The sequence below is a fragment of the Chanos chanos genome, chromosome 1 (assembly GCF_902362185.1).
Source record: "Chanos chanos chromosome 1, fChaCha1.1, whole genome shotgun sequence".
Classification (NCBI taxonomy): Eukaryota; Metazoa; Chordata; class Actinopteri; order Gonorynchiformes; family Chanidae; genus Chanos; species Chanos chanos.
Genome location: NC_044495.1, coordinates 19,137,848 through 19,424,307, shown reverse-complemented (window position 1 = coordinate 19,424,307; position 286,460 = coordinate 19,137,848). Strand labels below are relative to the sequence as shown.

Genomic DNA, 286,460 nt, shown 5'->3' with positions numbered 1-286,460 from the left:
CAAAGGAGAGAAAAAAAAAGAGAAAAAACAATCAAGATATTGATTGCTGAAAAGGTGCAAGTGCAGTACACTGGCAGGGAGAGAGGGAGCAATGTCAACATAAGATCTCAGGTCGAATGGGTTTCTTTAATTTCAGTTTAATTTATTTATTTTTGTTGCTTGTCCTTTCTTGAAATGGTGATGCCCAGTCAGCCTTTGCCTCTTCATCCAGATGAACAGTATTCGGCTTTTTTCAGAGTACCACTGACTCTCTCTCTTAAGGATTTTGCCAATGTAGAGACAGCAAAACTCCGGTCAGTAACTCGGTGATGTGATTATTTCGGTCAGATTGCAAATTCCTTGTGCAATCCTTTGTCTGCCTTGTATTTAACACTTGGGGCATAGTTTTCATAAGCTTCTATATATACATTGGCGTTGAGGGGTGGTAAGGGAGGGAAAATGGGGACAGATTACTTGTGGGGGGGGGGCGGGGGGAGGGGGGAAGCAGGGTTGATTACTTCTTTTGTACACTGTATTTATTTCATAGGCTTTCTGTCATCACACATCATGAGATGTTTTTACTTGAATTAAATCACTGTTCTGTTGATAAGGTGTCATTCAGACATGACAAGTGTCACTTTGTTTTCTTTCAATGTTGCTTTTGTGGTACGGCAAACGCTTGTCAACAGCACAAGGTTATAGTTGCCTTAAGATGCATGACCTGGACACATAATTGTCATCCTTAACCCCTGTTTTTAGGGTGTGTTCCCAGGCATCAGTTTCTGTTGACAATTTAAAGCTAAGCAGCTAATGGGAGTAAGAGCTAGTGCTGAAGAGGTGCTTCTCACACATTCCGTTGCAGGCAGCCGTTATCATGGCAACAAGAAGGCACAACCAAGAGAAAATATAGAGACAAATTGATTTGTAAATGGAGGCTGTACATACAAAAAAAAGTATTCCTTTTTGCTTGCTATTGTATAATTTCTTTTTATGTGTCATTCAGCATGAGATGTTTATTTTTAGGACACTTGTACATACTGTATTGTAATCATTTTAAGCACAAATGTAATACAGTTTTATTGTGTTAATTGCCGTGTGTTTTGTCTTATTTCCCTTTTTTTCAAAGTTCTTTTTTTTTTTTAAAGATGCACCCAAGATGATTGAAATCCAACAGTCTTGTTTGCATTATCCACGTCTAGGCTGAGTGTTTACCAAAGTAATTTGGGTTAAGTGTCTCGCTCAAGGGCACAACTGTGGATGCAAACCAACCACCAGAAACTCCTCTGGTTCCTAGTCCATTACCCTAGGCACTAGACCATGCTGTGGTCCCCCACAATATGATTGATCATAAGTGCAGTCATTTTGTCAGGCATTTTGTTACCATTGCACTCCAAAAAACTACCACCTCTCGTTGTGGAAAAGGAGTGCAGTAGTTCTTTGGACAGAATGTGAGTGAAAAAAACATAAAAGAGGAGAAATGTACTGCATATTATTGTTATTAATATCTCAACAAGCATAGTGTAGATTTATGAAGATCAGAACGGATCACATTGTGTTGAAATAATAGAGAAAGGACGTGACTAAAGACTATAATGGCTGATGGAGCATGCAGGAAACTCTACAAAACTCTGAGAGTCCTTCGGATTCTCACATTAATTCACCAGATTCTTACAGCGTGTGTTAAACACACGTAACGCTTAAACACAATCCTATATTAAATATCAGCATAATTACAGAATAAAAAATTGTGTATACTGTCAATGTATATTATAAGGAAGTAATTTGTTGTCATCAACTGGTGTGACCTTTCAGATCTGAATACAGTACATGGGCTCCTAAGCACACATGAGCTGGCATTTCAGTCACTTTAAATGATTTGTAGTTAGGTTTACGAGTAAAGCCAGTGCAGGCTTGAAGATCCTCTCCAAATGTATGAGTAACAGTGAGATTACAGCTCCCCCTCTGATTAGCGAAGCTGTTGAAAGTGTCTTGTGAAGTTTGACAACAGCACTACTTACATTACATTATTGCACTTAATAAGCGGACCAATTAAACTAATTGAATTTCTTTAGCCTGAAACACAGAGGAGAGGGGGAAAAAACTCACTTTGATTAGACCCACGCTGTTAAGCCATTCATTGGATACAAAGTCTTAGCTGAAGCTGAAACTATATGTAGACAGCAATCCTTGGGAATCTAAAGGAACTGAGGGGAGAGAGAGCCATGATCATTTTTATAAAATTATTTATTATTTAATATCATCTAGTGTTTTTTCCCCCAAAGCATTAAAAAGAATATGTAATGAAGACACTAGTTTTTAAGGGTCACGCATTGACACTTGCTCAGTTGTCTGTATCATTCGTAATTGTGTCGTCTGTGGTGTTTTTAATGTTGCACACTGACGATTAGTTTAGACATAAAAATGAGTATTAAAAAATAGCTTCACAATTTTCTTTGACATTATGACATCATAAAGCAGTAGCACTGAACAGCACCATGACTGAAAAATTCGCGCTGGTTTATGCACAGCACAGTTAATAACTGAGCTGGCTCAGGTAGCAACTTTTCACAGTCCAATTATTAACATTTGAGTTCATTATACATTAAAATGTCATTGAAATAAAACTTGTATTACATTGTTACAAGTGTTAAACATAAAAGATAGAAATCCTCAAAACCAAATGTAGATACAAAAACAATACGTTCTCCATACCTCTATATTTTATAGTGGCTCCAACTTTATGGAGTCTTTTACACGTAACTACAACAAAAAAACGGCAGATGTGTTATCGTTTGATCCTGGAATTTTTCAGCATTTATATAGGCTTTGGAGATGAGTCATATAGTTCTTAAAAGGCCATTCTATTTAAATATAATCCTGTTCCTGTCTCATAATACCTGAATTAAATTGAAATGTGCAGGTTTCACACGTTTCAGACTTAGTGATCATTTAGTGCAATAAAATTCCTTTGCGATTGACGTTTAAGGGAACCGAGAGGGAAAGTTCCAGAAATTGCATTTCATTGTCAAATTTCTCAATAATACAAGTTTTCCTACTAATAGGAACGTCTTTCAGACTCTGTCCTCTCTCAGAGGGGCAAGAATCCCAAATCCTCCTGATGGAGACAGTACTAGAGCGCACTGTGTCTCACTTAACATGCTTTTATTACACTATCTCTCTCTTGCAACTCACATGGGTGTTTGTTAAAGATCTACACTTGAGAGAGATGGGGAAAAAAGGAAGGAAAATAACAGAAAACCATATCATTTTCTTCTCCCCACAGCAACTGCATGCTGACGAAGCACAAAGGAAAAGGGGAGAAAAAAAACACGCAAGTTCTTCCACACAATAGTCATTAGGAGCATTTAGAAAAAGCATTAGCTGCCAGCTCTCGTATCGTTAGCAACTTCAGCTTTGTGCTGTGGCTGACCCTGGAGTCAGCGATGGGGCTGCACACTTAGCCCGGCTCCCTCGTCTGGCAAACGGCTCCAGGGGTGAAAATAATGATCTTCGCAGACATGCCAATGCTATCTGGACCAGATAACACGGCTTTAATGACTCCTTATCCTTCGGCCCTTTCACAGAGATGGGTGCCCTGGCAAATATATGCCTGTTGTTGGGTCATTAGCTCTTTATTGCAGGGATAATGGACTTCAGTATTTTTTGGTCCGATTGGAGTGTGCACGACTCAACAGAAAACTGCCTTCACAGAGATCAGTCAACCCCTCCCGTAATGATGCACAGTGGTCAAGTTTGCCATTACCGATTAGGAGCTCTCTGACTGGTCTTGCCAATAAGCAGTGACATGTTTCTCTATAACAAAAAAAAGATTTAAGTATTTTAATGAACGAAACTGGTTGATAACAATTACAGCCCACCAAGTGAGGTCTCTCTGAGACATTGTCAAGACTGCAGAGCAGTTTAAATTCTCATATCACAGAGTTGTACAGTCATTAGATCGGTACTCAGAATGTTTTTACCTTGACGTGAATATCCTGTTAAATGGCTCTTATGGTCAGTAAATTACTGAGTCTTTGCCTAGGCTGAGCACCTGATTATCATCATCATCATCATCATCATCATCATCATGTGTCATGTGTCTGGCACATCACCACCACCATCTCCCAGGAATTCGTCTTTGAAATCAGCCAAGACATAAATACCACATAAATCCATTATTTTCCCTCTCTCTCCAGCTCCAGAATAGTGGATGCACATTAATATTTACATAATAGATTTTAAAATGAGAAGAATGCAAGATATTTCACTAAAAGTACACAAAAATGTCACTGCCAGATTTATTCAATGCAACTCAGTCAAATGATCTGTTATTTAAAGAATGCTTTATCGACACTGTGGGATCTCCAAAGCCTGGGTGCCATTATCAGTAATGTGCTCTGGAGAGCATAGCAAGAGGCAAATGACTTAGGGAGATGGGAGACAGGGAGATTCAGAGGGCTGAAGGCCTGTGAAGTTCTGGCTTTGATGTGGCACAGTAACCTAAACCAGATGCACAAGGCTCTGTCTGCTGAGAATGACAGAGGAATGCAGCATGCCTAAATACGGAGAACTTACCGGTCACGCATTCAAATAAACTCAAAATATAACCACTCAATTTCAAATGTTTGATGACTATGTGATAACTGTGTTGCGCTATGTCAGCTTCTAAGGATCTGCTGATCCATTACCTGACTTTGACCTCAAAAAGAACAAAAAAACAAAAACAAAAACCTCAAATTACTCTAGACCATGAACAATCAAAAGATTCCTCTATACAAACCAACAAATTGTCAAAAATGTTATCTTTTCTTTTTAAAATCATATCAGTACTCATAGTTATGAGCCCTGGTGTAGAGTTCTCTCTTTTCTTTAGCAGATAAATGAATTTATCCTTTAATGTTATCTTCACTAATGAGAAAATATAAACACTTCTCTCAAAATTATTGACATTCATTTCTGTATGTCCTCAATAAACATTAAACGTTGTCTATCGACCTCTGTTACATCCATGGCTGATGTCTGTCTGGGTGTCTTCAGTCCTGGTTTTCACCATCTGCCAAGTTTTGGCGGCAGTCTGTCTTGTTTACAACATCCTATTTCCATCTGACTTAATCTCAGGCAAACTGGAAAAATGATTGTAATTTGCAGGGGGCACGGGTGCAGCACAACCCTGCAAAAACCTTTTGAAAACTCCTTTTCTTAAAAGAGATGCTAGATCATTCAAAGTCATTTTTCACTTGTTCTTGCCTCATCCTCTCTTATTTGTGGAGGAACTGCGCGGCGTCTGAAACATCTTATTTTCCCTGGGCTAAAATGACTGTATCAACTCCTGAACCACGCTCCAAAGGATGATGGGAGAAATCAAACAGGGCTGCCGTTGCCGTGTGATCGGAGCGGAGTTTGAGAGTGGCGGCGGTAAATGAGGGTGCTGTTTGGATTCTGAAGCTCTCTTATCTCCCTCCTGGCCCACCTCCTTTGCTGATTTAGAGCAGAGCTTTCCACCTCAAAGAGTAGGTTGAAGTAGAGGAGTTTGCTGTCAAAGCACCAAATAAGAAAATTAGGAGATCACCAATATGAGAATGTGGTTCTAATGAGCATCAGAACATATAAAGCACAGGTCAGTGTACAAATGTGGCCCGGGGCAGGAAATGCTCTCTAGAAGTAGGTATGTTAGGCTGTGTCCATGGGCAGGAGAGACAGCAGCTTCCTTGAGTTTTGTAATTGGACTCCTGTCTTTCATGATTTAATTTGCCAAAGGGGGGCTCTCACTACATTACAAGCAAAGGTTATGTTTGTGCCCAAGGATTGTGTGGTGACTGGATGATGCAGTGCATATTTACCAAGAGTGAGAACTTGAACAGAGTTGACTTTGCAAACATAAAGTTGACACCAAAGCACTGACCTTTGTCTTACCCTAACCTTGCGCGAGCTCTGTACATTCAATGAGCAGAGTCTCTGCCGTGTGTAACATCAACAGCGACGGCTGCAGCTAGCTCGCTCCAAAATGAGGATGTCTTGCACTAATCAGGCTGGTGGGCCTGCTCTTCTAATGGGCACTCAGGAGACCTGGGGCCAGCGGACCCTGCCAATCTACCTCGTCCATTTTGACATGGGGATCTCCAAAGGGCAGTGCAGGAGAGTAATTACCACTTGCCGTCACACGCCTGACACCTGTAATACCTGACAAGGCTCCTGTTTGCGCTCCAGCTAGCTTGAGTACACATGAACAAGACTCTGGGAACCTCAACTGATCCATCACAAACTGATCAGAGCATTCTGTGTGTGGGTACCAGTGCGTGTGTGCGTGTGTGTGTGTGTGTGTGTGTGTGTGTGTGTGTGTGTGTGTGTCCTTGTGTATCAGTACTGAGCCAGGCCATGACAAAATTGCTTTGTTACTTGTTTGCAGTAGTTGCACTGGCAGTTCTAAATTCACTGGTACATATGTACTGCTTTGAATGTATGAACAGGCTTATTGGATTAGAGAAGTTGTTAGATACCATTTCGACTCAAATGGCTGTATTTATTGAGTTAAAGGTAGTCATCATCTTATGTGCTGTTACTCATCCAAACCTTTGTTTTAACATTACAGACTAATAGCAACATTTATTGTTAACTATGTTTGCTTGTGGATATGTATATATACACTCATATATACATATGCACAGACAGAGAGATACCCACACACACACATGTATACACACTCAAAACACACATTTATATAATACATAAACACACACACACACACACACACACACACACACACATAACTATATATGTGTGTCTGTGTGTGTTTTCAATACTGAAGAAAGATGTCTGTTTTTCCTGCTCAACTGGTGACCTATGACCTTTTGATTTGGCTGAAAAAGCACGCCTACACAGTATGTATTATGGGACCAAAGAGCTCTGGGTTAGATACGTGGGCTGAGAAGAGAGAGGTACAGAAGACTGTGTGAGCGTGTGTGTGTGTGTGTGTTTGTGCGGATGTTAGCGAAGGGGAGAGTGAGACTAACGCCTTAATCATGTATCCTCATCCCCTTAGTCATGCATTGTGGTTGAGAGGAATCACTGAAAGGAATCTCAAAATTGTGTAAGCATTTAAATAGTACAAACAGGACAAGTGCCCAACACTCTCTACTCCTGTATCCAGATGGAACTGTGAAGAACATCTGAGCAACAGTTGTTCCTTTACAAAGAAGAGTGTAGTCTTGCATGGTATTGTGAATTCCACAATGCTGTTTTATGCTAATGATGTACTTTTAAAATCCAGCCAAAACTTTCAATTTTATCATCTTCCTTTGATCTTCCTCCACACTTTGTTTCAGAGAGCAGTGGTTTTGCATATACTGGAAGAAACATTTAGAACAAATGACTTCTGCCAAGTCAGCAGCCTACCACATTCATTACCATTGCTAATAAAGAAGCGTGAACTTGAACATCTGCCATGCTCGGTCTCCACCTACGTTATCAGTGCTTTTGTTCCCATTGTGAAACATTGTTTTTTCTCCACAGACAGGAATTGGATGTCCCTCTGCAAAGAATCTAACTAGCAGTTCTCTAAAGACACCCAATCAAAAACGGACTTTAAAGATCTGTTTATTAGGGTTGGCATTTAAGGGTTTTTTCCCCCCTTTCTCTCTCCACTGCCTAAACTTAATCAAGCGATGAGGGGAGGAAGGAAGGAGTGGTAGATAAAAGTGTTAGAGTATAAGGAGATGGTAATGATGCCAAGTAATGATTTCCCTGGAGGAAGTCTGATCTATTGCCACAGGGAAGAGAAAGAGAAGAAAGACCTGAGGGAAGGAGGCAAAAGGAGAGAGAGAAGGAACGAGGGAGGAGGCAAGATCCACATCAGCATTTCATAAGAGCACCTCTGTCATGAAAGAGGGGTAGAGAGAGAGGTGGAGGACATATTAGGGGGAGAATGATTCTCATCAACCCCTAGGTCTCTCTCTCTCTCTCTCTCTCTCTCTCTCCCCCTCTCTCTCTCTCCCTCTGTCTCTTCTTAGGGAGGGTGAAATATAAAGTGCTTGTGTACACTTGGGGGGATGTTGAGCAAGCAGCAGGTGAAATTAAACAGCTGAAAGGTATGATTTAACAATGCTGGAAACCAATAAGTGTACGATAAGCAGCAAATCAGATGTGTCTGTTTCAGGGAGATTGGAGGGAGGAGTGGGGGATTTTTTTGGATCGATCACATCGTCAAAAATTAATCTGCTCCTATGCACCCCGACTCTCTGCCAAGGTTAGTGAGGAGTAAAGTAATAAGCACATAGAATATAAGTGTGTTCTCTTGTTCTCTCTGTCTCTTTCTTTCTCTTTTTCCCTCTATCTCGCTCTTTCCTTCTTCTTCTTCTTCTTTCTCTTCTTCTTTCTCATCTTCTTTTCTATTTCTCTCTTTTTGTGCTCTTAAGGGCCCAGCTCTAGGCCAGCACAGGCGCGCTATAACATGCAATTTGCCCTTTTACACACTAACTGAATCATACTTTCGAGCAACACCTCAGTGAAATAATGGGGACACCAACTGACTTGTGCAAACCACAGAAATGGAGACAAGCGCTGATAGTGCCTTATGGATATATGATGGGAATCAGGACACCAACCTTGAAGTGACTATCCCCTCCTGCCAATTTACTCTACATTACAGCCAGAAAGTCTCTCTGCATTTTTCACCACACTTTTTCCACAGCCCTTTTGCAGGTCCACGCATTTAACAGTGTGTGGTCATCTCCTGCCTTCCCCTGACTAGTCACAGCATTTCACTATGACAAGACGACTACCATAAACCAAGGTGACGCTGAAGGACCACACCTAAAAGGCATCTCTTCCACCTACGAGTGGGAGAAACTGATTTGAGTTTAAAGGATCACAGTGTGCTTTGTGATAGCAAATGTCATTTACAGAAATGTATATGCAAAGACACGCAGAATACTTGGGTGCAAGCTATTGTATATGCAACCGGAGACACCCCTTTCATCTCTCAAAAAGAGAGGTGTGTGTTTTAGAATTTATTTCACCTCCAAATGAGTTTCTTTTGTGTTCGGCCGTATTCGGAACACAGTGCAGCGTGTGTAGAAGCCATTATCTTCGCTCTGTTCAATTATTGATTCGTGAGCGCCACAGGGTGAGGGAAAGCACACTACATGGAGGCCAAATAAATCTCTGTTTGGACTTTTTAGACTGTGCCTCCATCTTTCTTCCTCTCTCACTCTCTCTCTCTCACACACACACACACACACACACACTCTAATTCCTTGGACCAAAAATTTGGAGCTAAAGCTGCTGAAACAACAATTCTTAAGTCATGTCAGGACTGAATCATCTTCTGCTAGCTCCACTTCCAACCAGAGCTTTACAGACTGTTTATGGCACATGAATTAGGTCTTTCTCTCATACTGAATATCACTGTTTTGACAGAGTGAATGTGTTTGGGACTCATTCATCTGAGAGTAAATATAAGATCTTAAATAATTTTGTTTAATCTTGCGTTGTTGGAAGCAATTAACTAATCACCAACTGAATGGTGAGAAAAAAATCTTTTTATAACAGAAAAAATAGCAGCGTTATGTATACTGTTGTAATAATGTATTTCATGTTTTTGGTAGAGCATAGATAACCCAAATCTGAAACAGTTCTCCCATTTTGAAAATGACCGAATTGGCAAGCTCCTCTGTCTCATGCCGCACGGAGCAAAAGCGATTTTTATTACTTTCATAAAAGCAGGCAGATTTATCTATTATTAACACTGCTATTTATAATGGCCACATTTTTATGTATTGCTGAGATGGGGTTAAATGATTTGCTGTTAATTAGCTTGCCTCCAGGTTATTGATTTTGCTTCAGGAGACTCAAAAGCCCCAAACAGTCGGTGCGAATGGCGCTAGCCTCTGTCTCCAATCACTGCCGCATTGGAAGCTGTGCTCGACTGCAGCTGTTAAGGGGTGGCCCGATGGCATTGTAGCAGACATCAGTGAAATGTTTTGTTACTGTATCTGTGTTCAGATGTGATCAGCACCTCCATTACTGACCCCTGAGTCAAAGTGCTTTACTCCAAGATGTGTGTAAGCCTAGATTCCTCCAGCAGATCAGGTGCTTCGTGTGACAGACACGCACACACAATGAAATGACTACATACTGTGATTAGCAAAGGGTCTAAATCATTGTGATCTCGTAGCCCTCGTAACAGCACAAGGACTCTCGTATTGCTAATACGTAATGCAGCTATGCCCTGTGGTGCCATGAAGCATGTTGATGCTGCTGGAGCGCTTGTGAACAGGCTTGTTGTGTCCAAAATGTTGGCGGCAATGAAAAGCTGTAAAACCTCATTCACTTCAATCAATACGGCAATATTGCCAAGTAAATCATGAATGTGCTTTGCTGGAAATCTTTCTCAAATCTTTGCAACCTTTACACTATAAACTTTCAAACAATATTTGGTGGTGGAATAGGTTCAACTGAGTGTAAGTTTACTGTGATGCCTTTGTAATGTTGTACCCTGTCAGGATTGTATTACTGTGCTTTCACGGTCAATTTGTGTGTGATTTGCTGAGATTGTATTTTTTGATATGATCACAAATTGGCTAATTCACTCTTCATAACTCAAGTAATGGCAGGATGTGTTATTTTACAACTGCACTGCAACTGCAATAGAAAATGTTCCTTATCAGCAAGGTGGAAGCAGGAATGAAATTGGGGGTAACTGAATGAATGCTTACATGTGCTGCCAGAGAAAACTAAACTGGGGATAGCTGAGGTCACAATATTGAGCTTAGAGGTCAGGGGCCAAAGGTCAGAGCCTCACACATTTCCTAAACACAGCTGGGCAGATTTAGGGAGAGGTGCTCTGCTGGTCAATACTAAAGGAACTGGGAACATCTCCATAACATGATGACATCACTACAACAACTCAGGAATTACTCAGCTGGGTTAAATTTACATTAGCTCCTCTCTTAATCCATGTTTCAGTGTGAAGTGATGAATTTGAATGTCAGCTGAAAGTGTCACATACTTCTGTTACACACTCTCTCTCTCTCTCTCTTTCTCTCTCTCTCTCTCTCTCTCTCACACACACACACACACACACACACACACACAGACACACACACACACTCACACAGGTGTCTCACATGGATGAGGTGATGAAATATGGCGGTTCCCCTCCTTCTAGCCCAGCTGCCATAGAGTTGGGCACTCTGACAAGCATAAATTATGTTAATAGAATGGAATAAAAAACACTTTATTCAAAAAGGTTTCAGTACTTTGAAATGTCAAGATGATCTAGTGCACTACCTGGAGAGAACTCCGTAGCTTAAGTTAGAGCGCTAAAATATTAAAACAAGAAATTGCGCACTCTCCTGAGGAAAGGTGGAGGTTGATGAAAAATTGCGAATATGTGAGTCTGTGTCTCCCAGGTGGAGTTTCTCCGTTCATTAATTGATCTTAGGGCTGAACATAACCCTGCAAAGGCCTCAGAATGAAATGAAGATACGGAAACTTATTTGAGTGCGCTTTTATGAAAAGAATTGCCATTAGCTCCCTTTTTGTCTTGTTACTTAATACAAACTTCTCAGTCTATGTTATCTAAATGCCACATTATAATTATCGGCCAAATTAGACATTTGATTTAAAGAAAGTTGATTAACTTAAACGGTTGTTGTACTTGAGGGGGTTCTCCAGTAGGGAGTTCTTGGGAAATAACATTTTCCTCCATTATTCCAGGCCAGATGAGATACACAGAAGATGTTAACGTCCAAATTGGAAGCGAGGTCCCACAGCTACGCTGGCACAGTGCGTTTATAATGTGAAATGCATTGACGGTAAGCTGCTAAATTAACCAGAGCTTGGATGTTAATTGAACAGTTCCATTGTTACCATGACAAACTGGCTATTGATTGCACCTTCAAGGCTTGGCCTGTTCCCCAGTACTGGTGGTCTTTGCTTGACTCTCTCTAGTTTACTAGAGAAATAGAGAGAGGAAAAAGAGGGACAAAAAGGTATAGAGGTTTAGTCTGGGTGTTCAATTACAGCACCCAGGAGGTTAAATCAATAACATTTAAATTGCTTATGGTAATCACCTGCGTTCCAATCACAGGGATCAGCATAAGCAATCTGCTGACCCTAGCCAAGTGTACCCCCTCACCAACAGCCCTCTGTTCAATTCCCAAATTGAAACATATGAGGAGAGGTCACTGTGTACATTTGGTGGTGGTGGTGGTGATGGCGGATTAAGGTGTGTTTGTGTTATGCCACATGAACCTGGGAGTGACATCTCTTGCTGACTGAGGAGAGAATCTCGGGTGATTCAGAGGGGAGGTGAACGGGATGTCCATGTCTGGAATTGGAAAAGAAAGTGGAAACGCTAATTTCTCAACTAAACCCTAACTGTTCTAACAACTTAAAGGCAGGAAACTCCCTTCTCAAGTGAATCAACTGCATTTCTCTCCATTTATCTCAGAACTCACTGCATACCGTTGTGTATTTGAAATGTATAACTGACAAAAATAACAGGCTTGCAGAACACCTCTAACCATGGCGGTGAGGGTCAAAGGCCAAAAGTTAGAAGTCAAGGAAAGGAGATAATGCGTAAGCCGTCCGTTTGTCTTTATTGCACTCACATTCCACAAAGGTCTGAGCTTTTCCTGCATTACACGACGTTGGAGAAACATATTACCCTGTTACATCTTATGTCATCTTCTGCTTTCCTCTGAACTGCTGGTGTGCATATGACACCTCTGTAGCCTTCACCAAATCCTTCACAGGAAACCTTTCCTTCTAATATCCTCCTCTGCTCATAGATCTGAGTTGTAATGTAGATACTGTCACCATAAAAAGGCCATGGGTCTCCTGAGCCCTAGACTAAGGCCCAGTCTAACCTGTGGAAAGGATAACACCATCTTTATTGTCCATATTACCTCAGAATCTACATTGGCCCAGCCATCTGCCACTCATCCATTCATCACATTCATCCAAATATGCCCTCGAAATGTCCAGTCTCCTGTACTCCATACGCACCAACTACTGCAACTAAAACTCCAATTGATTTATAATGCGCCATGTCGGTGGTAAGTCAGATCTCTGCTAACCATTCATTAATTTTTCAGAAGCCAGGGAGCCATTGTGTGATATAAATCTCCGCCGTACCTCAGTGCCGGGCTTGCACTGCCACTTTGAAGTTCTGCATAATTAAGCCCCTGTACAGTTAACGAGCCCAACAATAAGGCAGGGGGCAGATCAGAGAAATATATGACGTCTGCTGTAATACAGAGACAAAAGAGGAGGAAACAGGCTGACAGAGCAAGGAGATATGAATGTGCTGCATCTAAAGATAGGGACTATCTATCTATCTATCTATCTATCTATCTATCTATCTGTCAGTCTGTCTGTCTATCTATTTGTCTGTCTGGAAGAGTCACGCTGAGAATTTTTTTCTAACCATTGCTCCAAACCTCTCTGAGTCATGAAACTTTGTTTTTCAAAAGCATTCAGTAAAAACAAACTCTAAGCATCCCCTGAGCCAAGCTAGGCCTGCTGCAGCCCATCTCCATTCCATTGTGTGAAGGGGGATTCAGCGCTATTGATCACACCGCAAGGTTTAGAAACATATCAGTCCCAGTTCTAAAATGCTTGACTTGACCGAAGTATTGAGGACAATATAGTTGGGTACATATCCAAAGCAAATGAGTGAAAAGCCACACATGGTATATGCATGGTCCAGTCACCAAGTCCTTACTGTTTATTGTGGCACAAAAGGAGGCACTGAAAGGCAGCAGGATGGTAAAACTGAGCTGTCAGTTCTTACCTTGAACCCAGTAATGATATGTATAAATCAGTGCTGCCAGCTGGTGACCATCCAGATCACTGCAGAATGAACACTGCATATTTAGTGCTATGGGAGTACTATGAGTTCTTATTAGCATACAAATATACCAGTGTGGATGGTCCTCTTCAAAAATGTACTGAAAGTCTTTCTTCACTTGTGTTAGGTCATTATGTAATTCTTTCATTAGGTAATTTTTTCAAAAACTTCCCTGACGTATTTCAGTTTATTATAGGAGAATGTGGAAAAGGAAAGTGCTTTCTAATAAAAGCTCTTATAAAATGAACTGCGTTTTTCAGCTGCTGCATGTGGCGTATGCTAATATAAACAGAGGATGAAAACAGCTATTTGAGTTTTAAGACACCTCCCTCTAGTGGAGACAATATGTACTGTTATGGCTAAAGCAACTTGTTTATAAGTGTACAGCATTTAAGGTTGTTCATCGTCTCACTATATTATAATGATATGGAACTTTGAGTCACTTTAAATGAGGACTACTGTTAGATATTGATCCAGACAGAGTCAATCACAGAACACACAGAAACACCAAAGTTCAAATGTATTCAACTTTGCTCAATCAAATAGCATTTATTTGCATTACTTGTCAGTAATCTGTTTCATTACAAAATTTACTTAATGTTTGACATCATCCTTCTAAAATGACCAGACACAAGTCATAAAGCCAAATCACACCAACCAGCAATGAGTGGAATTAGGACATGTTGCCAAGATTTACAAAAAACAAAAAAGACAGAGAAAAAGCAACTGGAGTGATTTTAAAAATATCATGGCAGTTTTGTATCTGATTCTTGACTGTAAAATGTATGAACAGTCTTATTCCTGCCTATTGGCCTCAAGGGTATTCAGCACATCTGTAAACACCAAGATATCACAAGCAGTCATGTCTGCAGGCATAACTGCTCATGAAAGCTTTACCAAACTATGCACTGCATCCTTCACAGATACACTGCAGTGGTGAGGACCCTGTAAGCCATGGAGATGGTGACTGCCATTCCCACCATCCAAGACAGAGCTCTGCTGGGCTGGGGCAGGGCCAGTACATAGGACACTGTGTGGAACAGACGAGAGCATACAAATGCACGGAAGTGCAGCAGTGCTATGGAGAGATCTGGCCCTGTCAGAGTATAGAGTAGTCCAATCAGCACAAAGGGAATGATGTTCTCTAGGTCATTCTGATGGCACCTGAGGTCAGAGAGGAAAAATTAGGAGTGGTTTAAGATGACACATAAAATCTCTTGAACAAATATTATACAATAATTGCAAGCTACTAAACTGTACCATGGCAAATTATGTATAATAAAGTGTATTTTGTGTATTTCCTTTCTAGACATGTCTGTATTTTTTCTCAGGTCTTGAGCTGAAAAAGAAATATTGAGGCTAAAAAATTCAAAGCAAAAATGAATTTTTGGACAAATTAACACTGACCTTCGTACCCGCTCCACATCAGGATCTACCCTGACCATCTTCTTTTTGTCCTCTGTGGAAGTGACCAAAGTGGTGTCCTCCAAGTTTGCGAAAACCTTTGTAAACCAGAATATGAGGTTGGCATTCAGCTGTTTAATTAAAAATATTTGAATCTCAAACATCATGATAAAATTGTGCATACATCATGTGTGTACATTTTATGCACAGCTGCCTTATTTAAGTGGTCCAAACAAATTATTTTAAAGCAGCAAAACTTATTTTGGAGCAAAACGTTAACTTCCCCATATTTACTCCCTGCAGAGAAAAGCGAGACTATGTAATTATTCAAAAGGAACAACAAGTAAAGAAAAACATTCGGCACTGAATGACGCCATACCTTTTTCGTCAAACGTAAGTATGACGTCATGGGGGACATAAGCATCATTTTGAGGATGACGATGGTGGCATAGGTGGAGAAAGCCAGGAAGACCTCGTTGTCAATCATGTGCACGACTTCTGCCATGTCTACCAAAGACCGTTTCGACCAAAAAGTAAATGGACACCGAGTTCTTCAGACAACCAAGGAGCTTCTGCAAAAGCTTTAATCCAGGGCACATCAAATTAACCGTTTAACAAAAAAGGATCATGGTTGGCAACGACTGAAAATATCTGTGGACGTGCCTTAAGGGTATTGAGTGTTTGCGAGTTTGCGATTTCCTCTGCTCTACAGATACCTCTTAACTGGGAAAAACATGCTGTCAATGTGTTTCCAACAAAGAGGATCACAGTTAAGCAAATAAGCAAAGTGCATTAGAAAAGTAACCTTTGTTGCGGGTGTGATGAGGGCACTCCTAAATAATGCTGAGTGTTTTTAGTTTACCGTTTTGCCCGCCACTACTTATTGAAGCTGAAAATAAATAAAGACGCATACCTTCAGTAAAAGTATATGGCTTCCAATTTTAAAGACAGCAGCGTCCTACCTTCTTGACAGAGAATAAATTCAGTATCTGTGTTTCAGCTTGGCACTCCTGCTCAACTCCCAAAAGCGCGAAGTTGGACTACGGAAACCTTGGAAGTTGCTATATCTTGCGTAACGAAGAGCTGGGCAAAAAAAAAAAAAAAAAAAAAACCTACCACCAAACTTAGTTTAGGTCGTAAACCTGTGGATCAAGTAACAACACGATTGCAACCTAATACTCTATTCTGTAAAACGATCGTATGTGAGACGGAATGCTCTGTCGAGAAACTGAAACTTTGTAATGATTAACAAAGATAAGATAACTGCGTATATGCAGTTTTAATACGACGAAACAAAAATGAACAATGTTAAAAGTGTCACAAAATACGTAATATGATTAGGGGACTTTAGAGGACTTCTCTTGATAAAAGAATTCAGTGTAAAAGTTCTTACAAAATACTTTAAAGGATTTAAATATCTTCTGGAAACTGGCCTGGAAAATGCACTATCTGACTCTTACACACTGTGGTACAACCATAGACAACTGACACTTTTATGCTGAGTCACAGTGAGGGGCATGCAAACAGGCAAATATTTATCTTGACAGCAGAGGACAGATGGGGTCATGATGAAAGTAGGTTTTAGGCTCCAAGTTAAAAAAAAAAAAAGTCATTCATTATACTCAAGGCAAGAGGTAAATGAGACTTTTCTTTTTTCTTTCTTTATTGTTTTTTATAACTAAAAGACAAAGAATTCACATGACACAAACAGCTATATTAAAATGTTAGGTGTATAAACTGCATTTACCGTGGTAAGATTACATGGTGCACAGAGACACATCTATGTAGTGTTGGTTGTGGCAGAACTACGTTTAGAGATAAAACACAGTGACAAGGGTCCTGTAAGCCATGGAGATGGTGACTGCCATGCCCACCATCCAAGACAGAGCTCTGCTGGGCTGGGGCAGGGCCAGTACATAGGACACTGTGTGGAACAGACGAGAGCATACAAATGCACGGAAGTGCAGCAGTGCTATGGAGAGATCTGGCCCTGTCAGAGTATAGAGTAGTCCAATCAGCACAAAGGGAATGATGTTCTCCAGGTCATTTTGATGGCACCTGAGGTCAAAGGGGAAAGGTCATTTTAGAGTTCAAAAAATGTGCAGATCAAATGGATAACAATCTCCTTTCGATTTGCTATCATCCATTATTCTGAATTCCTCTTAAATTAATCCTACCGACGGACGCGTTCAACATCTTGGTTTGACTGAAGCATTTTCTTTCTCTCTTCTGGAGTCTTGGCGAGTCCCACAACATCCTCTAAATTAGCAAAAGACTTCACAAAAGTACAAGAGAGTTAAAGAATGAATGTCAACAAATCCCAAAATAAGATCATGAGAACAACAACGCTTTTCTTTAGTGGGTAGTTACAGACATAGACCGATTCATTGCAAATCATACATTGAATTCAACGTGATCACAGTCTTCTAATTTAGAACAGCTGTGTATTTTTTCTAACTGCCCTATGGCAATTAATATTGTAACAACAATAGTATTACCAACTGAAACTTTCAGCAGAGGATAGCCTTTTAAAACCTGTACTTATTTTTTCATCAGCTGTCAATTAGGTTCAGTTTATAAAACTGCTCACTGCCAATAACCTTCTACTCCTACCACAACATACAAAACAATGCCATTAGAGTCTTACAAAAAGACAATTCACCTTGATGGGTGAACAGAATAAACAGAACAGAATAAACAGAGTTGATCATGATCTCTCGACAGTATAACTGAGAAATCATAGCAAGCAGGTAAGCCACATGTTTTTAGCATACAACCATAGAGCAGGGGAACGTTAAATTACAACTGACCTAAATGAACAAAAACAAATATGGCATCATGAGAAAAACTCCCTAGTGCCATCACAGGATACTGGCATCACCACTGAGTTTGGATTCCTGACACATAAACAGAGGCCATTATCAAAACAGGCAGCACTGGTCAAGGCAGTGGATGATGAGACCACAGCTAGGCTTAGCCTTTTGCATTCCATCATTTGATGTTCACCAACATCTCGAGCTGTTTCTTTGTATTGATTGTAAATGCACTCTGTAGCAGGTCTGACTCGGGTTAAATTAACTGAATAATAACAGAACCAAAGCCAATTAAACTATAAGAATTTATGCTCAGGCTAGCTCTCAGTGAGCCCCATTCATTCAGTACACTCCATGCATGCATTAATGCCTCTGTAAGGTATTGTTTGTGGTAATATTGAAAACCGTCCTTATCGACAAACTTCTGAGGAAGAAACGAAAAGGTAGACCCGTTTCTCACAAAAAGTCCTGCCTACGTTTCAGTGGTCATGATATACATTCAGTGTCATAGCATATCTCGTTTCAGTGCTGTACCTTTGTGGCAAAGCGAAAATATGCTGTCAGCGGAGACATGAACATCATCTTGAGGACGACGATGGTGGCATATGTGGTGAACGCCAGGAACACATCACTGTCGATCAAGTGGGCCATTTTTTCTCTGAAGTTAAAGATAAACGACAAATGCGCATGATTAATTGGCTATTCGCAGCACCTTTACTAATAAATACTTTAGAAGATGAGAAATTCGTCTTGCGCTGTTAATTTCACATAAAGAAATATCTACTTTGCGTTTATTTTGCGTGACTAATATTCTTGTGGTGAAACACAGGGCTGTTATGGTCTGCAACTGGAGCTTTTACGAGACGTCCAGAGACTGTTTAGCAGGTAAAACAGAGCGCAGTATAATCGGTGCGTGAAATGCCACTCTTTCCTTTGATTATTTACATCAAGCGATAAATTTCGACTATTGCCGCATTTCAGGTGCTAGATCCGATATATTTCAGAGGTCAAGGGTGGGTATTTTTTTAAAACTTCTTTCAAATATCAAAATGCACGTGTGATCTACTCTAGGAAAGTGGATTGCTAAGCAAACTATTTTAAACGTCTGTTTATTGCAACATTACAATCCAAGGGGGACGTCACAGCCATTTGTTCAGCCGTCTCTTCAGCCGTCTATTTTCTCTATTATGAAGTCGGCACAGTGGATTTCAGGAAGCAAATGTAGCCCTTAAGTTTTTGTTAATCATAGTGTAAAGGTATAGATTTTACGTTTGTAAAGAAAAGGCTTTTTACGTTTGTAAGGAAATGGATATTAAAACAGATTTATTTCCCTTACCTGAAAAAGTTCCCCGCGTGACTCTCGATGAGAATACCTGTAAATTTATAGTCGTTGGTGAAATATGGCGTTTTTCCGGTGTGACTAGCAGCCTGGGATCTTTGATGCCAGACGATTATAGCGTATGACAGTGTGTCTGGGTCAAACTCGAAGTCTTTTCCCTAAACTTCATATTATGGCTGCTTCAGTCTCAACTTCGCCCTGCTGACATAAACACATAGCTTATGTAAGAGAGTCGTAACATGCCAAAGAGGACAAGGGTGACCGATTTTATTTTTCTGAACAATTAGCTGATTGGGCTAAACCAAAGGATATAGTTAAAACGTGATTTGACACAGTGGTTTGAAATGTTGGGTATAACGCCTTGTGTGTGTGTGTGTGTGTGAGAGAGAGAGAGAGAGAGAGAGATTTGTAGCATTCTGAGCTACTCAACAAAACAGAGCAGCCCTGCTCGTAAGTGCTTAACTTTGACCTCAAATTTGCACGGGTTTATGTCGAGTCACTGTCGTGTTATTAGGTCTTCGAGACCATCCCGCATATCACTTTAGGATCACATTTTACCCCAAATACTGTCTCACGTAATGTCTTTGTCAGCAAAAAGGAAACTTGTTATGAAATATTTCAGGGCTAAACTAGACCAAAGATCAGATTTCATTCCAGGATAAGGAATAAAATGAATAGATCCTTATATCACTATTTCGTAATCTCAGGCGTGGGGACCCAGTCGCCGGAAGAGTTGTATTGTGGCCGAGCATTAGTGCCGCATTTGAGATGAAATCAAGTGTGTTCGTGCTGTCTTAGACCAAAATTGTGCAGTCAAAAGTTACTACTACTTTTTATCATTATCAATATATACACTCTCCACTCTTTGAATTTGATGACCTTGTTTACTAGAAAAGTCAAAGTATTTAATCCAAGTATTGTTAAATACACACATGGTTTAAATATATGTTAAAATAGATTAAGTCATTTCTCTCTCTCTCTCTCTCTCTCTCTGGCCCTGTTTACACCTTGCATTAAGAGTAACATGAGAAGTGTCAGTCAAAGCCAAACATGAATTTGAAGGTGATGCTGTTTTGACTAGAGCCTATGAGTTGGAGTTTAGTACCTGATGTGACACAGTTATGAACTTATCATGATGGTATTGATAGAAAACAAACTGGAATGGTGTCATGTTTGATCAGCTATACTACAGTTTGAGTAAAGAGAGCTTCTCTTTGTGGCATCCAGCATTTTCGTTTTCATAAACTAACCGGATTTGGAGACTAATGATGTTACACTATGCTTTCCACAACCCCAAAGGACACTTGGCAACACTAATCATGCTATGCAGTTTTGCAGAAAAAGTTGATTGATTGATTGATACTTGAAAAAATACTGTGAGACAAATCCCTGTGCAAGAAGCATTAACAATTTCACACTAAAATGTTACAGTTGTCGTAAATGATCTCAGAATCTGTCATAGTAAGGGGATGTCTTCTAGGGCCAAACATGACAACTGTGGAGTTTTATCGTTTACCTTTTGCTTAAGTGGGGCACAGGGGTGGGGTGGTGCTAATACTGCAGTACGATGTTAATACTGCAGTATGATGTTAATGGCAAACACGTGCATTGATCTCTCACCAGTCACACCAGTAATTGGGATGCTGGCGGTGATGTCGCGGCATTGATTTTCTGAGGTTGCTGGCTTGTGCTGGAGCTGTAGGACAACGATGACTAAATAACAGCCTGGCCAATGATCTTAATGCCAGAAGCCAAGCGCAGCTATTGATTTCATTACTGAATGCCTCCTAGGCTCTAGGCACATACATTTTTTTTATCGATTCAAGGCGGCGACCACATTTCTTTCCACACAGTCATATGTGCCATGGCCAGCCAATCAATGCCAGTAGAATGCTGAGCATATGCAATTGCACAGACAGTGTGTCTGCGTGTATGCAATGAAATTCTCATCATGCAATCTCTGTTTGGATGTAACATCCACAAACAGAATTAAGTGTTCATTTTCTGATAGGGCAACATCTACCATGCGATTAATTATGATTTATTTTGACTACAGAAGAAACCCCCATACATTATGCTTGCATCACATATTTTAACACTAAACAGTGACAGTCGAATAATCTCACGCACAAAATAACACCTGTTATTGATTTAGCAGATTCTGGTGAGGTACAAATTTAATGTCACAATGTGATTATGTATACTTTATTGTTTCCAGAGTAATAACATTATGTCAGTTTATCACTGCTATGTATAGCTATGCAGTCAATGGAAATGATCACCTGACAGAGACAACAGACTTTTTTTGGTTGGGGGGGGGGGGGGGGGTTGCTTGTTATTCTTCTGTCACTGAGAGGTTTTATGTGAGTAACAGTCAGTTGCTAGATGATCCTGAACAGTGGGTCATAAAATACGTAGAGCATGAAATAAATACAAACTTCTGTAAATAAACTTATTAATACTAAAAATCAAGAAATGTGACATTACATAAAGTCACATTTGCCTTGTCTAGAAACACAACAGCAGGCTGCAGAGCAAACCACTGTACATTAGCTGTGTTTCTCCTCTGACTTGAAATGACATAAACAATAAATTCTCATAGACAATATGAAACAAGGGGAGTGCTTATGCTTTTCACTACATAAAACGAGCACATTTATTGTTGGATGAGTAGATGTATCAGATGAAGAAAGGCTTTTGTTTCTGTCTTATGTGTCAGATATGAGAGATAATAAAATAAGATTTTTTCAGTTAGCTGAGTCCACGTGTTCAATTTGTTTTGAATGATTTTGCTTTTCTAAGACTCTGGAACACACGGCTGACAGAACACACTTACAACGCATCATCTTGCGTGACCTCTCTCTCCTCAGCGGTAGTGGGATACAAGTGAGGGATCATTGGGTAATTTTGATGGGAATTTCTGGAATAGGACATGGCACTGAGGGACAAATGAAGATAATTATGGATGTCGGCCCCTCTGTAAAGCGGCACGGGCATGTGCAGGCGGAAGTGTGCACTCTCACTAAATGCAAGGTGGAACAAAAGCATGCTCCCCTACCAAGCAGAGCTCCGAGACCCTCCTGCACAGTATGGGGTCTCAAGTCATTAGGGTGCTTATTTTAACAAAGTCACTCTGCGCTCCAGATTGCTGCCAAGTGAAGCTAGCCCCGCGGATCTGCTCTCCGCTGCACAAAGAGCCATAAATCTCCTTTCAGCAGGATAATTACCAAGATAATTTTATCCGTAATGATGCTTGTCAGTCAGGAGTGCTGATGAAATTAGAGAAAGTTCGTGGTTAAGGAAAAAAAAATCTCAACATATTTATCTGTCAAGAACAAAAAAAGAAGAAAGAAGAAAGAAGACAAAAAAATACAAGTTTGGACCTGTTCTTTGACTGACTGTACTGTGGAAGAAAAACGATTCTTGTTTCCGGACCTCGGCCTGGTCATCAGGGTAAGAAGAAATGAATAGAAAAATCTAGAATTTCTTTTAATGCTTCTTGCACCTGGTCAAGCACACATCAGTTGAAGGACAAATTTAACAACAGGACAAATGACCACTGTTGACACAGCATTAATATTGCCTATGGAGATAAAGCTGCTTCACAAGTGAAACATAATTTAACTCATGTGGGCTTACCTCCATGTGTGGACATCATTCAACTTGACATTTCATTTGCTCTTCTTACATACACCTGGCAGTAAATATGTAGACATGTACTGTGCTACTGGCAAAGATAGGGAAACCAGGACAGCCTTTTAACAAAACTCAGCTCTTGATCACAGAGTAGAAAGCGGTTGAAGAGTCAACACTTACTCCAGTGGCGACGCTGCCATATAGCTTTGATCTCAGATCTGAATGCTTTCGACTTGTCTGGGTTTTTCAAAAAAGGGCTACTTAAATTATTTCAGAGATACTGTTACCCAGTGACATGGTAAAGGTAAAGCCCTCCTGTGGTTTTGGGAAGATAAAAGGGGGCACAAAAAAGATTGCATGACAGGAAAGCTACGAAATTTAGCATAAGCAGAGCCAAACATCCCTTTAAGGAATAGATGTCTTGTGTTTTCCCCTTTAAAAAAATTAACAGAGAGGAACTGGGAGCCTGCTCTGCATTGCATCACTCAACAAAGCCATGTGAACAATCGCTTATTATGTCAAACTTTGACAATGACAGAATTAGAGCAGGGCTTCTACAGCTCCCTATCCCCCACAGGGAACCTGCCGCATACACAACTTGGAAAAGAAAGTTTACTTTTCCTGTCGTTCGAAATTACCCTAATTTGCATTTACAGAGAAAGTGAAAGAGAAACAGACCATGTAAAAAAAAACAATATGGCATTGCCATCAAGACAAGAGAGGATGAAGTCTTTGGTATGAGGTCATGAACTTCACATTTCTTTGATGGGGTGACCCCAAATAGGCGGCCATGTTGGGAAGGTCGCTGGAGAAGTAGTGGTTGTAGTGGAGCCACGACTAAAAAAGTGGCATGTTTTCACTGTTCCTGTTGGGAGAGAAAATAAAGGCAATAAAAGCTACCATACTATACTTCTGTTCCTTCAGTCTCATCACATACAGTGGGAAGACCCCTGTTGTATGTGGACTAATACCTCAAGAACTGCTTGTGTGTCTGTTTTGAAATTGAACGCATCAGATAACGAGCCAACCGGTAGTTTCGGTCTAAGCAAAGAGACAAAAGGTAACACAAGTCAGGGAGACAAAGTGTTTAACTGGGTGTCTCAGCTCTTTTGTCTGGTGTGGAAAAATGGAAGCCAGTGTCACAAATGAGAATATGGATCAACGAGCAAAGAAGAAAAAAAGAACGTGATTCGACAGTCAGTCGACGATAGGCAAGACTTGACAAATCAGATTCAACTATGTCAATTCTTAGTCGGGGACACCCTTACTTTGCAACAAAACAACACAAACAAACAAACAAATAATCCCAAAATATATACCATTTTTATTCTGAATTAAACAACTTTTTAAATGGAGGGGATGTGTGGAAGAGAGAGAGACAGAGAAAGAAAAAAGGAAAGCGAGACATAAATATGGAAAGAAAGAAAGAAAGAAAGAAAGAGAGAAAGAAAGAAAGAAAGAAAGAAAGAAAGAAAGACTGTGAGAAAGAATATCAGTGAGGGTGGGAGAAATCAATGTTGGAGGATTTGAGTTGACATGGTGCAACGTTAGAAATGTGAGTGAACATTCGGCCTGCTGTGACGTGAGCCCCTTTCACGCACTGGCCTCCATCCCTCTGCCAGCCAGAGCCATCAACAGGAATGGGAGAGCCACCAGGGCATTGATTGATTAATCAAAGCTAATGTTCTTTTGATCAGCGGGGCTGCCCTATTAATCAGTAAAGAAGGGGGGGGGGGGGGGGGGGGGGGGGTTTAAAAAAGAGGCATGTTTTATTTACTCATTCTTGAGTCCCATGTTGGCCTCTGCTTGCTGACTTTAAATATGCTTGTGACAATTCTGTCAGTGCTTTGATTGATGTAAAGGAAAGTTTTTGCTCAATATTCCCCCTCGATGTTTGATTTTATTAAATCGTTTCCAGTTTTACTCTGTTTTAATGTGTGTCAGGAAAGAAAATAAAAGGTCTCATGTTTTCTTCATGACTTTTTCTCTCTCATCTGGTTGTCTAGTGGTTTGTCCCCCTTTTTTTCATCTTTGTGGCTTGCCATTTTAAGCTTTCCAGCAGCTATCATTAGGACGCTCAAGAAAACTTCCTGTAAGTTTTTGTACTTAAGTATAATTTATGCCCTTGTTTCAGCTTTGAATGAACACATTTTAAAGCACTGTATATGTACATATGTGAGATTATCATACAGTATATATTTCATGACCTCATTCTGTTGAATGCCAAGAAGAAATTGTTGTTGGTACCTAAACATCAGAATAAAAATTCCACACTCTGTAAATTGAAGGGCATTTTAGAAATAACAAAAGTCACAGGTTTTATATGGATGGCTCTGTTTGGAAGGAAAACCATGTTCGTACGCATTCCACCTCTGAAAGCATTAACAAACCCATTACATCATCTGTTTGATTATTTAACTAAAATCTCTCAATCCCGAAGGTCTGTATTGACTGTGGCTGTTTTGCAGCAAGCACAAGCTATTTCACATAGCATTTATTGAACCAAGAGTTAGAGCAATGCAATACAACCACTTTAATTGAGAGCAACCATAGGGAGTTTGGCTCTATCCACCTTAGGCTTAAGGCCAATCCAGCAGTAATCAGCATCCCCACTGCTAGTGCCCAGCATGATCCAGCTGCATGAGAACACAACAAGGCAATCAGCTGCACGCACAATGCCTGTTGAGTCAGAGGGAGGCCTCACAGGCACTGCGCCGTTTGATAACAATTTCAAGGTAGTTAAGGTACAATGGATTCTGATGTGGTTTCTCTTTCTATCTCAGCAGTGCAGTGCAATACACCTAGATGTGAGGGGAACAGTATATCCTTACCTCTAATGCTGTGTCTTATGAATGAGTCTATGGCGATGAGGTGGTGGGTTTTTTTTGTTGATTTGGAGAACCTCAAGGTCTTTGGCTAGGTCCTTGAGGTTCAGAGTCTTTTGAGCCTAGTGGAAATCTCTCAAGGCAACAGTTGTCTCTCCTATTTAATGAGCAACGTGATTTCTAAATGAACGGCTGCTGTGCTGACTTGCTAGCTGTGCTTCCCAAAGGTCCATTCTCCACGCCGGGTCCCTGCTTTAAAATAAAACTTCACTTACAAGCTCTGAAGTCAACTTGCCTTCCATCTCTTGTTTTTTTTCTTTTCCTTTCTTTCTCATTTGGGAAGCCGTGTTTCTTCCCCACCCCCGCCCTTGAGTTTTTCCAGTGTCAGAGCATACTTCAAACGTCTGCCAACAAGCTCAGAGGAGTCCGCAGAGATTCCCCATTTCAAACAATTATTCTGTCCTCAGTTCTGAGGTAGACAACTGCCAAGTGTAATATATAGAGTATAATATGAATTTATTGTTATGATATAATAAATATGGGGAATCAAAATGTATTAATAAATGGAAGAGACCAACAAATACACACTGAAGTGTTTGGATGTAAAATTATATATGATAAAGTATCATAAATTCTGTATAATAAAGATCTGCATAATGTATAATGACAGGTATCATAAAGATCTGTATGATAAAGATCTGTAAATGCAGTGTTTTCATTAAGGTTGCCATGCAAAATGACACTATCCAAGAAAACACTTGAACACATTTGCAGAAGGGATGAGGTTCAGTAGAGGACTGGGTGCTAATAGTTGTGGGCATGTAGTATGAGTATGGTACGGCCCTCTTCTCTTCTCTTCTCTTCTCTTCTCTTCTCTTCTCTTCTCTTCTCTTCTCTTCTCTTCTCTTCTCTTCTCTTCTCACTTTATGACATCCCTTCTATCATTTGACTATGCCGATACAGGCCAGAGGCATCTACGTGTGGATCTTAAGTCAAACAAAAAAGACCTTGTCGTCCTGTATATCTGCACCATCGCGTATAGATGAAAGCAGAGGCTCTTTCACCTAAGGAAAAGCATCTATCCAATGGTGCTCCACAGTTTGGAAGTTGAGCCCCTCAACTGCTGTCCTAGCCAGATGCATGGGAGCAGATGAAAAGCTGGTGGGGGACTGCACATCTCCTGATGTTTGCCTTTTTGTGGAGGACATCAGTAGTCTGTGTCCTCTGGACAGGGCCTCTAAAACTTCACAGGAATTTCTTTCTGCTACTACAATGTCCTGTCGAGTCAACTTCCTTCTTATTTAATCTTTTTTTGTAAACTTGGTCAAAGTTGGCTCTGACCTCACTCTTTAAATCAGAGGTTTTTTTAAGCCCTGGATTGCACACGTTGCTTTATATAAATCCAATATTGCAATGAAAAATGGGATTATTCTGATTGCAAGACAGGTCGATAAAGATTGCTGCCAGGTTTCTGGACATTCGTCAAACACAACATGGGAATGCACCTCCTCCTCCTCTCTCACCTCCTCTTCCTCTCCTTGTCTTTCATTTCCACAGAGTGATATTTCCATATGGCTTCACCAAGCTCATTGTCAGTCTAACCCACAACCCCACATCAGCAGAGTCAGGATACTCTTCTCTAAGGTGACAAGTACAGTGAAGGAGAAGATCATCTCGCTACTGTTTTTAACCACTGTATATTTAACTGGTCTTTAATTAGCAATCACCTATATAATTGCATGTAAACACAAAAGGCTTAAAGAGTAATTGTTCAAATTGCATTGGCAATAACAAAACAGTGCATAAAACAACTAATACTGATAAAAACAACATTGGAACCCCACAAGCTAATTATTCTCTCAAGAGAAGTTTTGTTGAAATTGCCACCTCATGGATATTAAAGTGTAATTTGAATATCATGGGATGACAGTAGACATGAGCTCACCTGATTTCCCCTGCTTCATGTGTGTCGTCCCTGAGTAATTAGCCTGAAGCAGCGTTGTAAGTCTACTACGCCCTCATCTCCACGATGAAATCCTAAACACTAGTTCACTGCCTGTCTACCTACAGACTACCTCACTACAGGATTACAAAAACTCTGCCATTGTATCGATGACAAATAATTTATCTAACTACAGTTTGAGGTAAATCAAAGTTCATTATCTCTTATCCTTAATTTCAGCACTGGAACAGAAGAGTGGCGGCTATGCAGGCCTTTGGAGAGAGAAGCACTGGACTTCAGAGACAGGTGAGTACAGAGTATTGGTTTGATCTCTCATACATGTATTCCATCTCTTCTCTGTCACTGGGGAGCCTGTGTGCCAAGGTCAGCGCTCAAAGACAGCAGTCGCTGTGGGAAACACCGCAGAAGCCCCCTCCTCTGTGTGCATCAGAGCAGCATCAGAGAGCCCAGACTGACACTAGTGAAGTCCCCGGGTAGCACCTATCACTACCTGTTTCTGTTCACCTCACAAAGCTAGCACTTGCTCTAATTGCATCATTAATATCATTAGAGTTAGAGAGCCAATTATTGTTTCTCTCTCCAACCTCCTCCAGCCTTGAGTGTAACCTTGGCGTGAGCTGAGAGTTTACCAGAGGCCCTTCTAGCCTTAGCTAATAAGACTGCCGAGGTCAATGTCAAAGGGTTGCACTGGACTTCAAATTGTTACACAAGTACAAAAATAATGACACCCTGCTCTCTGTCTATTAGCGACCGCTGCTCACTGTCATTATCACAGAGAACATTGCAACATACTTCCAAGTATTCCTCCCTCATTGTTTGTTGGTGTAACACTGGCAGAATAATACGTGCTGCTTTTTCTTCTGGGAGTTTAGATCTGGCCACTGTGTCTCCTGCCAGCCAAACTAATACCGCCAAGATATGGCTCATACTCACATTATTGGTTCATGGATAGTTTCACCCAAATTTTGATAATCTCCCATACTTTAAGCTTTTAACTGGAAGGCAGTCTCCCTCACCAGTACTGTTTGAAATCAGTACACCACAATAGGTTTAAACCTGTTTACATTTCAAAGAAGGAAACATTACTTAAAACTGCACAAAACAGTATAAAAGTACCTTGTATAAAAAATACTTTGACTGCGGACTCTCACTAACTTTACACCATTTATGCGCTTGATTAAGTTGCTGTGTTACTAAAAACATCTTAAATAAGCACTGACCAGACCTTGGCTGGCAGGCCACAAAATTCCCTCACTGACTTTCTATTTCCTCTGCATGATGACCACAGCTCAAGCCCAAATCGACCTCCTATGCTTAAGATGTAGCCTGTATACACACGTGAGCTGTTTAGTGTCTGACTTTGTTTGAGGGCACAGACATCGTTTGAAACAGCTGTGGTAGCACCTCACCATAGACGTTAGAGAGCAATGAGCGACTGAAAACAGAAACCTTTTTTTTTTTTTTTTTTAGTGCATGCAATCAGTATGTTCCTGAATATTGATCATTTGTTTTAACTAAAAGAAGACATGTTTTAGAAATCCAAAATCTGATCATTTCTACATTATCTTAATTTTGTTTCTGGAACAGTTTGCAGTCTCAGGTTTACTAATGACTAATCATTTGTGTCAGATGAGCTACTAAGAGCAGAAGATCAAACAGAATTCATCACATTACCTATTGCAATACCTACAAATTATGTGTTTCAAATGCACATGCCTACACAACAGTAGGCCTATTGTGAAGACACTGTTTACACTAAGTAGTGAAAAGTGCCACTTACCTGGATATATCATCAGTTTTGACACAATTCAGACTTCAGGATGTGAAGTGTATCACGGTGTGATGGCTTATGACAGGTATTCCTGTCATTTAACTGTCATATCAACAGCAGAATATAAAGTGCTGTTCAAATTCCTGACAGAGCTTTGAAGAGTGCATAACACCTGTGCGTTCCTTGAGCACAGTTCTTGACGTTTTATGCCATTGTATAACTATTTAACATTTAGTCTAAACTGTCACTGTCATTGACCCTCGAGACTTGATATACTTTTCCACTAACTTCTATTTTTCAATGAATTTCAATTCAGATTGAACAGGCTAAACTGACTTGCCCATGAAAAAAGTGTCAACCTCTCAGAAATACAATATGGATGTTTCCGGGTATTTTACGCCGCTTCTTCGATCTGAAATATTCCCTTATCATTTTTCAGCTTCTCGTTGAATTTGAGCAGCTTCAGATTTGTAAGGAAAAAAATATCAAAGGTCTGTATGGTATCAATCAATCTGAACATAATGTTTCCATAGTGATGCAGTGCAGAGCAGAAGGCAGCGGCTCTCTCCTTGGCAATCCGTGAAAACCGCATACAATGGACGACATTTCTGACGGCTTAAGGACTTTTAAAGACTACATAACTACAAACTACACAACACATGCAAACTTTGGCTGATGAAAAGCATCTGACTTATTTGACTCTGAACCCCCGTTAGAAACACCGGTCTTCCTCTGAACCCCAGACTGCGCTGTTTCTTACGTCTACTTTAAGAGAAAAAATATTGATGAATAAAACAACAGGAAAACAATCAATCAGAGAAAACAAATGTGTCAGGTAAATGAACGGTGCTTCAGGCTGATGACAAATTCAGCCACTTAATTAAGTAGACTAAGACACTACCCCACTGGGTTGTAAAATCCTGTGTTCAGGTCAAATTCTCAAAAAGTTGAACAAAAAAACCCAATGCCGTGTCAAACTGACTTCAAGTGTATAGTACTAGTGTGTGCTTCTGTGTTGACTTTGGTTTGCTTTGCATGGTTTTGCAGGTCAGTGACGTTGAATTTTCAGGCACCCCAAAACCACATAGGCACAGCTTCAATATACAGTCAGTTTTTCAAGTATGTATGTTACACGCTGCTTGTAATACCTTCATTGAAAAGAACTGTAGATTAAAAAAAACACTCCAAAATATATGCCATTTAACACCTCTGTTTAAATGATTAAAAATCTGTATATGGCTTTGTTTATCATCATGTCACACAAAAAGATGCTTTACCAGATCTAAGATAATACAGCAAACATTACATGCTTTTTTGAATGATTCATAAAGGCAGTATTTGGATCTGCCCTACAGCATTCCATCTGTCTCTAGCTGGCTTAATGAATTTACACTTCATGTGTTATGTGACCTCATAAACTAATTAGACTGCCATCGTAGGCAGATATGTCCATCAGACACTTGCGGTCTTTAGATCTGTAACAAATCTGGGTCGCAATTAAAACCTGGTGATCATTTTCATTCCTATTATGAACATGCTCAAAAGAGGAAATAATATGTGATATGACAGGTTCTGTATTTCTTCAACGTGTCGGCATTTCTTCATTTTACGAATACTGCTGTGCTTGACAGAAATTGCTTAGCATTAGTAAAGAACACAAAATAGATCCCAAAATATGTAGAAAAATCCTTCAACCAAACCTCCGTATGAGTTTGTGTACAATATGACCAATATGCGATCCTTTCAAGTCAGTAACAGAATAACTAAAGTAGACAGAGAAAGAAAGTGAGAAAAAAAACCCCACAGTTCTCTGTGGAGGGGAGAATCAATCTCACAGCTGACTCAATCCTTCAGTCTTATCTGGTTCGCTGCTGCAGGTCCAGATTGCAGATGATCTACATGCCTTTATGTAACTGGGGCTAATCTGTCATGGCCAAGAGGGAAGGAGGGGTGTGAACCGGATCGTTCCATCACTCTTATTCGGGGGAGCAGCAGAGTGCTTATATACTTTAATACAGACATTCCTAATGAAACACACACGCACCCCTTCTGCCAGCCCGCACCACTCATCACATTCTTCTGTCCACCACATTTACATAGTGCATGGTGCTCAAAAATGTCTATCTTGTTCATTATTTAATACTTACATGAGGAACTGAATGACAGTACAACCTAAATTCTCTTTGCATGAAAGACCTGTTGAAGTACTGCACTCTGGCTAAGGACCTAGATAATGACTTTTTTTTTTATATATATAAACCCTTGCATTTGCATGAAAAAAATGATGCTTACTTAATGTTAACGCCAGTACCTATGTGATACATAAGTGTATTTTATAAGCTCATACTACTCAAGCAAATTACTATCAATTTACTGAAACTTGATTATTATTTATCAGTCCTTACATCCACCCCAAGTTCCCTTCTTCAGTTCAGGCACCCTCTCAGCTCATTCTCCATTCAGGCATTAATTCACTCATTTATTCTCTGTTCCAGTCAAGGGCATGGCCCCAGATAGCTTCATTAAAGAAGAAAGGGGAAAGAGAAAAGAAAGTTCTTCCATCTTCAAATGAAGCCAAAATTGGTGTGCGGCTCAATCAGATCATTTAAACTCACTTAACCCCCTTTAATTAATCCTCAACATTCATTCTACTCATTGTGCAGCTAGTTAATGAAATTAGTGCAGCTCAAGTCAAATAATATATTCCCACAGACACTGAGGCCTAAAGCAGTGCAGGTGAAGCTTAGGAGATGTTTAAGAGGTTATAGGGACTGTACCACTGAACACTTCAGATGGAACAGAATAATGCAGGAGAGAGACACAAAATGTGTAAGAGGGGAAAAAAACTTCCAGTGAGAACAACAATTTATATTTTATCAATATCCATATTTGAACTACAAAGTACACTGAGTTGTTTATAATGCATGAGAGGTGTTGCAGGAAACGATGCTCAATAATATTCATTTATGCTTAGAAATCTTTAGTTTAGTATTTCCACTGCAAACAAACATGGCAAGTTTTACTATTAGAGAATAATTCAATTCTGAAGTCCAGAAACTTTTATGTCAAGAAATTCTTCACTTTTGGGAATCATTTTATATTATGTCCATAGCCATCAACAGCAATTCAATCAATGATTTCAGGCAGCTTTCTTTCTCAAGGTTTTAAACAGCATGAAGTGCTTTCTGTCAGTAATGGTATTTGATTGGAATAAATGACCATTAGCTTACAGTGTCAAGTCAAAAGCAGTTTGAGCATTGTGAACTCTGCGCTCACTGAATACTCACAATGTACAGAAATGTAAGGAAGTAAGTACACATTCAAAATACATAGTTGTCATTTCAGAAAGCATTAGTTTTCCCTGAAGATTTGAGCTAGCCTGAACCAGAAACAGCGTCCTTCTAGTCATTGGTTTGTTTGAACAGGTCAAGGCTGCCACTGGTCATGTTAACATCGTTTCCATGGTTTCATGCCATTGGCAACTCATGATAGGCTGCGTAACGTCCAGTCACAAAGTGGTAGATCTGTGGAGTCCAATGAATGTGTTAATCAAGACAAAAATAGGCTCTCACTGAGGGAAATTAGTTAAAAACTTAAATGGACATTCAATAAGGCTGCCTAAGCACTTAGAGGCAAATCTGAAAGACTGCTGCATTAAGCACTTCAATGCTTAAAATGGGCTATTCTCTGCCGCCAAAGGAGTGTTTGGCAGTGAAGCTATTACCTCTCCGTGTTAACAGTGCAACTATTCACAGGAGCCATAATGGCCGCTCATTATCAACAAGTGATGTCATAATGGATGTTCACTCTTCACTTGAGCCCTAATGTTGGCTCACAATGGGTTTCTATGCTGTAGCTATTGCACCCACCTGACGTTCAATGTCTGCAAGCAAGCTGCTAGCTCCCAGACGGAAGAGATGAGGGCTGAGCCATTCATTCCCGAGTTCCTCCTTCATCAAGGCAAGCCACACAAGTGACTCCTGAGCTGTGCGAATGCCTCCTGCAGGCTTAAACCCCACCTGTACAATTCAGAGAAACAACAGGTGTCCTCCAAGTCTAATAAAGGTAAAAGGATTTAAGGTAAGTAGCTCTAAACCTGGGAATGTATACACTGTTACGTTTTTCGTTATTTAGAGACTTCCTGCAATCAATTCAGACAGTTCCTTATGAGGACAATGTACTCCTATAAACACATGTAAGCATATGAACAACTATTGCTGAAGACAATGGACCTAAACAGGAGCAGGTTTAGGCCATCATTGGTAATGCAACAAACGCTCATAAGCACTATGCACACACATACAAATGCCATTGTCACCAGCTACGAACGCATACTGTTTTGGAATCTGACATTACCTTATGACCTGTCCTCAGATAATAGTCACGGATGGCTCTCACCATTACTATGGCAACAGGGTAGGTGGCATTGACAGACTCTTTGCCCGTTGAAGTTTTGATGAAATCAGATCCTGTTGGTTAAAAAATACATTAGACCACTGAGGCTTTTGTACACAGTTCTCTACGCATGACAAAAAAGATAGATGGCATTTCATCCAGCTTGAATTGAGCTACAGAATAAAATGCATCAGAAATATCTGAAAATCTCTCTGGGTAGTTTTCATTTCCATTTCCCTGTCTTATAAAAATATTTTACTACAGCGTAATTGCTTGTGTATATTTTCTGATCAACTGCCAGCTATAAATGCTGAAGCACTGCAAATTTTAGCTTGACTGAAATGCGAGAAGATGAAAACTTTTGTTCCTCCTGGCTCATATTAATATAGTAACAAACAAAACGCAGAGGAGCGTGTCAGTAACTCAATTATTTGAAATGAGTTGGGCTATAAAATTAGACAATTCTGAGATGACAATAGACATTTTTAGCATATTTTAAATATTCAAGCATTTTTTGGACTTCAGATTTTCCCACAAATGTAAGACAGGGCATTACTCTTCGAGTGAGAGGGGCCAGACAAGAACCATGTGCTTCTCATGACAGGGCGCAGAAGGGGTGAATGCGTTCATCAATAAGAGCACTCATTTTTTTCTCTCCTTTCCTTCAGAGCCAATTATGTTTTATCAGCGTCCTGATAAAAATAGAAGATAACATGACGCTTTTAATGGATGAACCACAAACTGTGCGCGGATTTTTTTTTTTTTTTTTTAAAAGCCATCGTCTTTCCACCCTTCAGCCCACCCTCATGCATAATGACTGTTCATTAACAACCAGAACAAGATGAACATTTTCCAGTTCATTAAAGATATGTTCTATGTGTTTTTCCAGTCTTTTATTTTTTTTCTACATCCTCTCACCACTCTCTTGCACTTGCTCCCCCTCTCACTCAAACGGGCATAATCCTTGAGATTCGTTATGCGGAGTCTTAATTACACAATAATGGATAACGGTTATTAAACGTGGGCGACGGTAATGAAGCTCTATTCATTTGTGCAGGTGGGGGGAGGGGGGGTCTGTACCGCCAGCGACCGCAGGAGTAAAATAGCCCCGGCGTTAGAGATTAATAGGTGAAATTATCATTCAATTTCAGAAACCTCATACGCAATTCATAGGAACAAGGGGGGATTAGGGAGGGAGCGTGGTGACAAAAGCAATGCATTTTAATAATGATTCCTATCGGAGCCACTGACAATTGGCTATGGTAGTCAGCTTAATGTGCGATGGCTATTTAAACGTACAGTGTCTGGCTCCCCGTGACATCCAGGCTGGCCATCTGTTAGCTGACTGAGGAACAGCTGTGCAACAGCACCACGTAGTGGACAAAATGATTTAACGCACTTGCACTACATGAAACTAACTATTTCACACAGTGAGGAAACTTGGAGCTGGTGTGACTTAGTGAAACTAAAGACAAGACAACTATACCACGGGGTACTTTTAAAGGTCATCAAATCTCTGTCTAGAGTTATGTCTGGATATATTTACATGAACCTTTTACCTTTACCAAACGTTACCCTTTAAGAGGGCCTAGCCTGTACAATGTAAGTATTGTAAATCAGGCAAAATGGAGCTCTAGCCATCTCTGGCATCTCTCTGATTTCACCTGCCATCATGGACACCAGGCTGGCCTTGTAGACGTTGGTGAATGTGCCCAATTCTCCTACAGCCAAAATCGTCTTCATATGGGCATCTCCACACGCCTCCCTGAATTGTCTTATCTCGTCATACAGTGCTGATGGGGAAACACACAACTCATTAGTTTCATTAAAAGCCTCCGTTTGGTTTGTGACTGTCATCCTCTGCTGATACAACAATTTGAGGAGCTGAAGTGCGGTCAGGCACAGATCCTATCTCCTTCTGAGGAACTGAAATACAGACACTTATCTATAAAAACAAAACTGACTCCAGCCCTTCCTCAAACCAACCTTACCACTGGTCTCATGCTACTGCACTGCAGGTTCTGATAGACATTTTTGCTAAGTGGTGTTACTGAACGCTTCTGGATGTTTGTAATCTTTTTTGATGAAATCACAGTGTAATTTCAGCCTCTAGGGCAGGATTCTTTAACATATAGCTTGCAAACTACTGGAAGCTACTGGAAGCATCTCAAGGAGCAGCTCATGATGAAATTATAAAAAGTGATCCACCATCTTTAAATATGGATTTAACTAAATATAAGCATGGCTAAAACATCCCATCAACTCTATTACAGACCACCTTACTGACTTGAAATTTAAATGTGGAGCTTTAAACTTGACAGATCACAGACACACAATGTTGTTGGCTGGCACTTAGCAAGTGGCAACTGTCTATCAGTCAAGCCAGTTTGAGTTTAAGTGAATTTCAAAACATTTACACTTCTACCTATTTTTCATATTTTTTGTCATACAGTTTTGAGAGAGATGCAGGCTGAAGACATTTTCATGCCTGGTCTGCAGGTAGGGGAGAAAGTTTAATAGTGAACTTGTGGTATTGTGTGAACTATGTATTGGTTAAGATATGGTAGTATGTAATAAAGGTAGGACTGGAAGCAGTCCTGAACAGACAGATGTTTTATGTCTTCAAACATGCTGATCCCATGACTGTTTTGCAATTTATGATGGGATGGATCTGCCAAAAATCTCAAACTAATTGGGAGACACAAATGAGTGACAGTCACTATCTGAGACAATTGAATACATGATGCTCTTAAATATATCAGTTATAAAGCTTGAATTAGATGGAACAACTGACTGATGTAACAATTGATGAAATGGCTAGACATATTTATAGATATATATTTGAAAGAACAAATAAGCATAAGGAACAGACTCTCTTTGGAGGCAGATTATCTCCAAAAGTCCATCAGAGGAAGTGAACTCAGCTGGAATTGTCAAGCTTCGCTTAAGAGTTAAAAAACATCTGTACACATGAACCAGAAACATAATGGTAGACATGGCAAGTATGTGAATACCTGCCCATTGTCCTGTAATGGCCATTGTACGGTTGATGACGATGTCGATCTCTGTGGCTCCATCCTCTACTGCCATTCGGACCTCCTCCAAGCGAGTCCTCAGTGGGGTTTGACCAGCAGGGAAACCAGTGGCCACTGGGAAAGACATTTTTTTTACATTGACAAGACACCGGTAATAAGAACTTTCTTTCTTACTGAAGTGCTTCCAAAAATATATTCTCGTACAAACCATTTAGATATGTAGTTTTGAAGTTTTACCTGAAGCAACTGGTAAGCTGCTGTTGGCTGCCTTCAGAGACTTCACAGCATCCGCCACACGTGATGGGTAAACACACACAGCAGCAGTTGTGATACCTATAAAAAAGCATGTTTCATATTGACCTCTGTGGAGTCAAGCCTACAGATAGACTTTAATATAAAGAATTCTGTCTCTCTCTTATTCGTGTTATTATAATAGAATATTATCATATTACACTAATAAAACATTGTATTATATATGTTATATTATTGTATTATATGCAATATAATATTACGTTATCACAACAAACATTAATATTCAGTAACTGTGTCCATAACTGTTATGAGTATGTGCAATGTATGTTTTGCTAAAAATCACAGACCATTAGCCATTAATGTCCTGAAATCTGTCTCTGAGTCCTCTATCTCTATCTCTAACACTCTCTAAAATGTATCTGCAATCAAATCTAAGTTTGTTTTGTGAGCTCAAAAGGATTTTTTTTTTCCTCATTTTTGATTGTCTGTGCAACACCTCTGCTGGTGGTGGACAAGGACATATTGTGGCCATGTTGAGATGAAATAAAAACGTATCAAGTTGTCTAAAAGGTTTACAAAACAGCATATTCTACTGCAAAGCCATCTCTGTTGATCTCCCAATCCTGTTCCACACTGCAGTGTGCAGCAGTGGTCTACATCCACCCTTTATTACAATACAAGTAACCACGGAATACCTTTGCATTGTGGATAATGTAAACACAGCTATTCAATTATGTTTTTCAGCTTTAAATGTATGGACTGTCCATGGCCTCTGTCCATACTTCTTTTACATATTTTCTCTGCTTAGAGTATTTCTGGCTAACTTTCCCTACACTGTATTAGCTGACATTCCCGTTGAAAGTATGAAGAAAAGTGCATCATTGTGACTAAGAGAAAAACCTTTATCATGCATGTCCATGCTCTTGAGCAGGTCATGTCGAACGGGTTGCGTGGCTTTAAGGCAAAGTCGATGGACATTAGATGGTGTGTCATCACCAGCAAGGGTGGTCAGATCAATGCATGTGACTGCCTTAAGCAGCCAAGCCGCCTGTAACAGAAAGCAGTATCGGTAACATTATCATAACAAGCATTTACTAAACGATTGAAACTAATCATCAGTATGTGAGACTAAAGTGTGAAAGGCTGTGACTTACCTGCCATTGTTTTTTTCCAACCTTGCGTCCCTGGATCTGCTGAGCTCTTTTCAGGACTGCCTGAGTGTTCACTTTGACCTTTGACACCCACTCTAAGTCTAGCAGAAAAAAAGCATATCTGTGAAATCTGCAGAAACGTCAAATTCAGCATAACACATTTGATGATATTCCTTTGTTCTAGATTTCAAGTCTTATTCTATTTTGTTGAGAAGATGCAAGTTAACATGGGTCACTGTGTGTCCCCCAAATAAGTGTTGTGCAACTCATTAACCAGGGGCCGTCTCTGTACATGGGGGTGAATACATGCTACAATACTGGAGCTTGTCAACTCAGCAATTGCACTAGCTACACATTAACAACCAGTGTTCGCATGCAGATACTTTGCACTCCATGAGGTACGAAAATGGTGACGTCGGGTTTATGGAGCATTATTTTCTACACATTGAACTATTTCGTGCATGCGGAAATATACATGTAGACTACATAAATGAATGCAATAAAAACAAGAGTATACGCAAGGACATATGAATAATTCGTGCTACTGTTTAAAAATACTGTTGAAACCGCAAGTAACAGTTTAGTCACCATCTCGGTTACATCTCAGTAAGTGCATGTTGCAGAAATCACCCCTAGTGCCAGAAAAAAAGAACAAGTAGGGTCTTACCTAAATCTATTCCCGGATTTCGAGCGGACATGTTAAATTGGATCAGAGCGACGGGTAACAATTACAATTACTTTTATCTTTCTTCCTAACTTGAAAAAGGCAAATTGACAGATCACATGCAATTGATTATCCGGAGTACATTGCCACTTCCCTGTTACGTCGAAAGCCTGTCTCTTTGAACCAATCATCTCGCAGCTCTCGGAGGGTGTAAGTGAGTCACGTGCTTAGATGCAGCGTATCGTATTTAGCGATTTCTAAATTCGAATCAGCAGGCTACGTTTGTCTGATTTCAATTTCGTTGTCGCCCCCGTGTGGATTACTATATTTTATCCCAACTAATCTACAATAAGTATTAGGCTATTATACCTATTATACTGAGATAAATAATACACCGGCCACCTCATTAACAAATCTGTTTTAACATTTGTATATTTGGCACAGTAAAATTTTTAATCAGTTCCCTAAATAATCTTTGCCATTATGTGATGAAAAGTCTTGCCCAACGTCCAGTGTAACTCAAGCTATTACTGCTTTTCATGTGGCTGCGAAGATGTGTAAAATTACTTGATTCGGCGAAACTTATGCCAGTCAGAGTTCGGAGAGAAGTTTATCTGTGTAAGGGAGAGCCTTCCACAGGATGTTCATTGCCGGTTGAACAAGACTGCAAGCTCCCTTTAGCCGACATAAGAAAAATATAATATGGCATGCCGCCCGTTATATCCAGGTGGCCCTAAGTGACTTGGCTTGCCGTTGCATAAGACTCCATGACCGGATCTGCTAGCTACTCATTCTGATCAAAGGAGCATTGACAAGAAGCAATGTAAGCAAGAGGGCGTCTATAGATGTCTATAGTTTTTATACATATTTTACCCCGCAACACATTCATATCAGTATAATGGTCCTAACTGAAGAATCTCACAGCTCTAGATAGCCATATGTACCCATTTGCCAGGCGTTTGCGATTTGACCTGGGGAATGTTTGACAGCTTTGGTAACTGTGGCATACCAGAGTCATGCAGAGATGTATGTAAATTGTGGCTTGGGAGCTTAGTCCTCGGCCAAAACACCTCGGCTTCGTTTTTGTTGCCATGGAGTTCTTGCACAATATTATGGCAACATTTTTCAACCTTGTAATGATTTATAGTCTTTGCGAGACTCTATAAATATCCTATATATAGACTGAATTCCTTTGTGGTTCAGTCAGGTTTGTTGTTGTATCTGGGGAAAAAAAAATTTAGGTCTCCCAACTCATCCTTGCAGTTTGCAAACTTTAGTGGGGACTTGTAACATACAAATCCCAACAAGTCTGAACACTTTCACTGTTCACCATCTGCAATTTCAAAGAGGATCATCAGTGAATTCTAAGTAAACTTTATCATAAATAAATACATTTTGCTCAGTGTTATCCTTAATGCTTAGAAAATCCGAGTATGTCTCTTTCATATTTAAAAACATACACAGCTAACAGAGTTAAAATAATTAGCACTACTTTTGTCCACTGGATGACAGCACAATACAAGTTTTGGCAATGTGTTCACTGGCAGGTAAAACTGTATGGCTACTCTTCCCTTTATCAACAAAAGCATGGTTTCATTCCTCTGAAAATTCAAAACATTGCAAAACCAACAATCTTTTTTTTTTTTTGCTGGAAACTGTAATACTGATAAGCACACGTACAGTTTAAAAGCACTTAATTACTTACACCTCAAAGACAGAACAGTGTGTGTGTGTGTGTGTGTGAGAGAGAGAGAGAGAGAGAGTTTACCCCATCAATCATTTCTTTTTTTTATATATATGTTCACATGCCACCCTCTGTGCATGAGCTATTTCCTGGTATGCCCATGTCAGGCTTTCAAACATTATACCTGTATTTGTTCCGCCACATTGCAGAAGATGGAACACATCTCCACCTTACTCTTTGCGGTAGATGTAGATGAAAACATCTGTACACACGAATAGTTTGATATTTGAAATGTCAAATATTTTCCATATATGTGTTACACATGTACACACAGAGAAATCGCCCAGTCTGAAGCTAAGGCATATATAATCTTAGACTCTTATAGTAACAGAATACCTCTCACTTATTGTCAGTCATGTGTGTATATATGCCTTTTAAAGAATACTGGAATGAGAGCAGGGCTGTAGCACCTGAAAGAACAGTCATTGCTTCGCACCTGTTTCATTTTTCATGTCTGTATCTACAGTGGGACACAAATCTTCAGACACTGATGGAGTTCATAGTGTCGTCAACTCAGGTGAGGCTTCAGGCATGTGGTACCATTCATGACCCCATAAAAGCTTCAGTTGTACACCATAACAAAGAGTTCAAAGTCTAGAAAGCAGACTCCAGTTTGCAATAGCTAGTAGCAAGAATAGATGAAGTGTGTTTCAGCCATCAAATCGTATTCTGAATATTGATCATCTAAATTCATTTTCTGTATCTAGACAACTGGTTGACACCACAGAAATCAGCAGGACCATGTTGATTTATGTGACAACGTTTAATCAGAGTTGGTGGTTAGTTATAACATGCAGCCGGAACCTTCAGGATCAACTCTGCATCGGACTGATGTATTGTGTCGTAGATCATTGAATGAGTTCTGTCTCTTGTCACTTAGTTCATTGGTTTTTCCTTGAATACTTAGCCTCCTTAGTCTTCTATTGTATTACAGATGGGAATGCAACACAGTTACTCTATTTGGGGGGTGGGGATGGGGTGGGGGTATTTGTTCACCAGCCAGAGAGGGAGGCTCCTGCACTGCGGGTTGGTTTCCTTCACCAAGTCTGTGCTTCATTAAGATGAGGTCATTTGCAAACCCAAAGAAGAAAGAGAGAGGGAGAGAGAGAGAGAGAAACTAAGGAAGGCAGAGGAGGAGAGGGAGAGAAGTTCGAGAGGAGCAAACTGAAACCAAAATGAATCACGGAGGGAGAGCGCGAGAGAGGGAGGGAAAAAGAGAGGATGGAAATCGTTCCTCGATGACTCGGCTGGTGTGGCCAGGCTTGTGGCAAGGCACGCGAGCCCACAGCCCCGGTGACTGCTGTGTGAGTCACAGCCCCTTGTGTGACTCAGTGGCAGACTGCCGCAGAGCACACAGCCAGAGCCGCCCACCCGGCCTGCTATATCTCTTACACACAGCTACCCGCCCTTCCACGGCAACTGTCATTCACATGCTGTAATTCATACACAGCACACATACAAACACCCACGCCAAGACAGACTCATTCATGTAAACTCTGCACATAAAAGAAAAACACTGCAGTTGCTGCTGATTCATGTGTATGCTATGTTAAATAAAGTTTTGCACCTTCGGTGATTCACAATGCCATGGTTAAACAGTCAGTTGAAACAGTCGTAGTGAAACACACACACACACATGCAAACAAGCATGCAGTCTTTTCAGACAAATACCATCAGAAGTTTTCGCTGTTCGTTGGCCACCCACAGACATTCACACTCACATTTGTTCAGTTCCATTCGCATTAGCTGTCTGTCTAACATAGATGCACTCACATTTACCTTGAACACAGCCCATGTACGGGGGCTGGTGCAACAGAACTGAGCTCTGACACACAAGGAAAGGAAACTAGAGACATTCACATCCGCACAGCCTTGGAGGTGTTGGGTAGGGATATGGATCTTGGTGTTTTGATGTTCTGTGACTCACAGGAATAACATGACAAAGGAGCAAATGGTACTGGATCAAGTTTTAACAACAATCAAACGTTCAAATGAAGCAGGAACATGGGAACATCTGACTCCCTCTCACTTTATGTATCAGAAACATTCTGAGTAATTCAAATTTGGTTTGGAAATAGTCTGCACGTGAACACCTGTCACACACTGTATGTATTCTTAAATTGTAAAAAGGGTCTTGTAATGTAGAGCCCAACTGTTAACTGTAAAATAAAGAGACAAAGAGAGACAACTGCAATACAAACAGACAGAGAAAGAGAGAGAGAGAGAGAGAGAGAGAGAGAGAGAGAGAGAGAGAGAGAGATGTACTCTTCTTGTTCCATGTACAAAAAAGTAGGATAATGTGTCTATCCAATGTTTTTATGACACTTTTATCCTGTTCATTTAATCATTCCATTCACTTCTTTTTCCTCGTCTGACTCGTAGTTTCCCACATCCATGTCCTCTATACAGGGAGGATGCAGAGAAAAAATTGTCCTTTATTCAGACAGACTGGAGGAAATGAGGAGGAAGCCGTGGTATCCTCTCAACCAAACCCACACACATTAAACTAGCTCAACACCACTCTGAAAACAGTGAGTTATTCTCAAAAAGTGCTTACTCTATGACCACTCTCATCTCCGAACTCCACAACTGTGGAAAACAGTCGAGTAAAAAAATATTTTGTCTCTTTACTTAAGTATTATTAGTGTGTACTTGCTCATGATCACTTCTATAAAGGTGTACTATAACCTCAAACCCACTACATTTAAAATAAAGTGTTGTACTCGCTGTTCCATAACATTTCCCACGGAAGGGTAAATAAAAAACTAAGTACGCCAAACAAACAAAAAAACAAAATTCAGATTGGTTTATGGGCGATGCCTTTCAGAAGATGTCTAATGAAATTCAGGAGCTGCACATAGTGGCTGTGAACAGGAAGCAACAGGTGAAAGCACACGAAGGCAGAAATTTGTTCCATGCGTGGCCACATTTTAAGTGATTATTGAATTTAGCAAAACCAAAGAGTTATCATATCAGTGGAAATGCTTCCCACAACTTCACTTCATGTGTTTGTGAATCCTAGAATTCACAGTCAATTTTGAAGGAGTTTGCTGAGGTGAGAGAAACCTCCACCCCTTTAGTCTGACTAGCAATCATTAGCTAAGTTATGCAAACTCACTAATAGGCAGCGCGCACACACACCATATTTTGTGAAGAGAATTCTGACTTCTACTTAATTTCACTTTAACTTAATAAATCAGAGCCTCAGCATTCTTATAGAATCATCAAATCACCTGTACTTTAACTTAGGATCATATTCTGAACACTTTTTCCACTTTTACCACCTGTTTGGGAACTATTGATCTTTGAGAGACCCTCAGTGTATTTGTTTGATTTTCTGACTGTGTGTATTTGCATGTGCATACAGAGGGCTGGATGTGTGTATGTGTTTACAAAATTGTGTGACTAAGTACGAGTTTCTGTGACTGTTTGTGCAGCGCTGTGACTTTGACTCTGTGAGTGTGCGTATGTTTTTGTTGTGCTCTTTCACTCTAGTGTGTGTGCCTGTACATGATAAGCCCCAGCTGAGGATCCCTAACCCCTTCCTGACGGAGGACAATGCCGTCGCAGGCTCTGGCCTTCCTCACTGTCTGACACGCAGACGGCCCAATCCAAACACTCATCTACAGGAAGCGCCTGGACATGTCATAGCCTCCACAGGGCCGAGACCCTGAACTCCCCACCCCAAAACCCATCGCTCAGACACTTAACAAAGCCCAGCACTCACAGATCAATGGTCCAAACAGACACAACAAAGACCAACTCTCTATCACAGACAGACATGGGAAGTGCTCTTTCACACTTTAACAGTTTGGGACAAGCAGAGTTAAAGTCGCTTTGCTCTTCTTGAATGAGGCCGGAATCAACAAAACTTGAGGAGGTTTTTTTCTGCTCAAGTGTGTTGTCATTTCCACTTAAAATGGTTACTTTTAATCTCTCCTCCCTGTCATTTTGGATATTTCTTTACACTCCCACTTGCTGTTCTTTGTTTTTTGTTTGTTTTTTTGTTTGTTTTGGTTTGGTTTTTGTATGTTTGTTTTTTATGTATGTATTTATTTTTGTTCTTCATTTTTATTTATAGATCTTTTTATCATGCTGTTATCTGCCAGTGACTTTCACACATGTGTCTTGTAATATCATTGATGTTGAATTATTTGCTGCCATTCACACACTGTGGATTTCATGCCCTTCAACATTACATTGGTCCCCAGAGAGAACCCGAAGAGAACAATAAATATCTGAAGAATGGCGAATCTATCACATTCTGAGCTTTATTCTCTCCAGCAAACACCACCAATCAATTTTTGACATGCAAAATGACAACCCCTTGGTTTTTCAACTAAATTCTTAATAAGAAACATTAGCCCCTCTCTCATAAATTTCAAAAAAATGTATAACTGTCTCAGCTATCTTTCCCTTAGTGGGTTAAATACTGACTTAAATGTGACCTGTGGGGCACTGAGTGACAAATAGGTGAAAACCTGTTATATCAAAATTAAACCACCAAATCCGCTTGGTTTCTGAAAGGGCAACTGGCATCAGACAATACATGACATTTAATCTTTTTTAATCATCTCTCCAAATGCCCCAGTTCCCCAGGTGTATTTTTTTAATTGAACGCGAAGAGAGTCATTTCTTCTCAGCCCCAGCAAAATTAACCTCTACATAGATGACACCATACTCTAGCTACAAAAACCTGATAAATCCTTATTAGTTGCATCGAAACTTGAACGATTAAGTTTCAACAAGGGTTAACTGATCAAGGTTTTAAAAATGATACGTCTGAATGGGCTTGACAGAAAGACTCTGACAGATGACCTGCCATTCATATATAATATAACTTGATTATTTATGTCACATGATCCGTCTAAATTTACCTACCACAATATTGAACAATGTCATGACTCCATAATAGAGCGCAGATGGAATGGGCTACCTGTACCTCTTGTGGGATGGATCACAGCTGCCAGAATAACAATTCACCCTTAATTAACCACCATCTCCATGCTCCCAGTACATCCAAACTCCAAATGGCTCTTCAGTTTGGAGCAGAACTAGCACACACACTAGGGAGAAATATAATTTCTAAGGGTACAGAAATGATCAAAAACAAATGCCACAATATGTGACAGTATGTGTAAGTGAAATGGGTTTTAATATTTCCCAGAACCCATCCAAATGCTTTACAAACACAAAATTCAACTTATACAATGTAAGTTCCTTCACAGAATCCATCACACCCTGTATTCAACTGATAATTATTTTAAATATATATATATATATATATATTTTAATATATATATTGTATTTTGGTACACTCACCATTTTGAACCTAAGTGTGAAATAAGAGTTACATTGACAGAGCTTGTATCCAGTTATCAATGTTGCACTCCTGTGTGTGTGTGTGTGTGTGTGTGTGTGTGTGTGTGTGTGTGTGTGAGAGAGAGAGAGAGAGAGAGAGAGAGAGAGAGAGAGAATGTGGGAAGCGTGTGGCAGACTTCAGTGGTCATTGTTGTTTCCCTTCTTCCTGAAGGAGATGCGGAATTCAGACTTCCTGACCCACAAGAGAGGGATATTGAGGTTAAATATTTACTCAAGCAGCTTGGGAAGTCGCTGTAAGGGGGGTTATCCTATTTTTACACTGGGACCACGAACAGCTCCCATTTATCAACAGGTGCCAGCGAGGACCCTGCTCATCGTTAACTGTCAATAGTGCCATTTGTGGGCAAGAAACAGATCCTCTCCTTTCCCTTGCAAAGAGGACTGATGGTTTGTGCTGCCCTCTCCTCTGTTACTCCTCTCTAGTCAATCTCTCTATGTTTCTTTCTCTCTCTCTCTCTCTCTCTCTCTCTCTCCCCCATCTATACCCTAAAGGGACAGCACAAAGCCATCCCTGACAATGATGATGTACTGCTCAAAAATGAGACAAATGTTGTCTGCCTCTGGTCTCTTTCATATCTTAGCACAAGCTATCTAAACACGCTGCATGTTTTAGGATGCGACTTTCCATAAGTTGGGTGGGGTGGCTCCAGTCTGACATGATGGGGGTTTGGGTTAGGAGCAGAAACAGAGCTGCAGCTGCTGCCTGGAGAACAGGAAGTGTGTTTTATTTGTTCAGTAGAGTAGACGGACATCCTTTAAAGCGGAAGATACCGGAAACAGCCAATTAAAGCCCTGCGCTGCTCACCTCTAAGAAGGAGAATAGTGCATGTTAAAGTATAACTTAGCATGTTTACTGCCCTTTAGAACAACTCACAGCATGATAATACTGTTTAAATAGACAGTTATACTACCTTTGAGTGAATAGATACTAACGGTAATTACTATGCTGCAATGGTAGCGTAGCATCTGAGGTCTGCACAGTGTCACTTCTAATGCAGCCTCTAAGGAGCACACGCTAGAATCTGGAACTGGAAGGGTGGAGGGAGTGGACTGATCCGCTGTCCACGCTTCGCGGAGCTTAGCCCCTTTTCAGGGAAAAAGAAGACATGGAAAGACCACCTATAAATGCGGTCATGGTTGCAGTGAACTCCTCATCTCCTCAGACTTAACCCCAGTCTCTCCCTCTCTCCTCCCTCTCCTCTCTTCATGGGTCAGTCGGGAGGAATTAGCGTGCAGCTTTATGATGTGTGCTGGCACTAACAACACAGTCTCAAAAGGAGGGGAGGAGAATGGAGGGGTGGGGGGCCGGCGATGACTGACGGGTTTGTCAAGGAACAGGGAACTGTAGGGCTTTGAAGTGGGGGCCGGCCTCCTATTCGCAGAGCCTGCTATGGGTCAAGGGTCAGGGGCTCCAAGGTGGGCTGTGTCTCCCAAGTGAGTTAGTCAAAGAGAAGGAGTTAGAGAGATGTTTCTGAGATGGATGGAGGGAATGGGGAGAGAGGGAAAGTAAAGGAACAAGTAGTTCCCTAAATCCCATCACATTCTGTACCTTACGTTCTCGTGGGGCTGGGCTGAGGGGGAGGAACATAAGGCGGGCTCTCGCTCTCTCTCTCTCTCTCTCTCGCTCTCTCTCTCTCTCTCTCCCCCTCTCTCTCTCATTCTCCCGCTCTCGCTCTCTCTCTCTCACTCTCTCTCTCACTCTCTTGCTCACTTTCTTTTGCTCTGAATGGATCAGCCTTCATGGTGAGTTGGTAGAGGGCTCTGTTCTGCCCTGGAATGACCCCAGAAAGGGTGGCTCAGTGCAAATGACTAACGCTCCTGTCACTTGTGTCTTACAAGTGTGAGACAGAAGTGTGGGTGAGGGATGCTTCAGTTGCATTAAGGAATGCTGATACAATTGAGCAGGTGTCATAGAAAAGGGAGTTAATGTTCAATCTTTATGAGACATCGTTCTCTTCAAACAGAGCTCAGATGCTTATCTTAAAACCACAAATTAAGTCTAACAGTTGTCAGCTATAGCTAAACTTGTGCCATATGCCCAGATGATTTGATCTAACTTGAATGTAGTTGTAAAGCAAATGATAGCGATAGTTAAAGCCCAGAAAGGCAGAACTGATTCTGAAACACCTGATAAACTTGCAAAGTTTCCTCACAAAAGAGATATTAACTGTGCATCTCATTATGAAACAGCACACAACTGACACAAACTCACTTCTCACAATGTTGGTGTCAAAGGCACCATTATTTTTATTGTGCTGAACAAGGCAGTGAATATCTATAAAGAGAACTTTTTTATTTCATTTTCTTAACAAGCAAGCAATTTGAAGTGTACTCAGAGACAGAAATACTATGTGAACAGAGAAAGCCATAAATGTTAGAAAACACTTGAAGTTATATCGGGGGAGGAAGCCAAGAATGAAACCACAAGGCACTATTCCTTAGTTTCTCCCCCTGCAGCTAATGTAACTACATAACAATGCATATGTAAGAAGAATCCTTTTTAAAGAGTCAAATGTCCAGTCTTACCATCTTACCTAACTGTGACCATGAGACAGAGAAGAGTAGTCTTAGAGAGGAGGTCTTATAGCATTTTTACTCATGAGGATATATATATATATATACATATATATATATATATATATATATACACTCTCCCTGGTCTCAGCTAACTGAATGTAAGCAGATATTATGTCTGTAAAATGAGGTAACAGGAGGCCATGTTGGAGGTAGTAGTGTGTATTCGATTGTACTAGAACATGTTATCGTAAAGACACAACGTCAACTTCAATAAAACTCCCAGAGCTGAAAGCAAATGAACAGTGGCTCCTGCGCACACACATGCTGAAACCAACTAGTGAGATTAACATAACCAGTAGTTAGTGGAGGTGCCTCACTACCTCAAAGATCATAGACATGTCAGATGTGTGTTTTACAGGGTTTTGCTCCTTTTTCATTCTGCCTCATCACCTCGGGTCCTGCAGTGCAACCCATAACTATACGCTTATCGCGTGATGACAGTATAAAAAATGTTGACATTTTCTGAGGTGGAGACATGATCAGTCAACCACACATGGTATGCTGATGTGGTAGCCAATGTGACCTTGTGACACGGTGAGATTAAAAGCCGGATATGCCTGATCTAATGGTGAACCAAACAATGACATAATGAGACGATTTTTTTTTTTTAACAAACTGCAGCCATTTAGGTAATTGCATTAAAGTGTTTGAGGTAAAGCATTTTTTTTTTTTTTTTGTGGTTTGAGACCAAACCAAAGGTGCCACAGGAAAAGGCTGCCATTACATACCATGTGACTGACGGGGCATACCCACAGTTTCACTAGCCCTCTCTGAGGCTCTACCTCAGGCCCAGATCCCAATACCATGTTAACATTACAAGGGTTGTCATGGTGTCAAGCTGAAAGAACGGGTGTACTCGGTCACTACCTAAGAAGCATTACATATACATCTGGTTGAACCATATGATAAGAAAACAGAAAATCACATTTGTGTAAAGTACACAAAAAAAACCTCTAATCAAGTATATCTCAATATCTACTAATTTTTCAAAAACATAATCATGTATGCAATATACAAAACCCAAACACATAGTTTTTCAAAACCTGAAAAGCTTCAAGTTTTTGTAAGTTGTCTTCTCCCCTGGATGAATCAAAATGTACTCGGTTCAGATTTTAACGGTAGCAAAATACTTTGAAGTGGGATCTTGTGCAGTCCTAATGTGTATTTCCATCATTATACTATAAAGTCATACTGAAAGAAACCAAGCAAAATCATTCCTTTTCAAGACTGGAGGTAGGTATTTGTCAATTGATTATTAGTCCATTTGTATCAGTTGTTTGAGGTACTTATCTGAATAGTACAGAGTTCAGGAAAAAAAAAAAGAAAACAAACAAAAAAAAAAATTCAATTTCAGAGCAGAAAAACATTCTGAAAAAATATCATTTAGTGTCATACAAGCACTTGATCCTTAGAAACCATTGAGTAAATCAGTACAAAATATATATATTCAAGTTAACAATGTAAAATAGAAGTCCCAGTTGCAGAGAGAGAGAGAAGTGTCTTGTTACAAATGTTAGATATATGCTAATGTGGGAAAACAAGAAACAAACAATAATAAAAACAGTACTTATTCCCTTAGCTGCTTTTGAATTCTACATCGAATAGAAAACAGACCTCAGATTTCATTAAATACCTGCCCGGCTCTTACAAACGTTTGCAGAACGTTGCTGTGCCATCACTAAACATTGTCAAAACGTTGCAGAAACTTTGTTTGCACAATGGCACATACTGCCAAGCCCTGCATTGTCGTGTGTGCTCTGTAGCAGCATGCCTGTCTCGAGCTGGTTTGCTGGTTGAAGAAATCAGAGGTAGATTTGAAATGATGAGGAGATATTGCATCTGTGAGCAACAATGTTGGCGTGAATTAAGACCCTGAGAATACCGCCAGAGGAAATGGCATTCCCACTGTCTTCCTATCTCACGCAGACACTGGGTTCAGGTATCTTGTGTGTCATGAGGTAAAATGTGGTTTGTTCTTGTGGTTTGTTTCTTGAGGTTTACCTCTTGAGTCAGACTGAGTTGATTTTTGTTTTTCCCTTTCAGTGAAATTGCTGGAAATTATGTCTTAAAGCTATGTCATAAAAAACATAAACAAAATGAGAACAAAAGAAAATCAATTGAATGAAGTTATGTACATGTAAGTTAGTTAAGCAGATGTCAAAGTTATGAAATTATGTACAGTAGATTGCTGCATTTTTGTTCTGTTGTTGAGTAATCATCTTTTAGACTGATGTTGACAAATGCACAGAAAAAAGTTAAAAACGTTCATATTTCATATTTAAAAATTGTACCACCAAAGACAGGAGAGGTCTGAATGCCATAAAGAGATGTTTCAGGGACTTCTTCACCACCTCATATACTGATATAACATGCCAGACTAAACTGAGGCATAGTAGTCAGTATCCAAATCATCAATATTTTTGATTATTATCAGGGTTGATTTTATAATGCAGTTACCACTACTTATTTACCATGATTATAAATGGAATAAACTTAAGGGACACTTTACTTTTTAAAGCACATAAAATAAAGCTTAATTGTCATTTTGGTGAATAAAATGCTTATGCATTACATGCAAGTGTTGCGCACCTAAGAGAGGGTTTATATGTCTAACATTAATCTAACAATACATAAATACATTTATCCAGCTTAACTCTGTAATTCACTATGAGTCAGCCAGCGAGGAAACTTATTGAATTGTTTTCAAATTTAACCAAGTAGCTCCTAAACTGTTTCAGTGTGTGTGAGAGAAAAAACAATCCAAAAGAGAATGCAACATTCCTCCTCTGTTTTTGGTGGTCTGATACTGAAGTGGAGGGACTGGGAGTGTGTGTGTGTGTGTGTGTGTGTGTGTGTGTGCACGCACATGCGCACGTGTGTGTGTGTGTATGTGTGTCGAGAGAGAGAGAGACAGAGAGAAAAGAGAGAGAAAATGAGAGGTTGTGTCCATTCAAGGTTCTAGCATGGATATTTAGGAACACCCATATGTTCTGATTTTTTGAATGACAAAACCAGACAACCAATGATGCCTGGAAAATCAGTCAACAAGACAGTCTGTGTGTGTGTGTGTGTGTGTGTGTATGTCTGTGATAGGAGTGAGCACAGTAGCACTTGTTGTGCATCTGGACCTATCCCCTTTTGTGTACAGCAGTTAAGAGTGTGTAGGTGGAACAGAAATGCGGCTCTCTTTGTCATCTGCATGATCTGTTGATCAGGTTAATGCTCTGAGGTGTTGTGTGTGTTTCTTGCAAGTAAAATCAAACCAAAAACAAACAAAATGACAAAAAAAGTGAAACAAATTTAAACAAGAGTGGAAAGTAAACAACAAGTGGTCAAGGCAGTCTTTTCCCTTGGAAAGAGCTGACAGCTGAATGAGGTAGAGGTAGAATGCTGTGGTTGCCTAGTCATCTTCTGTTGACTCCTCCGCCTCTTCTTCTTCTTCCTGCAACACAAAAGCAGATCTCTGTCAGTCCCAAACCTCCAAACAGGTATAGGCCAAACAAGCTATATACTGTACAACACTGGCCTGAGACAACACATTTTAGAGGCTGACATGCAACTGTTTAGAATCTAAAATTAGCATGAGTGGTTGTTAAAGTAGTACAGGAGTTTTTGAGAGGGTTTATGTGTGTGTCAAAAAAAAAATGGAGAATGAAACGAATGCATTTGTAATTAAAGAAACAAAAAAACCCACAATGCTCTCAGTGTGAATACACATGATCATCTTTGCTAACTTTTGTATATACATTAACTTAAGAGATGTGTCACACAGTTTTGTTTTGTTTTTTTCAAATATAATATTCAACATCCACTCTGGTGCAGCTGCTGTCTCCTCCAAGATGACCACCACAGAGAAGGAGGGAGAGAGGAGTAATGGGAGGAAAAGAGAATGAAATGGATTTCATTTTCCACATGGCTTCATTTTATTCAGGGAGGCTAAGTGACACAATTTATAACCCTCTTCCTTTCCCAAGCCGTGGCCCATCACCCATTCAGAGGGGTGGTGGGTTGTACTCAGAGTCTGTCTGCCTTCCACAGCCCCACCTCCATTCATTAGTGCTGCAGACACTTCAGCTGCCAAGGGTCGGCTAAACTCTACCATGTGTGACACGGACCAGAGAGAGAGAGAGAGTTTGTGTAGAGGGGAAAAAATGCTCTAACAATATTCTGCTCCCAAACCTCCTACTACCAGAACGCAAAAAGTGTAAAAAAAAAAAAAAAAATCATCATCATCATAGTTACAAACTATTCTGAAAAAAAAACTGTATTCAACAACACTAGAAAAGGAGTAAGATTTTATTTTTGAGAGGCCTGTTGACTTTTTTTTTTAAATCAACAGCTGGCAGACCTGATTCCACAGAAATAAAAGTATGTAAAAAAAAAAAAAAGCACTCTTCCAATAATCACCTTCCTGTTGAGACTTGATGGCTGAATTTAAAAATGTTTTTAAACAAATACCAAATTAATCAGAGAGCACAATCTCCTTTTGCAAACAGCCTGCAGACTGTTCGCTCCTCCATGCCCATGCTCCCTCTACTACACTATGCTACATGACCGGCAAGGAGTGGAGGGTAGATGGTTAAACAACAATGGTAATGAAAAACCTCTGGAGCAGGTCACAGTGAGCAGCTCCCACCTCTTTGCCCAGACTTTGAAGTCCAGAGGAGAAGGCTGGTAGTGGGGGTGAAGCACGGAGCAGTGACTAGAGATGGTGTTAAACCTCATTAAGGTCTTATGTTATATGGAAAAGCCAGGTCAAAGCTTCTGAACTAGGTGTTCTTTTCTTCTTTCAACCTAGTCTCCCCCAGATGTGTATGTGTCCATGTGCATGTGCCTGTAGGTTTGGAAGTGTGTGTGTGTGTGTGTGTGTGTGTGTGCGCATGTTGGGATGAATAAAGGAGCCAATCAAAGTAGGAGTATTCAGTGACATTTTTATGGCTTGGTTTGCCCTCGGCCTCAGTAAGCCCCAAGCAGCTCAAAGCCATCTCGACCCTCAGCGTTCCCACGTAGCAACAAATCAGGCCCCAGTTATGCATTCACACCAAAAACTGGTCCGCACCAGCGGACAGAGGGTGGTATGCAGATCCCTGCTGGAACAGAGGAGAGAGGAGGGGCAAGCGTTTCTATACCTTTAGAGTCGCTTCTTACATACCACACTGTACACTGACTGGTTTTTTTTTTTTCTGTGCTGGTGAGCCCTCTTGTTAAGTATATTTGGCAAACTGGACTACGTTTCATTTGTGAATAACAGATACATTGTGGAGGGAATGGTATCACCTCTGAAATGAATTTAAGGGGTAAACAGAAGTAACACAATATGACTGACACTACTCTAGCCAACTGTAGACTGTGTGTATGTGAAAAGCCCATCATGCCTTCTTGACTTAGCTCAGCATTGACTTGTGCTGAGGTCAAGGTGATGAATACAAATACTGGGTTGGAAAAAAAGATCGGCTTTTATAAAGAATTGAACTTTTAATTCAGCCTTTGACTGACATGCCCTTTTACGTATATGCTTGCCTCAGAGATACACACAGGCAGCACATTTAAAATTAAAGCAGAAGAGGGAATTTTGACCAAAAACAGGGACAACAGTTCTACATACAGTCCTGTATATCTGTGTGTAGGGTGTGTGTAGGGGACAGAGCTGCTGAAGACCAGGATTCCTCACATAGCACAGAGAGATTTACATTATCCCTAATGGCCATCTACACAGCTCCTGCATCAGCTTCAAGTTATGCAGTCTTCTCTCTCCACCAGGGCTTTAGGAACCTTGAAAACAGACGTTTCCCACTGCAGGTGCCCCTCACACACACATTCACTCACACACAATCTTCTGGGCTGTGTTTTTGTTTGTCTGCTCTTGTCTTTTCTCTGCCTCTCTCTCTTTCTCTCACTCACACACACACACACAGAGGGCCTCCCCTCATCACTAATGATCTGTACGCATGAATTCCACATCACCTTGAGGCATGTTTATCAGGTCTCTCTGACACACTGAATGCTCCACTGTGCCTTTTATGACTCCAAGCCCCTTACATGAAACAACCGCACACTCTCTGTCTGTGTGTGTGTGTGTGTGTGTGTGTGAGAGAGAGAGAGAGAGTGAGAGAGAGAGAGAGAGAGAGAGAGAGAGAGAGAGAGAGAAGTACAGAGGAAGACAGAGAACCTTGGCAGTGAAGAGTGTGTAAATATGTTTGTGTGTGTGTGTGTGTGTGTGTGTGTGTGTGTGTGTGTGTGTGTGTGTGTGTGTGTGCGCGCGAGAGAGAGTGAATGAGAGAGAGCAAGACAAGGAGAAAGAGAACCCTGTCAGTGATGAAGGTGTAAAATTATTTGAGGACATGATGCTGTAGCTGACATACCTGAGCAGGCTTTTCCTGGACCACTTGCTGTGGCTGTTAGAAAGAGAAACAGAAACATGTGATCACCTTTGTGACATTCAAAGCACATTACTTTACCCTTTTGTATTAACACTTGTTTTTGGCTATTCTGTACGAAGGGTTAATGAGAGCATTTCTGAATTCTCTGTCCCAACTTGTGAAACCTCAGTCATAACACAGCCCTATTGCCTATACCACCCACTATAATATTTTCACATATCTCACAGTACAACAAATGACCTTCTTTACCACACCAACATGGTCCGAAAAGTGAATCCCATGTTGGGGTGAAAACAGCAGTGCCTTCATAGTGGGAAGAGTGGGCAAGAGGGGCAAACAAAGTGCAGATTGTGTCCTGGCATTACATCACGCTCTCTTAGCACTGCCACCCTGCAGGAAGTGGCTTTAAGACTCTGCCCCGACAGCTGAGAGGTCTTCAGCTCATAGAATGAGATGGGGGGAAGGAGAGAAAACCCAAGAGTCCCCTGTGTTTGGAACCGAAGCCAGCCACTGCTAGCAGAGCGCACACACACACACACACAAAGACAGATACACACACACACACACACACACGCACACACACACACACACGCGCACACACACACACACGCGCACACGCACACACACACACACACACGCACACACACACACACACACAACACACACACATACACACTCCCGCTTCAGATTTTTCGGAACAGCTGGTGTTTTCTGTGCCAGCTCCTGCTGGAATGCTAGTAGGCTGTAACACAGTAAATGTCAACACCGGATGGATCCAGGCAAAGAATGTGAGCAGCGATAAAGGGAAATTGGGAAGATGATGCGCACATTCCAAATGGACTACAGCAACACAAATATACCATGGGAACCACCACAAAATGACAACTTTGAAAAGTGGAATTGGAGCACCTGTCTAATCGCTTGCTTATCGTATTTGTTTACAACACAGCACTGACATCTACCACTGCTGAGCTACAGAGACTGGGAACTAAATGCCTCAAATTACAATACCACTCAGCAAGGATACACATTGGAATAAAACACACAGCTTTGATTTTTACCTAATACAACCTGCAGATGCTAAAAAAAAACAAAACAAAACAAACAAAAACAAACAAAAAAAAACCACCTGTTTTGAAAAGGCATTCATGTTTCTTGCACAAACACAACCCTTTTGTTACTGTAATTGAAACTGCTGATCCATGCAACTTCAGCAGTAATTCAATGGAAAAACAAACTGTCCACTAATTCTTATGCAATAGTGTAAGATGCCAAAGTTTACTGTGCAGAAATCTGAAAGACTCTCTCACCTCTTTATCTTCTGCTTTGACTACATCTGAAAACTGCTCCAACACTAACATTGCACTGAATGCCAAGTCATGCAATTAGCTGCCCTCTCTCTTCATTGTTCCAGTAAACTCTGGATTATATGCTAGGCTAACTGCCTATGAATCATGGTAAATGATCTAATACCTTCAGTGCAGCTTCTCTGACTGGCATGTCTGTCTTGTTGAAATTCCGAAAGCTTCACAAATCTAGCCCAAATCTAGCTCCCAAATATCTAACTCTAATCCACCAACAACTCAGTTCAAATGTAGGCTCAGCCCATGGGCCTTTGCTCCCCTGTGTGTGGACATTGCTGGAAGACCAAAGGTATGTTCCCAGAGAGGTAGGAGAGGAAGGAGCCCCAGGGGCAGCCTCCCCATCCTCACTGAAACCTAATCCTAAATCAGGAATGCGCCCCCTCCCCAATGCAGACACACACACACACACACACACATATCAGCCACCCACCAATCCTCTTCAGATAAACTTCTTTGCTTAATGCAGTACAAATCAATTTTAACCACCATTCTACAAAAGATCTACTTATATCAAATGATGCTACAATGTGAAAGGCTTCTCAAATTTGATGAATGAATGAATGACTTGGTGAAGTCAACTCTGTATTTGTAGTCTGTCATGTTATAACAGGTTTAACCATATTTCTCATACTGGGTAGCATAAAAAAATCAACTACAGATACTATTTTTGATTCAGCTGTGTATATGGTACCAATTTTGTCAAGAGCAAGTTTATCAGCCCAGACTGCTTCCATAATGTGTCAACCTCACCAACAGAAGGCTACCACAGGGCTAACAGTTTGACCTCTTCAAAGTAATACAGGCTCAGAACGAGTTCCTAACAATTGCCTTGACTAATCATTCTAACCAGAACCCATTTTAAGCAATTCTTTATTATTCTCTTGTCAGAAATTCACACTTCCATAGAAAGAGGTATTTTAATGCATTTTAATGGAATAGGTCACACTTAGAGCAAGTGCCAAAGGCAGGAGATACAGGCAAATAACTGTCTGAGTAACATGCTCCTGTTCTTTAATCTTGACAAAGATAATCCTATGATTGGCTTTCTGCCTTTGGGCCTCCTCTCAGAAAACGAGTAGTATTTGAAGATTCAGACCTGGATTGCACTAATATTTGGTGATTGGATAAATGCAGCTGGTTAGGAAAGGGAATTCATGAGATGTAATTAGTGAGCAATGAATACAATTTAAACAGTATAGTGTAGCGGATCATCGAAACATAGGACAACTGTGAAATGATAACCAACTGCTTTGACCTTTTTCAGATCAATCCATGCTACTTCAATAAAAAACAACAACAACAACAAATTGCTATTTAGAATAAACCTAAAGATTAAATCTATTTTATTTGTTTATGTGGATTCATATATCCCAAAATAACATAATATTCATGGTCTGAGCAGTGATATTGTGTGTTGTTATTCAAAATAATTACTCGTTTGACATTGTCATTAAAGCTTTTGAAATCATCTGCTCAGTGAAAGCATATGCACACTGCATGACAAGCACAGCACACATATGCTCTTGCTGTGACCAATCATAAGACAAAGAAATGGGAAATGGCTAAATAGTGTGCAATGTTCTCCTGTACTAAGAATACAAGAGCTGAGGAGGATAAAAAAAAAAATCAAGGTTTCACTACACGTGTACTGTGAACCTAACCATGTACAAAAGAACCACTCTTCGGTTTCAGCACAAACGCATTATACCCCTATTAATTAGACACTGAACTTGTTTTCTTATAAACTTTGAACAAGAACACTGAAATTTTCCTTGAGTACTTTCTCTGTTGAAAGTTGTAATTGCTTGATGTATCCTGCTGTCATCTCAATAATGCTGAAGTGACATGACATTCAGTACACTATTCTTTTCTGTTTCCCCCCCTTAACTTTACAAAATAGGTTCATATGGATGTAGACTGTATAAATTGGTCAAACACACAAAAACATGTCATTTGGTACATTTCCTAGATTCAAATTTGTGTACACCTGAAGCTTGTTAAAAACCAGAATACTAAGCTATTTAAACAGTTAAATTTTAATACCCTCGCCTTTCAGAACGTGACCATTTCATTTGTCTAAAAACTCCTGGTTATTAGGGAATAGAAATTGCTCTCCGAAAGTTAGTACTGGCCATTAAAATTTTATGTCAACCTGAGAACACAACAACTACTCAGATATGACCATCCATCATTCTGTGAAAAAAATGAGTAACCTTTAACTGTTAAATGAGGCAACTGATATTCCTAAGAGTTGCCAGCCTAACTTTAACTTTTCTGTCCATGTCCAGGCCCTGAATCTGCATTTAACACCTTGTATGTTACAGAAGTCTTCAAAGGTCATAAACAATCACCGTTGTCTCATGGATTTCTATTCTTGGTTCTTCTTCATTATGTAGAATTAATACACTGAGTTTATGCCTTTGGGGTTTTCATATATATTTAGACCTGGTTCTAAAAGCAAATTCTTTCTTCACACATCTCAACCAGAAAACAGAACTTTGAAATAAGGAGTCCACCCTAACTCTGGCAATGTGCTCTTTGAATAACCAGGCTGTGGATGTTAAGATATTTTGAGAACACCAAAAATCTTCAGCCAAGAAGGGCCAGGGAGTGTTTCCAAACTGTTAATCTTGCCAACTGGCTTTGATGCTCATGACTCGCCACAACCTGCTACATGGAAATAGACTTTTCACAGCCTACACTTTTATGCATGCCTTTCAACCCTGATTCTGCAGGGATTCTAAAACACACTCCATGCTCAGGGATGATGATATCAGAGAAAGATATCTGTACAGAAAGAAAAAATGGCATCCGCAACTCATTCTGTTCCAAGTCCTACAGATCAGTGACTCCTTGCTCTTTTCCAGACAGTATGCTGGATGACACATGGATCGAATCCGGCCCGTGCCACACTTGTCAACTGTGGCCAACATTCCTCAGGAATACAACTGACTGTGTTCCAGAGATATTCACAAGTCATTTTATGCTATTCAGGCTTCACGTTTTCAAGCTAGTTTACATCTCAAGTCTCAAGTGTTGGAGGGACAAGCGTTAGGTCTCTTCTGGCTACAAGCTTTCTGATGTAGTTTATGATTATCATTTATTTTGTGTTAGAATGTATCTCATGAACTTCTTAAATAAAAAGAGTATTTAATTGAAATTTATGCAATAACAGTATTAGGATGAGTATGAATTCATGACCTAAGATATAAGTCTCAATCTTCTTTGAAACAATAACTAGTAGTAACAACACATTTATGTAGCCCAAATAGACCTTCAGTGGTCTCTTAAGGTTGACAGCTATGGTTGACAGCTATTAGTTTATGAGCTTTTCAGCAGATCAAAGAGAGTGTGAATTATGTGAACCCTTTTATTTACAGGACACAGTCAATACTCTAAGCAGGATCTAGCCAACAATCAGATTGTCATAAACAATTATCCAACAAAACAAATTCCCACAAAAAGATGAGAGGCAAGCCAGCTAACATTAGTTATATCTGGGTGACAGAGATCTACTTTTTTAATGGCTTCTATCCCAGATAGGCCCAGAAAAGTTCAAGGAATAGCCTAAATAAACCTGGGGGTTGTCCAAAGCTAATGATGGTGAAAGGCTACAAATTGTCCATTATTACACTTCTCCAGCTGACAAGAATCAAAGTGAAATACACTGGCCAGCACTAACTGTTGTTCATAACTGATTACTTATTAATGTCGGGATGCGCTTTCATCACTCTCAGAGCAATAAAGCTATATATGCCAATTACTAACAACTGCAATTTTCCAATCACAGAATCAACACAGATTGCCAGCTCTGCCTTGTGGATTGGATAAACATCAAGTGCCACATGACCAAACAGTCTGTTTCCTCATATCCTACCTCCCTGTTTTCTCCAAAACATTTTATTCTGTCAAGGAGGAGAACCAATGAGATAAGCTGCCCCTCTGACAGCCAGTTAAATCTTGTGTCAACCGTCTGGTCCTTTCAAGTTTGCCTAACCCTAACAGCTTCAAGTAATCACCATGTCCCCCCACATGATGAGAGAATCCTGAAACACTTCCAAGCATTAGTTGTGTGGGTGTTAACTTCACAGGTCAGAGAACAGACACAGATCTCTCACCCAAAGTCTGTTCTCACCACTCCAGCTTTGGAATGCTGAATGAAAGGAGAAAGGAGCCCCCATATCCTCATCTCCTGTTTTTTTTTTTTTTGACGGAGCACCCTTATTAATCTTCTCCATCTCAGGAAGATGAAGTTCACACTCCTACTGTTTCTCCAATACTGCTTGGGATGAATCTCCTGCTGAATGCACTTTCCCTGCTCTTTGAAGTGCTAGATCACCATGGAAAGGCCCATGTGCCATGATTCATGCCCCTTGGATTTCAAAGAATTTATGGGTCAATTTTCCTGTAAAAGCATGTTCCCTCCTGCACGTTTTCTCAACCTGCCTTAGAAGGGGAGCAACTTGTCGAAACACCTCTTGAGGCTGCTGCTTTTCGGACTACCTGAGGTTTCCTGTTTCCTGTTCAGGCTGTGCACATTCCTGGTGGATTTTAGACACAATGGAGCCAGGCCTGTAGTTATATGGGACAAGGGTTGCTCCTGGGTGGCTAGTAGATTATGTAATGGGGAATGTCAGTCCCACTGGCACAAGTTCCCAGGGCATCAACCTTGGAGCATGCAGTTGCAAGTCATAGCAACTCAAGAGCAGAGCATGCTGAGGCATGGAAAAATTAAACTACACACTGTGGGAAAACTCACACTCTCTCAACCTGGCACATCCTTCTAGTTCCTCTGTGTGTGCCAGGAATCATTTACTAAAATCATCATTCAGTGGGAAGCCCCCTCAGTCCTGTGATTTTTCATTCTTTTGAAGGAAATGCTCAGACTCTGAGATTCTTTCTAGCTGTCTTCCTTACTGACCTGAGGGCTCTGAACAGCACCTCTTGATGACATACACAACTGTGAGTCCTAGACAACACGGGTTCAGATACTCCCACCTTTATATGTCTCTGTAGCAAACTGCCTAATGCCCAAAGGCATTTTTTGTACATATGCTCATTTTACCTTCCTTTTTTCTGTTTTTTGGAACTGATTTTTATGGCTCTTCTGAGACCTAATTTTGTGGAAGTAATAAGAAAATAAATCTGCTACAGAGGCCAGGGTTGGTTTTGACAGGGTGCGACCTCAATCCTGACCCCAGGAGGATTCGGCACTTGTGTACCGACCCAAGTCTGACAAGACCCCCCTGCCCCCGTGTCATTAAAACTTGACCCTGGAAGCTACTTCCCTACGTGAATGAAGACGCCCACTTCAAAACTTTGGACTTGTCCTGAAGGAAGGGTTCTTAAAAGGAAGTAGAACAAGGAACTATCTTTAAAGTTTCTGATGTTCACAAGTGTAATTGTACGCAACTCATTCTTACCCCCCCCCCCCCCCCCCCCCGCCATTCTTGCCATGAGATGATGAAAATTATTGACATTTTCGAGGCAGACAGCCTTTACCAAAGCAAGTTCAAAGCTGGGCCCAAGACGCATTTATGTGCATTTGTATTTTTACCTGGTTTGAAGAATAGAAAAAAACCTGTAGAATAAGAGAGCACACATTTGCTTTAAACCTGAACGGCAAACATGTGTTTTGCATTTGAGAAAAACCGTACTTGAGCATACTCTCCTTATGGCTGCTGACAAGAATTCCACAAAGACAGGAAAAATAAAAACACTCCTCGAGTCTTTATCCAAGGACTCCCTCACTAAAGGCAGACCCCACAGTTGAGCCACCCAGCAACTGTGCCCCCCAACCCCCATCGCTCCCGTGAATGAAGGCCACATGTTCTATTCAACTGGAGGTGGAAGTGGAGAAAACAAGCCAGACATCTCCAGGGTGCAGGCCACAGCGCTAGCTTTGTGATCTCTCCCTGGAATGCCTCCCTCCGCCAGTTCGGCTGATCCTGAAAAGATTCCACGTCCTAGACCCACCCAGCCGCCCCCCCCCCCCCCCCCCCCCACCTCTCTTAGCCCCCCAATCAACCCCCTCCTCCCTCCCCTACGAAACAGTACTATGAATGGCACCTATCAGAGCTGGGCTAAACCCTGCGATTAGGGGGAATTTGCCGAAGGGCCCTTTGTAGAGGAGAAAAATGTCTGCCACAGCGAGGAATGTGGAAAATTCCAGGCAGGACAAGCAGCCTTTTGTTAGGCGTTTTTTTGGGGGGTGTTCTGGAGGGAAAGAAAGGCGCAGACAAATTGGATCTGCTCCGTTTAGGAGCCTCTGCTGTTTGAAGTGAAATCAGTTCCCAGAGTTTCTCAAAAGAGAGAGGAAGAGAAGAGAGGGGAGGGGAAGAGAGGAGAGGGAAGGGGGAGGTGCAGTGTAATAATTCAGGTTTTAGTTCCCTTCTACCACGTAACTTTCCAGTTTGAATTTTTCTGAGTCTTGAGAGTCTGACAGGGTCTTTATAGGGAATTGTGTCAATAACTCCTTTTGGTTTGGTGATATATGCTCAAAATACATTTACAGTTCCCACTCACTTTGCCAAGGTTCTGTCTCTCTGCCGGTAACCATGAGAACATGTGAGTAATACAAGGTGATGGACTGTAAAGGTACATGTTCTTTTTTTGGGTTTAGACTACAGACGGCTGTTATTCATCGGTTTTGTTTTTTTGTTTGTTTTTTTTTTGTTGTTTTTTTTTTTCCCAGACATGCTGTATTTATAACCTAGCATTTATATGTAACTGATGCAGATAGTTATTTCAAAAGGAGCCCAGTTGAATGAGAAAGAATCCATGTAGCTAGTCGGTTCCCCTTGTAATAAGCAGGGCAATGCAGATGTTATGGATTAACCTGTCTTGCCTAGAACAGCTTACTTCCTGTCTCATAATGGTAGCGGCAGAGGTACTCTAATGGCATAAATATCCATATTTATTTCAGGAATTTGAAAAAGACTGAGCAGCGGAAGAGAAGGGGGAAAAACACATTTTGGCAATCAAATGCTTGAACTATACGTCTGCAGGCTATATATCTTAGTACATCTATGCAAAGGATCATGGACTCCTTTCACACATTCACATTCTCCCACATTTTCTACGAAAATCCCCTCAATGCCCCCCCCCCCCCCCCCAAAAAAGGGGTACAATCTGCCAAGCACATTGGCAGAGATAACACTACCCAGTGGCCAATAATCTCTCTTTAAACTTTCTTTCCTCTTTTTCCTTCACATTGTTGGTAAATCAAAGTCCCTCTTGACATTTTTGTTATTTGTAGAGGCCCTTGCTTTGTGTTCCTCACTGGTGTATGCTCTAGCCTCACTAACAGAAATGTAATGAATGTGAACTTGATCTTTCCACACATTACTCACGGTAGTTAACTGTGGCAAATTGACAACCCTCATGTGAGTGTGTCTCTGTGTCCATGTGGGACTTAGGAGAGGAGTCACAGTTTCAGTGTCTTCTGCAGGAAAGTGTGAAATTGAACACAAGCCTCAAACATGTTTCCACACATCTGCCTTGACCCTATCTTACTCCAAAGGTATTTTTCAAAGATGTTCAGAGAGTAATATGAAACCATCAAACAAAGTCAGCTAAATTACACAACATAACTCAGAACTTTAAGTAATAAGTGAAAGACTTAATATATACCCAAGGCTGAAATTTAAGAATTTTTGGCACTGCCCCATCAGACTAATAACCTAAAATGTTAACTAAGCTGACTGAAATGAGACTATCCTGGCATTTTTCATGCTATTAAAAAATATGCATCATAATTCTGTATGTCTTACTGTCCAGCATTAGCTTGATATTTTGTTTCATTGCACACAAGCTACAAAAATAAAAGCCAAATCCCTTTTTTCAGATAAAGTCAGTCACACAGGCATGGCAATGCGCCCTGCTCTATTTAATTCAACTACTGAAAAAAATGATTAAGTCATACCTGAATTCAGCTAGCCCTCGCCACCACTGGCGAGTAGGCAAGTAAGTTTTCCATTCTTGCGTATACATATTTGAAAGGATGCTCTTTTTTTTTCTTTTTTTTTTTTAGCTTTTTCAACTACTTAAATCAAAGTCAGTCTAATGAATTTTGCAGCGAAATATCCTAAAATATCTCTTCTCTTAAAGTGAATGAGGGAAACACAATCCTGGGTGGGTGAGCCTTGTCTCACCCAGAGCAGGAAATAGAGCCCAAGCATGGGGGCCCAACCAGGATAAAGGCCTTGGCTTATATGGAGCCCTGACCATCAATAACATGTGTCACATACCTTTCTCCACTCTTACAAACACACACTCACCCTCTCCCTCTTCCATCTTCCCTCTTTCCCTCTCTCTTTGAATCTTTCCCTCTCTCACGTCAACACATTCAGCAGAAGCCAGCTTGATTAGTTAAGTGTTTTTGTGTGGCTTGAGAATTATAAAATTGTTGTTAATTTAACTCAGTTACTCTGTTTATGGTATCAGTGTGGTGTCACAGGTTGCTTATATTTCTGCACTCCATGGGCTAATCCTACCATTATTATATCTTCTGTTATTAGGATTATTTCCGCTTGTAACAAGTAACACTATAGAGGCAATGGTTTTCTGGCAATTTATCTCAACTTATTTTACACACACCCCTGTTGTTCAAGACCCTTCTGCTTTTTAGGGAGAGCTGGAACAACAAATAGGAGTCCTTGTTAAGGAAGACTATGTTTTGTTTCTCTCTCTCCCTCTCTCCTTCTTTTTCTCTTTTGCGGCTCCAAACTCCAATGCGTTTTACTTCCTCATCTCCGGAGCACCTAGCGAGAGTGCTGTTTTAGTTGCTGGCTCAGAGCAAAATGATTAAAGCGCTTCCAGAGGCTGGCTCAGGAAAGGGGTGGGGGGGGTGGGGGGACAAGTTAAGGGGGGGCTCATGAGGGATGGGGGGCACAGAGGTCATTGGTGGAAATCCGTTGAGGTGGTCCCAGCAAACTCCTGGTGTGTGTGGAGTCCCTGCCTGGATGCACAACTCTGTTGGCAGGAATTCAGCCTCTCAGGCCAGCGCCGAAAAGAGAGCGGGAGAGGTGGAAAGAGAAAGATGGGAGGAGAGAAAGACAGATAGTGTGTGTATGTGTGTGCGTGTGTGTCTGCGTGTGTGTGTGTGTGTGTGTGTGTGTGTGTGTGAGAGAGAGAGAGAGAAAGAGATGGGGGAGGGGACAGAGCTGAGTATGTGAAGAATGAGACAGAGTTGTCCAGTTTCCCTCACAGCCAAGCGGGTAAGGGACAGGACTCTGTTCCAAGCCACAGTGTAAACCCAGCTTCTGCTGGTGCATACCTGAGGTTCTCGACAGCCAAAGCCAGGCTTGCCCAATGCTGCCATAATAGCTAATAAAACTTTTTCAGCTCTCAATTAACTCCTCCAAAATTCTACTTATTAAAAAAAGTTTTGCCAAAGAAGCTATCTATTTATTGCTTGAAGTACAAACCATAAGAAAAGCTTAACTGGAGAAAATATTTCCTGATTTAAAAAAGGAAACCATCCCATAACATTTGAAACCAACTATTATTACAGAATTGAACAGAGATTTTCCCTAATTATTCTGTTAGCGCAGGACAAATAATTTTTTTGTAAACTTATTTTATTTTATTTTTTTTGTAAATTCATTTTCATGGTTTGCTGAATAAAGCAGGTCCTTTAAAATGTGTTTGAAATGTTAAAAACCTGTGCATTCATCAAAGCATAGAAAATAAAGTAAGAAGTATTATAATGTGTTACTTGCCATTGGAGAAATATTTCTGAGTACTTGCACTGTATTTGTTAAGAAGCAGTATATAATGAACTTCTATTCTAAAACATCTTACCCAATGAGAGACAGTGTGAAAGACGTCTCAGGTGTGACTCAGTGTAACGGCGCAGCCTTCTGTTTGCACATTTATGTTTGTTTTTGTTTGTAAATGAGGCTGATATTAACCTACTGTTTCCATCCCACTGAGCATAATACAACAGTAAACATGACAAGAGGCAGAGAGCTCCATCCAAGTGCCAAGACACTGATGCATGCTCTGACTCCCAGACCAGGCAAGGAGCTCTGTCAACACTTGGATCTGCTGCCCAGAAAGCCTAGGAGGCCAAGTTCAATATTTTGCCTGTGAAGCACGCTGAGGCTGTAAAAAGGTTTTGATGTTTGACAGCAAATTCCCATCACAACATTCTCCTCTAGCCGTACACTTACACACTTTACAACTACAACAACAACAAAAAAAAAGTTCTTTTCACACTTTAACATTGGCTAAGGGTTTTCTGAGCCTCCACATTACATTTCTCAACTGCTGGATAATTCCCAATCACATGGCTCATCCCTCTGTCTCTCTAACCACCCCCCCACCCCAACCCCACCCCACCCTCATGGCCACTCTCCCTCCACTTCCCCACACTCCGATTCCACTCCTCATCACCTGCCAACAGTGTTTGTCCCCCAGCCAAGAGCACCAAAGCCTTATGTGAAATGAGAGTACTTCCTCTTACCCCTCCCCATCTCAACCCCCTCCCCCTCTCCACCCATGTCTTTCTGCTCATTCATTTACTCATTCTCTCACCTCCCTCAGACATCTTAGGTAGAGTTAGCATCACAAACATTATGTCCACAGTGGTCACAGTCTTTATTAAGGATTTTTTTTATTGTATTGCTGGAATGGATTCCTTTTAAGGTATCCAAGTGATGAGCAGAAGGTTAGGGCCCTGTTGATGATGTCATGTGGATGTGGGTTAATTGTCTAAGCAGACAGCTTCCACTGGTGGAGCACAGCACAGTCTCAAGGGCAGATGAGCGGCTTTGGTCAGTTGAGTGTAAACGCAGAACTAACTGAGAGATTGAACAAACCATCTAGGATGAGAAGGAGGACCATGAATCGAGAATTTGTCCTTAGTCCCATATCAAAGGCATTCTTGGCACAACGGGACAATCATGTCACTCGGTTCTCACTAGGCACTCATCTGTGTTTTTCTGTTGTTTTGAATGTGTTGTGGCATCTCTTGCAGTCAACCTCTATGGGAAGACACCATGGGAAAATCAATCTATTGTCTTTGCCCAAGCCACCATTTATTACCGTGGCAACTAGCAGGCGGGGCTGAGGATCCAAATGCAAAGAAAGCTCAGACTTGACTGTAATGGGTAATGGAAGGGGGGTACACAGGAAAAATAGAGGTTCTCTCCTCTCTGTGGTCTTACTTGCTAGTAGAGGAACCAAACACATAAAACTCAATGGACACCAGCCAGTTGGCAGCCTAAAAGGGAAACTGCTGTGCACAACAGATTAATGCTTGCTGTTTGCGGGCCAGAGATCCCCCATCAGCCCTCCCACAGATAGTGCAAAGCTCGTCCACTTGGCACGGCCTGTGTGCCCTGTCCATCTCAGCACCTGTGCAGGCAGAGAGCTGAGAAGGAGAGCTGGCAGTGCATTAGGTCTGGATAATTTTACCCACACAGTCAGCGCTAACTGTGTGGTCAGCAGCAAAGAACTGAAGCACACAAGACATGAACAGAAAAACCAAAGCTCTGTCACTCCTACACCTCCTTTTTCAGTCCTGAGTGGTCAAAAACATCTTGTATTTTACGCTCATGATAATGAGGTAGATATCGGCTCACATTTCACTTGCCATCTTCTGACCATGTGCATAGGCAGTGAACACTGGTCATACTGCTTTCTTAGTCTTAATTCCTTCCAAAGAAATCATCTGAGGTTACAGATCACACTGAACTGCTTGCAATTGCTGTTGAGGAGTGAAACCGTGACTGTCTCTCTCTCAATCAACCTTTAAAAGTCTGTAACAAATAGACGTCACTTTTTATTACAATGCTTTTACGGGAAAGAAATGTCAGGTCACGGACGATCAATATGCCATCTATGAGCATTAATTCCAGAACACTGTGAAAAATAAAAGTACACATCTTCACAGCAGTGCGATAGTCCACTTAAGACCAGTTTTAATTGACTTCCTTTCTCACTGGTGACTTCTGCGCCTGAAAGCATGAAACTACTCTGCCTTCACAAATACCGTTCCTGCACTGACCTTTAGCATAGTGAGCACATGTCAGTGCTGAACACTGGTTTGAAGGAAACCCAATCACATGTCTTGTACAGAGACCTAATCAAAGTTCAGCATACAACAACAAAGCAAAGAGTCAGACAATTCACTTGACCACCGAGTACAAATGCATGCGGTCACTCTGGAGATTTTTGCTGTGGGCAGCTCAATCTTCTGGCGAGTATCCACAGACCCACACTCTCAGAGATCCCACTGAGGCATATATGGTTAAACACTTCTTTCTTTCCCTCCCGGTGGCCGGAGCCACCTTCCTCTATTAACCATTTGGGGAGGGTTAGGGAATAGGATTGGTGGGGAGGTAGGTATAGGAAAACATTCCAGCAGCCCCTTGTAGCCAAAAAGGATATGCTATAATTAGTTCCAGGAGGGCAAGCAGTAGCTGAATGAAGAAAGCTGACTTGTTTATCCAAGAACGGACCGGCGAGGCTCCTGACAAGTCCACCCTGTATGTACGGAGGCGGCCTTGTGGCTTGGGAGGGAGGGCAATGCCAATTCATCTGTGACACACTAAAGCTACCAAATAGATCATAACCCAGGCTTTCAAAGTCACACAAAGTGGCCCATACATGAAGGACGGCTGCAGAAAGACATGCCCGCTCAGTCCATTCATAAAAAAAAAGAGGGGGGAAAAAAAAGCACATAGTTGGTGCTCTAACTCTGACTTTGCGTGGTTAGTAAATTGGCAGTTCCTAGAATTCGTCATGTCTCTTGGATAAATGACATACATCTGTAGTCACAACCCGTGGTTTTTCATAGGCCTTCTAAAGAGGACGTCCTCGTGACCTAATCAGAGGGGGTTTTATATTCTTTCTGTCTGACTCACTCTCATTCATGTTTTTGGGATTTCAGTCATCAGTAACTCACTTCACAGGATATCTGTCTGAGTCACTCTGCACTGATGTTTTTAGTAGCATGGCCTTCCACATGTGCCATGCTTAGGTCGGAGAGAGAATCAGTGTTACTGCCTACAGCCATGCAGCCATAATATGCCACAAACACCCAAGCTATGATGATGATGAATGGTTATCTCCAGTCCACATTACATGGTTTACTGGAAGTGCAAGAGCAGAGTCATACTATCTAAGTAGTAAAAAATCAATAACAAAAATTAAAAAATTTAAATGTGTTGTTTACATGGTAGCAGTTTCATCAGCGATAAAGAGTCGACTCATCAGAATTCTTAATCATTTCATTTCCCTATTGCAAAGTCATGAATTTTTCCATGGGAAAAAAACTCACTTGCTGACAGACTTTTGCCCTCCTGAACTCCAGTTAACCTTTGTATTGTGGTGTTACAGTTTGGGAATGAATTTAAAGCAACAATCAACAGAAGCTCTTGAATAGTTTTCAAAAGAAACTCAATCTCCCTTTGTGGTTTTTTGGTGAATAGGACAAACACTTTTTTTTCACTCTTCACACTACACAGTTTCATAGGCTCTGTGAGAAAACAATCAGCTGATGGTGCAACTCAGTAAGGCCATACACACTGACCGGTGACACCATCGTGTGGGCGTATAGAGTGTGTGTGGGCGTCGGAGTGCGTGGGCGTGTGTACCTATAGCACACAGACATCATCAAAGTACTGCCAAGAGGCCGTGGGCACCAGTACAAAGGAAATGTATTGCAATAAACATGAACTTCTTTATCAGTGAAGTCCAAAGGGTTCAACAGCTGCCTGGAGCAGAGGATTGAGACACTGGTTCCCATACTGCTCTGGCAGACCAACTATTTAGCAATGACACTGAGGCAAACGACTCAGGTCCATTCATTATTTTCCTCGGGTGGTGGACTGTTCACCTCCACACTTGAACAGACAAAGGATATCTTTCAAAATTGATAAAAATGCTAATTATTATACAGTAACATGCAGAGCTATGGAGAGTCATGTGAACCTTAAAAGGGAACGCTGAGAAACCAGAAATAGTACTTGGAATCATTGAGATGTTCCTCTGAAACACTGGTTTACTCACTTCTATCTGAGATAGATCAAATCAGCTCCAAGCCCCTGGACCATATCCCTCTGCAGCATGAAGCACACTTAAATGTGTCACGTTTTCATTTACTTTTAAAATTCAGTGTGTTGGTCTCTGATCACATATCTCTGATCCATACATCAGAGCTGTTGTGCATCCTTGTTTGTGTGTAAATTAAAGTTACCCCAGGGGAGACACATTTGGACTTGTCACTCCTCTAACTTTTACAAGTCCATGAACAGAGGCTTTGCCTTCACATGCCAGAGAGGGTTCATATTCCCAGTCTCCTTCCTCAGTCTTCCTGGTGGCACTTTTAACTGGCTTTGGCTTCCCTCCAGGGCCATCAATCATGCATGTCACCTATGAGCTGATAAACCGAGAGAGCTTCAAGCTGTCTGAGGAATTATTGAAGTATTCCTGTGGCCAGTGTGAAGCATAAACATTTTCTTTAACTGATAACACAAACATTTGCACAATCTCCTTATGCACACACCAAAAAAACCAACCAACAGCAAAGCTTGGATGGAGGAAGCCTGCATGCAGTCAAACCACAAAATTGTAACACGAGAGCAGGAGACTCTGAATAAGAGGAGATATTGCCCATACTGTACACAAAATCTTACTACAATCCAATTATGTACTTGTAACATATACTTAAACATGTCACAGTCCTTCCGGGCTTTAGTTTGCATGTCACATTACAGGAATATCTAGAACAAACATTAGTTGTCATCTTTTAGAAAATGTGGCATTGCTAACCATCCACAGCATGGTCAACTAACATTATTAATAAAATAGCACACCCTTTCATGTGGGAAGATGAATTTTGGTTTTTGTTGGGTTTTTTTGTATTTGCTCGAGTGAGTGAGTGAGTGAGTGAGTGAGTGAGTGAGTGAGTGAGTGAGTGAGGCACAGAAAAACGGAATAGAGTTCACATCTGTAAAGCTTGGTGTGCACAGTAATACTTTAAGGACTGAAAGATCTCACCCATTTCCTGGGTCTTCCTCTTGGTCTCTTCTCTCCAGTGGCCTCAGCTTTCTGTAAAAGTCAGTTAGGCTGGGTCAATGTCAGACATTTTTGGACAAATCCAATTTGTCATAAGATTGTTCTTAACACAAAGACATTATCCAGTATGGACAGAAAGGTGAATAGAAAGGCTCTGTGTATGTCTGCACTAGTTGGTGGTGTAAGGTATATCCAGGTATCTGACATAGGGCTGTCTATGTTCTCCAGAGAATATGGAGACTTTCCCTAGTCTGTGAAGAGTAATATTTCACTCAGGGAATTTTATTCTATTCAAGTGTAAATGAGTAGACCATTATCAGTGTGCTCTCAGTGCAGATAAGACTGTAATGGACAGTTATGGGGTTTCTTTCACACTATGTCGGACTCGGTAATGGGGTGCACCCATATAGAGTATCTAAGTGATACCACATCACAAACTTTCTTTCATCAATTTAAACTGATATGAACCTGTAAACTGATACATCAAGGGGGTGAAATGAGGGCATTTCCTTTAAAAACAATAAGTATGAGCAGGTCATCACTCTTCAGTTTTGTTTTGTTTTGTTTCGTTTTGTTTTTTTACATTTTAAAGCTTTTCACATTGCTGATCTTAAGTAGACTTTCTGAAGTAGTGACTGCGTGTTGCCGTGTGTGTTGCCTCAAAATGTGGAAGCGTATTTCAGAGGGAGTTAAGCGCGTTGTGTCCGATCCTTAGCGAAACTTCAACGTCAGAAGAACACATCGCAATGCTTCACAAATTTCTAATGGTCGGGCCAATGTATTTGTGCAACCCTACTAAGAATTCAATGAGTACCCTACATCTGCCTTACCTGTATTTTACAGACAAAGTGAATTATAGCAAATTCTTAAAACATACTCAAAATTTTGAACACCACACCACTTTCCAAACATTACTCCCTTTAACTGATATCAGAATGGAAACATTAAGACCTGTCGGACGGGGGATCCTGTTTGATGTGCTGATTAGCACAGCTTCACAGCCTTGAGGTGGCCTAGCACTATCATCGAAGACAATTACCAAGACAAGATGACTAAATAATTCATTGTATATAAAGTGCTCTTCTGGTTGCAGACTCTTGTCAGGCATGAACCCAAATGAAACTCTATCCAAATCAAACCTCTATGAATGTTGCAAATTACCTGAGAAAGGCACCAATGGCAGTCAGTTCAACCCAGTGCTGTCGTGTATATTTACAGCCACTTGACTGGCTGCTTCTCACTGAATCCAAACTTTATTCTAATTGTGTTGCAAGTTTATGCTGTAACTTGTTGATTCAATTTGTCATCATCGTCCTCTTTCCGTATGACATTTATTTATATCCTTTGTGTCAAACAAAGCACATAAAAGAAACCACTTCAATGTTAAAGAATGTTTAGAAATCATACAGTTAGTTTGAAGGAGAGAATTAAATACTCTGACATCACCAGTGGAAGACCCGCAGAGGCATTTTACTGGGTGTCTCCAATTTGTGCATTCTACCTATATTCCTATGGTGTGCACATGGACAGACATATGGCACAACCTGTGCCAGAGTATCTCTCTCTCTCTCTCTCTCTCTCTCTCACACACACACACACACACACACTTACTCTCGTTCTCTGTAAAAATCTCTCCAGAGAGAAAGAGATATGAAGGTGAGAGAGATTTCATCCGATGTCATCTGTAAAGTGTAGATCTGTCTTTGGCTCTGCTTGTCTGTCCTAACACAGTGTGCATACATTGTCAGGGTTCATGTTACAGCTCCTCCAACAAGCCAAGTTTGTTTTAAATACTCCTAAGAAACTTCATGCAGCCGTGGGCAGAGTTTGTGTGAATAGGGGAAACATAAGCCTGTATGTGAGGGAATGCATAAGAGAGCAGTGAGACAAGAGAAGGGATCTTAGGTCTCAAACCTGACTCATCCTTAGGTCAGACTACAGCAGTAGCCAATCAAATCTGGTCATTACTCCACACATGACTGCTTCACTTACTCATACTGCATTCACAGCATGGGTATTCAGCACCAGGTCAATAATTGATATTTAGTTATTTGTATGTGTAGGTGACTCTTAAGAGTGGGTTTTGAAAAATCATCATCAAAAATTCATACCAATCCCCACGCTGCAACCCTGTCCACAACATAAATGGTATCTTATACCACCATTTTTATCAAAATCCTTTTAAGATCCACCAAACTTTTGGGTGCTCTCTGGCTAATCTGTGTACCCTAACCTTGCTCTCAGTTTGGGATGCTGCATTTTTAATTTGGAGCATTAATGGTCTGTAAGCCAACACCCTGTTAAATTAATCATAGCTGCGTTTGCATGTCTCAAACAGCCTAGTGCCATACTCTCATGTCTACAATGGACAAGCCTGGAGTGAGTATCTAGACGCTTTTACTCTACCCCAGTGACATGAGGACATGGTGGCCCGACCACAGTGTGAGGCAGAGGACAAGGCCATAGCTCACTGGGAAGGGGCAAGGCTCACACTGCCAGGCCTAGCTTTGAGGATAGAAGGGTTTAAAATTAGCTGCCAAGCCTATTGTATCAAGTTCCAACAAAGACTGCTCCATGGAAAATATTCCAGTTGGTCATCGGGGAAAATGTATTAAGCAGATGATCAGAGTAAGCACTGACTGTAGTCGGTCGTTAAGACTGTGTTAATTGCTGTCTAGGTCATCCTCCCTATTTTTGCTTTTTCTAGACACTTTTTATACTCCAAAGCGATGAGGTATTGTTAGACTTAGACTCATTTCTCTTTCTCGTTTTGACTTTACACATTTGTATCACGATAAATAGAAATCGTCTCAATGTGATAAGTAATATCTCAGTTGTAAAATATACAGTATTTAGCTTGGTCCCCTTAAATGTATGAACAACACTGGCATCTAAATTTCAGTGCTCCATGCCAGAGACTTTATGACACAGAGCGTTTTCAGTTTCATCTACAACATGCCCTATTCAGCCAAGCCATTCATTTAGATGTTATTGCCCATATTTTGGATTTAAATAAAGTTGTATCCAGTTTAAAACTTCCATTTAGTGATGACCCGTTGGACATTGAGAGCTATTTGGTAAATCCCACAACTGTATTTCATTTTGGATTCAAAATTTGATTTGATTTAATTTGATCTGATTTTATTGATTGATTGATTGGTTGACTGATTGATTGATTGATTGATTGATTGATTGATTGATTGATTGATTGATTGATTGAATGACTGATCTGTCGATAAGTTGATTGGTTGGTTGGTTGGTTGATTGATTGATTGATTGATTGATTGATTGATTGATTGATTGATTGATTGATTGGGCCATATACCATAAGTCTGCTCAAACAATATCCTTTAATGTATGAAAGAAAATACAGCTAGGCTGTACATGTCGCTGTACATGTTTGCATGTTGATACTCAGAATTACGACTGAAGAGCAATGCTTTTTACCAACAAATGACACTTTCAATCATCATGCAGGAGAGTAATAGATGTTGACAATGACTGATTCAGGGTAAGGGAGCAAATCTTGTGAAAAGTGCTCCTTTCGAGGCGCCTCAGCAATTTCAGCCCCTTTCATCTTCACAGATTTATATCTGCACTGTTTATCATAACAATGCCAAACGAGATGAAACAGGATTAGAGCAGCAATGGAGGGGTTTGGTTTTCTAAGCAACTCCCTGGTTGTCTACAGTGGTACCTTCACACAGAAGGGTTCCCACTCTACTGTCATCCAGTCATTATCACAGCCCAACCTGCCAAATAAATGAAGACATCCAAACCCTCCCCGGTGGTTTTGAGGGTAAAATCACACACTAATACTTTAAACCAAAGATTACAGTGGATGACAGGGGAACTTCCCACACATACAGCAGGAGTCCAATTTTCTTAAGAGAGTTTATGAAAGCTAATGCTGGCCTCATTAGTACACTTTCTTTTGGATAACAGAACTATTACCAGTGGCCCTTGTAAATCGTAAATTTAGACAAACAGTTCTAGCATCCCTACTTCTATTTGTTATAAGGGTGTTTAGAACTTTTAGACAGACATTAGACCACAAACGTTTTCATTTTAAGACACATAGCTGCAATATGTGTGTAGTTCTACATATCTGCCTTCTCACATCAATGAAAGTTCAATGAATCCACATTCGTTTGAGTTAGTTTGAGTGAAAGGAGATTGCAGGTGTGTGTGTGTGTGTGTGTGTGTGTGTGTGTGTTCATCATATGAGGGTAACAGTCTGCACCTCTAGCCTAGGCTGAGTGTTTACAGCAGTGCTGAAACATGCAACTCTCAGTTGACGGTGGTTTGATCATTCACAAGCACAGCACTGACACATTGTAATTAAGATATCAGGCAACCAGTCCCACACGCACACACAAATACATGCATAAATACACTCTGCTTGTTGACATTCTTCACATACCTCCAAACTAACATCATAGCCTCGCCTGATAAAAGTAAAAATAATCTGCTCCTCAAATAAAAACGTAAACACATTGTCTTAAATAAAGATATGAATGAATTCTGTTGAATACCGACAGAAACATATTCTGTTGATTTTCACGAAATACATAGTCTTGATTTAATGGCTGATTAATAGTTTACTCATGACTAATAAATATGTACTTAATTATAGCCGTCCATTTTCTACAAACAATTTAGATTCAGAATTACGGGATTTGACCAAGACTTTATTGATTTTTGTTATTGACTTTTAACTGACAAGTTTATGATGTATCAAAAAAATGATTCGCTTACTAGGACCTTGTTGGACCCACTACATAGACACCTAAAAGGAAGTATGACTTTATTTTATACATAATACATAGATTTGTATGTAGTGACAATGCATGGGAGGTGTGGGAATTACTCCCAATTACACACAGTGGGAAAAGCTGTGAGTGTGGGCTTTGGTGGAACAACAATGACCAGTGTTGCAGTGATTATAGTGTTTACTTAGCTGTGTCACGTGTCAAAAATGCTGTTTTTAAACTATACAACTAATATCCGATTTTAACACTGTAATGCCATGTATGGGCGCAAACTGTATTTTATGTTTCTAGTGTCTCAATGAAAGACCTTAAAGGGAACATCCAGTTAATGTGTGTGTGTGTGTGTGTGTGTGTGTGTGTGTACGTGTGTGTGTGTATGTGTGTGTGTGTGTGTGTGTGTGTGCGTGCGTGAATGAACGAATGCTCTGCAGTGCAACAGAAGTGGACAGGAGGTTTGTGGCCATCGTCTGGGTCTCACCTTCTGTGCTGCCTTGGAGGGGCCCTTGTTCTTGCTTCCTTTCGGGCGTCCCCTCGGTCGTTTGGGGACAGGCTCACCCGTGGGTTCCTAGTGGGGAGAGGAGGTGAACGCAGGCCATGAGGACAGGAAACAAAGCCTCTGCCCAACACTCCTCCTTTTCACACCCCCACCCCCCCACCCCCCCAAACACAGAAAACACTCAGCCCCTCTCAGCAATGCACTCAATTTTCTGGTCCTCTCTCATTTACTTTCTGAGTCAAAACCAAAGAGGGACGAAGCATGTGTGTGTGTGTCTGTTGGTATTTGTGTGTGTGTGTGTATATGTGTTTGTGTGTGTGTGAGGGTAAAGATGAAACAACTCAGTGTAGACTACAAATGGGTCCCTTCCACTACGACTAACGCATGAGAGCAAAACTGCAGTCAGATTATGAAAACTGCAATACTGCTAAAAACTGCCCACATCATGTTAAAATGACAATCAGTTTAATATCTATAAATATAATATGTAATAGATGGTTTATTATAATCACGCAAACGCTATAGTTCGCCAGTTCAGTAACTATTTTAACGTATCTGTTACTAAGCCACTGCTGGAATTAAAACTCTCTGTAACCTTAACTAATAATGTACAGCTAATTAGTAAAAAAAAAATAAGACATAAATTCTGAATTTTTGCCGCTTGTTTGTACCAGAAATACTAAAGAAATTATCACATGATTTTCGTCCAGTTGTTGAAACCAAAGCAACGTCCTCTAAATTTTAAAAATAACTGGATAATTTGCAAATCGTCGTTGGGAGAGTTTGTGTATTTATTCATTACATTTTCACGCTGATGTAATTTGGTTGTGTGAAACTGATTACTGATATATTTGTTACACAAATAAGTACAAATATAGTGGCTCAAATTTTGAACTCCTGTTGCCCTTCGTGTGACAGCGATATTTGTGTAATGGGCACATTAGAGGTGGAGGAATGATTCATAGCTGACAGTGAATCATACTCTTTAAACCATAAACATATCCATAACAAATACTCTCACGCTTGTAGGATGTGGCTATGACTAAATGAAGCTCTCTGGTCTTTCAAAGCCTTGTAGTAGTGCACGCGCGTCTTCGACCTGGAGAAATATACTACTTGGAAAACAATCAACATGTACTTCTCTAACACAGAGCTGGCCATTAGAACAGGTTCAGTTACAAGCTATCATGTATGCTGTGTAGAACTTAAAGCAAGCAACATTTTTTGCTCTTTATCCTTTATCTGAACAACAGAGGTCGTGACTTGGTCATGTCAAAAGCACCCCGCTGTTAAATGGCAAGTTACAACCTTAGTTTAGGAAACAGTGGGAAGAAATTTGAAGTACACAGCGATTTAGTACACAGCGTCGAAGCGTACAGTTTCATGTATGGAATTCCTGGGAAAGCGTAGTGGAGAAAAACACACGTCAATCTCGGTAATGCATTATTTAAAGACTTCTCGTAAATTTACCACACATCGACCAGGGCTGTATTCGAATGTAGTTAGGAGGTAACTGGTGAAGATTAATAAGTTTAGAACACCTAAAACTTGTCACTAACTGTTAACACAGTATATCCCTCTCTATGGCGAAGTTCGATAGGACCTCGCAACGTATAGCCTACATTTTATGCGCAAGCTCTCTTGCTCAAAACAGGCACTGTACTTCTTAAACCTCTGACAAACATGCAAACTTTAATTTGAAGCTTTCTTGAATTGGTTATATTGTCTTAAATAATGTTGTTTCTTTTACTAATGCGTGTGTAGTGTTGCACTCGCTCCAAGCTACTCCCAAAACGCAATTGGAGACACCTCATGACAATTGCATATGTAGTTGCATCGAGTACAGAACAAAAATTAAACTAACTTGCTGTGGCTTCCTCGGTCTGCCCGGTCCTCTCCTCGGCTGTGCTGGTGGGGGCTGCTCCTGGGATCCTGAAGCTTCGCCGGCTTCCTCGCCGCGTGCACTCATTGTGACTTGTACCAAATTGTAATCTCCTGCACCTTCTATTCTGAAACACGGTCTGAATCTCGCTCACCGGACGTCCTGCAGCGGAACACGAGAGGGGTATCCACTGTAGTGAGGTCGGAATCAGCAGATTTATATTAAATGTGAGAAGCTGTGTGTATTTAGGTATGGTGGGATGCAAACTTTTTTAAGGTAAGAAAACTAACAGTGCCTTGGAAGTATTGTGTGTAGCACGTGCTTCCCAGTTCAGTATTTGGCACACAAAAATGTCTCCTCTTTAGCACTGGGTGGGGGTGGCTTTAGTAATAAAATAAGCCCGTGATCGATTGGAATTTCGGTTTCGTCTGTACAACTGAGTGCGATACATTTGAAAAGAAACTGTGACAGTGCACTGTCAAATCCACGCGCCGACTTGGGATGACAAAGTACAAGAAGCGAGTTTCAAGAATTTGCGGGGCAAGATTTCTGCACAGATTGGTTTAAAAAAAAGTTGGCATTTTAAATGCATCCCTGCTACCCACACGGAGCCAGTCCACTCACTGGACGAGGATGAGGTGTATATGTATTTAAAAAAGAAGAAAATCGCTTTTCCCGTGGGTGGATAACACGGGGAGGGAGGGGGCACTGGAGGCGCAAAAAGAAAGGGAAAAAAAGAATTGGACGGCAGCCAGAGAAAACATGAGAAATTCTGCGACGCTAAGAGGAGAGACCACATTGAGACAAACTCACGTGTCCAGCACCATTCATGTTGCTGGCTACAATCCAGAGACTTTAAAGAGACAGAGGGCGAAAGCGCGATTTTGATAATAGCGCTTTAAGAAATATCTGCTATCCATAATCATATTCTGGCCGTTTTTAATTCTTTCTGGGACCAGCAGTGGACACGTTTAAGACAAGTTACTTACTAGGCTACTTGTAGGCTCCCTTTCAGCAGCTTATGAATATTAATTAAAAGGATTGCCTAAAATACGAAAGTATCCTTATATAGAATGAAAAAAACAGGTTATTGCAGATTTTAAAATTTCGAATAGATTAATCGAAAGTAGTCTTATTTTTTAATCTTAAATTTTGCTAAGTATGTTTACATGTTTAAATTGAAACATTTATCAGATAGCTGTTATGGGACAGTTTTTAATTTACGTCTTAACACGAAGTTCTGCAGATGCTTCTTCTCCCTCTAGATCGGGAGCACAAGCTGTGTGATTGTGGCCAAAAGCGTGTGCTCGCAGACCGACCTCCAACAGCCGCATGTCTTTGAAGTATTCCGCCCATCGACGTGGAGTGAGATCAATTACACAAGAACAACAGTGACAAAGAATAAACTGCTTTACGTGGAGGCCCTTTCCCACGATCTGACCAAGCCTGCTTGACAACAGGGAATGGCGGAGTCCTCTCGTACCCTCTCTACTGAATGCAACTGTGGCAAAAATGGGCTTAAAAACTAGAGCGCGCCTGATTGGAGATCTTGAGCTCCTAACGAATAACGTGTATGTGTGTGTCTGTGTGTGTCTGTGTGTGTGCGCGCGCGCGCGTGCGTGCGTGCGCGCTTACACGCAGATGTATGTAGCGTACACAACGTAATGCCAATAGCATAATCTTACATTTTTCCTTCTTATACATTTTTCGCGACAAAGAAACAAACCATTCCGTTGATTTCAGCGATTTCGGCTCCGCTCGGAGTTTCACTTTTCTTGTGAAAGAAAGTGGTTAATTTGTCGTCGGTATTCAGTTCATTCATAAAAAACAGTCCTCAGACCCCCAAAGAAGGTGGACCAGAAAGGAATTTCGCCGTTTTCTTCCTTAGACCACTCCCCCACAGACAGAGCGGCGTCGGGACCACAAGCCTATGAAACGAATACAATCAATAGCCACAGCCGCAAATTACTGCAGAAAGTACTACCAAGATCGATTACGCCCAACTCGAAACTTAGTCACTGAGACATAATCTTGAAGCATGTACATAATGTGCAAAGGTGCATATCTTTGTTCTTTTTTAAATATGAAGAAATTAAAACGTATTGACGTAGTCAATAACACAAATCATTTTTGCTTGACAGAATAAATTCATGTAACATGAATTTGTAGCACTTTATAGGGGCTATATTGTCTATAATGTTGGAATATTGGTCTGAGTCACAATAGTTTTGACAATGCTTGTGGTGATGAGTCGAAAATGCAACCCAAATCTGTGGAAATGTGAAATGGCGAACAAAGCACACACTGGGTGCAAAAAGGAGTATGTGCATCTCAAAAGGCATTCTTTGGGTTGAAAACAGATTTCCCTCTCTCTCTCTCTCTCTCTCTCTCTCTCTCTCTCTGTATAGAGGGGAGTGCTCTAGGCAGATTGTGGGAGAACTCGTCCACAGCGGCACACTAGAAAGATTTGAGACCAACCACAGCCCCTCGTCACCCGATGTCAATTTTAACCGTTTCACCCCCAGCTGGCGTGCCTCCTGGGCAGTGGCAAGGCAGTCTCCACATATGCCATACATTTATGGAGGCGAGCTGAGAGGGGCCTACTGCCGCATATCAGACACAAACTGTTAAAGCATTTCCCCTCAGAAATGGAAGCAGGGCTTAAAAAAATGACTGCATATGTGCAAGGGTAGAATAGCTTAACAAAAAGCAGTGAGAGACTTTCAAAGAGAATGGACTACTGCCATTAAGTGTCCTAAACCATATCCCATCTTTTTTTTTTTTTTCAGACTTTTTTGAGTGGGGTAAGGGCTTTATTGCTATGCAGGGATATTGCTTTTCTTTGTCAAGTGGCGACATTGCGCGCTCATCCCGTCTCTGACAGAGGAAATGAACAAATTAAATATAGAATCAGAGAGGGGGGAAAAAACGCATCCAGATGTCAGGCCACCCGCTAGCATGAGATGAGGGAGGCCCTTGGGGCCTCTGTCAGCTACACACTGTAACTGTCAGTCTGGTCAACAGGGTGAAGGCTATCTGGGGTCATCCCCTGGCCAGGAGAGGTCAAAAGTCAACCTGAACTGGAGAGACAAATTATCACTGAAAAACCACCTTACCCTTTTCCTCCCATCCGTGGTGATACTGTCGTCTGCTTAACTGGCAGTTCCCACTCAAAGGGACTGGAGCAGCGTGTGAACTCACTTGCATTTATACACACTCCTACACACTCCCAACTCTCAGAGTATGAGTCCCCTGTGAATGGTAGAGTCTGCTGGTCTATTCATAGTCTCCTCACTCTCATATTCCTACTGGAGCTGAGAAGGGGAAAGCAAGATGAATGTTCAATGTGGAGAGGGTCTTTTGTTGGCTCATCATCAAACTGGTGAAGTATTTTTTAGAGTTATTTGGAATGACTGGTCTCCCCTGGGACAGTGGAAGGTTCTGTCACAAAAGTATGTTTAACACTGTGTCAGGTGTTCCAATCCACTTTCTCAGACTGGAGCTATGCACCCCTTCTAACTGTGACACGAGGATTCCTAGGCTTACTTTAGACATATATTTGGTTATGCCTGCCATGATTGCTCTAACCTAAAGCTGGCATAACACGATTATCATCACTTAGGACACACATGGCAGTTCATGACAACTGGCTTTAAACAATTACAGTCTGATACTGTAACCACCCGTGATACACCCGTGTAACCACTCTTAATGTTCGTTAGGGTTTGATTTTACATCTCTGAGCCAGGTTTGGTGACCAAAAGTTATTGCCTTGGCTGTGTGTTCTATATTGTTTCCATTACTGCACATGAATTTCAATTAATATTTTTAACTGCCGTTTTCATAGATATAAACTAGGGTTGTAAACACTGAGATGTGAACAAATGTGTTAAACAAAAGTTTCAAGGCAAAACAAACAAACAAACAAAAAAAAACTGCCAGGTGACTCTCTGGTTAAAGCCAAGACAATAAAAAACACCTAAGGCAGAGAGCTCTGCATTTTAATAGAAATAAATTATATCGACAAGCTAGTGTATTTAGGAATTAATGGAAACATCTTTATTTTGGGCTAAATTTGATGAGATTGTTACTTTTGATTAATGATGACTAACACAAACATTTTTTGCATTTTTTTTCTGCATTTCTTTTTTAGACTTTTATTTCTGATTTTTTTAGACTTTATTTGCTGTAATTATGTAGTGAGATATTCATTGAGACAAAATAATGCTCCACCATTCTTTTAAGATAATACAAGTGCTCCAGAAACATCCAGTTGATGAAAACAGATCTGATCAAAACGTGAGTGAAGACCTGACCGCCACAATCCCATGTAGCCTTATCCCTGCATTGTTCCTGCTTGTGGGAAAGAGAGCATGAGTTGTAAAAATGACTGTGAACAGAGCTTCTGGATCCTAGTCGTATCTTCAATGCTTTGAAAAACTGAAAATAAATAAATAAACACATACACAAACAAACAAACAAACAAACAAATCTGTTAAAAAAAAGAAAGCAGGGTTGAATGACCAAAGGCACGTGTTGTAAAATGAGAAAAACTGGACTTGGATTTGTCAGAAATGTGTGCTTTATGCAAGATAAGTAACCATAAGAACACCTTTGCCTTCTTACTAAGTTTATTTCTGGGTTACCGAGGGAAAGTTCACAAGTCACTATATATGTGTATATATATATATATATATATATATATATATATATATATATGTATATATATATATATATATATATATATATATATTTTTTTTTTTTATTCTTTTTTTTTTATGAGGTTTTTTCTCAGAAACATCATTTGGAGGAGGACAAGGATGAGAGGTTTTCTTGTTTCACTCCATGCTTATCAAGAAAGCACTTACAGAACATCGGCAAAACAATGTGATTGTGTAATGATATGGAAACACATCTCTGACATCAGTCAGGTCTCCGCACCTTTTCAAACTGCCAAACTTAACAGGATTATTAACAAAGCTTAGCAGAAACAGGAAGTGAGCCTAGGAGCTTAGGCTACCAATAGCCTGACAATCTGTCCTGTCCTCCTGACCCTCCAAGTAGCCCTGAATTGGAGTACAAACACACCCCTCAAAGGTTCGCGTCCCACAGCTCGTGTGATCTTTCCAGGGCGGCGGGCACCTAAAGGTGATAGGCTATCATCTCTGAAAAATCCTCCTACTATCTAGATCTCTCTGCTTGGTCATAGCCACCATAAAATAATGTTTGCAGCAAATAAAAGAACAAGAACACAGTCACTCGATTTCTATCACTGGATGCTTTTGAGATCAACAGTTATGCATGTAAAGAAAAAAATAAAATGTTGTTAAATTAAATGTTTAAATTAAATGTCGCGCTGAAGACCACTCAGTCTTGCATCAGCCAATGTACATGATCAAACTGAGTAATTTTTGTTGCGATAATACGTAGATATTACTCTTGTAAATGCCATTTCGTACTGCATGATTTATTGTCACTCCTGCCAAAAGATGTTTATCATCTGATTTCCTTTTCGGAAACGGCCGGCACTGATTCACACTCATGTCCATACTTTTTTCTGTTTGCTCTGAGTTGCGCGTCCCAGCATGGTCACTCTTATTTACCACCATGTTATTCCAATTTAGCTTCACAAAACAGCCCGTTGTCTGACAGCCCAGAAATGGCCCAAGCTAATTGCTCAGTAACTCTTGACCCCAAAGGGAAGGTCATATGGCAGACGGGTCTTCGAGGAGAAAGCCATGTTAAGCATTCCTGTGGGAGACAGTCATAAAGCCATATCTGTGCCATGCCACAGTTTTTATGACAGGACTTATGACAGCACGAATGTCACAGCTACACCTGAAAAACAAACAAAAAATCTCAGCATTACTCTGGTCACATTAGGAGAGAACTGATTAACAACAACATTTTTTTTAATACATAAAATAAATAAATAAAGAAAGAAAAACACACATTTAGGATTTGTGGTGTGAATGTTGAAGGACACGGTGAATTTGCACTTAAAAAGAGCAAATCCAATTATTTGAATGAGTTGCTGAAATTGGCTCTTTTACCCAGAAAATCGTTTTTGCAAGGCTACCAGTGAATTATAACTTGTGGATTTGTTTTTATTAATGTCTAAAAAGGGTTTAAATTTGATTAAACCCGTTTGTGTGTTTTTCTTAATCTGATAGTTAAAAAAAATTATACAACCTAGGTGTGAATGTAGAACTCAGCCCAACACTGCTTAAAAATCTCTGTTCTGACCCATGCACGATTTTAAATTGAGAAAAACATCCCAAAGCAGTGAATGCCACACTGATAGTGGTTTACTCGGATGTTCAGTCACAAACTGAGGAAACAAGAAAGATTTTTCAGATCAGTTTTGCCACTCCTCTTAAGCAAAGTTGTAGGCAGAATTCACACGCTGCAAAGAAAACAAAAACAAAAACAAAAAAACAACAAAAGATAAAAGATAAATAAATAAGTACTGTTGCTTGTGTACCTGTATGGAATTTAGGATGGGGGGGGGTGCATGTCCATTAAGGGTCACTCTTTTATCCCTCTCTCCTATGACTGCTGTCATAGCTTTTGAGTGTTTACATCATGTGTCAGAGATATGCAGGAAAGCACTGTTTGAAAAATCCAGTGACCCTTGACCTAGTTCTGGTGGTGAGCTCAATGAAGTTAAGACCAGAATTTTGCCGACACACCCTTCCAGGTCAAAGTGTGCTAGACACTTTTGTACATACCTCCCAGGCAGTAGTGAGTCTTAATCCCCCAAGAACAAAGAGAACCCTACATTATACATGCTGCCGTCCCTCACTCCCTAATATTTAAGTTCTCATCTGTGATCAGCAATACCAGTTTTCTACTTTTGACAGTAGAGATAATACCTGTTTTATTCAACTTTACGTTTGCATTTATTAATTATTGTTTCATTTCAATTTTATTTTATTTATCCATGCTTATGGATTTTAACTGAAGAAACATAAAGCATCAGATAATGTTTGTCTTCTGTTTCATTCGAGCCTAAGAGTATGGTCTGGTAGGTCTGTTGCCACTGTTGAGATGTGTCTTTAGAATGGATATTGTTTCTCTGCACATAACGTTAGGGAGCAAATTTATGTAACTTTAATGTACTTTTTTCCCGCAATTCAAAGCACTTCAAAATAATACGAATACACCCAATGGCAAATTTTACGCAATCAAAACACATTATTTCTCACCAAAAAAGATACATTCACGATGGGAACTTTCTTTCTTGAACCAGAACTTTTGCAAATAAATAATTATGCAGGTGTTTTACTATCTCTAGATTACATTTAAACTGTAATTAAAAGTGCAGTAAAATACCAACAACTGAAATTCAACTGTACTGTTACAACTCATTTAAGTATAACGTTGTTTTACTCCTCCTCCTTTTTACTTGAAAAAAGTGATAATATTAGACCATATAATAGAAAACATTAGCCCGCTTTCAACACTGCTTTTCCATTTTTGTTCATTTTTAATCTGTGAAAACTTTCAAAAATCCTGGTCTAGTAAACGCAAACTGCATCCCATCCAAGTTCATTTTCCATTGGCCTCACCTGTATATGTTCTCCAGAACAGTTGAGGATTTCAGACACTACTGTTTGGGTTGGAATAACAGGAGATGACTGTCTGGTTTCTTTCTCTTGTAGTGCCAGCTCCTAATGCTCCTATAGAGTAGCTGGCAGGGAGAAGGCTCCATCTGCTGGCACAGAAGAGATCATCCATCACAACTTTTCATGAGTCGATACTATGATAGTTATTTAAGTCAGTAGCGTCCAGCTTTACTGTTTACTACCTACTGTCCTGGCAGTTCAAACTTCTCTGTTTCACTTTCAAGTTAATAGTGTCATTCTTGTACAGTTCTACACACATTTTGCCCAGGATGTTGTGGTTTCACGTCCATAGACATTCTCACGTTAATTCTGCTGAAATGTCTGTTTGTGTTGTGGGTTTATTTTATAATCTAGATTCATAGATTTTAGATCTGTTGCTTTCAGAAAATGTCATACCATTTCATAATTCCATTCTGTTTCAACTTTTTTTTTGCACCAAAACTATTTCCCTATACTCTTTTTCACCTCCTCACTGTGGGGTTTACAATTTGCTATCATTCATATGAAATGAGAAACAGCTGCTATCCCATTTTTTTCTTTCCCCCTGAAGTTTGTTTTGTTCGAAGACAACATTAGAGAAACCTCTCGAGGAAACTTTTAAGGAGGACCTCCTCTCTTTTTTTTTTCTTTTTTTTTTTTCACCCTGTAATTTTTCGTCCCTTTTCTGCTTTGTGGATGAAGGGGAACCGACCCATCAGGACGTTTGCTTACTTTGTGGGTGAAAAAAAGAGAATGTGACAGCAGCAGCTGCTACAGTCAGCCTCTGCTCTGGGCATCTCACTTCAAAGCAGGCAGACTAGGTGTCTCTCTCTCTGCCATACCCCGTGTCTGTCTACATCAGCGGATGTTTAAATTTGCGCTAATCCGCATTAAGAGCACTCAGGTCAGCTCTATCACCCGCTTTTTTCCCCCTTCACTCTACCCCAAATGCCTCTGCTGGCACTGAGTACACTTCAACATGTTAGCAGGGAAATGATATCATCTCTTTCATTCACATATATTTGTGTGTGTGTGTGTGTGTGTGTGGTGTGTGTGTGTGTGTGTAATTGCAATTTTGTCATTTTGTGCTATTTCAACTATTCTTATTTTCCAGATAATTAGGGCTGTGTTTCAGATGTATGTGCAGAATTACTGGTGGGCCTAATGTAGCAATGGTTAAATTTAGGATTATGCAGCCAGAAACCTTGTCTAAAGTCAATATAGTAAATTTGAACTTCGAGACAACTTGGATGGAGTTAGGTATAAGCTCAATGAGGGACAGACATCCTGTCAAGGGTCTTCAGTTTACCAGATTAACCTATGCATCCACATTGTGATATAACCTATCCTTCAAGAGAGCTTAAGTATACTGAAACAAAACACTTTTACCATGTTTTCCCTTTTCTCTTTTGGAAGAATATGGGTTGCAGCAAAAATAGAATTGTTATGCAATGATAAGCAAACCTGGTGTTATCTATGGTCATTAACCCAAGGGCATTTGACTATCTTATAATGATATTATTGTGTAGTTGCTCATGATAACAACTCCTCTCCATGTTCTTCCAATAGCTTGCTCTATTCATAAACCTCCCCAAAGCAGAAACATGTAAAGTTTATGAATAGAGCTAGCTATGGTTATGAACATAATGGTGTTTTTTCATTTGACTGGACCCTGACTGGCAGTGTGCAGAAAACCACAGCTTTGTTAGTTTTTCCTCAAAGGCAAATGTTTTTACCAGTGGAGAAAATATTTTCTAAGGCAAGATGTCCCTATCACAAACAAGTATACACATATGCTCATACTCTCTCTTACTTGCTCAACCCCCTGCCACATGCTACACGACACACACACATACACACATGCACACGCACACATACACTAACACACACACACACACACACACACGCACGCACGCGCGCGCACACACACACACACACACACACACACACAGCCCCAGTATGGCTTGGGTGAAGTCTGCTTTATTCTTCAATTGACTTGCTCTCTTTGACAAATTTATGGAACCTTGGCCTCACAGACAGGAAGTCTTCAAAAGAAATGGAATGCCCACTGCACATTCCTGACCACCCCAAAAACATCTCGAGTGAGTCGAGCAGTGAGAGTCTGAACTGTGCTCACTCAGAACAGACTCAGACAGAGCAGCAGCTCAAGGCAGCAAAACATTCCATTTACAAAAACAAGATACCTACTTATGCCAAACCAGAGTAATCAGCTCCGCATTCTGCATAAAGAGACCATTGGTTTACAGCTTTAAATAGAGAGTGAGATTTTCAGTGCTTTAGTTTAGACAGTTCAGTGTCTCTCAATTTACCAGTGGCAGTTACAGCAAAGCCTCATGAGAGGCTCATTTAACACAGTTTAAGTTCTCATTTCTTGCTGTCTCCTTTACTAATAGCATTTATTCATTAGAAATTGCTGGAAACACATTTATTCATTCGATATTGATAGCAATACAGTTTCAGTATAATTTAAAGGAATGTAATGAATTATTGTACATTTCAATATTATGCATTTGCATTTTGTACTGAGCAGACCAGATTATTTCAGTTTGTCATTCTCAGCATCAAAGGATCCTTAGGCAAACAGGCTACCTGTTTCCTGGCCTCATTGGTTTTATCAGCCTGTCTGTCTTACTTTGAGTTACTTTGTACCTAAGTGTTTGTTTTCTTTAGGAAAACATTCAGATGACCGGCATTAAGTGAGAAATCAATATCTGTGATGAAGATTTCTTTAATGAAGCTAATGGGCTGTCTGTTTATCCAGGTGAGAACTTAAATGAAGCCAGGACTCTCAGCTTTGTTGTACCTGATAATAGTCCTTCCTGTTTGCTCTCTAGTTCCACTGCCTCCATGGAAACAAAGGTCACACAGGTCATTAACCTGACCTATTGATTGGTATTACGTATGGTGTGTTTTGGGCTAAACAAACTTGCATTTAATTACATTCACGCAAACTCAGCTGCGTGGACAGTCACAAAAACCAAATGCATTGTCTTTTGCCACCTGAAACACAAGGTAACCTGTTCCAATGTGACACAGAGACACACAGACAGAGGGTCAGCCTTAGGGGCCTTTGTTTGAAGAGAGGGGGTTAAGGAGGGGTTAAGAGGGAGGTGGTGTTGCATGTAAAAAGAGCATGCAGACAGCATCAGGAATGTGTGGAATGTGAGAGGGGAATTAAAGAGCTCATGGGTGTCAGTGGGGTCACTACCTGCACGGCACCATTACTCACTGTAACCCAGAACCCCTACAATCAATAACTTTGTTTCCCCGTTTACCTTGTCTCCAGAGGCTAGCCAGTCTCTCAACACTTTGCAAAAGGAGAGCAAGAGAAATGAGTAGGAGAAGCGGCAAGAAGGGAATATCAACAGGAGAGCATAGTTAAATTCCCAGAGAGATAAGTCAATAATATTGTTTTGTCTGCAATCCAGACTCATCTCTCAGCAGTATTTAGAAGTCCACTCAAACACTACTGTGTTCAGTTTGTCCAGTAGCATTGCCTTTGTCCACCTTTCAATGAATATCTGCCAGCAAACAAACAAATAAACAAGCAGACAGAGAAATGAAGAAACACACAAATGCTTATACCTGGTGCGTCATAAAAATGTTAGGTTATCATAAACATACTGAGGGGGAGAAAAATGAAATACAATTGGTTGTCCTCCAGAGATAATCTGTGCCATTTTCAACAAGCCCTGGCTGTTTGTGAGGATGAATGACATAGTTTTTTCTTTTGAAATTCTGTCTTTTTTTAAAATAAAAATCATGAATATTTCTATACTTTATTTGAAACTGATTGTGAGAAGAGACTAGGAGGATGTCTTATTTGTAGATTGAGGTACGCTATTACGCCATCCTTGGTATGTTTAGAGTAAGTAATACTAAACAGAGATAAGGATTTCTTCCCCCCCCCCCCCCTCCCCACAGTGATGTTTGCATGTCAATGTGGTGGAAGAGGGTGGGGAGAGGGGGGCTTCTTTTGTAAGATAAAATGCAAACAGCTGCCTAATCTTTCCTCTCAAATGACCAATCTCAAGAATTTGCCAACTGTCAGTCCAGCATTACTCTATCCAAACAGAGGAAGTAAAACAATGCCAGGACTCCACAAAACACCTGCCAGTGACGAGAGAAAGAAAAAGAGAGATAGATTAGAGATACCAAAGTTATCTTAACCCATTGATGGTTTGACATATGACACCTTGTTTTCGTTTTCATGGCTAATATCATTAAACTGAGTAATGGGAGGTCCCAAATTTCCTTGCCTGCAGGATGTTCATCTGTCGTGGAGAACACGTACATGCAAAATTAGGTACTTTTCCTCTGGGCTCAGGAACTTTTCCAGGAACTGAAGAGTTCCAGAACTACCCAGAATAGGAACTATGCCGTTCCTGAACACATTCGCGTCCCCACCACATCACAACAATTATGAATATGATGCAAAATAGGGGTAACTGCTGGATTCACGCAACATTTCTCTGGCAATTCATTTGAATTTTGCGAGTCTTTAATATCACTTGTTACTTTATGCTTTACTTCTGTGATAGAGCAATTGTGAATTGTGCACATTTACCAAAACTAACTATCACTGATTATAGGCTTTGAGTGTGGTCGGGAAAAGGAGTGAGCAAAGCAGAGGGTCGCTCCTCTACCCTTTATTATTTTTTTTTTACTCATTTTTATCAAAATGTCACAAAGGGTGCCAACGGCATGGTTGTGTATTTGTGTACGTGTAGTCCCAGACAACTAGATGATTTCTTAGCAAATGTACACACTAGTGCAATTTAGTGTCATTTGCTCTCTTAAGCTCAAAAATTTCTCAATGGGGCTAGATCGTGCATTTTTCATAATGTTGTTTCTTCTTCGAGAAAGAAAAAAACCTCTGTCTTCGTGCCTGGTAGCAGTGACTCTATTTTTTATATGTTTGGAGTTTCCGACACTGGCTGTGTAAATGAATGGCACCTCAGTGTGTCTGTTGGGGCGACCTTTGGCAGTATTGCAGTGCTGCAGCGCAGCTCGCAGGGACCCTGAAAGAATGTGCTTTCTGTGGGCCAGCTCCAAGATTTGTTTTGAAAAGTAGCCAGGGGAAAGTCTGGAGGGCTAAGTGGAAGCAAGTGAGCAGTAGTGACATCCTAGAAATTTGGCTCCCATTCAGTACTCCCCACCGCCCATGGAGCCAGAGGCAAGTCTCGTTACTTTGAGGTAGAAAAAAAAAGGAACATGAGCAAAAAAACAGATAACTCTTTACTCGCTGCCTCATAGCAACTCTATGACACAACTTTTTACCTTCCAACAATCATTGCCTGAACAGCTAAGGTTGCACAATATTTTGTTGTAGTTATTTTTCTCTCTTTTTCAACTCCTTTTGCTTTTTTTGTTATTGTACTATTATGTAACTACAATGAATCAAACCTAGCATGCAATCAATAGATGGGGCCTGCCTTAAAAGTCTGGACTGTAGCCAGCTTTTCCAAGAAACTCAGGCAACATCGCTTCCATGTTAAAACAATTACGTCACAAAACAATCACACACAAGGATTGTAATTATACCATGCGTTTTTAGAATCTACAGTCACTGTAGTTTAGGGGCTGCTTTATGTAATTCTACAATTTAGAATAAAATAGTGATCTATATTCACTTTGTGTACTTTTCAAGAAACAATAAGATCTTCTTGGTAAATGATACTCTTTTAGGTAAAACAATGGGGTTTTTTTTCACTCTGAGTTAGTAATAAGAGAGTATGTTATAGCTACCCAAGAAACTACACATTTGAAAAGTTTTTTTTTCAAAATCTGGGCTCTAAACAGAGGAATTTCCCATGATTTGGTCTGAAGCCGTACCAGAGCAGGGTGATTTCACAAACGGCTATGTAAATTGTAACTGCATGGTAACCACTTTAACTCTTGACTGAGTGATGTAGCATTTCCTCCCATGGGCTATGCAACTAAAGGGATAAAGCCATAGCCTTGATCTCTTCTTTCCTTCCAGATGTGAGCTCCTCTGAGGCTGAGCCCACAGAATGAACAGTGCCCTCTGTCACTTTTACTGCACTAACCCCAAATGCATCCTAATAAAAGCTTATTGTCATTCAATTGCTCACTTTCAGGACTTGACAGTAGGTACAGGTCGCCTTGAGGCATTAGCCACCATCCTTCCCATCCTTCCCATCCTTCCCATCCTCCATAATTGATACCAGAGCTTCTTTAACCACGTCTTCAGCACACCCACCTCAGACTAACCCTTAAGCCTCTTAATTAATCAGTTGACACATGGTTTGGTAACATGTTCCATGCATCTTCCTGCTTTAATAATGAATTACCTTGTACTTTTCCTTCTTTCTCCAAATCTGATTACACTCAACCTGCCCCCCCCCCCCCCCCCCCCCAGCCCCTTACTCCACTCCCTCCCCTGCCCTCCCTCATTTGTGTTCTTTGCTCCTGATCCTACGGTTCAGAGAGAGGTTTGTGGCTGACTTCTGAGGGGGAACATAGCCTTCAGGATCAAACCATTGGTAATGCTTGTGCTCATGCAGGTGCCTCTTTCTGAAGTTAAGGACTGAAAACAGTGTGATTCTATCAGATTTTACGGGAGTCTCCCCTTTCACCTTTAGCAGGAGGTCACAGACAGACATGTGCTTGCTGCAAACAAAGGTGCTTAAAGTAAACTAGAAGATCAAAGGAGAAATGTCTTTCCTCAAAGACACACACATACAAACACACAGTAAATACGCGCACACATACACAGACACACACACACGCGCGTGCACACACAGAAGCACATGTATATGCAAACAGCCTCCCCCAAAAATGGAAAGGTCAGAATAAGCCTTATTACTGACCGACTTCAAACTGCAGTTTGGGCTTTAATTCCTGGGAAAAGAACACATTGTTGAGACTGCAAATGAAGTAAAGATCACCCCTGGCTACTTTCTGATATTGATGTACGAAATAACAGTCCAGCCGGATTCTCTGGTTTATTTGTGTTTGGTATGGAAGAGGACCGGTGATTGCCAGGTGGCATACCAAACCTGTGATGCAGCAAGTGTTAACCACCACTACCACGATTTACCCAATCACAGTTAAGGAAACATAGCTTCAGTGCCAGTGGTCCCTCCAAAGAGGAAAGACCAGAGAGAGTGAGAGAGAGAAACAAGAAAAGAAGAAAAAGGGTGGCGGCCGGGGGGGTGGGGGGGGTTCAAAGAAAAGAGGAGGTAAAACAATTAAAACTATCAGTAATTGTACTGAATTGAAAACTGTGGTAGTAATGTTGTAAAGATGTCATACATAGATTTGGTTTACCACAGGCAGTCCTCTTCTCTTACCTTGACCCCAGCATCAGCGCCCTTGGCATATTCAGATCCTGACTCGGTAATTGGTACTACAGTAATTGTTAAGCCAGCGGGTCTGAAATGAAAGTGATTAAGGTGAAAAGAAAAAAAAAAACAACTCCCAACTAACGATTATTTCTGATTGATTCCTCCTCTTGTAATGCAGACATACTCAGGGATCTTGCATTTGGAACTAATCAGGGGGGAGCAGTGTGGATATGGGGAGAGGCCAGGTCTAGCCCCAGCCTCTTTGTGCTGTACAGAGAGTGAGTTCAGTGCTCCAGGCTTCTGTCCATGCAGCGGCCCAGCTCTTCAGCTATTCATGTGGTTTCTGTCAAATTGCATCATTTGGACCAAGGCCACTGGCAGTCTCCGTCCCCTGCCGCCCCATCTGACCCGCCCACCCGCTCATTCTCTGAAAAAAAAGAAAAAGAAAAAGAAAAGGAAATACTTGGCAAAAGTTAACAGAGCCAAAATGAGATCACCGACTTTCTCCAGGAGAGGAGTCGGATCACATCCATCAGCCGGGATCTGATTCAACTGGCAGAGCAGAACCATTCCACAAATCCTTTTTTTTTCTTCCCCTTTCAGTTTTTTTTTCTTTAATTTTTCCAAGAATCTAGAGCATCTCAATAATGGGACATGGCAGGGGTGTTGCACTGAAAAGTTGGCAGGACTTGGGAAGTGGTGGAGTCAGTTCTGAGAAGGTAATGAAGACTAGACAAAGATAAGTTGATAGACAGTAGTATCAGACGATACAAATTAGGATGGAGTATGCTGCCACTTTTAATGGTCTGGGACAGCAGCAGTACTGACAAGCAGAAAACCTCCCACCCTCCATTACACTCCCTGTACTTGTCTTAGACAGGGCAAAGGGATGGTGTTGAGCTCCAGTTAGGGGGTCACACTATAGATGAGTAGTATGGAGTTCTCCACCCACAGTTATTTTAGAGGAACTTCAAGAGCAGTGATCAAGTGACCACTTTGTTGCCATGTAACATTTGAACTTTAGTGCCTTTTTCTCTTGTGTCTAAACTATCGTCATATCTAGACACAGGTGATGATGGGCTAATGTAGAGTAATGATTTAAGAGAATGAGAATTAACCTGACATCTATATTAAACTTCGAAAGAAAAAAGGTATGAAACCAGACAGGCATGTATGTGTCACATCTAAAATTATGGTGAAGGCCTTAGGACACGTTGTCCAATTGTCTATATTCTGGAAAAGTTTGCCTTGGGTTTAGTCGCAATTATTTAACTCAGTTTTTGTCTTTCTTCATATTTGTAATTTTCATTAGCTTCAAATCAAATGTTTCTTCTGAAAGCAAATGTCATGATGCAAACTAATTGCTAGAGAAAGACGCTATCCATTTTTAAACTGTTCCTGTCTTCCTTATATAACAGAAGTTCTAGTTTCTCTCTATCATTATCCTTAAAAATCATGACAATCTCTCGTCAAGTCACAGTGTAGGCCAAAAGCAGATTTGCTCAACACATATACACAGAAATTGACAGTGTTTGACCTGTAAGCAGGTTCAGTGTTGGCCCCAGGGCTGCTGGAAGGTGTTTATGTTTGGGGGGGCTGAGACTGCTTGGCTGTGTGTCTGGGTGGTAGTGCTGCTGGTATAGGTCCTTTGTTTGGCTTTCTGCTTCCTCTGTACTCAGACTAATGGAGCCAATGTCTTAACATGGGAGAGTATGACACACCAGAGCTGATGTCTACCGCACGACCCACCATATAGGCAGAGAGAGGACCGGTCAATGAGTTCAGTCTGCATGATGAGGCAACTCATTAGGGGTATACAGAGACCTACAGATGAAGGCTTCCACTCTGACACAGGTAGCAAAGATTCCCAAATAACACACCCTCTGCACCCTGTTCACATATACAAAGCTTTGCTGACTGGGTAGGAATTAACTACAGAGAGGTTTTTTTTTCTAATTGTAGTCATTTTGGACCAGCAGTCGCATAAAGATTTGTTGCAATATCAACAAAAATCCATTCACTCCTGTGACCTCTGAAGCATATCTTGTTCATTTTTCCTTTAAAATGACAAGTGCTTGTTTGACTTCCGGAGCTGGACGATGCAGTGTCGAAAGTTGCATTGAGAAATTCCAGCTGCACCCCCAAAAATTCTCCATCCTGTATCTAAACCCTATGCCCCTCCAGCCCCACCCCCTTCCTCACTCATCTGACAGTCTAAACACACCTGACTTGTAAATATTCTTTATTGCGATCGTAACGTAAACCCTCTCAGCAACAGGCCTGTCGGAGGACTTTCCCACACTCAGTGAGCAAGGCCCGCCACTCTGTTCTCTAAACAACAGGACTCCAGAGAGAGTGGCAGGCAGGGGTGACGTCACCCCCTCATGCTTAAAGGACTTCCAGCCACCCACCAAGAGCTCCTCCACCCTAAAATGTAAAGGATGACTCCTAAGTCCTTTTTCTCTCCCCATCAGTATAACTCTACTGTTAAAGTTTTTTAAACTTATGGTTATGCACTGCTGTGTTCTATACAGCAGTGTTCTGTAGTGATATTGTTCTATAGTGTTCTATAGTGATATTGGGCTCTGAATAAACTTTATTATTAATATTGCTTTATAAACTTGCTTTATTATTGAATTATTATTGAATAAACTTGCTTTATTATTATTATTATTAATATTATTATTATTATTATTATTATTATTATTATTATTCGCCTCTGTGGTCTGAGTTGGACCCTGAGCAGACAGATCGTATCTGTCATATCAATGCCATGTGGTTGTACAGTACAACCCAAATGAAGACACATATAATACCTACCTAACTATCTCATATCACTTTTACCAAGCTGCTGTGTATGTATTTTTGTGTTCACACACGAAGTTTCCTTCAGGTGTTGCACTGAATAACATCCATCTATCCATTCACCTATCTATTTATCTAAAGATAAACATATGCCCATTTTGTAAATAATTAATGCTGTCCTCCATAGAAATTTAAATTGCTTACTAAGAACACTCAGCAAGGAGCGTTGTCGCCTTGTTAAGGTTGCAGTTAGATGATTGTGCTTGTAATTCAATTTAATTCTTTCCTGAGATGTCTAGATTCTTAAGAGTTGCTCTCGTGTTTAGAACACAAGAACACATATCTACAATGAACTTTTGGAAACATGTCTGACACATCCTAACAAGCACCAGGGCAAACACAGACTTATCACTCAAGAAACTCCCTGACAGAGCACTTCAAAAAGGGAGGTGGAACAACAGATAAATATTGCCTTAGTAGCCTCACTTGGAGGAAAGCCACATTCAACTTACAGTTAAAATGTAAGCTCATGTTTTGGCAGGTAGTTAGTTTATATATTTAGGCCTAGGGAAGCAGTTAGAGAAGTATTGTTTTGATTTAAAGGTAACCACTTCAAAATCTTGCCACAAATTTAGAGTTTATGTATAAAACATTGACTTCTATTTAATTTTTGAGGAGCCAGCAAAGAGATCACAGTAGTAAGAGGAACAAGTTTGATGTTGTCAAACTGTGTAAACAGTTTGCTGTATTTTTGCCTGCCTGGCAAATAATGATGAACTGGTCTACAACACTAAATAGATGAGAACAAGAGCCCATTCCAAAGTGTTCTCCCTGGAGATCCCCCCCCCACCAAAAAAACACCCCACGCCACCCCATACCCCTAATCTGCAACGAGGAGTTAACTAACAAGACTGTACATTCCTGAAGATAAGTTAGAAGAATAAGTTCCTGAGTGAAATTCGCCAGAAAAACAACAATATCTAAGTACGTGAAGAAATGCTCATAAAATACACAATTTGGGGTAAGCGGTCAACACCTCAGTTCCCCTCTGTGTCCTCTGTTCTTGACCTCAAAGGAGCAAGACAGTTTCGGTCTAAAGCGAGTGCAAAGGCTCATTGGTCTTACTATGACTTCGATAAGTCAAAAATAAACCAATCAAAAATCAGACACAATCAATCAATGTTGTCACACAACGCATTAAGAAATCTCATCACAACCTATAAAAAAACCTTTTAGAAAGAAAAAAAAAAAGAGAGATGACAAAAAAAATGTAGATTTCTCAAGTTCATAACATTTTATTGTATAATTCTTTAATAGCACTTCTCAAAACAATCATGAAAATCAAACCCAGAAAAATATTCTACAACATTGTAAGAGGCACCGAGAGGCGGGAGACGAGAAAGCACCCTTAAAAGTCAGGCTACATTTGTGTTCAGACTAAACATGGGTCATCTGTTCCGTTTTATTTGAAAGAATGCTTTGTTCTCAGCTTGCTGCTTATTTTACCGCTCACAGGAGTACTTGCATAGAGTTTTCCTTAAACTACCGACCTCCCCGTATCAAATGTCACTTCAAAAATAACACATTGCTCTGAGAAAGTACACATATATAATTCATTTCCAAGCAAAGGCTTTTCACTATAGTCTGTAGTTTTACACTATCAAAAGCTTCCTGTAAAATATTCAAAACTATTGCACGGCATAAGTCTGAGACCATGTATCCCTGGCTGTCACTATTTGTAATATTTAGACCTGCAGTTATCACTGACTTATGGAACAAACATGGCCACTCATACAATTACACTGGAGTACTGATACATATTTGGTGTGATGAATGTATTTTTGTAATGATCTTGCATAAATATGAGAGGTGTGAATACATGGCTGGAATTTACAGCATTAAACCGGTCTTCAACTGGTCGAGGCAACCGTTCTCTTTCAGAAATCCTCCTTAGAGCTTAGTTTTGCAGGACCCTGTACCTCCACTAGCCTCTGGTCCATTGCTGTTGCAAGGGGCAGCCTTGTTCTTTGGTTGGAAGCCAAGGGATGCAGAGTTTATGCAGTAGCGCTTTCCTGTCGGACGGGGTCCATCATCAAACAGGTGGCCCAGGTGAGCCCCACACTGGAAAAGACATTCTCTGTCACATGAAACTGAAATGTACTGAGACTGACTACCCATGATTTAGAATGAGCTATCAGAACCAGTCAAAGCAGTGCTCCCTGCACAAACAGACACTGTACACTATATTAGGATTACATGCCAAATAATATGTAGTAAAGACTTTTTCAATGACAGGATAATAATATACAATACCACATTAAAATTTGGACTGAGAAAGAAAAGCAGCTGTTTAAAATAAGTTATAATAATATAAATAATAAGGCATTTAAAATAATAAGCTTTTCCTGTGCAGAGGGACTTTATGAACATTTGCCTCAAGAACTTGTATTGTCGTTGATGATGAAAGTGTTACTATAGTCTTACCTGACTGCAGGTGGTTTCCACTCTGTGCATGCCATAGGAGAAGTCATCTGTCAGTGTTATTGATTCCTCTTTTATCAGATCAAAGAAGGACGGCCATCCTGCAACAGAGGTTCCACAAGGAGTGTTAGAGTGAGTTTACACACTTGTGTCCAGCTGTTTAGTGCATCAATAATTCTAGACAGCAGATATATGTGCTCTGTACAAGTCTGAGTGCATCTATTAATGTTGTTTCCCTGCACTTTCATTAACATTTGTTTGCAGATTTATTAATTGCCGGGAAGACTGACCTTATGCTACGTGTATCTGTCATTGTGTGTGAGTGCATGTGTGCCTGAATGGAAGCTCACTCTAGACGGATTCCCCCTGCTTCTTCTTGGCTGCTCCCTGCTCTTTTCAGCAGTCAGTCTTTGGGACAAGTTCCTCTTTATCTAACACTGCCAAGCCAATGCTGAACGTTTATTTTTGTACTTCATTCCAGCTAGCTTCTCAGCACAACCCCCCCCCCCCCCCCCCCCCCCCAACAACTTCCCCGACACTGCTTACGGAGATCCCTGCCTCCCTCCTAATTAAAGGGAAGGATACAGCAGTGGACTTCATTAAATATAATGTATATTTCAGTGTGCTGAGAATGTAAAGCAGCAGTATCAGTGTTTGTGTGGATTTGGACGGCAGTGGAAGCGGGGGAGAGTGCCCCCTGTTGAGATTTTGAAAATGCACAAGCCCTTATTAAGATTATATTACATTAAGATTCTTTGACTTTCAAAAGTGGTGGTGAGTATCCGTATGTATCTATATGTTTAAATATAGATAACACTTGTACATAAATGCACTAGCCCTTTTTAAGATTACATTACACTAAAATGCTTTGATTTTCAAAAGTGGTGAGTATCTATCTATAACTATCTACCTACCTATCTATCTATCTATATCTTTTTTATTATTAAAATAAGTGTTTCATGTGAATTTTAACTGCAGTGTACATTGTTTTTACCTTAGATACATGTAACAAAAATTTGTCTGAGGGAGAACTGTCGCAAAATACACTACAATGTGATCTTTCACATGACATTTTACAGTACCTTCAGAGCTTTCCTCCTCTCTACAGAGATACTAGGCAACTAGAGGCAGCCAGCCTCACACAACTCACAGAGATGAGCAGATCAAATAAAAGTAGTCAGAAATATTTATCCTAATCCTTTGACGAAGGAGCTGAATTCTCTCTTTTCCTTTAGCTGAGAAAGGTCTAAGCTGAATTGAACATATATGCCAGTGACTGCTCATGGGTGGTGCTGATTATGTCTGCCACAGCAGGAGGAGACAGCACTGAGGCTTTGTATCTGCTGGCATGCATAAATTAAATGCTACTCCAAGTAGTCCATGTTATTATAATGAACACTGGTCACCTCAGTAAGAAAACTGATGAGATTTAAATTTCACCATTGGATTGAAATAAGATTTTACAAGGTAATCTATTTTTGAAACGGGCTGAACCCTGTGACATTTTGTGCAACTCAGATCATTCACTGAGCTTGAGAAACTCCAGCAAAAAAATGTTTTTAACAGGCACAATCTGTACACAACTGGCGCGACGGAAAGACACCCTGCGAGAGCACATCCCATTCGTCTTTGCCCTATCTTCAGCAGACCTCATTAAAACGCAAGTGAAAAAACGCATTTATTTATAAAACTAAAGTGAAACACTGGTGATAAATAAATGACTAGAAACCTTCAGTCACCTTCTCTGCTTTATCCTGCTGTTCACCTCAGAGTTCAGTCACAAATAGCATGCTCCTTGTTAATTGCTAAGTGGTACCACACACTTGTAACTCTAGAGGCTTTTTCCCTTTGTAAAACTGAATGTGAGGGTAAGATGGTGGAGACCATGTGCAGAACATTACAACAGGCTTAGAATGTACACACACACACACACACACACACACACACACACACACAAAAAGAGAAAAAGAGTGTATAGGCGCTTACTGCTCCTATGCAGAAAAGCTGGTAGGATTAGAAATATAATCACAAAAAAGGGGTTTAGTGAGAAAAAAAAGATAATGTTTGTGCTAAATAGATACTGTCTGTGCTAAAGAGATACTGTATGTGGTGAAAAACAGATTTTGCCAAAAACTCCCTCACCAACCACTACCTCCTCCTACACGCCGGTTAGGGAGGGGATGCTTGGCCACAACTACAAAGCCATGAAATTCAGCTCAGGCTCAGGAAATTCTCTGGGGAATATAAGAATCCCATGACTAAGAGCAGGAGAATCCAAATGGATTGTTACTGCGCTGATCTAATGGAGCTTTATCACTACACTGAACAACCTAGTGAATGGAAAAGTGCAGCGGTGCTCTCACAAAACCCAAGTCTACATTAGTCCTGGCTTTTGTTCACCCTGCAGGCTGAGTTTACAGAGGCAAAAGACAACAGAAGTGAAAATCATCAAAGTCAAACGCATTAGGTAAACATGGTCCATGGGCATAACAGGAGCTGAAGGCGTACCGGTTTGTTGTGTGTTTTGAGGGTTTAACAAAGAGTAGCAATGGGAGTATATAAGACTCACAGCCTGCCTTTAAAGAGCCACTCCCAAGAATTTTCAGCAAAAAAAACTTGCGTTCATAACAACCATTTCTATTTAAAAAAAAAAAATCAGAGCCCGGTGTAAATCAATGCAGTAATAAAACCTTAAAATTGCATTTTGTCATTCACCAGCACAGTGCCAGACATACTCCTACGCTGACAACAGCTGAAATGAGTACCTAACAGACACTGACAGTTATCACTGACATCTAGAATTATATTGCTTTTGCTCACTCATGGGAATGTGAAGTTAACATCAAGTTTTTGGAGAAAAACAAATGTCGAAAATTAATTTCCAGACCTAAAAAATTCAAATCAGCCGCTGATTTTGGTTGCCCGCGCCCAAGCGGCAGCTGAGGCATTCCAAAGAATCCCGCAAAGTTCCTTCCAGACCATCCTGCTGTCATTGCAGTGTCGTTTCATTGGACTTTTACATGTTGGTCTGATGGAATAAAGTTTGATGTTTTCAAACCAACAACCGCACCGCTGACTGCCATAACACGATCCCTCGGCACCCACGGATGACCTTGGCCAAAAAGGTCACTAACTGTCCTTCAATTTTATCAATTATGTTAGGTTAGTCAAAAATTAACTGAAAATCTGTCTGTATAACAATTAAGAATATGACAAATCCTCTAGACTGCACTAAAGCTCTTAAAATATTGTATTAACTTTCAAATTAAATCATAGCTTGGTCGAAAGATCGCAGGAAGATTTTATTTGCGGGGTACACAAAAGAACTTCAGCAATATGATGTGCATTCTCCTTTAAGTAGACTGGAGAGTGCTAAGAGTAAGAGCATTTCTCCTTGCTGAGAAGTCAATCATTTCGCTAGGTCCCTGTTTTTAGCCTCTCTAGGAAATCCACATACTTGTTCACTTTAAAGAGGAATTAAATGAGACATGACAAATCGGACAAGTTATTGCCTAACTGATGATAAAAACAAAATCACAATGTTTGATGTCTAAGAGAAAAAATGACAAATTATGGGCAAAGAAATTCCACAGGATAACAAATGATAAATTACCAAAGGTTACAGCCAGTAAATGAGTCCTTGAGCGGTGGATAACACTCATTAAAATAACTTGGTGGATGAATTTAAAGCTCCTGCAGTCAGTGTGGTATTTCATGCTGGAGGTATAATTCATAGATTAATAACTGCACCAGCCTTTTCACCTTGTACTTACGGCCTATTATACCACTGACTGCACACACTATCGTCTTTCCAATCAACCATGAAGAAGGTGCTGTGGTTAAGCAGGAGGCCTCATTCTTCAGCTCTTTCATTGTGAGGAGAAGCATTCAGTGTTGTTCATCATGAGATATGAGGGTATGGCACTTCCAGTGTCTCACCGCTCCATATCAATGTCCATATACTCATGGTATAAAAGCAATTTCGGGGCTTAGTTTTACATGTTGCAACAACTTTGCGAAGTGTAACTATGTAAAGGACATACCTGATCCAGAGTCGAATTTCTTATCTGATCTGTAAAGTCAGAGAAATGAAATAAATCAACATTGATTGTCAAAATCTGCCTGTCACAGTGCATTTTGAAGACCGTATCAGTTCATTGCGTTTTCCATTTTCTGTCTGTAGTTCTGCTGACCTTTCCAAAAATCAAAAAAGGGAAAAATATCTAGTGGACATTAAGCAGGCAATTTGTGATCTGTGAGAGCATGGGTTAGGGATGGCTGTAAGGGGGATTCCTTGTCTCCTCTGGGAACATTGTGAGTGAGATATGGACTAACACTGACCATAAATTTAGTCCGCTTTGAAGCTATGCAGCAAGCTGTGGGAAAACAGCGACCTGGTAACAGCTCCCGGGCCAGCTCGGACGCACTGTCAGGTACTGTTAACCTTCAGCGGCTTCCGGCCAACCCAAACTGCAGCTGGACCGTACCATGCCACGTACAGACCCCTCCAAAACCAATTAGAGAGCAGCAGATGCATGCTCCCGCTTAGAGCGGGGGGGGGGGGGTGGCTTTACTGCACTGTACTCTCAACTCTGAGCAGCTGCCAAAGGATCAGATGAACATGGTCTACACTAAACACGAACCACAGGCCCCTGTTTTCATGAAGCTAGACTAAGCTGAGCCTACGGGGAAAAAATGTATTCCAATATACTGCGATGGTACTTATCTTGCAATAATTGCTTTGCTATGTTGATTATCGGTTGAGTGATCAGTCAGATGTAAACGTATGTGATCTATCTTACATAGTTCATGTATTTTCAAATGCATGACCACATTACAAACAATTACAATTATTTCCTTAAAATTTAACTTTCTCAAAAAACCTTCTCTCACACAATAATCACCACTGATTGAGGCTAACCCAGGCAAAAGCAGAAGTACTATGAGTAAATCAGAGCAGAACCAACATCTGTGTTGGTAAAAGCAAGATGTAATTACCACTTCCTATTCCACAAAGGCTTCAGCTACACATAAAAACAAGCAGTAACACAAATGGTTAACTCTCCATGAGAATACCAACATCCCTGTTTAGCTGTTAATTGCATATTATCCAGTATAAGGAAAAAAAACTTGAGATGTAAATAAGATATAAATAATACTCTTACGTGAACAGTGGTGCTCCACAGACGATACATGTATAGGTTCCCTCTTCTTTGTTGTCTGCGTACTCCCCTGTAAAGGCACTGTGGAGAGACAGACAGATCTGAATCACAGTGTTACACATAAAATATCTACTTGGGCAAGAAATCTCATACTGTGATCAAAAAATGATCAGATCTAGCTTTCTAAGAAAATTCCACACAGACTTTTGCTGTACTGACACCTATACATCCATCCACTCTCCCAGCCATAGTTTAGTTTATAGATTGCTATAACTATTCTTGCGTTCAGTACATATTAATAAACTGAAGAGTACATGCGACATACTACAGTTTGTCCACTTTTTATCTTAGTTGCAGTGAATGTATGTAACATGGACATGACCTATGTGAGAGCAAACACTGACAAAGTTTGTGGTTCTTAATGTGTTTAACAGCTGATCTGAGATCAGTTTTGCCCAACTATAACCAGTGAGAACCAACATGTGAGATCCTGACTGAAGTGAAAGAGTCTTAATGAGGGACAGTTGAACTGGGGTGTCGGTGTGGACAGTGTTCCTAAAGCTGGAGCAGTCTGGGTTAAACAGGTCAGTCTGAAACCACAGGCCAGTGCTGCGCTCGACCTCTCCCACTCAGCCGCACACAAGGTCAGTGGCTGGGCATTCTTCACATTCCTCCAGCCAGTGGGCCGGTAAATACCTTCCCCACGTGCATGTTAACACGGAGGGCAAGATTTCTGCCTTTATACTGTCCTATAGGACACTGACTATACCTGTCTATCTATCTGGTGCTATAAGTATCTCCTGGGCTAAAACCTGGATTCAGTATGTAAAATTTAATTAGAAAATTACTGACCATAGTTCAGATACATGGTTGGGATTCATGGGTTGGTTGATAGTAAGCCCCTGTAGACTCACCTCTCTGTGCCTTTCTCCTGAGTGACATGGTACTGCATGGGCGTCAGACGCTTTCTCAACTCCTCTTGGGGGAAAGTGACAGGCCATGTCTTCTTGCTGCGGCATGTTCCTAAAGGAGAGGAGGCAGTGCCAAAGAGGGGTTGGGGTTGACACAATCAGTATCAGCAGTTACTGCCAAGATGACAACACCCCTCCCCCACCCCCAAAATATCGCTGCACACTAGCAAAAACTTGAACTGAATAATCATTAACAAATCTTTATGAACAGCTGTGCTCAGAGCAGGTTCAGGGAACCACATTAAGGCATTCTGTCACTGCAACGTTCCAGGCAAGAGTCAGTGAGGAGAGAGCACCTCTGTTTTTGTCAGTACACTTATACTGACGCACATACACGAATGCACACAAAAAAAATGTAAACAAATGTTATAGGCATGTCTACACATCCTATTTATCAGTTTTATTTGATAATGATAATTATCAACATAAACTTTGTATCGAGTGTAAAATTCAATGAAGTGACATAATCTGATTTCAGTTTGACTCTTACCTGTAACATGGACCTTAATTTACTAAAATGATGCCTTTTTGTCAGTACTGCAGGAGATACAGATGTGCTACAGCCAAAGTCTTTTATTGCGCAAATCAAAATTTCACTGCACGGTATTTACTGAGAAATAGGTAACATGAGCAGTAGGATCATTAATAAAAAAGAAAAAGAAAAAAAAAGGGGGGGGGGCAGGGGGATTCTAATGCTAAAGAATTAGTCCAAAGCATGAGTTGCCTGTGCTCACTAGTGTTGCAATGCTGACCTCTACAGGTCAAAAAAAGAGAAACTTATATTTACCACATGGTGGCAGTATTGTGGTGTTAGTATGCAAAAAGCTCCGCTAAGTTGCTCAACACAGTCAGTGCCCTAAGACTCTGGTTTATATGCTGTTTGTCTTTTATTTATGGAATAATTCAGTTTTACTTCAACTTTTTATCATAATTTTTCATTATTCATACTGAAATATATACAAATGAATAAACACTGTAGTATTCTTTTCACAGTAGAGAGATTTGAGCAGCTTTCAGTTAAACTAGAATTCCCATAACTGTCCAAAAGTACAAATCCCTACAGTTCTCTTAGTTCAGCCACGGCCGTCACTAAAACATGAACAAAAAAAAGGGGGAGCACTGTTTACTTTAACATTCTCTGTTCCTGAAAAGAGCTGTGGGGACATGAAAAGGCCAGCCCTGTAACGTGCTCTTTCAAGGGGGTAGCTGGCCATCTGTATACCATTTAGTCAACTGCAGTTTTAAATTACATGGAATTGGGATTGCAATTTCCCATCCAATGCTTTTCCCTCCATTTCTCTTGTTCTCTGTTATTAATCATTAGACCTCCGTTCCAAGACAATCACACATTTGGGTGTCCTCAAAGACAATTTGTTTTACTATACTATTCTGCTACTTTATTGATCTATGTCTCTTGCTTAGTCCTGAGTTAACAGCCAGGGACAGTCCATTGGGAAAGTGGACATGTGCTATATGGCGAATTCCACCCGAACAGATTGAAACCATGTGAATGGAGGAAATCATGGGGACTTTAAAGGTCTCTCTGGTGAATGGGATCCATTGATGGGCCTGCTCTGTCCAGTGGGTACAAAGTTACTTATGACACAAACAGAGAGAGAGACAGAGAGGGGAGGGGTCTCCACTTTACGGGACTTTCTCTATATATATTTCTCTCTCTCTCTCTCTCTCTCTGAACCGTCTGGATGCTATTACTGCAGAGAGTGAGTGAGTGTGTGTGTGTGAGAGAGAGAGAGAGAGAGAGAGAGAGAGAAAGAGAGAGAGAGAGCAAGAGAGAGAGACAGACAGAGAGACAGATCGTTTTCCTTGTATGTTCGGAGGCTGTGTGCATGAGTGTGTGTGTGTGTGTGTTTGTACGTGGATGTATGTGTGTATACTTCTGGACCGCATTAGTATGAGAGAGAGAGAGAGACAGAGAGAGAGAGAGAGAGAGAGAGAAAGAGAGAGAGAGAGAGAGAGAGAGAGAGAATCCCCTATTTCTTTGTTTGAAGAGTCTCAGAGGAGGCAGTGAGAGAAATCCTGGAGCTGAAGAATGTGCCCTCTTTTATACCCTGCAAATGATTAAATATTGGTGCGCTTAGAGGTCACGCTCCAAATTAACACATTTTCAAACATCCTAGCTTTTCAAACTCAAGTGTAAATATTATTTCTTAATTAAAGACATGTTCCAAGCTGTCTACTTCTGCTTATTTGGATTTGTCAAAGCATCGTCAATACATTTTAGTCCCAAATCCACTTGCACATTCTTCACAGAAACATAGTTGTTTACGCTGACCAAGTAAGAAGCAGATCTTTTTGTATGTAGTGTGTATAAACTCTTTTAAGAGAAAGGGAGGAGGTCCTATATGAATGGAGGTGAATAAGATCACAGATGAGTTTTGACTTTTTTTTCTTTGAAAGTATTACAAACAAGGACAACAAGATCAATTCTGGAGTACTGGTGCTGTACATGGTGTTGTTACTATGTAAAAACCTGGAAAAACTATGCCAAGTACTCATCTAAAATGCACAGTCATTTTAAATACAAAGTAGTCATTAGTGACAAAACAAAACAAAAAATCCAACAGCAGAAACTTAAGTGTGCATGCACATTCAACAAAAGGTAAAGGTTACGCTCTATGTTATTTCATGAGCAACTGAGGAATCTAGACAGAGAGAGGGAGCAAAGCCAAAGGTGAAATTTCAAGGCAAGAGATTGTCAACTGCAGAAAGACCAACCTTCCCATAACCTATTACATTAGATATTTAAATACTGATATGACTAAAGATTTCTTTATCTTTAACAACGTTTTATTTTAAAGTACTCATAATTTTTGGTCAGTGAAATTAATGGAAAACCCTGCTGAAAACTGAGTAATAAATTAATAAATGGGACCAAACTTCAAACAAACCATGAGCAATAGCTTCAATACAACACTTCAGCCTTTCCTTCACGTAACATGGAGTGAAAAAAGTGGTGGGTTTTTCTGCAAATGACCACATCATGAACCAAATGCCCTCACTTGCCAAACACACTCGCGTGCACACACAGAGGCGGGCGTGTGTTAGAGCTTGCAGATCCGGCACGCCAAACACACACACACACGCAAACACACACGCAGCATCCAGTGGACCTGAGGGGAGCCCGCAGGCTTTGAGAGCCACAGGTTGGCTTTTGGTCACCAGGTGCAGCAGATTGAACCCCGACATTGCTGCTGCTGCTGCTACTGCTGCTGCTGGAGAGAGAGAGAGCAGCAAGAAAGGACCGCCAGCAAAACTACCACCTCTCGGGCTAGAAGACAAACAGAGGCAGGCAGAGGATGGGGGGGGGGGGGGGGGGGGGGGACACAACACATGTCACCACGGCTGTCAGTCACAAAGACAAAGACACAAAGAGGCCACTGGGTGGGATGGGCTTCACCGACACATGGCCAACAGCTACCATGCAGGAGAAACTCTGTTGAGGTTATTAAGAGTAAAAGAGAATGACATGTAGAGTTTTTAATGATAAATACAGAGCACGAAGGAGCATCCTTTAAAATGAAAACCTTGCAAGCCATGTAAGTTTCTCAAACTAACGACAAAAGTGAAATTTCACACAGGCTTTTCACAATTACCAAAGGAGGCATGAGAATGTTGAGAAGAAATATTGATGAAAAGTTGAGGAGCTTCATTAGCACATTGAGATCTCTGATAAATCAGAAAAGAAAAACCTTCAAGATATTTTCACACATACACAGTTTAAGAACGTTTTCAATGAAGTTTTAGTATTTTCATTGTCACATTTTTAGGCATTTTTGGCATTAAGCTTACCATTTTAAATTAAATCGTTCATAAATCAACAGACCCTTTACTCTAAAAACCACAAGAATGAAATTCTTCTTTGGTTTCAAAGACAAAAAACAGCCTTGAAGAAACTAAGACTTTAAATAAATAAGTCTTGTGAAGGTCATGTAATTTTCAAAAAGAAACTGAAGGAGTGGATCAAAGGTTCCAAAACTCTGAGACAGTTTCTGTTCGAGACGAGAACGTGAGTTTGTTTCAGCGGTTTCTGAGCAGACAGGTTGTGAGTCATAGCTCAGGGCAGTTGCTCTAGCTGTAGCACATGCTAATCCCCTTGTCATCATAAGTGTTAGTGCTAAGTGTAATAGTGTGAGGGGCCAGGCCACCCAAGCCTGCAAAATGTGAGCAGTGTCTTAAGTTCCACTGCAAAAGCACTGAGGGGGACATGAGTAGTACGTCCTTAATCAGGCAAATGACCTCAGACCTAAATACCATTAGTCTGGCAGTCTGGGGTGACCCAGCCAATGAACTGCAATTCTACACCAGTACCTTACTAATGCAGTGCAATGTTATAACCCTTACCCCTTACAATATTCTGTTAACACTGTTTTACGAACACTGCTGCATCTCACACAATATTAAGAATTTATAAAGCATTCATAAAGCTTCAACGAACAACAAATCAACAGCACAGAGAAATCGGAGAGGCTGTGTGTGAGACATAACAAGTGGAGAGATGTGAGCATGAATTGTCAGTGTAAGAAGATTCATGTCTTGTATCTCACTGGTAAAACTCCTCTATTTAATCGAAAATAATCTGAATAAATTCGATTTTTTTTTCATTAACCAATTAATGTCGAATGTATCTTTGAAACAGAATGTTTCATACTCTACCATGTAAGGCAAAGTTTAAATTAATTGAAAATTATGTTGGAGTACACAGTGTGTAAAATTTTGTTGGAGCACAATGTTTCATTGTCAGTACACAATCAAATTATGAGAACAGAACAATAATCATAAAACATCAGATATATTTGATTTGGAGACCTCAGTAATTAATATTATTCATATTGACATTGAAATATTTACTTTTATTTTTAAATATCTGTATATTCATATATTTTTAAATTTATATATTTTTCCTCACTGTATGGCATAATGGGAAGACCATTCACATCATAGATTTCATATACAACCATATAAAACACAATAAAAAGACAAAAAAATATTGCTTTAGGAATGCTTTAAAATGTATTTTCAACACATAGTAATATGCCAGGGACAAATTTACTATAGGCCTAATGCAAAGCCCTTCTGCACCAAAAACATAATACGTTTAACTATCCCCTTCGGCTAAACCCTTGTAGGAAATCTGTCCCCATATGTACAGTTTGACATGTCCCTCCCTCTCCCAGAGTGGCCAACACAGCTTGCCTTGGTTACAGTACCGAATATAACAGGTGGGGCCAGATCAAGGAGCCACACCCTGGCCTTAGCAGAGCGTCTGCTGTGTTGCAGGGCCACGGGGGCCAGGCATCGAAGAAGACGGGCAGCCATCCTGGGGCAGTGGAACGGAGCTAAGATAGAGAGTGGGAGGGTATGGACTCGAGTCACACTAGGTAATGAGGTCATAAGGAGATACTTATGAGAGTGTACATCATCAAATATAACATTAAATCTTAACCTTAAGGTTGACTGTGGCCTTCTCTTTCTGGTTAATCATTTGGCATGCCCCATGTAACAGTGAAAGGGACACAATATGGCAAAGAAACACTCTGTCTATATCTTTGTCCATAACATTATCTTTTCATTCAATATTATCCTGATGTGGTAACAAAATCCAGCTATATGCTAAAAAAAGATACTATGAATCTGAAAATAACTAGAATTGGAATTTAATAAGAAACACACAGTGAGTGAGCTTGATATTGATGAAGTTCTGAATGATTGAGGGAAAGTGTGTGTGTGTGTGTGTGTGTGTGTGTGTGTGTGTGTGTGTGTGTGTGTGTGTGTAATTGTGTCACTTGGCAGTTTGTGTGAGGTGAGGTCCATCTAGTGGCCAATGCAGTTACAAGAAGCTACAGGAAGCTCTTCCACAACCAGGGGATGAAGAAGACATGTTAGTGTTACATAAATTTATTAGTCTGGTTACAAAGAATTAAATCTACTTGAGTATTTCTGGCAATGATTCACATTAAATATCAAATAAATGTTAATACTTACAGAAATAATCTTCCAAATACAGTTTATGATAAACCAATTTGTGTTTCTTACAGTATGCCTTTTGCCAAGTAATGCCACAAAATAATAGAGAGATTTCTCAAAAGCCAGACCCAATATAGACTATGAAGTCAAATGTAAAAGTAAAAAAAAGTTTGACCATCTGAATGATATAACACTGTTCCAGTCAATGGGTCCTCCTTGTGTGTACTTTTCAACATTGTAGAACACACAAAGTCAAAGTCAGCTTAGTACTTCAAAAATGTTGTAGACATTTAGAAAAGGTGCTTTTATGGTATCAGTTAAGTGTAATGTCATCAACCAATTGCCTATGCATCTTAAATACTTTGCAGGATAAAAATAAAATGACCATTGATTCATAACTCACTGCCATAAGCAGCTCAGATTAATTTTATTACCGGCACACAGTGAGGTCCACTGGCCATAAGTGAGGTCCATTTTAAAAATACACTCCACTCGCAGCCACACCTGACTAAAAATAGCAGGGCATGCTAGTTACAAAACTCAAGCTTTTTTGAACAGAGATAAAAGTAGCTGTCCTAGACTTCCAGTATTAACTGTTTTGTTAAAACGGGGAGAGAAATAATTTTCTGGTGGTTCCAGTCCTTAGAGGTCTGTTAAAACAGCGTTAAATCCTATATATTCCCACTCTTGTGGCCTCATCTTTTTCCCAACATCATCATCATACTTAGTTCAGTTAAGTTGAGTACATTGACAGTACTATGGCATAGCATGGGTGGTAAAAATAAAACTTACAGTAAATGAATAAAACTTCTACCTTCTATCTTTAATAACATGGCATGTTAAACTTCAACTGAGAACATTAATCTATGATTAACTGAAGGATCAAAAATACAACTGTGACTGCATCCATTAAGATGTGATTCATTATTGACACTTGCAGTGTACTAAAGATATTATTTCACTCTTCTGAAACTTTTTCAAAGGGTTGCTGAGTCCCTACAGCCACTGGCGGACTTATTAAAGTATTTGACAAGCCCATGAAACACACACAAATGTAAATGCATCTTTGTGATGTACTCTGTTCTCATGAGCAGTTCTCTGATTACCGCTGTCTGCCAGTTATGTGCTCCAGATTAATAGCCTATGGAAATAGATTCTTTTGTTATAACTGATGATTAGTGTTGATATTGTGTTACACATTTTTGAATCAACAGACTCGCTAACATTGTTACAGTCACAATTCAGAAGTGCACTAGAGAGGCAGAGTGCTATAAAAAATGTGTAATGATTACTCATCTCATTACTTCATTGACTGTGTCTGTGCTACAGATGTGTTTGACTGGACGAGGCCTCAAATATTTGTTAACGTGAGGTAACTGTGCTTAAGGATTTAAAGGTGCTTCATCTTATAAATTCTTCAGTCTCATAAGTACAAAAATGCTCTGCATTATGTATATGGGATACTTAATGGGAGGGTAGTGAACTGCTATTCAGAGTTACACCATATCTGAAGTGAAGGTAATGGGCTTTAAGACTTAGCTGGTCAGATAATTCTGTCAATTGCTGATAAAACTTTGAACAAAACAAAGCACATGCTATTCGTTTCAATAATCAGCATTTGCGACAGACACAATGAAGAAAAATGGTGTCTCCCAATCAGTGTCCACAAAGTCCACTGCATGCTTGGTCCAGGGACACAGCATGTTTAGTTCAGACCAGCAATGAGACACCTGATCCAGTTCAGGCCCTTGATTAACTGAACACAATGTGCTGCTGCTGGAGCATACTAAAATTACCGAGGATAGGTAATCACATTAGAATGAACTGTGAATTTGAACGAATACTGGGCCTTGGCCTGAGACTCAAATACTCATACCAACTAACAATCCCAGGTGTTCCAAACAAACCCCAGTTCACTACCCAACACAATAACAAACATAAACATGAACATGTACAAATACAGACACACAAACAACCTTTACAATGGACATCAACTGTCACAACAAGTGAGTGTGCATGTGTGTGTTGCGTGCGGCCAAGGGTGAGGGGACCGTTTAGGCATCATCTAAAAAGTGCACTATGTGGTCAACATTTAAAACACGGCGGACTTTTAAAAAATTGAACAGTTCTGACACAGAAACCTCAAAGTGATTGTGTTCTTTACCTCGCACCACGAGGAACACAGATCCCTATCTGATTTCCAACATGAGGTCCTAAATATTTTATTTCTATGTGCAAAAACAATTAACAAAATGTTTTGTTTTGGACTGTGCCTGTGCAACGCTGTCTTGAACGTTCCGCTCTTGAGTGAACAGAAGTGCAACACCGTATATGGAGAAAAAATTCCGCCGGGTCAAAAATCTGTATGTGAATATGTGTGGATTTAGCTTTTCTACGTTAAGCAACGTCTGCCGACTATTTATGGTATTATGACAGTCTGAGCTGGGCCCACGTAAAGGTGAAACAATAATGATTATGAAATCTCTATCCACGGTTATTTTAGACCGGTACATTTCTATATCAGAAACTAGTGCCTTTGGTGTGTAACACTCGAGGCGCATTTGACCGCCGGTAACATTTATTACGTCGACACAGAGTAGTAGACTAGTCAGCTTGTAACACCTACGAAACCGGACATCGATTAGAAAGAAACCCTGAATTTAACAGCGTCGACTGGATGAAAACGAGCATTTTGTAACCTAAACAATCAATTGTAGTTCAACCGACACGCAGATCGCCTCTGAAAGCAACGCACAGGAATATGCTTGAAACTCATGCTGAGCCTCTATCGTTGAAGCAAAAGCTATTAAACATAAATAAATACTATATGGAACTTACCAGCAAGAAGAAATAACGTCAATGCAACGTAAAAACTCAAGCTATAAATTGGTCGCGACTCGTTTTCGTGTTCGTGCATTGGCTGTCAACACAGAACTGCGATTGTGTCAGCAGCGGATCACTGTGTGTGTACTTCTTAGGTAATAACAAGTGCATCATGGGAAATTCCACTGTCGTCTCTGACGATCTCCAAATATGAGCAATACGGTCCATTTGTTTATGAACCCATTCCTTAAAACGCGTAGAACTGAGTTTGATATGAACATAGATAAACCTGAAAGCTTCAAATATTACGTTTCCTAAAATGTCATATTCCCACAAAAAAATAAAATATGTTGTTACAAATACGTGGCAGGCCAAACATATAAAACAGGATAGACCAAAAAATTTAAAAAGGCAAGGCTTTACTTGTGTCTACAAGGATTAGACTATTAAAGTAAATAATGACAACGGTTCAGGGGAAGATTCTGAAGTTGCTGAAATGCAGTATCATAAGCCTGGAAAAATGCATTGTAACCCCATTATTAGTGCATCTACTTTGGAAATGACAAGCCTAAACTTACCACTAGACTTCTAAGAAGGGCCTGACATATTCATGGTGAATTTAAATTTATGACACAAGTCTCCACTGTTAAGAAAACCCTATTAAACCTTTAATTAAAGCGTTTTTTTTACAAGACAAGTTACAAATAACATTAAAACATCTGAACTTTTATAATGTCTGGATTATTGTACACCTCTCCCCCCAGCTTGCAGGTGAAGGATATTGGTTGAAATGTTACAATGCATTGAGACTAGTGCAGCATGATATTACAGTTACATAAATGTATAGTGTTTACATAAAATACATTAGAGAATGAAGAAAACATCAAGAAATGCAGGTGGGTGTCAAGCACCATCCTGGAAGCAGTGCCACACCAAACTCACTTCACTTTCGGTCTCTACAGAACCACCGACCAGGGGCACCAGATGTCAGACCCACATGACAATGTAACAACGACGCATGCCACTGCAGCAAAAACAACATCTGGCTTGAAGTTCATTCATTTTTATTTTTATATAACATAAGCTCTGTGCAGTCCATACAAGGTCGCTGGAGGCAAAAGAAAAAAAATTAAAAAAAAAAAAAAAAATACCAGGCAAGAAACACTCTACATGTAATGTAGCTACAATGATCACTGTAAATGAAGTGATATCTCTTTATTTCTTTAAGTGGAAATCTGGGAAGGGTATTTGGTTGGCTATTAAGACTTACCACACAATAGATCCATATCACTTGTGTATGGACACAGGGACCAAATACATCCATCTAAACACTTTCCTTGGTTTAGGCTGTCCAGAGACCGACTGCTTCGGCTGTTTAAACAATTATACTGACACTCTAAAAATCCATACACATTCTCCAGAAATACAGTGGCAGTCATTTACAAAAAGCACAAAGTTAAGGCACAATAAGGTTGTCTGCTGCAGAGAATGTGCACCAGTTTGTTTTGTTTTTTACATAGTGTGAATCATTTGTATGTCTTGCTGCAAATACCTCATGTTTACCTACACTGCATTTCCTAAGGGGAAAAAAAAAAAAAGAGAGAAACAAAGTTAAAAGAAAATGGCTGCAGTCCCATGACTAAGATTTCCTGTTTAACATAGGGCCAACTTTATTTCTTACAGGTAATCATACATCAACGTAGAAAGTAAACACAAGGATGAAAATACTTTAATCCATGAACCACACAAATATGATTAATAACCCTCACCTTGCTCCACACTGCAAGTGCAATGTCTGGAAAACTTTACTTAAAAAAAAAAAAAGTGACTGCAAAATGACATACACTGTCAACATGGCTAACTGGTTAATGAGATTATGACAGGACTGGGCAACCCCTCAAGGCTTTTTTAATAGAAATAACTGGTGTCTGAGGTAAAGACAGTAGCTGTTCTCCAAAAAGCTTCATTTTCTAAACCTTTAGCATGTGCAAATGTTTTGGCATCCACGTTTTTAGTGGTTAGTGTATTTACAAACGCACAAATCACTGTGTTGTTTCAAGTGCTAACAATTTTTACTGCATGCCAAAGGCCTTAGCAAATAACTGGAATTCTTAACCAAATAAACAGACACCGGTGACAACGGTGAGGCGATGGTATGGGGCTCAGTGCATGTAGTATGTAGAGAAGGTCATACTACTGAGCTGCTGAAGGTATTCGAGGGCGGGGGGACAAAAGAAATAACAAAAACCATTACTATCATATTTTTCTTTCTGGCGACCTTCTCACAGCTCCAGCAGACTGGCAGATCATTTCATTGTTTCTTATGTGCTACTGTTCACATGTACCAGCCAAGTTTAACATGGAGGAAAATTTACGATATCAAAATGCACCAATTATAAAGGAAAAAAGCATAACTGTTAAAACATAAACAAAACATATTACATTAGAGTACACTGGAATATAACCTGGCAGAGAAGGTTGAGGTGAATGTTGGAGAAACATGTGGCAGTGAATGGAAAATGAGTAAACCAACCAATGGTAAACCAACAGTGTGGAAGCTGACTGCTTTTACGCCATACTGCTCTACTTTCACACATCATCAATCGCAATGCTGCTCAACTCACACAAGCCCTGTGGTCAACCCTTGCCCCTGATAATCCTCAGAATGTGAATGCATTCAGTCTTAATAACTGTTGGCAAGAAATAACGTGTTTATGATTTGAATTTTATACATGTTCAACCACCACCGTTTCCATTTGAATATATACAGCACTCCCTTATGCGTGTGTGCATGTCTTCCGCCTTGGACTAAACAAAACTACAAAATAAAAAGGGATTACATCACTTAAAATGCCTTAGGGAAATAAACATCCATATCAAATGTTACAATTCAAAGCATAAATATAGGCAATTTTTAACCTGCACATGCTGCTAGGTAGAGCCCAAGAACACTCCATGAAACATAGGAGGGCCATTTGAATAAAAAGGGTCTGGGGAATCCCTCTCATATATCGTTTTAAATATTAACATTAGAACCAGAGGCCTTTCGTTTCCTTGTTTAATCTACAAAGACAGTCTGGAAAAAAAAACAAACAAACAAAAAAAGAGAAATACAAATGGAAATTGCATCTCCTGCACCAGAGTAGCAGGAAAGGGGATGTTCCGATAAGAGAAACTGGCTCTCCCATGCAAAGCTTCAACAGGACAAGAAAACATCAACACCTCCGTGATACCTTCCAGTTCTTGCTCTCCATGCTTAGCTTCATAGACACGCGGACGGTCGCAGGTTCAAAAGCCAACACTCGCATGCTGACCAGGAGACTGAACCATGGGTGCGCAGAGTGGAAGCACCCAAGCTTGGTTCTCAATCGTCAGAGGAGGAGTGGTGGGTGGGATTTGATAAATGGAGCTGGTGAGGCCCTGGGATGATAGTGGAAGAGGTGGAGGACGCCTACACCCTTCCCTCATGAGAAGCCCAGCGAGCTGGAGCAGCTTCGCTGATGCGTGCGTGACATAGAGTTCATGGACGAGCTGGACGGTTTGAGCGGTGTGTTGCAGTTCAGTGCCTGCGGAAATCGCTGGTGGTAGCGGTCCAGACGCAGATACTTCACAGTCACCAGTTTACCTGCACAACAATGACTGGGTGTTAGACAGACAGTCAACTGACTATGCAAAGCAAGATTAGCAATAGTCCAGAATTCGAACAGTTAATACAAGAAGGCAATTAACTTCTTCACTTGGGGGAGGAGGGGCAATGATGCTTTCAATCAACCATGTAAAGTAATGGTTTGTAAATACTCATTATCATAGCAACTTTAAAGATTGACCCTTTTTATGAGTCTTAAATGACAAGTTGACAGGATTGCCACTAGATTAAACTTTGGAAAACTTATAACAAAATTATTACATGAGTATTTTTTGTGGACAGTACTCATTTACTGAAGCACTTTTATGTAAACCTTCTACAGAGCAACGGCATTAGGATTATTATTATAATATTAAATATCCAAAATGGATGAATGGTGTAAAACCACTCTGGTGACACTTAAAGGATTCATCTATGTGCTAACGTGATATGATTCCTGAGATGCATTCACACAGCTGAGAATATATGTGCATTGTCCTCAGAGGCATGAGCTTGGGTATGAAGAGGGAAAAGTTTTACATGAGCCATTCAAAAACCCTTCCCTGACAAAAAAAAGGGAAAATCTGAGACCTATTCTAGTCTTACCATCAAACCAGGAGCCATGAAGAGCCTTGAATGCTTTGCCGGAGTGTTCCGCAGAGAGGCACTTCACATAAACACAGCCCTGCAGGTAACAGACAGCACATAGACAGACATTTTCAAAAGCTTCTCAACTGCCCAACTTCAACATGTGGTATCCTGACTTCTTCAGAGTAGCGCTCTGACAAACCGGCGAATTTGAACAATTAAGAAAGGTAGGTCTTGAGGACCACTGCAAACCTACCTCTCTTGAGTTCTTATCAACAGCGATGTGGACAATACCATCGTTGTCACTGCATTTCTCCAGGATGGCTTCATGAATTGCAAGGTGCCAGTTCTCCCCTACTTCCCTGTGCAAACCAGAGGAGAACAAAGTAAAGTCTTTTCAACCCCAGTATTATGTCATCACATGATCATTTACTACATATGAAACTACCCAACCAAAACTGACCAACAGCATCTGATTTAAAAAAAATCTTGAAAATAAGACAGTTGCAGTTTTGTTGAGCTCTAAAGGGATGTTTGTATGAAAAACTGCTCAGACAGCAACAGTAAGCAGTCATTTGTGCATGATGCCTGACTAGCAGCATCGGTAAAGTTGTGGTCATTTGTAATGTTTACTGTGTAGAAAAATTGCTCATTGACCCAAGTGTTAGGGGTGATCTCCTTAGAGAGGGCGTAGGTAAGGTACTCACATTACAGGGTCAAACATGTTGCGAATCTTCAGACATGGCGTTAAACTGTTAGGTGGAGAATTCCTCCGGTCCAAAGGGAATGCTGGAAAAGACAAAAACATATTCTACTACAATGGGTCCAAATGTGAAAAATATTGTGGTCCTCCCCTTTAAGTTAAAAGACCAATGAACACAGAAAACTGTCTGGGACTATATTCCCAACAAATCCGTGATGATATGTACATCATGTTCAAAAGAAAAGAGCTTCATTAAATCGCCAACCATTTTGAATAAAACTGTAAATGATCGACTGAATAACAATCTTAAGAATCTGAGGGGAAAAATGTTCTCTGGCTGACCTTTGCCCTGCCACACTTTGGAGGGTGAACTGGACATCTTGTCACAGGACGTGGAGGGCTGCAGCCACCTCCAAACAGTGAAGTCTGCTCCCCCAATCCTTTGTGATTCTGTTCTGACGCGAGACTCATCTGCAGACAGGAATGCCACAGCTCTTTTCCACACGTTCTTCATTTTCTTCCTAAAAAGGATTGTTAGAAACATTGCTGTTTAGAACAGAGTGGTAATTTGCACACATTCTGATGAAGCTAAATTTAAAAAAAAAAACAACAACAAAAAAAAACTTTATCAAGAAAACAACTGGACTGCACTTAAAAAAAGGAGAGTATGAAAAGCTAACAATTTTGGAGAGTGACAGTAAGTTCAGCAGTGGGGTTGTATCCTCCAGACTTTAAAGCACTACACTGCAGGCGTACGTAGTTGAGAACAGACCTGTCTTGTGGCTGAATGAGTGAGTCACGAACATGAGGTATTGGCAGGTAGGGCTGCAGGTCCTTATTCTCCTGGCATGCCTCACTATGGCTCCTCAAAACGTCTGTTTGGACAAAAACGGCAATCAGCACCGAGACATTTTCATTTCACAGGTTTCTGCTCTTAAAAACCAGACAAAGATACTAATTCTGTATGGTAAAAAAATGATACCACACCAATTATCCTCTCCACCATGTCATACATCTGTCTGGTCTCTTCTTCCTCTCTCCTCCAGCGGTATTTCATATAGGACAGCAAGCCCCACACTATACCAATTCCTTCAGACAGACAATGCAAAGTGGAGTGTAACTTTTATTGCAAGCAAAAAGAGTAACATTCATATAGCATTATTCATGAGTTGGACTTTTGTTTTGTTTACTGATTTGGCTGGTTGTGTGGTGTACCTGCGAGAATAAGCAGCACCCTGTGAATGACAGTGAAGAAAGCGCGCCTAAAGCGACAGACAAAGGACATTCGGGGATGTGTGGACTCCAAACGAGAGATCTCTGACACATCTACCACAGGTTCCTCAGGAATAGCACCAATTAACCTAAACAACCATCAAAAACAGCATTCGGAATAGAGTCTGAACACCTCTATTTAATAAAACAGTAGATGGAGGTCTTGATTCTGCTACATAACCTCAGCATAAAAAGAAACATTGGTCACATGGATCTGTCTTTCTGAAGTGAGTGAAGTACATTCCCCACTCCACAACTCTGCTAAAATGTAAGAGGAACTGTATGTGCAATATGCATAGTATGGGTTTCTTTAGCAGTCACACTTCTGAGACTAAGAGACTAAATGGTCTTACTTTGCAAGACCATTTAAATAAACATTAAAATCAATAACACAGTAGTCACTGTAAACGTAAAAGTCTACACTCACCTTATGCCAACATCCTGCCCGGTTCGAATAATCCACTCAAGAGCAGTCATCATAAAGTCTTCATAGGCCTCATTTTGAAGCTATATTGAACAGACAACAATTTATAACCAACAATTCTGGAATCAAATAGATATACTATATGCAGAAGTAACCAGTGAGTGAGTCTAAAGTTGATGTGACCCATGTTTAACTCAAGAGCACTTTACTATGAATTAATCATAACCTACTCTTTAAGGGAGGGTCCAGACAGCACACTTATAAAACTATGAGTGACAGTTGTGTTCCAAACGGCTGAAGACTTTACCTTCAAATAGTTAGAGGCCTGGGTTATGGAGAGACTTCTGTTTGACGGATGGTTGTGATCTCCACAGTCATGTTCTCCTGTAAAATAAATAAATAAATAAACAAACAAACATTGAGTGTACAGGTTAATGATGTTTACTTTTTCCACTTTCCTTATCTGTTTTAGGAGCGGAAACAATTAATGACACTCAGGTTTTGTGGGGTGCAGAAAGGCTGCTGGCTGCTCTCTGAAAAAACCTGAACATTGATGCATGTCTCATGACATGCTTTCCACATTATGATCACAGTTATGTATCGCCTGCATTTCTGAATGTTAAGAAATGGAGCCAAAGAACTTTGCACATCACTGCATGCAACCAATTTTCACACTTCTAATTTTTTTTTTTTTAATGTAACTGGTTAGGGTACTTTTACCAATAAAACCATGGACAAACTATAACCAGAACATGTGTATGTGCTTAAAGACTTAATGCAACCATGGGAAAATGTCCCTGTTTAGTAACAGCACACCCTTATGTTCTAAGAGTTCAAACACACGTAATTACCTGCTATGTTGGCCAAATGATCATGAAGGTGGAGGAGGAGTTTCAGAATTATGTCTTTCTCTTTGTTGTCCTGGGACAAGCAAATATACTACATGAATACAAATTCACTCTGACAAAAAACTAGGAAACATATGAATACAAAAAAAACAAACAAATTAAGTATGAGCACAGGGGTCTGATAAAAAGTGTCTGATAAAAAGTACTTACATAAGAGGTATCAAACTCTGCACCAAATGGATGGCTCTTGACTGCAAGAGAAAGTAAGAGAGGAATATTATTACAGAACATAAGCCTAAACTCTGTCAGTTATATCTCAAACCATGGGGCTGAGAGAGAAAATTCCTTTAAAACAAAGGGGAAAACACTGCAAATGACTGTATTTCTCAACACTGTCTGCTGAGGGAAATGTGTGATTCTTCCTGGTCCTGGCTCACAGTTGAGTCACCGTCTGATAGTGGAGTTCACTCCTCTGGGCTGGAGTCTGCCCAAAATTAGCAGTGCTATGCCACATCGTCTCAGTCACAGACTAACTCCCCACAATCAGTGACAGGGATGAATGGAACCAGGAGCCAAGTAAAGATTCCAAAGACATCCAAGGACAGAAACCTTGAGTATGAAGAGTGTGATTCAGGGCCTGTGTTTACAACATAATTACCAACAGAGTCGCTGGAGACTGTGCCATCATTTGCATCTACCTTTATTGGCTTGCAGACCCCCTAGCTGGCTGATTTGCTCAGATTCAAACTGAGACCTGGCTATCTGGACTAAAGGGAGGTTTATCTAATGCCCCTGATGTAGAGAGAAAACATTCATTAAGTCTAGACATACACCTACTTGTATGCATTACAGAGAGGTACGGGTGAGACCATCAAAAGTAACATTAGTCATTTGGCAGATAAGACACTTGTCCAAACTGACCTAAAAAAACGGCGCAGCAAACATTTGAAAATAATTTGCATTATCAAATATGAAAACAAAGGTTGAGCATCATTAATTAAGCTTTATAATTGAAAACATACTGATGTAAGAATCAGTGCACACATGCTATAGGCCTAGGCTAAAACAAGAGCATATTCCAGTCCTTTTACAATTAAACAAACATTTTCACCAAGCTATGTTGCATGTGAGACTGTGTGCTCCTACAAACAGGGCAAAAAGCCAGAAGGAGGTCCAGCCAGTTAGTCACTCCATCCAGGGCCACAGACTTCCTAGGTCTCATGAGAGCTGTACAATTAGGCTGCTTTAGTTCATCTGTGACCTAGATGTCTGCCATACACTCTCAAGTCAAAGCTGTTTCCCTTGAAATCTCACAGATTAGAGGCAGAGATCTACAAAATTTACCAACATTATTCGGTGATACTTTCAATGCCTTATTATTATTACATCGTAAGTTACGTTATTATGGACAAATGAGAACACACAGCACCTCAAATGCATTTAAGTGACTTCCTGTCTAAAACTGTTGAAATACACATAAAAATCAATGTGATTTCTGCTTGTTCACTCACTCATCATATTGCAAAACTATAAGGTCTCCATCAGGGGAACATATTCAGCACCAACATGTCTGATTCAACTTGTTAATTATTTGTCCAGGCTGTGGAATACAACAATTATCTGAATATACATCAAATATACAACGTCTATATTTACAACTGCCCTAAACCAAGGAAACTTCCCTGACTGGAGACTTAAATAAAATCATGTTTAAGGAATGCTGCTGACATACTTTGGAATATGGTGTCCAAGTACAGTAACAATCCAAGGCTTTTAATAGCAGAAGCATTCTGGATTACAACAGCAGTCTGGGGAGGCAGTCTCTAATCACATTGAACCTAAAAGCTTTTTCCATAAAAGCCAGGGAATATGACATCTATCAACAAACCCGTTTCAAACTGCTTAACCTAGAGCCGACTGAGACTGCTCTATTCTCTCTATTTGTTGACATTGTTTTAGTCCATTTTTGTTCGCTGACATGACAAATACACAAAAGCATGCTATAAATATGATTAAACAGTGGGTAAACGCACCGTTTCACACAGTTAACACGCGACAAACAATACACTTATAACAAGGTAGTAACAATACTCACTGACATCACCTGGTGGTGTGGCGCCTCGCATACGCACGTAAACGAGGCCTAGCAGCACGAAGAACAAACAAGCAGCCGCGAGGAGGAACATGGACAGGTAATGTGCGCTGAAGCCTCCCGTGGCAGTCACCTCTTCCCTTTTAAATTGTTGAAGGAGCTCGTCCTCCGGGACCGAATGCTTCCGCTTGATACTCGCCTGGCCGTAAGCATGGTTGGAGCTCGTGTGATTTGAGTGGTTAGGACGGTACGTCGGTGAGATACTGTTGTACGTGGAAAACCGAGGTCTGAGCCCTATGTTGGACCTGCTCCTGCTGGCAGTGTCCTCTCCGTTGTCGACGTGGTTTTTGCTGTATGCAGTCTGGCTGCTGTTGCTGCTCTCCCCGCTGCTTTCGCCCATGTCGCCGAAGACAAAGCTATGTCTTTTTGGATAGCTGCGGCTCAACGAGCTGCCACTCAGCACCAATTCACCAAAGTGCCTCGTTTCCTCGTCATCGTCCTCCCCCCGTTCACCAGTCATGTCTAGACGGTTACCAGGAGTGCCATTTACTCTGCTTACGCCTGACGCCCTTTCCTGGCTGCTTTCCGACCCCTTGACACTTCTGTATTGGTAGGACGCAGATTTCGGCAGACTCCGTCTAGAGAGCAGACGACGTTCCCTCTGACGTTCTCGCTCGGACTGATTCCCTTCCTCTTCTTCCGAATCTGAATAATCCCCGACGAGTGTATTCGATGTGTGAGACACCCTACTCCCGTTCACAGCCCGACTGTCCCTCTCTGACTCCTCCTCGTAATCGTTGTCTTCGTTGGCTTCATCATAACTGTTACTAACGGTGGAATGTGAGAGCCTGATGCTAGATTTTTCCCGGTCTCCCCACCAAGACGACTCGGGGACGCCTTTTCTTGCCTCCAGTAACCCGATAGGGGATTTGTTGCTACTCACGCCAATTCCTGAACTCCTGCGAGCAGCGGTGGGTGTTCCTGTAGGCCTTATCTCCTGCTGCAACGCGGAGCCTCGATCTTTCCTGCTACCACTATGGTTTGGGCCTCCTTTTTTCTGGGAGGCTTCGGCATCCGACTCGTCCGAACTGAATCCCAAAACGAACTTTCCTCCCCTGCTACTGCGCTTTGCGTTCAGATCAGGACGACCGCCGGGGCTTCGGGTTGCGTTCAGGTTCGTGACGTCATTGCTCCCTGGCCTGGCTCTGAATCCCGAAGCTCCCGCCGCTGTGTTACTGCTGTTGCCACCACCGCCACTGTTGTTGATGCTCCCGCTGTTGCGTGTTTTCCCGCTTCTAGCTCTTTGCTGTTGTTCCTCCCGAAGTTTTTTAAGTTTTTTCAAGTATACAGGCCGTGTGTGCTCGCTGACTGGGCCTGGGGTAAATCCAAGGCGCTTTAACTCTGAGTAAAGCTCCTCATCCGTTAATTGTGTGGACGCCATCTTTGAACGAAAACTCACACACAGAAAGCATCAGGGGAAGTGACGTAAAAGTAGCCGACCCAGACAGTAAACTTGGGAGAAAAAAGTTCATTGAACTTAGGCAGGCGGGCCAGTTCAGTGCTGCAAGCAGCATGAATTATCCGTTCAGTTATATAGAAATAACAGGGGAACCAAAATCGGACGAGGCAGATGCATGTCGTTTGTAGTGTGTCGTGCAATTAATTGCCCGGTTTGAAACCTGGGACCAACAATGCAGAGTTAAACCTAAATAACAATAAGGCGTTTGATGAAAATGTCAAAGTTTTTTTTTAAATTATTATTATTATTTAGATGTCAGTTTTTGTTTGACTGAGGTTGGGTGGGCTAAGGTTATGCAGGAAAACTAAAACTAGGCTTTGTGCGATTAAAAGTACATCAATCCAGTGGTTTTGCAAAAAAATATCTGGTTTATTTCCGTTTAGCAAATCCTCGTTGAACGCTGATAAGCTGTGTACAGTCTATTAAATGTGACTGCGTTCGCCCCAAAGCCATCCAGAATAATTAAACATTAAACGATGGACCGAGCACGCTACAGCATTGCACCCGAGTCTTAAACTGTTTCACTGTTTCGTATGGGCTAGTGCTATCTCATTTTGTTCAAATCCCCATGAAGACTTAAAGTTTGTTACTGGGCACCATCAAGAGCACTAAAAAATTGCGTAACTCAAGTAGTAATACGGGCGTGGTGTTTACGGAACTAACTTTATTTAAGAAATTAAGATATAAGTTATTACTTTAAACGTTATTTGACTGCCAGTTATACTACAAAGGTTGAACCCATTAGCTGTCTCTGCGTGCCTGTTTGTCTCGCTGTGCCATCTTATGGTGATAACTGTGAACTGCAAATCCTAGTGTATACAAGTAGTCTGTGACCGAGCTCAGGCATTTCATTCTGTCAATCCCAGGCACAGTGGTGTTACATATAGTTCTCGGAACTTGATCAGTGGGGGTGATACAGCAAAACCGAAATTGCAACAGCTCAAGGGGATGCTAATAATGACTTCCGAGACACCTGCCTTTCAGCTTCCAGTAAAGGTGTTGTTTCTTCTACTTTTAGGGCTCTTGGTTATCGAAGCCTCCCCCCAGCAAGGAAGTTTGTACATGTGGATTGATGCGAACCAAGCCAGGATATTAATTGGTAAATAGTATCTCGTGCAATTTCATAAATGGCGCGAATTGTGTAAGAGACCACCTTATTCTTCGTTCTGAGGCTTTTAACTGTACAAAAAAAAGTTTTGCATCTGTTTCTCCTAGTTTAACGATATAACTGTTTGAAGGTAGAGGCGTATTTATCTTTTATATATTGCATGAGCTTTATTAGCACTTTAATGTTTCATTCAACAGGTTTTGAGGAAGATATTTTGATCGTGTCAGAGGGTAAAATGGCCCCATTCACACACGACTTCAAAAAAGCACAGCAACGGATGCCCGCAATTCCTGTCAATATTCACCACGTGAACTTTACCTGGCAAGCGACTGATCAGGTACAAAGGGACCTACATTCTTTATCTTTTAACAGTAGGCATATTGGGATTTGTTCTGTGGTCGCGCCAATGGCAGTTTTCCTAATGCAGTAGGCACTAACAGTACACATCTATGCGGATATTGTTCACTCTTAATGGATTTTTCCTATATTCATAACTCATAATTGCATACTTACACAACATTTTGAACCATCTGAGCCAAACACTGATGCTATGTACATAATATTTTAATATCGTCATGCTTCAGCCCAAGTGTTTACAATAACGAAAATAAACACAGCACAATATTTAGAAAACTGGAAGTGGGTCTATGTCTCCTGTGAACATCTGTAGAAGTCTGCAAATTAATTGTGAGTTATTTGATCCATGTAAGTTCGTGTTTGCGCGTTAAGTGAGACAGCTACATGAGCTGAAGGATGAAAGCGAATTGTCCGTTTAGTTCACCGCACTCATGCAGAGAACAGACTGTTGACTTCATTTATTCTGTCATCATGCTAGGGGGAACGAGAGTACATTCGAAAGTTGTCTGAATATTAAAATCGTGTCAGATGAATCTTTTTGTGAGTGGGTGAGTGCAACTGAACGTACCGAATTGGGTTCCTTTTTGTAATGTTGTAACTTCCATCTCTTGTGGTATTTTACATCTTGGTGTCGTAGACCAGCCGCTATACGGATCAAAGCACTAAACTCCCATGAGTCGGTCTCCTCAGGCATGTGCCAAACATCTGGCCCATCAACACACCAAAAACATTGGTCAAATTCTCAGACGCGTGCCAGAACCATAGCTTTATTGTAAGGAGAAAGTTCCATTTGGAATCACTTTGTGAGCTGCTATGGCTTGTTGATATTCTTTTGTCATGGATTCTTTTGTCATAACCAAATAAATCGCAGTGGTTAAATTATTTTCACTGTACACGTGGTTCAGGACAGCCCCTTCCGATCTTTTCCAATGCGTTCTCATTCATCGATGTGTGAAGCATACAGTGACAGTGCACATTTGATTTGAGAGCTTGCATACCTGTAATTAGGCAAAAACATCAATACCATAGAAGTTACATAGACAGGATACAGCTCATGAATGTTTTATTATGGATTTGTGAAATCAAGGACTGTTTTATGATCACCTCAGAGATAAAGCAAAGCAATCTTATTTTTGTTACTCATACTATGTTCAGTCTCCTGGGTTTAGTGTATATCCCGACTGAAACTTCTTGATTTGATTTGATTCAGTTATTGCATGCATAATCTTTAGTATGTGATGTAATATCAGTATTTAATTATTTTTCATCACTCTCTCAGTACCATTTTTTGGTGGAGAATATTCCTTCCTATTGTAGTTGATGTTCTCATGAGTAAGGAATATTAGTATTTTCCCGCTGTCATCATACATGCAATAGAAATCACTTAAGAGATTCTGTTTTAGAGACAACCTAGTTGTAGATATTCTTCTTGATGAATGTCTAATACACTTTTTCACAGAGGTGATATACAGATGACAATCCACTTGTCTTGATATCAGTCCTTTTTTAAAGTATCCAGAGAAAACTTATTTTAAAAATACTGTTTCTGTAAGATCCCATGTGGTTTACTAAAAGCACACTGAAGAGCAAGAAGGCAGAAAGAGTCGAAGCATTTACATTACTGGGTGTCCTCCATGTTTTTGAGATGTTAGTTGTCCTAACAAATGAAGTGTCTATGCACACTGATCTCATAATCCTTCAATGGCATGTCAAGGAATGAGAGAGTTAGAGAAAGTGGGGGGGAAACAAACCAGAGCAAGGGACAGATATACAGAGAGCGAGAGAGAGAAACAAGAGAGATAAAACAAGAGAAAGTGAGGGAGAGAGAGAGGGAGAATAGGCCTGTTCTCTCTGAGGCTCTGTTATACTCACACTTCAAAGGCAGCCGACAAGGCATAAGAACAAAGGCCGCAAGCATGAAAGGCTGGCAGGGAGAGTTATCTGCGCTGGTTATTACCATTCAGCTGCTGGATTAGCATGGCTCTCCACACGGCCTGTGTACTTTTCCCTTCATCAAACACTGCGCTGCTTTTACACTGCAAAATCTAGAAAGGGAAGAAGAAACCCTCTGTGTCTCCCCTCATAGCTTTCATCTCCTTTTGGGTCTTTTTTTTTTTTAAGTATGTGTTTTGCAATACTATCACAGCTGTTTGACAAGTGTGTCATTTTCAAAGGGCTGAAGATATTACTTAAGGAAAAAAGGCTGATGACTTTGGAGGAAATATACTTGTTCACAAACACACACCCCAAGAGACCGTTCAAACTTTCCTCACACTTTTTAGATATATGTGCCTCTGTATTGTAAAATTTTACAGAGCGTAATCAAACTTACTGAGCTCTATTATTTTGACTGACTCAGTATCCTGCCCAACTCATGATTATCTACAGCTTTTAGTGCTTCATTCAAATTGAGTAGTCAACAGAAACTTTGTCTATACCTGAACAAAATGCAATCTTCTCAACTTTGTTTTCTCTAACTTAGTTTATTGAATTCTACAGCAGAGTACAATTACATCATCAGAACACATATGGAAAAACAAGAATGTAAACAGTCTTTTAATGAGATCTCATGTGGAAAACAAGATTTTTGCGAGACATCAGCGTGGTTTACATATACAGTAAGAAAAAGCAGTCATAAAAACAACAACAAAAGGGAGAAAAAACATAAGTCAGTTGTAAATGGTATCAGTAAAAGGGATGTACAGTATTACACCACCCATGCCACAGTGAACACATCACAGTCGCATCCCCAAAGTTCCAGACATGCCTCAATTGGGAATGTGTGGGAAATTAATGTTTTTAACATACTGGAGGAATGAACCCCTTGTTTTCCAGAAGTTATCAGAAGAGTTTTTGATTGAAAGTTGATTTTTTTTTTATAATCTAGCGAAATAAAGGATATCTTTTATCCAGCGGGTATAAGAGAGAGGTATTATTGATTTCCAGTTGATCAGTATTAATGGACCAGCGAACAGAGTGACAAATGCTCTAACATCTTTTTTGATGTAGAGGGGAAAGGTAATGATGGAGAGTCCTCAAACAGTGAAAGCATTTGATTTGATTTTATCCCTAATCATGTCTGATATAGTATTAAGCATTTTGTCCAGTAATTACATAAAGTTGGGCAGAGCCAAAGCGTGTGTATGATTTTTGCTGGAGATTGCTAACATCTATCACATGTTGGAGATACGCCGTGATCTACAACAACCTAGGCTTAGTGCAATGGGTGTGGTGTACAACATACCGATTGAGGATTTATGCACATAATTTAAAATCTCCACCCAAAGTTCCTCTATCCTCTATTTCCTTCCCTATATCCTCCCCCATGGAGTCTTTATAGAGTCTGATGGCTCTGAGTGTGAAGGTGAACTTGGTTGTAAATTTATGAAATTATGCCTATTAAGGTCAGAGAAGCAAAAGGAGTATCATTAGGTAAAATGGTAATCTAGGTGGTATGGACAAAGCTACGGACTTGTAGACATCTGACAAAATGTTGCTTTGAGAGTGAAAATCAGTCCAAGGGCTGAGAGAATGCAAATGTTATCAATATAGAAATCTTCCAATGCACTGATACCCAGATTAGACCAAATTAAAAAGGCCTCACCTGCTCTGGAGAGAGGAAGACCATGATTAATGGTCAGGGGGGCATAGGTGGACAACGGTCGTAAAAGCTTTACCTTGTGCTGATCTCTTTCAGGCGGAGTACTTCTATGAATTTCAGACCCTGCGGTCATTAGATAAAGATGTAATGGACGATCCCACGGTTAATGTGCCTCTCTTGGGCTCTGTGCCCCATAAAGCATCAGGTGAGTCAGTGCTCATCAAAATATCTCATCTTCAATAGCATTACGTCATACCATTGCACATATTTCATTCTAACAATATTTTATGTTTAGAGGAGATAAATTATTAAGACTTTTGTATGTGAAGTTGCAGAGGTGTTTTTGTGTGGTATTCATTAATGCAGAGTTTGTAGTGTTTGTTTTAGACATTATAGCTACACATTTTATCCTATAATCACTGTATTTAGTTTGGTGCGCATATGAGTGATTTGTTTTGCATTTGGAGTGAACAAATTATCTGGGGTCAGTGGTGCAGGTGGGCTTCCCCTGCCGAGGGGACCAGGATGGCGTGGCTGCCTTCGAGGTGACCATTCTGGTGATGGATGCTGGTGGGACCATAATCCTCAGGACTCCACTGAATGCCATCTTCTTCAAGACCTGCCAGAGAGGTGAGAGTATATGCCAACTCAAGTCAAGCACAGGCATCAGCTAAAATGAGACAAGGACTAAACTAACGACTAAACTGAGAGAGATGGCCAAAATTATGTAGAATCTTAATGTAGCCTAAAGCAACACTGACCTTGTAACAAAAATGAGATTTGTTCCACACACATACTATTTACATGAAATGGAAGGATAAGGCTGTATTTCATGGGTTGTACATTACAAAACAAATTCAGAGACCAGTCTCTTATTCAGTCAAGTGTTATGCAGTCATATTCTGGTCATTCAGAACTCAGTGGCAGTTCAGGGCTTAAGGATAAAACATCAGTCTGACATTGAATCTCCATGGTGCATTTAAAGTGAGGTATCTGGCAAGAATGCAAGCAAAGGAAATTTGAGGTTTTGCTGTTAGACTTTCCAAGTTCTGTCTGATGAGTGACAATTGAGGGTTTAAATCTCAGTGGGAAAATTATCATCCAGCGTGCCCAATCATCTTTGAACATGAGCACTAGCTGTATTTAAAGCGTTTAGAGATTAGAAAAATCACACAATCTCTATTTAGCTGTACGTGACTGCCCATGTGAAAATGTACATTATATAAAACTAGGTGAGTAGTTTTCCACATTGTTTTAACCCTTGCTTCGTGGAAAAATGTAGGGTAATGAACAGGCATGATACAAATACATGGCATTACTCCCCATATTACTACTTCATGAATAAATATTTTTGGCCTTTGGCTCTCTGTCAAATATGTGTTTTGGAGGACTCCTGCTGTATAATAAAGAAGCGGAGTACAGCTGTATTTGCAGAATGTGATGATAATGAGTAGTTGAACAAATCTGTGCAGAAAGAGAATGCGCTTTTCTATAAGAGCATGGGGTAGAGAACTGTGACGAACAACACGAGTCCCACTCTACATCCAGCACTAAGATCCTTACAGGCCAGTGATGTCATGTGAACTTTACCAGCTGCAGCCCTGAAAGAGAGATAGCAGCCTTCTATGCATCCCCTTCTATCCACCCCTTAACAACCCACACGCAAACACACTCCATCACCACCACCAAACACATGTGCACCATACACACAGTGTCCCACGCCCTCTCTGTTCCCCACCTCCCCATGTAGACACACCAGATCAGATGACCCATCTGACTCATACCAAGGAACAACTTAATTGTTGTTTAGAATTGCACTCAGGGCTTTGGAGTGAGGCAAGGCTTACCTCTGGTGTAACCACACACTCGCAAGTTTAACATCATGAAAATGTGGAATAGGAGATCATAAATGGAAAAAAAAATCCACATGTTAAAGCATAGGTCTGTGTTCTGAATATGATGAAAGTGGGCACAGATACGGAAAAATATGATACTTAAAGAAACTCATACCAGATTCATCTTCCAGACTGACTTCTCTTTTATGTTGATTGAATGAGTATGCTGTGCATCAGAGATTTGTTTGCTTTCATTTGCTGAAGAATAATGGTGCCAGTTTTCCCTTAGGGCAGTTTGCTCCAGTATTGCTTAGGTTCTAGACAGTGCCTTTGCTAGTGGACATGGAGGAAATTGCTGTAAAAACATGTCAGCCTGCTGCACTTATGTCAACCCGGGATTAAGCCACTGCTGTGACCAGAAAATAAAATCATTGGAAACAGTTTGTAAATGATAATAAGACTTCACAAGAATATATACTATAGCTTTTCGTTTAAATGTTGGATGGCCTTGCTGATATTCTTGCTTCCCCTTAAAACCATGACATTTTGGGTTTTTCCTTTCTTTTTTGTTTTTGATAGTACTTTTTGACACCTCAGTTATCGCAATGGCATAACAATACATTGTGTTGAAATGTGTCAGACTTCATAAAATAATATTCAAGAGTGAAGGAGTGTGGAATATGTTTTGGAGATTTGAGCGGAAAAAGATCTGTTTCGTGTATCTTCAGATATACTAACACTTGTACATATGTGGAAACTCTCAAGTATTTCAGAAAAACATTCTTACTGTTTATGTGGCTTGTCTTTTCGCTCCTCTTTCTGAAGCAAAATGTCCTGGAGGCTGCCGCAACGGAGGTTTCTGTAATGAGAGGCATATTTGCGAGTGTCAGGACGGCTTCTATGGTACACACTGTGAGAAAGGTAACCTTTAGATCAATGTCAGATAATGCAGCAGTTCATTAAGATAAAGGATTGTTGCAGATGGCAAATCTATTTTTGCCCAGATATTATTTCAGAAGTTTGGAGATCAGACCAAAAGAGAGACTTTCGCTGCCTTGACTGAATTTCAACCACGAGTGAGTAACTCTGCCTAACCTTACAGCAAACTAAGCTATACAGCTGTCTTGCTGTCTAGCATCAAAGGATCAGGTGGTACTGGAAGCAGTTGGGGACTTTGGTGTTTTGCTGCATCTCAGAAGCATATCTCTTAGAATATTTAGTAGAGGTTTGCTCTCATTCAAAAAAATTGTTAGAACAAATGGATTTGCCATCTGCATCTTTTTCTCAGTTTGATTTATGTGCATGTCCAATGACGTCAGCAGTCTGGTCGTATGATATTAATGAATGTTTGTAATGAACGTACAATTCTCTTGCCCAACAAACCCAAAAACACAGACAGAAAAATTAATGTACTGCTCAATTATGTATACAATCTTAAAATTCTGATAATGCCTCACAGAGTATACCCCAGAAAGATAAATTCAAACTGCAATGTGAAGCAACATGTTATCTATGTAAGCCATATAGGTCGTTAACATTTCGCTGGCTAAAAACAGTAATAGTAGTTACCCACCATTTGTGCTGCTCGACCATATGTTTGTGATCTATTTGCAGCTTTAGAATTGTTTACAAAATCTCGCCAGAAGGAGCTGAAAATAATTTACTTTTCCCTCTGTACCTCTATAACACTTGAAACTAAGGTTTCTGATGTACTTATTTCCTCAAGTGTCTAACTAAGCAGTGCATGCTTGGTAAAGCACATAATTTGATTTCAGTCATTTTCCTTGTAACCTTGTGTTTCACAAAAGGAAAAGGGGTGGTAGAATACATTTGTTCACTAAAATGAGGATCATAAATATAATAAATAAATTACATGATGCCCTGTTAATGCATGAGGTGCTCAACAGAAAATATACCCTGATAACACATGTGTCTTAGATGCGCCTATGCAAAGCTTGCAAACCCCTCGGCAAGGCTTCTGTTGTGCCGTTTGCTCATCGGCACGAGGTCGCCGAGATGTCGTATCCTGATGTTCTACCGACATCAAGAGATCTGACGTTTATAAGCTCTCTTTATGATGTTTATACATAGGCACACCCTTTTCTTCCACGTTTTGCTGACATTAATTCCATCTGTGGACAATGTACATTTCAAAACTATTTATAAAATTTTTTTATAAAAAATCATTTATGGCTGCTGTAAAGAATAAATTAAGCACCTCTAGTGGTCCAGCGCAAGCTTAAGCCATTTTTATGTATTTACCTTTTTTTGCCCTTTATCCCCTTTTCCTCCCAAATGAGTCAAGGCCAAATCTCTTGAATTCTCCACTCCCCGTCACTTATAAAACTCTCACGCTGTCCAGGGAGGATGTAGACCACCTCATGTTTCCTCCAAGGTGTGAAGTCAGAGGACTTCTCTGGGAAATTGTAACGCATGTGGAATGTGGGCGTAGGTGCCGCCACTACAGCGACGGAGACACAGTCCTCTGACAGCGTAACATAGATGCCTCTCCGATGAATTTGCAAGCACAGACGTCTCACAGATCTGTTAGTGCTGGCTGGGTATATGGTGCTGTGAGATTTTGTGTCAGTTGACAGTGGTAAATTGTGATCTTCAGCCGACGTCTCTCTGCTGTTCTTGGAGTGCTGTTTTGATGTCACAGCAGATGTAATGGCAAGGACTGCGCCTCCCTTCTTTTAAATCGCATGTCCGATGTTCAGGTGATTCCTAGACTACATTTAAAATTCTGATCTCAAACCAGCGTCCCCCTGCTGTTTTGACAATGCTATTTTAAAACTCTGATCTCAAACCAGTGTACCCCTGCTGTTTTGACAATGCTGTTTTAAAACTCTGATCTCAAACCAGTGTCTTCCTGCTGTTTTGACAATGCTGTTTTAAAATTCTGATCTCAAACCAGTGTCCGCCTGCTGTTTTGACAATGCTATTTTAAAACTCTGATCTCAAACCAGTGTACCCCTGCTGTTTTGACAATGCTGTTTTAAAACTCTGATCTCAAACCAGTGTCTTCCTGCTGTTTTGACAATGCTGTTTTAAAATTCTGATCTCAAACCAGTGTCCGCCTGCTGTTTTGACAATGCTATTTTAAAATTCTGATCTCAAACCAGTGTCCCCCTGCCGTTTTGACAATCCTGTTTTAAAATTCTGATCTCAAACCAGTGTCCCCCTGCTGTTTAGACAATGTTATTTTGGTGTAATGGTGAGGACTGTGCTGGACCTGTTTTAAATTCGCATTTCCAATGTTCAAAGGATTGCTACACTATGTCTGAGATTGTGATCTTCAGCCAAGGTCCATCTGCTATTTCCAGAATGCTGTTTCAACGTTGCGGCGATGTAACAGTGATGTCAGCACCACTCTTGTTTTAAATCACCTGTCCAATGTTCGGGACAAGTGCTAGATTACAATCAGAAATAGAATGCGACGTCTGGTCGACATTCTACTGTAATTCTGATGTCTCAGCGACATACCTGTGGTGTCTGAATAATGGGTTACACTCAGCTTATCTCTCCCCTTCCCAGCCCTTTGCTTTCCAAGGTGCCTAAATGGAGGTCTGTGTATGAGCCCTGGAGTGTGTATCTGTCCACCTGGGTATTACGGAATCAACTGTGACAAAGGTACCAGAAAACATTATATATCATACAGTTCTCTATTGTCTCTGGTGGCATCATTTTGTTAAGCACTGAATGAACCAAGTTAACTCATCAGCTTGTGTCTCATGTAAAGCAAAGATTGTCTTATCAAAACCTGGGTTATGCTGATGTGTTCTTGTTTTGGTTTTGTTGTTTGTTTGGCAGCTAACTGCAGTATTACTTGCTTAAACGGAGGTACTTGCTTCCATCCTGGGAAGTGCATTTGCCCTGCAGGCTTTGAGGGGAGCCGCTGTGAAATCAGTAAGTGCAGTACTCCCACAGAACCCTTTGTGTTCTTCTCTTTGCAGCAGTAGAACTGAACCTTATAAGGTTAAGCTTATACAGCTGAACACAGGGTAGAGCATGCACACTGAGACTGAAAAGTCAAAATCTTTATGGAATTATTTCATGCTCTAACACTTGCGACAATGATATTCTCAGACCAGTTTCCCAAATAAATCTTTTAAGAGTTCATTTTTAAGAGTCCAGCTTTTGGAGCACTCATCTTGTCTCACAAGACCGCAATAAACAGAAACACATTTCCTTCAACTGCCTTAACAAAATCAGTTTTTTTTTTTTTTTTTTACATTTTTTCAATTTTTACAAGATCAACACCTTAATTCTCCCTGGTCACCTGTGCTACCATGTTCAAATTGTATTCAGATGTTCTTTAATTATAAGCAGTCATTATATTTGTTAAGATTTCTTTAAAACACATGTCCTGTATTGTCTTGTACATGCAGATGAAAATCAATGATATAGGAGAAAACAAAGGGTACTGTTTGATCAGTTATACATCTCTGAGCATTTAAAGTAAACCAGACCATGCCCAGCAGCCCTTCTGAGATTTCCGCCTGACACTTTCTCTCTGTGGGGTGCTTTTTTTTTGTTGTTGTTGCTCATATTGAGGTATTTCCTTTTAGATTCCTCCACCCCTTGGCTTAACTAAATAGGTGTAATTATTAACTTACACAGTATGACACATAGTTTCCATGCATGTCTGATGCATTTTGTGGCTATAGTAACAACAGACTTAATGAATGTGCACAGTGAACATGAAGTTCATACTATCACGTGAATGACTGTAACTTTTTAAGTTATTTTAAACAGATGGAGATTTCACCAAGGTTTATTAACTCTGTTTTTGTTTTCATCTTTTTAAATGATTAAATGCCCCACTACATTTAGTAGAAAAGCAGAGGTCTCACATTGTTACTCTTAGTTCCATGAAGACTGCGTTAAAGTTGCTTGGATTGGTCTTTCAAGGAAGCTTTTTAAGGCAGTTTCATGTAAAATAATTGGAAACCCAAGAGCTTGGATGGAATTAGTTGTTATCGTTTCATAAGATATTTTTTGTGCCTTCCATGTTCAATGTGTGAATAACAGCAGCAGCAGTTTGTGAGTGATTGTTTGTCTTTGCAGGTAAATGCCAACAACCATGCAGAAATGGAGGCAAATGTATCGGAAAGAACAAGTGCAAATGTAGCAAGGGTTACCATGGAGATACATGCTCTAAGGGTGAGATTTACTCTCTTACTTCAGTGTTTTCACACAGACATTCCTGAAAGCTCTGGGGGAAAGTAACAAATGACAAACTATGTAAAGTCAATTTGTTTAGTATCTGCTGGCTGTTATAACGTTACACCAAAATATCTTTTAAACACGCAAGCTGTAGCTGGACTCCCAGCTAGTGGAAGCAGAAGATTCCAGCAAACCACTGAACTTAACACCATCATAATTTCACTTTGGCCTACAGATGAATTCCCTCCAGCACTCAAGACTAAACACTGTGTCTCTGTCTGTGGCTCTGTGTGTGTGTCTGTTTGTGTGTATATGCATGTGCACAGCTGTCTGCGAGCCCAGCTGTGGAGCACACAGGACCTGTGTGGAGCCCAACAGGTGTCAGTGCAGGGATGGCTGGCATGGACGTCACTGTAATAAGAGTGAGTGAGGAACCTGATCGCACCACAAAGCAACCGCCAAAAACTCCCCGCTTTTTCCCAAGCGCCCACTGTTAATTTCCACCTGTAAACGGACGAGCGCGTGTAATCCACTGTAATGCTATAGCCAAGGGAGTTTCTTCCGGAGGCCCAGTTGAAAAGAGATCCCTGCGAGGGGTGGAGTCCATAGAGGCATTTCTCTGAGGTCCTAGCTAGTGGCTCTGTGTTTCTTTTAGTATGTTGTGGGGCAGAGGAGAGGAAACCAAGTTCTTTTCATGTGGTATATTTGAAGTCTTTAGTTTCCTCTTTGATTCTCAAATCCATCACTAATTTAGGAGAATCAAACTGTAGTCTATGCTACCAGTTCATTGTACATATAATTTTCACATTTGAAAGGAAAGAGAGGCTTGGGTAATAGAAATCTTATTAGCAGTCATTCTCTGTCTCATTTTTTGCACGTTTTAATCCTTGCAATTAACTATACTTGTTTTTCGCCCCCTTCTTCCAGGGTACCGTGGAGGTTCTCCAAGCAGCCATCGAGTCCCCAGCCCCAAACACAAGACACAAGGGTCATCGACAAAGGAAGGCAAGGAGATGGTGGATTCCAACAGGCCTGCTGAGACCAACTATGTTGTATGAGTGTCTCACCCTAGCTACCTTCCCCTCCTCTCGTTCCTCAGGGTCCGTTTTCCACCTTTGTGGAAAATGACTCCATTTCTTATCTCTCATCCCCTTCTACGGATCCTGCTTATCAGGACTCCTTCAGAATGTGTCTGTTGCTTGTATGTACATTGAAAATATCCCTCTTCATTCTCTGTAAACTTGTTTGAAATTTTCACAGGTAAATGCCTTTTTAGACAATGTTGAAATGACATTTTCTTTAATGAATTACTGATTTTACTGTGTCAAATCTACAAGAGAGGTACAAACTATATTTTTCTGTGGACAAGAGCCTGTCATGTTTGTTTGTTCAAGCTTTGAGTGTTTAATGGGTGCACATAATGTTCCAACACTTTGCGTGCATGTTTTTTAATAGTGACAACTGCCATGTTGCATTGAACCAGGTTTAGTTTGGCAGATATTTCATTCATGGTGAGCAGAACAGGACTGAATTAGGGAGACACTCTGCTACCAACCCTTTTTTCAGAGTAGACTAACAATTATAAAGGCCGTCTAAAGCTTCCATATACTGTATCCATCTCAATTACAAAGGAATGCTGTGCAAGGACACGGTGTTGCTGGCCGAGACATGAGACACACCCATAACCAAAAACTCCAGTGGTTACACTTTTCTGGCCCTTCCCTTATTGAAGACCCACAGAGATTTTGAGAAGTTTTGAGAAGCATTCTTATAGAGAAGTTCTTATATAATGGTCATTTATTTGCTCTTAGACCATGAAATTGCTAATGAATCTCACAGTCAACTAAGGCAACAAACTCACCTTTTGTTTCATTGCTGACATCACCGCTACAGATATTCTAGAGTGGTTGTCAGTGAACTGGTAGATGAACCTAGACAATTCAATGAAATAGATTTGTTTTGTGAGGAAGTTCCTTTGGGATGTTTGTCCTATTGAAAAAAAATGCTACATAAAGTACTATATCTTGGATGGTTTGATTAAGTGGGGCATCCAATGAACACTTTGTTTACTTATTGTTTTGATATTTAGGTTTAAACTGTATAACTCTCACATAAGCTGATTTATCCACCATAATTAAATAAGCAAATGCATATATAGTTTCATGTAAGTCATGTATTATTCAAATAAACAAATGACATTGTGATTTAATACTTCTTTGTATCATGTGAGGATGAGTTTGGGAGGTTATCCCACCACACTGATTATTTTATTACCAAGCTGTACAAAGCCAGGCCTGTAATCTGCAAATGACTCAAGTATTAAAAAGTAAGTGAGATTTATGTTTATAGTATGTGGATACACTCAACATATACTTGTTGGAAATGTGTATGAAAAATTGTTTTTACAGAATGGTGTAGATCATTTGCCTTCTGAAGCACTGAAAAGCTCTAAGCGTAGCTATTTTAAGAGTCTGTGGGTGTACAGAGGACATGGTTCCATATGCATGCAGGTTTCCAGGGCTTTTGTAAGTTCTGATTAAGTGGCCACTGTACTAAGCACTTAGGCCAAGCTAAAATCTCCATCTACATTGTTTCACTCTGGAGCTAAACCATTATCTAATGGAACAGTCCATTGTGTTTTCAGAAGTGATATTTATATGATATCCCCAAAGAGAAAATGGCTGTCTGTTAAACCTACTGGAAAGCTGTACTCCAACCCTGTCAGAAACTGCCTTACGATTAGGACGTGGCAGATGGACGTAATGCACAGAACTTTCCAGAGGGGCTAGGTCTGTGAAATAACTGGTTACTTCAAAATATATATATAAATATATATTAAAAATATCAATGCTTGTCATGACTGATAATTTTGACTATAAGACGGTTATTATGACATGAATATTATCCATTATCTTTGAAGAGATTTGTCCAGAGACAAAAATGTAATTTACCATTTACTCACATTCAGTATAACTTGTGGCAAAATCATGGTCTAATTTATATATATTCCATGTCTCACATGTAAACTTTAGTAATGACTTATAACTCCATGTGCCAGCATACCCTTAACAGGCTTTGGCTCTGCCCCAACCCAACCCATATCCATAAACACTCAGATGACATTAGCATCCTTTTTTTTTTGTAAGAAAAGGGGGTTACTTCGTCATTTCTTCCAAAGAGGGCTAGAACCACAAGATTGTCCAATAAAACAGAGGTTCAGGTTTTACAGGCCTGCTGCTTCTGTAGGACCTGTGGCTAAGTGCAGTCCCACTCTGTCTGCTGGCAAAGGCTGTGAACCACACACAAGGCTTTGGCCATCAGCCCCAGAGAGCACTATGGTGGCTTATCCACAACACTCTTACACACACACACACACACACACACATTGAGAACATTTAAAATTTCTCTGAATCAACCAGTTGGCATTCTGAAGCCCCTGAAGTATATGTTTATATACGTATCAAAAAGTTTTGGTGAAAAACTCCACAGACTTCCTATTTTCCAGTTTTTCTTTCGGTGTTACAGCTAGTAATAGGGATCATGTATGCCCTACTAAAGGTCCATACTGTTGTCACGCATCTATGCTAATAATGAAACTAGATTAAAAGAATGTTTCAGACCACTGTGCTGGTCTGTTCTGTTCGCTTTCCCAAGCATTTGACTACAGTGTCTTTGAGATACTACAGTCTCTTTGAGATGAGGTTTATTACTGTATTATTGCCTTTTAAACATTTTATTAAATGTGACTGAAGTATTAATGTGTCAATTTATTCTTCATGTTTGGATGTCGCGGAAATAAAGAGGTGCACTGTAAAATGTCCTATAACATATTATATTTATTGCATGTGTGATAATGTTTAAAAACCGCACAAGTGAATAGCCTGTCTGTGAAATATGCATTGTCCCAAATCTCTTCAGAGATTTTGAGAAGTTTTGAGAAGCATTAAAAAAAAACAATGATTTTCTTTTTAATTACAAGACATGTTGCCAACAAAAGGAACTCACGTGTTCTGTTACAGTCTTTGTAAAGTGATCAGCTCTCTGACCCAGTGTGCAAATTCCTTCATTTATCATGTAGACCCTTTTTGCACTCTGAGAGAATGACACTGAACTTTGCGTTTCTTCCCACAGCGGGGCGACTGAACAGTGACTATTAAAAACTCCTATCTGTCAAATACTACATCTGAGTACCACAAGTAAACAACAAACAGTCACTAATCACAGTGTTTAGATAGTAAGGTTGTATCTGAATTTAGTCACATGTGACATAGTGGTGTCATAACCATGCGAAAACAGATGTCACAAGTGATGAAAACTCTTCATGTCAGCATATAACCTCAAATATCTATCAAAACTCTGACCAAAATACCTTAGAGAGGAGGCATTTTTGGGGTTTCTGAAGCTTCCAGTTTCAAACCTATCAGTCCCTTGAAGAAATGCTTTACCGCTGTGTGTGTATGCATTACAGAGGGAGAATAATCCAACCAAGTGACCACAAATTTTCTGCTCATCTAATCAAAGAGATTGAGGGCAGTGAGGTTAGAAGGGGCAGGGCCTGTGGCAGGGGTCCTGGTTAAGTCGTCAGGAGCCTCTCTCAGTGTTCTGTGCTAAGATGAAGACTTTATCTGTGTCAATCCAGTAAACCCCCAACCATGTGAGGAGAAAAACAATACCAACAAAATCACTAGGCTCATTGTTCCAGCTATAACGAGAGGTTCCCATTATAGTCCCAGTGAAGCAAACAGGAGCAACGCAGAGCGGAGAAAAGCAAGACATCAAAGGCCAAACCACAGAACGAGGCATCTTTATCTGAAGTGTAGATGCAGTGTTAATTCTGCCTGTCGAAAATACAGTGCAGTTAAAGGTGGAAGTTGACTAATAAGACATGAACAGTTTGGGGGAGGGTGTTGGTAGTTTTAGGGAACAAAGGGTTATATTTCCAGACTGAATATTTTAAAGTGTGCAACACATTGAATGTTCTGTATAATTGTGCTAGACTATATGAGGTATTATTAGCTGTTAGCAGATTGGTAGCAGGCATGATGGGTCGTGAAGTGAAGGAGACATCAAAACAGCACAAAGCTCTCTTGAGAGTAATTAGGTCTTAGCCGCCAGCGGTTAATAATGTGTGAATGAGGGGTGTATTTATAGGTATGTCGTGTGTGTGGTAATGATTTTACCACTGTTCACGATCTCAACAGTATCTTCATGTCACTTTTTAGAGTTGTGGGGAGATAGAATACGAGGCAAGGCAAAGACAGCAGCAAAACACTAAATCTAAACTGACAGTTCTGTTGAGAAGAATTAGTCTCCATGTATTCTGTGATGCATGGCTCATTGTAACAATATCCATACTTACAAAAGTAGAGACTGCTGTAATTGTAACACACCACCACATGTATATCAAAACCTTCCAGAGCAGGCCAAACCTCACACCATACCCACTGAAAAGTGCCAGCCAACATCAGAGGGAAACCCTGCTGTGCCATCAGCGCACACCCAGAGGAAAATATGCTGCAGATAAAGGTCTGGCAAATTAAAAAGGAAATAAAAAGCTTAAAGGGGCGGGAAAGCAAACAAAAAAAATGAAAGCAGTCCTAGCTTTCTTTGGTGTGCAGAAGTTATAGGTCCTGCAGCGTGCCTCTTAAAGCAAACAGCTCTCTATATGGCAGTTATCGCTCTAAAGTGCGTCAACAGTAATTGTAGTGATTGCTATGAAGCACTTTGTTCAGCATCTACAGCGCATAGGAGACTGACACCTGAGAGGCCTCTGCTTCAGGCCCAGCTATCATTTTTTTTTACAATCCCACGGAAAACCACACCAAAATGAGAAATCCTGACATCATCTTAGTTATTGTAGGAAAAAGAAACTGAATAGGACTCAAAGTGATTTGGTCCCCATTTGTACATAATCAGCACAACTCTCTAAACATATTTTGTGCTCTACCACATTGTTCTGCTTCAAGTTGAAATTACATGTGCCGAAATAGAAGAAGTGGAGGTTCAGCAGAGATGTTTATGTTCTTTGATGATGCCAAGACATCATGATTACAGGCTTCTAAGTGGCTTCTAATTATCTGAAGAGATTCCAAAAAGCATCCAAAATGGAAATGGTATAAGAGCTCTTTGTCATTTGCAGGTTAAAACAATTATGATATTTCCCCTTCTTCTGTGACGAAGTCCATATTAATAGCTCTAAGAGCTGTATAGGGATATTGGCCAGACAGAGGAAACTGCTCCTCTCTCTTCCCTCTATGTTGTCTTGCTTCTTAGCTCTGACATCAAAGCCTTGATGTCATCACGCAAGAATTTCCAAGTTTGTCATCCCACTTATCTCGTAGCCTTCACGGGCAAGAATACCAACCACCCAAGGATTTTAAGTGGATTTCTGACCATTCAAGGTGGGGCAGGGACAGAGGTTTGAAGCGTGGCGTTTGCTCTTCATAGGAACCCTTAAATAAACATCTCAGCTGGGACTACTCACATTCTTGTCTTGTATTCTACGAAATTCATGCTTAAGTCAATGAGTGAAGCTTACACCATCTTCACAATATAAGCACGTTTCTGATCCCATGCATAAATTCCCATGCGGTTCCTATTGTCCTTCAGCATACTAAAAAGTTACATTTCCTTTTAACTTCCTGTCTGTTGCGGTGCATTTTACACAGATGAGATGGCATGTCAACAAAAAGCAACGATAAAGCTCTCTCCCTTTCAACAAGCGCTAATTTTTGTTACTTAGACATGTGTAATGCCTGTCTAATTTAAATTAGGGTTCCCTTTATTAATTCTATGATAGAGTCGCTACTTGTCCGTTGCATACCATTCAAATACAATTTATCACTGTTCTGACATTGAGCAATTGCTCCACCTCGTGGTCTTTCTAGGTAGGGTTAAGGTTGGGTACACTCGGGAATCAAATCATTTGTCAGCGAGCGTAATGGCTGAACAGGAAGCGAAGGCACCTCTCAGATCTCTTCATTCAGATGTACCCACATTTGTCAACTTTGTGAATAAATCAAACGGAAAAGCCAGGGCATGGTGGCTGAATTTCTCGGGTCAACCTGTCTCATATGATGATATAAGTCCAAGTCATGGACTGAAGATGAATACTTTTCTGAGTGAGTAAATGCGGTAGAAAATATACCGTATCTAAGATCTTCTTTGTACAACATGACCTGCAGCTTGGGGATAAGTCAGACTGTTAACTTAGGAGGTCTTTGAAAATAAATTGTCGCTTCTGTTACAGCACAAAGCAATGCCTAGTAACAATTTGTTACCCAGTCCCCCCAAAGGTTTGGCGATGGTTAAACTGACACGTGGCATGGTCTGCATTTTCCTCTGCTTCTTTCAGCTCACCCATGGATTTTTAGGAGAAGCGAAACGGGCGAAAAATTACTCGTTAATTTTAATGACGTTTACTTCCCAGCTCCACCTGAGTATGACGAACATGGCTTTCCTCAGTATCGAACCGTCATTATCACAACCCCAGGTGCGCACCCTCGTTCTCGTATCTCATCACCATGGAAATTTGGTTATTACATACTTTCTGCGTCTCATCGTCTGATGTTGCTTCAGTTTAACGCGGAAATGTTATCGTATTCGTCATTTAAGAATATGTCCATTTTCTGCAGTGCTCAGTACTTCTGTTAGTCGCACAAAGACACCGCTTTCACTTTTGATCATGGAAAAAACACTTGTCTCATGCATCATCCTTGGTCTTGTTTGATTTTGCAGTATACACTCTTCAAGAATGCTGTTCACATTTGATCCGCAAATTAGTGAAGAAAAATGACATCTTGAAGTTGGACATTCCCGAATTTTTGAGACATGACCTCTGCCAGACCCCAGATTTACACAAAGAAATCCGTGATTTAAGCGCATCAAGACAAACATAAGTGGTTATGTAGAAATCTTACTGAAAAGTTTCAAAAAGACTTAAAAAATTACTCTAAGTTAGCAGTGTTTCATTATGTGTTGTAAATACAGACAGCAGAGAATATTCAAATTTGACACCAGTCAGTGTATAAATAAAGATATTTAAAGGAATAAAGACATCTCACAGTTAATGACTGGACAGTAGATTTCACTTTATTCATAAACACACTTTCACCATATGAACTGTCTGTGCTATTTATCCCTTAATAATTATTGCACTTGTGGTCCTGGTAACATATTATATGAAATAAATTCATATCTAAAATGATTTAACATGATAGCACATTTTATCACAGATAACCAACTTGTACCACTACACTTGAATAATATATTGATTAGACTTCTTTTGGGAATTTCAGTCTCACAAGATAGCTGGGAAACAGTTTAGAAAATATAAAACAAACTTTAAATTCATGTCCTGTACAAGCTCACATAGTGTGCTATTATGAGCGCTGCTGACACTCACTTTGGTCCCACTGAAAGCTTTCCTCTGCAGATTTTCAAACAGTTCTGAAAAACTGGTTAATGGTTCTGGTTCTATGTGTAAAATATAAAGGCAATTAATACATCTGCATAAATCTAACAGAGCCTGATTTGCTCAACTTGCCATTTCAATGAGTGTATAAAGACAACAGCAAAATCTACACTGAACATGAACTAGTGATTGTGAAAACATGAGGCCAGGACACATAAGAACTTATCTTCATCATTTTAAACAGTACAGAAATGAACATATACACACTCATTTTAAATTTAAATTATAAACTGGTGATAATCTGTTATTTTCTTATAGCTCTAATGGTTAGGTACTATTTACTACTTCTTAAGCAACAACACCAAAATCTTCCATGCAGCACACTGGGAAACAAAACAAAAAGTACACAGTTCATTTCCAAAAGTAAACAAACACAAGGGTGACTCCTTAAGGCAGCCACATATAAACATAAAAGGTTTCTTACAGTTACTTTCACAACCATAACTGGTTCTGTAGCATGTTTATCTGGCTGTGTATTGCTCTCTTCTGGCTCTTGAACAAAGGTTTCCAGTACTGACCGAGTAGTGATAGGTATACCTTAGATTATCACTACACATATAAGCACAGTGATGCAGTGTGAATGTATAATAAAATCAGGGTCTGTTGTTTGTCAGGTATGCACTGTTCAAATTTAAGATGATATAATTGGCCAAACAATCCAATGTCCAATAAAACAACTTCTCCATACTTCAATTCATTAAGACCCATAAACTCTAACTTAAGTCATCAAAGCATTGGAATAAAGTGTTACAGACACGTTTTCAGTCCAGAAATTTAAAAGGAAACATAAAATGTCAAAGAGCGGAGAATCTGTACACCCCAAACAACCCTGAAGATGAGACACCCCAAAACCTAGCTTATTCTTGGTACTCAACTTTGAGTGCATGCAATGATACCACTAATTAGCCCAGAGTGTGCAGACAAAATATGCAGTACAACAATCACATTTCTTAAATTCTTTTACATAGGTAAATGAGTCATTTGAATCAACGACTGGAATTTTAAAACTCTCAAGCAGGGTTTGGCAGACTTCTTTAGTTCTTCTTTAAGGAGTCCAGTATACGCAGGATATGCAGGAAAAGGTTGATGATGTCCAGGTAAAGGTTGATGGAGGCCAGCACATGCTCCTCTGGTGACAGCTTGTGCATCAGGATATGGGTGTCATAGATGATGAAGCCACAAAAGAGCAGAGCGCCTGCCCCAGCAAAGACCAGCTCCAGAGTGTCATTGTAGAAGAAGAGCTGAAGATTGAGGTTGTAGATTTATTGCAAAGCTCTGAAGAGGGTACAACCAACATGCCATTCACTATATTCTATTCAATCTCAGACTTTAGCTATAGAAGGACCAGCGTGCTTCATGAACTTACCCTCATAAAACTGCCAATGATAAGAATCCACAGACACGTGAACAGTCTAAAAACATAAGAGATTTAGTTAATTTGTGATAAGAGTGAAATGATGAAAAGGTGTCCCAAGCAGTCCTATGGAAGAACTTGCTACAACTTTACTCCCCAAACTTGTACTAAAACACAGTAAGGAGCTGATCAATGGCTTGATCAATAAACAAAAATACGTGAAGAAAAAGTTTTCAAATCTACATCCTCTGCAAATGCCCTTAAACTCATCCTTTGCAAACCCTGAATTAACTGATTAATTGTCATCAGGGCCATTCTGAATTTAAATGCACCACTGTGCTAGGGCTGAGAGACACGACATAGATAATCATTATTACATGAAAATGCGTGGAAAACAAAGACAGAATGGCTGATAATAAACAACCTACCCAGCTCCAAGTTTACTGAAGTCCCTTTTGGACTGGAAGGTGTATGCAGTTAGCCCCAGAAACACTGCAGAGGTCAGTATAAAAGCCTGAAGGACCATGGAGTACTCATAAAATGTCACTGAAAATGATCAAACAAGAGTTACTGGTGACTACACATAAAACCTTTCATAAATAAGTAACAACAATGTATTAAAATATCATTAGGGAAACAAGAACACATAACATAATTGTGAAACAATGTGCAATAGCAAAAACTAGCAAATCATATTCATTTATCATCACATGTGATAATACATGCATATATCATTTAACTTGTGGGATGAAAAAACTCTCTTACCTGCTGTAGCTACAGATATGGCCTCCAACAGAGTCTGCAATTGGTCAAACAACATTTCATGACCATGAACAGCATGATTAACTTGAATGATTCTCTTTGTTTATCCTGGAAAATGCCTCAAGTATTTTAACAGTAAAAAAAAACTCACGAATCCAAGAAGCAGGTACAAGTTGACAGGGTGTTGGTGTCGGTAAATAGCCAAGGCAAAGAGAAGGCCAAGAGAGCCAATTGCTGATAGCAGTACCACAGAAGGACTGTCAAAAACAAAGGTCATATTTTGTCACTCCGATGACATGCGGTTTTGGATGGGTAAAATGCAGAATAGTAATTAATATCTTCATCGTGCAAGTCGTGCAATGGGTTCATCTGCGGTTACCTTGCATGAACAAAGTCTTTGATGGAGCCACAAAACATGAAGAGCGCAGATACAGCTGTTGTGATGATTATCTGCAGCGAGAGAATTGTGTACACTTTGCGCAGAAAGTCTACGAGAGAAAAAGCACGAGGACCTGGTGAGATTGTTCTGCGGACTGCAACAATATTGCCGGAACAATTGCAAATGTTATGAAAATTAAATATTTCATAAATGTATGAGATAATCTATCAATGATATGTTGAAGAACTTCACAATTATCTCATACATCCCTCTGTGAATGAATCGGATTAAACCAAGAATACAAAAAAAAAAAAAAAGAAAAACTTTATCTGGCCACTCCATCAGCCCTTCAGTGTTAGCATTTACATGGCGAACTGGCAAAGTGCTGTTAACATGATATTTTTATGGCACGTTTTAAACTGTTCACCGTCACATTTGATAATCTACATAGTTTGACATGACATGTTGCAACTTCATAGCTTGCTATTGTAGCTCTGCAATGTTGTCATCTTACAGTATAGCTTAATATATTGTGAACTGCCACGCTAAGTATGTGGTCATGGCTAAAATTGAGGTTACTTACCCATCCGGATCTGAACGCTTGCCGTTGCCACATTGGTGCCATAGTTAAAGTCATCCTCAATCGAAGACCGAGGGTATTTTTCTGAACTCATTTTCAACAGTTTAGTTGGTGACCATAAGATATTTGTTATTTTACTGACGACAGGCTGCGCGTTCTTCCTGATATTTTGGTACGTACGCAATTGACTTCCGCTCTGTACAGAAGTCCTGTCTATGTCATGTAGTCACATGACATGATGTCACATACCCGGTGTGTCATGAACGCAGTTCAGGTTTATTCTCCTGCTGCTGAAATGATTATTTACGTTCTTATGGTACTATTAGAATACTAATTACCACTAGTACTAATGTCTCATCATGTCCCTAGTCTTCACTGAATATGATATTCAAAGGGAGCAGTTAAAGAAAATCATTTAAACTGTTAGATTTTGCAGAAAGGTTACACCTCTCACAGTTAATGACTATCAAGTTAAACACCAACAGCTGTTATATGGGGTAATTACTAAGCACAGAATTTCTGTAAAAATATACACTTACTTTAAAACTCATCTTATCATTGTCTAACAAAGAGTATACTTTTATGCCCTTATTTCTTCTAAACCAGGTTCAAAAACAGTGAGGAAAGTTTCATGTCAGTGGTAAATATGGGTATGTCCAAGGGAGCACTGGAAGTTCCCTCTTTGCTGGAGCTATAAAATTGTAACCTTCGTGAACATATTTTACGCAGTCACATCATTTTTAAGAAGGACAAATGGATGTGGGAGTACAGGAGGCATACCTCTACAAACATCAGAAACAACTGTGACCTCAGACAGAACAGAAAAAAATGTCAGAGAAACTGTTATGAGAAAATAATTCACTCCCTCATGTCAATATGAGCATTATTTTCAGACAGTGCTATACAATTCCATTGTTTGTGAGTCTAAAGCCAGAATACATACTAGAATTGTAGAAATGTTCCTATGTCAATCATTTTTGGCACAAATGGCCATGCAAAAAAGATTTTTGTATGATCATTGTATGATTATGTATATATTTATATATTCTATAATATACGTGAATGATAATAATAATAATATATAATATTATTTTATTAATATATAGAGAAATTGACTTTATACAATGTTTTCATTCTGGATGAAAGCTAACAGTTAAAGTTGTGATGCCAAATGTTGTACAAATTTAACAGACCATTTGAGATTGTGTACCATGCATACACACTACTAAGAACATCTGAGACCAGAACTGGTTTAGTCAGATTAGTGTGGAAGAGAGCTGTGGGAGAATTGGTTCTTAAAACAACAAATTATTAGGCAAAGTTCAGTGTTAACTTTAAAAAACCAGTCAACATTAGCACTGTTTATGTGGTGGTCTTGATGATTGACAGTGTGCTGTGGACCCAAATTCGGAAAAGCAGCCATTTTTTAAAAGTTTCCATTGCCATCTGTGGTTTAACGGATACAGTGAAGCAGCGAATCGTGATAAAAAAGCAAAGGGTTATGGGCAATTTACTCTATAATCCATAAAATGTCAAGGAGGGAACCAGACTAACTGGAACACAACATTCTATATAGACCATGAAACTCAGATAGACCAAGTTGGACCAAACAACAAGGCCTGCTGGCACCACACCTCGTGATTATTTTGGTTTCGCACACCATTGCACACCAAAGCATGACTTCTGCTACCCCTGCTCATTTAAACTGCATAAAATACTGCTGATGCAACACAGCTGAATACTGGAGGCAAGCTGGTGATAGTGTAAATCACAATACCCTTTTAATAACAAATGATCATGTAAGGCTATAATCATGAAACACCAGCAAGAAAAGAAAAAGAACTTACCTCAAGAGGTTACTGAACAGCTATTCCAAATATGCTTACAAATTCTTAAAAACTACAGCAATGCTTTAGTATTGCAAAAACAAACATAGGGATGACACATATCTGTCACGCCTTCATCTCCTCCTCTCTCTGATCAGTCCTATCAGTGTTCAGATCCTCAGATTACTACCCACTATTTTATTCTGCTCATTGCCTAATTATCACACACCCCTGTTTCATTCAATTACCTCATTTCTCCCTGTGCATATACAGTATACCACTTGGATTCATTCAGGTCTTCATGAAGTCTATGCGTTTTCTTTGTGTGCCGACCTTGTTAAGCCTATCTACAATTCCTGGATTGCTCTTATGAACCTGCTCTTGGTCCTGACCCTTTTTAACAATTTGGATTTGAATCACGATTTAGGATCATAGGATCATAGTGGATCATAGTGAATCATGGATCATAGTATGACTGCTCTGCACATGCATCCAGCCTTCCTGAGTTTTGTGACAATATCTGACAGTTCTAAGTTTTTGCTAGTCTGTGTGATCAAGTAGTAGACTCCCAAGTGACTACCAAAGCAGACTACCAAATGACTGGTAACTTGATATGGATTAACATAAATACTGTTGGAACAATACATGTAGAATCATTGAACATGTTCTTTTTAAACAGTGTGAACAAGATAGACCAGGGCTCCCCAAATCTAGTCCTGGATTGCTTAAATCCTGATTCTTCTTACTTTCACTAATAATACTAATCCTAATAGCAGTAGTCCTTTCAGGACTGCATTTAGGGAAACCTGTCATGCAGTTATATACTTCAAATAACCCCTGTTTTCTTCTCTGTATTGTACAGCGCCCTGGACAACAAGTATGCCTACAAGTTGTTTTCCACTTATACATGTCTTGCTAAAAAAATATTGTTCGCTCTCTAGTTGTGTGCAAAAAAAGATATAGCAATAATGAACCTGATTGGTGGTGTCAATACATGTGTAATTAGTTACGTTCCTAAAGATGTAACTTGGTTTTTCTTTTGCACCTGTGCTTTCAGCAGATCCCAAGGTCTAGGTGTATAGTCATAATCGTCTTGAGTTTGGGAAAAATGAATGTCCTGATCTGCCATGTGAGTGACTTTCACCCCCCTGACAACAGCGTTGAGCTTCTGATGAATGGAGAGGTGATCCCCAATGCTAAGCAGACTGATCTGACCTTCGAACAGGGATGGCACTTCCACCTGTCCAAGACTGTGGCCTTCACACCAAAGAACAGTGAGCAATATGGCTGCAAAGTCAGACACATGTCAACCACCAATCAATATACCTGGAGTAAATACATTTTAGGATCATGTGTAAAATTCAGTTGACTTTGTTCCAACAAGTTAGTATTTAGCATGTTACTGTAGTATAATACACTGTAAAACTCAGTTATCTGTGTGACCGCCGTCCTTTTCAGTTTTGTGTCTTGGTTTTGCCACTTATGTCAATTTTTGATTATTTTTATGACTATCCTCTGTATGACTAACTGTAAAATCAGTACAACAAACCATATATTTGAAATGATGAAATATCAAGTATTGGTCTCCTGCATATATGTCTGAAACCATTTTTTAAATTTCCACAAAGACAGACATATAAAGAGTTGAGAGCGTGGGTATGTATTCAGCACGGAGCATCATTATTCCAAAACTGATGTTAAAGGCATGAGTCATTGTTCCTGTAGGCCAGCCTTTTACTGTTCGGCAAGTGTTTAGCTAGCCTTTGATGTTAGAGATTTTGGGGTGAAATTGATACTAGTTCTAAAAATGTTAACATCTTTTCTACATTATCACAGAATCCTATGAGTCTGAGAAACTAAAATTAATCAAAAGTCTACCAGGATTGCAACTAACCTTGAACTAACATAAACCTGGCATTGCTTTGAACGGACCAACCTCTTGATAGGTCAAAATTGGTTACTTTATTTAAACTCTTTTGGTTACTTTATTTAAACTCTTTTCAAAAGATGGTCACGCACTGGTCCTCTCTTTCCACCTCTAATGGTTAGTTTTGGTTAAGGTTTGTGTTACCTCCTAGTTACCTTAGTTCACCTAGTTAGTTTAATCATTAGTCCCACCTGTTTCTTGTTAGTTTAATCTAGCCCAGTCCTGTACCAGTAATCCTAGTTTTGTCCTTGGTTCTCTGTGTGGAGTTGCGTTCTTGTGTCAACCTGTTGTAAAGACTGAAGCGTTAAAGTTCCAAGAAGTCTAGGGTACCATGTTCTGCTGAAATAAAACTGCACTTGAGCAAAATGAATGTTAAAATACAAATGATTTTATATAAACGCATACAAATGAAACTGGTTCTTTAGGAGAGAAAATGTGCACCAATAATAATTTAAATTAGAATGGAAATGTTTGCTTTTAAAATCTTTAAAGTATATTCTTTATACATTTTTGCCTGTTTTTGTTTTGTTTTGTTTTGTTTTTTAATGTGACTTTGTTCATATGACGATGTGGTACTGATATTGCTTTAGCCTTTTTTTTGGCCTGAAGAATCTTCCAAACATATTGTGCACCACTAATCACTATCAGGAAAAATGGAGGTGAAGTATGATTCAGCCTCGGCGGTCATACAGATAACTGAGTTTTACAGTGTATTATACTACAGTAACATGCTAAATACTAACTTGTTGGAACAAAATCAAATAATTGTTTTATAGCAAATGGCTTTAATTCTTAGAGATGTCAACTATATCTGGTGGTTTGCATCTTTGTTTGTAAATTCATGTAACTGCCAGGATATTGAGTGCCTCCTCAAATAGGGTGATTGCTTTATCATTAAAGTAATCCAGTAGAGATTATAATGTAGCTTTAATTTAAACAGAATAACGTAGAATTAATTCAGAATATAGTTATGGCTAAATACTATTGAACTGTAGGCCTACTGTATGATTAATCTCTAAACGAATTAAAGAGATGTTTTCACGTTAGTCTACTTTCGAGGTGCCCTAGAAGTTATATTTTTCTAGCGTTACATTTCAATCTTTCCGGTAACATAATTTATTTTTCACACGGCATGAATCCAGATGACGTTTGAGGTTTACACGCATCTCCCCCACCAGCAGTGCCAAGTTCCATGTTCTTCCACTCATCCGCGGTTTAGTATTGACAAGCCCTTGTGTGCGTTTAGTTGCAAAGGAAGAGGTGGAGCTTGGGTATTTCCAAAATGTGTCAACATTTGCCTTCATATGAAGACCCGTTACAGTGCTGCATTTCGGATATCTTGATTAAGGCTTCGGTCGGGAAAATGGACCCAGCGATGTTTCTGTATGATGTTCCACCATCACTAATGGACACATTCTGTAAAATTATGGACACTGGCCATGACACACTCGGATGGAGAAGTTTAGGTGGGAAAAAATCTAAAACTTCAGAGCTATTGAAGGACTTCGAAATGTGTATCAAAGTATCTTCCAGAGTAAGAGTAAATGTGAATATTAATTATTATAAGATATAAGCAGGCTGTATATGTCGTGAATGCTTTATGTTTCCTACAGTGTATTATCTTAAATGTCGCGTCGTATGAAATGAAACACATTTGATATCCCTGTACAGCTTCACGCATTTTACCTAGCTGGCTAGATGTCCGATGTACGGAGAGAGTCGCAGCTTCTGGCAAAAGCCCCACACACGAAATCATGTGGACGTGGGCGCAGCAGAACAAAACAGTCGGGGACCTTATTCAGGTGTTGGAGGATATGGGGCACTTAAGGGCGATAAGACTGTTTAAACGTCAAGGTACAACACAGCGCTTGACATCACTTTCGAGTGACTGAAAGATTTTCATTTCTTTCTCATTGACGGCAGTGTTTTTGTTTCACTTCCATGTTTCTGAATTTGTCCTCCTATTTACAGTTCCTCTTTTTCTGTTGAAAGATCAACATCACGTGCTATCTAGCCCCTGTTGGGCAAGACCTCTGGCTTTTTAACTGTGTGGGTGTACTTGTATCATGACATAAGCTAGCCTCACAACCATTATCTGTTAGAATAAAAATCAGAGTTGCCATTTTATTACTATGGAAACTAGTAATAGGAATTGCACTCTAATTCATCACTTGCTTACATTCTGTGTCATTTTCAAATGACAGAATATAACCTAATTGAAAGGCATTTACTTTACTTCACATTTCAGAGTCTGTTGATACTGCCCAGTCTCCCTTGCAGCACTCTGAGGTAATACAGCAGTCAAAACCATGCATTTGCACTCTATTTACAGCTGTGGTCAGCAGTCCTTAAACTGTAAAATGGAATCACTTGACACATAATTAGCTCTGTGTTGATACATCAAATAAGACTGACAAGAAAGCCAACAATATTGACTTTCACTCATGATGCTACATTAAAGAAAATGGTTGAGTTACAATATTTAATAATTTGAATAATTTAACTATTTTAAACAAATATAAACTTCAAATTTGATCTTGACAAAATCATGATCTTTTTTGTCACAGTCATACAGTGAAGAATCCAGTGAATCTCATCCAGGTTTCCATTTGGATGGCCTTAAAGAAGGTATCTGTGCTTTAAATGTAAAGTTTTGCTACAAAAGAGGGACATCCTTTCATATTTTCTCTTACTATGATTTCCTGTTACCAGTTCATTTTTATCAGGCATACAATAGATGTGAACAAACAGAACTGTTGGACTTTTAGCCTTGTATGACTTGAGAATTTTCTGCTGTGCATACACTTTGTTCTACGAGAAGTGCTTCAGTTTTACCTGTAATATTTTTATTTTACTTCTGAGTGAACTTGTTTGAGAAAAAAAGCATTTCTCTGCTAAAATGACTTTTTTTTCTCTCTGCAAAAACGACTCTTTCCATGTCATAGTTAAAAAAACAGGGGTCTTGATCACTTACTCAGAAATTATAGAAGGAACTAGGAATTTTCATCAAGACCTGAAAATTGGAGGGAGCTCCTTTTCAGATGTATACCGTGGGACTAAGGGAAATGAAACCTTTGTCGTAAAGGTCTTTAAGCAGGTATTGGCTACAACAGTTTTCATTATAATAACCAGTAATATATGTGACTCACTCTTCCTTCAGACATGTAACTTGCTTAGTGTGAACACAGGTAAATAAAGCTTCCTGGAAGGTGATGTGGGACAAGTTCAAGACTGAAATTGAAGTTCTTCATCTGTGAGTGAATTCAGTTGGAGCATGTTGTGTCGTAAAGTTTTTTGCCTTTATCTTTCTGTATGTCTCATTATACAACCATTATGCCCCCAGTAACCTAAAGTATTTTTCGAGGTGTGGCTATTAAATAATGAGACTAATGCTGTAATTCGTTTTTAATGAGGAGAACTTACATTTCAATTCCTTTCCCCCTCAATATATTCCCTTTCTGCAACTACACACTGCTGCATTCTGATCTTCCACTGATCAAAGCAGTGCAGTAGGTCTTTCTCCGTTAGATGTCTCAGAAGCTCCGTCGTTGTCTTCTTCACTTCTGGAACAGACTTGAAACGGGTTCTGTTCAGTGCAGACTTGATTTTAGGGAAAAGAAAAAAGTTGCATGGTGCTAGATCAGGTGAATAGGGAGGGTGGTCAAGTACTCCGATGCATTTCTCGGCCAAAAATGCTTCATTGAGAGCGCTGAGTGTGCTGGTGCATTGTCCTGATGAAGTATGAAACCATTTTCTCACAGCTGTGGCCTCTTTCTTCTGACCCTTTCTCGCAAAGTTTCTAGAGCCCACAAGCCCATCATTGGATTAAAAATAATAATTATTACATAATAAATACATAAGCCCAGTCTCGTTATTTTAATAGCCACACCTCGTATGTCCCTGTTCAAGTTCATTGTAAGGCTTTCTTGTAAAGATCATTGATTATCTGTCAAATGTTCACTCCTAAGTTACCAGCATCCTAACATCCTCCAGTTGTGGGGCTGCTTCTCAGAGGGGAATCGTTTCTGTTTGGTTTACCCTTATCTACGCCATGGATCGCTCTTCCATAGGTTGCATGATCAGGTGGTTCCCCACACAACTGGTTTAAGTATTTTACATATGAAAAATCTTTCAAATTAGCGCAAAACTCACCTTTATTGCCTCTTCTTGTAGGATGTTGAAAGGCATCTGTCACGGCAGGAGCGTCTGGACATCATTAAAGGGACTGCAAAGGCTGTGCACTACCTGCACACAACACAGCCCTGCACTGTAATATGTGGCAACATCACAAGGTGGTTATATGGTCTCGAGCTTTGTATTTTCCTTCTATTGAGACGACTGGTTGTTCTTGTTGATTATCCCTGACAGTGTTGGTAAACTCCGATGATTGTTTCTCCAATTAAATGGATAGGAATTCAAAGAACTGTATGTGTCTACTTATAGTTAGTAAGTTAACCTTGAGATATCTCATGGGTTACTCTGTTGTTTTATAAAAGGTATTTTCAACCCATGCTTTAATTAAAAAAGTTGTACTAGTGGGAAGACGATAAAACGCCCCATCAGTATCATTTCCATCATTTTTTTCCCAGTGTTATTTTTTTCTCAACTTTTTTGTTGACTGTGTAGAAATGTAGAACACCCCACTGCCTATGACATCTGTCTAACCTAGAAAGTTTTGATCTTTTGGCAGTTCAAACATACTTTTGGATGAGCGCTTACAGCCGAAACTCTCAGACTTTGGAATGGCTCACCTCAGACCCCATTCTGTTAACCAGAGCTGCACTATAACAATGGATACAGGCTCTTGTGGGCACCTGGGTTACCTGCCAGATGAGTATATCCGTCATGGCAAGCTATCTGTCAAGGTGGATGTCTACAGCTTTGGAATGGTGAGTCCTCAATTGTGTTCCCATAAATAATCTTTAAAATATCAAATCAGAACCAGACCAGAAAATCTCATAATAGAAGATCAGCTGTTTCAAAAGCTCTGACAAGATATTCTGTTCAGCTAATATTTTGAGAGTTGATTTACTTCATGTAATATTTTCAAAGTCAGTATATTTTTGTGATTTGAGTGTACATTTTAGAGCCCAACTGGTATAGGATTTTTCAGACCGACTCTGATTTCGATATTTGATGATTTAAAAAGCTGATAATGATAATTCAGCCGATATTTTATTTGTTTTTTTCTCCAGAAACACATAACATAAACAAAGATTTTCCGTAACATTTGTTATGTGTAGTTATGTAAGAGTCCTCACCAAGATAACATGACATAATGCAGTTTAAAAATAAACTTGTTTTATTGTCATAAGTAGTGCTTTGAACAAAGGTACAACAAAATATATTAAATTTTTGATAAATAATGCAGTAAACTGATGCAGTAATGCAGTAAACAGTAAACTGATACAATGAGCTACAGTAGACGTTGCTGTTGAATGCATCTAATACTACATGACTGTAGTCATGTCATATTGAGGATTTGCGACTTGGGGGTTTCACACTACACATTTGAAAGAGAAACTAGATAACTTTGTGTGGCTACCAAGCCATGTTAGATACTTGTTCAGTTCATGTTTATTTACGTGTCTCCTCTGGATTAATCATTTCCAATGCACAGACTGTACCTACAGACATGCGAGTTGCAGTTATATTTACTACTGTCTCATTTAGGCAAAATAAGTTAAGTGTTGCAGTTTAATCGCTCATTAGCAGTCTTCCACTGATAAACATGGAATTAGCTTGCTTTGTCGAACCTAATTTAGCAATGGACAGCATTAGAAGCTGCTGTAAGCGATGTTGCCAAAGAAAATTTTTAGAACAGACGAGGAAGAAATGACAGGACCGTTGTTTGTTTACTCACTAGAACAACCATGCTGTTTCATAAATAAACTTACAAGTTTGTCAACAGCTTACTCCACACCACTCAACTAACGTAATATTAAATGTAATTTTGATGTTTGACTGATTGTCCCGGCTTTCACGTTACTGCAGCAAAACCAGGCATGGCCGACATGAATGTCATACCATGGTTGAAGGATCCATCTTCCGTCTCATTTTTTAATTGTGATTTATCGGCCGATACTGATTTATCTGCTATTAGCTCATATCAGCTGATAATATTGCCATGCCGATTTATCAGTTGAGGTCTAGTACATTTCCAGAAAAATAAGGCTTTCAGTTTAGCAGTGTGTTGAATATCAGTTGAAGAATTATCTTGTGTTCACAGATTGTCTTGGAGACATGCACAGGTCAAAAGGTGATACAAAATTCTCCCAAGCACACATTATTGGTAAGATACCCCTCTGGAACTATATTTGCCATGTTTTCATACTTGGGCCAAAATATCTGACTGAAATCTGTTCTTCACTGCTTGCATAATGGCACAAACGCATTTCAAACCATGATTTGTGATTTTGTCTGTTAGTGAGATCCTCTTCAGATGTGTCTACTTTTTCAGTGTCAAGCTAAGAAATCTCAAACCTTCAAAACTATCGGTTATATAGCTCATATATTGTATTGTATACATTATCAGAGGGATGTTTTGAATAAAGAAGTGGAGGACAGAGGCAGTGTGGATGCCTGTCTGCATTTCCTGGACCCCAAAGCAGGCCCTTGGCCCAGTGCTGAAGCCCTCTGTCTGTTACGACTGGGACTGGAGTGCACAGCTGGTAAAGCTAAGGGTAGACCTGACATGAAGACAGTGAGTTTTACAGATTTGCACATGCTCACATGCTTCTTTCTCTCTATCTCTCTTTCTACACATACATACACTCAGGGTTAAGTGCATTAATAATTTCACATAATAAAACAAAAATAATAAAGCAAAATAATTTGTATTTGTTATTTACCAGGTGCTGCAGATTTTAAGTCAGCTTCTACCCTTACCGTTCCCTCCCGACGACCAGCCACACACTTTGGACGACAATGTATATCACCATTTCGTATGCAATGGGGAGCAAGGCCCCAGCATGCCCACAGAAGATGATGAGATGTACAGTTCCCTAGAGAAACCCCACCCAGTGAGAGCCACAGTAGGAGCAGAGGGAAGCCCTTGCGAATGCAGCCAGTCTGAGGTCACTTTTTTAGGCATTAAAGAGCAAAGGAGGCAGGCTTCCAGCCAGTCTCCTCTGGACAACTTTATTGAGAATGCTGTTGTCCAACCGTCACAACCAGCCTTCAACCAGGATGTGGACCTTTATGGAAGTTGGCCTGTTGAATGCAGCTGTGCAGCTGACGGGTGTGATGAAGGGTGTGAGGATTGCTGTGCTAATGGATTCACACAGTCACCATTGTTTCTTTCTAGAGGCAGGTATCAAAGAGTTACAATGGGTGTGTACTGAAAATAAAAGTAGAGGCTTCTCTGGTTTTAGATGGCCTTCACAAAATCATTTCAAGAAGCTTATGTTGTCGCTCTCCTTTTCACATTTTAGGCTTTTCCTGGCATTCTCACAATTCACGTGGGATTTAATTAAATGTATGAAAATTTAATGTAATGTAATGCAGTTGTGTATACTAACTATGTACTGTTTCTATGGCAACCTTACTTTTTCAGAGGACGTTGGTCAGTCCTCTCAAAGTGTCACAGAGAACCCTGCCAAAGAGAGGATCAGGAACAAGATTCAGCTCTACAACAGAGGCCTGATGAATACAGAGGAACTTCTCTCAATATCATTGGAGTGATGCACCAACTACTTGTCAGTCAAACTTCCAGTTAATACTTATAAATACCTAAACAAATGTCATAACCTCAGTAGAAAATACCACATGAATACCTCATCGAAGGATTGTGATTCGGATTCAGATCAGTGTGATTCCAGTGCTCAGACAAAACCACAGACAGTCGAATTATTTTAATTAGTGAATGATGCCATGCATGCATCTCGAGTTGCGCTAAATAACATTGCTTTGAGAGATCTAGAGACTGAGACTTTGAGTGATTGTCCATTAGTCCTGAAACACTGCTTTGAGTCTGCATGCCCACTAACTTACCTTTCAACATGACTACCTAGCCAGCCTGCATGCCTACTAACCGTTCTCTCAATGGTTTTTCCTATTATAGTCTAGGGGAGTTTTTACTTGATGCTGTCCCCTTTGGCTTGCTTGGGCTCACCTTGGCATCATTGGTCCAGTATTTTGTAAAGCAGTTGCAATGAAAATATTTATTATTAATGCTTTACACACACAAAAAAATATTTAAATGAATGGAATTGTACTGACCAGACCTGTAGTAACTCAAAACAAAATGTATATACTTTTCTATTTCTGGACTGTTATTATTCCATGCCTTTATTAGCTGTTATTTCATTATTGGCAGATGTTACATCACCAGTTGCTACAGTTATGTATCCAATTTATTTGCAAATAAATTATATTTTCTTTGTTTCACAACTTCTGTGAAGGCTTTACATGTAAGGTCTAGAGTGGAGCAGGATATCACATTGTACTTAGACTTTTCCATAAGTAAAATCTGCATTTAATCAAGAGGATGCCGAACAACGCTATGCAGTGGTATTTGAAACTTGGTTATTTTATTGACACCCCCCTCCCCCCCTAAAAATTAATCATACAATTAAATTGTTCCCAAACTGTAATATTGCATAGGCCAATATTTATTACTATTTCATTTAGGGATGCCCCCAACCTAAGATTTTCCTAGCTGACTAGTGGTTAGTTCAAGCCATTAGTCGACAAGTCTTCACTTGTTTATGATTTAAGCATTTAAATATATATAATTATGGGGCATCAGAAAATGGTTTGAGTTCCAGGGCTGAGAAAGAATGTTATGAGTAACATTGTTAACACTGTGCTACATTACAGAAAAATATAAAAACTGTAATAATGAGCCTTTAAAATATAAGTATTACAAGTGCACACACGAGGCAAGCCGCCTGTTAATGACAATATTAACAGCAAAAGTGGTAATGATTCTGAGTGTGTTGGAACAACCAGCCAGGAGACTGAACATTTTGTTAATTTATTTCAACACAGTATAACACCACACAACTTATGAACTTATAACACCAACACAGTTTGCATGTCACCTTCTTGGGGCCGCCCTTTACACACCCGAAATGATCCCGCACTTTGGATGATTTCCTGTCCGACATAGTCTCACAACTTTTTAAAGACGAGATGTAGCTTCCGAATGTATGGAGTATTAGGCCCATGTAGAGGAAAAAATTTTGAGATTTTGAAAGGAAAGTCATAGTATTACGAGGATAAAGTCATAATCGAGGAAAAAGTCATAATATTGCGAATATAAAGCTGTAATTTAATGAGAACAAAGTCATAAGATTTCAAGAAAGAAGTCGTAAAATTACAAGAATAAAGTTGTATTTTTACAAGAAAAAGTCACAATATTACGAGAATAAAGTCATAATTTTAGATACTTTCAAATACTTTAATTCCCAATCTGTATAAATACATGCATATTCTTATGCTGTGATCGTATAGTGGGGTAAATTTCATATCTAAACAAGCCAAATATTAAATACAAAGTGGGATAATTATACAGTATACAAATTACAACGCTACTCTATCCATTTTCAGTAATATTCACGCAAAACGATTCTCATGCAATGATACACATAACACTCTAGTGGACATCTGAAGACACGAGAATGTCGTCACTGGCTAGTCATTTTGATCGCGAACATGCTAGCCATGCCAACAAGTAAAAGTTAAAACATCCACAAGACATACAATTCATTGAACAATATTGGTTATCTGCATAAAGGGTAAGTAAACACAAGTGTTTGGTAAAGGGCGTAAGACAATCTGGTCTACCTAAATGAAATACAGTTACATCATATTAAAATTTATTCAAGGTCAAGGTGCTTCAAGGTTAATTGAGCAGACAAAAGTAAATAAAAGTTACGCTTAAGTTTAAATGGTCGCAAAAACGTGATTTCTAGTGTATCCAAGAAGGGTTACGTCGAGGGCAGCTGGACTTAGTTGCAGATTCTTGAAGACGTTTCACCTCTCATCCAAGAGGCTTCTTCAGTCTTGACTGACTGGTGGGGAGTCCCAGGTATGTAACCCCTGTGGGGTTGTTGTCAAGGCCATTATGTGACTGGTAGTTAGTTCTCCTGGTACTTTCAACAACCATCGTTAAGGTAGTTTCAACGACAGTCATTAAGGGTAGTTGGAGTCACCTGTGGCCACGTGTGAATGGTTGTTGAATCTCCTGGGCAGGGATGAAAGGACAGTATTGTAGGTGGGTGTTAAGTGGTGTCGTAGACCTCCTCCTCTGTTGAGGGATGGTCAAGTCAAGACTCAACAGTGTAACTACACTTGATTGATTCGTTCATCTTGGCCTTTTGACTGTGGATGGCAGGCGGAGGTGATGTGCTGTTTGATGCTCAAGCATTTGAAAATGTTTTATTGAGCTGGAACACAAATTCAAGTTAGAAAACAGGAATTGTCTTGCAAACAGGTAAGCATGTCAATGAGTTGTGAAAATTGTACATACAGACAGCCTGCTTGTAAAGAGGGGAGTGCTAGGGCTGGGTGGTATATCAACTTTTTAAGGTCGTTTCAATATATTTTCAAACGAGATATAGGATGAGACAATACCATTTATATCGATATAATTTAATGTTGCGTTACATAAGCCATTTCTTCTGTAAAGCCTCTCCTCTCTCACACTGTCCACGCAACCCTGCCTCAACTCTCCCTCTGTGCGCAAACCCAGCATCGTATGAAACCATGTAATGGTGTGAAATCTGGAACGGAGGCATCCGGTGACCCATTTTCACAGGAAATGTGTCAAATTCTGTTGCCAACTTAACCGTGCATTGCGAGTCTCTCCTTACAAAACACCAGTAGAAGAAAACACCATCTGACAAAACTGACATGCAAAACCACGTTTACAGAGTCTGAGAAAAATCAAATACGCTTTGTGGTAACCAAAGGAATCAACCTTTGTAAGTTTTCTTTTAACTGCTAATTTGTAATTAATCAAAACTACCTCTGGATAAGTGCATTTTAAGAACTTTAAACACCAAAGTTGTGTTGATGTAACTTTAGTTAATGCTAACATTGTCACTCATTAATTCATTCGTTCGGAATTTGTAATATCTAAATTAACAGTGCAAAAAGGTAGCACCACAGAGTTTCCATATCACATAGTGTATTTTGTTAAGCAGATGAGGAACACCTGTAATTTAACTCTATTTTAATCTTTCTGTTATTGTTGCTGAACACAGCTGAAGGAGCATTCTCGGAGATAGCCCTATTTTTATTTATTGCAGGCTGTTTATTTTATATAATTTTTCATTTACATGTTTTGCAGGTGTATTTTTACAAACAGTGAAGGGAACCCTTTTACATTTTATTTTGATCACAGTCTGTTTTAATAAAAGTGCTTGCGATGTCCAACATGTGGTTTTGACTTACAACTGAACATTTAGCCCACGTTGTAGAAAATACCAAAATATGAATCGTGAATTGCCATTCAGCCTAAAAATACCAAGATATGATTTTTGGTCCATATCGCCCAGCGCCGGGGAGCTACTCTTGAGGGGCTCAGCAGCCACCCACTTAGTTAAAACGTCTGCCATGGTAAATATGTAACTGTTTCCCCTCTCTGTGATCGGGACAGGTCCAGTTAAATCCAGACCAATGACAGACCATGGCTGCTGAACAACCAACGGGTGCACGGTAGGAGAAACGGTGTTCGTACTTTGGTTAAGTTGACACTGAGGACAACTGGCAATCTATAAATGACCAAAGACATATTTCATGAAATTATAAATTTGGATGTACGTAGGTAAGTTCTGTGTTTCTGTGTCTGCATTACTATCATTAGTAAAGCTTACTCACCTCCACTAGATGGTGTTCTTGGTAATAGTGGTCCTGTAGTATGCTGAGCATTTTTTTTTTTCATTTTATAGTTGATGCCCAAATGTCCTCCTGTGCCTGGCCATCGTGGCACTTATGAAGTACGCATGCTTTTTGCTCATTGTCCATCACAACAAGCCAATTTTCAGTACCATGTGTTCCAACATAGTACAACAAATTGTCTGGAGAATAGAAAAAATAATTAAATAACATTAACACATGGGAAGTAAGTGTAAATTTGTGTGGTTACCTTAAATAACTGTCAGATGAAAAACTCAGACGTCATTAATGCACCTGTCTACATCTGTGCAAAGCTCTTCCTCTCACACTACCTCAGACTTGAAACTTCTTTGCTGCTTTCCTCACTGCAGATTTCCTACTCTCTCCCTCTGTAGAGTCACAGTTATCCCCTCTCATATAGTTTTTGGATGGATGTTGCTGCTTGTTTATTTTCATGCTCTGACATCTTACAGGCTTCCGACTGCATTTTTTAAAAGAAACTCAGACAAAAATATTGATAAAAGTCAGAGCACTAACTCTGAAACCCATGTTACCTATTAAACATTTTTTTCCCCATATAGACTTCCCTTTTACTTGAAAAAATATCAAGGCCTCAGATAAGGAAAGCGTTGTAAACATATACAATACTAAAGGTTATCATAAATAAACCTGTCTTATTTCCAAATCTGCATCTTACTGTCTTTTTCACTCACACTGACTGATGATCAAACAATATTATTGCCAACTGACCGAATGCCATTTTATAGCTATTCATGTAACTGACACCAACTGGTGGTTGCAGAAGAATGTAGTAGAAGGATGTAGAAAATCACTTGAAAGAGACTGGAAGGTAGGCTACCCACATTTACAACTTCTTGTGAAACAATGGGAAAAGGTTCTTGCATGCCACATAAATTCCTGAATGTTATCCAATCCAGTAAAATAATGATGAATCGCTCTATGACACTGAGTGTTTAAGTAGTATATGTGACACACACACACACACACACACACACACACAAACACGTATTGAAGGACCAATGGGACAAAAAACTTTGAATGAACTTCCATTTATGAAAATATTTCCAAATTGCACACCAGTTATAAACATAAAATGCTATACATAAATGATGGGCTTAACAAGAAAACAACAAGAAAAACAAACAAACACATCTTTAATGAATACTGACCAATGACAGACATAAAACAACGTTTCTTATGCACCATTTAAAGGGGGCAGAAGAAGCACTTGGAGCCAGAAGAGGATCAGACTCGTAAGTGCCTTGTCCTCCTTGTCCTGTGACCTCAGACAAGACAGTCAAGCTCAGGAACAGTCCCAATATCCTTAACTACGAAGGGACAGGGGGCCTAGGCTAGGGGTCATTGGGTTCAGAGTATCCTTTCCACACCTTGGTGTAGATGTGGTCTTCTCCTGGAATCTGTAAAAGACCAATAAAGATCAACAGAATGTCATTACAAAATACAGCAAATCATGCATTCAACAATAGTGTTGTTATGCACAGAGGGAAGAAAAAAGGGCGAACCAAAACAATGTCTGACTCACAGAGTTGATGTCCTTCCTCTTTTTTTTCTGGGGAACGTGGAAAACTGTTGGTGCGGAGCCTTTGACAGTCGCTCTGCCTTCCTCTGTGAAATGTGCAAACTTCTCTCCATGTCTGTAATTGTATATTAAGCAACCACTTTAAAATCACACACTTTAAAATGGTCTCTCTACTCATTTGTGATGGCCTTCTCTTTAATTAGAAAATTCTTTCAATTCTAGTCTGACATACCTGTAGAAGTTCCCACAGCCAGCACACCTCGTACAGTACGCCGTCACATCTGCATAGGGAGATACACCAAGAATTATTTAACAATGCCATGCTCACCGACTGACACAGCACATTAATGGGTAACACATGTAAAATTTAACTTGATTTAAAACTCACCTTCCACAACTCCAAGGAAGGAAACAACCGTCGCCTTTGTGGTTATCACCGTGGGTTCCGAAAGAGGAGGTTGTCCCTCACACTTGACGCAGCGTGTCTCGTGTGGAAAGAGGTGTTTGGGGATATCCACAATTACGTATTGCAACATGCCATGCAGTTCCTCCCCCTTGGGTTGATATAGGGGAATGGCACTTGCAGATCCTGTTTCCACCACATCCTCCCCCACCACAGACTCCATGGTGAGGGTGTCATGTATATCATCTGCACTGTCCATTTTAAAAAGCTCTGGCTTAACTTGAAAGAGCTGCCACTTTGCCAGGCTCTTGTGAAGGCACGACTTGTGTGGTGTTACGCAAGGGCAGTGCCACGTGTTGGTGTGCTGGTCGTAGTGGACCAGCACACGACCAAGCTTTGAGTAAGTTCTGACCTGAGGCTCAAAGACCGAGATGTAAGTTTCATGCTGGTCTTTCCCCAGAGTCACAATCACCGTCACTGGTGTCCCCTCTGCCTCTGCCTCCTCTTGTCGTTTTAGGCAGGCCTCTACCGTACTGTTGGTCACCCATCTTTCTCCTGCCATTTGCAGTAGGACCTCTTTACGAAGGTTATCAGGTGCAGTGGGAAGAGGTGCATAAACAATTGACCTTAAATGTTGACATTCATGCCCAACCAACCCACTCCTCCTGGTGACCTCTTGAACCTGATGGCATCTGTCCAGCTCACATGCTGTTACTCTTTCATCGCCCCATGTGCACTTCTGCACATGTATGGGATGAGCAATCCGTTGAAATGACTGAGACACAACAAAAAGTCCTCTTTTGGGGTCAACACATGTAGATGGTAGGTGATGACCTGCATGTATGTCAGGGGTGGCTTTAGAGTGCTTTCTCCGTATGTGTACATTCAAATTCTTTTTATTTATAACGATGTGGCAGTGCACACAAGTCACTCTCTCTGGTCTTTTGTGTTGAACACGGGGAGGGCATTCAGGTATCTTGCACTCTGTGTGTATATCGGTTTCTGGTGAGGAAGGGTCACTGACTACGGTTACATCAGGTGTTACAGCCTGATGTTGCCTTGATGATGAACACTTTCTGAGGTGTTTCTCAAAAAGCTCCTTCCTCCCAATTGCCCTCTGACACATGTCACAATGGTAGTGACCCTCTTTTAAACATGCCAGATGGCACTTGTAAATGTCATATCCTACAACCACAAGAATGAAAGATCAACATTAAATGGGAAAAAAATGCAGGTAGTGCAAAAAATATAAACACAGTTAAAAATATAAAATACTGATTGGGGAAGCATACGTGATCCATTTGTAATCCAGAAAATGGTGATGACTCTCAAGGGGGCTGAATAATTTTGTAAGGCACTGTACATTCACTGCTGTACAGGTCTCAGTCTTTGCTGTAGGGGCTGGCAGTCTGTGCACTTTCACCATACCTTACCTTCATATTGTACCATCGACCTCTGGTGACTTTGCAGGTGTGCAGCCACAGCAGGATACTCTGCTGTCCTAGGGCAGAAAGGGCAACTGACAAGTCCACCAGTTGCTGGTTTCACCTGAGGGCGAACCCCTTGTGGGGACCAAGTCTCATGAGGCTACAAAGCAAGAATGCATATGTTTGCATCATTTAGGACAAATATTGCATTGTCATTAATGTACCTTTTTAGAACAGTACCTGTGAACATTATAAAATACAATGACTGCCACTTAACTGGGTCATTATATGTTCACTTTTGAAATAGCAAGATGCCACAAAATGTATCTCTTTTTCAACATCCAAACTCAGGTAAAAGCTTTATGTAGCTCACTGACTTTATGAATACACATAGTAATACCAGTGACAAGTACCACTTGTTCTAAAACGCTACGACCAACAATTATATCTCTCAAATTAAAATTAACGTTACACTGACTGAATTTCGTTGGCTGGAAGTTACAGCATGACATTAATCATGGGGATGTACATACACATGCACGCCGATATTCAAACTTGTCACTATCATTCCGTTTGAAATCACAAATCAACACTTAGCACAAATTAAAATTTTAATACGTATTAATACGAATACGTACGGGAAGGCATCACAACATAGCACAATGCACGCTTCCATTCTGACGGAATAAGCTCATTTAAAGTTAAGCACTTCTAATCCGTTCACTGTTACTTGACAATAGATCAGTGTAATGAGTTACAGTTAACAATTAAGGTCAAATTCACACACTTAATACACTGAACAAGGATTTTTTGCGTCCTACCATAACAGTGTCCTATTCAAGTCCTTAGCGTACGGTTTGAGAAGGGTATGTCAGCGTCCGATCCGGTCTGCACATACGCATAACTACGTAGCCGGAAACATAACTTATTCCTGCCCGATATGTACAACGTACGTGTGAATAGAATACTTGACGGTTCCTCGGCTGTGTCCGAAATGGCATACTAACTTCAACTCCAGGTGCAGTTCCGAATATAAATGTATCAGTTGCATAGCTTGGTGTAATAAGTCTTCATATGCTTTCTTATAGGGCACCTATGGATAGATGTTTGTTGTAGTCATGTGTTGCTCGTTTTTTATAGAACAAATAGCCCAACCGATGGCAAACGTGAAGTACACCACACGAAAGTTCTCATACTTGCATACCATACTGTATATTAGGGTGGGGAGTAGTGTGCAGTACACAGTGTATATTAGGCTGATATGTAGTACACTTGTACGCCATTTCGGACACAGACATCCAGCAGGAAGTTAACTGAGGGGGTGTGTCGTCAGAAAATTTAATATACTGCGCCAGACCCACTGCTCTGGTGTGCGCATGCTTCGGATATAACGCATGCGTGCTGGATATCGGGCTTTCTCGCGGGAGAAACAAAACTATAGAAGCAATGCAACGTATTAATTCAGTTTTCGGTGATATTACATTAGTTGGTTACATTTTACCTGAAAGAAATGACAGACAAAAAAAAGAAGCGGAGGATTCCGAAATTGAGGATGAAGAGGAAGAAAACCAACCAGAATTTTTGGACATGAAAGAAATGAGCACCGTCATGTCTGGAGGGTTAATGTTTCAGTCGTCCATATCTCCACGGAACGAAGGTACCATGACCAACGTTAAGATATAACTGTTTATTTTCGGCAAGAAAATATAACAGTTTCTATCTGTTCTCTTTCTATATTTGTGTTCACGTTTCCATTTTAAATAAATGTCGTTCAATCCATGTCAAATCCATTGTGTTTTTCTAAACAGAAGTCCATTTCAGTCCATTTCAAATCCATATTACGAGGTATTTTCGGGTTTTCCTGTGTAACTATAGATACTGTACAGTAATATCTTTGTGAGACCCCGGAGCACGGTGTGGCATTTTGCTTAGCCTCATGAATTTTTATGGCATGAGGAACGACGTGATTGTACTGTATTGGTGTTGTATTTTTGTTTTACTTTTGAGACAGACGTAAACTTCTTGTGCGTGCGTTTGAATTGCACGCATGTATTTTATGCAGATCCGCATCAGACTAGGACACCACATTACCTTAATGATTTTTTAGAAATATGTATATTTATTTATTTACTTTTTTATGACTTGTAGGGTTGTCTCTACATTATGTGTACCCAATGTTTAAAGGTGTGTCAAGAGTATTACACGGGCCGCCGAAAATACCAACATTTGAAAAATTAAGTCAATAAGAGAGAGAAATGCCGGAATCGGTAAGTTTTTGGTATAACATCGAGAGGTTTACGTAATGTAACTGATTTATGTAAATATATTGCAGTTCACCCATTTGTTGGATTCCACTTTATCCTGGTAATTTTCAGCAGGCCCGCAGTGCATAATGCTCAAGCCTTGGACACAGTTATAAAGTGTCTTTTAATTACTTTTTAATGAATTGGCCAGTATAGTTGCGTATTACTGTATTTTTAGTGTTAAATTTATGTAACATTTGTCATGCATTGGTTGACTTGACCGAAAATTTTAAATCTTCTTAATACAGTTCGCAATAACTTTCAAAACGTTCACAGATGAGAATGAACAAAACAAGACTTGAGCTGTGCTGGTGTTGCAGTTGTATATTGTGCTAAAAATGGGAAATTGTGGAATTTATATCAGTTATATCATTTATGTTATAATGCTGAGTTTGTTCACATTCTTTTTTTTTTTTTTTTTCAAAAATCTCAGGATTATTCACACACTTCAGTTTCTTCAGACAAAATAAAATCCAGGAACAAAAAACAGAATTGCCATAGTGGTTTAAAAAATCTCAGGGTTTTGAAACTTTTGTGGCTTCCTTTGGTTCCTTTTGTCACCATGGCAAAGAGATAAGGTGACACACAGGAAATAAATATTTAATTTATCATCTTTAAATAAGGGAAGGACTATACAGAGGCAAAATCTTGTCAGTAAGTAGTTCAAAAAGACAAATAAAAATCTAAAGAGAACACTTTAGGATTAGTGCCATAATTAATGCAGTAAGATAGAAACCAGTTCAAATTTATCTTAAAGAAGACTGAAGTACGCATAGTACCCTACATACTGTGAGATATGTGGTTTAGGTGGTTGAAGTAAATCCAATGAACACATTTAGAGATCTCCAAAACTGAAACTGATTGTGTCCTGGGAGTGCAAGATCACAAAATCTGTTATCAAATACTGCTTCCGTGCACATCTTCTGGAATTTGACAAACCGAATTGGATCTTGTGGTGTGCTACATGTACCAGTGTTGGGCAGAACTATAGTATTAGGGCAACAAGTTAAACTATTCCAAGTGTTGTACATGTACTGTAGTCAGTGTGACCTTCATATCTACCAACATGAACGAAGCACCTAACATTTTATGGTCTAGTTAATCCAGAAACTGAACGTTGGATTTTCATAACAGAAGACTTGGTTATAATAAAGGGAGACATTTTCATGAATAACCTGTTTTGCCTTCGATCCACAGTGAATTTTCTACGTGAAAATGGTGAGACGCACAGAGTGGAGGGACGCTTTGCTTTGTGCGACCCTTGGTGGAAGATTACTTGCAGAGCACGCATATACAAACACAAGCTTGTTCTGAGGAGTTATCCTAGATATGAACTCAGGCACAACCTTGGTGGAGATGGACGTTCTCTCGTTTCTCTGTTCTTGAAGGCATGTGGTGTGGCTCCTGACTTTGTTACCCAGTTCATGGAGTGGTTGCCCGTGGAAAGGCACATAGATCTCACGGATTTACTGGACACTTTGGATGAGTTTGAGGCTGCACGGGAAGAGCACGCAGCAGTGGCAGTTCAGCTCAAATCACTGATCTCCGCCTCAGGTAGCATAGCCCCACCCTTCTAATGTGATACCTGTCTGATGTGACCTCCATAATGAAGTATTGCTTATGCTGTCACTCAAAATTTGGTGTGAAATGTAGAGAGGACATACACACTGACATACATAGTTCTCAGTCATATTATCGCTGGAATATCTCAATATCAGACTTGCTATAACGCACAGTGTATTTTTTATCTACCTTGTGTAAAGCAGTAATAAACAAACATGATTCGTCAGACTTTTTGTCAGTGTTTTACGTTTACAGTAATTCTCATTATTGATGGTTTAAATCTAGTTTCATTGTCTCTCAGTTGCAGGTATTCATGTGCAGGTTGCCAGTCTGTACCCAAACGTGATGACCTACCTGCCGACACTGCTGCCTGGCCAGTTCCAAAGGATAATTGGGAGAGAGAGTTCAGGGTTGTCCGAAGCTACAGTGACCGCGCAGGCTCCTGCACAAAGGCAGGAGGACCCAGAACTACTTTATAAACTGGAGGAACTGATCAAGACTGATGTGTGGAAACTGGGCTTTAACCATGTATGAGACACTACTATACTCTATTGTAAAGTATAATATATGCTCGACTCCCTGTTTGTAGCAGTCTTGACTGAAAGCTGAAGTTGACTTAAAGCCTTTGATCATTTTTGTTCTCACTATGCCAGGATTATTGATGTTCTTACATTTCACTTACTTAGATCATGTTGAAGGAATTTCGGATGATCAGGACCGAGGCAAAGCTTAATGCTTTTGAGGACTGTGGATTGTTCCAGAAAATCCCTGATCTTCAACGCAATGCCTTGCTGATTTACAAAAACCTGAAGGAATACTGCGGTGGAACGGGTAGTACTTACATTGAACTGGAGGGCCTTGTGAAGAGGGGTAAGCTGGAGGAGCCGGATGTCTGGAACGCAGTGGACTTTCTGCGAAAGCAAGGCGTAATAGTGCTCGAGAAAAGAAGGATAGCCCTGAGAAACCTCGATACTTATGAAAGAGGCATTGCAAGCTGCCTGCGCACTCTACTGGAAGGGGAACCCTGGAATATCTGCCTGGATGTAAGAGAGGTCCTCCGGTCTGCCCAGGAGCAGAGAATGATGGCCAAAGCATGCAAAGAGACGACTGATATTAAAGATGACAGTTCTCAAAATGACCTCGGCCCCCCTCTTCATAGCGGTACCCAGTTTGATCAAGACCATAACCCTGTAGAACTGGATCCTGACCAAGTATGTGCAGCAAAGATGATGTGTGCCAATCCACTGACAGTTATCAGTGGGAAGGGGGGTTGTGGAAAGACCACGGTGGTTAGTGTTGTGTTCAAAGCAGCCATGCAACAGCAAAGCCATAACAGGGAAGAGATTCATAGTGCCTACTGTGATGACGAAAATGATGAGGCAACGAAAAAGGCTCCAGTTGAAGTTCTGCTAACTGCACCTACAGGTAGAGCTGCCGCATTGCTGACTAAGAGAACCAGTTTTACTGCATACACCATGCATCAAGTAAGTTGGAAGCTGAATCATACACTATGCATCAAGTAAGTTGAAAGCTAAATGTGATTACCAGATAAGCCTAATGTGCAGTAAATTGTGTTGTCTTACAGACTGAATAGCTCTGAACTGCCTGACCTGTATTCGTTTTATTCGTTTAATTCTTTGTTCATTATCTCTTATACACTGTATAAGGGATAATAATTAAATACACATATCAGCATTTACACGTAACAGATTGCCCTACAATAACAAATTCCAAACTTTGAAAGATACTTCTGGATACATAAACACACCCGCTTTTATAACTGTACAATCTTACGTAGGTGCTGTGGAATTTCATGTGTGCCAAGAAATCTGCTGATTGGAAACCAGACGACTGGAAGTTTTCATCAGTGCGAGTACTGGTTGTGGACGAAGGCAGTCTGGTGTGTGTCCAGATCCTTCACTCCATTCTAACCATACTCACCCAATATGCACAGCTCAAGAAATTCATTATCTTAGGTGAGATTATGGGACACAAACACAAACAGTGTCTGTACTAGTTGGTGCTTTGAATGTTGCTGATTACTCTGCTTACCATAGAAAAATCTGATCAATCTGGTATTCGGTGTTGTTATATAAAAAAAGATGTGCAGCACTCATGGGTCACAGTAGTAAATTACTCAGTGAGAAATTGCTGGGGTCACAAATTCAGATCTCAGTGATTTCATCACCTGGGTTGGGTGGGGTAAGGAATTGACCTGGTAGGGTCAACTGGACAGTACACATTCCCCTTCATTGCGCTCCAGGAACTCTAAACGGAACACTTATAGAGTTGCTGTCCAGAGGAGGCTGTATGCATGTGCAGTTTTAGAAGTTTATTGAAGATCAGGGTGACAAGGCACAAGAACGAGACATGGGATACAAGAATAATTAAGTTTAGAACTAATCTTAAGAGTACAGATGTAATGGTCAGTCTCTAGTTAAGACTTCACAGGGAAACAGTGAGAAGGTAGTGGTATTTATACAGGACAAAGGACAGGAGTATATTAGAAAAAGGCGGGGCAAACTACAAGGAACAGAACAGAAACAGGTGCAAACAATGATAGGATGACAGGGAGATCAGCCTGGTGATCAGTGGGCTGGCGATGCTGAAAGCTGAATGGTGGAACCAGAAGGGGGGAGGAGACAGAGTCGTTACAGTTGCAGCAAGTGAATTCAGGGTAAATAGTGTGTTGCTTTACACACACAGCAGTAGCACTACAGAGAGGCTTGTAAACTCAGCAGCAGCAGGGAGGAAGCAGTGGCTCCCCTCAGGTGGTTTGGAGGATGGATGGACGAGTCTTTACACTACCGGATTGATGAGGCGGCTGTGCCATGGTTGGGAATAAGGGCTGTGCAGGAAATTGGTGACACCAAACAGAAAAGGGGAATTTAAGCATCAAAGAAAAAGCCTATGCTATTTTGAAGCCATTGCAGCCAGAATGCTGGTTTAGATTCAGTTATAAACATGTCACTAGGATGCCATTATTAAGAGCCCAAGTAAAAAAAAAAACACATCAGGTAGACAAATGCAGTAACTGACTGATAAGACTAATCATTTGGTGGTTTCTGTACTAGCGTTGACCAAGTCTTCCATGTTAAAAGTGAGCAGTCATTTGATAAATATTTGACCACTGATGAGAATCATAGCCATTTGCTCGCAGCCAAACGCCTCGTGATTGTGCCGTGTTTGTCTGTGCTGTGTTTGTGCAGGGGACGTGAGACAGCTGCCTAGCATCGAGCCAGGGAACACCCTACAGGATCTGTACTCCGGCCTCAGCACAATTCACTGGGCAACTGAGATGAGGACCAACCACCGTGCTGAATCTGAGCTTATTGTCCAAAATGCTGGACTGTTAGTATGTTTTCATATCTTAGGGTCAGACTGATTTGGTTTCCTGTTAGTCCTGATTCACCAGTTGAATGCGTAGCCCTGCAGAGGCAATGATGAGTAAACACAGTGTGCTCTTTAAGTAAAGCTGTACCTGAGACAAAATGAATCACAATGCAGGAGTAGAATTCAAGCAACTGAATTCGAACAGTTCCTTAATAAGTATCTTATATCACTATGATGTCCCTCTGCACAGTAATTACCTCCAACATCACCTGGTTCATGAGTAAAGTTTTCCATGTTGGAGACCATTCATGTATCATGGCAAGTCAAACAGTTCCTGTGAACGTACATATGAAGTGAGAATAAGGGATTGTAATTGGATTCATTATAATTTGAATGGTGTGTCCAAGAAATTGTCCCATAGAAGATCTCAATATATGTTATGGTCATCTTTTTTCCAGGATCTCAGAGATGGGGATGAAGAGGTTTCACCCTCTGAATTTCGATGCCTTTGTTGACTTAAATGACCCTGAAGGCATTATGCCAACAGCTGACAAGAGTTTCATTCTTGTTACTCTTCCCCATCACTATGAGGATTATGGTAAACATCACTGTGCTTTTTTTCTTTTTAAATTCCATTCTTGTTTCTTCTTATGATCGTCCTAAACGTTGTTTTCAATTATGTACTACAATTTGTTTTTCCATCACACAAATGTCCTGTGCTGCTCATGATGTTTTTAACTGATCCTTGCTCAGACCTGCAGAGAGCTATTGAAACACTGTTGAAAACTGCTCCTGGATTAAAAGATGACAGAACCTCACAGTTTGTTGCATTTCGGAGGTAAGGTATCAAAGATAAGGATCACACACAGCTCTAATTATGCTAAACTTTTTGGGATTTAATGTGGTCAGGGTTGCTTGAGGAAAGTGTGCTTGGTCTATAGACAAAGTCATTTTGGTTGTACTCTAAAACTCTTTTTTTTTAATGGATATCTAGGATGTTAATAGTTCAGGCCTACATCAGTAACATTAACCGCATTGACACTAACTAGATAATGTCTTTTGAAAAAGATGCAAATTTGGTTAAAGCTTTATAAGCAAATTTGTTATTTGTTTAATTTAACAGTGTTACTCTTTTTTTATATACAGGAAGGAGTGTGCTTTGATTAATGAAATTTGTTGCAAGCATTACTCGGGTCACACCACAAAGTAAGTGTTCAACTTATTGTGCAAATGCTATAGTAATACAGATACTGATAAACTGAGCATAGCTTTGAGCATACCCCAGTCTAGCCAGAGGAGGATGGGCTTCCCCTCTTCAGTCTTGCCTTACCCAGAGTTTCTTACTGTCTCACTCTGAGGGAGCTTTTCCTTACCACTGTCACCCTGAGCTTATACAAGTAAAATTGAATTAACTGAATTAAGAGAAAATGCACATAAAAAACTGAATTATGATGCTTCAATGCATTGTTATGATGTAAAATAATTTTAATAGGGTATTCTTGTAGTTTTATTATACAGGCATTTAAGGGTTCCTTTGTGGATTTGAAACCATTCTTTATGTTCTTGATTTAGAAATAACGTTGTGTTACCCTTTATTCTCCTGATAGCTTTTCCTGTACTGTGAATTATAGCACACATATGCTTCCTCTAACCCAGAACTTGGAAGAACGCATTACATTTCCAGCCTGGTGACAAAGTATGTTGCACCAAAAATGGCTACGTCACAGACAAAACCAAAGAGAGCAAGCTTGATTACACTGCTGCTTTTGAACAGCGGGAAGACAAAGGTGCCTTTGATGTGATGGGACAAGATACGAAAGAACAAAAGGAACGCCTTTGCAATGGGGAGATTTTCTTCATCAAAGAGGTGTGGAAAACAGGGGGAATGTCTGAACACTGCCTACAGTAGAACATTATTGCACAGCCTCTATCACTGTCTCTTCATCGATTATTTATGTACACATCTATTTAAAATGTTATCGGTCTCATAAGTACAGTTTCTTATTGATATCTAAATGTGAATTTCAAATGAACAAATGCCAATTAATGAATGCCGATTCACATGCATCATTTCCTTCCAATAATAGGATGTGACTGAGGTGGGCGTGACACGTGGTAAGAGGCGGTATCTGACGCTGGACGATGGCAGCGGCAGGGAGGTGACAGCTCTGTTCCGAGAGCTAAAGAGAGAGTGCCGACTGCAGCACGCCTGGGCCAGAACTATCCACACTTTCCAGGTCTCCGCATATCATCAGCATTTTGAAATTGCCGAATTAGATTCTGTCTCTGTCTCTAATTTGCTTAGTATTAGGATCGAACAGTCTCTTTTTACATAACGATGTTTTACAGTGACCAGTCAAACTGTCAATTTTGCTACTGTTACCATTATGCGGACAGTAAAGCCTCATAGGTTTAATGTTTGAGTTTAACTCGATGTCTGCGTGTTTTCTCAGGGATCTGAGGCAGAGACTATTGTGTACGTACTTGGAGGTGGAAGAGCCCAGACCTGGAGGCACATATACACAGCTGTGACAAGGGGACAGAAGCGTGTCTATGTGGTGGCAAATAAAGATGGCCTTAAGGAAGCCATTGAAAGAAAGGCCGTCCCACGTAAAACAAGACTGAGTGCCTATGTCAGTCAGCTGCTTCCCAAACCGTATCTTAAGGAAGAGGATCTTTTTAGTCAACCAACCTGCAACCAGTCTTTCACTGGCACCCCTCCCAAGCCAACCTCAGCCTGTCAGGCCCGCCCCACGCCTGAGCCCCACATGTCCCCTAAAACAACATCCCAGGCCAGAAGAGGGCTTTGGACGGAAGAAATTGGGCAAGATGTCAGAACCGCAGAGGCTTCCGTGTTGAATAGTCACACTAATCCTGGGTCCCCTGTGTATAACGCTGATGATCCTAATGCGGGGCAGAACGTCAGAGGTGAGATTCACCCTCTGAATCCAGAATGCGTCCAGGATGATGAACCACCCAAAACAATGAACTCCTCTCTTCCTGGAACTCCTACTCAGAGTAAACGTTTAAGCCAGACTGACTACTGCAGTACACCGTCCAAACATCGAAAGGTAAGAGAACAGCATCAGGAAAAGTGTGTAATGTAATCATAAGGCTAGCAGGAAATAACACAGGCTACTCAATTATACATTGAAAATGCCATTAGAACTCAGCAGTCTTTAGAACAGAAAGTGAAGTTTAGAGGATTATTTCCAGTCATAGATCCTTCCTTCCAAGCAAGGATCATGGATAAATTTCCTTTCATGTGGATATTTGAGAGCAGGACTGGCCTGTTGGAAAAACCACAGGGGAGTTCAACTCAACAGAATGCACGGATACATGTTTTCTAAGCTCAGAGCCTGTGTAAAGGCTTTTCATCCCTGAGTTTGATCTGATTTTGAATGAATGTCTTTTGTTTTATTTGTAGACGGTCTCCACAGAGTCTCCTTTTGGCTGCTCAAGTCTGAGCCGACTCTCTCTCGCCAGCCAATCTGTCCCAGTCAAGAGGCTCTTCAACGGTCCCAGCCCCCAGAGTGACCAACAGTAGTTGGAAGTGGCAAAACATAGTGAGTGCCAGGAGAGGTAGAGAACTATTGTGAGGAAGGGTGGAAAGACATTTGAAAAAACTCTGTATGAGGATTTTAGTGCCAAGGTCAGCTTCTAACTGGGCTGATGAGAACTGCATTTTGTGTGACGATCTCAGTTTTATCTATCTTAATTTTTGTTATACCAGTTATGCTAATCTTTTATATTTGATTATGACTTATACTTAATGTTTAACTGAGTCTAATATTTTTATTTATCATGCCACACCATTTTGTGCAATCAAGATCTAAGTTAGATTGAATCTTAAGAACTGTATCACTGTTTCTGGAAGATAAAATTACATACTGTCATTAACAAATTATATAAACACACATTAAGATGTATAATAACCAGGCCAGACCTGCATTTATAGTCCCCAGCTGTAAGACATTGCATAGGAGCATCAGGGCCCAGATTAGGCTTAACATACTCAGATAACCAGATACCCAGGAGAATAAACAGAAGTCTACACCACACCGTTTTACAACATGGCATATCAGTGTTTGTTTTTACAGAGTTTATAAAAGCATGGAGGGAGTTGACAGAGATATTAAACTGCTCTTTGAGTATGAAAAGGCAGCCGGAACAGAGTGAATTCATAGCTTTATGTAAGCATAAGGATAAGCACATCAGGATTATACCCTTCAGCCTGAGTGAGACAGAAAGAGTATGCCCCCTGTTATAAGTCTAATTGAGTTTGCAAGATATACTTGGACTCACTCACTGTTCCAAATCTAACAACCTCCATAGTCACAGAAAACCAGTTGGCAAAACAAAGCCAAACTGAGTTTCACAGTCACTGTCAGAAAACATCAAGAGAAGCAGAGTGAGCTGCTCTGTAGGAATGGTAAAATTGAGTTTGCACGTCAGGTGAAGATCCCCTGTACAGGAGGTAAGATTGCACAGAGTGCAGGTTTAAGATCCCATTGATTTGAACATTGGGAAGGCAAATCCAGGTCACTGAGCCTAGACAGATACTTCTCAATTCTAGCTTCAGCAGCAGTGTGAAAATAGTCAGCTGGAATTTTGTGCTCTTCCAAGGGCCCAGTCAGACTGGACATTACTTTTAAGACAGTGTAAAAAAGTGTAAAAAGTGCAAAAGTAAAAAAGGACAATTTAAAACACTTGACATCTTAAAACTTAAAAAAATTAAACAACTATAAAACATAAACACAGACAGTGACTAACAAGGATTAACAGGGTGATATCTTGGATGCACATAACCTTACCAAATTTTACCTGCAAAATTACAAAACTCTTCTTGTAACGATCAGCTATCACACAACGATCCTTACCAATAAACACACGGGTTAAAATTGATTCTCATTTAAGATGAGACTGACGTTTCCTATTTTGTGAATTGCGTTAATTTCGATTTGTTTCGTTAAAGAAATAGGCAACGCAGAAGAGGCCGTCGTTTAAATGTATTGCCGGCATCGAAAATTCAACAAACATACACCAACACCTCTATTTACACACAAACTAAATGACAGTTCTTAAAGTTCCCTCCGTCTCCGTGCTCGTCGCGCAATCAATGTCGAAAGTCATTCAACAAAAGAAAAACAGTAATCCAATGCAATACGAAAAAAAGAGTCCCCAAAAAAACCAACGAACAGCAAAAAAAAGATAATCCACCGTGAATCCAGCAAAAAAAAGAAAAAGAAAAAAGAACAATCTCACCGCTCCGGCAGGATAGGGATCAGACGATTTTACCCGCGTTTAGCCGTGAAATGCGGTGATTGCAAGTTCTTTTCAAGGAAACGTCCACGCAGTTCCTTTTTCAGTTTAATTTATTTTAGGTGCACCTTAAATGTTCAGGTCCCCCGCAGACTCCCTGACTCTCCTTTCGTTTTCCCTCTAGCCATACCCGTGTCTCCTTTTTAAAAGTGTTCCCAAAGTTCCCGGGTTGGCGAGTCAGCTGACATGTGGGTCAGCTGACCGGTTTGACGGCCAGCTGATCAAACCCAACAAAACGCAAACATAACAATAGACTGGTATAAATTAAAACAACCATTATACATCTTGGGGATGGAATATTGCCTTATACGGATTTCCTTCAGTAGTGGTCAACCATCATCCTGTTAACCATGAATTTTAAAAAAAGGAATCCTAAAACCCGTATGTGGCGGTGCTACATTCTTATTTGCTGGCTATTTGGACTTCATTTTGAACATGTTTAGCACCCAGAGGCTGGATCATATTGCATTTGGACTTGCTAAATACATGTCCACCAGGATGGTGGGTATAAGCTGCTACCTGAGCAAATTACATAATAATAATGCAGGTTTATTTAGAGCCCAATATCACTATGTATAGTCTCAAAGGGCTTTTTGATTTGACTTTGTCCATAACAAAGTTGTTATGGACAAAGTCAAATCAAAATAATACTATCCATAAGTTAGACAAAATAGATAAGTCTTTAGTCTGGTTTTAAAAGTATGAAGAGGGTTTGCCTCCCTAATTTCTGTAGGTAAACCATTCCAGAGGAAGGGAGAGCAGTAGAAAAAGGCTCGGTTGCCAGCGGACTTCTTTTTAAATCTTGGAACTAATAGTCCAGAATCTTGAGAGTGCAGGGTGCGAGGGGGGTGATGGGGAGTAATTAAGTCAGATAGGTAGGCTGGCGCAAGCCTGTGTAAAATTTATATGTTAATAAGAGGACCTTAAATTTGCCCTTGCATTAATTGGGAGCCAATGAAGGGAAGCCAGGACAGGTGTAATGTGGTCAAACTTCCTTTTTCTGGTCAGAATTCAGCAGCATTCTGGACCAGCTGAAGACTTTTGGTACTAGAGGCAGGCAGGCCAGAGTACAGAACATTGCAGTAATCAAAGCGAGACATGACAAATGCCTGAATATGTTTTAGGATCACAACATGACCTGATCTGATCTTTTAGGACAGACTAAAATTCTTTTATTCTTTTATTTTTAGGGCCATTGCTGGTCTTATCAGCAGCTTTATACTGAGTGTATGAGTGTGACAGTCATTCGGGGCACTGACAAGCATTGCCAGAGTGAAACACAAGACTAGTGGCACAGTGGCCTTCAGAGCTTGACAGATTTTTAAATAGAACTCAGGGATATGTTTGTGAGGTGCACTCTGATAACAGCTAAATAAATGGGGAAAAAAAACCCCACAAAAAGAGATACTATTGAATTGAGCTTTTAAATGGATCCCCATTTAAAAAAATGAGGTTTTTTAAATGGATCCTGCTTGAATATCTTTATATGTTTTTTCTTTGTTAGTTTTTGGTGGTTTTATTCTTATACAGGCAGTCCCTGAGTTACGAATGTCTGATTATGGAGGACTCGTACTTATGAACGGAGTGCCATAAAGCCTAAAAATTTGAGTTTAATACAATGGTTTTGTAATGATGAATGCACGCACTACTTTGTGATGCTCATGAAAACATTGCGTGGCTTGGTTTGTTTGTCGGCTCCCAGAAGGAGAACGCCGTCCGCCATTTTAAGTCGGGTCACATTGCCGTTAACACTGTGTATGTACCTGTTCCGACTTACCTACAAATTCGACTTAAAGACACACTTGGGGAACGGATCTCTTTCATATCCCGGGGACTGCCTGTAGCTTGTATTTTTTTGCTTTTGTGTTTTTGTACTTTAGTTTCTCTTCTGAGTTGTTACATTCTGTGTTAAAAGAGATCAACCAATAAAGTCTATTATTATTCATAGTGATGCCCTTCCTTACTAGGCCAGCAGTACTGGATTACCTCACTGCCATTTCTTACCATGCCAGATAGATAAGGCGTTTGAAGTTGTAGTCACTCACTATACCCACTGTCATCTCAAAGTGAATTTTTCTACTGTTCCTAAGAGATGTCACTGTGAGTGTATGGTAGGAATAAAAATATTCTCCTGGAGCATTTCAGTGTGGCTTATAGGTACCACTTCCATTTCCCTTCAACATACAAAATGTATGGCTCAGTGAAGATGCACAAGATACATAAAGGCAGAGAGATCCACTGGTGAATGGTCCATTCTGTATGTCTTTTTATTCTCTCTCTTTTGTTGGCAATACAAAGGTTTACAGCTGTAGGAATCCATACATAGACGATAAATATCATGCTACCAAAGTATTAAACTTGTACAAAAATACTTTACAGCTCATAATACCTGTCCAATAGAAATAAAAATACAGTTTTTTAGGGACAACAGTGAAACTGATTTATTTATTTGTCATACACTGGAAATGGTTACCCACTATTTTGATTGGCAGTGCTTAACTCAAGTTTAATTTTTTTTTCCAGAAAAAGAAACAAACAGAAAAAAAACAGCCACTTTGAGTATTAAGCCAAATGTGTGTGTTCATCTGACTAAAGCTCACTGTAAGAGATACATCGGAACAAACTAATAAAGAAACTAGAACTGAAAAGAACTCTTTTCATTAGGAAGCTACGTCAGTTACAATTAACAGACAAAAGTTAAAAAGAAATGCTACAGAATTGAGGCTTTGTGCCAAACTTAATTAAAAGGCATTATGATGAGAAAAAAAAACCAAAAACATTTGAGAACACTGAAAATCCATTGCATGAGTTTGAGTGGATGAACCCGTACCTGAAGAATAATCTGCATTAAGAGGTGAAAAATAACCAAACATAACTTCACCTCGGTCTCATCCTGGGTTACATTTTCAAACATGAGACATGTCATTTAGTCAGACTGTGATGTGCTGTTTTACATAGTGAGAACAGTGGGTGTTTCACAACAATGGGTGACATCACGCATCAGAAGCCACAGGTTTACACACTGGTGGGTGCAGTTATTGTTTTTTTTTTTTGCAGACAGACTGCTTGGCTTGTGGTATTTGTGTCTTTTATCATTTTTTATCCAAGCAGAGCTGCAAATTTAATAAAAAGAATACATTTTTTAAATCATTTTTCCATAGAGGATAGACCATTTTGGCCATCTTTGTCCTCATAATAAAACACACGTCACTGTCTTTTTTTTTTTTCTTTTTCTTTTTTTTTTTTTTTTCTTTACAAAGAATTTATACACCTTTTGGGTTCGGGCCTACCGCAGAAAACAATGAAACATACAAAACCATACCAGTACCACATATATTCACATATTATTAGTTCATATTTATTTAAACAAGGGGGAAATATAAAACGTGTAAGTGGCTCACAGAAACTCTCATGCTTGACTTTTTTTTTTCTTTTTTTTTAAAACCAAATCAGTCATTTTGATGGTTTGTTGATGGTATTTTTGAGTGAGTACTGTTCACAGTTTATCTGCATATTTTGAAAGTTCAGTAATAAGTTCATATTTACTAGGGTACAGTAGTTGCAACTACAGTAATGGAAATAACTAAAAACAATCCCCAAATGTCTTGCACATGGTCAATGTTTTTTGGTCTGTGATAAATCCAGATATATATTTTCATATTTATTTCAGACACTAATCTCCAACAGTCAGAATAGCCTCTACCTCAGTTATGGAGTTTATTATCTTTCTCTTGCTTCATTTATGGCCCAGCCTCGGCATGCCTTTTATATGTTGAAGTGTTTTGCCTATATTGTTCCAGCAGGGGGCAGTCACAGGGTAGGAACACATGGAGGTTGTGTATACGACAACCTGAGACAGCAATGAACACTGCTGAAACAGTTAACTGTGTGGAGCTTGGAGGAGAAGAAAGGCATGATTTTAAAACAGTTTTACCTGTACATTACAGTACTCTGATGTATTGGCAATGAATGTCAGAATTTTAATTCAGCATAGAAGGTAGCAGTACATTACCCATATTGGTTTACGATGGGGATAATGTCCAAGGGAAAGATCTACACAAGCTTTAAATGTCATGGTTCTCTCTGGCACCAATGCGAAACTGAACTTGGATCAGTTACTTGTCTCTTCTCCTTCATGCATTCCTTCAAGCATGAATGGGCGAGAACAGAATGGGCGCCACATCCTCGAGGAAATCCATATCTATGTGGTCTTTTGTGAAGATCAGTGCAACTTTAGGTAGGGAAGCCTTTTCAAACAGTTGGTAAAGGGCTCTCATGCTGTTTTGGTGGAAGTCAGGGGAAAAGAAAAAAAACATATCTTCTTTATTTAGTGCTATTAGAGGGCCACTGGCCTTTCCTTTCACTCAGTGGGTGGGGAGGCTTTCGTTTAAGGAACTAACCAGACAAAGGACTATAAACATCCAATAAGAATTAACCAATGCCCTTCTGCTCTCTTACAGCAATGTTTACTAGAACTACACATGGTAAGCAGCTCAGTGTTTACCTACTGTTTCACAATGTGCATTCATCTCACATATAAATCTGTTATTACTCATAAAAATAGATATTCATCCAAATTTAGGATAAGGTGCATTAGTACTCCGTCCTCCACCTCTTGGTGAAATGAGACTTGACATGTTTGACCAGTATAAATATTCACTAATCAGGCAAAGAATCAAAACATTTGTGGTGTATTTTCTTGTACGCAGAGATATTTTCAAATTTAGTGTTACCGACCCATTTTTGTTGAGGTACTTCAGAAAATGTTTCACGATAGGTCTCATCCAATACACTGGCTCCCAACTCACTCGGTTTGATTTAGCGACACAGACAGAGGACACATGTAGCCACATCTTTTTTTTTTTTTCAGATGGCAACGAATTTCATTGTGCTGAACATTTAACATTTAACAATTGTTGTCCCCATCCCACTTCCTGTGCCAAAGAGACAGTAAACCCAGACCTTGGCATCAGTCGATGTGGGAGGTATTTACTGTACACACTTGTAGTTTAGGCATGATTTAAAAAAATAATGAAAATATACAGATCTTGGAATATCCAAGGGTAGGGGTTTCAGCTGAACAGAGGATGAGAGACCCTTTGCAAAGAGAAAACAGAGAGGATTGCTATGGCCTAGTCTCATGAAACAGTCCCACACACACACACACACAAAGTGGTCAGTCCAACACAACATGTAAACACCTCAAATTTCCATTTATGTCTTCTTTTTTTTTTTTCTTCTTTGACTGTTCATTTATTGGCAATAAAAATGAGGGATGGCACTGTTTCAGTTTTAGGTTTGTACAGATTTCCTGCATCGTCATCACCATCTCACAGGGTAGGGACACATAGCCGACAGGTGAGTACAGTGGGAGGAGAGGGTGCCTTTTTTTGTCACTAGGGCTCATTCTCTGGCTCTGGGAAGAGGACTGGATGTGCCATGATGGACAAGAACCCACCTTTTCCACCAGAAGGAGACATTGTAGAAAGGGAATTCTTTTAGCACCATGAGGAGTGCTTGACTCCAGGCATCCAGCTTCACCCTGCTATAGTGTCTTGTTGGGGTCAATGTCATCCACTCCCGCCAGCTTTGAGTTCTGCTGGCCTGGCTCTGGGACAGCCTGGGACTGTGGCGCAGTGTCCCCTGGCTCAGTCCAGTTCACTGGTTCCTCCGAAGGCAGCTGGTTTATTTCTGAGGGCTGAGAGGACAGTGGGTTCCGGCTGATCACCAGGTCGAGTTTGTTGCCAGACTCTGCGATCAGTGGTACTACAAGACAGCAGTCAAAGTCTCTAGTTCGCACGTGGTTGATCTGGAACAGGAATAAAGCATGGAGATCCACATTACTTGATTACAGTTTAATTTCAAGGCCAAATATGGCTGACAATGAGAGGACCATGTTACTTTCCAGCATAAGCCGTTACAGGCTTATTATTTAAGAAGAATGAAGTGTTAAGGGATTGGCAACTTAGATAATAATGTGGCTTATTTAATTCACTCAGCTTCTACTCAGGTTGGCTTTTTGGGTGCTCATTGTTTAGCAAACAGAGTTCAGTTGAGATAACATGAAGATGAAGCCAAGATCAGCAGATCTTCTGGTACAACTCTACAGGTAAGAATTTTCTAAGAACAACAACAAAAAAAACACTTTGCAAGAGAAGACCCGCTGTGGGAATAAGTGGACGGCACAGCCATTTCAAATGCCGCTCTACTTGTTTGTTCATTTGATATTACTTCTTTTGATAACTTGGAAAGGTCAGGTGCATTTTAATGATCCAATCTTTATGTTCAACGGTTTTGTATGAAAAACTTGAGCTCTCTATGTGTTTGTTCCTCTAACTCTTTGATGAGGGACCTTTTGCTAGTTTGTTAATGAGAACTTTGACTTTCCAGGTCGGCCCTGGCAACTCCACAGTTCATGAATTAATGGCATATTTGTCTCCATTATGTCAGTGCGACTTGTCACAAGAAAAAAGGGCAGTGTGTCAGTCCACTGACGTGAAGTAATATGCTTGTGTAGCTTTTGTTCTCTGTTCCAAAGTATCATTCATAACTGTGGTCATTTATGCAGTTGCAATCTAACTGCACTGATAATTGTCAACTTAGTGACAGGCACAACAAAGTTCCTGATGACCAAAAACAGCTGACACGGAGGTCTTTCCCAACACTGGCCACCATTCATATTGCTACAGTAACATAACTTTTAACACATGAATAGTGAGGAACAGATGTTAGTACTAGAGCTCACCTGTAGAAGCCTGTCATAGGACTTAAGCCCTGCAATCTCGGCAGGGCCTCCAGGGCGGATGTTGTTGACGTAGACACCCTTCTCCAGGAGACCATCAGAGACACTGAAGCCAAAGTCCTCCAAGTCTGATTCTTTAAACAGACTCACCTAAAGATTGCATGTCACACAGGGTAGTAATTGAATGCTTTAGAGGTTGATTTACACCCAATCTTTTTAGCACAAACAGTATCCCAATGTTCCCTGCACAGATGTATGAATTCTGGCTTTATGATAAAGCCTGACACCACGACAACCAATCAACACCAAATACTTAACATCTTCACCTCATGTAGCTCTCAAATGATTACGCAGTGAAGGTGGAAGCAGGCATGCTTACCTTGTGTAGCTCGACAGGAGTCGGCGACATAATATCCTTGACCTCCTGTTTCATCTTCCTCATGGCAAAGGCCTTGCGGCCACCATCACTGGGCAACGTATTGCTGCGGTTTGCTTGTGTGTACTGAGGCCGGCTACTACTACGTTCCTGGAAACTGGCCTGTCTACCCAGGTGGCTGCGCATGGGAGATGGTTCATGGTTCAGACTCAAAGAACTGCCTGACATAATGGTAGCCTGTGGAGGAAGGGGTGAGGGAGAGCAAAGGGAATAGGATTAAGCACACGGTCAAAGGCAAAGGCCACTTCTTCTGTGCTTACAGTGTCAACAGACATTACTGTACTCCATGGCAGTCTTTACAAAATTTCAACCATGACGTCCTACACAACCACTGAAATCCGTGAGATACACACATAGACACGTCAGTGTCATGAAGTGCTGTGAAAGTTTCAGAGTCAAGGTGTGCTTTCATCCATTGGTTATTCTGAGAGGACATATAGAAAATAAGTAAACAGTATCACGGTTTGAGACTCATAGCTACTGGCTTTCTATTGTTTTGTTCATTCTGACATAATCAAGATGCAGAAATTTTGACACATAACATCCTCTTGCTAACATGCATTACAACAGACTTCATCATTGACTCCAACACTGTGGGCCATGGCAATTATTAAGCACAGACAGTTAACGAGCAAACAATGTTGACAATGCATTATTGGAGATGAAAGATAGTTAAGATCCTTTGGTGCAAGAAGATTGTTTTGGATGCTATGGTTTTAGGGGACACTGTTACACATTGACATTCAAAGAGGACTAAGAACAAAAACTTTCCATCACAAGAAGCCTTGCAGCAGCTCTCCCATCATGCTTTGCACTGACCCACCATGCCCACTGCACACTGCATGGTCTCCTCCCACTGGACAGTTCTGAGTGATCCTCACTCAAACTGCATGACATGGTGGTCTCATGTTAATGACGTAACAAAACTGTTCACACCATTTAACCAAGCTGATGCATTTCATTTGTGCAGCCACCCACACAATGGTAATACAACACAGTATCCATGCACCTGGACACATAAAATACCATGTTATACTGTCCCATTATGGATAATGTACATTATTTACAACAAAAGCTTTCTAATTTTTTCCAACTTCAGCAAACACATGACTAAGCTGCACTGAGACTAACCGGAGGCAAAGACTTTGATCACTGCTGACTAAACCGACGGGTACATTCAACTCAAACTGAGACATTTAATTTTGTTATATGTGCCCGCAACTTCATACTCATAACCTTTAAGTATTCAGCATACAAACCAAGTCTAATTATGGTTAAAGGAATGCAACCAGATAATTCTAGCAATTCAGTGGTAACCCAAAGCAGTACGTGACTTTAAAGAAATTTCCTGTCAAGCTTATCTGCATTTAGTAACTCTAAATGCTTTACTGAAAGACTTACTGCACTCAAACCACGTGTTATTGAGAAGACTCACTAAACCAAAATCCTCATGAATGTGACAAACTGAGGACTGATGTAGGAAATCATGTTTTTCCTTGTGTTTTGAGGATAACTGCACCTCAGTGGAAGCTCTTTAGCATTTAGTTAAGACTTCAGTAGTAGCTCTAGAGTGCCTGTTACTGCTTGAATGCACCTCCACAACCTGAAGTGAATGCCATTAATGGTGATCAATGAGACATCCCTAAAGCCCCTCCCAGCAGGCCCCCAGCGAGAGAAAGAGCCCAGAAGCACAGGGAGAGCTCCACAGTGCCAGTGCTACAAGCAAAAGAAAAGGCCAAAAAAGGAAAGGGGTACCAAGATGGCCAGGTTTCTTTTATTCAGAAGCTTGTCTGGCTTGTCCTAAAAAGAGAAGGAGCAGTTACACAAAACCAGAGGGAGGTTATCTTATGAAACTGAAAAGGAAAAGGGAACCTAGTGAATAGAGTGAAAGTCTGGCCACCACTGACGTAAAAAGATTGAGGATAGACAGGGGAAAATGGCAGAGATAACTGGTTCACTGGTGAGTTAGAAACGAAAAACACTGAATACAACCACTTTGCTTTAGTCACCTCAAGTTCTCGGAGGATCCCAGACTGGCCGCACGTCTCGAGGTCCTCTAGCGCCTGGGACCAGAAGTTCTCCTCTTGGTCAGGCTCTGTTCCGTCGTGGCCCACGGTAAACCTGTGAAACAAAGGGAAATGTCACCACACCACGGTCACACCGATTGGTCAATGAGCAGGCAGGCATCACAATGATGAGCTCAGGGGTCAGTCAATGAGCTGTACAGGCACTGGTGGCAGAGGCGGGGCTTGGGAAGACACACAGTGACACATCCAGTGGAACTGAACACACTGAGATGGGCACGCCATGCTGGGCGGTGACATCCAGGTGAATTTGGGCTCTGAGACATGGCAACTGGTTGTAAGGGGTCATTTTGTTCAGAACAGCGGTGTAAGTGACAGCCACAGCATGGAGCCTCACCTGCTATCTGTGATTAAGCCAGTGGGCAGCGTTGAGGCTCTGCAGATGTCAAGAAAAGGAACTTCAACAATCAACAATATTAATTACATCTACACGTGACAACCTCAGAGACACATCTCCTGTTACCAGGATGACCCAGGTTAGGTATATAATTACAGCATGCAGTGTCTAATGCTTTTGTTTTGGCGCAAAGCCTTTTTCCAAACTCATAACTGCAGTGTGTCTAGGCCAAAGTCTGAATGGTTCAAATGCTTGTAGTAGAATCAACAAGATATATGTTGAAATGACACAAGTTGTTACTATTATTATTATTGTTGTTGTTTTGTTTTGTTTTATTTTGTTTTGCTTCCTGTGTCAAGTGAGGTACAGAGATGAATGGGTTTTTGTCTGAAATGCTCCACTCAAGTATAGGTCTGACTATTGACTACATTACTAAAACTGAGCCCCTGTTTATTTTATTTGCCAAGCACTAAAAAGACATCAAAACAATAATCAGTCAGTTAGTAAAACATTAGTGGAGATTAACTAGATGTTTTCAGGCAAACACTGCTAACTAGTGTGAAACCTAAAAAACTTCTTGCATCCACTTCCACTGAAAACAACAGTGCGACCCAAGCGCTGTTACATAACATTGATCTGTGCTTTTAATTCTGAACAATGCTATTGGCCTGGGATGCGAAAATGTTACCTAACTTAAGCTATGTTACCTCAGTTAAAATCAGACTTCAATAAGAACTCCCTCATATGACTCTGAAGTGCTCTCATGAATCAATATCATGAAACAACAATCAATTCATCAGTTAGGCCTAATCTCTGGAAATTTTATACATCTCTTCATGAGATCTCTTTTCCCTTCTATGCTGAACTTTGCTCTGTAGGTACTGAATTTGATTGTGAAACAGGTTTCTGTCCTGGACTAGAAATAAGCCCAACACTTTACAACCACAACTGTCCATCTTGATTTACACTACCATACATACGTCTCGCGTCTGAGTATTCAAACAGCTCAATGAAAGCTAATGTGGGTGCCGTGGTCAGTGCGGCAGGTGGTGTGACTGTACCCGCTGGCAGTGGGGCGGTCCCATTCATCATCACTAAGGCCCAGGTCCTGCAGAATGTTGCTCCTCTGGCGGGTACTGCCCGGGGACAGGCTGCCACGGCTTGGTTTAGCATTCCTCCACTCGTGGTTGTGGAAGCTGTATCCTGACGCCTGGAAACCTGTTGGGCCTGAGACATACATACAGACATACATATAAGCATACGGATATGCACACACATGCGTACACACAGATAAAAATACATAAAATGGCATCTCTATGTTACAGTCTAACTCAAACCCCAACCCCACGTGTACAATCATGAATATTCTGTTTGAAAGTTGTGTTTATGAAGTTACTATTACTGCTTTTGTAATCCAAAGGCTTGATGAATATTTGTATGAATATTATTTATCTGTATTACAGCTTTCACACAGGAGACATAATGGCTTACACGTAATCAAAAGTCAGGTTGCCTAGAAGGTGTCACAGCAGTATTTCATACCACTGCATATGTGTCAGAAACCCTAAGATGATATAAGAAATAGAGACTGAATGTTTAAATGCAACTATCTATGTAAATTTAGGGAAAAACAACCTTGAACAAATTTTAGGCACTCACACATATCTGTACACCACAAACTATTAAATCCCTAAATAAACCACACCAATGTGCAAAAGCAGGAACCTATTTGTGTCCTTGATGTGCTATTTGCTCTGTGTTCTCTGTTCAGTGAGAGTGTATGTGAAATGGAGGAGTCCAGCAGGAAGCTGATGAGACCCTGAATGCTAACACCTCTAGGCCCTTGCCATTAATCCAACTTAATCCACCTGCTGTGGCTGGGGGGAGGCCTGGAGGGACTGGGAGGAATTGGTCAACTGATTTCACATGCTTCACTCCATAGACAGTGTCAGTGCATTGTTTTCTATTTCTCGGCCTTGAGTTTTCCTCTGGCTGCATGCATAAACTGGTGACCGAGACATAGTTTATGTAGATGGTATCATAGGCTTTTATACTGACAAGGAAAGGTTAACTCGTTGCAAAAATGGCTTTTTGTTTGGTTGAGAAAAGAAATTACATTTTAGTTCATATTAATATAGTGTATTATTCTATTACAGATAGTCTTCCTTAGTGTATTTTACATATGCCATTTCAGTCTTCCCATGGTGAAAGGTTAGATATCAGTTTAACCTCAGAATCCTGCATCCATTCCATATGGGGTGTCCTGGGAGGGTCCATCTACAGTATCTAATCCACTCTTTTTCCACAAATATGGGCCCAATTTATAATTCAGCAGGCAGACTGCTACTCTTTGTTTGCGGCCTTGGGACCTGTGTAAACATCTATGATTCATGCTGCTTTACTCCATATTCAGGCCATGGCACCTCTAGGCTGAAGACACATTCTGTATGAACCTGTTAATATGAAGAACTGTCTGTTCTGTATCTTCACAACAGGGAGGCAGTGAGGAAAAGACGAAAAGAGAGATAAGGGAGGGACTCTGTTTTTAGGCTGGTAAATGTCAGAGACACAGTGTGAGATTTATCAAGACATTGAGTGAGAATTGATTGAGGATGACAAATGATCGTTAGAGGGAAGGATGTGGCCTGTTGTGAGGCTGAGCTAAAACTCAGGCCAGTGGCTAAAAGAGCAGCATGGGGCCCTTCAGAGAACCCGGCGTGATGAGAATCACTCAGCCAACATTAAATTACTCTCAGGTCTGGAGACTCCCAGACAACATTTCAACATATAAATCACATCCATGCCATTTATTTGACATGAGTTTAACCTACGATATACTTCATCAGGACGACAATCGACTGGAAAGACACTTGAATTACAAGACCAAACAAACAAGGTAACCACACAGCTATTTTGCACATTAAGAGCATTTATGCAATCCATCACCACCATGTTTTGTTCTAAGATTCAATAATTAAATGCAAACTATACATTGCTACATTCACACTCCACTTCACATGCATGCCAAGCTTCATGTATTATCGTTTCATGCAGGCGTGTCTCATTTCAAGTGTTCGTTCTCTAAAAATAATGCTAAGTAGTAGAAAAAGAAGAAGAAGAAAGAGGAAGAGGAACACCCCGCACTTTTTGTGCTGCAAATAGAATAACTCCGACCAGTAACTGTCCTGTGAGAGTGTACACTTCTGACGCCCCCCACAGCCCTCCCTTCAAAATACAGTAACGCCTCATCCACTCACCCTGATTGCTGAAAGTGGTGTCAATGGCTGAGCCATCCCAGGACTCGACTGCACTGTCCACACTGGGAATGGTCGTAGAGAAGATGTCAGAGAGCTTGCCTGACTTCTGTCCTGCTTGGTTCTCATCGTCCACGTCACTCAACTCACTCATACGCCCGGTCACTGAGGGCTGCTTGGGACTTGCCACTACACACATGCACACACACACACACACACACATAGAGGGAGGGGAGGGGATACAGACAGAGAGGGAGAGAGAGGAAGAGGGAGACAGAGAAAGAACAGAGAGAAAACAGAGAACATAGAACCAGAGGCAGTAGATGAAAGGCGTGAGAAAGAGACAAAAGCAAAGGCAGATGTAGGAAAGCAGAGAGGCAGAAGGATAATGAGAGAGAGTTACAGAGCGGGAAGAGACACAGGAACATTAAAGAGAAAGTTTCAGAGGAAGGGCAGATAGAAAAGAGAGATTGGGATTATGGGACAAACAGAGAGAGAAAGAAATGTCAAGGTCAGTACAATAACATCAGCAAAGGTTTACAGAGGAATTATCCTCCACATCTGTCTGGATCACTATTACCATTCATTTACTATCTGAATAGAGATGTTATTTGCCATGTCCCAATAGCTTTTATTGTATATTGAATGCACGAACCAGCGCTCATTTATTCAATTTATTCACTGATCCGTAGCAATTGAGTAAGAAAATGTGGTCAGTCTATTGAACTTCCTGTAGATGAGACTGGTGGTGCAGTTTTAATCAGCCTTCAGATAAGGTGATTCAAGAGAGAGTAGCCAAACAATGTCTCATACGAAGAGTCACATTAGAAAACTGCAGTGCTTTGTAAGTGTTCAGCCAACACTGACTTAAGTGATGTGCGTATGGCAGTCACGAACAAGAGTGGGAGGGGGCATATGTTTGTCTGTGAGAGAGGGAGGGAGAGAGAGAGAGAGAGAAGTGGTAGGTGTGCATATGCCATAGTGATGTGGGTGGGTATCCCACCATTGTTGGACTCACACTCTCCCTGTTTTTTGATCTTTAGAGTGACGGACTCTCCCGCCATCTGTAGCAAGTGAATAGCCTCACTAAGTGGCTTTCCCTTCAAACTGTTACTGTTGATGGCCAGGATCCGATCACCAATGTGGATTGCACCCGTCCTGCCAACAGCAAAAGTAGGTATTGAATCAATCACAATAAGTGAGCGCAAAGATTGCATTTGTGTCACAAGACTCCCAAGTCACAACAGCTTCACATATCAACTCATAATCTGTGCATTGTGGAAAAGAGTGTTAACATATTAATTTTGGTTTAACTGGAAAACATTAAAACACTGTGCCACACATCTTTCATAGGTGTGATTTCATAACTTTCTTAAGTTATTTAAATAACTGTTCAGGTATCTGTTATAAGATCTTAAAACAGATGAGACCAAATCACATCCAGCTGATTCACTCATAAAAATATCAGATGAAATGTACAACAACTGCAAATCTTCAATCTCAGCTAACATCCTAAACGACCATGTAATCAGTCTGGCTGTGTGTCTTGGTGGTTGGTGTACCTCTCAGCCAGGCCTCCCTTGGTGAGGCTGGAAATGATAATAGGGTCAAAGGGCTCTTCTGTGCCCGAGATGGTGATGCCTAGTGGGCCTCCGTAGCGTTTCAGCTCCACGGTGTAGATGATGGCACCGGAGCTCTCCTGCTCGTCTGCAACACAGGCCAACAGCACACGGGCGTCGATATCAACACTGCCAGAGTCAGCCCAGAGACCTCACAAGAGCAGAGAGCAGACGAAGACAGCCCTCACAAAATGCAACACAGAGAGAGAGAGAGAGAGAGAGAGAGGGAAAGAGGGAGGGAGGGAAGAAAAGCACAGTAGAAGGAAGGGGAGAGAAGACCGGAAGGACGGAAAGCAAAACAAAAGAAAACAAACGGAAAGAAAGAAAGGTGTGGTAAGAGAAATAAAATAAGTGAAAAGAAAATGAAAACGAAAAATGTAAAAAAGGAAGTGAAAGCGTCATATAAAAAAAGAGGTGGAAACAGAAGAAGAACCTCACAGGAAAAGAGGAGGGTATGAAGAGTGGCACAAAAAAGAATCAAAAAAAGAAAGTGAAGGGGGGAAAAAGTAGGGAGACACATAATATACTACTGCAGAAGGGGGATACTGTACAGTTAATGTAAGTATGAATAAGTATCTTAACAGCCAATCCATCAGAGACTAGGAGAGTTGACTTGTCAGGAACAGACCTGAGAGGTCTGGCTGATTGGCCTGGGTAATTACATGAAGCAGCACTTCTTCAGTACCACAGCATACTGTACATACACTGTGCTGAGGACAGCCACGTGTATGATAGAGCACTTCATTTCATACAGTTCCCTGCCGATTACTAAAGGTCAACTGCTGACAAGGGATTCCAACTCTGCCAAAAAGAACAGGGAGGGGAATTGGTTTGCTCGGGGCCCTCCTGAACAAGCCTCCACACACGAAGCTCTTCTTCCCATACTAATGACTGACTGAAATCTTATAGCCCACCGCATAAAACTCATCTTAACAGTTCATTAAATCTCCAGCTGGGCTTAAGCAGTTTCCTTGACATGCCGGTAGCTAGGAAGTGTGTTCATCTGGGTTTTCATTTTGTTGACGGAGCGACGAAAGCAAGGGAACTAAATTACCCTCTTCCTAAAACCATACTGTTCCGGGGGCCTTCCACAGTGTTGTGAAGATGAGGCAGATTGATGATTACTGTTATTCTGACTGCTGGAAAGAATATATTGTCAAAGAAGTGATGGAGAGTCCTGTCTTTCTCACTCAGACATTTCTAATGAGGAGAGGGGAGAGACATGGGCAGCACTGTTCAAGTGAATCTATGAGAGGAAATGAATGGGCAGCAAATAAAGACAGTCTGGTCTCCTGCCTGGGTTTCAATTCTGCCTGTAATGTTTGAATCAAATTTAAGTTCTCCAGTATATTTACAGAGTAACTCCATAAATTAGTCCAGCAAATTATACAGAGGTACAATATTGGCTTCATTGGCTTAATAATCAGAAGCAAAAACAGTGTGGAATATTCTCCTATTCAAGGATGTGTATTTTTGTATTCCCTGTGATTTGGCATTGTGTTTACACCCAGAACCTAACATAAGTCTTAGCCGAGGACTTTCAGCAAACTCATTTATACATTTTGATTCACTAACCCTTAAAATTCAAATGAATGAGACCCACTTATAGTTACATGCCAAATATAATGTGAGAACGATTCTTCGGTAAATAGAAATGAGAATATTTGACCACGCAGTAACCGTTCAAATTTACATTAGTGAGTGAGCATAACAAGCACCATAAGTGCTGGAAGCCTCATTTACATCACTGAGGTTCTCATGTAACTAAAAGACAAACTGTACTGTATTTTGGCAGGTAAAAAGACCTGGTAGCTGACTCTGTGTTTACTGAAGACCCTCACACCCCTGGGTTGTCGCAGACGTTTTGTAATGGCCGGGATTTAGAATTGGATAGAGAGATGAACATTGAAAATATAAAAATAATAGGAAATGATGGAGAGTATTATGAATAATAATGAAAATGATGATAATAATAATAATAATTATAATAATAATAATTACAACAGATGGAATGGGAACATTCTGAGATAATTTCTGGTTTGTTTCAATCACAGTCTCCTTCATATTATAATTAGCTCATCATCTGCACTGATTCTGTAAAACCCATAATTAAGTGTTAAATTTCAAGCTCAAATAAATAAGTACATAATATAATTTAAGTTCAGCACCTCCTGACTGAATGACATCCAGCAGTGGACACTTTGCAACTTTTCCCCTGAAGCCACAGTTCTGACTAGGGACCTCTAATTGACCAAATCAACTCAACGAGCATGCCTAACTGGTCTGATTAAAGCCATTTTTCTCTTCATACACCATGTTAATGGTATTAAGTTGGTGGAGGAGGTTCATATCTTACTGTGTTCCTGTATTAAGAACTAAAGTAATTTGTAGCTGCAGCAATGGAGGATTGTGGGTAGGGAACGCTTTAAATTGACCATACACATCATTGAGGTTTACAATCTAGTAAACAAACAAACAAATAAATCAACACCCAAATGTGGAAATGTTTCTTCGAGAGTAAAAAGACAGGGGCATTCTCCTTAAAAAAAAACAATGACTCTGATATCTGTGCAAATTAATCTCTCTGATCACAACGGACACACTTAGGGACCACACGGCATATGGATATGATGCAATGTGCTTTAACACTGAGGTTATTGGCAGTCTGTCTAATCTACGCAGACAGGGGGAGTTTAGTGTGTGTGAGAGAGAGTATGGGATTTTTGTTCAGAGGCTCAAGGGTACCTGAGTTGTCCTCGTCCTTGCGGATCTTGAGCTTGACCAAATCCTCACACTGCTGAAGTATCTGTACAGCATCTTCCATGGAACAGTTGTCCAGTCTAATGTTGTCAATGGCCAGGAGTTTATCACCCAGCTCAAGAGTGCCCGTTCTATCAGAAAACACACATTAGAGTGTTGGAGATCTGCCAAAGAGCTAGTCTATTCAAAACACACACGATAAACTATGACTTCACAGAACTCACGGTTGTTATGAAGTGTACCTTAATACACACATTTTTTTTTTTACTATCCAAAACTTCTATGTTTATAATGAATGGACACATGCCCTGACGAAGACAGACACACAAAAACACAGCTACTTAATTATTTCAGTCATGTGTGTACATTTAGTAATTCCACAAGGTTGATGTGATTTGTTTCATTATCTTCAGAGACCCACAAAGATAATTTAAAAGTTTTTGTGACATAAAACTCAAAAAAAGCTTGAATCACTGTGGTTCATTTGGAGAACAATACAGTACAGAGAACATTGAATTTGAAATGGTAATCCTGATGGCTCTTGTCATTATTCTAATAAGACCTTTTTTAACAAAAGCAAAGCTCTCTCATTACGGCTTTTTCACAAAGAGCCGTATGTCTCCTTAATAAAAAAGGGACTAAATTTGAATGACTGAACAACACAAAGCTAACAGACAAAATGTGGCTTAGGACACCTAACACACGTCTCACGCCAATAGGTCCATGAGCGGATTTTGCATCTCTTCGCATCATTATCAGATAAACATATGTGGACTTACATAACATTACAACAAATTAGGCCATCGCCGCTGAATGTAGGGCAATTAGTGAGGACTGACGGTACTCCCCGGTGAGCAGATTGTGCAACCAAGGGGAGTTAAGCACAGAGGTCTGACTGACCAACAATCTATTAACAATGCAATCTATTAACTCTTCTTTTCTATTCTTTTTTTTTTTGGCTTAATTACATTGTGTGTATTTGGGATAACGCCAGTCTGGATATTTAAATGTGAGGAGACACTCAGTTTTTTTTTTTTTAGGATATTTAATTAAGCTGTCATCTGTCACTAGACACTAGCATTTCTCATGTTGACAGCTGCACTTACACCTTGGATACACTTCCAAGTGAGCACATTTCTAAGTGTGTCAAATAGCATCCACTGGGCTAAATGCAAAACCTAACAACATTCAGCATTCAACATAACAGTACAGAACATGAGCTACTGAGTGATAAATTACCTGTATTGATCTGTGAAAGCAGATTATAGAAACGAGAACAAATTTTTCCTGAAGTTGTGTGAATAGCCCCAGATACAATGCTGATAACCGGGGCTGTATATGTTGTATATAAGAGAAGCTCTCCAGGCTACTGTGCTGTGTAGGATGGTGTACTACAATGGACTGTATTGCTCCAGAACATACAATGCATTCAATGGTGGGATAAGATGCTGCATATCTATTGAATGAATTCTGGCAGTGCAGAGGAACAGATGTTGAAACAGTGAAAGATCATTTGCTGGGAATTGATGAATGATGCAGTGTTGTGTACTGATACCAAGTATACTGTTGTCTTTGATTTGATTTGGATTTGGATGTGGTGCAGTCTTAGTCCCATCAGCCCTGTTTTGTTCACCTCTCTGAGAGAGAAGGGCCAAAGGGTTTCAGACCACATACCTGTGAGCCACACTGCCCTTCTTGATGTCAGAGATAATGAGTGCATCCCCTGGCTTCCTGCTGGATGGAGCTGAAATGGAGAGGTGAAAAAAGGGGCAAAAGACAAGAGAGAAATCATAAGACAACCACACGACATAACTAACAATCAGGCTAAATCATCAATAATTTGATCAAATTTGACATTAGAGTCCATTAATGCCAATCAAGGCAGACTTTCACTGGTTTTAGCAAATATATGAAGATTCATTTTACACACTGGCACAGCTACTAAATAAAACTGATTTGTTGGCTTCTGGATTTATGGAACACCTATTTAAATATCTTGTGATGATAACTGTGTATATGTTGCTATCGGCCTAAGCAGAAAGAATCATCTTCTCTAAAAGTATATAAATATTTATAAACGGTGTGAAAACGTAAGTACATGTACACCCTGTGAAATCAAATATGTTAAAAAACACACACCTTTTCACGGGCTGTACCTGCTTTCTCACTGCGCGGTATATACTTTTATGCAGTAAAACATTTTGCAGGAAAGTGCATCTACAGACAGCGTGTGCTAAATGAGGAAACAAGTGATTCCTATTAAACTGTGTGAGCAGTAGGCAGAGAGAGAGAGAGAGTTTATCTCTGTGTCTATTAAGTAGAGTAAACAAACTGTCCCGACTCAGCTCTAGCTCTGCCTGAACATCACAACACTAAGTCAATCACGTTATTTCACTATCTCCTCTGGCATACCTATTATTGCCTCTTTTCTCACAGCTGATGATTGACAATATCACTATGCCTGCCTGTGTACAGTGCACACATCTCGCCGTACACATTTTCTGTAAGCAGCAATGTGCATGCAGAAAGTTTTTAAAGTGGCAAGAAGGTTTTTTTTTTTGCCTGTCTTAAGTTTTAAATGATTTTAAATTGTGAAACGGGTCGGCCGTACAAAATTTAATTCAGCAGAAAGAAAAAAGACAAAGTCAGACAGAAAGCAATTCGTGTGAAATGGATATCATTTAGATAGTCAGATGGAAAATAATCACTTTGAATTTGGCCAACCAGCGGCCAAAACCTCAGACCACTGCCGGGCAAGTTTTCTCAGGAACCAAAGGCGGAGGTATTCAATTGAGAAAAGGTTGAAGACTCAATCCAGAGGTGGCAGATTAAAGTGCTAGCTGCAGTCAAAAAGTGAAGGCAAAGAAATTGCCTAAGGGGTTGTCAGTCACGCTAAGGCTCCTACCCACTGGCCTGACACTCCGAGCACAAATTGACAGAATGTAAGAAGCAAAGGCACCAAGCAATTGGTTCATATATCTTATGATTCAATCTCCAAATGGTAGCATGACTTTGACAGAGGAAATAATCACTGTTGCTGTTTGGTGCAGAGACATGGCGATGTCCAATGACCGTGAAGGCACCCCACCATATGTTCTTATTACATCCTGGGATGGTACTCCTTTCAGATGCAGTATATCAAAGCACACACTTTCAACTCTGCCTGCCAGTTGGAAATGATGAATTCAGGGATTTCAAAGAAATACACTCTGCAGGTTTAGATCCAAGACAGATGTGCTACATTTTCAAGACAGAAAAAGTCAATGGCATTTCACAACATCAATTACATAAACAGACAGCTGCTGGTCTAATGAAGGGAGGGGGATGCCAAGTTCAAATAGATGTAGTTCATTGATTTTGCCGCTATATGGAATTACACAACCTTTCCGTTCCCTTAAAAAAAATGTACCTTCAGCTAAACGAGTTGTGCTCTGAAAACAGATCTGTCATAGTTTCTTTCATCTGCTAGTTTCAGTCTCTTCCCTAAATATGATGTGTAGCACATCACCCCTAACACTGTCAGAACTGCTGGACCGTGTTAAGTGTGTCTGAGTGGCTGAGCAGGTAAAGAAAGTCTTAGTACCCTATGATGCAAGCAGCAGCTAAGACCAGAGCTGGGACTCACAAGACTGAAATCCTGCTACAAACATCAACCAAGAAATAAAGTATTTCAATACTGACTGCTGAAAAATTATGTTTGATGTGGTTGAATTTGACTGCACTTTTTATCATTCTGTTACCAGTAGTACATATAATTTGAACAAACCTGCAGAATCACAGAAACGTTAATTTTTAGTATTAATGCCACAAGAACTTTATATGAACCTTGACTTCACTGCTCTTGGTAATATCATAATCTCAAATATTAGTAAAAATAATCTTAACTCAGCGTTTGTGATCTCTGAAAAGGGCAAAACAAGAGGTTTGGGAAGCTGTCCCTGGTTGATTTAACATGGTGCTATGAAATATGGTTGGGGCCCGAGCATAAAACAGGGATCCATTAAACTCTCACTGAGGGCTAAGAGGGGAGAAAGAAGCAAACATAAATAAGATGGCGCTTCGAGAGGCCTGTGAACACAGCTCATCAGTCCGTTTCTTGTGTCCTCCGTATGTTACATGCGATAACACTTTTAGTGCAACAAACATCCTTTTTTCTGCTTTACCTCTTATTGTCTCTCGCTTTTTAAGGAGACACTTCACATAATCAACTGAACACAAGTCACGTTAAAGGGAAAATACTACAACTTGTGGTCTGTGTCTAAATGCTCCATCATGCTGTTTAAAACCTCTCCAAATCGCCAAAGAATCTTAATGGATTGTGCACCACCTTTGGTAGGGTACAGTGGTGAAAGGTAATAGTTTACAAAGCAACTGCAAAAAGATGAACACAAAACAGACAAGACGGCATAGTCAGTTATCGCATATCTCTGTAAATACATCAGCTCAGACGGTTTAGATCTACTTCAATTAAAGTTACTTCTAAAAGTTGTACAGAAACACACAAAGTGAAGACATGGCCTTGCCTGTAAAGTGTGCTGTAAGACAACTAGGACGTTTCTGAGATAGGCAACAGTAAGTTGAGGGACAGACTATTACTTGAAGGGAGTTAAATGGGACCTCACCTATGGTCCAAAAATTTGCCAGTCAGATTCATTTGACAGGGTAGAAAGGAAAAAAATACTTCACTTCATTGGCAGTATGAAGCAAGTGCCATGCAAGAACAAAACGAATCATTATTGCTTGATAATACAGGCGAGCTTTGATAAAGCAGCTGCTAAAAGCTGTGCATTTGTTGCAAGTGAGTTAAAGCAGATCTCTCTGGTGGCCTAACAGCACTCAGAGAACAGATTGTGTTCTGATAATTGTTCCGCTGTTAAGGTCCTTTCCAAGCGTCAAAATGACGGTAAACAAATGATAAGACGGGCTATAAGAGAAAGCATTCCCTCTGGGGGGGGGGAAGAGATAAGAGGTTGGGGTAAGGTGGGGTTGGGAAGTTAAAGGGAAGTTGGTGTAAAGTGAGATTGGGGAATGTAGATGAGGGGACACTTTGGAATCTCAATACACAAAATGAGCCTCAGGTATGGCTTTCCTGTGAAATAAAGAGGATGTCACAAAGAGGACAGTATGATGACAAAGACAGGAAAAACAGGGCAACTGGCTGCTAATAAAGCACCATAAAGGAAGCACTTCTGCGTGTTGTTCAATGATTCAAAATTAGCGTCCAGTAGTGGGTTTTCAAGTCTTTAAAAAATTTGCAACTGAACTATTTTTGTTCAGTTCAACACTCAAAAATACATCCAACTATGAAATGGTTGTTGCTGAAAATATTTCATGCCTTGTATTGTTTAACCTCACAACATTATGCAACTGCGCAAAAATTAGAATGACAAGGCTGATTGGTAAGAGGGAAAAGCCTGTACTTCCATGTTAGCTTAATCTGATAACCTGTCCTCTATCCCAGTCATACAGGTTCATTTGAAATCTGGATACCCTTTACATGGGTTTAGTCATGGAAGGGTGTCAGAAGGAGTCAATTTCAGAAAATAGTGAATCTGAATTCCAGATCACAGCCCTTCACATTAGCCTTGCATTCCAAAGCAGAGACCTCAGTCATGTTAATCAGCCCCAATTAAAATCTCAAAGGTAAAGTAAAGAAAACCAAGGGGAAACTTTATATAACAGTAACATCTCATTTGCGTAGTCCCTCTCTTCTCTTGATCTTTAATCGCTTAGCAAAACAAACAAACAGGAATAATCATGTCCCAGGTTTGTGCTCTCCGAAGAGTAGTTGGCCATTTCATAATGAATGCTGAGGATCAAACGCTAGATAAAATCACTGAGCTGATGCCAAATCTTAGACCTCGAAGAACTGTCAAGGTTTAGCCAATCATGCTGTGACTAAAGGCACGGTTGACATCAAATTTAGCTCCAATTATCACTTCATTTAGAAACCAATTCTCCTATAAAGGCCACACTCAACACTAGCGCCGGTTACATAATTGATGTCGCTGAAGGAGATTCATTTTCATGGGGCCAAAAAGACTTTTAGCACTAGAGGTACATGAAGGGAAAAAGGGCTCACAGAGTCCAATAGAAATGAACATGCTACAGACACACAGTCAAGATAAAGATGCAAACAAACCATTTATAGATATAGAAAGGGAATATGACACTTACAACTAATGGTGATACCCAGCTCTACTCCTGGCTTCTTTGGTAGCTTGACATGGAAGGTGCCACTGCTAGGAATGACAGACTCTACACAAGACAGGGAAGAAGAGGATGAGCAGTTACATACAATACACAGGCACATGCTGCCAAATACATTAACAGGTACACGTGCTGCCAAAAACACACGCTAGTGTTGAAGCTCTCAAAAAGACAAGAATATAGAAGACTTAAAATAAGTTATAGGCACGCACTAGAAAAAAGAGAGAATGAGAAGAGAAAGAAAATCCTATCTCAGACAGTCATCAAACAGAAACTCTGTGAGCTTTGCCTTGTAGATAGAACAGAAACTTTATAAATATGAGAACAAAATGTCCCACATGCCTTGGACTCCATACTGCAAAAGGACACCAAGGATCACAGAAGTGTCAAAGCACTCGAAAAAGAAAATCCATGGCACTCCAATGGGCAACAATTACTCATTAAGGCTGCAGCTCTTAAAATGATCACTCACTAATTCAGGCCAGCTCACCCCCCCCTGCCAACCCCCCACCCCGAGGAACCCGAACCTACGCTCCCTTTTTAAATGCAACTTAAAAGCAATAATTAATCATTTACTCAAGGATAGCCTTTTGTATTCTTCACAACAATGTCATATATAATTTTCCCCGATTTAAATAAAAATTTCCGTGTGATACAGTATGAATCAAAAACACTGTGTGGACAGTATTCACTTCAAAGTGGAGCCTGGTATGTAAAGGTCTGGAACAATTTAAATAATGTGAAATTATTATTGCTATAAACACAATATTGCTTCTCAGGGGAATATTTTGAAATTGTAATCTTTTTTTCTGTGCTGCATATGTTTCTGTATTTTAATTAAAATCTAGTAAATACATCCACTTCAGAATTCAAAACGATATCTTTGAACTGGTAATCAACCAAATATACAAAATATCAAAAAGAAGCTAAGCATGGAACAATGATAGGGCGTCAGGCATGTCATCTGGACTGAAGCCCTTTGGCAATGCACACAGTGTGAATTCACTGCCAAAGCCCACGAGGAGATTGTTAGTAGTTATTCTGAACAAAAACATAAACAAAACAGTCCAGCCGCTATCAGCAAGTAATTTTGCTAAGATCACTGCTCCACATTTTAATCCTTCGAATCATGAAAGCCAAACACGAAAGGATTTCAGTTGACTGCCAGATGGTTTGGCTAAATTGCCTGATAGACATTCCTACCTGCTACATCAAACTCAATCTCTAGTGTGACTTTGCTGGTTATGCTGGAATCCCGCAGTAGTTGATTGGTCTCTTCCAGGGTGCTGTCCTCAGTGGGGATGCCATTGATGGACAGGATACGGTCGCCAATCTGTAGGATTCCACATCTGTGTGGATGCAAGAGGAGTTATACAGATTTCCTTTCTTTAGTGAATGGTGTCCTTTATCTATAAATGGAGCATTAATCTACTGACAGCGTAAAGAGGTGGCAGCACTCATGGCAATGGACCAAGTACAACAGCCCATTCATCTTTAGATTCAGAGCCAGGTCATCGTGTTCTGTCCATTAGCTGGATGTGAGATTCTAAGAGCAGCACCTTTCACTGAACAGTCCACTCATGTAATATGCTCTGCAGGTATTATGAAGACACTGATGAATTATTTTCATGTAATCATTTTGGGTCCTGCTTAAATTATTTGAGATTGTGAGAGTATTGTCTTTTTTATAAACCTGTTCTGTTACAATGCATCTTAGGGTCAGAAAAATCTGGAAAACAAACAGGTGTAAATCATTCTTACACTATGACAGAACTCCATCATTTTTAACGTGAAAGGGTTCACATCCAACAGTGTAATTACAGGGAGGCCTTGTGCTTAAAGCTATACTGGTCACTTCAGCAAGTCATTACTGAGAGCTCTGGAGATAAATCCTGAAACCATTACACTTGTATGGTCATTTGGATGCCACTGAAGCAGCCTCACTAAAGCAATCATAGTGAAAGGTTTTACTCTCATATGCTTCTGAGCATTCAATCAATCCACATAAAGATTTGTGTTCAAGGCAAGGCAGCAATATATTACAAGATTTTATGGTCACATTACACAAAGTGGAAAGTAATGTTACCTCTCACCGTTTCACTGTTAAAGGAGAGAGGGATGAAAGGAGAGACGCAACGACCAAGGGCTTGTAAGAGGGGGAATTTGGAGGGATTTTATTTACCAATTCAGAAAATGTGTGTGATGTTAAGGTTAGGAAACTACACTGTAAATAACTAAAACACACAAAAGTTTTAGTCTCACCTCTCTGCAGGGCTGTCAGGGTCTATGTAAGCAATGAGAGGGGGTGACGACAGTGTTTCCGTGGCGAAGACCCCCCCCTGCAGTTGGATCCCAAAACCCATGATGGAGTCGCTGACTAAGGTTACTTCAGTTGTCTCTGTGTGGACCACTTGCCCAGCCAACCCCAGTGTACTGGAGGCCAGAGATACTAGAGGAAATACAGAACAGATATCTTGTATTACACATCTAGCACTCAGCCACACAATAAAGAGTAATATTGTAGACAGAGATGAAAAATTACTACTGCCTTATGACCATTCCAAATAGCAAGGACAGTAACAATCGCTCCACAGCAAGGACAATAACAACGGCCTTGATGTTACAACTGTGTTCTGACACAACTCAACAATAAGCTTTGTGGGCAGAGGTCTAACCATGTCTGCTTCCCGTGTTGTGATCTGCCCTGTTGTGTGAAATGCCGTGCTGAGTTGTGCTGACTTGGATGTAAGGATTTAAGGATTTGTGGATTTCTGGGAACCAAATATGACACTTATCCAACTTAAGGCTCACTAGTCGCAAACGTCTATGTCTCATAAACAGCTACACTGGTATATCATTTTCACATTCAGAGCCCCAGAAATCTCCTCTTAGAAGATAAGCAAGTAGGGCAACACAGAAAACTGAGTTGAACTTTCCACCATGCAAAGATCATCTTGACATAGACAGCATGACCTTTCGATTTTGGAGCATAGTCTGTGCTTAAAAGTATAACGTTAAAATGTCTCTCAACATTTTGACAGAACATACAGCCTGTCATATAAAGCCACATCTTGTTTTCAGATGAATTGCTTCCATAATTCAATCTCTTATATGGAAATATATACTCTTACAACTGTACTTTTGCTCAAACTTCAAAAGGAGCGATAAATCCATGAAGAGAACTTCAGTGACTCTACAGGTCTCTCCTGATCCATCTTGAGTGTTAGTGAGCAAAAATGGCAGCTAGCAGAAACTGTATCTTCTCTCGTCCTAGAGGAGTAATTTTCCTTGACCAAGGCCAGGGGTAATACCACAGGTGTTTATAAAAAAAAAAAAGAAAGAAAGAAAGAAAAAAGAGAAAAAGTGTCCTGTCGGGAAGGCTATTGCCTCAAAAGCGGCCTACTGTGGTTTTAAAGATTTTGTTTTACACCCTGGCTGGCTGTGCAGTAACATGCAGGGCTTCTCTCTGAGATTGATGGGCCCCCTTTGATGTGGCTGAATTTACCACTCAAGACACATTTATTGTCATAAATGCAGTGACCTTTCCTCAGCTATTGAGGAGACAGGATGTGGGTGGGAAGGAGAAATGAAGGGAGGGAGGGAGAAGGGAGGGAAGCACGTATCCTTAATTTATAAGTACAGAGGGTGCTATAGCCTGAACAACTGGCTGAGGTCTAATAATAGTATTTATTCAAATCAACAGCTATGATTATTGTTAATGCTAGCATTGGCCATGCTGCTGACTTGATTTTTATCATGGATCACTCCAGTCTACTTGGCTGCTGCTGCTTCTTCTTCTGCTTTTCATTTACTGGGTAACTGCCCTCGTATCAGCTGTCATGCTTAAGGACACATTTCATTTGACATGACGGCTCAGGAAAGTGCGGTGCCACACTTCAAAGGTGCAGACATCTCCCTAAATCTCACAGGTCACTCTCAGCTGTACCCAATTAATCACCATGAAATCGACTCTCTCATTCCTGAAAGCGTCGACAGTAACTGAAGAAAGTCAGATGAGTCAGCTGTGCTCAGACTACTCAGAACATTATGTAGGTGGAGTTTTAAAACTCTTTCAATTGTAGAAACAGATTAGGCTCTTCCCACAGCATACACAAAAATCAAATGTTTTTGAAAAAATCCTGGAAGAGTATTGGAGCATTAATGAAACTGACTCTGACAGCAAATCAAAGATATAAAAACGTGGGAGGTCATCTGGGGCACAGCCTGACCTGTGCTTGCCAGGGAAAACCAGAGCCATGCAGAAACAACACTACTTAGTAATGCAGTTATATGTAATTGGATTTATCTCTAGCAGAAAGTATTAGTGTCTAAAATGGCACCTTATGGAAATCATATGTGAGGAGTCTGGGTATTAGCTAACAATTACATTATGCTAATGAGGACCCAGTGAAGGGAGCTGCTATTACCTTAGTCGTGCTACATTAGTCTCGGCAAGTTCTGCACTGGACCACAGAGAACAGACAAGAAGAAATTTGACAAGCTAGCATGACGGCAGCCCCAAAAGAGAGGCAAACAAGGCTTAGAAAACACATCAGAGGAAGCTTTTAAGGAAAGCTCCGGGGAGAGTGCTTTATGTGTGTGTGTTTGTGTGTGTGTGTGTGTGCATTTATGTGTGTGTGTGTGTGTGTGTGTGTAAACCTGCTTCATAGGACACTGTGTACTCAGATCAAACTGTATATTTTGCACATCTCTATTGACTCTGTCTGTTCCCTTGCAACAGTTTAACATTTTACATTGTCTCTCAGTGTGCTCTAACCAGCACACTGAGATGCATCATAGTAGTTTACATTTTGACTCTGCAGCATCTCTATCAGTTTCACAGACTCAGAACTGTTAATAAAACTTAAAAAAAAAAAACTCAAGCATAGCACCTTTTCTGTGGTATCTCTTCTCTCAGTGAGACTGACAGAGATGCTGCATCCATCCATAGCCTCTGGAAGAACATTCCACGCACCACCTCTGTGTCCCCACGTCTATGCAAGAATGTCAGTCAAAAATGATGACTTAGCTATTCCACATCTCTTTCCCTGTGTATTCTAACCATGGCCATCACTAGAATCTTGGGCTTACAATCGCCATGGTTACATGCATGGGAGACAAGATCCCAACCTGCTATGCTCCAAGTCTAATGGAAGGGGTACGGGGCACAAAACAATAGGGGCAAAAATCCCAGGATCATGATGGTCCCACTAAAAATGCTTTCAATTAAACAGCCAGTCTTATTCAAAGCCATGAACTGAGGTATTACCAAAATAAAACAGTATTACCGGCACCAACTTCATCAGCCATTTATTACCCATTCAGCTGGCTAAAATGTCACTGAGTTTCATGGTGGGAATGCCAAAACGAAGGCATTTTAACAAGAGTGAGCCATACCATTTTATGAGTGTGTTCCAAATATTTGTATCAATTATTTCTTTGCAGGAGGAGGTTCTCTCTAGTCATCTCACTAGACTGTTGAAACACATTGTCTCAGCTTTTACAAACAGATGCAATGTAAAAGAATTTAAGAGCTGGAGAAGCCCACTATATAATCAAATTGTCTCTAAAAAGTCTCACCATCACGTGAAGGCTTCATGAGGACATGAGACCAGACAGTTGACTTGACAATGACCTGTGATTATTTGCAAAACATTCTTGCAAAAACTGTCAAATCAATTGACAATAGCTATTGTACTTGTCATACAAAACCCTATGACAGGAAAAAACATTGTGATTTAGACTCAAAAAATTTCTAGTTTCCCAATGTGACAGTCTCCTCAGGGAACAACTGTAACCTGAATTGACTATTCCACGGATACAAAGTCTGTCTGAACAGACAACAGAGGAGAGGAGGCTGCACAAGTATCGGATTTAAATTACAGCTCAATCACTGCGAAGCTGACTTCTTTGAGTGCAGCCACACCAGCCCTACATGAGTGAAACACCATAGCAACCACAACTGAGCAGTTGTAGGCACCCATCAAGACTGAAAAAAAAAAACCAGAACAGAGAGAATCATGTGGAAAACAAGAAGTTACCTCTCAAACTCATTGTGGATAGTACAACCACTGATGGGTATTACTGAAAATAGCCTTTTTCCACACCTCCACATCCCAGTGCTTGTTTATTTAGTATTTAGTGTTTATCGAACACCTTTCCTGATGCTGCTGATAAGTATTCCTCACATGAAATGTGAGAGCAGCAGGCTCATTATCAGCCGCAGAAGTGATGACTGGTATCAGCCAAGCTGCTTGGCTGAACAATGCAAAATACCTTTCAGGATCTAATTATGGGGTAGCCAGAAGTGAAATTTCCCCACTCACCATGGAGCGCTGGAGATGGGTGCAAAATACTAAACGGATCCACTCCGGGTGATTTCCCTCACCTCTCTGTCTCTCTTTTTTCTGTCTTTCTTTTCCTGTTTTTCTGGATCATATGGATGCAGGGCTATTAAGGTCCGCTGCTGTCATGCACAGGAAAGAGATGGAGGTTTTTGGTGTTGCAGCTCCCTGATATGAGATTTAGCAACACTGATATACATGCATCATAGGCAGTTATGGGTTATTTTCACATTCATGTTCATGATTCATAGATTAAACTGACAAAAACCTAGTCCAGAGGTGTCGCTTTGTAACAACTGCCCTGTCTATCTGTATGCTTTTTCATACAGTTCCAAAATGATGTGAATTCTCATTTAATCATAGCATCACCTGTTACTTGTTCCTCTGTGTTCTGCACAAAGCAGAACATACTGAAGACAGACCCCAAAATTGCAAAGCCAATATTATAAGTCAAGATTACAGCCAAATGGAACCACAAAAGCAAAGACAAATTGCAGTGGCTTCAGAGGAGATCAGTATTAACAGTCATTTTCGTTTGCCTCAGCCTTAATAAAGATAAATTTAAAAAATACATGATTCTGAACTGAGTACATCAACACACTCACATTCAGAGCCCAAAGTAAATGTATTTTCCCCCTTTTGCTACAGATGTGGCTAGAGGTAGTGGATGCAGCTGGGCTCACATGAATGGCTGTATGAGTTTCTGCAGTGGCATGAGCTATTCACCAGAGAGTTGTCATGGTGGCAAAGTGCATTATAATTGTCACCAACAGGTGACTCACAATCTCCACTGGCAAGAAACTGAAATAAAGCAAGCAGAACCCCCTCACCTCACACACACATGCACACGCACCTTGTATGCTTGATTAAAGAATAAAAAAGTCAAAAAGCACTTTCCTAACCAAAAAGCACTTTCACACTTTAGTTTTCCCGATAACAACAATACAAAAACAAAAAAAAAGTGAAAGAAAAAAGAAAATGAAACGCCTAGGCAGTTTTGTACTGTTTTTTTTCTGTACAGTTTGAGACCATGGTTTTGACCTCAGTTTGATAAGGTATCTCTTGCAGAATAGTGTGCTCCCAGTGAAATGTCCTTCTAAGTTGGGAAAAACAAGTACACACACACGTACACACACAAAGCACACACACAGACACACACACGCAACAAAAACACAGATCAAATACATAACTCCCATAATATGAAGAATGTGAAACCTACAGGAGCTTTTGTAGTCCTTCTTCTTAAGCTTACGCCTCATCATTGTGCCTCGGGGGCTTGTGGGATACATGTTCCTGGGTAGTGTGCTCATGTTGAGAGAGCTCAGGCTGTAGGCACTCATGGATGTGGGAGAGAAAGACGAACAAAGTGCTGTGGGTGAGACAGAGAGAGGGAGAGAGAGAGAGAGAGAGAGAGAGAGAGAGAGTGAGAGAGAGAAAGAAAAAAGAAGAAGACTTTAAGTATTTTAAGAACACAATGAGTACCTTCAAGACATAAACTGACAACCAAAGACATCACTGCCCGTCTATAAATGTATCATCTCAAGTGTCTCTATGGGAAAGTTACTTAATTTAATAACACCAAATTTAGTTGAGAGATATGATTAACTTCAGCTCCCATGTACAAAAATAATTTTCATAATCTCAGAGCCCGTCAGAACTGAGTCTATGTCAAAGCAATCCCAAAATCAGAGCTAATACAGATTTGACAGCATGGTTCAGACCCGAGTCCTTTAGTGCCCAAAACCACAGTAATCCTGCTCTGGCACAGCATCTCTTCTCTAAAAATATGCTTTATTTGGCTCATGCACACAGAATATTGTGGGCTTTGGGTGAACAGATTACAGGAGGTTGCAGCACTGTTTGAAATGGTTGCTCCTGTTAGCATATTGAGGCAGACGGCAGCCGCCTCACTTCTTTATAACACTGAGCCAAATAAAGCTGCCAAAGCCTTCATGGCCAATTAATGAGCTGTAAGAGTCCACCTGCATTTTGTAATGGGTGAGACCACTTAATCCAGCTGGTAATGAATTTAACGATACAAGAAAAGTTATAACAGACGGCTTACTGGGATTCCTCTGCGGAGATGGTTTAGAGAGAACTGAACAAAAATTAAACTTCTACTGCATAGAAATCAGCGCGTAACCGGCAACATTTTGACTAATGAATGAGGTGACCTCTTTCTGCCTCCTTCAAAAACGGACCCAGTGACTGCAGGATTCGGTGCATCTCTAACAACAAAACGCTGCCCTTGAAATGCACAGGGAGCCCGCACAGGAAATCAATACGGTCAAGATGGGTAGAATTTATAGTGTAGAGCGGATGTAATCATGGTAGTGCGGGGCAGTGTACGCATCAGATGAAAAAACATATGTATGAATGCTTGATCATGAACAACATCAGAAAGAGTGTGAAGGTGGCGTGGAGTGTCGAACGCTAGCAAATTAGATGAAAGCAGATGATCTTGTTTAGGACTGTTTAGTTTCTCCATCTCAGCCAATTAAAAAAACAATGTGAGTCTAGGAACTAATACTATCAATTACCATTGGCTACATATCCCTGAGCAGCACAGGGGCTATAAATGGTATCCAGGTCCTTTCTGTGAACAATTGGAAAAGCCACATGACCAGGATGTCAATGGAATCCAACGGCAGAGTGAGATCGATGTTATACAACCCTAAACATTCTACACCGGTTTTAGAATTCTGCTAATCAGCTTCACCGCTTCCTTTTAGCGAACAACATTCTCGGTGTTGTACCACCACAACACTAAATCTTACCACATAAATCTTATGCATCAGCAGCACAACATCTAAACAATTAAGTCACACTGCAAATGTCCTGTTTGTATCTTCACTCTGCACCTTTATTAAACTGTTTCCCTTGGGGCAAAAGAGCTCAGCTACACCCACAGATGGAAAATAAATGCCAAAAAGAGTGAGGGAGAGGGAGAGAGAGAGAGAGAGAGAGAGAGAAGGAAAAATCACTTTGTAGCCTCAGTGCATTTCAGGGACAATGACAAAGCCAGAGAGGAGTTTAGTTCCGCTCTACTTTCTCTTTAGCAACAGGAAAAAAAAAGAAAAACCCACAAAAAAGAGCATAAACAGACTCTAAAGCACAACACACTCAGGCACATGAACATCGCATGCACAGAGCACGGAGAGGAAGGACAGGCTGAGTGAGAAGGAGAGAAGACCCAAGAACTAATGACATTACAGGGGTTGTTTGGAGAGGATTTCTGCTTGGAGGCCTGGCTGCGAGACTGGTCTGGATGGTAGGTGTTATAGTGCTGGTAAGGGAGGAAGTTGCTGTTGTTGTTGGCACTGGACTCCCATGGCAGCGGCCGGTTGCTTCGCTGCACCTTGACTGTCCACAGGAAGGAGAAAGAGGCAAGGGGTGAGCAGGCCGTGCCATCGACATGAGAAAAAAAACAACAACAACAACAACAACAACAACAACAACCAGAGCAAACACACACACACACAATGCACTAAACACACACCAGAACTGGAACAAAGGTTTCAGGGAAAAGGGAGCAGGCACTGATGCGAAAGTGCCAAAATGGTCAATGAATTTTCATAAAACCAACAAATGACTGCTTGTATGGTACCTTCTCAAGAGAGCATACACACAGATAATGCAATTACCATTGCAATCAGAAACCAGCTGTACAAAAATTGATTTGACATCAGTTTAAACAATACACATGAAATGTTTTGGGGGAAAGCATGATGCTTTGGTTGTTAAACGAAAATCTCATATTGCCGCCACTCGACTTCCCCTGACAGAGCTGTTAGTCACAGCAGGAGTGTTCAGACATGGACAACTACATCCTGAACTGACATCAATCCCTCTCTGTTCCTGACTTCACTCTATTTTAGGCACACGTTTGCTCACAGTGATGTAGACAGGGTCTCCAGATAAGGTCTGTGGGCTGGGAGAGGGAGCACAGCAGTGTTTGTGCTGGAAATGCAGACTGTGGATTCATCATGCTGATAGCATCAGTCTGCCTGGTGCAGTGCCATGGCATACCCAACACGGCATGCTAAGGAAACCCTGCTATGGCCACAGGTAATGAAACCTTAGACGGATGAGAGCCATTATCTCTCCACAGCCATGCTGTGTGTGTGTGTGTGCGTCTATGTGTGTAATTAGCGAACATTCACGCTTGACTACAGCTTTCATATTAGCCAGCTGACTACAGTTTGCTCGCCTGGCTGGCATTCGTTTAGCTGAATTTTGTTGCTATGAACAGATGGAAGGCCTGTGTGCATGTGTGTGTGTCTGTATGCATGTGAACACTAGAGGTGTGAGCGTCTGTGCCGGCGTGGTGATATGAGCAGGCAGAAACATTCTGTGTCAATGACATAGCGCCTCTGGGCACCAGAGCCAAGTAAACCTATTTATTCTTCTTACTAATAATATTTCATGGATGAGTTTGCCTGAGTGCTGCTCTTCACGTCTGTAACTGTAGGAGAACGGGGCTCACGTGGAAGTAGTGTCCGAGGTCACACCAGTAATGAGTTGGACAGAGGGAAATGCAATAGCTGCCCCTCCCCTTTTCTCCTAGCACTGCAGTGTCCTCTGCAGACTGCTCCCACAGTGGGAACCTCAAAAAGGTACTAGAACTCTGCCATACAGATCACTGAGAATGGAAACACTGTCAAATGGCCTGCTGCTTCTCTTTTACTCCTCTCTTAACAACAATCTCACAGGACTGATAAACTGGTATCTGCTACTGGTGGTCGTACTGTGTAAATCCTGTCCTATCTGAAGGGACACGAGTGATGTGGCTTTGTCCTCAACTCTGTGATAGCTCACCGTGCCATATAAGACATGACAGGGAAAACATTAGATGTCACAGAAATCTATAGGCCCCTCCAAGAGAATTACTGTGATCGTAAACTTTTGACAAATGCCATTGTGCTAAACTTGCGCTATCACATTGGTCATTGTGGCTCAGCTTAATAATGCCTGTCAGACAGACAATCAGTTTATAACAAATAACCATAACAACACGCAAACGAACAGAGATGTAGCTGCAATAGAGAGATATGCACAATAGAATGGAAAAACCTTTTTCTTGGAGGCCAGATTTAAAAACATTCAAAGAAGAAGCATTTACAAGGCATAGAGCAAATAATGGATGTTAGCTAGAAAAATGTATGTGTAAAACAACTGCAGACTGTTGTATACAATGTAAAATAAAAAAAAAATTGTTTCTACTATCTGTTGACATAATGGAGTCCATCAGTAAAACAGTGTCCTTGTGAATGCTCCATGTTGTTGCATTTATTGAGTAACGTGCTTCAAATACATGTCACAAAACATAACAACTGAGCTTGCAAGATGATACAAGGGTTTAATACCTTGACTAATACCTTGTCCATCTACATACTGGTGGCTTCAAAGCGACTTTGAGTGTTGGATTCTTACCCTGTTCAGGGCCCTTCAGCGCCAGCCTGGTCTGGTGGTGGGGCAGAATCTCCATCTTGACATGTTCACATGCACTGGCCAGTAGCTGTGTGGCCTCTGCTAGTGTGCAGTATTCCATGCTTGTGCCATCTACAGACAGGATGTGGTCGCCGGCGTGCAGGGCCCCGCACCTACAGATCCAATGACATGACTTCCTTATATGGCTACACATGCTAAAATGGAGCGTCACAGAAACTGAAAAACCAAAATTAGTTAAAAATGAGCTTATTTTTGCAACCCGAGAGGTCACAAATTAATCGGCAATTTAGGATTAAATTCCTCCCTTATTTAGTCTATGCTATATGGTTTTATGCTAATGGGGTCTAGATAGGACTCAATACCAATTTCTTCTCCTTTTTTTAAAACATATACTTCTAGGTTGTGTGCAATCCCTAATTTTCCTCAAGAGAGTAAGGCACTGAATCATCATCAACTTCTTAATCTAGCTATGTAGAGAGTATTTCACCCACTCAGCTCTCTGCAAACTTTATTATTCTTCCAGGCCTTTCCACCGGTGTCAGCACAAGATGAGTTATTGAATTTCTATAATTAGTAGCTAAGCATTACAGATCTCAAGCTTTAAAAATTTCTCAGGCAGACAGCAGATTCTATCTGCACACATTTTGTTCCTAGCACATTGATTCCAATCAGAGAACAATGAGATCATAAAAGCCATTGGTGCCATCTTGAAAATTGCCACCTTCCTCCGACCAGTACTGTGCTGAGTGCGGATAGATGATCCTTTAATTACCTGTCAGCTATACTTGCAGGTTTGACCTTGTCAATGATGATAACTTGCTTGTTGCAGTACATGGAGGTAGAGAGCGCCACCCCTAGACTGGAGCCCATAGGCTTGGCCACTTCTACCAGGAGTGGACCAGATGCTGTGGCTATGGAGTCTGTGAGGAAAGGGAGGTAGGAAAGTTCAGGAACAAACAGACAGTGGCAAATCTGTTCATTTGGGCTTATACCTAGTCACACACACACAAACAACATTTAAGTGCATACACACACACAAACAACATTTAAGTGCATACACGCACACACACGCGCACACACGCGCACACACACACACATAAAACCATTAATAAGAACTGAGTGAGTGGCAGGAGTGCCTGTAAAAGCCTAATGGTTGTAATCACTGCTTGGTTATGGTTGACACTAAAAGCTCTGATTAGCCCATACATCTTGGGCACAGTATGCAGGGGGAGGAAAGCCCTGTGAAGCTCTCATTCCCCACACTCACATTACCAAACACCCATTGTGAGGAGCTATGGCACAACCGGCAGACACAGAAAAGCAGCAGGTCTGCACTATGGGTGGGTGTGAAACTAGATATTTGCTGGGTATCCCCTGTGATTTGCTGCATTCATTCAAAACTTGCTTGAAGCTATTAAACATAAAAGTGCAACAAGAAAATTTCAATGCTGTGTAAACAGTTATATTTTTAAAAAAGCATTAACAAACAAAATATAGAGCCTGAGAGTGAGCAAAACCTAATTTATGGGGACTTACAGGGCTATAAACTCCAGGACTCAGTTGATGAGATTGGCTGCTATCTGATGGCTGCACTGTTGTGGTTAGTACTGGAAGCAGTGTGATTAGGCATGGCTTTATGGACAGTCTTGGACTGAGGGAGAGGACAAGCCTTAACCAGGGCGCACAAGACAGTTAGAGATGGAGAGCCCTACACACTCTCCACCTGCTGGGAAATCCTGAATCAACATACGCCCATCATCAACCAACCCTACTGACAACCCTGCTCAGCGTTAACAGATGAAAAATGGATGTCGTTGCCATTAATAATGCAGGAAGTGGAAACTCTTTCGATCATGTGGTTGGCACCCTTATGACAGGGGATTGCTGATTAACCGAGCACTACTACGAAAAAGAGAGCGACAAATTGATGAGTGTTTGTGAGGGGCTGCCGAACTGTTTTTGAACGACTGCGATAGGGTTGTCTCGCTGTCCTGGAAAGGAGGTTGTAAATCACGGCTAATGTTGGAAGTTTTAGCCATCTAGAGTGGTCCTTCTTAATCAAGGTCTCTTTATTGTCTGTGAGACAGCCAGAAAGCGTAAATTGCACGGGATGACGAGCTGGAGAGGCTGAAAAGATTTGGATGGAGGCCCAGAGTAGCTAGTACTTAAACATATGACAGTGGCAACCATAGGCAAACTGAGTTGTCTCTACAGATTATTAAGGTTATTTTCAAAGCTTCAAACTGTGAGCAAAATCACATTAATTGGGCACAGTGGTGGTTGGTAGCACTGTGTGTCCTGCTCTTAAAATGCAACTCCAGAAGGTCACATAGCGTAGTGACAAGGCTTGCCTTTTCATGAGTGCAGATAGTATGCATACATGAAAGAAACTACACTGAGGAGTGGGTACTGGCCACTCCAACCTTTCCAGTTCCATTTCCTCCATGTAACGCACTCAACAGAAGGGTAAAACTAAAAGAAAAATATTCTGCAGAAGCCTGTTCACCATACAATAAATGAAATAAAAATGTGCAGATTGAATATACTATTTCTTGGCAGTTTTTAGATGAAGAGATTGTTGGCGTTTCTGATCAATACTGTCTAAGGGCAGACTGTACGATCTACGCGTGGCCTTTTCCGACCATGACTATGGCCTTACCCATGACTGACACATCATACTCGATGAGTAACGTGGCTTCCTGCCCACACTGTTTGAGGATGCTCATGGCTTCAGCGTGAGATGTGCCGTGCAGGCGGATTCCGTCGATGCTCAGGAGCCGGTCGCCCGGTTTGATTGTGCCTTCCCTGGAAAGAGGGAAAGTGCGACACTGTTTAGGAAGAATTACAGAAAGCTCTAGGTTTGACCACAATGAGAAAGATTTTTTTCTTTAAAACGTACTAACAATGGCTGACTACTGTTTCAGGGACAAGTATTTGGCGGTGGGTAGATCAAAGGGTGGTAGTGCCAGGAGCAGATGAGCTCAAAAATCCCTCAAAAACAGATCTGTCATCATGTCCTTGAGCAAGGCTCTTAATCCCTAAAATGTGCTACTGGGGTTCTGCAACATGGTACAACTATATCCTGCACTTTTTTTCAAAAGCAAAACAACCACCAAGACAGATTTGGCTCCAGCACAGTTTACAATGGTTCAGATAGAGCCATCCAATAGGCTAACACTCACACATCTTAATTTCTACCAAGATCTATGGCCTCTTGAACATGACTAGAGTTAAAATGCCCAGAGAATGCCTTTAAGTGAGAGGGAAGTTAACCAGCCATGAGGTCATTCCAGCCGGGCCCACCCCAGGGCTCCTGCTCCACCGGTGCACTTTATCACTTTGTTTGGGTCATTGGGGCTTAATGACAGGGATTCTGCCCTTTTGCAACTGCTGTTCGGAGCCTTTCAAGTATTTCTGCAGCTCTTGAGACAACTGTCTTCCTTCTTTATCGGACTCCCCCACACACTCCACCACACCCAGAGACAAAATCCTAAATGTCATTTGCATGTGGTCGCTATGGAGCTCAAGATACACACGGGCTCCAAAGACATATTTAGCGGTTTGGACTAAATGGTCAGCATCTCTAATATTGTGACTATACAATCGATGTGTATCAAGTGGTGAATAAACATCAGCTGTTCTCTAAATCTATCAACAGTTACTACAAATCATAGTCTTAACGTTTCAAATAAAACTAGGGTGTATTTGTTACAGCTAAGATTGCAGCTCAAAGTACCTTACAAGAAGATGAAAAAGAAGAACAGAAAGAAATTCCATAAGTATTACATATAAAAAAAATAATAACAAACACTAACAAAATACATTTATTAAAATATGCAATCAAATTTTTTTCAGACAAGCCAAGTGTACAGTACACATATTATTTTAAAAAAAGAAAAAAAAACAGGATTGGCATGTGCTAAACTATCAGCTAAATGAGCTATTGGGTCTCACTGATATTCATGTCTGAGATTCTGGAATCAGGATCATCATCTCACCTGTCAGCAGGGCCACCTGGCCTGACAGTTGTTATGACAACAGGGCGAGATTTGTTCCTGTCCTCATGGGCACCCCCTATGGTGAAAAAAAAATGAAACAGAACTTATGAAACATCCAGAGAAAATGCATTCAACATTTGTTCTTTGTACGATCAATGCTTATGACAAATACCCTATTCATGTTTTGGTCGTGGTTTAAAAAAAAAAAAAAAAAACGTTCAGAGGAGGCCCACAGTAATCTCTCGTTTGCTGTAGGACGACATGTTTCATATACAAATGGAAAAAAGAGAACGGTGGACAAAAAAAAATGGGTTCTCAAAGGCAGTGAAAACTTAAAAATCGTATGGCTTCAAACATAGGCCTTCCAAGATAAAAAGAAAATCTTCAGAGCGGAGTTCTTTCATTTATAAAAAAAAAAAAAAAGAGTTGGGCGCTTCATGACCTTGAAGTTAACTGTACTCAGTCTTGAAAGAGTTCCCCATTTTGGGGTTGTCTGAAAAATTTGTTCTATTTCATTTTAATGAAGCCCCAAATGCTACTCGGCAAACAGTGAAATAAGTGGAAATGGAATGTTGGAGACGTGGGCGTTCTGGCCCCTCTCCTCTCCCCATTAGCACTCAGAGCAGCCCGTTATTGGGAAAAAAAAATCTACATTTTAATATGAATCTACATTTTTCAGAATTCAACCAGGTAGTGCGGATGGGTTTTTATGATGAGTGTGGATGTACATACCTCTGATGACAAATCCAAAGGTGTTGCCCTCCTTGTGCAATGTCACCTCCACGTTTTTAAACATAACTCCTGAGCCTTGAACGGCTGATAACATGAAGAGAACATACAGCCTCTATTAACCATTTTGCACACAACTTCTATATGAAGCTCAACAATTTCCTTTATAGGTTAACATCAGCACATGCTTGGCAACAAAGCCAGCAGTAAAGGGACCTTACACGTCAGTCAGCAGCAGGCAGAATTTATAGGATTTCTGAGATGATTTGAATGAACTACCAACAAACATTTGTCAACTAAATGCCCCCCTCCCCCAAAAAAAATCTCTGACCCCTCTCACCCTGCTCACCACCTCTTCCAGCTGATGCCCTCTAGGTGGCGCTATCGGTCCCCACCCACCTAAATATCCCGTTTTAAAAACAGTTTCCCCCCCACTGCAATAAGAACTCTGAACACTTCTTTCTACCCTTGACAGAGGTACCTGCACTTAAAGCTCCTATGCCAGTCTTGTAAATATTGTCTGTGAATTTTTGTCTTGTGGCATCTGTAAATTCTCCTGTGTAAATGTTGTCTGTGAATACTGTCTGTGAATTTTGTCTTGTGACATCTGTGAACACCCTCTGCTGTGCTAGTCATTGTTTCTAAGGTCTAATGTGATGTTGAAAGTCTAATGTGATGTTAATATTTGCCTGTGTTTGATGTTATTGAAACTGTTCAATTGAGCTTGCCCACCATGCTGACCCAAAATGATTCTGATTCTGACTCTAAATAAAAAGGATATAGAGGAATATAGATGTATCAGCTGGTGTTCCACTGCTTTTATACTATCTGTGTGTCATCTGTACATACTCTAAAAATGTTAAGATGTGCTAGTACTCACAAACGGGTGGGAGTTCATATTCCACCTCCAGGACAACCCTCTCGCCCACATTTTTCAACAAACTAATGATCTCATCGTGGCGGAATTTAGTTAGGTTGATCCCATTGACGGACTTTATATAGTCCCCAACATTTAGTTGGTCACTCCTGCAAGACAATGAGATGGGAAAACACAACAGAGGAAATGGCATTAGAAAGCACTGGCGATGCTAGAGAGGCTGAGATCAGAGAGGGTGTTCTTAGAGAGGATGCATGTGAAGAGATATGAAAAGAGAGAGAAGAGAAAAGATGGAGGGCACGAGAGGGAGATGGGAACGAGTGGGCAGGGACAGGATAATAAAGAGACAGGAAGTAAAGGGAGAGAACGAGAGAGGAGAGGTACAGATAAGATGAGCAGGAGTCAGATGAAGAGCTCAGAGCTTTGATAGCTATTCAAAAGGGGATAAAAACACAGCTTTGTTTTGGAGAGACTGAAAAATGAACAGGATGTCATGTCACAAAGACCATAAAAATGCCTGTGATACACACACACTTGCACATATATACATAACTGCATCATTACGACTCATTCACAATCAGATTGTTATTTATCTAATTGAACACGCAGCACAATAATGTCAGATCAATGTGTAGTTAGTGAAACATTTTTTTAAGAATGATCATAAACTAATAGAGCAATGCACTGAAAATCACATTGTCCAATATTTTGGCAGAGGATACCTCACAAATTATTCAGCTCTACAGTGCTACATTCTGGAGGCAGTGTCACATTAGGATTCTGTCTAAGGCACCTTTCACATATAGATCCATGTCTGGCCGGTATAAAATATGCATAAACATGTAAGGAGTGCATACAGGGGGCATTCCTGTTTACTGTTTCATCCCCAACCTTTGTAGGTTGTGACTGAAAACCGATGGTAGGTATGTGTGTGTATGCGTGTGCATGTGTGTGTGTGTGTGTGTGTGTGTGTGTGTGTGTGTGCGCGCGCACGCATGTTGCATGAGTTTTCCTGTGGGAACTAGGGTTTATGGGGAAATTGATTTATATAGCATCTCCTTGCCTGTGCGCATGCATGCATGCAATCACGTGTGTGTGCGCACACACACACACACGCACGCACACACACATTCCTTTACTCCTTGTGTAACACTAATACAATTTCAAACATACACAGCAACATTCAGCTGTCTCCTTTGTATTTATCCTCACACCAACAAAACAACAAAACCCAGCTAAACACACCAACAAAGAAATATCATTCCCAGCTCTGACACATACACATGTACACGCACGCACAGGCGCGCACACACACACACATACAAACTCAGGGAGTTACCTAGCAGCGATTCCACCTTGGCGCAGGTTGGACACTCGAGGCTTGCCGTCCTTGTCGATGCCGCCGGACACAGTCAGGCCCAGGGTGGTGCCCTCCTTCTTCATCAGCTCCACTATGCTGGAGCCCTTAAACTCATCTACGGACAGGAGAGGGGAAGAGAGAGGGAAGGAGGCGGGTGGAGAAGAAGACAGGCAGGGGATGAGAGGAGCAGAGGAGCAAAGGAAACTGAGGAGGCTACAGCTGTCCGCCGCCATGCCCCTCCTCTCCCATCAGGCAGCTGTGATACCTATTATCAGGCTGCCGTGCAAATGCTGCAGCCCTGCTCTGGAGGAGTCAGCCTCCCTCTCTCCTAAAGCCCCAACCAGTAATTAAGAGCTGTTTATGAGGACAGACAGACCTCTCTCCTCACATTTACTCATCTTCTTTTCTCTCTCACTCTCTCTCCAATACTCTCCCTCATTACTCTCACGCACCCCTCACATCCTCTCTGGTCGATCCCTCACCCACTCTTCTCTCACTCTCACGTTCATGCCATCCCTCTCTTTTCCATTTTCTTTCTCATTCAGCCCACATTTTCTCTCTCTCTCCCTCTCTGACCCTGACATCACATATTTGCTGGTCAGGCAGTATGTCCCGCCAAACTCTCCTCCTCACCACCCCTACATCGATCCACTGTCATTCAATCCCTCCCTGGAGCTCAAGCCTGCTCTCCACACACACACACACACACACACACACACAATAGGATCATCTCCCCTCGTTCACCATGCCATCTCTATCAGAGAGCGTGAAATAAAAATAAGGGATTAGCCATGCTGCTTCTCCGCTTCCCACAGGAGGAAAGGAAAGTAATAGGCGATAGGGCCCCCCCCCCCCCCCCAATCTCTTCCTCCTTCTCTCTCATTTATGGAGAAATGTGAGCAATAGTTTAGAGAGCACAGGCCTTTCATGCCCCAAGGCTCTGAAAACTGATGATAGAAAAAATGTATATCTTCATTAAAAATGTGTCAGAGAGACAGAGAAAAAGAGGTGTATGAGCAAGTGCTATTTCCATAGTGTGAAGACTCATAAGAGTTGAGTTTGCAGATATAGGCTGAACTCAGGCTATATCTCAGTGTTTTCGCAGAGTGAAATTCACAGATGAGATTTCAGAATGTTCACAGAGGGAATGTGAGACTCAAAACGTGCTATGCTCTTAAAAGTCAAAATCCTAAAAGACCTATTAGAAAGTAACAAGATGTTTAGATGTTTTTTTTCAATATATTTGAAAAAAGTTTAAAATGCATTTAATTATCATATATCTTACACACACACACACACATATATATAATATCATATATCTCATATGTCATATATATGACGCAATTGTTTAGCTAACCTGTTGTTGGACAAATAACAGAAAAAGTTTCAGAGGACAAATTGTTCAGTGGCAGAAAAACTAAGTGAATTTTGAACCAAACCTTTCATTGAAAAAAGAGTTGCGCTCAGTAGCATCATCTCTCAAGGGTGCAACAAACTGAAGAGCAGTTTGAAAACAGTGTTTTGTTAGCCTGTCGGAATAAGAGGACATCACATCTACAAGTCTAATAAAATGATCCTAAGTCTGGTGATGCTCTGAAACCAACACTGAAAAATATACAAACTATTGTTTGCATATGGTCTGCTCTCCTTACTCTTCATCCTCACTCACTGGCGGACACTCATCTTTGGGCCATTATGTGAATTTATAGGCAGCAGGTTGGTATGGCAACAGAAGATTATGATGACAGAGATACCTATGGCATACAAATGATGGCAGTAATAATGAGCCAAAGAAAAAAGATGTTGTATTGGTGTCACGCCTTGAATCAATACTCCCGCCATATGGCCAGGGCAGGGGGGTAATGTTCAGTGTCTGACCCAGGACAGAAGGGGGTTAGTGGACTTGTCAATACTTGGCTTGCTTCTGAATGTCTTTGTGACCTCCATGTGAAAGAGCAAACTACTCTGGATGAGGGTACATAGAACAGGACCCGATCTAAACTCAACATGTTGACACATCAAAGAGAGGAGGAGAGAAGTAATTAACACAGAATAATGAAGGGCTTGCACAGCACCAAAGGAGAGTGCTAAACAATGTATTTGTGTGTGTGTGTGTGTGTGTGGTATGTGTGTGTGTGGTATGTGTGTGTGTGTGTGTGTGTGTGCGCGCGCACGTGTGTGTTTATCTGTGTGTGTGTGTGTGTGTGTGACTGTTTGCCTCTGTGCATGTGTGTGTAGGAAGAGTGAGAATACAGAAGCAACTGAAAATAAGGAGCGTCTTATCCTGAGGAAAAATGGAATTCAATATTTGAAGGAGGGTTCAATCTATCATGTATTTCATGTTTTCTGTGAGGTCTCTGATAATTAATTGTGGAAGAACTGTTTAATTTGCCTTCAGCCTTCATCAAATAATTTGATTAAAAAGAACTGTGGTTCTCTGAGGGACTCCTGACAGGGAAAAATTATACTGTCATCTCCCTTATTTCATCTGTCTGACAAAGAAATAGTTTGATTTATTCATTTATTGTGTCATTTGCTAAAATCTTATGCATGTTACATTAGTTTCTTCAGTGTAAGCACACATGTGAAGACAAAGACTTGCACACACACACTGACACATAAATACACACACACACACACACATACACACACACACACACACACACACACACACAGTACAATAACATTGTAAAATAATCTTTTGAGGATTATAGCCACGGTATCCGAAGCAAAAGTGGTCATTTTGAAAGTCTGTATTTGTAAGGTGCTGCAGCTGCAGCGTGTGGCTACCTCTCCAGTCCTGTCTATTCTCACAGAGATCTCAGTCCTGTTTGTCGGCCTGGGAGAAGGCTCTGTCACGCAGCTGTGGGAGGATGCCCAGCCGAGGTCACACGATGTCTACGTGTGTGTCAACTCATTAATGACACAAACTGACGCTCTGTCACCAAAACGTCGCAATGTTACAGAAATGACACCCGGGAAAGACGGTCCTCTCAGCATGGGTTTCTCAGTTTCTGTTATAATATCCCAAAAAATCATGGACACCCTGTGCTCGAATCACATGGAGGGATGCTTCAGGGCATGAGGGCAGGACTGTGACAGGTGCATAAGATGATAAGTTAATTCTATTACCAGCTCCTGCTGTTCGATTCTCAGTCTCTATTTCACTCCAGCCACAGGCAACCCACAGAGAGCCATCATATTTTGGGAGGCTGATAGATTTTTTAAGCAGAGGAGATAATGTTTGGGGCATGGGGCGTTTGGGGACCTCTTAAAATGGCACGAGCAATGGAAGGAGAGAGAGGCAGGATGACAGAGAAAATGAGAGAGAGAGAGAGAGAGAGAGAGAGAGAGAGAGTGAGAGAGAGAGTGAGAGAGAGTGAGTGAGAGAGAGAAGGAAAGGGAGAGAAAACAGAGAGAGACTGACTCAACGATGCCTGTCAGTTCTACCTGTGCTGGACAGATCAGAGAAAGATTTTTGACGGACTGTGTGACAGCTTTAAATGAAAAGATGGTGCTAGGAGCTGTGCATTTTAGAAAGCACATACTGGGCAAGGTATGAATGCACTGACCATGTGGCATTGAAATGTGGAGGTAAATGCTGTAACCCTTCTGAAACATGTTTTGAGCGCATGTCATTTTGTGAGTGAAAGGTAGCATTTATGCAATCAACCAGATGCCACCTTAATGTATCTTCAATAATTAAATATTTAGGGGAAAAAAAATCTTTTTGAAACATCATAACTATCTTTTTAAAAGCCACATACATCATTAATTTAACCACACTTTCCCTCCTTTCCAAAGGAAACTCAAACAACAGATGACAAATTTACAGAAAAGGCTCTACTGTTGTTAAAATGCCAAACTGGAATGACTGTAATTTGGCTGAAATATGGCTGAAAATGTCACTCTCCTGATGTCGGTGAGTGTGTAATAATGATAAGAACAGTAGGGGACATGGCGTGACATAGGCCCAAAGTCACGAATCAGGTTGAGGGGTTGCAGTAAACAGCAGGTGGGCTAGTGGATGTTTCAGATTCCCCTCCAGCAGACTATAAAAGGAACAATATGAAAGGACCAGACAAAGAACGAATAAAGATGACTTGGCTGATGTAATGAAATCAATCAGAATGCTCCAGAAATTACATCTTTTTTTTCCGTTTTTTCCTTTGCAAAGCAGAGAAATATAAAAGCAAGATCTTTCCCCTTCAAAAGCTGGCAAAATATTTTCAGCACAACTGATCAAATTAATAATTGAAAAGGTGATTTACTGTCACAGTTTGACAAGCCTCATGTTTGAATTTAATAATGGATTTTCCCTTTGCTAATGTTCAATCATGTACAGGCATGAGCGTCAGGATGTGAAGAGGGGAAAGTGCCAAGCTTGGGGCAGGGAGTTTTGCTGGGTGATGGAAGCAAAATTTATTACAGATGCCTGATATATGGAATGCTACCCAGCATATAAAATCAGCTGACAGAGCAAACTGCCTTATCATTAATCTAACAGCTGTGAAGATTTAACCCCAGGAGATGGCTCCTGATTATCCCACTGGGGAGGGACAGTTTCATCAAACCTGTAAATTCATGTATGTAAGCATTAGATACAAATGAAGAGAATAACAAAGGCCATTTAACAAACAAAAACTTTTGAACAACACAGAGTAATGGTCCAGTTCTACCATCGCATGAAGATGCTAAATATAATCTATGCTGGAGAATAAGTCGGATAACATCAAATTAAAAACAAGACACCTCAGCGAGGTACTTGTACTATATATGTGAGAGAAGGTACAGTTTTGTGTTTACAGAATGTATCCCAGTTTCCTTAAAATGCTGACTCACACTGATACAGCCATGTCCTAGCTTCTCACCTTCCTAGGCTTCATTCTTAGCTCTGCTGGAAAGTCCACTCAGAGCATTATCGCCACGGAAACAGACACTACGCTCTTTCTAGCTTGGACTGAAATGCCTATCGTGGCATTTCAAACGCAAATGAGAATGTCAAAGGGCTGTTGGGAAAATGGGTAGCTTAGCTCAAGATGCTGCATTTCTCTAAGTGCTGGTGTGTGGGGCTTATTTTCATGCTGGTATAGATAAACTGTGTTTTGGACCCACAGAGAACTTTTCTCTCCTTTACGAGTCTGTTAACTCTGAACCAGGAAAACAAAAGCGTGTTGGAAGGAGGGCAGTGGCTGGATGCTAAATGATTCTAAGCATCACCATCCATGTACATATTTACATAATATATACAACCTTCTCATACTCACAGATCTTAGACAGCCCTTGGTGCTGTTAGTCAGATGAAAACAGATAGTTATCAATCACATTACTGTTCTTAAAATGAAAATGAAGCTTTAGGCTGTTAATATTGTGAAGTGAGCATTCTCTGTCACAGTGGGGAAAAAAGATAAGAAAAAGATGGACGTCATTTTGGAAAACTGAATATGAAACAAAAACCAGTAGTCATCCTCCATCTTTCCATTAAGCAATATCTGAAGGATTTGGAGGATTCCTCAGAGCGTGAGAAGTTGGAAGGCAGAAATCCTGAAAAGCCACACATTTCCTACCTCATCCCAAGGTAGGATTCCCAAGGAATTTATGCCACGAGATAAAGAGTCCTTTGTCAGATACAGCAGGAAGCCATTTCTCTGATACTGCCATATATTTTTAATGGAGCATTTAAAAATTCAAGACATTTCTACTTGCAAGCAGCCTTACAAGTCTTTGGAGACCAAACACAACTGAAAGACTTTTTGTAGAGTTCGTATGTACTCACTGGACCAGACAACTAATGCTTAATGCAACCAGGCCTTGAAGAACTAATAATTACTTAATTCATGAGTAGCTCACGGATGGTAATACTTCCTCTGTGTAAACCAGAACCATACAGAAAAAATAAACTGAAAACAATTCGACGACAAACACCTTCTGACCATTAAAAAAGGAGGCATGAAATCAATGAGGTCTACAAATCTTGAATTTCTGACCGTAAGACACTGAACTGTAAAACTACGTTTTGAGGTAACCAAACCCTGTGTGGACAAATAGTTTCGTTACTGCAAACACACTATATCGTGCATCACTGTTCACAAAGCAGAACACAGCTAACCCAGGGAAATACAGCTAATCCTAATTAACACTTCACACATATCCTCAAACTGCCCTCTCCTCAGTGTAAATCGGTTTAAAAATCAGATTTAAATACATCAAATCAATTTGATGTACACCAAAGATCTGTGTATTTTCACCTCTCATATGTACGCATTCACAAATACAAACAAATGGTGTATGATGTTGCAGTATTTGCCGCCAAGTGCTTGTTTGGTGATGCGCGTAAAATCAAATATCTAAAATTCAGGACCAGAATTTAACATCTACTAAAGAGAGGTTATTTTCATCATTTTATGTCTAATAAAAGCTATGTTTGAACATGAGCCCCAAGTCCCAATTAGCATCAGTTTAAGAGCTGTCGTACAACCAAATATTCACACGATACTACTGTTGCTCTTTAGAATTACCTTCCATGTTGTGACACACCTTCTTGTCTCTACATTGACTGCACAGATTCAGCAGACAACGCACTTTGAGTGTGACACACTGTGTGACAGCTCCCTCTGATCATGCGCTAGGCCGATTATCTAACTCAACACTCAGCATCTCACTGCGTACCACTGACGCCCACAATCACAAAAAACCACCACTCCCCTGCAGTTCCAAAAACAGCTTCTAATCTCTCTTAAAAGAAAGGCACAAGACACTTCTAAGAGACGAAAGCGACTCTTCATAGGGGCCCCGAGTCTAACTACTGATGACTTGTGAAGATGGCTTCAATGCGCTTATGGCTGCAAGTGCTGAGATTATCGTGGCCTTTTATTTTACAACCACTGAGAGTTCTCCTCGCCTCAAAAAAATTCGCCGCCACTTCAAAAGGACTAAGCGTCTCAGCAGACACATAAAAGTTGGGCCTCCGTTACAATGCACTATGGTTTGTGTAGTGTGATTTTGTAGGAAGTGAACACTCATTTGTCATGTCACTGAACTGGCCAAAGCCATAGATCAGTTCTTTTAAAATTTGGCAAGAAAGGCTTGCTCACGGTCAGGGAACTGTCTTTTAAAAGGAGCTCATAACCCTTCCAGCCCATTCTCCAGAGAGTGAGTGCAAGATAGTCACAATGCAGCGTTTTCTTAAAACATACAGACACACTGTGATCCCTCACTTTTCTGTTTATTTGCAATTTTTATTTCTCTAAAGAAAATTAGTAATTTACACCTTATTTAGGTAACAATTTAAAAAATAGAAGTGATGAGTAATATTGTGTCAGAAATGTAGTGTATTAAGTATTCTTATATCCTAAACACACCTACGTAAAGGTGTATTTTCATATGATAATAACCTATGTAAATGAGTACGGGTAGCAAAGAAGCTGAATGAGGTGAAAGGTGATTTTGTTTACCTGGAATACTCTGTCTCCTGATGGCCAGAGCGCCATCTGGTGGTCTGGAGGGGTTAGAGTGTTTAGTGTAGGGGCCCTCATCTGTAGAACACAAGGAAATGAAAAAGGTCAGATCAGCAATACACCATATCTATGTAAGCACTATAGAAACTGGCAAAGTATGATGGCCAAGCTCCAGATTCCAAACACAAGCAGACACCGCTGCTGGCACGGCTTCAGTAGCCGTCAGCCCTGTGTGTAGTCTTCTTCTCCCACCGTTCCTCTCACTAAAACAGACATCTGAACTGATTATCACAGGGTTTTCACACAAACAGCCCGGCCAAGACATCAATAAGAGTCTCTGTCTGAGAGATGGGTGGTGTGTGTTTACAGGGTGAGGGGAGCTTTTGTGTTCACCACAAAAGAAGACCCATCTGATGCTGTGGACGAGCAGCTTTCGCAGCAGCAGCTGATGGCAGCACGCGTTTCCCAGTGCTTTCAGCCTTTCGGGCTGCAGCTTGGCAGGAGTACAGTGCAAGAGGAGCAGTGATGGCTCTCTCACTGAGCAAACTGACAGAGCGTTTGCCATGATTACAAGGACAGACCACAAAATGTCTCAGAATGTCCTCTCTCACACAATGCAGCCAGAGAGTCATGCACTGGAGAGGAGTGGGAAAGATACGAAATGAAAGATACGAAAACGATGGAACACCTTAAGTAGATAGCTCTCACCCACGCATTTCTCTGAAGAGATACAGAAAATATATACAAACAAATGCAACGTTCCTGCCATCTCCACTGTTTAAGCATGTGTGCCCGCATTAATATGCACAACAGAGCTTATAAAGGCAATCACGAAAATGAGGGACACACACACACACACACACATATTCTCGCTTAAAAGGTACTGATGAATTTTGAGAGATCCTCACTCTCACCCACACACTCACAACACATGTGAACACATGGGGGGAAAGAAAGAAAGAAAGAAAGACAGAGAGAGAGAGAATGAAAGAAAGAGAATGAGAGAGAGAGAGAGAGAGAGAGAGAGAGAGAGAGAGAGAATGAAAGAAAGAGAATGAGAGAGATCCTCTCATTTATGAGTTTTAAGAGCACGAGTGCAGGGGGGATTTTGATGAGAAAGATGTGTAATGACCAACCAGGCTGCTGACATTCGGCTCTCCTCAGCAGGTTTGGTGTGAGAGGCCGACACTAATGCAGTCTGACTGCCCTTCATTCTGAACCTAACTGTGGTCTCCAGGCCAAGACTCACACTGGACTTCCTGATTAGGTTCATTCATTATAGAAAAGTAATGCAGCCAAGGATGAGTCAAGCTATTCTTAAATCCTTTCTAGTAGTACTAACTAGGCCTTGAAAACAAAAAACAAAAATGAAGGCCACACAAAAAAGACATTTTACTTGAATGAAAATAAAAAGAAAACAAAATGAAAACTGGCGTCCATGAAAAAACAACAAAAATATAAATGTTCTTTTAAGCTTTTTTTGTATTTTTGTATTTTTAATGTTGTTATGAATTAATTTCAATAACAGCTGAATACAAAATGCTTAAACTGAGTGGTAGTTGTTTTTGAGTATAGTGCACCCGTAAGACAGAGAACACAATTTATAGGTCTATTTTCCAAGAAATGCCAAAATACTAAATGAACAAATTGGGGGGGGGGGGGGGGGGGGGGGGTCATTTTGTAGCCTTGGGGTTACAAGTTCACCAGCTAAGGAGATGAAATGTCCTACTTGAAATGTCCTGAAAATGATATTAAACACATTAAACGCAATGTTAGCTCATATTCCCCCCCGTTTCAAAAATATCAGATTATGATATGAGCATTTCTTTTAACAATATTTGAGTGTAAAACAAAAAGGAGAAACAGGAAAAAAGGAAATGACAATTTTTAAATGCACACATTATCTTTTAAAGTCTATGTTGTCAAATAATACATGGCTGCAAACCTGCACTCAACTTGTATGATTCATTACGGAAAATAAGGGTATCATTTAATCTTATCGGTGGAGCAGTCGTGACAGAAAGGATGTCAAACTTGTTAGCATTGCTATGAAGATAGAGGGTGGATTTCCAGTTGTGCTAAAAAACCCCCAACAACCTCCCCCTCTCCATGCTGTCCCTTTGATGTACAGGCCAATAACCTTCACTGTGACTTACCATTGAGGACAATTGGCCCCTTCCCCCACAGTGTCTGGAACAGACACAATCTCATGTAAAATGCATTGAGGTGTCCATCCACAGTGGGTTTGAGTCGGTGCACTGACACACAGGCTCATGTGGAACAAGAAAGAATCAACTGTGAAGAGTGTGTATGCTTTAAAACAAAGAATCAAATCTGACTATGCCCCCAGAAAATACTTTACTGAGTGTCCCAGGACATTTGGGTGGTGACAAAGCTTTGTGTAAATAGTCAGACGAACGGCACAGTCAGCGTATCTGAAAACGTGACCTCCTTAAATCCAAGATTGATTTTGTGGTTCAAAGACAGCAGAACCCTGAGTACACCTGACACTGAAGGACAACACTTGGCTTTGTGTCCATAATAAGGTGTGTTGAATTAATTTTGGAAATGACACTGGGCAGCTGATAGAGTTCCCTATCTGAACATACCATAAAAGTGCAGAGATCAGCGATGTGTTAACTATCTTATGAGTCCTTCAGATTTTCAATGACGTCTGTGTGCATGAATGAATGCATAACGGTATGAATGAAGGTATATGTGCAGTAAAACACACACTGTCGCCTTTTCAAAATGCATTTACTGCAGGCAGTGTAATTTCTCAATGTCTCACCGTACTCAGACAGAAAAATAAAAATGTAAGCTTAACATCATTTTACCAACTAAATCTTGGACTTTTCCTTCCTTACAACCTTTAACGCCTCAGCTTTTTTTCTTTTTTTTTTTTTTTCAAATTTCATGTACAAACTTCACAGTTCGACAGTGCCAAAAGCAACCCTACTTCTGTTTTACCACAGCACCTTTTTAATTACGTCAGATTTCTTTCTACCAGTCTTATGTGCATTTGCATTCCCCTGTGCTCCTGGGTCTTCTGCCCTGGATGGAGAGAGAGCTGAGGCACTCCAGTGCACACGTCATCCCAGCGGTGCTTTGTTTGTGCCAGCTCAGCGCATTAGCACGCAGTGCCTGTTCACCATAACCCAGAGCCTCAGAAAGACCAACAAAGCAGTGAAACTCAGAACAAGGAAGAGTCTTTGAAACAAAAAAAACTGAAATGCTTGTTCTTCAAGCCTGTCAACAGTTACGCGTGCAGTTTTTATGAATCTTTTATTATCAGAGCATTCATTTGAAAATGAATGTACTTGTGACAGAGATTAAAAACATTACACAATCAGACATAAAGAACAAGGACACGCGGGAGGAGTTGTATATAGGTGTCAGCAAACACCCCAGCCCTCACCATCAACATTCATTTGCAAATCTCCAGTTCTATTTGTAAGTGTTCCTGCAGGTGGTTTGTATCTGCAAATCAATCCAAGGCTAAACCAATATGAACATTTTCTGTGGATCATTGTCATGCATTATGCACAGTCTCGCCTCCACTCGCCCTGGGGAGTTTTGTGTCTCAGCTTTCTGATAAATGGACAACTGCCAGGTGGAGTAAACCTGAATTTATAAAAGATCGCGCAACACGAATGACATTTTGATCAAGTGTGCTTAATGACCTGACACAGTGACAGATACTCTATGGGATGGCGTGTGTTGAAATTCAGGGTAGCTTAAGATTTAGAAGGTACATTACACCCATGTTTCCATATTCAACTCAACATTTTCAACAAGCCCAAATACTGTGCCACAGACAGCTGTGGCTTGGACATTATTCTGCTCTATGCTACTGTACCTTACAATTCAGTTTTTCTTAGTGTGGGTCATTCAGTGGACAAACAACGCCAGACAACCAAATAACACATGCAGCTTTCACAGATCAGTAAAATACAAGACAGATCCACAGAAATTTCAACCCTCCCCCTTCTGTATTTGCCATCTTCAGAACAAAAGCAGTCCCGTAGCATCACAATTAGTCATGCAAGCCTCAAACTATTTTGATCATTCAGATTTTACTTTCGTTGTCATGTTGTCTGCTCATGTCATACTTACCCGGATCACTGCGGAACGCCTGACTGACACCACACAGGAGTGCCATTGTGGTCTAAGAGGACAGAGCAATCTGCCACTGCTGGGGGTCTTCTGGGAGTGAGCTATTCCCCCAGAATGTTAAGTCACCAATGGCAGAATTCTGCTGCTTTCTCCTTAACCCGAGAGTGATGTCCATTCCCGACATAGTGCAGCCCTCCACCCCAGCACTCACACAGTCTGTCTGTGTGCAAGGAAAGTGAAGAGCATTCAGCCGAGCACACGCCAGAAAGCTGTGTGTCCTCAATGCACCAGTGTTTGGGAGCCTCTTTTTTTTCCTTCAGTTTGTTTACAGTTTGCTAGAGAATGGACTCCACCATAGTCTGATGCACTCAACACAAAGGTACACAGCCTCCCCCCCCCCCCAAAAAAAAAAGAAAGAGAAAAAGAAGATGATCACCAAATCCTGTAGCAGCTAAAAACATACTTTGAGAGTAACACCTGAACTTGTCTATGACCTGCTAAGTAGTGCCAACTGGTGACATGCTTTGAGGCCAAATGCAAAGAATACAGCATTTCAAAAAAGATAGAGGAGAAAGAATTCTGGTTCTGTATCGTCAGCCAGAGAAGAACGAAAGCAAGATATGAAGGGAAGAGACTGAAGGACTCAGGAAAGGATGAGAAAAGGCAGCACCGGGGCTGTCATCTTGTCAGGTCAGAGCATACTCAGTGATGCATACCAACAGATTCATGTGGGGAGGTAGAGGACATGAAAGACAGTGCTTTTGGGTATCCTTTGGCCTCCAAAATGCTAACGAGACTGGTTTTCTTGCAGAGGGTATGAAATTCACACACTGGATAGTGTACTCATTTCATTACGGCAATTTCCATGTGGCAGCGTTAAGCAGACTAAGATTTTCGCATGATAGGACAGGAAGCGCTTATGTAATGAGAAGGAAATGGGTTGAGATCCGTATCTCTCACTCCCCGGTTAAAGCCAACAATCTAGAGATGGATATAAATATTCACATTTAGTTGTGACTATACTATAAACTATTGCAACACCCAATGGTTTAATCAACTCAATCAGAGTTTCTCATCAGGATAACTGTAAAGAAAGATGTGCTTGATTCTAGCCTTGACTCTTGTCTTAGCAGTCTTTTCAGAGTACTAGCAGCTGGTACTTAAAATAGAATGAAGTGGTAACAGCTAAAAAAAATACCACTTGTTCACAGTATGTAAACCCTGGGGGGATGAGGGAATGGGTCTTTTATTTAAAGCGATGAGCTCAGACTCTGTACTACCTATGTTTGAAGTGGGCTGCATCATTCTGAGGGGTGGGGACCAGCAATCACTCAATGCGACGGAATGTCTCCCAGTTTTCAGCGCTGAGTGGTTAGGCAGGATGTTCTGGGATTAAAAGCCCTTAAATTTTAACATGCCCCACTCAAGCAGTCACTTTCTGTCATGCTCAATTGAAGATGGTTCACTGATGATGACTTCAGCACAGAGAGAAAGCACAGAGATAGACCAAAAAAAAAAAAAAAAAGAAAGAGTGTGCTAAATGGAAACATGAGGGGGAAAAAGATGATGTCATTCAGTTCTCAGATCTCTTTAAATCCAAGTTGAGGACAAGTACAAACAGTGCACAAAGAAACTACTTTATGAGTGCACTGATTGTGAATACCTTTGTCCAGGTTAGGGTATGAATAAACAGTACAATTACAAACAGTAAAACAGTCTGTATACCAGTTTGAGAAAAAAAAAACATGATAATATAATTAATTTCGACTAACCTGCAAGACATCTGAATGAATCTGGGCCGAGTAAAATTGAGAGACAATATTTTCTCATCTGAACAGCATTTGCGAGTAAAGGTATTTAGAAATAAAGTGAGAGTGGGACATTGCTTTAGTTCAAGTCACAGACGTTCCTCAGAGATAGAGACACTATAGTTAATCTAGGACAGCAAGCTGCACATGCATATTAGTGTATTCCTTTATCACGCTATAGCCAGTCACATTTGAAGCTCACCGTGAAAAAGCAAACTCTGACAGAGAACATTTGAGGTTTGACCAATGAGTGCTTTGTTGCACTACACATTCCTAATGTTGTAGTTGGTCACCACAGAGCTGGAGATTGCTTAGCTGATATTACACAATAATCTATATCTATATCTATATATAGGCGTCTTCCTTTGTTAAACTTCTTTTCAGTTAAAAAAAAAAACATTGGTGATATTGATGATATCCTATTATCACACTGTAAAAAACGTCCATGAAATTAACAGTGAAGCGCTGTAAAATCATGACATCAAAAAACTGTAAAGACAAAAAAAAAAATGAAGTAGTGTTTAATTTACAGTATACTATAGTAAACTACTGAACCAAACACAACTGTTAATTTTAAAGGAAGAATATGTCAAAAGAATCATTTTTGTTTGTAGAATGTACAGATTGCTGTAGTTTAAACACAGAAAAATTGTACTACAATAAACAGTACTATACTGTTAAAATTACATGACCATGTTAAAATAAAAATTTTTGTCAGGTTGATTTTTTTTTCATACAAAAAGAAACTGTATTACATTTGATAAAACTCACATTTTACACTTTACAGATAGGAATATGCACAAATAGGCCTACAGTAAAGTTATGTTAATATGAAAGCTTTAAAAAAATAGGTGATGTGTCTGTGTAGAATTGAGCAGGCCTATATTTAACAATATATCAGTGGGCTAGTAGTAAAACTATAATAGTAGTAGTGTAACCTGTGTTATGTAGACAAGCACAGTCCTGCACCAGACTCAAACTCACTCCCCGACATCTGAAGAAACGTGCTAGCGACAGAAGCTAGCACCCATGGGTCTTAGCCTCCTTGCTAGCATGCCCGGCTTCCATGTCCGAAGTTGCGAGTTTGAGTCCAGTGTGGGACTGTGCTCAGGACTGACTCACCTGATTCCACTGATCAATTAATCATCAAGCCCTTTATTATCACAGTTTATTGAGTTAATCAAGAGTTAAAACAAAGAGGTGCAGGACAGGGGGTCCTCAGGCCTGAAGTTGAGAACCACTGGTCTACGCAACACAGGTTACACCTGTACTTTAGTTCCTAAAGTCTGTTGGATTTACCAGTTTAAATTGGAATTTTTTGTAAATTACAACAGTTTTAAACAGTAAAATTTACAGGTTGTTTCTTTTTGCTGTATGTTTTTACAGAATTATTCTGACAACCACAGCTGCTAGTTTTTTTCCATAAGAACATTGTTCTTTTTTTTTTGTTTGTTTTTTGACAGTGCAGGATGTACTGAATATGTATTATGTTGGTTTTAGCTATTTACTTGGTCTGTCTCCCCTGCTTAGCAGCAGTGGCTTTCTAGCATTAGTTTGGCTGATGTGATGATCACTTTGATGAGCCTTATTGTGCTAGTCGAAATGTGGTTAGCGTGGCTTGATTTACGTTGCTTTATTGTCAGAGGTAGGGAATACAGATCCCTAGTGGGTACATTTCTACGCCTCCACACTACATATATGTATATATATATATATATATATATATAGAGAGAGAGAGAGAGAGAGAGAGAGAGAGAGAACTACAGATATAGTTAGATATAGTGTATAACAATCAACTGCACTCAGAATGGTCTCACATAGATAACATTAGGCTTAATCTTAATAATAACAGTGTGAAAAGAAAAAAACAAGACATAAAAATCTTCAAAATGAAAATCGTGCATAAAGCCTGGCCTGTTCACAACAAAACAACAGTATCTGGCATGGACAAATCAAAGACTCTGGCCTCCAGCATTGCTCTTGCATTGTGGTGCATTGGTTTATCATCCTCTATGGTGAACACTACACCTCTCCTCACAAAGGAGACTACAGTGAAGGTGAACCCAGTCAAGTGTGCTCTTCATCTGCTTCAGCCCAAAAATTTGAATGGGCAAAAACAATCTCTACAGGGACGTCTATTTCTAGACAGAGAGGAGGACATCTAAGGCCACAGAACAAAAGTACATCATACTCTAGGTCGATCAAGTAAATGCAGACTATGAAGGTCCTTGATGAATATATGTGTCTGTAATAACACCACAAACCCAAATCCAATGAGTGAGTGAAGGTAATCAAATTAAACTGTGAAAACCAAACAGAAACTGAAGCATTACTTGTTGCCCATTAAACACCTGTTCCCGCTCCTTGGTAAAGGTTCCTGAGGCTGGTCGACCATGACCAGTTCCTTAAAAACAGAAGAGGGTTCGCCAGAGGGTAGGTGGAGGGGGACAGATGTTGCCAGTTAGTGATTTATATGGGAGCCAAAGGAGGACTCAGCTGTACGGTTTTTCCCGAAATATTTATAACACTGTACATCTTCCTCAGTAGGCGAATATGTCTTCAGGGGTTACACAGGCTCTGTACTAAACTGAAGCTGCTGATCAGTGTATGCAAATACATGCAAATAAAATATGTTTGGTATGGCGATGCCTGAGCAGTAATCAATCAGAAGCAATACTGACAAAAAGAAAATCTGAGCCCTAGTGATAAATGACTGCTCATGGTAATTGTCTCCACTATTAATATGCAGTTCCATTTTTTTTTTCTTTGTCTTGCTCAATGGAAGATGACTAAATGGCACGCTGACAGAATTATAGATCTTTAAACTGCCACAGCATAGAAGAACAATACAATCTCATTTTTTAGGTCACATTATATGAAATACATTTTCTGTACGTTGAACACAACTAAGAGAGGGAAAGTGGGGAGAGCACTCATTAGTGAAAAATGAAAGTATTCATTATTTGATGATGAAAGTCCTTTGTTTGTGCAGCTGTCCTGTAATACGGTCATCTCTTTCAAATGTCAGCTCTTTTAGCAAGCCTCCTGTTGAGCACAGGACTAGGAATGAAAAGGGACTACTTCCTCCCAGTCTAATTCCTCTTTCTGTACTCTTCAGAGATGTCTGAAGCCCTTCCACTGATCTGATCTATGGAGGGTATCAGAGGCATATTCTGGTCTCTCTAGGAGAGAGTAATTTACTGAGGGAAATGTGAGAAAAGTAACCTGACATAAATTCAAATCCTGCTAATAATACGAATGAATGACTTCGTAGCAGCCCATTCATAGACATATGGACGACATATTAATAGTAGATGGCAAGACATGATGTGAGTGGTCCTCCGCCTTCCTTAAAAAATATCAGTGACAATATGTTACAATGACAATATGTGAAAATATGTTTGAAACTACAGATACAAATATTCTGTTAAAAGGTCTTTTGCTACCGATATTAATAAATCTATTAATAAATCTATTTAAACTGTTTTCTTTCTACTGCAGGCATTTCATAAGGATATCACTAACAACCTAAAGGATTTTTGAAGTTCTCATACTCAAAAAATGTATCATATAATGCCAGCACAAAAGTGCTGTGTGTCTGCATTGAGTTTAATGGGGGTTTTATCAGAGTGGCAAGCAGCAGATTTAACATTGCGTTCCAAAGCGAATTCTACATTTGCTGACTGTGTAAGAAAAAAAAATATCAAAGGGAAGATGAGAAAATGGAGTATCACAAGGGGAGAAGAGCAGTGTGTTTGTTCTCTCCCTCCTCTTGGGTCTGAAAGAATCCCAAAGACAGCCAGAGCATTGGATTGAGAATGACAGGAAACATCCTACCTCTCTAAGAAAACCCAGAGCCAGGGCTCCGGTTTACTGTGAGCCTACAGGCTACTGCACTACTGGAATTGTTCCTGGGAACTAAATGCCCACACAGCAGCCACTGGAAACGGAGAGATTAGTGGGCAAAAAGAAACGTCAAAAAGTTTGTTTCTTCTGCCTCGAGGGTTGTTTATGCTTCTGGTTTGCTATGTAAGCATCAGTGGGCCTTCTCTGACCTAGTATGCTGCAGCAACTCAACTTTTCAAGGTCAGAAGTGATACTCACAGTGTAGGCAAGAAAGAGACTGCTAATATCCATATGCATTACCATGTTTACTAGTGCATTTAAATCAGGTATTTCAATCACTGCCAGTATTTACTCTGCGCTGCTTGCCAAAGAGGCCTTCATCTATTCACACCCAACCTACTTAGGCAGCGTGTGAGCCGGCTGTTTGGGCTTCCTCACAGCTTGGCTATATACAGTTTCCATGGCACTGTGTTCCAGTTCTGGTTTTAATATTTGGACATGTGGAGGCAGATGATTAAGCCCCACAGGTGGTTTAACCAAAGAGGCAATTCCAAACACCATAACATGATCTAATCTACTAAATCACTAAACATCCAAATAAACAACGACCGTAAACTGTGCAGGATTAAAAACTTTCTGAGCCAAAGAAAGTTGTGGTGCAAACATAGAAGCACCAGTGAGTGAAAACGCAAGATGAGAGACCCAAAATGACTAAAATATTCGCCAACAACAATGAATTCGTCCTTCAAAGAATAAATCCGAGTAAACATGCAAAATCACATCAAACCTAACATGTTATATGACTAATGAGAACCTCTGTCCTGTTTCAGAATAGACTGGGGGGCTATGTGTCACACTTGGCTGGCAGAAGAATGAGCAGGTAATAAACTGGGTATGATATGCATGTAAGATGAATCTAATCAAGGGTGACAGCTGCACTTTCCACCTCTCTGCAGACAGAGAAAATTATGCTTAAATGCTCCAGTTTGAGCCACCAAACCAGCACTCAGTCACTCAAACCAGCTGCACACCCTGGCTGGCTTTTACATGATTAATGTGGATGGTAACAAAAACAAAACAAAACAAAACTAGTGATGGCTTTATTGAGCAGATGGGAGGAACAGAAAGCTATGTTTTTAGATAATGCTATGGTCAAAGTTTGCGAGGTTTGGAGCAACAGTTCCTCATCTTTCAACAATGTTGCAGAGGGAACAACATAAATGGTAGAGTGTTGGAGGGGTAACCTGGGTATAAGGGAATCAGCTTCACTCTAAAATATAGCCTTTCTGTAGCCACATAGGTTAGTCCACTCTGGGGAGTGATGCTGATTGAAAATATAATGGAGTCCATTACAGAAGAAACCTCATTGCTTTGATCACCCCATATATCTCCAGAGTTATCTAAAGCATGGCCACCACTGAGGGGACGTAGAAAATCTCAGAAGCCCACATGAAAGACTGGGCTTTTATATAACACTCTATGAAATTGCACGTTCTACTGATGAGTTTGATCCATTTTTATGTTGTGCATGATGGTATTTCTGCAGGCTGCTCATGAGCTCTGTGTACACTACGGTCTTGCCATAAAAGATGCAGCAGTGTTCACTGCATGAACTAGGTGGTTCCAACCAATCAGAGTGCAGTCCTCACCAAGTACTCTATTTAAAACATTATATTAATATATTGCATGTGCAGCCGAGCGTTGAGGTTAGTACACACCTTGCAAAATTAAAAAAAAAAAAAAGTTGCGGTCATCATTCCGCAAGTTATGCTTTTAGTAACTTAAAATCAGACGGTGCATTAGGAGCTGTCATACCTTCATGCTTGGAGGACGTGCAAATTCAAATCAAGTGCTTTTAGGCCAAGGCTAATGACACTCAAAGCACCACCCTGTGCCATGTTCCCTATCTCCCCTCCTCTCTGTTAAAGCCAGCTGTCAGGCAGAAGTGAGGGATTGATGAGGCTGTGCAGAAAGAGCTGAAGAGACCAGGACAGGCTCATGCCAGCAGAATGAATAACAGCCAGCAACAGAGTCAGCCACTGCATCCCTCATCTTGAAAGAAATGCCAGCCTTATTTTGACACAGCTGGCCTGGCACAACCACAGACGTAACCATATGAGATGTGCTAATGCCCAGAGGGTCTCCTGATCCCTCCGCTCTCTGCCATCAGAACAAACAGAGGGTGTATCGCCGTATTGCTGCCATAGCTGACCCTCTAATACATCAATCCGTAAGAGGTCTATGAGACATCAGGTGGCGAGTGCTTTCCTCCAGGTGATCTCACATATCTTTTGCTAAATCTGTTTGAGCTGAATTTGCTCTGCTGGAGGGCACTGCATTCTGGCGTGAAGTAGACAGGTGAGGTGAGCTAAGGTATCTGTGCTGTGTTTGGGAAAATGATTGGTGACCTTCATAGGTAAGCCCACTGCAACGAGATTTTGGACAACAGCTGTCAAACATGTGAAAAGACATAGGAAATACACACACATATACATTTACACACACATGCAAGCAGAGAAACCAGTGGAATTTTTAAGACAGAAATGCTCTCTCTGTGCAGCCTGGCACTTTGGAATGAAGGAAGGGGAAAGGAGAGTGATTGACCCCTTATTACCATACAAATGACCAATGCATAATTGCCTCTGCACACGGCAGACTGTAGAGGTGACATTAACTGGATGCTGACTGAAATAATTTACTGCTTTTTTTGGGTTTGTTTTGTTTTGTTTTTTGCTGTATCTGTGAATGGTGTTCAGTTAAGTTCCTCCACTTCCTTTCTGAAACAAAACTATCAGTTTTACTGATATAAATGTCTTCTAATTGTACTCTGCAAGTGAATGTCAATAATTACCTGTGAGAAAGGTAGGTGTTCGCTGAATTAAATTACGAGAGTAGCACCAACTCACTCTCATTTTCCATTTCCTAACCGAATGCCTTTTAATAGGCAATAAAAGGAGATAAAGCTGACAGGGCATTACACATTAAACGCCACCACTGTGACAGATACAGTCTGGATGATCCACAATAAGGCACATCAACACGCTAGTCACACTAAAACAGATTTCTAGGAAAGAAAATCAGAACTCAATCTGAAATATTTAATAATCATTACTGTCTTATTGTACATACAAAATTACTTACATACTTATACTTTAACACACTGAAAATGAACTGTTTAACAGAATGTGTTTGGGATTCTTATTCTGTTAAACTCCCTTGATGAGTTGTATTACATTAAATTACCCATCTGAGCTTCATGAGTAATACCTGTGTTCGTGTATAACATACATAACTAAATATGCTTTTCTAGCTTGGTAACCTGTTCACTGAGAAATATTTGTGTGAATGCTAAAACCCTGGTGCTACATTAGTCATCCCTACATGGATGCAGGGAGGTCTACCTGATCTGTCATCACCCTAATTCTTTCCCCTGATTCTTTCCCTCTCCTCTCCCTAAAATGAATCCAAGAACGGTTTAAAAAGATAGTGGTAAAAGTCAAGCAAGTTGAATCACAATGAATAGATCCATTGGGAGAGGTTATAAGATTCTGTCTCTCTCTCTCTCGGTCTGTGTCTGTGTCTTTTGCGTGTGTATGCACACACGCATACACACACGCACACACAAACACAAACAACAGTGCCACATAAAGGGAAACATACACTCTCTCTGACAAATCCAACAGAAGTACTGCAAACAAGCAAGTGCAGATGAAGTAGAAGATAATGGCATGGCTCTTGCAGATGGTACAAAAAATAGCATTAATCTTCATGCTGAAGTATTCAAGACATGAACAGCTAGAAGTTTGCCTATGGTATTGAGGTCAAGTGTTCTACCCAGGGGTATAAGAAGTTGCTGTTTTTATGCAAAACTACTAGGTATTTCAAGTAATGCCAAGAAGCCCAACAAACATTATTTGGAGTAAGCATCTAGAATTTGCTAGTCATAGAGAAAATCTAATCAGAATTGCTAGACAGTATTTGTATTAATCATGCATGTAAAGACAAAAAGAAAGTCCATTTGATATAGTATATAATACACTACAGCAAACAGTGCACAAATTTAAAGAGTAGACGTTTCTGATCAAGCGAATTTAAACTAGGCCACTATTCCCCTTCAACTACATATGGGTAATGAATTCACAGGAGGGCGATTTCTTCGAGAAGTTAAAACAATATCATTATCATGTACATTACACTAAGTCACACACTATATCATGCATCACACAGGATTCTCAAGCCAAGATCCAAATGGGTGAGACCGACGTTGTTTGAGACAATTATCTGGAGAGAATTCGTCTGACATTTCCAAAACTAAGACACGCATAATACCGAACAGTGGGCTGGGCACAAAACTACAGCACTGGTCCCTGATAAATATTCATATCACTCCTTGCATGTTGGAGAGATACTTCAGCTTGTCCCTTTACTGAGGGAACATGCAACCAATTGAGCGACAGGACTTATAAACAAAGACGCGCCTTTTAGCTTCACTCCTCGTCGCGGTCCTTTTTTTCGCACCAACTTCACACGCCTGCCTATTTCCTCAATATTCTGTGTAAATATCAGCTGTTTAATTCTGTTGCACGAACAGGCAGACCATAATGTGTTCACAAACAGTCAGGGAGAGAGGGTGAGAGGGAAGGCGAGCGCAAGAAAGAGAGAGAGAGAGACAGAGAGAGAAGGAAAATTGAGAAAGACTGTACCTTTGTTCACTCGCCGCAGTATCTGGCACCGACATTTGAAAGAGACCGCTATCATACTAGCTCAATGCGCGCTGTCAAGGTGGCTGTCCACGGGCTCTGTTAAAACCGATGCCGCACACGGGCATCTAGATTCCTTGCACATAGCAAGAGATAATGTCCCACCGGAGAATGGCAGACTTTGCAAGCGGTCCTGTCGACGAGGAGAATGAAATCTCGACCGTGAGCTCACTTCGATCTCTCAATTCAGCGTCTACATTTGCGCTTCTCTCGGCCAAATCATATTTTCTCCCACATAAAACATACGCTGTTTTCTGGAGCGTGCGAGAGGTGGAGGGAGACAAGCTGACTGCGAGACGTCGTCGCCTTGCGCTGAGCCATCTCAATACAGGTTTCAGAGCTGCATGCTCTCAGAAGTCTATGGATAACTACTTACCATGACTTAGGAGAGTAATTTGTCTTTCAACTATTACTCTCTATATCAGCGATTTGCCCCTGAAAACTAGAGCACACATAACCAATGTCTCGCAGAAGGTTACGTAACCTTCTGGGGAAGAATGCCCTCGGGGTTGATTTTTACTAGAATCTAAGTGAGATTGGAGAGGGGATTCTTTATAATGATGTGTACAGCATTGCTCCGTTATTGAAAGACAAACCACCGCGCGCGAATGATAGGCTATTTATTGCAACAGAATAACTGTCTGAGAGCGCAATTAACACTCTTCAATCTTCCTCACTGAAAGCTGGACACGGCTTAGTAAACTAAATGATGCGATAAAAAATAACTCATTTACATGTTTACTTTTAGACGAAGAATATGCGGGCTTTGGTTGCAGCATGTGCACCTTTCTTGCCATGTTGATAAGATTTACCGCCTTCTAAAACACATACCAGTTAACTACACTTTCATGGTTTAAAGCGCAATTTTATAGTTGCTTTCGATTGTGGAAATTTACCATCAAGTAACATGTAGCGTCAAATAGGTTGGAATTTATAGGCCATTTTACGCTTTATATGATGAAATCCTATAGATTATGATCAGCTTTACACTTCAGTGCAACAAATACCCTTGGAAGCACATAATGCCGAGATTATTGTAGTGCTGAACCGTTCATCCCATAACATTTGAGACCGAGTCCGCATGCATTTAGGTCAGTGACAGTTTTGCTCCACATTACATTCTAATACATCTGGCAGCCTTACAAGCCTTTTGAGAATGGCAGAATTGGGGGGAGGCAATGTATGAGACTGAGAGAAAGGGAGGAGAAGGGGGGGGGGGGCATGCCTGCCTGCAACATACAGAGAATTAAGGTCATTGCCTGTGCTTTTCTGTCAGTACCATGTGTGGGCTGACTAGCATAATCCACATCCCCTCTTATCAGTGGAGCAGAGCAGCATGGTAAGGTTTTTTTTTTACAGTGTACATCCAGTCAAGCTATCCAGCAGTGCAGATCAATGTTCCTGAAGAGAGGCATGATGGTTTGCCACTGGGATTATGCATTCTGGTCAGATTACACAGACACATGTGCACACACTAATAAAAAGCTCAGACACATGGCTTAGGTACTGTAAGGATTTGTCTCCCTTGGGGAGGTCAATGCTCCAGATGTGAAACACATTTTGACAAAACGTCAGCATTCAGGTCTGCTCTACTCTGAGCATGGGAATGAAGGGAACCAGCGGTAAAGAGGCAATGCTTCTCTGGTTGAACAACAAAGAGGATGTGCATTAGTCCATTAGCTTAATATTCTTGGTGATGGAGCTGTCAAAACAGAGAGAGTCTAACAGAGTCATCAGTCATGCAAAGGCACACTCTCACTAAGAGACACTGCAAGGTCACACTCTACACCACAGCTGATTCTGAAAGGGTTGAACACAATGGCTACACTAAAAAGACTCCAACACAACTCCTAATGGGTAACCGTATCTAAATCAGCATCCTATCTTATCCCATTCCAAACATATTCTTAATCATTGTTCAACATATTTCTCTGATTTGTCAGTTACGGTCCATGAAGCCCATAAAACAACAACATAAGGCAACACAGATGGTTTCCTACTGACAGAGGTAGAAGGGAACATTGATTCATTTTTCTTATGCTTCTGAGTAGTATATATAGTATGGCATTTGTATATAATTTAAGATATCAGTAGGAGTAATATGTGAGGAAAGGTCCTTTCCTCATGCAGTAGTTACATTCATGACAGTGTCCAGGGAACAGTACCTCCAGCACGACAGCAAGCCTCAGACACCCCCACTCCTCAGACATTTTAATAACATGCTCAACATGTCTAACAAACCTTCCCTGTAACCTGAATGTCGCAGCAGTCTGTTCGCTCTCTCCCTCTGTGTGTGTGTGTGTGTGTGAGTGTGTGTGTGTCCGGGGGGGGGGGATTCTGTGTGGCATGCACATGGGAAAATGGGGGGGATGCTTTCTACAATTGGGAATGGCTTACTTGAGTTCATGGTTCTTGACATGCTAAATTGCTAAAGGCTCTGTTCATTAAGCTTGCAACAATGATGAAGACACTCAATATCTGTTTTGGCTGGCCTGAGGTCACAGATAATGCTTTAGTATTAATAATTCAAAGAGAGGGGAAAAACATTGGAAAAAGGGAGAAAGAAACAGTAGCATCAGGACAGCAGAGATGGGTTTACTGGCATTGGTGATGGACAGGGAAAAGAGGGCATTTTTCATTCCATGGTCCTTACTGCAATGTCAGCAGCCCCTGGTGGTGAAAAGTGTGCACTGCAATTTGTTAGCCACTTGCTAAACACATTACTGTAGCCTTGACAGCATTCAAAGTCATTTCTCTTGAATGACTAAAGGCAAATACATGGTAATTACAATGGAGAAAACTACATTTTCAGGCTGAGAGAATTCATTGCGTCTGTCTCTCTATTATCTCTGTGTATTTCAAAGTCCCAATTCTGTGTATTTTTTTATTATTATTATTCTTTCTCTGGTTTAGTTTATAACTTGCTTGACAGCTTTCATTCCCTAACACTAACTCTCAACTGAGAGGCAAATACTAAATACTTTCCAAAAGAGTCAGTTATAGACCGTGTTTTTCATTTTGTTTTCTAACAAAAAAATCTCCACAACATTAAACAGATAATGTTTGTGTGCCAGACATTAGCACGCCAAAGTTATCTGTTGGCCATGAGCCTGCTCCAACCTCCTCTGATTGCTGTCGTTAGAGAAAAAAATACTCTATTGATTCAGGCTAATGGCAGCAAATTGTGAATCAAATTGCAGTCCTGACCATTACATTATTTGCAAATGAGTATCAAAGTATCTTGAAAAAGAGGGCTTTCCGTGAAGGCCTTCAGCACTTCCATCAAATTACAGGATGTTTCCTTAAATATGTAATTAGTTTGTGCTACCCACCATGAGCGTTCAGCACAGTCTCTGAAAGCAGTTCAGTGATTTTTTTCATTTCTCAGTGGAGAGAGAGAGAGAGAGAGAGAGAGAGAGAGAGAGAGAGAGAGAGAGAGAGAGAACTGTGAAGTTTCCAATGAGAGTTAGACTGGGTCATTTTCACTTGACTTGATTTAATGTGTTGATGGGAAAGTGTAGTCTGCTTAACATCCGCTAGATCTCTGTTTCTCAGCTAGTCAGAGGACACTGTCACTGCATATGCGATATACCACAACAGATTAAAACACCACTTACGTTAGATCCATAGGTTTAAGGTCATAGATGGAGACTCAGCTTAAAACAATTCAAATATGCTTGTTGTAAGGCTTCGTCTTACGAATTACAGCTTCAGTTATGGTGATCCACGACACAGAAAAATACAAAAAATAAATCAGCACAGCTTTTCAACAGGTTTTTAAAATGACAAACGTCCCTGTCTGCAGTCGTGCCACGATGATTGCAACCCACCGACAGCATCAACAGAAGTTAATTAAACAACTATTCAAGATATAAATGCTTTTTGGAAACAAGTTCACTTAAACTCTAGTCTAGTTTGTTCAGATACACACAGCTGAAAGACAAGTTACAGTACAAAGATAAGTTACAGGGAATTTTATATTACACAACCAGTGCTGTCTGAACCCATCCACCTCTGGTACCAAAGGCGAAGGTTGACTGAAAAACGTACTAAGTGAGAAAGTTTTATGATGCCTAGACGCTGTACGACTTCAAAAAAAACTGACGAGGATGGCATCAACATGTCCCAACCATATCCAACAGGGACAGCTGGACGCTTCCAGGATTCACAATGCCAAATCCTTGGCCTAAAATCTCTTCACTAAACCAGGAATTTACTCCCCTGAGTGACAGATAAGAGTAGGACACCTGTGTGCCCCCTGAGTTAATGGAAAAATATTTTAGTACCTGATTCTCATCATCTCAACTATCAGAAAAAGCTGAGATATAGCACATGTGCATGAGTGTGTGGTAATAATAAAATAGCAAAGCAAGTATTTAAATATGTTTTACTGCCAAGGTTCACATCATTTCATTAGTAGGTCGAGCCAAGCATTCCCTCTCTCAAAATAATTTTTAAGAGGCTTTTGAGATGAAAGGAACTCAAGATGAAATGCACAGAGTCAGCTCACTGAATACCACTATCTGTCGAAAGGCGACAGAATAAAATTAAACTTGTCCAGCTGTCATATGTGCACAAAGCTATCGTTTTCATTGTTTCAGGCTAACCGCACATCAGGGCCAACAAAAGTAATGACAATGACTTTTCAAACAGAAATCGGAAATGGTTTTTTTTTTCGGATTGAAACAGAGAATAAATTGGCAACAAAGCATTTCCACAGTTCTGACCCTTTGAAGTGCAGTCACATCAAACAGGGTTTGTTGGCCCAGGCTGTTTATCTGAAAAGGCAGCAACCTAGCTTTCCCTGGAGACAGAATGAAAAAAGGGAGCAAGAGTGGGAGAGCAGAGTCCCACACACTTCTCTTATGGGGAGAGATGCTGGATTTTAACATAGCTTTAAGGGAAGCATGAAGAAACAACATGACAGGATAAATCAAAGTATATTACACGAAAAGACATAAAAACAAAGAACATGCATTCTCACTGCTGATTGATTTGAGCAGAGGCACAGTAACATTTAGTGGTTTAGTAGAGCTTTCCCTGACGACAGACAAACCGCAGAGTCTCACGCCGATACAGCAGCATTATGTGTAAAATGGCCAAAACAGTGTTAAGCCAGTGGCACAGGTTCTGAAATTCAAATGATCAAAACTCCATAACCTCACAAACGTTATGTTTTAACAGTGACAAACCATCAGTAAGTATTGCTTTTGTCCTCAGAGGCACCTATGTTTTAAAAATCCTGAAGACAAAAAGGAAGAAATGTCAAAGGTGTATTTTAGTTCACTTGTATGTACTCTAGTGTCCACAAAACAAAATGGATATCAATGCTGATTGGCTTGACCCCAGTCAACTTTCCCATTTAAGAGGGGTCCACAATCACGTTGTCTCTTCCTCTTATTACTTTCCCACCTCTTCTAAAACAAGGGATGGGCACTTACCTGGGTCCACCAGTCCCTCCCCACTTGTTTGCTGTGTGAAACAGGAGGACCAGGGGAGATGTAGCAGACCCAAACTTCGAGCACCCTGCCTGAGTCCAGCCATGAGAACCACTACAGGACAAGCAATGCATCATTCATCCCTGCACCATTCCCATCGATCACCCAGTGATACGTGGTGTGAACTATGTTGTTGCTATTTTATTTCTTCACCACTAGGGGGACACCATACACAGGGCAGGATGGACAACACAGAGCAGCACCAGGTAATGACTGCTTCTCACTCTCTATTGTGAATGAGGTTGCCATGGATATAATGCAGCTTCTTAAAGAGTAGGTGTGAAGAGTAGGTGATGTGTGAGCCATTACAGAAGCTGACAGGGAGCTGAACAATAACCTCTGGCTAAAGCACATAAACATGGAATTACAGCTGAAAATTATAAAAGACAGCACTGGTGCACAGGAGAGAATTTCATCATGCTAAAGAAAAAATCTTTTCTACATTTGGTTTCTAACAAGAAAGGCTTTGATTCTTTCACAAATGAAAAATGGTCACCCGCAGAAATAAGAACAAATCCCAGAGTGGTGAAATGTGGTCTATACCATGGATACAGAGTGAATCCAAAATGTTTCTTATGGACTTTTAGACACAAAGACATTTATCCTGTAAGTGTCCTCTAACAAACAGGCGGCGTTTCATTAAATGTGTGTCCTTGTGGCCACTGGTATTGTTTGATGATAACACCCTCATAAGTAACTAATCTTAGCACTGAATGAATGAAGGAGAAGTGAGGAGAAAAGTGCTGATGCTGACAGGAAAGACAGACCTGCTTTTAAAGATGAGAAAGGTTGGTATATGGATCCATTCATCTAACTGGTGGTGATGAATATAAAGAACATTAAGGCTAGGCCACAAATAAAACACTGACTCAGCAAATGCACACTGTAATCTTTCAAACTGGGCTGGACTTTAACTGTGTGTGTGTGCATGCATATCTGCTCTGCTGGTATTATATGAAGGTGTCCATTGCATAGACTACATTTCACCCTTTGCTTTTATTTGTTTTAGACCATTTGTCTTCAGTCAGTCCAGCCCCCAGAAGTGGTAATCAAAACAGCTCATTTAAAGGTCAACTAGTTCAGGACTGATCCAGCAGCATCTGAGCACTATGAGCTCGTAAAGCAAAGAGGGGTGGAGAGAGAGGAGGGATGAGCTGCAGAAGAGGGTCAGGCACAATTAAACAGGCCAGTGTTGACTTTGATCAATGGGGCTCTTAATGAGGCGGACATCACTGCGACAAATGGACGCGTCACTGATGGTTTGATCGAAGAGGTGCTCAGTAAATTATCGGCCGGACGATTTAAAAAAAAACGCCTGTAGGGGGAGCTGTTTCACTGGTTTAATGCTAACAGGCTATTATCCAACTCTGGTTTAGTCTGATATTTGCTTCTATTACACCACTTAATGGTACACATCTACATAACATGCGCTGTTCCAGGGCATATTTACACATAGGCTATTTCTTCACATTGATGTTTGAGAGAGAGTGTGTGTGTGTGTGTGTGTGTGTGTGTGCGTGTGAGAGAGAGAGAGACAGAGAGAGAGAGACAGAGGCAGAGAGAGTTTTATGGTTATAGAGACAGAGAGTTATGGGTGTGTGATGGCGAGAGGATAATCATGGTACTCCAGGGACAGCCGCTGTAAACTCCTGTGTAGGAGGCAGAGGTGCACACAGACCTGATGAATGACAGACAACACCAATTCTTCTTCATCATTGTTGTTTGCAAGGTTTTATCACACATCAGCATATCTGCAGTTTAATCAAGAGCAAGGCCAGCTAGAGGGCAGTGGACTGTGTGTGTGCGTGCTTATGTATATGTGTGTGTGTGTGTGTGTGTGTGTGTGTTTTTCTATACATATTTGTTGTTGGTGGTGCCACAGCAAATGGGTTAACAGCTGGCAGTTCTTGCAACCAGTGAGGACCAATGACCAAAGTACCTCCCCTATAAAGCACACCACAAAATACATAGTGACATCTGACAGACTTATTCAATTAGTTACTAAGCTGAAACTTGTCATACTGAACTCTTGCTCTTAGTTCAAGATTGAAACAAGTTGACAGCGGTAATTTCGTTGTCCAGAACCGGCAGTGGTGCTGGAGGTAACACAGCCCCAGAGCACAGAACATAATTACTAACTAGCCTCTGGCAACGGAAAAGTAGAGACTGTCTCTGCCTGTTTCTCAGGTGAACTGACACACATCAAACTGAGCTTTCACAGATGCCTCATTGCCCAGCTTTAGTGGTTTCTTCCTCAGGAAGAAGAGGATGTGCAATGCACAGAGGATTACAGCGGGAGTCACCTTCTCAATAGCAGGATTGGCAGCTCCGGGCCATTGTGCTCTGAAAGGGGATTCCAAGCAACCATTCCGCTTGGCTGCCATCCTCTGTATCAGTCCTCTGGGATTGGGTGATAAGCACTTCCTGTGCGGGGAGGATGTGGTTATTTCAGTGCCGTACCGCACGCCTCACCACTCTCTCTGCTGATCTTATTATGTCTGGGCCAATTCCTCAGCTCTGCGTTAAATTATTTTCAACTTCACAGAGAGCTGGCTTCTCCTGCTTTTGCACTAAAATTCAACAGCGGCAGACATTTTGGACTGTGGGGTCCAAAAAAAAAAAACTCTACTGTAAATTGCCTTCAAGGAAACATTACTGGTCTGACAAGGCGTTGTTTCTTAACTTCACCACACACGCTTTGTAATGATGCTATATGAAGAGTGGCCATGCCTCCAGTTCTGCAGTGTAAAATTACACTGCGCAAGAGTTCAGAGTCCTATTTCCAGTGACCAGAAACACAATACACTCCTGTCCACATGACCAAGACATATTGATTGAGGTCTCGCACAAATGACCGCAATATGAGACTGTGCTCTACTTGTGAACTAAATGTTTCAGGTGGTCCACTGAAAATCTATGACACAGAACAAATGCTTATGTAAATCTATGTATGGATTGCAAGGGGAAAGATAAAATACATTTCATGCAATATAACTGGCGAAAACGTTTTCGAAAATGCCCATTTGAGCCGTTGAAAACGCGATATTAAGCCAGTCTTATGAGAAGCCACAGAAACAGCTATGCCTTCACCACTTCACTGACATCTCTCTACAGCTTCAACTGACTTGAAAGCATAAGCACGCGCAATGCTAAGCGCTGCACATGTCCACACGCCGCACATACATTCAGTTACCTCTGCAGCTAACACCATTCCACGCCCTTTATCAACCTGTAAACAATGAGCCCCTCAGGACCACCATCCTCAGGTAATGGTCTATGAGGCACAACCTTCTTAGCACTGTCCCATAGGGCATTCTGAAAAGTGGCTCTGTCTATAAAAACACTGACCAACTGTGGACATGAATAATAAAAGACATGCACTTACCTGGATGGGTATGGAAGAGACAAGCAAGAAGACCGTCAACAGCAGCGATATGGAAGAGGGAGAGGAAGAGAGAGAGAAAAAGAGAGACAGACATGTTAGCTGATGAGAAACACAGACTAGGCTTCATGATTGATATCCTCTTTTGCCTGAGACATTTCAGCAGTGACAGGCATCCCATCAAAAGACCTTTACTCACAGGGTTTGGCACGACCTGTTTCAAGATATATGATTAGACTGATATATCAGCATGTAGACAGAGATGGATATGTTTGCTTATGATTTACATTGTATCAGATGTAATCCATGAATTTCTCTCTCTCTCCCTCTGTGTGATAGCCTTGTGTGTGTGTGTGTGTGTGTGTGTGTGTGTGTGAGTGAGTGAGAGAGAGAGAGAGAGAGAGAGAGCTTTATGTGTGTGTCAGTGACGTGCAGTGAGGTCAGTGGCTGGGGAGGCACTGGATATATCAGAATCACATTGTCATACATATGAACCTGACAGAGGTAGCTTAAATCCACCAGTCAACTGACAGATTGCACAATGACTATTGGTTAGGCGACAGTATGTTTCATATTTCATATCAGCATTCTTTACAACACACGCATACAGATAGGCCTAAGTTACATATTTGATTCATGTTTTACTTGCCAATGCAGTTCCACTATTCATACTCATTCAACACAAATGAAAATATATACTGCATGGTCTTACCATGTAAAAAACAGTAAAAAAAAAAACAAAACTAAAGGGAGTTGTAGCCACAGTGCATTTTTTTTTTTGGCAACCGCTGTAAATTTTTCGCTAGGGCTAGCAAGCCTCTCTCAACGGCTCTGGAGCTAGCTAACGTAGAGGGTGAGCTCGCATCACCAATGACTTGGGCTGAAGACGCCCCCCTCAGTGCAGCAGTTGTGATGGCTGCCGCACCCGGTGCTTTTTCATTGCAGTTTTATGACGAGACCAGCGAGCCTAAATATCTTTATACGCATATGTGAAATAAGTTACCTAGACTACGGAAGGCAAGGACATGTAATGAAGGGGTCTGCAAACATTACACTGGTGTCATACAGAGAGACAGTAACAGGCACGTGCTTAGTGCCCGCGCTCCACCCAGTTTCTGAGGGCAATAAGCGCAATCAGAGGGGAGGCTGAGCTCGGCGCTGCCGCACCTCTCGCCTCTCCCTGGATTTGCATCTGAGCTCCACAGATTTGGCAATCTTGACTTTAAAAAACGTTTGGAATCATACAGAAATGACATTTATAACACAGATCAGTGGAAGAGTCTTTTATTTTATTTGATTTATTTATTTAGTTTGTTAGTTTACTTTTCATAACAGCTATTTTCATTGGAGGCTGTCTCCCCGACTGCACGTCTCTGGTGTGTGTGTGTGTGTGTGTGTGTGTGTGTGTGTGTGTGTGTGTGTCTGTACACGCGTGTGTGTGCATTCGCTGAAAAATGCAAGTATATGTCACTTGTGATATGTATTTTATAACAGTGCTCTGCTCTGAGTAATGTGGAGATTTCTGCCAGAATGAATTCATTTCTAATCTTTAATAGTTTTCCATCTCATCAGAGGGTAAAAACAGAAAAGCACAAAAGGAAATCAACCATCAAAATGTTATTAAATACGTTGAATTTAAATGTTTAATGGGTACTTACACTCCAGTGACTTTAATATATTAGGGAAAGGGCGCTGGGTGTGAGGGGTGGGATGCAAGTATCTTAACAATCATAGTTTCATCTTCTCAATTCGTAGTTGCCAATGATAGCACACAAAATGTGGCAGGCCAACAGAAAACTAAATTTAGCTTGGTTCAGGAAAAATGCTTTTAAGCAGTCTACCACACAATTCATGGTATTAACTGGCCACCCAAAAACAGCATTTCAGTGATGTGCCAGCCATCTTAAATATTGTCCAAATTGCCAAAAAAAGCTATGGCTAAAGACAGTGTTCACTTGACGTGAAGGTCTAGCAGAGGTCAAGGGTTGTCAAAAACAGGCCAGGAAGATGGGGTGACGATTCACTAGCTCCCTCTAAGGTGTTCTGACTCCTCACTGACCAAGCCTTAAAATGTCAGCTGTAGTTACTCCAGCTCTGATGAGCCACACCCCTGTGGAAGCTAAAACAGTGCCATCCTTTGCCTTACTGACATCTTGGCTCATCACCCATGTTATCTCACCTCATGCAAAGATGTGAGAAAATCCTTGGAGAACCAAGGCAGTACATACGACATACAACTATCAAGCAAAGAAAGACACTTACTGCTCACATGTTTTTTAAAAAAAGTCAAGGAGGATACACCATTTATGAGACCAGCATTTTTTAATCCATTCCTGGTGAGCTGTGAGAGTGAATGAATAAAGAATGAATGACCTACACATACATGTTTACTACAAATTTTAAAAACAGAGTTTAAATCCATTAAAATTTAAAAATGTTCTCAAGGGAACTCTTCTCACATTCATTACATCGGGAAATCGATGCTTTATACTAGATGATGCAAGAGGCTGTATCAATCTGCTGCTGAAATGAGAGACAGGAGTTGTCTAAAAACTGAAACTCCTGTTCCTAACATAGGGAACCAGGAAAGCCCAATTCTGCCAACTGGCAAGGTAAGGACATCATGATCAGTAAACAGCCAATCAGCTCAATGGCAGTCTGTCCTCCATCACTGTTTACGCCAAAGAAAAAAAAAAAGACACCGGGATGAGACGAGAAATAAAAGAGAAAGAGCCATAGATTATGGACTGCCAAACATCTCCAGGCTTTAGTGTACAAAGACCTAACAATAGCTTTCATCTCTCATGCGTGTTATACAGCCTCTCCAGTAGCTCTGAGAAGAAGCAGTGGTTTGGAGCAGAGCTTCAAGAATAGAGCTGTTCAGTTGGTGCCAATATTTTTTTTTTTTTACAAAATCCAGTGTTTGGTGTCACTTCCTCAGTTGCTGCAATGGTTGTTTATCGCTGGGGGGATTACAGTGACAAAATGGATGGTGAAGACCCCTTCTGCCTGGACTTGGACTTGCCTTGACTCAATTTTCCCCCTCAGTGAACTGTAGCACTAGTTCTGGCTTTCCCTTTCTTCCAATGTGTTCAAGCAATTAAACCAACACGGGTAACTGTACTGTCCGGGGAAATCAAAAGTTATTCACAAAGGGGAGTTTTCTGTGGGTTGTTCACAATCAGGTTGCAAGTTTCCCGATGCAGTATTGCCCTCCGTATTCAACTAAGAATGCTTTATGGCATATCAAAGTGTATAACAGTTAGAATTAAATCTCGATCTGCCCAAAGAAAAGTCAGATAAAATCTCTTTCTCATTAGCTCAAAATAAAATTGTGGTTGGATTAGGGATAACCAGGGAGATTTAAGATACCTCTCATTTCCATGCGAGAGCACAGGTCCCTGAGGAGTGTCCGTTGGCGAAACAGAGAGACTGGGCACAAATCAGACGGAGAAAGCTGTGTGAAAGTGCATATCAAGGGATTCTGGGTTTGGGATGTGGCTTTGCATCTCAATGAAGGGCCAGAGAAGAGAGCTTTATATTTGACGGTTGTATGTTAACCAGTGGAGAAAGGCTGACTCTGACAGTGAGGGGCACAGGCATGGACATGCTTTCTTATAGCAACTTATAGCTGAGATGTGCTCGGGAAATAGTGAGGGAGGAGGATACTGGGCTAAACATTAATAACATCCGCCTCACGTTTTGAGCAGGGGTAACTAAGACTCAGATTTGCCGTTCCCTTTTGTAAAGCAAAGCACATCCCAATACATTAACACTATCAGTCTAAAGTTAATTAGACACTTTGAGGTTCTCTCACAACCAGATGGCAATGGGTTTAGTTCTCTATTTGGAACTCCTAAGGAGCTATGCTGTTGCCTTGGATACAGCTGTCTGTCTGATAAATTGCAGAGCAGAATGGGGTGTTACAGTCAGATTATGGGGTAGAAAGAAATCTGTGGACGAGCATTGGAACACCAGTTGCCACTGTTTATCCAATCACAGATATTGTATTTTACCCCTCAAATTGTTCAGAAGTATGTTTTCTGATAACGCATTCACTGTAATGATAGAATCATCTTAAGACCAGTCCTATGAAATGCAAACTAATACAAACTAGTGTATTAGTTTGATTCTCAAAGAGAAGAAAGATATTTCCTCCTCCCTCAGTACAGGAAGTCTTGGGCCGCCAGACCTATTATCCCGCCTAAGTTATGAAAGTATTTTATTTGGCTCTCTCTGCTCATATCTCAGAGAGGATTTAACATATATGAATGTTAGCTCCAAGGCTGGCAGAAAGGTGTAGGTCAGCCGTCAATCTGAAGTAACACTCCTACGTAGCAACACTTGTTACTCAAATATTGGTCACATGAGACTCAAATGATGAGTTAGATTCTTTATGAGACACCTATCCTTTAAATCTCAAAAAAAACTCTTGCCAGTCTTGACATTTTCATCCTGATTTGTTTATGCACAGCCAATACCCCAATGCAAGGGTTCATATAAAGATATTCTATGCAACTATGGATCTGATGACAGCCAGAGAGAATACTGATTTTATATGTGTCCAGCAATGCCATTGCTGGTTCAGGACTGCCAGTAACTCTGACAATAAGCAACTGTATTTGTTTAGGACTGATAAAAGCCATGAATAAGATTTATATCCATTGCCTTGTAATATGTGGCAAATTTGTTTTATTTTACTTTTTCTCTTCAATTTGTCTGGCATAAAAAGAGTCTGCAAGAATATGTCGCAATTTATCTTACAAAAGCTTTACCAAGTTATTGAAATGTAACTAATGGTGTTAAAGGATCATACATAATTCTCTGAAAAATGCAATTTCAATATCAGAAAAGCAAACATTTCTCAGGCAAACATTCCTCAGGGTGGATGTGAATGGGTTTAATTTCTTCATTTGACATTACTTGGGACTGAACAAAACACTAATTCATAGGCTAGTGCGCACACAAATTCCTTTAATATACATGTTCTATAGAACAGGGGCACTCCCTGAAGAACCTCCCTATGTACTGGGAATTAACAAGCAATTCGGCATCACTATATCCATTCTTCTGTTGAATCCAATCAAAATCCACTTCAAAGTGTGTAGCCCAGCAGAGTGTCTGCACTCCCACAGGCATGTCAACAAGTCCTCTCATAATGAAGGAGAATCAAATTAGACAGAAAGAGCCTTTTACCCACTGTTGTTTACCCAGAGATGACTGTTATACAACCCCTGTCATTACATGCAACATCAATGACTGATTTCATGTTTAAACATCCAAGGAGCATTTTCCATATCTTCGTAAAAATGCCAGAATTATTAGAACAATTGAGGCTACAACTGAATTCTACCAAAGCCATTCAATTAATGTGTGCAGGACACAAATCATCTTCTGCCTCTAAGGACAGTTTATGTCTTTGACCTAAGCTAAAGATGCACCATGGAGGAAGAAAAACAAGTACTGAGAGGGAATAAAACCTCCACATTGCAATGATTGAAACTAAGAGATCATACTGACAGAAAAAAAAAATCCAGTGTGGCTACATATGATATCATGTATCTGTATAAACAGAGCATGTGTTTATTTTTACAGAGGTCAATGATCAGATCTGTTTTAATAACAGCATCCCCTAGTGGTTACACAAGCAATCGGTCTCCATATCCTCACCTTTCCCTATGGAGGAAAGACAACAAGCACATCTCTAAACACACACACACACACACACACACACACACACACACACACCATTAAAATTCCCTCTCTCTGAAGTGTGTTTTAAGTAAAGCCCTGAAGAAAAAGCCCTTGATGAATCACAGCTATTCAAAATAGCAGTGCATGAATGGAACTAAAATATAGAGTGTGTGCAGGCAATGCTGCTGAATGCAATTAAAACAAGGACAGAGGTTGTACACCTAACTAAGGGGCAAACTCACTGACACCACCTGACACTGCAACATGTTCATTTCAAATGGTAATTAGCTTACTACAATATAATCAACACAACTACTGCCGCTGCTGAGCGGAAGACCGTAGCAGGTATGACGCATTTTCGTTTAAATTAAAACTTATTAGAAAGAAAAAGGAGTAACACAAAACGAAAAAGAACGTAAAAAACTGGTTCAGCGGTATCACCCAACCATTTTAGGACCAGGACCAGAACTCCAGCTGAGCTCCTGCTATACTGTGACAAATGCTACGAAGACAAAGTGAGGAGAGATCAGACTGGATCTCCTGACAGCACAGAGGAAAAGAGGGGCATGTTTAGTTCCAGCTGCCCGAGGGGCCAAGATCCGCCTGGGGTCTATCATTATCATAACACCAGCTCCTCAGAGCCCCCGCTAGCCTCACCCTCCACACCTCTAATCTGGGCTTCAGCACACACAAGCTGCACAAATAGAGATGGAGCAGATGTGACATAACAAACACAGTAGCTCTGTTATCGAACACCCTTTGGAAGCCCAAGAGGTCTCTCTCTCATTGTGCGTGCGTGTGTGTGTGAGAGAGAGAGAGAGAGAGAGAGAGAGAGAGAGAGAGAGTGAGTGAGTGAGTGAAAGAGAAAGAAAGAGTGAGGAAGACAGAGAAAGGAGATACATTTCTTTCCAATAAAACTGTGTAAAACGTTTAACAACACCATTCATTTTATTTTCCTTTACACTCGATGAAGACACATTATAACAAACTAAAATACTGTTGTGCTTCTTATACCTCTGTAAGCGATATAGCAGATGTGCATAGTAAAACTGTAGTTATTTGTGTTGCAAAACTGCAGTAATACCAATGGACTAATGGAGAGTGTCAGAGAGAGAGAGAGAGAGAGAGAGAGAGAGGAGGAACTGACCTTCAATCCCACATATCCCAATACTGCTATCTACTGACATCTCTGAATATAGGCCTGCTGCTGTTGAGCACAAAGGGCTCATTTGCTGAAACAGAAGGCTGTTTGGAGCTACCCTCAGCTTGACTGGCATTCTCAGACAAGTGCTATCTGCAAACACCATACTTAACTGGCCTGTAGTTTTGGATAGCAAGGGTAAAATTAAATGTCTGTCTTAATGAACTCAGTGGGCCAGGGGAGAGAGAGAGAGAGAGAGAGAGAGAGAGAGAGAGATACTGGTTAAAGAAACATGAAAGCTGTTCCTCAGAGGATAATATCAGTCTATGATATTGTTTTATTATGATAATAGAGAGAAGTGTAGTACCTATAACACATGTTATTAATGCATCTAAGCCTTTCACCTGATACAACTGATTTGCACCATAAGCAAGTGGTTCTATCAATGAAAAAGGGAAATATGCTAGAGCACTACGTCTTGCCCTCTGTTTATCTGTTCAGCTCAAAGCAGAAGAAAAGCACTGATGTTATTATGGCAAGATTTTATTTATGCATTTATGCATTCCTTGATGCAAATCATTACATTACCTCCAATTACTTGCTGGAAAATGAGTAACTTTAAGTTAGAGGGCATATATAACCAGAACAACAACAACATCAGCACACACACACACACACACACACACACACATATCCACACACTTTTTTGAACCTCTCATTTCTGAGAAACAGCTTTCAGTGTGGTGACAGAAAAACCTGCTGTCTCACTGGCCCTCTCATTAACATTCTTCAGCTGGCACTGTTACAGAGGCTGACACCACCAATCATTATATCATTACATCACGTCAACAAGTTGCATGCACAAGAAAAAAAAAAATGACAAGGCTAAATGTCTCCCAATCAACAGGTATCCCTGCTTGGTGCAGAGAGTGGAGACACGGCAGGGACCGGTGTGGTTTTTGTCATAATCACAGCCGCTTAGGGTTGAAATGAGTCTGTGATTGCTCTCAGAGTGGCTCTTACTTAAACCTCTCAGTCACCGAGAGCTTTGTCAATGACATATCCACCTTAAACCGTTTATACATACTAAATAAGCTAACTACTAACTCTATCCCAATGTGGATCACTAAGGGAAGTCCCTTTTGCTGAAAACTAAGAAACACGTTAATATCCTGTCGCACATCTGTCTGAAAAGATTCATGTAATTCTGTGCAATTTTTCCCACCACTGTGGCACACTGCAGGCACAGTAAGTGCTGCACAGTTACGAAAGAAAGCCGCTTAACAATTCTCTAGACTCTGGGGGAATGGCGTTCTGGACATTTTTTGTTCCTTTGTGGTAAATGGGCCTTGAAATGGTCCCCAACAGTCAGGTAAAGGGCAATGCGTGACCTGTCAGGGGTTTTTATCATCCAAGCTTCTGCCACAGTTACAGCTGCCCGCCCGCAGACAGGCAGGGCTCTACGGACACAGATAATAGAAGTGTAAATATTGCTTACAGGAAAATGGAGAGAGGAGAGGACAACCCTGGCAAGCTTTCATATGGCAATGCGCAGTTCTCCACTATAAAGCTAATGTGGAGGCAAAGACCATAGCTGGTACCAGCAAAGGCTTCCAGTACTCCAACTCTACAAAGAGAGAGGGAGAGCTATGACAGTAGAGAGGGGGGGGGGAGACTTGAGGATAAAAAGACAGAACTATTTGGGGAAACGCAAGAGGAAGAAAGTCACACAGAACAGGGAATACTGCTTCTGAAGAGAGAGGGAAGGACCATATCAGATCAGGGCAAAAAAGGGAGGAGAGGACCTGAGATAAGACGTCTGGGAAAGATTGATGGAGAGATGAGAGAGAGAGAGATAAATTGAGAGAAAGAGAGGGAGAGGGATGCGAGGGGTGGGGTATGTGAGGTCTTGAAGTTTCTGCATAGTGAAACTGGCTTGAGGTGAAGAGCAGCAGGCATAAGACAGGTTGTTACCTGACAGCTTAACACAAACCCTGCCAACAAGTACACCAAGAACAGATGTAAATAACACGGATAAAAATATCAGGGTGAAGAAAATGAATCAAAGTGGGTGCTAAGAGGACTGGGAAGCAGCACAGGCAGTTTACTAAGGCTGAGAAAGGAAACCTAAATTAAACACTCCATAGTATACAGACAGTATACATTTACCATTGTTTAGAGACTGAAAGAGCGTTATTCCAATGCACAAGAAAGTGAAATTTGCCTAACCCAAAAGTAAAATAAGGTGCAAAAGAAGTAAAATAAAATAAAATAAAATAGAAGGCCATAATTCAAAACAGCCCAAAATAACAAGTGGTTTAATGAACATATTATATCTAATTTTAATTAAGAGGTGCATTTTAGCATAACAGCATTATTTAAATTTAACTGAAATGAGCCTATAACCACTAGGCAGGTCATCAAAGAAAAAAAAAAAGGGGGCGAAACAAGCCAAGAGCTTTCATACATAATGTTGCTGTAGTATTGCCATAAATAACATCCATAGAACATCACTTTAAAATGAACCTCGTATTGGGGAGGCGTATGTGCCAGGACCCAGTTATGTGCCAGACTTTCCATTTGCTGTCCACTCTCCCTCAGGCTGTCTCCGCAGGGTGCAACGGTAATGGCAGAAACAGCTAAAGGCAAAACTCACCAATCACAACCTGTTCTTACGTCTATTTTCTTCCCTGCTGGAGCAAAATCTCTACATGCCACAGACAGAACCACTGCAGTACTTAAGAGGCAATGCACCAATCAATTTCAAGGCTTGCGTCAATGCATGCATTGGTGACTGGAATAACTTTCCAAGTACAAATATTCCTCATAAATGAAACATTAGAAATATTTTTAAAGGAAGCAGTCTCTCATGTAACTGCAAGTGTGTGTGTGTGTGTGTGTGTTTGAGGAAATCCTAAATAATGCTTAATGAGAGAGAGAGATTGTGTATTTTACCACAAAGACAGGCTTCCAAAAGTGCATGCATTGCATGCAATCAGTAAATCAATAACCATCAGTTAACAATCTATTTACAGTAATGCCATGACAAAAACACATAGGACAACATACCACATACAAAAGCAACAAGTAAGAGCAGGAGGGGCAAAAGTAATGATCAACTGTACAGCAGACTCGGGGCAAGGACAGTTCTCTTTACAAAGAGTAAATAGGTAAAGAAAATCTTTACAACAACCCACAGGCCAGGAGAGAATTCAGAGATAAGACAAAAAGAATGTCAAACCTTTACGACAAGGACTACAGCAGTCACAACTTGTACAAGGCGCATGCTTGTCAGAGCCTTTAATATCTGTACCGGCAAATCAAAAAACAGAAAATCAAAACATTCTGCAGGCACGGTGGACCTAAATGACTTATGTGTGAAGGAGGCAGCCAGGGAAGGAGGAAGGAGTGCTATGCAGAATATTAATGGAACGGAATGTGAAAAGCCTGAACCTCAGAGTGCACTGAAATCGTTTAAGTGGCATGCTTTCAGTCACCTAAGAGATGGTTAGAGTCTGGGCCTAGATTAATGCCCTGTCTAGTGTTTCCTTGTTTTTGTTCCGTGTAGCATTACAGGAAGATAGGGGAATCCACCTGTTCCATACATGCACACATGTACACTTAGACCCACCCACACACAATGTCACGCAAAATGTCTGTTGTCAACCACGCCACACTTAGCCCATTTCCCCTAAACTGAAAAGTAGTTTCAAGCCACTGTGCCACACCGAGCACCTAAAAACTGATATCCTAACACTACAGCTCATTAATAACACAGCTTGTAGGCAGGCTGAGTGCTTCTGAGAGAGCATTGGAGTGGTGTGCGTGTAATATGGCAGTATGCGTTAGGTTTGAGATAAATGAGTACTGTAAAGGCCCTCTGGTGAGATGTATGGTGCCTTAACAGTGATAAAAATCACAGTTCTTTTTTTTCTGTCCATGCTGAAAGTAAAAGAGGCTAGGGATTGCCCCAACATGTATTTGTTTGTTCCAGCTTCATTTTAAAATGATGATAGTGGGACCAGATATTGGTGTGTAGAGGAGGGGCGGTCAGGTATCTCCAGAATCCAAAGCCAAGTGTTTAATTCAGTCTTGTTGGGAAGTTTTACTGAGATTAATCACTTAGAGCTCACCAAATATATTCTGTGCCAGAACTGCATTGTACTGCAAATGCATACACACACACACACACACACACACACACACAGAGACAGACACACAGACAGACACACGCACACAGACAGACACACGCACACAGACACACACACACACACACATACGCGCGCACACACACGCGCGCACACACACACACACCCTATTTTCACAGAAGTTCAGAGCATTGTTGGTGTTTGAATGCAGTCCAGGTGTCTGGGTCAATCAAGCGAGTTGTGGGTAGTGGTTCCACTTTAGCAGACAGGGTCTCTGCATAATCAACGCCTTCATAAATCCCATTTAATACTTGAGTGCGGACAGGGGTGTGGAGAGCAGCACGCACCCAGCCAAAGCAATTATCTTTGTGCCACCGCTTTTCCATCAAATTGAATTAGCAAAATAATGAGGTGGAATTGGAAATATATAATGACTGTCAGCACTTTGCTCTCTCAACTCATTTCTATGACTTAAGCCCTCAAATTAGTGGCAATTGTTAAAACAGAGACATATTTAGATTTTGTTGAACTAAGTCTTTATTTTGGAGGGCAAACCCTGATAGAAACGTCATTATCTCTGGCTCTCATATGTCTACAACAGGTAGGTATCAGTAGAGATTTTCTGAGAGCCTTAATGATGTACCTAAAGAACAAGTTCAGAGAACGATCTAAACTGTTCCTTTCTACTACATGTAAGTCACACACAGTAGATATGGTTACCAGGTAGAAGGAGGAGAAAATGTTATAATGAGGAACAATAATGGCAAAAACACCCCTGAGAGTGAACATCAGAGACCCTTTACACCAAGGGTGACTCATCAATTTCTAACCTTTCAGCATTAATGCTCCACACTCCAAGGCTAATAAGTAGGGAGTCAAATCCTAAGGCTGCTAACGGCAGGTTGGTGTCAGAGGTGCTGTTTTAGAGGATTTTGCAAATGGCTAAGATCGAGCCACTCTCCCATTAGTTCCCCCCACCAAACTCCTCGGGCAAGAGAAAATGGAAAGGAGAATCTTGGCTATTAATGAAAGCTAATTATCCAAGATAGTTAGTCAACAGAGCATCTGTCAGCTTAACAAATGCATTTACAACGTGTATGAAGGTCACATAACAATGGGAGAAAATGCTAATGGTTTTCAACTGACCAATGACTTCGTTTCAACACAGGCTCCCATGTTGTTAGCCTGTGTCATATTTCTTATTAGTCAGACCTTGTTGATCTGCAAAATAGTAATAAAAAAAACTTCATTCACATTTTGTGTCAGACTTCAAACACTGGCTGTCTTACCAGCTTGACTTTGAAGCGGGATAAACAAAGACTAATTATAGCACCTGTTGACGGACATGAAACAACAGCAAAATGATATTAAAAAATTAGGCAAATATTTCATCAGATGCTGGATGCTGTGAGTAATGTAGAGACTGAGTAGTGAAGGAGTCAGCATTGTAGGATTTGCAAAATTAATACAAGCAGGGACCATCAGGATGCCGTGTGCTACACATATTACCTTGTATTTGGCAGGGCCCCGTGTGGACCTAATCTCGCTACCTGACTCTGACCACAATTCCCCAGCTCTGCCAATATTAAGGGTGATTCATTAGGATTTGTTGTTTGTTAGTCAAACTCAAGGTAACATTTCTGAGTCTGGTGAAAATATGTCAAGCACAGAATAGGAGAGCACTCCATAGATGGAATGACCCTTGATTAGTGAATCACTCATTCCCTGATGACCTTACAAGACCATGTGACACGGTATAGCACAGTGAATTCTGACATAGCTCCCAGTCACAAAGATCGAAATAAAGGGAACCACTCAAGCAAGTGGGCCTGAATTCGCATAGGACTGTCACTAGTAATTACAGATTCTTTTAAGTCAGTGAGCCACCGAGAGATAATAAAGACGGAAGCGGACTGAACATGAATTGATTTTGATGCCATGGGCTCCTCTGGGGTAATGTGATGTTCTCGAAGGCTTGATACAGAGGAGGAGGAGGAGGAGGGAAAAGGGGTGGTTCCTGGAGGGGGGGAGGGGGTGGATAAGGAAGGAAAGGGAATGGAAGGGAAAGGGAATGGTGGCTCTGGCACAGCAGAGAGAGCCAGAGAGAGAAGCATTACAGAATGGACAAGAATGCACTTTTAACTGCCTTAAATACAGAAGCACAAGAGTTCAAGCTGTGTTTGTGAGGATGTGGTCCACTTAAAAGCCATGGTTGCTGCAGGCTTTTACCACAGGGAATTGAGCTGTTCTGTGACAAAGCAGTGAAGTAACAAGGTCAATGGACAGAATAAAGCATGCATTACATCAACATCGCTCCTATTAAGGACTCATCACCATAACTGAGATTTCTAAAAGTATTCTGAACAGAATTACTGAGCATGTGAGAACAGCCACCGTGTATAATACATTGTTTGTATCCATTATGAAATGCGTGATATAATTTTCATGACTACTTTCTGATACTCTGTATCAGTCACGGTTTGGGCTGCATTGTGTGAGCATTTTGTCAACAGTCATGTCAGTTATGGTGAGTATTTACCTTGGCAGTGAGCTTCCTTAATACAACAGCTCTCTGTCAAGAGGCCTCTTCATTAATGTAGTGCAATGTAGTGTTCATTAACAAAATTTGATCAAGCTATTAAATCAAACCAGGCATTGTATTATATATGGCATTTGTGATGTGCTTATACCCTTGGTGCCCTTTAGAAACCACCTTTTTTAGTATTTCAAACAATTTCCACTTCATTTGTAATGGCCAGCTGCCTGTGTAATCATCATCTGACCCCTGTACCAATCCTAAAAACTGAGGACTAGTATGTTTGTCCTTGGATACACGCATAGACCACCATGACTTCCTTTCACCTGCCAGTTTACAAGTATCACTGAGAACATGTGCGTGCCCACACTATTGCCGTAGACTAGCCTGCAACTCCACAGTACCCAGTACATATGACCCTCACAGAATATGGCCAGTTGTGCTCTTTGTAATGCTTGACCCAGCAGATAATAACACTGAGATTCAAACTCAGCAAATTAAAAATCATATCACTGTAAAAAAGCCTCTAATTTTAATCCCACGTCATGACATCTTTTAAAATTCCCACTTCCCAGCATGATTGCCTGTATAATTCCAAATTTCTATGGCAATATCCTGCATAATTCCCATTCCCTATCATAATCCTCAGTATTACATTCCGCTCTCTGAGTGTAGATCAGCCAATGACGGACTGACAGTTTATGGAGTAGGGCTGGGTTTAATTGAATCTGTGGAGAATGCAATCTCCTGTGATGCAAAGTAAACAAGGAAAGATCTGATCAATGAGAAATGCATCCCTGTCACATTGTCACTGTGCCTACTGCTCCAGGCACAATGAATTCTGCTTGACTCAAAGCTGGCTGAGGGCTGTTTCTTGGAGACCTGAAAAATAGGATATGGAAAACAACATGCTTCAAGTCAGAGAATCACAGAATTTCAAAATTGTCTAAAGACCATTCCAACATCCATCCCTAACAGGCTCTGTGATGATTCACTGGACAACCCCTACTAGTAACATCTGGTCCACACTCAGTTTTGACATTTTATAAAGTGTGACAGGACTAACATAGGGAGATCAGTTGATGAATTCTGATCCTCGACTTCTCTGTTAAGGGCAGATGGTGATGTTCACTTAACACAGGGAAGTGATGCATGGATGTTATTTTCACCCCTGCCAAGCACTGAAAACAGGTGACTGGGCATGATTAGGTTAAAAGGAAAGGGCTGTCCTTGACTTTGACAAATCTAAGCATGACTGGCCAAGCATTACACAACATGACGAGTGAGTTGCAGCCAAAAAATCAATGGAGGTTGAGTAATGAACGACCATTTGTCCAAAAAGTACTCCTTGCAAAATTCAGCTTCCCCAAGGGCAATGAGGAGCTGTGCTATGATCTGGATAAGATGTTCTGTGTGGTCAGCAGGAAAACGTCCTCACACAATCCTAATTATAATTAATGGGAAGAATTCATATAAATCAAATTCATCTGGGGCAGTTAGCTTCAGTGTGGAGATCAGGAATTAGCTTCCTTTTCTTCACCTTTATTATCATCCTGACAAAGGTACTTATTATAAACTTCTTTTCAGGTTTTCTGTTCTCATCCACTAAAAGCACCAGGCTTAAACTGCATATCAGTATTCATTAATGCCTTAAGATATACTATAGATATTTTGTACATAAGTTTCCCACTGCAAACTGGACCTCAAATGTCAAAGCAATAGCCAATGGAATACATGAGTTAATACAGAGCTAGATGTTGCCATCTTCAAAATGGGCAGAAACACAAACTTTAGTTTTGGACACTAAACTTGGATAGTGACGATATCTTAGAGCCATCACAGGTACTAGTGCAAAATTTTAGTTCTGGTTAATGTAACATATTACTTTATAAAATTCAGAGCTTAAACAAAAGCCTCCAAATTCTTGCAGCATTCAAGGAAGAGGACTAGCCCACGTAAAAGCACCACGTGTCCAAAGGGAAAAGTTCCACTCAAGACGTGCCACCAGCACGAGAGCATCAAAAGCTACTCTAAGTACCCCACATAACTACAGATACAGATATTCAAACAACTACTCTAAGTACCCCACATAACTACAGATACAGATATTCAAACAACTACTGTAAGATTGCTGAAATCTCCCTGAGTGGTTGGAAAGATCTGACAGTGACTGTGATACGAGACGACAGTGTGGAGCAGTACTTCCCTGCACTCCGGCAGAATGACAGTAAGGGTAGGTACATGTGTGGGCTGTGAGTGTGTGTTTACCCAACTTCATGTAGACAGGAAACCCATGTGAGGGGTGCTCAGTAAGTAGCAGCTGCAGCCAATGTGTGACTCCTAGTGGAATGCTCCAGCATTGTCTCTGTGTGTAGCTCACTACGCGGAGAGAGGAAGTGATTGATTCTGAGCAACTCCCTTCGGTAATGACAGGCAATTAATCTCCCTCATCACAGCTGCTGGTAGGCAAAGGCATGCCCAGGACAACTAAAGAGAGAGGGTTTTTACAGTTGAGGGCTAAGACACTGAAGCAAAAATGTCACCACCACTGGTATCATCACTATCTCCACCTGTATATGGGGGGAGCATTTTTGCGCCCAAAACAAGGTGCAAAGTCACTCGACTCAATTGTTGTGTCAACTGAAAACGATACTGACAATTCTGCAATTATCATAAGAGGCTGCAGTCTGCTCCTACTGTGTGTAGTGAGGAGAAATCGTTGATCTGGAGTGGAGGACACAGCAGGGGGAGTGACTGATGGGAGGGGCAGGATGCATGATGTTGGGGAGGCAAACACCCAGAAATACAGACACCATCCATCACAAGTGCTTGATGAAGACAGCAGGGCCAGCCTTATTCCCACGCCTCGCCCATATGCGTGTCGCACAGCAGTCTATTCAGCTCAGTCTGCTAACAGCCTCACACCTGCTCACAGATCATGAGCACTACGGAATGCTGCAAAGCACTTAGGAGGGTAACCCGGTTTGAAAAGTTACCAGTTTGAAACTGCTGATATGTGAAGTTTAAGAGACGTTGCAGAGGATAAAAATGCGGTAAAGTATTAGTCCAGGCAATGATTTAATAACGCTACGCAATCTGCTAATCAGAATACGACTCACATACGCTTCTTTCAACAGATGCTTTGACGGTATTGACATATTTGAAAATAAGAAAAAAAAAATCTAATATGTATCACTTTATCTCTTTGACAAACTCATACATTTTGGCATGTGGAACACAATTGAAAACCAAGCAGGTACTCTCCATCCCAATAAGACTTCTCTTTTTTTTCTGGTTGGCATGTAATTCCTTCTGTATAAGATGCGAAGTGTGACACCACTCAAGTTTTCATTCAGCTGGGAAATACAATAATGGGCTAGCAGGGCAAGCAAATCAATTACATATATTCATGGTGAAAACATAAATTGCTTTATTAAAAAGCAAATGTTCCCAAGTAAAGTACTTGGGTATAATTACTTCATGGTGAATGAGCACCTCTCCACTGGCTTCATTGACTTTGACATCTTCTACTGCCAGCACTTGTCACAACGCAGTCTTGAAGTCTTATTAGTATATTATTTTATTAAGATACTCTACTGCTGCTGATTTTGTAGAAGACGTTTCCAATCAGCATTCGGAAATACAATCATATCCTTAGATTCTTCTGTAAATGTGAATTTGTCGCTAAAAGTTTCAGCTTTTCGGTGAAAAAGTACCTATTAAAAAACAGACACAACTCTTAAAGTCAAGGTCACACAAATGGCAAATAAAGCAAGACACATTGCGTTCAGAGCAGGAACAGATGTGTTTCTCTCCTTTTGTGAAGCTGAGTCTGCTCATTTTTACAGTGCTGTTGTTCATTAAGTGTTATACTTAATGTCTCCATTACTAAATAGGAAACTTATACGTCTTACTTTGAGACAATAGAAATTAGGTATTTTACAAAGCTCAAAAAGCCATGTAATGCTTCAGCCAAGACAATCAGAATGCAACTGGTTCTATCAGGTTTCTATCAGTCAATATAAAAACAACAGCACAAAATACATTCCTCCAGTCTCCAAGAAATAGTGAAAGAAGTCTCCATATCCTCAAGAATTTCAAATGGATTATGGGTGTTCTAGATTTACAAAGAGACCCACTGATTTATTACATGGTTCATTCATATGGAAGTTAGATTCACAATCAACAAAATAGGTATAGATATAGGTACACTCAGATCACTGACATAATCTTGTTCTAGCATTGATATACCCTGCATGATCTCTCTTTCTCTTTCTCTCTTGCTCTCGCTCTCTCTCATTCAAACACACACACACACACACACACACACTCTTCTAGTCCATGTCTGAATGTACCCTCTCCATCATGCCACCATGATGCAGTGGAGCTTCTAATTCCAATCGCTTGCAATCACACGCTGGACTAAGCTGCACATCTCATCTCGTAACCCAGTACTCTCTAATTTATAGGGCCTGGCCGTACTCTACTCCCACAACCAAGGGAAAAGCATGGAGTGAAAAAAAAAAAAAAAAAAAAAAAAAAAAAACACTCTGAGGCCTGAGAAGGCAGGAGTCATTTTGTGATCTCAGTCACTTCTTAGATCCCCAAAGTCACGACGAAAACAACCTCTAATAGCACCACTTGAGCAAAGACACATTGCTTTCTGGCGTCTGGGAAGAGCCAAGGGTCCCTCATCCTGTTCCCTCTATGTGCATCCATAAACTATTGTCCCATTCAGCTACTTTTAACAAATAATAGCATGTTGAATTGAAGGACTGAAAGTACAGCTCTCCTACCAGACAAAAACAAGTCTGTATTATTTCTCCAGGCAATTCTTCAACCTGGTAAAGGCACCTGTGCACAATGGTTCATACACAAAACACAAAACAGGATACATGCTAAGACAAATATATTAACCCATCTTTTTTCAAATATATACAAGGGGTTTCCCCAGGACATGTGATCTAACACTAGGCAGAAGACAGACATTATATTAACATACATTAAAATAACATCTTTAAAATGCTTTTCTTTGAAGTGCACCACCGTTAGCCTAACATTGTTGGTGAAAATGTCCCTACTGGCTTGTCATAAAGAAAGATCACACATTTTCAGTTAAGGGAACCACTTCATGAGCATGCAGATAAAAGTAAAGAAACTCCAACACAGCAGGAGGGAGTGGAACTGTATTAAATGGGTCCTATGCGATACCCCGTACCTCTTTCATGGAAAGGAAAACAGCAGTGTTCCTGCCCATTTTTCTTCAAAGCTCATTTCACTAATGAAGTCTGGGTTGATTAAAAAGGGTTGAGGAAAATAATAGCTTGCTCCTGTATCATTGTACAATGGATAGACTTAACGCTTAACAGTGACTGGTGACAAGAATGGTAACTCATCGCATTGTGTGTAAATAGAAAGTCAATGGCGCTTGTGACATACTCTTTTCCAGCATCTACCACATATGAACTAATTTCAGATGGAAAACCATTCACAATGTAGAAGATATATATATATATATATATATATATATATATATATATATATATATATATAAAAAAGAGAGATTTGTGGTGGAAAAACATGCACATCTGCAACTCATATCTGGATAAAATAATCGTAGTGCTTTAGACTCTTGTAAGCAGTAAAAGGATGAACTGGCTTGCTGATATATGGTGAGAGAGTAATGATCTAGAAAGGGTATGTAAAAAAATTAAAATTCAAACAGATATTTAGCATATCATATTCTCTTGCTGCAGTCCCTTGTGTGAAGATGTCTTCAGAGAGGACCAAACCTGTGAGATTCCAGCCCTAACACCCTCCCTGAGCATTGACTTGTTTATGCCAAGTCAATGGACTTAGTGCTGGAGCTAAGGTCACTGGTCTGGGACCAGTAGCATGGGCACATTAAATATTAGGGAGCGGTCTCCAAACACAAATATCGAGGAATTACTGCTGGTGGCAAGACTACAAAAAGCCTGCGGTTCAAACAAACTGAGTTGTGATTACAAATGGATAAGTGTAAAATATAACCTAGGTAAGGGAGCTGGCAGATATATCAGGCCAAGATATTGCTCTGGTCTACCTGCAGGGAGGACCTCTCCTCTGCTTCTTCACTTGGGAGGGGAAAGTCCTTTGAGCAAGGATAAAAAGCTTTCACCTTCACACCTATTACATTGGCCGTCAGGTCACAGTCATTTTCTTTCTGTCTCATTAACAATGTCAGTGTCTCCTATTCCACTGTCTTTTGCTCTCTCTGTGAAAGTCACTGCTTAATGTGTGGGCAATTAAAAAATGTCAGCAATGTGCTGGTTATCCTTGAGAGTATGGGCCTTGAATGTGATGATACTCTGTTAGTAGGTTAGTACTGCTGCTTGATGGTTAAGCAGTGTGCATAGAATGAGAGAAGACAGCAAAATTACCATTGACATGCACTCTGAAAGAACTGGTATTACCTGGAAGAGGACATTTATTCATTCTGAATGAAAAAAATACCAAACACAAGGGAAAATCCTTGTTCATTTTACCATTCGAAGTGCTAATATGAATGTCATATTAGGCATAATTAACTGAAACCAAGAACTACCACATACATTTGTTAATTATATCACACAGAAGTCTGATAAACATCTGTATAAATACCAAAATAGAGGAGGTGCCTGCACAGATTAGAGAATGCTGCAGATATCACCACAGAACATAATCTACAGGTGCCTACAAATAATTGCAAAACCATATGTGAAAAATAGGACAACCACACAATACCCATTTTGCAGTCAGACAACCTGACTGGACAAAGGTCCTTTCACCACTGGCCATAAAATGAGAGTGGGCTAAAAAGGGATTCAGGGATTCCCTCGTTATTTGATCGAACAATAATCAGGGTCATTCAGAAGTATACAACACATACACCTAAATAACCCTATATCTGAACTATGGCAACGTTCTTTGAGATTCCAAAGTGCATTATGTGCACAATAAGTCACAGCAGCGTACACTCGTCAGCCTGCCCAACAACAAAGCCATATTGTGCTTATGTCATTTTATATGTGCTTATAGAGTGCTGCTCTATAAAAATATTTTACAGGAGAAAATAAATATTTTATTGTCTAAATGTTAGTGCATCAATTGGGTCTCAAGCTTAAGCTGCGCTTGAAGAAAAGTTGCTTAAATCTGCTCCTCCTTCGTATGGAATAATGCCTGATTAATATTAATTCTGCTCACTCCTATGGAGTTTCTCTTACCCTAAATAAACAACAACGTATTTAAGTCCTGAAATTTGAATAGAGTTTGCCTCTGGCAGGAGCACAATGAGAAATGAGTCTTGACTGAGATTAACATAAGTAATTTTTTGTTTGTTTTTTTTTGTTTGTTTGTTTTTCTTTGGAAAGACGTCTACAGAAATAACGGTGAACGGATGTTCTGCCACAGAGCAGAATGCACACTTCCCCGCAGAAATATAACCCATGGAAGCAAAGCACTAATAAGATCAGATTTGATGGATTGCACTGATAGAGATATGTGATGAACTGAGTGGGGGGGGGGGAATTTGAAACAGCGAAAGCTTCAAAAGAGGAGTGAGATAGAGGGCAAAATCAGCATGAGAGAGGGAGAGGTATAGAGATGAAGGGAGAGTCTCTGTAAAACACTTCAGCCCACTGTGAGACCACTACAAAAAAAAGAGGACCAATTACAGCTTAAAGGGCTCAACGGAAGCCACAGTCACAGGAAAAACATTTTTTTTCCCACTGACTGCCGAGTCAGAGACAGAACACAAACGCCACCCTTCACTTCACAGGCCAAAGAACTAATAATGTGCCACGTCCTGACTATCTCAGAGATTTATCAAAAACGCTTTCTAACAGAATAATCAGTGTCCTGTTTTAGATGATGAACCACTGTCTGTGGGAGGACCAACCCTCTTTGCAATGAGAGTTTAGGCTAAGACAACCCTCAGGTGCTCAGGAGTAACAATGGCTTATAGTAGGGGCATCAGGCTTTATTATCATCTACCAGCTCATTGGAACTCATTAAAACTCCATCCTGCTCCCTATCCCCTGCAACCAGAGTTCAGACAGTTGTTGGTGTGTGACAGCCATACACTACTAACATTCATTTGGGGAAGGATTACAATCGTCTACTGAAAGATTTTGAAGGATGTGAGCATGCAGCTCATGGTAAGGGTAATACTTGCTCTTCTAAAGCGGAGGTGGTTATTCTTTTGGTGGTGGCAATCACTAAGACTGGCACATAATTACAGACCAGAACAACTGGTTTTTTTTTTTTTTTTGTTTTGTTTTTTTTGTTCTGCTCAACAGAATTCAATTCACTGAACTGGCGATGCTTCCTTTCAATAAACTCTCTGTGGTTTCCTAAAAACAAAGAGGTTTCACAAAGCTTGCTCTGACACTGCATATAACAAACAATTTGAACAAAGCAGTTCAGACAACACAGACAAAAGGCACGTCTATTTATTTCCTCGATTAGCATTTATAAACTGCGGTTTAAAATGACTGCTTTGATTTGACAGGTGTTTGGTTTAACTCATTATGAATTTTGTCTGAAGTTTTTATATGCACCTCTACTTTCATTCTGAATATCAAACATATCCTTACCATAATCCTAATATCTGATAGATGGGGAATTACAAATATCAGCACCCTTGTACAAGGAAGGCTTATCAGCACCCTTGGCAAGGGGGGGGGGGGGGGGGGGGGGGGGGGGAATTTGAAACAGCGAAAGCTTCAAAAGAGGAGTGAGATAGAGGGCAAAATCAGCATGAGAGAGGGAGAGGTATAGAGATGAAGGGAGAGTCTCTGTAAAACACTTCAGCCCACTGTGAGACCACTACAAAAAAAAGAGGACCAATTACAGCTTAAAGGGCTCAACGGAAGCCACAGTCACAGGAAAAACATTTTTTTTCCCACTGACTGCCGAGTCAGAGACAGAACACAAACGCCACCCTTCACTTCACAGGCCAAAGAACTAATAATGTGCCACGTCCTGACTATCTCAGAGATTTATCAAAAACGCTTTCTAACAGAATAATCAGTGTCCTGTTTTAGATCCTGTGATCAGTGATCCCGTTGTACATCACTCTCAAAGGCATTAGAACGTGAGGAGCAGAAGAGAGGAACCATGTACAGTAGATACATGGGTGAGATTGTGCTAGAACTTAACTTTCAAATTCATTGTTTTTATCATTTGAAACTCAGAAGCTAAGCTGTCTTGTATACACGAGTGAAGGATCTTATTGTGAAATAGCACTCACAGCAAAATTATAACATAGCCAAAAAATGGCAAAATGATTTAATCAATACTTCTCATATCCAAGCCTCAGGGAATCCTCTCTGTTCTGGATTCTCACAGATATGTTCTCAGATTCCCTAAATTGAATATCATCATTCGACAGAGCAGCTGGCACAGTAACAAAGAAGATAAATTGTCAGAGGTTTTTAGTGGCAGCAACAGGACAGAAAATGTGATTGGAGAAGTTAAAATGTCCTCACTTCAATAACTGATATTTTTACTGCTGTTAAGGTCATTACCTCTCTTCCCATCAAATACAAACTTCAGTAGCTGACTCCAAATTCTATTTATTCAGAAACAAAACAGTCAGATGTTTGCTAGGGATGTACGTCCACTGTCTAAATGATGAATACTGATGCACTCGGTAACGGCCCAAACACGACAAATCAGTGCTCGTCAATCAAGTGTGATGCCGATGACTGTGCTGTCAGGAGTAAGGCACTTTCTCCTTTCAAAGCATTTCCTCAGGTCCAGATGATGTGGCTCTACTGTGAACATACAGACAAAAAGAGAAAATAATACCAACGCTGTAAAGGCACTCCACTGTGACATTCTGTATACCAATACACAGAGTAAGGCCAAGGTCGCTGTGAATCAGAGGACATCTTGGTGAAAAGTTGCAGTGATGGAGACACAGCTGCAGAAAATGACTGCTCACCGCTGTACAGCAGCATAAGAGCTCTATGGTGGGGGGTGGGGGGGCTCATCTCATCACTGAAATCCACACTTCCTAGACCTTTATTCTTTAGGCATGGTTGTGCTTTACACAAATAAGTTTATCTGTCACGGAAAAAGAAATGATCAAAATATATCTTCAGTGGCACTGAATAAGGCCATTTAACTTTAAATTAAATTATTTCCATAATGTGGTAATGAGTAATCATGACTTGGTAGTACAAAATGATAAGACAGAAATTCATACACGTTCATGAAATGGTAATGATGAATCAAGAACTTAAGCTATTAGGAATTCTTTCATAGTCTTTTATTTAAGATTTATAGCTGTGGCGCACCTTTGAGCCACATGAGATTTGACGCGGAACAGACCTGAAGTGGACGAATTGATTATTGACTGTTTGATAACAATAGCTGCACTTAAGCACAAGCTCTGATAATAGGCCGGAGCTTTCAAAAAACTTTCAACAAGAAGCATCTTTCTGATAGTACTGAATGTTCGTATAAAGTATTTAAATGTTTATAATATTTTATTGATGAGAGGAAATAAAACTATGATATAGCCTTTTAACTCTAAATGCAATTATTTATTCTCATTTATAAAGTATTTAACAAGTGTATATCTTTTCAATAACACATGCATAAAACAAAGTTTTGACTTATCATCTCTTTGAAATGGCTGGTTTACCTAATCGAGATAATAAAAGGTGATGTGGAGACGGCAGTAAAAATGGTCAGCAACGTCCAGTTATTCACAAATTCGCTCTTCTCACGATTTATAGATAAGGCCTGTTGTGCATTGGGTTGCGATGGTTTGTCATTTTTTAAAAAAGTGGGTCCCCTGAAAAAGTCTGGGAAACACTGATGTAGATCCGTAAAAAAAAAAGAAGTAATCCCTGGAGATATACCAGCTATGTCCCTGATGCCAAATGACGAGTGGGATGAGGTCCCTGCTACTGCTGAACAGATGAACCACTGTCTGTGGGAGGACCAACCCTCTTTGCAATGAGAGTTTAGGCTAAGACAACCCTCAGGTGCTCAGGAGTAACAATGGCTTATAGTAGGGGCATCAGGCTTTATTATCATCTACCAGCTCATTGGAACTCATTAAAACTCCATCCTGCTCCCTATCCCCTGCAACCAGAGTTCAGACAGTTGTTGGTGTGTGACAGCCATACACTACTAACATTCATTTGGGGAAGGATTACAATCGTCTACTGAAAGATTTTGAAGGATGTGAGCATGCAGCTCATGGTAAGGGTAATACTTGCTCTTCTAAAGCGGAGGTGGTTATTCTTTTGGTGGTGGCAATCACTAAGACTGGCACATAATTACAGACCAGAACAACTGGTTTTTTTTTTTTTTTGTTTTGTTTTTTTTGTTCTGCTCAACAGAATTCAATTCACTGAACTGGCGATGCTTCCTTTCAATAAACTCTCTGTGGTTTCCTAAAAACAAAGAGGTTTCACAAAGCTTGCTCTGACACTGCATATAACAAACAATTTGAACAAAGCAGTTCAGACAACACAGACAAAAGGCACGTCTATTTATTTCCTCGATTAGCATTTATAAACTGCGGTTTAAAATGACTGCTTTGATTTGACAGGTGTTTGGTTTAACTCATTATGAATTTTGTCTGAAGTTTTTATATGCACCTCTACTTTCATTCTGAATATCAAACATATCCTTACCATAATCCTAATATCTGATAGATGGGGAATTACAAATATCAGCACCCTTGTACAAGGAAGGCTTAACAAAACTCTTCTAGCCACCCAGAAACATACTGCAGTACACTCCATTTGAACTGGATCTAACTGAAAAACCATCGGAAGTCCCTAAAGAACTTGGCATTTCAATAGCCCACACCAGTGTTCAAAGTTACAGATAATAACGAGACCATCAATTTAAAATTTCCTGATTTTACAAACAGTTGTCAAGAATGTTTAATGATCCTGTCATGGTATGCAATCATTCACTGCATTCACGCAGGCTATGACATTTCATGTTATGCACATTATAAATAGACTGCTAGACATGATTGAACGATCAACACTTCACACGAGTGTTTGTTGGTCCCTTTGGATCTTTGTATTAACTGCTTTCAGAAAACCTAGCTGCCTAAGGACAAGAGCTTAGAGAGGCAAAAAGCCACGTAGAAAAAAATGGCCACAGTGCATCAGGTTTCCATGAATTCTACAGCTGGAAACAAACACTAACTGTGCTAAAAGCAAGCAATGGTTTTATTTTAGGAACCGAAGAGAAAGGGGAAGAATTCATGTAGAGAAATCAAGCATTGAAACTTTACTATCAAGCATTTCATGCACATTTCAAGTTCTCTGATGTAGAAAATTATTGCGCTGAAGAGAGTTCACCTACTCAGCTGAAATCTTCCGGCTCCAAAGACCCCTGGTGATGTGTGAAAAATAAGATCTTTAAATAGGTTTGACACATCCCAAAACCCTACACTTTGTCCCTCAGACAAATGGACAGATTTGAAACATATGCCTCATCTCTTTCACCCTGTTCTGAAATCTTTCCTCTTCAGATTCATCACATACTTTGCCCAGGTCCAGCCTGTCATTCCAGAGAGACGGGTGATCCTTCAAAACCTGTACGCCAACATGGTGAGGCACATCAACAAGTCAACGATGGCCACCAACATCATGTGAGATTTTGATAAATGTACAAGATTGGGCAGACCAAAACCTAACCATGAATAATTTATGAGCTAAGCATAAATGATGCAGAGCGACAGACCCAAGGAGAGGAAGGGGTGGGTGTCTGAAAGGGGGGGGGCAACCAAGAGTGACATTTCCACGGTTTTGGCACAAGTTAATTAGTGGCTGGCAATTCTCACACACTAAACAATGTTGTTTCACCTTAACATTTCCGAAGCAACCCCACCAGGTCTGATTCCAATTATGTTCCTCTTACGCCATCTCCAACATGAAAAAATCCAGCTCCACTGTAGCATGTGAAAATCTGTCACATCTCGTATCTGCTGGGGATCTAAAAATATTCAAAATGCCATTCACTTCCTCTCTTCCTCTGACTCATTTGGACTCCAGCTGGGCCAATTAGGTGTCTAATTTTAAATTTCAGAGCAGATCTCTCACAATCGTATATCAAAGCGAATCGGAGAATAAATGCTTGCGTGTAGCAGGTTGCGGCCATCAGGTGAAATCACAATCATTACTGCTTAATGATGAAAATGTACTCATTCAATTAACACCTTTTCACAGATGAGAGTGTTGTACAGTGGAAAAACGACAACAACAAGACAAAAACTGCTGGATCGTTCGCACAGTTTTGCAAGTATATTTCAAAGGGGTTCTCACTAAAAAACTAACAAAAACAAAGAACAATATAGCACTCCTGCGAATCCATTAATTTGAATCCTATCATGCAAGGAAACACTTTCATTCAAGACAGTGACAGCTTCATCAATATTGTTGAAGGCAATGAGTAAGTACATATTAAGAAATGCTTTGTCTGACTAATAGCCATCTCTGACTGATTCATTAGCCCATCTTCTGCACTGACTGTTCCATCACATTCTCACCATTAAAATCTCATTGCTCTGTGCCCAAACAGCCTCAATATTCAGCTCATGAACAAAAATATACTACATCACCAGCTGGTGTACATTAACAACACGGAAAAAAAATTGGGACTATGCAAAAGCTTCAGTGACAAACAAAACAAAACAAAACATAAAACCCTTAGAAATCCTCCGACTGAAAACACAGCTGAAGCTCAAGCATGTGGCTCTCAGCTAGCTCTGTGTTTGGACAATGCTTCAGCAAGCCATGTGGATTTTGCTAGCATCTGCTTTTGCTCAGTCCAAACCTACACACTTGACACCGCAATCAAGGAACTGAGGAACGTCAATTACAGGAGTGGGAGCTCTTTCTCCTGTCATTATCCTGACAACCTGAGGGCACTGGGATGGAATGTACCAAACTCAGCACAGGTACAACAGCACAGCAGACATGGTGTTAAAGAACACCATGAAGCAGTTTTTGGAACTCTGACTTTCACAAAGAACAAAGAGCTGGGAAGTGTGAGAGCTGAATGCAAACAGCATATTATAGAGTCACTACATAATGGATGAGGGAGAGGTAGCTGGAGCCAGGCTGGGAGCCCGTTTTTAAAAACATAGTGCTACATGCCATCTGAGAGTGCCATGGTCTGTTGAGATCAGGCACAGCATTGGTGAGGGGGAGGGGTGGACAGGACACACTCCTCACCTGTGAGAGATGATATACAGATGATATACTTACACAGACAGGGGAGACAGTGAAACAGAACCTGTGTGACAGCGCAAATAAATGTCTGAGCCCTGCCACAGTCTTTATGACCAACAAGGCATTAAATACACTGAGAATCAATAGGAATAAACACTAACCCAACCAGCCCATCCCTCAGAGAGGTGGCGAGCCCTGCCGGCTAAGAGCGCACACACGCACACACACACATTCACACACCCATAGACCATAAACATACATACACCAAACACATCCCAGTTCCTACCCCCCACCCCCCTCAGCAACCTGATCACCCCTTCCAGGATAACATGATCCATTGATAAGCCTCTCGTTTGTCCCTTGAAGCGGAGCCAGGCTGAACTAGTCTCTAAGCTCATGATCTCTGATAGTAAAACAATAGCAGATATACAAGCTCCGATACCCCTCCCCTCTCTTCTCCTTTAATATCAAGCAGAGGCACTTACTGTGCAGGTGCTCGGAGGCATAATAGTAAACGTCCTCATAGCCCTCATGGTAATCCTCCTCTGGACGGTACTTTTTGCCCTTGCGTCTCCTGGACCTGCGGATCTGCTTGACAAAGTCGAGAAAGCGTTCCATCTCCTGCTGCCGCGTGCAGCCCCTCTGACAGTGAAACAGCGACAGACACACGCACGTTTGTGTGTGTGTGTGTGTGCGTGCGTGCGTGTGTGTGTGTGTGAGAGTGTGTGCGCGCCGGGCTTAACAAAGAGCACTGCTCAGCAAGCTCCGTGAGGCAGACTAAAGTAGGGAGCGGTGTCGGTGGGGAGGGGGAAGCGATAGCTCTCTGCCGTCCAAGGAGGATGGGTCAAATAACAGCTCCTGCCTCCTGCGGACCTGCCGTCACCTAAGAGTGGAATGTGTGAAGCAGAGCCTTAGCCTAGCATTCCCCTTTCATTCTCCAGCTGAGCTACCCATTGTCTGTGTGCCAGAGATAGAGTGAGCATGTCAAAGGGTCCACAGAGAGAAGGAGGAGGGGAAAACACACACATACACACACACACACACATTCACACATACATACACTGAAGCTCTCTCCTCTTTCTCATTCTTGCAGAGTGAGGAGAAACAGAGAGGCAGAGTTCAAAGGAGCTAGCAATCAGGCGAGGAATCCCAGTGCTAGGGATTTTACTACCAGTGCTTAATGCTGCTCTCTCTCTCTCTCTCTCTCACACACACACACACACACACACACACACACAGAGAGAGAGGGTTATCTTGCATGGAAAGATGAGGAATAGAAAAGAGACTGAGGGTCGAACTAGATCCTCTGAAGACTACTGATCACTAAAACAGCACCCAGGACCATCGAGTCATTCCAGAGGTTTGTCCGTAATTTAATTGTTAGACGTGAGTGATAAGTGCTGAGTCACATGGGACTGGACTGAGAGTCAGCGGGAAACAATGAGCCGAGCAAACTATAGCACCTGAGCAATGCTACGGTACGCAAGCCTCTCTGCAGAGCCAGCCCGATCTGCTAACAGCCTTAATAGACAGAGGAGTGGGTGTTAATTAGACTGATTGCCTCTGATGACACCTCCATTTCTATAGTCAGGCAACATGAGGCACAGTCAGAGTTAAAGAGTGGGAGAGAAAGAGAAGAATATAGTGGAGGCAGGGCTACACTGCCTGACAGTTGTGACTCATCTTGTTTGATATCCAAGAGGAATCATTTACACTGAGAAATGAAGCAGTCAGAACACCAACTCAAACTCAATTAAATCAGCACAAAAGAAATGTTTGGCTTTGGCTTGTCACATTTTTACAAACATTTTCTGCTATTTACAGCTCTCATTCCATAAGCATCTCCGTCAACAATTGCTGCCTCTGTAATTTTATGTCGGGATACCAGATGTCTATGGAGGAATGTCCCACATTCGAGGCACAGGTCTACCACACATCACAAGGTAGTACAACCCTCTCAAAAGCAGAATGCTTTCCTGCAAGGACCTGTTTCAAGCTTCCCCTCTTTGTGTGTTTGAGTGTGTGGATTTGTGTGTGAATCTGTGTGCATAAATCCATTTGTATACTATATGTCTTTTGATACATTCCATTACACCTAATTCCCTGCTGGTATTTTGTCTGCCTCTTTGTATGGTGGCCGCAGGGGACTTTCTTTGTTCCCTCTGTGTTACACGCATGTGCACTTGAAAGCAGATTTTAATCCCGCCCCTCTGGAATATTTTCTCCACAAGAGGCTGTCTGCACGAGTGTTGTTAGTCACACAGTAGTTCACCATCACAATTAAATTAAATTGAAATTAAATTGAAATTAAACTGAGCCTTGTGTTTTCATTTCTGACCAGCAGAATGCTGACCATGCAAACGGACCAGCCACCAACTGCAAACCAACAGAAACCCGGAGAAGAGTGGCTTTAACAGATTTTATTGTTCTCCTGTCACTGACCACATTCAGTTAAAATCTGAAATATAAAACTGTAAAGATCAGGGGATGAGGAGAGACGCTTTGGCCATGGGGAGTGACGTTATCTCCTTATCCCTGTGGGGATGCTCTCAAAGTCATGAGAGACTGAGTTGTTTACCCAGTTTGTCTGCCACCTGGAGCAATCAAGAGACATTCAACAGATCTGCTATTGATCTGGAGGGATACAAAAGCAGAGAAGCAATCACACTGGAGGGAGCTGCTTTAATTCGCTGTGTGGCTGTAACTGTGTAATTACACATTGTGTGGCCTCCATTCAGGAGCAATGTTGGATACTGGCTCAAAAGTTTCTGGAACATGTACCAGATTGTCATTGCTTAGCGCTCCATGAAAGTATAGTTATGAGAATGAGAGTGAGAGTTAAAGAGACTAAGAAAGAAAGAAAGAAAAGAAAGTATGGGGGGAGCATATGTGAGGAGCGACCCTTTTTTCAAAGATGCTTGTGTGGAGCAAGTTAATGGCAGTGTCTTTGAACTGCTAAACTTATGACAATATTCCAGGTGAGAATCCTTCTTGATATTTCCCGAAAAGAAAGAAAGAAAAATTGCAGAAAAAAATTTAAACAGTTCAAATAACTGCCAAACTGGCTGGCTGTATATAGCCTGCAGAGTCTAGCAATGACAACTCTGTAAAATCAAAGCAATCATACAGGATCATATTTTCAACCCCGGGCAAAAAGGCATTTAAAGCTGTACACTGAAGTGAAATGACAGAGCAATGGGACAGGACAACAAGTAACAAAACATCATTTGTAATGGGACATAAACATTAGAGCTGAAAAGCGCACAGTACTATAGCTTTCACTAAAAAACAACATTAAGCTCAGTCAGTGAAGTGATCCAAACCACCTCTCTGTTATTAATCTGTAAAGCTTCTTATCATGAAAAGGAAATCATCTGAGAAATACTAAACTGAATAAGCCATCTGTTCACAGTGAATTGGAGAAACTCTCTAAGACATACAAAGAGCACATCACAAACTCACGGTAATTCCGGCAACGCAGTCAAGCAGAGATGCAGTTTATATGGCATCCTATATTCATAATTTGTTTTTCAGCCAATCAATCTACTCTCACCGAAAAAAAGAAAAATGCAATATCTCTCTGCTGTGACCACTGCCATCCAGATATGCGATTTCTCTGTTTTGATAATTCATCGCTAACTCAAGCCTGCAACAGCAATCTTTGGTCTAAGCTGAAAATATGATGCTCTTAGCAGCCTTAACTCTCATTTTCACACACCATCCCCTCATATAATAATATTATCTACACCAATCTGAGCTGAGGCAAACAGCTTTATGAAAGCAAGGGTAGTAATGTTGTAAACTTAAGTCGAAGACCTAAGACAGCGTTATAAGACCAATTCTCACTGATAACTGAACGGGACGTCCATGTAAAACTTCTTTTTTTCCCCCAGAGTGAATGAAGAAGAAAATCTCTAAAAAGTTTCTAATGTGAAAGTATTCAAGTTATTAGACAGCATGAAGTACAACACTGAAGAAAAGTGAGTAATGGTCTCTGCCAGACCTACAGAAGTGCTTTGAAAACCCCAGGGTTTTTATCTAAACACCTGATGTGCAAAACATAAGCCCCTTTCTTGCTCAAATCACAATGAACAAGAAAGATGACAACTCTGATAGCATGCCTCTATGAAAGCTGTGGCAAGCTATGGATCCAGCTCCATCAGCAAGATTAAAGAGGACTGATATGAACCTGCCAATCTAAATTCTGTCAGTTTTACGACAATCTCAACGCACAGTCATTATAAATTCAAGTCATGTTTTCGAAATACATTCTTCCTCTGACCAGAATACTGGAGAACTTTTAAGGTTGATCTTTCAAATGTTCTTCATTGGTTTACACGTTCCAAGACCTTCACAATAACTAGGTCAGCATGGAAGCGGTAAAGAAAGCACTCTTAATCCTAGCCCAAAACACTTTCAAAGCTCTTGTCTTGTGAAAACAACATGGAGCAGCCCATGACAGTCTAACAATGCCTGCTTCTTTTAAGTGAAGTCTTCAGGATATGACTGGAGACCCTCTATCTGTCATGCAGGGTGACTGAAAAACTTTTGTGGGCGGGAAATATTGACAATCCTTTGGCTATTCACAGGGAAATTCTTGCAAAAATAAGGTCAAAGCAAGATGCGTCAAAAGGCTCAACCAATGGCCATGCAGTGGAGGGTTTGTCAGAGAATGTCACCGGAAACTGAGAGAACATCTATATATATAACAGTTTATTACACTGCCATCAAAGGTGCTGAAAAAAAAAAAATAATAAAGGATCTGTGGATTTACAACAGGTACTTCTCACACACCCTCTCCTATTCATTTCACGCCTGACTGGCTTATGCTAGCAAACCGTATGGGCTGTCACATGCTTTCACTCAACCCAAAAATGGACTGAGCAGAACATGCCTCCGATCTTCCCACTCTTCACAGATGGGTGCCCTGACCGTGTATTCTGCGGACTCTCTGAGTAGTAGTAGTTCAAGGCAGCGAGGGTACGGTTACCTCCATTTCTCTATTCTACTTGAAATGGCTGATGAATAAAAAATTACACTACTAAAGCAGCAGATATGGTTTTTTTCTCTCTCTCTCTGATGGAAAAGTTTCATATGAAATAGGGAAATAATGTGTTTTCATTTTTTTTTTTTCCACCAAAAATTTTCAACTTAGCAAATAGGTGTGCATGCATAAAGCATGTGGTAGGCACCGAAGCGCATTTCAAAGGATATGACTCATGTGTTGCTTTAGCTGTTTCTTAACCACATCACAATTAGCCACGGGGTTGTTTACTGTTACATCAACACATAAAAACAAACAAACAAATAAAAAAACACTTAACACTCCTCACTACAAAACTGATACCCAAGTATATGGGGGTTTATTTCATATGGTGAATCTACATCATTTACAGCTTGAACTCCCAAAAAATTTTCTTGGTCAGTTATGAATGAACTGTTCACTTTAAATGTTCCATATCCTCGATATTTGTTCTAGAGATACAAATGACATGTCCTGTTAAATCTCTTCAGTAAACCTTACACATAGGTTGGGAGGTAGTCATGCAAAGCCCCTCAAAGCAATGATGGAGGAG

General features: G+C 40.6%; 13 protein-coding genes across 18 annotated transcripts; 4 read left to right on the top strand and 9 right to left on the bottom strand.

Moving 5' to 3' along the window:
- Window positions 1–14,352: 14,352 nt before the first annotated feature.
- On the bottom strand, window positions 14,353–16,680 carry mgst1.1 (microsomal glutathione S-transferase 1.1). 3 transcript variants are annotated; one of them, XM_030769148.1, is made up of 4 exons: window positions 16,149–16,680; window positions 15,615–15,816; window positions 15,239–15,333; window positions 14,353–14,995 (listed from the first exon to the last, which is right to left on the bottom strand). In XM_030769148.1, exons 2-4 carry the CDS (start codon window positions 15,738–15,740, stop codon window positions 14,749–14,751), a joined length of 468 nt encoding a protein of 155 aa, XP_030625008.1. In that variant the 5' UTR covers window positions 15,741–15,816; window positions 16,149–16,680; the 3' UTR covers window positions 14,353–14,748. The 3 variants fall into 3 exon arrangements, with proteins under 3 accessions (XP_030625008.1, XP_030625000.1, XP_030625016.1); XM_030769140.1 differs by having other exon boundaries at window positions 16,198–16,680; XM_030769156.1 differs by having other exon boundaries at window positions 15,615–15,742; window positions 16,198–16,680.
- Window positions 16,681–16,870: 190 nt separating this feature from the next.
- Window positions 16,871–19,572, bottom strand: mgst1.2 (microsomal glutathione S-transferase 1.2). The gene is made up of 4 exons (XM_030769167.1): window positions 19,385–19,572; window positions 18,583–18,706; window positions 17,413–17,510; window positions 16,871–17,293 (listed from the first exon to the last, which is right to left on the bottom strand). The coding sequence occupies exons 2-4, from the start codon at window positions 18,697–18,699 to the stop codon at window positions 17,047–17,049; spliced, it is 462 nt and encodes a 153-aa protein (XP_030625027.1). The 5' UTR covers window positions 18,700–18,706; window positions 19,385–19,572; the 3' UTR covers window positions 16,871–17,046.
- Window positions 19,573–32,531: 12,959 nt separating this feature from the next.
- Window positions 32,532–39,225, bottom strand: dera (deoxyribose-phosphate aldolase (putative)). 2 transcript variants are annotated; one of them, XM_030786015.1, is made up of 9 exons: window positions 39,083–39,225; window positions 38,419–38,516; window positions 38,165–38,312; window positions 37,250–37,345; window positions 36,992–37,126; window positions 35,642–35,770; window positions 33,939–34,051; window positions 33,452–33,601; window positions 32,532–33,106 (listed from the first exon to the last, which is right to left on the bottom strand). In XM_030786015.1, the coding sequence occupies exons 1-9, from the start codon at window positions 39,111–39,113 to the stop codon at window positions 33,050–33,052; spliced, it is 957 nt and encodes a 318-aa protein (XP_030641875.1). In that variant the 5' UTR covers window positions 39,114–39,225; the 3' UTR covers window positions 32,532–33,049. The 2 variants fall into 2 exon arrangements, with proteins under 2 accessions (XP_030641875.1, XP_030641883.1); XM_030786023.1 differs by lacking the exon at window positions 35,642–35,770.
- Window positions 39,226–52,121: 12,896 nt separating this feature from the next.
- On the bottom strand, window positions 52,122–78,990 carry hmga2 (high mobility group AT-hook 2). The gene is made up of 5 exons (XM_030789560.1): window positions 78,686–78,990; window positions 76,804–76,890; window positions 71,536–71,586; window positions 55,145–55,177; window positions 52,122–52,224 (listed from the first exon to the last, which is right to left on the bottom strand). Exons 1-5 carry the CDS (start codon window positions 78,788–78,790, stop codon window positions 52,183–52,185), a joined length of 318 nt encoding a protein of 105 aa, XP_030645420.1. The 5' UTR covers window positions 78,791–78,990; the 3' UTR covers window positions 52,122–52,182.
- An 18,727-nt stretch (window positions 78,991–97,717) lies between these two features.
- msrb3 (methionine sulfoxide reductase B3) lies at window positions 97,718–113,976 on the bottom strand. Of its 3 annotated transcripts, none has more exons than XM_030780969.1 (7): window positions 113,884–113,976; window positions 110,289–110,417; window positions 105,004–105,112; window positions 104,093–104,170; window positions 102,971–102,999; window positions 98,931–99,028; window positions 97,718–98,567 (listed from the first exon to the last, which is right to left on the bottom strand). In XM_030780969.1, the coding sequence occupies exons 1-7, from the start codon at window positions 113,960–113,962 to the stop codon at window positions 98,397–98,399; spliced, it is 693 nt and encodes a 230-aa protein (XP_030636829.1). In that variant the 5' UTR covers window positions 113,963–113,976; the 3' UTR covers window positions 97,718–98,396. The 3 variants fall into 3 exon arrangements, with proteins under 3 accessions (XP_030636829.1, XP_030636831.1, XP_030636830.1); XM_030780971.1 differs by lacking the exon at window positions 110,289–110,417 and adding an exon at window positions 108,192–108,349 and having other exon boundaries at window positions 113,884–113,967; XM_030780970.1 differs by lacking the exon at window positions 110,289–110,417.
- Window positions 113,977–115,669: 1,693 nt separating this feature from the next.
- lemd3 (LEM domain containing 3) lies at window positions 115,670–124,861 on the bottom strand. Its single transcript, XM_030782694.1, has 13 exons — window positions 123,424–124,861; window positions 121,539–121,579; window positions 121,332–121,401; window positions 120,788–120,864; window positions 120,484–120,563; window positions 120,000–120,145; window positions 119,772–119,873; window positions 119,557–119,659; window positions 119,127–119,305; window positions 118,789–118,870; window positions 118,338–118,443; window positions 118,100–118,178; window positions 115,670–117,493 (listed from the first exon to the last, which is right to left on the bottom strand). The coding sequence occupies exons 1-13, from the start codon at window positions 124,859–124,861 to the stop codon at window positions 117,333–117,335; spliced, it is 2,664 nt and encodes an 887-aa protein (XP_030638554.1). The 3' UTR covers window positions 115,670–117,332.
- Window positions 124,862–125,812: 951 nt separating this feature from the next.
- wif1 (wnt inhibitory factor 1) lies at window positions 125,813–138,084 on the top strand. Its single transcript, XM_030785911.1, has 10 exons — window positions 125,813–126,038; window positions 126,245–126,384; window positions 130,102–130,210; window positions 130,495–130,635; window positions 132,666–132,761; window positions 135,378–135,473; window positions 135,654–135,749; window positions 136,911–137,006; window positions 137,336–137,431; window positions 137,937–138,084. The coding sequence occupies exons 1-10, from the start codon at window positions 125,888–125,890 to the stop codon at window positions 138,065–138,067; spliced, it is 1,152 nt and encodes a 383-aa protein (XP_030641771.1). The 5' UTR covers window positions 125,813–125,887; the 3' UTR covers window positions 138,068–138,084.
- A 5,865-nt stretch (window positions 138,085–143,949) lies between these two features.
- Window positions 143,950–144,978, top strand: vhll (von Hippel-Lindau tumor suppressor like). The gene is made up of 3 exons (XM_030790840.1): window positions 143,950–144,130; window positions 144,364–144,501; window positions 144,747–144,978. The coding sequence occupies exons 1-3, from the start codon at window positions 143,950–143,952 to the stop codon at window positions 144,905–144,907; spliced, it is 480 nt and encodes a 159-aa protein (XP_030646700.1). The 3' UTR covers window positions 144,908–144,978.
- Window positions 144,979–145,166: 188 nt separating this feature from the next.
- On the bottom strand, window positions 145,167–148,738 carry tmbim4 (transmembrane BAX inhibitor motif containing 4). Its single transcript, XM_030784868.1, has 7 exons — window positions 148,561–148,738; window positions 147,978–148,086; window positions 147,750–147,855; window positions 147,602–147,635; window positions 147,265–147,382; window positions 146,849–146,894; window positions 145,167–146,723 (listed from the first exon to the last, which is right to left on the bottom strand). Exons 1-7 carry the CDS (start codon window positions 148,649–148,651, stop codon window positions 146,517–146,519), a joined length of 711 nt encoding a protein of 236 aa, XP_030640728.1. The 5' UTR covers window positions 148,652–148,738; the 3' UTR covers window positions 145,167–146,516.
- A 4,918-nt stretch (window positions 148,739–153,656) lies between these two features.
- Window positions 153,657–160,636, top strand: irak3 (interleukin-1 receptor-associated kinase 3). Its single transcript, XM_030781576.1, has 13 exons — window positions 153,657–153,776; window positions 153,982–154,164; window positions 154,559–154,599; window positions 154,878–154,938; window positions 155,256–155,407; window positions 155,499–155,563; window positions 156,279–156,393; window positions 156,484–156,602; window positions 157,001–157,199; window positions 158,540–158,602; window positions 158,846–159,013; window positions 159,165–159,618; window positions 159,866–160,636. Exons 1-13 carry the CDS (start codon window positions 153,674–153,676, stop codon window positions 159,991–159,993), a joined length of 1,851 nt encoding a protein of 616 aa, XP_030637436.1. The 5' UTR covers window positions 153,657–153,673; the 3' UTR covers window positions 159,994–160,636.
- Window positions 160,637–165,309: 4,673 nt separating this feature from the next.
- LOC115821260 (uncharacterized) lies at window positions 165,310–168,404 on the bottom strand. The gene is made up of 6 exons (XM_030785045.1): window positions 168,367–168,404; window positions 167,552–167,705; window positions 166,104–167,303; window positions 165,948–165,996; window positions 165,719–165,830; window positions 165,310–165,593 (listed from the first exon to the last, which is right to left on the bottom strand). Exons 1-6 carry the CDS (start codon window positions 168,367–168,369, stop codon window positions 165,528–165,530), a joined length of 1,584 nt encoding a protein of 527 aa, XP_030640905.1. The 5' UTR covers window positions 168,370–168,404; the 3' UTR covers window positions 165,310–165,527.
- Window positions 168,405–168,991: 587 nt separating this feature from the next.
- Window positions 168,992–177,712, top strand: helb (helicase (DNA) B). Its single transcript, XM_030768588.1, has 13 exons — window positions 168,992–169,202; window positions 171,046–171,402; window positions 171,713–171,939; window positions 172,098–172,895; window positions 173,210–173,387; window positions 174,621–174,762; window positions 175,203–175,342; window positions 175,498–175,582; window positions 175,891–175,950; window positions 176,401–176,611; window positions 176,832–176,981; window positions 177,198–177,672; window positions 177,708–177,712. Exons 1-13 carry the CDS (start codon window positions 168,992–168,994, stop codon window positions 177,710–177,712), a joined length of 3,039 nt encoding a protein of 1,012 aa, XP_030624448.1.
- A 7,899-nt stretch (window positions 177,713–185,611) lies between these two features.
- grip1 (glutamate receptor interacting protein 1) lies at window positions 185,612–281,502 on the bottom strand. Its single transcript, XM_030779470.1, has 26 exons — window positions 281,370–281,502; window positions 229,722–229,802; window positions 222,247–222,382; window positions 220,911–221,056; window positions 220,034–220,117; window positions 219,302–219,377; window positions 217,963–218,108; window positions 216,076–216,223; window positions 215,286–215,455; window positions 213,066–213,215; window positions 211,072–211,221; window positions 205,771–205,957; window positions 204,712–204,857; window positions 203,476–203,556; window positions 198,973–199,042; window positions 197,284–197,429; window positions 194,482–194,689; window positions 193,938–194,077; window positions 192,923–193,108; window positions 190,727–190,892; window positions 189,666–189,704; window positions 189,254–189,365; window positions 189,000–189,044; window positions 187,188–187,421; window positions 186,812–186,958; window positions 185,612–185,875 (listed from the first exon to the last, which is right to left on the bottom strand). The coding sequence occupies exons 1-26, from the start codon at window positions 281,500–281,502 to the stop codon at window positions 185,612–185,614; spliced, it is 3,591 nt and encodes a 1,196-aa protein (XP_030635330.1).
- Between the last annotated feature and the right edge of the window lie 4,958 nt (window positions 281,503–286,460).

What these genes read in the sequence shown, in the direction of transcription:
- tmbim4 (XM_030784868.1), bottom strand. Translation starts at nt 148,651, where the DNA reads ATGAGTTCAGAAAAATACCCTCGGTCTTCGATTGAGGATGACTTTAAC. An exon ending in CATATCTGTAGCTACAGCAG is followed by an intron (nt 147,383 to 147,601) that starts GTAAGAGAGTTT and finishes GATCATTTTCAG; the next exon opens with TGACATTTTATGAGTACTCC. An exon ending in TCATTGGCAGTTTTATGAGG is followed by an intron (nt 146,724 to 146,848) that starts GTAAGTTCATGA and finishes CTCAATCTTCAG; the next exon opens with CTCTTCTTCTACAATGACAC.
- LOC115821260 (XM_030785045.1), bottom strand. An exon ending in GGCTGTGGGAACTTCTACAG is followed by an intron (nt 165,831 to 165,947) that starts GTATGTCAGACT and finishes ATACAATTACAG; the next exon opens with ACATGGAGAGAAGTTTGCAC. An exon ending in AGAGGAAGGACATCAACTCT is followed by an intron (nt 165,594 to 165,718) that starts GTGAGTCAGACA and finishes GGTCTTTTACAG; the next exon opens with ATTCCAGGAGAAGACCACAT.
- irak3 (XM_030781576.1), top strand. Translation starts at nt 153,674, where the DNA reads ATGGACCCAGCGATGTTTCTGTATGATGTTCCACCATCACTAATGGAC. An exon ending in TCCATAGGTTGCATGATCAG is followed by an intron (nt 156,394 to 156,483) that starts GTGGTTCCCCAC and finishes CTCTTCTTGTAG; the next exon opens with GATGTTGAAAGGCATCTGTC. An exon ending in ATGTCTACAGCTTTGGAATG is followed by an intron (nt 157,200 to 158,539) that starts GTGAGTCCTCAA and finishes TTGTGTTCACAG; the next exon opens with ATTGTCTTGGAGACATGCAC.
- msrb3 (XM_030780969.1), bottom strand. Translation starts at nt 113,962, where the DNA reads ATGCACGAACACGAAAACGAGTCGCGACCAATTTATAGCTTGAGTTTT. An exon ending in GGCCCCACCTGTTATATTCG is followed by an intron (nt 105,113 to 110,288) that starts GTACTGTAACCA and finishes CCTCTCCTTTAG; the next exon opens with GAACATGCCGCAGCAAGAAG. An exon ending in GAAATTCGACTCTGGATCAG is followed by an intron (nt 99,029 to 102,970) that starts GTATGTCCTTTA and finishes CCTCTGTTGCAG; the next exon opens with GATGGCCGTCCTTCTTTGAT.
- wif1 (XM_030785911.1), top strand. Translation starts at nt 125,888, where the DNA reads ATGCTAATAATGACTTCCGAGACACCTGCCTTTCAGCTTCCAGTAAAG. An exon ending in CTTCAAGACCTGCCAGAGAG is followed by an intron (nt 130,636 to 132,665) that starts GTGAGAGTATAT and finishes CTCTTTCTGAAG; the next exon opens with CAAAATGTCCTGGAGGCTGC. An exon ending in TGGACGTCACTGTAATAAGA is followed by an intron (nt 137,432 to 137,936) that starts GTGAGTGAGGAA and finishes CCCTTCTTCCAG; the next exon opens with GGTACCGTGGAGGTTCTCCA.
- hmga2 (XM_030789560.1), bottom strand. Translation starts at nt 78,790, where the DNA reads ATGAGTGCACGCGGCGAGGAAGCCGGCGAAGCTTCAGGATCCCAGGAG. An exon ending in GACCGAGGAAGCCACAGCAA is followed by an intron (nt 76,891 to 78,685) that starts GTTAGTTTAATT and finishes TCTCCCCACTAG; the next exon opens with GAACCCACGGGTGAGCCTGT. An exon ending in CCTCCAAGGCAGCACAGAAG is followed by an intron (nt 71,587 to 76,803) that starts GTGAGACCCAGA and finishes TGACTTTTACAG; the next exon opens with AAAGCTGAGGCCACTGGAGA.
- helb (XM_030768588.1), top strand. Translation starts at nt 168,992, where the DNA reads ATGCAACGTATTAATTCAGTTTTCGGTGATATTACATTAGTTGGTTAC. An exon ending in ATTGTCCAAAATGCTGGACT is followed by an intron (nt 174,763 to 175,202) that starts GTTAGTATGTTT and finishes TCTTTTTTCCAG; the next exon opens with GATCTCAGAGATGGGGATGA. An exon ending in CAGTTTGTTGCATTTCGGAG is followed by an intron (nt 175,583 to 175,890) that starts GTAAGGTATCAA and finishes TTTTATATACAG; the next exon opens with GAAGGAGTGTGCTTTGATTA.
- lemd3 (XM_030782694.1), bottom strand. Translation starts at nt 124,861, where the DNA reads ATGGCGTCCACACAATTAACGGATGAGGAGCTTTACTCAGAGTTAAAG. An exon ending in CATGGTGGAGAGGATAATTG is followed by an intron (nt 119,660 to 119,771) that starts GTGTGGTATCAT and finishes TTGTCCAAACAG; the next exon opens with ACGTTTTGAGGAGCCATAGT. An exon ending in CAAAGTGTGGCAGGGCAAAG is followed by an intron (nt 118,871 to 119,126) that starts GTCAGCCAGAGA and finishes TGTCTTTTCCAG; the next exon opens with CATTCCCTTTGGACCGGAGG.
- mgst1.2 (XM_030769167.1), bottom strand. Translation starts at nt 18,699, where the DNA reads ATGGCCCACTTGATCGACAGTGATGTGTTCCTGGCGTTCACCACATAT. An exon ending in ATTTTCGCTTTGCCACAAAG is followed by an intron (nt 17,511 to 18,582) that starts GTACAGCACTGA and finishes ACTTTTGTGAAG; the next exon opens with TCTTTTGCTAATTTAGAGGA. An exon ending in GATGTTGAACGCGTCCGTCG is followed by an intron (nt 17,294 to 17,412) that starts GTAGGATTAATT and finishes CTTTGACCTCAG; the next exon opens with GTGCCATCAAAATGACCTGG.
- grip1 (XM_030779470.1), bottom strand. Translation starts at nt 281,502, where the DNA reads ATGGAACGCTTTCTCGACTTTGTCAAGCAGATCCGCAGGTCCAGGAGA. An exon ending in GTATGATGTGTCAGTCATGG is followed by an intron (nt 216,224 to 217,962) that starts GTAAGGCCATAG and finishes CTTTCCTCACAG; the next exon opens with ACTCCATAGCCACAGCATCT. An exon ending in GATTGAGTTTGATGTAGCAG is followed by an intron (nt 203,557 to 204,711) that starts GTAGGAATGTCT and finishes TGTCTTGTGTAG; the next exon opens with AGTCTGTCATTCCTAGCAGT.
- dera (XM_030786015.1), bottom strand. Translation starts at nt 39,113, where the DNA reads ATGTCCGCTCGAAATCCGGGAATAGATTTAG. An exon ending in ATCTGAGGACAGGTCATAAG is followed by an intron (nt 33,602 to 33,938) that starts GTAATGTCAGAT and finishes TGAATTGTACAG; the next exon opens with GTGGGGTTTAAGCCTGCAGG. An exon ending in TTGCAGACATTGAACGTCAG is followed by an intron (nt 33,107 to 33,451) that starts GTGGGTGCAATA and finishes TGGACTCCACAG; the next exon opens with ATCTACCACTTTGTGACTGG.
- mgst1.1 (XM_030769148.1), bottom strand. Translation starts at nt 15,740, where the DNA reads ATGGCAGAAGTCGTGCACATGATTGACAACGAGGTCTTCCTGGCTTTC. An exon ending in ACTTACGTTTGACGAAAAAG is followed by an intron (nt 15,334 to 15,614) that starts GTATGGCGTCAT and finishes TGGTTTACAAAG; the next exon opens with GTTTTCGCAAACTTGGAGGA. An exon ending in GATGTGGAGCGGGTACGAAG is followed by an intron (nt 14,996 to 15,238) that starts GTCAGTGTTAAT and finishes CTCTGACCTCAG; the next exon opens with GTGCCATCAGAATGACCTAG.
- vhll (XM_030790840.1), top strand. Translation starts at nt 143,950, where the DNA reads ATGGCTGAACAGGAAGCGAAGGCACCTCTCAGATCTCTTCATTCAGAT. An exon ending in GAAGATGAATACTTTTCTGA is followed by an intron (nt 144,131 to 144,363) that starts GTGAGTAAATGC and finishes TGCTTCTTTCAG; the next exon opens with CTCACCCATGGATTTTTAGG. An exon ending in CGTCATTATCACAACCCCAG is followed by an intron (nt 144,502 to 144,746) that starts GTGCGCACCCTC and finishes TTGATTTTGCAG; the next exon opens with TATACACTCTTCAAGAATGC.